The 288,358-nt window shown below is 38.4% G+C and overlaps 2 protein-coding genes across 3 annotated transcripts; one reads left to right on the forward strand and one right to left on the reverse strand.

Annotated features, from left to right (window-relative positions):
- Window positions 1-2,033: 2,033 nt before the first annotated feature.
- On the reverse strand, window positions 2,034-30,967 carry PSIP1 (PC4 and SRSF1 interacting protein 1). Of its 2 annotated transcripts, XM_057406289.1 has the most exons (16): window positions 30,734-30,966; window positions 29,612-29,688; window positions 26,613-26,751; window positions 21,536-21,652; window positions 18,835-18,945; window positions 18,284-18,346; window positions 16,025-16,145; window positions 14,144-14,219; window positions 13,221-13,446; window positions 12,479-12,597; window positions 10,672-10,727; window positions 9,394-9,464; window positions 8,405-8,506; window positions 7,474-7,693; window positions 5,163-5,274; window positions 2,034-2,666 (listed from the first exon to the last, which is right to left on the reverse strand). In XM_057406289.1, exons 1-16 carry the CDS (start codon window positions 30,803-30,805, stop codon window positions 2,603-2,605), a joined length of 1,746 nt encoding a protein of 581 aa, XP_057262272.1. In that variant the 5' UTR covers window positions 30,806-30,966; the 3' UTR covers window positions 2,034-2,602. The 2 variants fall into 2 exon arrangements, with proteins under 2 accessions (XP_057262272.1, XP_057262273.1); XM_057406290.1 differs by lacking the exon at window positions 21,536-21,652 and having other exon boundaries at window positions 30,734-30,967.
- Window positions 30,968-40,389: 9,422 nt separating this feature from the next.
- CCDC171 (coiled-coil domain containing 171) lies at window positions 40,390-187,510 on the forward strand. Its single transcript, XM_057406291.1, is given in 25 exon segments — window positions 40,390-40,442; window positions 40,444-40,512; window positions 44,134-44,272; window positions 46,770-46,944; window positions 49,735-49,916; window positions 56,397-56,543; window positions 67,777-67,869; window positions 69,234-69,394; window positions 76,102-76,240; window positions 83,100-83,202; window positions 88,159-88,262; window positions 91,075-91,164; window positions 93,058-93,258; window positions 95,154-95,321; window positions 97,206-97,394; window positions 105,189-105,693; window positions 106,413-106,529; window positions 110,880-111,106; window positions 111,694-111,876; window positions 113,560-113,745; window positions 130,711-130,856; window positions 133,772-133,826; window positions 145,703-145,834; window positions 165,119-165,271; window positions 187,212-187,510. Coding segments are annotated over 25 exon segments (3,744 nt in total). The 5' UTR covers window positions 40,390-40,404; the 3' UTR covers window positions 187,254-187,510.
- Window positions 187,511-288,358: the final 100,848 nt, after the last annotated feature.

The following is a 288,358-nucleotide window of genomic DNA, read 5'->3' on the forward strand; positions in this document are numbered from 1 at the left end:
GCTAATTTACAGATTATTGAGACCAAAAATAAATGCGGTGGGTTCTGCTGAAGGACAGCCTGTAGACACAGCTAACATTATCTGGGTGTACCACTATGTAAACAGTTAAAAGTTGGTCAGACTACTTCAACCAGGCATTAGCAGCAGCTTTTGTCTAGTGACTGCATGTTCCATGCATGGCCTCTGGAGGAGTGGCACATCTGGCAGGCAAAAAACCAAACATTCACTGTCATGGATTCTGGCAAGTTACCAAAAAAAAGTAACTAGTTCAAAGCAAGGATGACTGAACAGCAGTTTTGACCACAATAAACTTAATACTGGTTGTGCAACGAGTATCAGAGTTCTGGTTTCAGGCTTTTCATCCCTTTTGTCTGTGTCTCTGGTCACAAAGTAAGGATGTTGTTTGTTGTTACTGAAACTGTTCCAGTTTTAAGGGAGGCTGTGATCCTAAAACTAATCTTGTCTGTCAGGAAGAAGGGGGGAGTGGTGGTGCAGGGGGAACACAGGAACACATGCAAACAAAGGCAGCAAAAAGACCAATACTAGGGAAAGAAGTTTTAATATTTTCAGAATTGGCAGATGGAGAATGAGGAGTTACTTCATAGCAGTGCATGATTTCAGTGAAAAAACATCCTCAGTTTCACAGAATCACAGAATGGTTTGGGTTAGAAAGGACCTGAAGATCATCCAGTTCCAACCCCCCTGCCATGTTCAGTGACGCTTCACACTAGACCAGGCTGCTCAAAGCACCATCCAGCCTGGCCTTGAACACTGCCAGGGATGGGGCATCCAGAGGTTCTCTGGGCAACCTGTGCCAATGTCCCACCACCCTCATAGGGAAGAATTTCTTCCCAATGTCCAACCTAAATCTCCCCTCTGTCAGTTAAAAGCCATTGCATCTTATCTTGTCCCTGCATACCCTTGTAAAATGCCCTTCTCCAGATTTCATGTAGTCCTCCTTTAGGTATTGGAAGACTTGTTATAAGGTCTCCCCTGAGCTTTCTCCAGGCTGAAGAAGCACAAGTCTCTCAGCCTGTCTGCATAGGAGATAAATAATAATTTGAAAAAAAGATAGGAAGATAAATCTGTCACTTTCAGGTTCTGGAAACACAGGAGTGCTGAAGTTACTGACCCTTACCTGATTGTAACAGTAGTACTAAGTGTTGAAATTGCTTTTTCTCATAAACTGTTCATTCAGCTGCTTAGCACTACTACAGGTGCAGAACTGCAAACGGAAGTGAAGGTTGTACCGAGCTGTTGCACTTGAAATGGGAAAACCCCCTCTATTTTTAAAGTATGAGAAATCCCTTTCCCCATAGTACCCTGGCTGAGAACAAAAGAAAACAAACCCAAGTGGGCTGCAATTTACAAGGCCTGTCAACCAGAAATAATAGGACTTCTCAGGCTGCAATGTGCTACTGTTTTGGTTGTGCTGCAGTACTGAAACTCTTCGCTGTCGAACAGTATGAATTAAAAGTACTGGTCTGTACCAGGCTGTAATCCTGATCTTCTGTTCCTGCCTTGAAGGCAATGCAATACGAGGTGATCAGTACACCTGGAACACCCTCATCTCCCCTAATATCCCCATAACAAGATGCTCAGAATTATTAAACTCTTAATTTCTAACCTAGCTGGCCTCTGTCAAATATTGTTTTTCAGTCGCATACAAACTACTTCTAGTTCTGATGTTAGGCAAAGCATATGTTTCAAGAAAGAATTTTCAGAGGACGTTATAGCTGTTACATTTCCTTTTTGTGCCTTTAGGAGTTGTTCTTAACATACTCCACCAGTGTTTCTGCTAAAATGCAAGTTCAAAATCCCCAAGTTAATGCCAAGGCAATAAAACCAAAGTAGAACTACACCCAGACACCTGTCATTCCTCTATATGTTCCTTATCAATTTAAAATTCTTTAATTTCATAAAGTGTTTAAGACTGTTCTAACCAATGTGAATCCTACAGGTTCTGTAGGAACACTATGTTTCTTTCTAGTATACTTATTATACCAAAAGCATACCATAAAGTCACATTGCAGTAAATTGGCACAACAAGTTGCAAGAACAGAACTAAACTTCTTTAAAAAAGGTGATTAAGTATACTTAACTCATACATTAACATTTTAACGGCTATAAAAAAGCTGCTTCCAACTCCTACAAAACACAGTGAAAAGACATCCCAACAAGAGTTGAAAAACTATGCACAAACAGAGGTCAGTTTCATAGGAAGGAAGACAAGTTTTATACAAATGAAGCAAGTGGGCAGTTAAAAGTATTTACACTTTTCCCTGCTGTTACCTAGAGAAACATACAGTAGTCAGGTAAAAATATACTACCACTCTAAGTCCTGTAACATGTAAGCATTTGTCTTCTAACCAATTTTCATCTATCGAAATGTCTTACCTGTTAATACTGGGCAAAACTATTGGCAAAAGTGTTTAAATACTTTTAAACCATGATTAAAGAGATTTCTATTCCACAAAATTTAACTTTAAAATACTATGCTTATAAAATTACTTAGAACTTTCAGCAGTCTATAGATTTCAAATGCAAAACTTAACAATCCTCTTTAATGTGTATTTAAAAAAAAAAGAAGACTGGACTGGTATCATTTGCTTTCAAAGGCAGGATCCTTTGCTGACTTTTCAAGCTCTCTCTCTTCACCACATGTCCTAGAAACAAAATAAAGCAGCATCAATGACCATATAAAAATGCAGAGAGCAATACTTACTCCAGACACGCTTGTGCAGTCTGGAGCAAGTGATGCTGATGCACATGCAGCAGTAGATGGAGCCTGAAGGTCCGAAGCACATGGAGGTGCCAGCTGTATTCTTAAGGCAACTGCCCCACCACCCAGACGCAAATCTAAGCAGGCAGCAATTAACATGAATCACACTGATGTACACACATGAATCACACAAGGAGAAGCACTCCAGTGTAATGTACCCTACCAATTGTAACTTTGCTTAGTAGCTGGGAATAATCCTCCGGAATCAGTATGTATTTTTACCAGATGAGAACAGAAAGATGTTCTTAAGTGCCAATCACTTTAAAAGTATTATGTTAAACAACTGCCGTCTTCCAAAATCTCTTAAGTACCATCTTGCTTTGAACATTAACGATGTGCTCATAACTTAGTTTGGTTACTGGTTTCTCCCTTCTAAGAAACAGAATACTGCAAATAAAAATGTATGAAAAATACTGAATAAAAGGAAGTTTGTCTGATGGACAGACGCCAGTCTGTAGCTTGCCTGAATTTAGTACAGGTATGTGGATGCATTTCTTAACATGCGGGGTATTTGCAAGAGGAATCTATAGCTGAGAGGCAGCAATGAGTACAACTGCACTCAAGCAGCAACACAGAAGTAACTCATAAAGTGGGCTTGTTTCTTTGCTTAGGAAAGTGGAAGAACGGGCTGGAGTGTCGAGCTGAAGGCTGTAGCAAACACCTCACACAATTAAAGACAAATATTTTTTAGCAGAATATGACACCCCCACTACCTCATTCGTGGAGGTTATACTTGCAGGTTTTACAGATAAAAATCACAGTTACTGAAGTTTTAAGAATATAAATTGTCTTGCCTCAAAGTTGTTTGTTTGAAACATTTTTTATAGTCAACAGCCTTTACCAAGCATGTTGCACAACTGAATTATCTGCCTTGAGTTTCTTCTGACCAATGTCCATTGACGTGCCATGTATACACCCAAATATTCGTCATTCTCTTAAATCATAAACATAAAGAACATCAGACTGAGACTGTCTCTCTGCCACTCAATAATCCTCACGTTTGTCATGTTCTGCAGGAACAAGGAAAGGAGCAAGGCATGGAAAAAAATTCTACCTTGGAGAACTGGTTTAGTAGTCAGGTATTTTTAAATACTTGGTCAAGTATATTCTATTGCTACTGCCTTGCTAGCAATTTCAAGTAACTTGGGTTTTGCCCCTTCTTAGTACCATGGCATGACCTGGCTAAATAATGTATTTAAGCAGTGTGCTAAACTGTGTAAGCTGTACCAGGAAGCTATGCTTGTGCCTTCATTATGTTCCCACAACACTTCAGACAAAATGATTCCCAAATGTCACTTCTGAAAGCTGTGTACTCAGCAGCTCTGAGGCTGCCTCTCAGCAAATACTGCATTCATTTTCATCTGCAGGGGATTTTTTGTTTTGTTCTGTTCAATTTTACCTCACTGTAAACAGCAGTCAATATTCAACTTATTTGCACAGTTTTAACTCAGCAGGCAGCCAAGAGAACACCAGGTGTCCTGATTTCCACCCAGGGGGATAAAAGAGGTGGTGAGTGAATGGCTGCATGGTGTGAGTTACCAGCTGGGTTAAACCATGACATCAGGCAACTGCATTTCCTCCTGGCCTGCATGAAGACTGTGATGAATAGAGAGCTTCCTTCAATAAGGCTGCAGAACTACTCAGACAAAACAAAGTGGTACTTCAACAAAGCAATTCAGCTCAAGGATAATTGTAGGCCTTTTCCTCATTGTGTACTGAATTCTGTTAAGTACTTCTCATATTCTATAAGAGATTCATTGCTTGTTCTTTGCAAACCATTATTTTTCAGTGAGGTTAAAGTTTAAGTACCTACACCTCCTGACAATTCAAGCATCCTTACAGAGAAGGTAAATGCATCAGCCTCTCTGAAGCGTTCACAGTCCTGAGATTTCACCAGTCTAAAAGTTCAAGCCTACAGTTTATCTGCTTTTGGGCAAATCTATAGCAACACTATAGAATACTAATTAAGATGGCTTGACTATTGGTTAAAATATATGATTTCATAAAAAACTTGATAAATCCCATTAGTTTCTGTAAGACCTGGCTCAAGGCTTCTTTCCTTCCAACTTAATAGCATCAAATAGTCTAACATACAGGAAAAAGCTTATACTTTGCCCTGTTTCACCATGTGACATGCAGGTTCTGTCCTAGCAGGACATCATGCCATTTTTTAAAGTCTCACTGTAGCAGTAAGTGAAGCTCACTCAAAACCTTATCAGAAGATTCACATGCTATTATCATTCTCTGAAGTTGAGAGAAAACTCTGTAAAGAAAACAGTACCTCAGCATGGTTAAGTAAATAAAATAAATAAAATAATGTTCTGTTTTACATTTTGCTAGAGCAGAACAGATCCTTGGCTCAGTAAGGTTATTAACTCACTTTTTCTTACTGCCAACTTCATGCCTATCTTTCTTGTCCTCAGCATTCTCTCCAGTTTGTTGTGACTGGCTGGTGTCTTGAGCTTCAGACCCTCCATTCAGAACCTTTGGACCTTTAAAATGAAAGGGCAGGGAAAGAAAACAGTACTGCAGGCAGCACAAGCGCTGCTACAAAAAGCCTGAAATAATTTAACTTTATCAACTCAAGCACTATAAATGTTTTCCCCTCACCTTGATGCTCAGCAGCTGAAACAATACAGAAAGCAGTAACTTATACGTCAATCTCAAAAATTCCATGCAGTGAGCTTCATACCAGAATTTTAACAATGGGAAAATAAACAGTATATATATTCCATGCAATTTCAAGTTCTTGTGCTTGCCAGGCTACAGGTAATAGGACTAATGTTTATATATATTCTGAGCACTGAGAGACTATGCTTCAGGAGTAAATTCCATTTTCCACTCTAACCTGGTCAGACAATTTTGGTGGGTAATTGGAGGAGTTACTAGTTGCATGGATTTTTGTTTACTTTCAACTCTTAACAAATATGCGTATAACCAGGATATGACAAACAGTATCTATAAAATAGAGTAAAAGCGTTAAGTTACAGCATGCAACTGTCAAGCAGGAAAACAAAGCAGTATGTACAAGCTGTACTTCATGAAGTCAAAGCAGGAATATTTAACTCTTTAAGATTTCTGTAATGAATACATGTCTTGCTCTAGTATTACAAACCAGTGAATTTTGAGTGAATTACCAAGGAATGTCACTAAGTCACTCCCATTTTACTTGAAGTTACAGGTTTACAAAAAACTGCCAATTCTCCATTCAACTACCATGTACAGAAAAAAAAACAACCCAAACAACAACAACAACTCAACAAAACCACAACGACACTGCTCATCTGAGTACCTGCAGGCTAAGAGATGCTAAAACCCAAACAAGATCATTTTGATATGAGATTCTAATTCCTTGTTACGAAGCAGACAGTCTGAAGCTGTACTTCAGCTGAAGTACAACATGCTGTAATTGTGCTTTGTAGAGACAGTGAGAGTTCAGTAGTTCCATTTTTAAAAAGCAAAAGCACAAACTTAAGGAACCAAAATTTCTCTTTGCAGCAAATAAAGAAAACCCCACTTCCATGAAATATCCCCCTACTTTCATAAAACATTACCATTCTCCATTTGAGTAGGCAACAATATGGTATTTCAGGGTGTTCTTTTGAAGTTTAGTGTTAACCTTCTGTGGAGTACCTTCACTGAAGTGTTATTAGCTGTGTTGATCACCGAGTTAGGGAATTACCTGTGGGGAACCTCTACTATATCATACATACTTCCCTCACCACAAAATGGTTGGATCTTATCATCTTTCTTGCTGTCTTACAGTTACAAATACAGTGGCATTTCAACTGTGGTTATTCTGAATCCTCATTATCCTCCATCACCACAGTTACAGTAATTTGTTTATTCCAGACCTAGCTGGTGTAACTTTTAAACTATTTCCTGAAACGCTCCAAGGATTCAAGTTCGAAGTAAATATAATTTCCTTCCAGTGTGTGTGGAGATCAAGGTGGATAGAATTTCTGCATCTTCAAGGATATAAATTCATTTGCCACACAGCTTCCCACTGTTTCTCTCATTTTGTTCCTCTATTTAAAAATGCAAGTATCTATTTTCTACATTTCTTTTGCTTTTTTTTTCGTTTAATAACTGACCTAAGTTACTGCAGAGCATTCTTACTCTGGGAGGCTTTCAAAATCATGCTGTACTTGTGCAAGTGCTCATGATTAATCTGCAATAGTACTACTAAGGGTATAAAGGCCTATTCTCCCTTAAATGATGATTGTTTCTTTACTGTTACACTGAACTATTAAAGTTGCATCACAGACATAGTAAGTAGTTAAAAGCTGCTGCTACACATAGTTGTATGTATGATACAGGAAGAGGCTAGTGAAGGAAATGAAGCAGTTAAAGCAAAGTTGGAAGTTTAGGCACCAGAAGACTACTTAAGGAACAGAAGGTGCTTTGCTATTCTGCCTCTTTTGTTTTTAAATTCTACAAGGTAAAAAAGTTAGAAAATTTACAAAGTACAAGAATGCTAAAATAAACTTTTGCAAAAGCCTCCGTCTTCAGGCAATAAAGGTAAAATAGCCATGGAAAATATGAACCCTTGAATTTAAAAGTTGTAGTTATCCTATGTTTTAACAGATGGGTACAATTCCTCTATCAACAGTTTTCTTTAAGCTGGCTCAAAAAATCAATGGAAAGCAGGTCTTTTATATGACAAGAAACTAAAAGCAACAGTGACTTACCTGTTTGGTCCTTTTCCTTTTCCATTTTTTTGTTTGCTCCTTTCTTCCACTGTTCTTTGGTTTTGTTGGCTTCTTCATGCTGCTTCTGCTCAGCAAGTGATTTATTTAATACTTGGGAAAGAACAGAATCTCCTTCCCCAACCAGAAACATGGTCTTGAACTTGTTATACAGCATTGTAGATTTCTCCATGATAACTTGGCTAACTTTGAATTTCCGTATCTGAAATCAAAGTAATAAAATCACAAGTTCCACTTTGGAATTTACCCATGTAATTTCATCATGTGCTAGATGAAAGTCTTCATTAAACCTGAAATGAGATCATGGTCTTGTACACTCTCTGATTATCACAGAATCATAGAACAGCCCAGATTAGAAGAGACCTCCAAACATCATCTGTTTCAATGTTTCAACAGCCCTTGTAGGAGAAGGAGCCTGCATGAAGTTATCAAGCATCCTTTCCAACTGCAGCTTTAAATATTCCAGTGATGGGGACTCCACCATGTCCCTGGGGAGTTTGTTCCAGTGCAAGATTGAACTCACTGTAAAAAACAAATTTTGTATTGAGATAAAACCTCTCCCAGTTCAACTTGTACCTACTGCTCCTTGTCTTCTCGACGTGGCTCCATGTGAAGGGAGGGAGAGCCTCCAAACTCTTTGTAGCTATCCCTTAGGTGATGGAATACTGTGATAAACCCTCCCTCCCTAAGACTTCTCCAGGAAGAAAAGACTTAACCCCTTCAGTCTTTCCTTGCAGGGGAGGTTCTCCAGCCCTTTGATCATCTTCATGGCCCTCCTTTGGACCCTCTTGTGTTTGTTTGCACCATTCCTGAATTGTGGGGACCAGAACTGGACACAGTACTCCAGTAGTAAATAGTGGTGATACTAATTTAAGAAAACACAGGTTACTCTGATTAACATTGCAGATCTCACCTTCTTTAGAGTCAGAATCATCTCTGTATGTTTCTGAGCTTGTTGCATTGTGACTTGAAGGGATGCAAGCTCATCTAGAGCCTCAATACACCTGTTCACATCCTGTACATAAACAAGATAGTTTGAAGACTTAACTTGCATGTTAATAGTCTTTAATTAGCGATACTAAATTAATTTCCTTGTGCAGAGATACCTTGCTATAATATCCTTAGCTTGACTATGTGTGCAGTTTTGGAACTATCTGTACAGTCAAACTGGCAAATAAAAATGACCATCAGTTGCCTTTCAGCTACTTCCCTAACAAAAAGCAATTTTTAAAAATAATTTTACACTTTCAAAATACAAACTGGAGCTTTATGCTGTTTTCACAATTGTAGTACTTTTGTACTTGAAGCTATTCCCTGTCATCAGCCTTTTCCATACATGATTTTTTCCAAATGACCTGCCACTGAAAGGGCAGCAAACCACCTTGAGTGGATTTCAGTTAATATACTGAACTTTATCTTTGCAGATTTCTCAGTTAACTCTGATAAATGACAGGCTATGGAGTATACCTAGAAGTAATGATGTGTTCGGAAGTTATCATGCTCCAGAAGCTTCCAGGATTGCTGTATAATCCCCATTTTGCCCCTTCAAGGAGACACCAGGATGGTTCAATCCTTCCCTTTCCTTCAGAGAGTGTACCACTGCTACAGTCACTGTGCCCTTCTGGTACTGCTGCATGGCTCAGGCTTAGCTAGCACAGATGCTTCATTTAACAGAATTCTATTTGAATGTTTCAGGTAAATAACTTATTATGCAGTATTTCCAAACAAAACAATTTTTTCTTTGATCTTTTAATGTCCATAGTAACCTCATTTAAGCAGCAGTTATCTTTCAAACTGACAAAATTCCATTCATTCTCAGTATAATTAAAAACACACATGCCAAGTATCAAGTAGTCCCTACCATAATTATACACATAAATCAGTTAAAAAATATATACTTACAAGATTATCAATTTTCAAGGAGTTCTTAATTTCTGCATGTATCCTTTGAAGCCTAGAATCCACTGATGTTTCTGAAGATTAGAAATAGCATGCATGAATATTTGATAATCACATGAGGTCTGTTTTTACAGAAACCTTTCTACAAACCTGAACTTCACACAGAATGCAGAAAAATATGGGAAGGCACTCCACATCAGATAATGATGCAAGTGCACACATAAACAAACCACAGGGCTTACCATTAGAAAAAAAGTACACAGCTTTTTAAAACTGAACACTATTAGCAACCTACAGTTTTCTTCTTAGGAGTTACAAACCGAACATAATTTTCTACTTCAATATACAGCTGTCACCCTCTACCTGTGGGCCAGGTTATAAGTTTCACTAAACACTAAGAGTTAAAAGCTGGAAAACCTCTAATGACTGGACACCTGGGTATTGATGGGTTTGTTTTCAGTAAATTGGACATAATTCAAGTTAAGAGTCCAAATCCATCCAAATAAAATGCTCCCAGTACACATGCTCCAGGAGGAGTGACTGATGTATGAACATGTCCGTCTCCAATTCAGATGCTGAATGGCTGTTTGGATTTTTCTTTTTTTCAATACACAAGTGGTATGTATTCTGAAAAATGCTGCAAGCAAACAGAGTCTCCTTCAAGTCCAATCTGTCTTCGATGGGTTTGGTAACTTCTACCCCCCACCAATACTGGTTTGGTTGGAGTCCTTGCCACTGGATCTGCACTATACTACAAATTACAGCCAGTGGTTTGGATTGTCCTTAAAGATCGGAGTACTAAAGAAGGAATGATTTATCCCTATGAAGGTCAGTTTGCAAGAGTGGTTTAGTAGACAAGGCTAGACTAATCTGAATCAAAGCCTCTTGCTTAGGAAGCCTCCTGCTTAGTAAGAGGTAGTACCAAAATACTCCCAAAAGGTCACTCAGATTATTGTGTTGTGAGGAGACAGAAGGGAAAAAAGAACTAAAGAGATTTGGTTCAAAGAATAAGAACTTTTGTATCTTGTTCACAACCAGAAGGGATCATCAAGGTTTATTAGCTTGAATGACAATAAAATGGGAATAGCAAAGACTTGTTCTTATGCACTGAAGAAAGAACAAACACAGAAGAATGCGCTGTTTCACAGACCTGAAGGACAGCCATGGATCAAACATCTGAGATCCCACAGACACCCTCAGCAGTAAATTGTCTTATGCAGGCAGATAATTTTGCTCAAAATTTAAGATAACCAAAAAGCAGTCCAAAGAAGCTAAACTGACCTCTCTTCTTCTCCATCTTCTTAACTTCTGCTTTCTTGCCTTCTTCTTTATTCTGCCTATCAAAAACATTAAAGTGTTTTTATAAGGTCATAAAGTCTGCTTTTCCATCTTCCCTCCCCATATTTTTAAAGAAGATGTGATGTTTTGAGGTATTAGCATGCAAAAGCCACAAAAAGCCAAGTTCTGGTTTCCAAAGACTGAAATAAGTTAACAAGATTAGTTAGCTGAGATACTGCTGATAAATCCTCCATACTGACAGTTTTCCCCAGAAGCAGCAGATGAAGTTTTAAAAACAAGTCACATTTCCAAACTGTATTTTGTTTTAGTTGCATGTACAAATTGGTTAAATGGCACTGTACAGAGTAAGTTATGGAGAAAGAAAATATTTTTATTACGATGAAGAAGACTAAAACTATTTGACAGTCTTTCAACCAAGCTTTTGAACCCTATTCAGAGAAGACTCTGAACCCCTGTTTAGCAGTTCCTCAGTCTTGTCTTACTGAAGGCTTTTAGAATTTACTATTTCACCACTCCTTCAGAGTGACAAGCATCCACGAAGTATCCAGGCAGGCATGCCTGTCATCTTCCATTCTCCTTTCATACTCTATCCAGTTACAGAATCAACAGTTTTAAAGTCTGTATGACTATTTTACTTCAACAAGCAGCACAAGCCCACACCATTTAAATGGTACATGTAACCTGTGTGTATATACACAATGGTGTACAAAGCACCAGTATTAAGACCTATATAAGTACTAATGAAGTAGTTACAAGACCAAAAAATGGAAACTGTGATGATGAGAAAAGTAATGAAAAAGAAAGGGCTATCAGCTATATTCAGTGTATTAGCAGAGGAACTTTAAGACAGCACAAAAAGAAATCTTTCTACTTTTTAATATTTAGTTTTGTGGTATTAGTCATCATTGAATTCATTATGCGTTCATTAGGTACTACTCCTTTATCTTACTGAAACAAAGCTCTACGCATCCCTCCAATGCATGAAATGACAGCTATTTAAAAGTAGAGGCTTGATTGTTACAACCACATCAGTATATGACAGTTTGATTGCAGAAATATTCAGCCTATGTCAGATTTAGTGATAAATTATGCTGCAAAGATGCTGAGGGCAGTTTAGTATCTCTGGATTTGGAAATGCTTAGGTTTGCTATAGGCAAGTAGAGTAATTATGTTGTTTCCAGAGGAGTGACAGGGAGAAGGAAGAGCTAGAGAATAAAAAACCCCATACTAATTCTTGTTAATGAACATGAAAAATAGAACTTTCTTGTGCAAATGGCGAAGAGGACCATTGTCCTACCCCTTTTTCTCTGAATTGTTACCTTGCGCTTCCTTTCTTCTGCCTCATGCCCCACCCTGGGGGACACAATCATCATGCTCTCACGGTGGCAGCTTCTTCACTCATTGGCAAAACGGCTCTTGAGAACGAGTCAGATTTATTCCTACTGTCCCAAACCTCCTCCCCCCTCCCCCTCGGTTTCTGGCAAGATCTCTTCCATTCTCATGCATGATTCATTTGTGGTGATTTATCTGACAAATGCAGACTGCGCCCAGTATCCCTCTAATGGCTTTGCGGTGCTACAGTAGAATAATTCTCAATTTTTTCCCTTGTTCTGTCTGACAGCACAAATTTCCGCAGCCAGACAAAGAAATGTTTTCCAGGTAACCCTATGCATTCCACAACATGATCAAAAATCCATAACTATGGACTAATACATCCTACCAGTTCTCAGTCTAATGGATCCAAAACTTACAGATAACTTGCAGACACCACATGTTAAAACATACTCACGATTCAGATTCTGTCTGTTCCTCTTGCTTACGTTTTCTTTCTGCTGCTTCTCTTTCATGTTGGCCTTTTACAACATTTCTTCTATGAGCTGCCTGAAAGCTTCTTCCCCCTTTTTTCTTCTGTTTTTATTTTAGGTTTTAGGATTGGAAAGAGAAAAATCAAGATTATTAAATCATTGTTTCTGTAACAGATAAAGCTATGTACACTATCTTCGAAGCAATTCTGCTCTGACATACTACCTCACACAAGCTGGCTTTCCCTGCAACTAAATAGAAGATCTCCACATGTTGGTAAGCTCTGAATTTCTTTAGCTCATTCTCCCTTTCTCCTTTTCTAATAGAAGGCAATATCCTATGCACCAGAAAAATGAAGACATTCCAATGACTTGCTAGGAACAGCTTTATACCTTTCAAAAACCTGATTTCAAGCCAAATATTCTTAGGTATACCCAAGGAAAAAAAAAGTCTGCATTCTAAGGAACATAGATAGAAAAAGCCTTTTGACAAAATAACTGCTACATTTAGATCCTTGTTAAAAGTAAAGTATTCTAGAAAAGATGCTTAGATAACACGAAATGAGTTCCTGACTTACTTGACAAAATGAAGTTCCGCAACTTTTATTCTATGTATCTATATTAACCAGACACAGGTCTACCTTTACTAAGGTTGAGCATTAACTTAAAGAAAGATCTTCAGATACTAATTTCCCCTATAGTAAATATATCAGGAAAGCAAAATTGTACCTTGTCACCTTCTTGTTCTTCTCCATCATCCTCAGAATCAGAAGCTGATGCAGAACCCACTTTTGCAGCATTCTTCCTCTTTGGTTCAGCTTCTTTCTTTCCTTCCTTTTTGTCAAATTCTTTCTTTGATTTCTCCTCTTCCTTCTGACTTTCCTCATCTTTTTTCCCTTGCTTTTTGGGCTTGTCTTCTGGTCCTTTTTTCTTTGGCTTTTCATCCTCATTAACACTAAAACATGAACAGATTTAGACATCATATCCATTACCTACAGTGAGTTTAAAACATTAAAACATCACATTCTTCTTAAAGAGGCACTAATGAAGCTAACACTAATGTATGTGTATAAATCCAAACCCAAGAATTTAATGCTCTGTTCTTCCCACACATGTTTCTGCAGGACCAAGAGCACATGCACTGTAAAGTAGCTTTATGAAATATGCTTAAAGTGTAGATACACTGAAACTGTGCATCTATCTATGGAAAATTACACTAATGCTCAGCCACTCCCTCAGTTATTAAAAGCACTGAGGATTTGACACAAGAAATTAAGAAGGTAAAAACAGTGTTGGAATTCCATTAAAATGGATTTCTGAAACAAAAATACAAAAGAATTCAGTATTTTCATTTTATATATTTTGTCTTTTCCTTTTCTACAAGCATAATACAATTCTATATGGAATTTTACACAGATTTTACAGATTAGGAAAGTTAAAATCGTCTCCTGTTCCAGAATTGTACTTCCTTGAATTACATATTACTTAAGCTGTGAATAACAAAATCAACATAAATAGTAACTCATACTAAATACTAAAGGGGCAAAAAAACCTGTCAGGAACTCAGTACTGATTATGAAGTCTTAACATAAGGAACAATACTATATACAATGAAGAAGCTTTATATTAAGAAACAAAACAGAACAACTCACGAGTCACTCTCTGACAGACAAGATGGTTTCACCAACTTAGGTCTCCCTCTTGGTTTTGGAACCTTTACTTCAGACGCTAATATTTATACAGAAATAACAGGTTAGTCCACAGCCACCATATGCTCCTCATATATAAGGAAAGACTTGTGCTCAACAGACAGAAGTTACACTTAAATTAAAACATATAACCTAACTTTGTTATTATACAAAATTCAAGTGTTAAGTGAATAACAAACTTTAATCAAGATCTCTTTGAAAAAAATTAGAGGCTTTTTAGCTGATTGGTAAATTCAAAACTTTGGTGGCCTTTTAGCCACAGGCTCCAACTTCCAGTTCTTGTGGGTTTTGCCCTCTGTGCAATTAGGATTTGTTCCTGTGTTTTGCATAACTAATATAAACAAGCTTCAAGTTAGAGAATGAGAAAGACTAAACTTAAATAATGAAAGAAGTAATTTAGTGTCCACATTTACGCAGTCTGTTTGCCTTTTAGATGCATCATAAGGGCTTCCATCACTTTTTTACATTACTTTTAGATGTATCATAAGGCTTCCATTGCTTTTCTTGATAACAAACCACTGTTAAGAAGTTCTACCACCACACTACAGTAAAGAGCAAACTTTTCTATTTCCTCAGACTCACCTTATTGTTAAAAGTAAGACAAACAGTGTATCTGCCTTTCTGGCACTTATATCCTTTAAATACTTGTCTGACATTACAGTGAACACGTGGTTAGGAAACCTCATACTCGCTTTTTAAACTCCGGTTCATGTTACCATAAAGCACTGTTAAGTCAGAGATGCCTGCATCACATCAACATCAGAAAAGGCTGCACAGTACACTTTACAAAAAGGTATTTTATACAGGAGATGAAAGCATCTTTTACAAATCCTTGCCTGTTCTCACAGACAGTAGTTAGTAAAAACTGAAAGAACTGCAAAAAAACCCCACACAGATATTAAAAATGTACATTTAGTATGTGTAGTGAAATGGAGGGTGGGAGGAGGAACTGAAATAATACTGAATCTCCTCACAGCTTCCAACGCAAAAGTTACATAGTCTAGTGCACTGTGGCTGCACTTCCTAAAATTTACTTCCATATATCATCAGCAGATGCAGATAAGTATAAATTATTTGTTTTCCAGACTAGATGCTCACACAATGTACTTAACTGCTGCAAAACCTGTTTTCTGATGAAGTCATTAATGATTAGTTCAGAATATCTGCAAGCTTACCACAAAAATTCCAATGAATTAGATCATTACGACTTTGAAAGAAACAAGCACTGGAGAATTATCAAATGGTTCTAATTATACATGTGGAAAAACAAACAAAAAAAAAACACCCAACAAGAAAACACCACACAAAAAATGAAGCAGTTATACCTTCTTTTCATTTGTCTACCAATCTACACAGACTGCCTTAAAACTTTTTTAAACAAGTCTCTCCATTTCTTTGTTTTTACTGTCCTCTGAGTTCCACCTGCAGGCTCTGTGTTCCTCCAGTTCTCTTCCGTTTTATGGATATTCTAACACAAAGTATTTCATAGACCTTTAACAGTACCTCCATTAAGGTCTTAATTAATGGAGCAAAAATGCACAAAGATCTCTTATTGTATATTTATAGTTTTGTACCATTCCATGAAGAAAGCTTTTCTAAAGGTGACACTTGTACTCAAAAATTTGTCTTATTTAGAGGACTGAGCATTAATGCTAACAAATCCATTTATGTTCTAAATTCATCAGTTTGAGAGGAGGTGTTTAGCAAAGACTGCATTTAGCATGAGAATATACTCTGTAGTACTTCAGGGGAAAGTGATAGCTCTCTGAATAATTCGAAGATATTTCTGTGGTGAAAAGAAATAAATCTGTCTTTTAAAGTTACCTGATGGTCTTCCTCTCTTAGGGCTTACTTTTGGAGACACTGGCCCAGGAGCTGCTGCTGTCACTGCTCCTCCTGCTGTTGCCACTGCTGCCACTTCCTCAGCTTCAGGTTGTTTCTCAGCCTAATTTGAAGAAAGGATTTCACAAGTGAAAAAATCGCAGGGTGCCAATTCATCAATTACTTTCTCAAACAACAATTTTAAACTTTTAGAAATTGTGCTATTGCTTCTACACATGAGAAAGACAAGTTCGTTAGGAATGTCACTAATTTCCCCATCTACATACCATCACTACCCATTCATTCATACATTTTATGCGATTTCAACCAGCCCATTAATTTTCAAAACAAACTATCTTGATGCAACAAAGGAGAAAGATTATTTGTAAGTATTTTTGAGATCACTGTAACAGCATGCCAAAACCCAGTCTTAAGCAGTTAATATTCCCCCCCCCCCATATAGTAATACTCCTGTTTTAAGTGCTCTCATCTTCTCCAGCTGCATTAAAGTGTCAAGTCAGTAGACACAGATACTCAGGAAAAAAATAAAAAAAAAATGGAACAACCAACCCACCTGCTTCTAGTTCTATAGCCAGTTATTCACAGTGAAAAAACTGTACACTGAACTGCACTAACTAGACAACTACCTTAATCTGTAAAGCCATTTGGGGGAAGGAGGCATGTGTAAAGACAGAACTTAAGACAAAAGAAAAATCTTAATGAAAGGATACATATCTTCCTGCAGAAACATGCTATCCAGATAAAAAGAATTGAGAAAAATCCCAACTGGAAAAAATATTTACAGAGCTTAGTGTCCTGGATGTAGGAGCACAAGCTAACAGCAACAGAAAAGTTATGGGCCAATACATATTTATCTTCATGTTCTTTGTGGGCACCTACAATAAAAGATAATTTGAAAGAAGAGAGACAGGCTTCTATCTAGAACAGAGCAGAGGTACATCTCTCTTATTAACTGTGCTTCACACCAGCCAACAGAAGGAGTTTAAATGAAGACAGAAAAACACCTTTCTTACAATCCCAGTAAAAGAAAACACCATGTTTCTTAAGGCAAGTAAGAAACACATTCAAAGTCATATAACTGCATAGCCAACTCTCTTCTAACCTACAAGCACATACCACATCCCTCGAAATACAGTTTTTGTTCAGCAACAGCCTATAGCAATGCAAATGCACACAGCAGATGCCAAACAGAAGTCTGTCAGCTAAAGCTAGTAAACTGACAGGAAAACTTTTTAGGTCTGCAGTACCTTATGATGCAAAAAAAAGCCCTAAAGTCTCTAAAACAAAACACACCACAGCCATATGATTTGAGTGCTTTTTGAAAAAGAAAAGAAATGAGATCTTTGTGTTTCTGCATCAACTGTGAGCGTTCTCTCCCATTTACAAGCTGAAATCATAAATATGCATAGTCACAGACATTTTTTCAAGAATTTCAAGGATGTTGTTTCAGACTAGAAGCTTTCTTTGAATTTTATTTTAGATTCTCATAAAACTTACTTTTCTAAGTAAGGTATACTTTAAATTGTATTTTTTAAATATTCAAGACATTTTTGTAAGACCATCCAAATATATACCTACCTTTCTTTGTGATGCAACTTACCTGTGACAAACATACCAAGGTCACAGTTACTTTGCATTCATCCCATCCCTGCTGTCAGCACTAATGCGACAAGTTAAATGGTTTCAAATTAAAGATTTTCCCGACTTTAACCTAGTTTTCAGCTGCATCAGTGCCCTGATGTGGCTTGCTCTGAGACCACATGAATATGACAGCTGCAGCACACCAAGCAAGCAGCTAGAAGTGCCTCTTTCAAAGTTACATAAAATTTTTCCCAGGTTGAAGAGACCACAAAAATCCAACCTCTTAAGAAAGGACAGGTCTTGATAGGAAGTAGCTCAGTGTGATGACTATGTTAGAAGAAATTTTCAGAGTTTTAAAATACACTATTAAAAAAAAAAAAAAAAAAGTGGTCTAGCAACATTTTGTATCTTATTTTCTCTTGCTTGCAGTGCACTGTTTGGGAAAAGATGGGAACTCCCTACTCTATGTTAAGATCAGACAGAATTAAGACCTGTGGAACACTCTCTGGGAAAACTTTCATTCCTATAAATCTTTCAGCCATTTGAAGGGGGAAAGGAGGGTGTCAAGCACTTCAATTTATGCATAATCTGTCATTACAGGAAGTAATATCCAGTATCATCACATCCAAAAATTCCAGTACGGTGAATTAAACATATTACCTTTCTTTTTCTTCCTCTTCTAGCTACTTTAGGATGAGAAGCATCATTTGTTTTCACCACATCCTGTGAAGATTAAAAACAGTGCTAAGTCTTAGCAAGACAAAGATGTGTCTTACATGATTCTAAGCTTTTTTTCCCCAATGAAGCCTCTAGCACATAATTTAGAGAAGAATCTGTAATACATAGGAAGACACCTCCTGCTCTTAAATTGTTAAAATCCTGATTACGTGGTAATCAGGGTTGTTTTTTCTGAAAGATAAAAAAAAAGTACCAAGTAATATTCTGTTTTAAATAAACATGTAGACATGTTTTAATTGAACTTACAGACATGCCAGATTAAAATTTTTCTCTCTGATGAAAGCTTCAATTCCTGTTAGCTTCAATGAGAGGTACAAATGTAAGTGAATACATAGGAAGTTTTATATCATTAAACAGCTCCTGAGACTGCCACAGTAGTAATAATGGTCGCTTCTTAGTACTTGATACTAGATTTATGTCGCTCAATGTGATATCAAGATGCTCTCTGGCACATAGGAAAAGCTCTCACATACTTCTTTATTACTGTTTTTTTCAGGAGGTAGATCATCTTCCTTCAAAGTATCCAGCTCCTTTTCTTCTGTTTCAGCTTCTGTAGGCAAGTTATTATCCTCTTTAAGTGATAACTGCAAAGGGAGACAACACAAGAGTTAAAAAATGCATTAAAAAGTATTTCATATTGAAAATAGAACACACTAATAACCATTAGGCTGCTTTTCACTTTAAATAGTTTAAGTCTGTAAATACATTTGTTTCTTAATATACCTTAAGAGCTGAAGGCAGGATCACCTTTCTCCAGTACACAACTGCAGACTGTTGTCAAAACAAGTCAAAATACAGCAATGTACTATAGTGGAACTTTAATTTCACTTTGTGTTCATGATAACATAACTACACTTATTCACCATATTACATGAGTACTTGTAAGTGTTCATGCGAACACCCCAGATTCATATGGATCACTGTTTATCTATTACACACAGATGGATATCCAAGTCACAGATCACACGTAACTTAGAATATCATTCTACTAAACAAAGACAGTGTAGTAAACAGACCACAAACAAGTTGCTTTATGAGACAGTAATTAGTGATAATTGGTGTCATCAAACATTTTTCCTGTTTTGTTGGGGTTTTTTTTCAGCTTAAAATACTAGTCTGCATTTTAGATGAGCAATTAAGATTTGAAAAATCAAGTTTGTACTAATTTACTTGAAAATAATCAACATTTCCCTGCAGCCTACGTATGTGCACATTTTTCAGATCTTCAGTTCACTCTCTCAACTTTAATGCTATTGCACTGCCCCACCTGCAAGCATCTTCAAGCACCTTCAGTGAAATTCCTTTTTAATGCAGCTGCAGTTCTCAAATTTCAACACTGACCAAAGCAACTCAGGCACAAGGCTGTGAGGCAATGTTCATAATTACTTGAAGACATGTTGTATCACGGGAGTCTTTTTACAGATTACAACTTTAAGACAGAAGGGTAACAAGTACACTAAACCCACAGGAAACTAGAGAACAATGGCCAGTTAAAATGTTATTGCTACATTAGTATCAGAAGGAGTAAATCTGCTCCATATTTTGCCTTAAACTGATTAATACTAATTATAGAATCCATGTAAAAAGACCTATTCAGGATCTTCCATTCAATCTTTGTGTTTAAATGGCTCTTACGTCTTCCTGTTTCTCTTTCACAGTGCCAGCTAAGGATAGGCTGAAAGCATATTCCATGAGAAGCATGAAGCTTGTGTCATAGCCATTCCCACTACCTTATGCTGCTTGCTGCATAAATTCACAGTGAAGCAAACTGACGTACCAGTCCAGTTTAAAATCTACGTATCTACGTACTACTAGTACAATTTTTCTCCACTAAAAGGTCTTTTTTTCCTCTTGAAAAAAGAAGCTATTATAGCTGCTAGTAATATGTTAGTATTTCTAACTAATTCTACATAATTCTACCTAAGGAACATCCAGTCTGTATCCAACACATTACAAATTTTTCAGTTGCAACTGTAAATCAGTACTAAAGGACAGCCAACTACACCTGGCTAGAAAAACTACACTGAAACTTGGCAAACCATCAAAATGAAAACAATCAGAATCAAGGCAAGTCTATTCAAAATAGTTTGACAATTTAAGGGCACTGCTCATCCCGTAGAATAGTAATTTCCAGAAATGAGTTAGAAATAAATTAAATACCATGAATATATCAGCCCCATCTGCACCACAATTTTTGTCATTTTAGGATTCTATTTTCCTTAGAAAAAAACTAAGAAATGACACACATCTGTTCCACACCGTAAGACAAATAAACCCACATGAACAAACCAAAGCATTAAAGGATAGAGAAAGTTCAAAGCAGTATGTTACACTAGTATCACTAAATGTACAGTAAGCTAAGAAGATTCACCTCTTACAGTATGAACTATGTACAGTTATCAGTAAGCTGTTTCAGACTCAAGTGTGTTTTCTTACTGTGAATACAACAGATTTAAGATAACAAAATCTTGCTTCAGAAGTATTCTAAAGTATGCTCACATTTACAAAGCAAAAAAGCTGAACTCTGTATAAACTACTGTACACCAATTACTCACAGATATTTTCCTGACTCAAGAGTTCAGTGATACAGCTATGAAATCCTTTATAGCCGTTTATATCCTAATTAGTCCAGTAGGAATATGGCCTATTTATAACTGATTCTTACAATCTGTTCAGGCAGATACACTGCAGCACTCCTTCAGTCCAGACTACCTTATGCTTTGTTAGGATTTTCAACAAAAACCCTCATAATTGAAAAAGACAGTCATACCTGTCTATGGTATTAAAAAGTCTTCAAAACCAGAAAGGAAAACTTCAAGCTAAATCTTAGTGATCGTTTCTACCTTCTCCTGACTAGGAAGTACTGTAGGAATTTAGCCTAAGTTATGGTAAGCTCAAGTCTGGGCAACACAGACCAGTAAAGAAATTAATTTTCAAGAACATGTACAGCATCTTAAAAGGAATGCAAAAATATTACTATATGGACGCCTGTATATATACAGACATATATATTACTTAAAAGGACAAATATATTACTGTACGTATGTCTGAAAAGAAGCAAGAGCAAGGCAGTTACAACAGGAAAACCCTATTAAAATATGCAAGTTAAAACTTGGCAATACAATTGACTTAAAAGCATTTCTGATAGAAAAAAGCATCAATTCAGTCACTTACTTTTGGGACAGAATTCTTTCTTCTTTTGGCTCCTGCTTTTTCTTCACTCCCCTCAGCAGGCTCCTGAGTGCCTTCTTGAGCAGTTTCTTTGATAGGAGGGTTAACAGCTGAATGGGACTTCAATATAAAAATACCAAAAATGAAATCTAAATCCCTTCCTGAACTACCGAATAACACTACTCAGATTCTGCCACCTGTATGTTACACAAAAAAAGCATCATGCTAAGGAAACCTGACTAGAACTACAAGCATGCTAAAATACATCATTCATTTCCACACTTTTCAGTTCAAATTGTGTTTTCAGATAAATTTTCAAGCTTTAATGCTATAGCAACTTATTTTTCACACTAAAAATACTGCAATGTAGGTTTTTTTCTTATATACAATTTAAAGAAAGAAAGTTGGTTTTGGACAAGTACAACTTGTGATGCTACTGCCTGCAGTTTTGAACGATATCAATCCTAAATGAGCCAACTACCTGCCCCTGAGAACATGAGGAGAGAAATAAAAAAAAAAATAATAAAGGCTAACATTAAAAGCATGGAAATAAGAGAAGGTAAAGCCAAAATAACTTTTTTATTATTATTCCATTGCATTGTGTACAGCAATCACACTATTAAATATTAGTTCCATCAAACAAAGCTGGCAGAACTGCCCCCAACTCTTAATTTTTTCCCCCACTGAGGAAGTGGTTTTGGATTTAAGCCCAAGCCACAAGCTCCCTCCTGCCTTCTACTTCTCTTACTAGCAGTTACAAGCAACATCTGCAAAGTACAAATACTGCTTTCAGTCCAGCCAGTTTTAGCAGTTAAACAGAAAATATGGCTCTCAGAAGGACTTCCTAAGACAAAACATGCCAAATAAGAGAAAAAACCAAAAAGTTGCAAGAAAATTTCTCTGTATGAATAGCTGGTAAGTCTGTCATTTTAACATTAACCTTGTGTCCAGAATTTTGCCAAGTGACTACCCACTCCTCTCTGATCCCACCTGCTGTGTGGCCAAACACAAAATTACCTATTCATGCTGAATTTCTAGACCCTCATCTTTCCTGCTACTCCCCAGTGCCTACACTGATCTTCTCTCACACACCACTGACAAAATCAGCTGGTAGGTGCTGGCACGCTGCATGGAACCCATTCTGAGAATGCCCCTAAGCTGGTCACAAATCCAGGCAAAACTGGTCCTAGATGGCTCGACACACTGCCCTCCACCAAACCCTGCCTATCACACAGCACACTGACCTCCCCAACACAGCTACAGAGAAGAGCAGCTGCCTGAGAAAGGCTGGAGGGATGCTGCAGCAGAGGTGATGCTGCTGGGGAGGTGTGCCTCCAGAGGGAGGCCGGAAAGAGGAGGCACACAAGGAGTCGCCCAATCCAGCTTCCAGCCCTGAGGTGCTGTCTGAGCAGAGACAGAGCAGGCAGATAATATACCTCTGAGGGGACTGCAGCCTGCAGAGGAGCCCTTACCTGAGGTTCTCAGCAAGAACACACTGGCCCCAGTGGGCTGCCATGACCTCACTCAAAGGACTGCTGCAACGTGTGGTGAGGGGACTGGAGACCAGCAAAGGGAGAGCAGAGATGGTTGGGGAAAGCTGAAATGTTTTCTGTTTGTCTTTGTTTCATATTATCAGAATTGGTAACAAAAAGCTTATGTCAATACGCTAAATTGTGCAAAATTCTGTGACATCAGTGTCTTGTTGCCTGTACCATTCCGCTAGTTGGCAGACATGGGAAGGTGGAGCCCCAGAAGCCTATTTCAGCCACTCTGCTCCCTTAAGACATACAAGCTTCCTCACAAACTCCCAATAAAACTGCCAATATGCCTAGATCAACGATTTGAACTTCCTTTCCTTCCCCAACTAAGACATTCAGAAGCCCTACCTTTCAAAGACCCCTTAGCTGTTAGTTTAGACAGCCACAGAGCCTGTTACCAAGCAGATAAGCACCTTCTTGTATTACTAGCAGGGAAGAACTGTAAAACAACTGCACTTGTTTTTCCAGCTTTGAGAATAGGATGCTAAGATAACATCTTGTCCTGGTTTCAGTTGGGATAGTTAATCTTCTTCCTAGTAGCTGGTGCAGTGCTGTGTTTTGGCTTTAGTCTGAGAACAGTGCTGAAAGCACAACGATGTTTTACTTGTTGCTGAGTAGTCCTTACTGTGATCAAGGACTTTTTCAGTCTCTCATGCTTTGCCAGTGAGGAGGGGCTCAAGAAGCCATGAGGAGGAAGAGACAGGACACATGACCCAAACTAGCCAAAGAGATATTCCATATCACAGCACATCATGCCCAGTATATAAACTGGGGGGAGTTGGCTGGCAGGGACCAATCACTACTGGGGCCAGGGTTGGTACTGGTCAGCCAGGTGGCAAGCAATTTTATTGTTCATCACTTGTGCTTACTGTTTGGTTAGTTGTTTTTTTTTTTTGGTTGGGTTTTGGGGTCTTTTTCACCTTTTAGGTTTCTATCTCTCTGTTATTTTCCTTATTATTAGTATGTTATATTGTACCTTATTTTAGTTATTGGCCTGTTCTTATCTAAACCTGAGGGTTTTCCATTCTTTCAATTCTCCTCCCCATCCCACCCAAGGCGGGTAAGTGAGCAGTTGCATGGTATTGAGTTACCGCCTAGGTTTAAACAATGACACATCCTCATAAACAGGAAAGCTGCAACATCATCAAACACCACGGGAATTAACAAGAACATGAAGTAAAGTACCTCTGAAGTCTTATCACTCTGAACTGTGTGCTATCCTGCAAAGTACTGAAGAAATGAAGCTCATTTCAGCACACAAGCGGAAACAAGTAAAAGCAAAACTAAAATCGAATATCACACCACAATTTTCTTATTCTTGTAAAAGTGGGATGTTACTCCATCTTATCTACAATCTTTGACAGAACGGTGACATAATATTTCAATTCTAAGAATTAAGCCCAAAAATTAGTGCTTTGAGAACTAACATAGAAGATTCATGACTGAGCTGAAATCAAAACTGCTCCCAGAAACTCACTCTGAAGTAGCCTTACTGACAGTTTTATTTCAGAACAAGTAACATTACAGGATGTTTTGCATCTTGATTTATCTTACAGAATGTTAAATCTAGTCAGCCATTTGCAGATGTACTCCTTCAGCATCAACAAGAACTGCCCACAGGTAAAAACAAGAGCTGGCTAAACCTTAAGGGCTTGATTTGCTCCAAATCAAACGTAAGAACACACAGCACAGGGTAGAAAGAGAAGGCTATCAAAGAAAGGCTTTCTACAGCCTTAAAGTTAAGGTGAAAATTCGTAAGAAAATTTGCACAAGTCTACTGTATTACTTCATTAATTCTGTAATTCAGTCTGGTCCAGCCTTCCTGCTGAAGCAGGGTGACCCACAGACAGCTGACCAGAATCATGTCCACACAACTTCTGAGTATCTTCAAGTACAGACACTCAACAGCCTCCCCAGGCAAGCTGTGCCAGTGCTCAGTCACCCTCAAAGCAAAAAAATGTTTCCCAGTATTCAAAGGGAACCTTCTGAGTTGCAGTTTGTCCATGGCCTCTGGTCCTGTCACTTAGCACTACCAAAAAGAGCCTGGATCCACCTCTTGGAGCTGTTCAACCTGGAGAATAGAAGGCTGTGTGGAGACCTCATAGCTGCCTTCCAGTATCTGAAGGGAGCCTGCAGGGATGCCAGATGGGGACTCTTCATCAGAGACTGAAGTGACAGTACAAGGGGCAATGGGTTTAAACTTAAACAGGGGAGATTTAGGTTAAATATAAAGAAGAAATTCTTTACTGTGAGGGCAGTGAGGCACTGGAAGAGGCTGCCCAAGGATGCTGTGAATGCCCCATCCCTGGCAGTGTTCAAGGCCATGCTCGACAGGACCTTGAGCAAGCTTGTCTAAGAGAAGGTGTCCCTGTCCATGGCAGAGGACTGAATACTAGATAATCTTAAGGTCCTTCCCAACTCTAGCCATTCTATGATTCTTTACACACCTGTATCAGTTATCTGTACCCACTGATGATATCAGCCCTGAGTTCTCCAGGGCTGAACAGTCTCAGTTCACTCAGCCTTTCCTCACAGCAGAGATGCTCCAGTTTATCATTTTTGTGTAACTCTCACTTCAGGATGTCCACATCTCCCTTATACTGATTAGCCCAGAACTGGACACAGTACTCCAGTCAAAACACCCCCACTAACAAAATCTCCTTGAGTATTTTTAAGGCTCATTTATAGAACTAGAATTGTAGAAGAGAGAGATTTTAAATATGACTTGGGGGGTGGGAACGGCAAAGAACAATCCAATAGCTCTAGACAGAACCTGAACAGCTAATGAAAGACCCTGTTTAAGAGCTATCACTGAAGCTGAAGTATTATTAATACAGTCCTTCCCACTTCAATGAGGGGATTAGCATCTTTCCATACCCTGAGCAGAGAAAGTATACATGTGAAGTACATCACCTTATCTCTCAACAGTACTTCAGAAACAACTTACGATACCTGTGAAGCAGGGATTAACTGGTGTTAAAATGGCAAGTCTGGCATAAGAGCAGCAAATCATACCAAATATACCTATTATTTTTATTATTACTGCAGCATTGCCTAGAAGACCTAGTATGTGCCCCGGGTACACAGCAAAACCAAGAGGCCACAGAATGTTCAGAGAAGGTAGGCAAAGACACAACTCCAGTTCTGGAGTAGAGTTCCAGAAATGAGTATCTTGGGAATGCATATTAATACACACAGTCTATAGTTATATATACACATGTAAGTATACGTATAGCTGTAACTAAAGCTTGATGTGCATTGTAAAAAGCCAACTTTCAGCCTTTTACTCTGAAAGTCAACATGATCCCCCATAAGCTTACAATAAGTTTATAATAAGCAGATATCCCTAGTTAAACAACACTCCCATCTCTCTTGCTATTAATACTAGAGATCAATTAAAAATGAAATTAAAATAGTAACTGGCATAACTTGCCACTGAACAACAGCAATAATTCACTAGCTTACAGGAGGGAAACATTCATTGCCTTTTGTTTTTCCTCAACAGTACAGCGATGAAGACATGCAGACTCTGCATAACTTACCTGCTGATGAGAGAACTTCACTTTAGGATTGTTGTCGATTTCCCACAACCCTTCATTAAAACCCTTCCTCTTGTTTGGTTTTCCATATTTATCTTTATTTTCAGAGTAAGGGAATATGTCTTTTGGTCCCAAAAATGCCCTTAAGGAGAGAAAGCACAAAATGAACAGAATTTCACATTTTAAATGGTTCGTCTTTTCAGAGAAGTAAGCACCAAATGTTATTAAGATATGCAATTCACTACTACTACTCCAACTGATTCTACTATGTAAATATCTTTAGTTTCCTCAAGTTTTGCCTTCAAAATCCCAAGTTTTTCACTAGTACCACCACACATAAGGACCCCCTCCTTCCCAGGGTGTTGAGTGTCTGGCAAGCAACAGCTGAAGCTGCATCTTAAGATTACAGCCAACAGGACAACCAACTACTGAATCAGAACAACTGAAAAAGAGTAGCTTGCAAACAAACAGAGCAATTGCTTCCTTATTAAACAAATCATGCTTAAATGTTAGGAATAAAAAATTCTGCAATCTGGACAATGTAAAGCAAGAGAAAAATTTAAAAGAGAAGAAATGCCTCCAACAAAAATCCAAGTTCTTAAGTTAAAAGTAATCTGGTTAAAATACTAAATTTAAGAATTTTTAGTGTACTGGACATGAAAAAGCAACACTAGGATACACTGACTGCTCATGTCGTTTAATGCAACTCAGCATTAATTCAGTAGTTTTTCAGTGTGACAAGAGGACCTCATAACTTGCCGAATTTGAACAATAAAACTTTCAAGATGCTCCTTAACTTTCTCCCCCAAACTTTTTCTTGATGAAGTATTGAAAATATTTTTATACAAGCTTCTGTCATAGTAATTGTCTTACCACTGCCTGTGTATCTTTGTCCTGCATAGCAAAGTACTAGTTTATACCTCTTTATGGTAATCTGCAAAACTGAGCTAGTATTCTTACTTGACTTCTAGGAATAATAATTCCCAAGCTGATCTCACTTTTGCTTTTTGCCATAGCTTGTTCCTACTGTACCCATCCACACAGCTAGAAAATGTCATCTTTCATACAGAAGGACTTTTTAGAATGATTTAACTAGTTATCTAGATTTTCAGAGCTGCTACTACTTACAGTAAGATAGGCTGTATATGTACAGACTACTAACGTGCTGAAGACATATAGCGTCTAACTTTGATCAGGTATGTAACTCTGAAGCACAGCAGAGAATAAGCTTACCAATTTATGTTGGTTCCCATGAGAGAATACGGAAAATCGTTAGCTCTACCTAATACCTGATGGATCATTAGCCCACTATTGACAGCTACAAACCTAAACAAAAATTAAATGTCATGGAACAGAATTTGAAAATCATAAAATGGCTAGGGATGGAGAGGACCTTAAGATCATGTAGTTCCACCCCCCTACCATGGGCAGAGACACCACACTCTGGACCATGTCGCCCAAGGTTTTGCCCAGCCTATAGCTGTGCTTGGGATTGCCCTGACCCATGTGCAGGACCCTGCACTTGGCCTTGTTGAACTTTATGAGGTTGGCATTGGCCCACCTATCAAGCGTGTCAAGGTCCCTCTGGATACTATCCCTCCAGCCTACCAACAGTACCAAGGACAGGATCAAAATAATACTGTGCTTTCAGATGTAAAAAAAAAAAATCTGGAAAAAAATACTGATAAAAAAATTAACCTTCTGCATTGTCTGAAATCTTACTTAAAAAAAAAATAAACAAGCAACAAGATTCAAACCTTGCAACATTAAATCAAATTTCAGGAACCCACAAAACAACACACACACACACAAAACAAAACTAAAAAAACATGAGCCATTCGAAGATGTGAACAGTTAAAAAAAACACATTGGTGTTAAGACTCAAGCATACACAAATCTTTTTCAAAGGTAAATCACTTCTTAAAGAATCAAGAAACATAAGAGGATGCTTACTCTTTAATTCAACAGGCCAATGTGTTTTGTCTTATTAAGACAGATGTGGCTTATTAAGACAGATGCAAAGCGCCAGATTAAAGCGGTTTCAAACAATCTTTAATCAGACGAAGGAAAAAAACCAAGGCCTTTCCACAAAATGGGTGAAACATTATTTGTATGTACAACTTCTGTCTCTGAGCTGCTTGTATACCATTTGCCATTTTATTAATAAAAAGAGTGGAATTAAAACCACACCATTATAGGGTTTGGTTTCTTTAAAAAACACCACAAACAACCAGACAACAAAAGTAGAACTGAATCTGATGTCTTAGAAATCTACACTAGGACAACCAGACATGCTATAAAGTAACATGATAGTTATCAAAATGACATAAATTTAGAAACCCCAGCATATTTACAATCAAATTTAGCCATGGAAGAAACAGCCCCTCAAAGCAAATGTTCCACAACTGCAAAATGGTAGCACCGCAGCAAGTACCTAAAGGTAAGTATTTTGCAAGTTGATAGGTATAAATCTAACTGCACTTCCTCATTTTTTTCTCCAGATCTTACAAATAATTACTTACAAACCCAAACCTCTCCAGAAAACAAAACCCACCAAAAGCCAATACACGATTATTTGACAGTTTCTCAAATTTTGCCTACTTCATTGAGCTCAGCCTTCTTTTTATTTGAGAACATATTGTTGAGAATTTTGAGGATATAAAGGACTACAGAATTAAAGTTCATTACTGAAGAATGAAACACCTATCAGTCATGGCTCTGTGGGTAGGAATTTTTTTTTTTAATTTTGACAAGGAAAGTGCATATGGTATAGTTACAGTATCCCATTCCTGTGATTACCTTAAGCAAATGTCAGAGAAGCATGTCTTGTCAAAAGAGATTAATTTAGGAAGAGCTGTTCTAATACTGTAGTAGCTGTTCAAATACTATAGTTTAACCTATACTATAAAACACACTACATTCAGACAAGCTGTTAACTTCTTGTCACAGCATTCTACAATGAGAAAAGAAAAAAAGATAATTATGACCCTTAAAGGACTTACGTCTCATGGGTGCCAAAAAAGAAAATAGGCATTTTATTCGTAGGAGGCTTTACTGCTCCATCAGGAACTTCATCCACCTAAGAAAAAGAGAGACTGTAATTCAAGTCAAGTAACAGTTAAGAACAATATAGGGGAAAGTAGGTAAAATTGTTAGGCATTAAAAAGGAAAAAAAAAGCCAAACTACAGAGAAGTAAAGCTGGTATCAAGATCTCTTTTTAACTGTATGTTAAAAACACAGCAGAATCAAAACAGGTATCAGCAAGTATAGGAAGTGACAACCCTTCTCCTGTTAGAGCAACCTTTTTCACATGATCATCTTCTTTAATTGGGGAGGCATGACATGCTACAAGTGAAAAGCACATTTCAATTCCATTCAAACACCACTCCTCCTTCAGCACAAGCAATAGCAAGATGTCCTGCCTTAGGCTGAGCTTGGCCAAACCCAAATGTCAAGTGATACAAAATGTCAATGAACTTAAATATTACTCAACCAGCAACTTAGCAAAATACCTCTATTACTCTTCTTTCTGCATTCCTACGACCATCGAATAGTCTACAGCAGTCATAGAACTCTGCCTCTTCCAAGGAGCCACGGAGAATGCAGAAAAAAGGACTAGATAACTCCTCGCACACACCTGGCTTATTCTATACGAAGCAGTGTAGGAATAGCCGCGTTTAGAAGCGAAGAGTAACCCCGACATCACTTTCTTTTGTCAAAAAAGGGCAGTTACTCGGGACGAACATTCTGGTGCAGTTAGATGCCTGCAGAGCTCCAGCACCGCGCTATCGACAGCGACCTTCATTTCTAAAAGCTGTTATGCAAATTAGCACAGCTAACAACTACTAGAGAGGACTACTGCTTACAGAAGCGACCTGCACTTGCAAGAGCAAACCCGAGCACGGATCTGCAGCGCGGTTCAGAAGTCGCTTCCAAACACGGGAGCGCTGCGCTGCCCTCCCCTCGGGCAAGGGGCGGCCGAGCGCGCCGCGCGGTTTCAGCGTCTGGCTCTCCGCGGGTGCCTGAAGGCGCTTCTTGCTACACAAAGCCCGAACAGCGTGAGGGGAGGGCAGGTACCGAGCAGGAGGTCGCTGCGGCCTGCAGAGGAGGAGGGATGCCTTACCCTGGCTGGCCAATGGGGATAACCTTTCATCTTGGCAAAGATCAAGTCTCCGGGTTTGAAATCTCGGCTCATGTTTTCTCACCGACGTGACGCCCGCTGCCGCCAGCGGAATTGATCCGAGGGGAGGGGTCTGCACCTCAAGTCCCCGACACCGAGGCGCTGCCAGCCGCTCGAGGTCCCGCTGCTGGGATAAACGCACCGGGGATGGGGAGCAGAGACAAGGGCAACACACGAGGGGACATCAACGGCGCGCTCCGTAACGGCGCCTGGGCGGCCCCCAGGCCGGGAGACACTGTGCCGCGCCCACCCCTCAGCCCGCCGGAACCCCGCGGACCCTGGCGGTGGCACTCGCAGCCCCCACCCGCGGCGCGCTCTGCCTACCCACGCGGGCCGGGCCGGGCCGGGCCGCACGCACCCGGGAGCGCCTGCCGGCAGCCCGCTCTGCCCCACCGTGCACACACGACACGGCACAGTACAACCCCGCTCGGCTGGCAAAACCTTACCCCTCCTCTGCCAGACCGCTCCCGCCAAATGGACGCATCGTCTGCCCGCCCCCCTCATATAAGCCGCGACGGCGCCGACGCGAAACTCCACCCATCTCTCTACCCTCCTCCCCCCCCGCCAGCTGCAGCGGCCTGGCACCTCGCTACCCATCGCGCTGCTGCCCGGCCTGCAGCCCACCTCCTCTTCCAGCAGCAGCAGCAGCAGCAGCGGTAGCCGCCACCGGAGTTACAGCCTCGCTCCCTCCTCCCGCCAGGCGGGGCGGTACCAACCACACGCCGCAACCAGGCGGCAGGGGAGGTGTCGGGGTGAGGTGGCGCAGGCCTGATGAAAACAGACTTGCTCGGCTCACGCCTCCAGGTGTGAAGGCGAACGGAGGCAGCCAGGAGAAGCGGCCAGCACGCCCCGAGGCACGGAGGGAAGGATAAAAGGAAAGACCAACTCTCATCCACCCCTTCTCTCCTCAGCTATGGAAGTGGCTCATTTCTCCTTCCGCGGGGGCGGGGCAGTCGCGGGACTGCAGGGTTGGGGGAGCAGGAGGCGGATCGGCGCGATCCCGCCGGCCGCCCTCAGCACCGGCAGCGGCGGAAGCCCCGCGGGCTGGCCCACCTCCTCGCGTGTCCCCGTGAATCCGACCCTTGTTCCCCTAACAGTGAGGCGGGCTGCGCCGGGTGCCGCAGCAGCAGCGTGGCTGGCAGGCGCGGGACTAACGCCAGGCTGGTGACAAGCCTGGCCCGGGGCCAAGCGCCGGCACTTCAGTCACCAGTGCTCGCCCGGAGTTGCTTTCGTTAAGTCCGGCCTTGCGCTGGGCCCTTTCTGACTTGAAAGCTCGCTCCATGCACTGACTGGAAGCAGCTAATTGTCACCACCCTCGTGTGTAAAGCGGACAGGTGTTTGCCCCGGTAGTCCCTTTGTGTTTTTTTTCTGCCCTGTTACAGAGGCCTCCCTTTCCCAGACTTACCATCATCCCGTGCTGCTGTTGGCCCCAAAGATGCTCATGCTCCCTGTGTACTCTTTGCCTGCTTACTTTTCTCAATGTCTGGACTTCCCCCCCCACACCCAACAACCCACAGCTTCAGTTCCTCAGGTCCACCGCGTTCTTGCCTGCAACCCAGTTGCCGTAAACTCCTAGCTTGCTTTCATGTTTTACTGTTAATTCACTGTATTCCTCTCCTTCTGTTTCTGCTCTCTCATGGCTTAGCAGTATGAAGCTCACTCCACTCCCAGCATTTCAGCCACTGCGCCGTTCTCTCCCTTTTCTGCTGGCCAGGTGGTCTCCCTACCGCGTGGACCAAGCACTTACAGCCTCCCCACACCTTCCCCCAACAGGCACTTTTCTCCCAACAGAAGACCTCAGACCCAGATTTTAACCCAACAGCATCCTGCTCTTTGCTGGCCTGTCCTGTTGGCTCTAGTTCTTCTCCCTCTTCAATGAAAATTAGCTGGCCTGTCAGCTCTCTGGCTTGGCTTTGTCTTTAACTCATGTCCCACACAGCACCACCTGCAATCCTGCACTGCAGAAGTAGTGGCACAAAAAATTACCTCTTGCACAACTACATTGTCTCACAGGGCAGACCTAACTATTTTGTGCTTGAGTGATCATCCTGGCACACAGCTTTTACAGACCAATTTTCCGCCAGCTGCCCTCTGTGCTGCTCGCAAACAAAGATAAGCCCTTGTGATAAGCATAATCTTGCTTTCAGTTTTGATACTGAAACTGGCCTTGCATTTCAGGGCCAAAACACCCACTGCAGTTGCCAAAGAGCAAATTGTGATTTTTTCTAGTCGCTGGCTTACTCAAATTCAAAATGATCACTTACAAATGTTAACTGCAAAACTTTACCCCATCTGTGTTAAGCAGGGACAAACAGCAGTTTTCCAGTGGCTTAAACCAGTAAAATTTGGCTGATTTTATTTGAGGTGGTGAAACTCATATGCCTTACACAAGTATCAGCTTTCTACAGGGTTAGGCAAGAGCTCATCAGAAAACAGAACATATGAACAGAAATCAACAACATATTAGACAGAAAAAAACCCCTTTCTTCCTATCCACAAGTGGATGACTTGGAGCAAAAATTCCTTAAAAGAATTAACTGTACATCTAGAATTGTTTAGAGGTACATGAAAGCTTGGCAGTGGTAGAAATTGTATCTGCACTGGCACATATGTAAGTATTTCAATAATGCATAAAGTTTTGTATTTTTTCCTGCAATAAGTAGTGCAAAAACTGTGTATATTAACATTCTGCTAAGCAGAAACAATCTGCAAGGACTTCCTTAGCTAAGTCACTGCTCTGTTTAATTATACATCAGATCAAATAAGTTCATATTTTAGTTTTGAAGTAATGCTTTTGGAATCTCCTGAGAACATTCTAATTTCCTCAACCCTTGGTAACAGTCTTTTGAATCTGACATTCCTTAGGAATCAGAAGCTTTGTGCCTTGTATTAAAACCAGTGAAGAGCAGCTGAAAATGCTTTTTTTCCTAATTAAGGAAGTAACTCGAGATGACTTGGCTTCATACAAAAGTAGGGTGTTCTTCAAGACAGCCTAATATGACTAAAGCATTTTTTAAAGCTAAAGAAAACAAAGCAAACTTAAATATAAAGAATGAAAAATAAAATTGCTTGAACAAGTTATATTTTGTGTGTAATCAGGCTCATTTGTGCATGTTTAGTAAAGATAAGATTGAAGACAGACTGTTCAAGTACAGACACAACAGAAGGAAAAACAAATGTGTATTTTGCAATCCAGACATTGTACTTGAAAGAGGGTAACATGCCATACTGTTGCTATTAAATGTTGTGTACCATATCAGCATTTTTTAGCAGTTTAATTCTGAAGGACAGAATTCTGTCCTTCAGACAGACCTGCCACCCACCTCTTGAGCTGACCTCTTGGTCAGAACACAATATGCATTAAGCTTACAAGCCAGGAATGAACTTCGGAGGTGCAAAGTATTTCTTACCATGAGGAGTTTTATGTCTTGAACTTGTGTTTTAAACAGACATTTCCAACTGATTTCCTGCAGGTGTGGGTTATGTCTCATTGCAAAGAAGCACGCTCGTATCCTGCCTGCAAGAGAAGTAGTTGCCTCTTGCTCTGCCAAGGCCAGATCCACAGTGAAGGACCACATTCTCTCCATTACCCCAATGTCAAGCACTCTTTCTAGTGACATCCTGAACAGGTCTCTTTGAGGAATAAGAATAATGCTGAATCCCATGTGTGAAAGAACTCTGATTTGTTTCCACATTTCTAAAAATCCCCTATATATCCTGCCTACAAGTAGATTTTAGACCAAAATATTCCTTGAACTGTGAAGAAATACCTAATATAGCATGTATATTGCTGGTGAAGCGTCTGGAGAATAAGTCTGATGAGGAACGTCTAAGGGAACTGAGGTTGTTTAGTCTGGAGAAGAGTAGGCCCCGGGGACCTTATCCCTCTCAAAGTACATGAAAGGAGGCTCTCAAAGTACATGAAAGGAGGATGGAACAAGGTGGGGATTGGTCTCTTCTCCCAAGCAACACAAGACAGGACAAGAGGAAACAGCCTCAAGCTGTGCCAGAGGAGGTTTAGACGGGATATTAGGAAAAATTCCTCAACAGAGAGGGTGATCAGGCATTGGAACACACTGCCCAGGAAGTGGTGGAATTGCTGTCCCTGGAAGTGTTCAAAAACTGCGTAGATGAGGCCTTTAGTGACATGGTTTAGGGATGGACTTGGCAGTGCTGGGGTAATGGTTGGACTTGATCTTAAAGGTCTTTTCCAACCTAGTTGATTCTATGATTCTATGATATATCATAAGTAGTTTTCAGTGTGGGAGGAAGAAAAAGTGTTTGGTTAGCTACATGCATGCAGCAACAGCAGCATTGTGTCTGAAGCATTTTTTGTGAATCAAGGTAAAAAATGATATGTGTATTATTTTGGGAAGATAAACTTGCTTATTGATTCAGTATCTGGTTAAGGTATTAAGGTGGCAAAACCTACCAAAACTCCAGATATGGTGTTAAATCTCTACAACTCTGTTCATATTATCCCTTAATTTATTATCCCAGGCCGTTTTTAATCATGTTCAGTTTTTGACTATTCAGCAGACAACAGCAGACACAAAGCCCTGTTCACTAGTGTATTTTCGATCAGGAAAAAAAAAAAAAAGCCATGCTGTTATTAAAAGAATTGCAACATGATGAAATCTTCCAATGTTGTGCCTCTGGGCAAAGAACCTCTTTGATTTGGCACAAGACATCTAAAATAACTGTGATGCAGAAGTAGCAAAACCACAGCTAAAAGCCAATTATACATAAACTAGGTCACAAACTAGAAATGAAGTTTTGAGACTTATCTCAAAGGGGGTAAAGTATGATGGGCTATCTTATGACTTGCAATTAAAACTTCAGTCTAGACCTTGAAGGATACCAGTATCAGGCTATACTTAACCACACATCTTAGAAAACCTTAGCCCAAAGCGGTCTTTTTGCAGTTAAAAGCAACAGGAAACAACTTTGGAATAAAAAGTGACAGGAACCTTAAATGCTCTGGCAGTACTCGCATTCTTGTAGTCAGTCATGCTGACCTGTAAGACAAAGCACTTAGCTGTACTTTGAATTCAGTATGAGTGTTTTCCTGAGTAAGGGCCAACTGCAGCTTTGTGGTTAATACAAGATGATTTAAACTTCATAAGTAACTATCTTTAGTGTAATCTTGCTCCTTTTGGGGAATTCCAACTAGAAGAAACATCCCAGCAATTTTTTTGTGTTTTTACAAATGTAAGTATGTATGTAAAGATAAAAGATGTTTTAATTTGTGAATTGTATTTCTCTGTAGATTTTTTGACATTATAAAATCTGAGACCTTTAGAGTCAAAAATCTGAATTAAAGTTGAAGACTTTATGCTTCTTTTTCAATTTGTTGCATTCAGACTATACAGTGACACAGAGCTGGAATGGGTTACCAGATCACATGCAACTTAGAAAACCTGAGAATAGGTAATGCAACACAACTCCCCTTAGTGATAAGACTGTACTCACATAAGCAGCAGTACAGTACCTGCAGCCTGTTAGCCTTATGGGTGCTGCATATCCAGTGCTGAAGAAACAGCATGTTACACAACTTGGAGCATTGTGTGAGCTCACTGCAGTCATATATATCCAATCTTAATGTGTCTCCAACTATGCTATTACTTGGGCTTGAGTTAACAGATTTTTTTTTTTTTCTGTGTTTCCTCATGCACCCATTCCGTGCGCTATCTGTTTTATATTATTGTCTCTTAAGTGCCTTATTTATCTTCTGGACCCTGTGGTCTTAAATAACCTGGTCATTTTTGGACTGTATGAATTCTAAGATTACCTTGGTCATTTGTGGATGGTGTGTTTTCCTAGATAACATGGTAGACTATGGACATGGTGATGCATTTTTCTCTTTGAATGCAGACCGATACTCTTTTACTACTTTTACCTTTATAATACTTTTCCTTTATTTAAAGCAACCTTACTGTTGCTTTTCCAAATGTGATTTGTGATAGCTTTTAACACAATCTTGCTCATGCAATATTTCTCACAGCCTGTGGAAATTCAGGTTAAAGAGAACATGTTACTAATATCTTAATGTGTATCTACTTACGATAGTGTCAATGGTAGTTACTGGACATGTTAAAGGTGTTTTAATTCCCTTTAGCCTGTAACACTCTTTCCAGAATACCTCATCCACTTTCCCAGGATTATTGTAGGGTAAATTTTATTCGGCATCTGTTGCTGTTTGACATTACATATGCTTCCATCTGGACCCTGGAATCTCTCAGTTGAGGTGTTTAAGAACTTTTCAATTTGTGCAAACAACAGTGGTAGCCTTGTTGTTTCCCTGTCAACCCTTTTTACGATTTTGCACCATCATCTTTCACCTGTTTGTTTTTCTGATGATCTGGGTGAAGAATCTGCCACCCCATATTTAAGGGCATCCAAATCTCAGTCTGGCTTTCATGTTAGTGTTTTTCATTACAAGGACCTTTATTGATAGGACAAGGGGTAGTTAATGGCTTTGAACTGAAGAGAGAGTAGATTTTGATTAGATACCAGGATGAGTTATTTACTGTCAGAGTGGTGAGGCACTGGCACAGGTTACCCAGAAAACTGGTTGCCCCATCCTTGGCAGTGTTGAAGGCCAGGTTGGGTGGGGCTTTGAACAATCTGGTCTAGAGGAAGATGTTGCTGTTCCTGACAGGGGTTTGAAACTACATGAGCTTTAAGGTCCTTTCCAACCCAAACCATTCTGTGATTCTAGGATTTGCTATCCATATTTACCCTATAATCTAATTTGCAGATTCAGTATCTCTTACTGTCCAGCTGCACACACGCCCACATGCCAGCAGCTCTGGGAAGGAGGATACCTACCCTCCCACGAAGGGGTGTTTGGGTATGCTACCTGTGCTGCCAAGAGCTGCCTGATGATGGTGATATTCACGGGTGACTGCCTATTTGGCTGGCACAGGCAGCTGTACTAGGTGAACCATCCTGCATGCCCAACCAGCTGTGGAGTGGCCTGGCTGGGGGATACCGGTTTTGGCTGAGGACACTTGCACTCACCCGTAAGTCTCGGGTGGCCCGAAGCAACTCCTGAACTGGACGAAGTGCAAACCCTCAGGTGGAACGGGCGGCAAACACCGCGGGCGCGCCGGCCCCTCATCCTGGCCTCCCAGCCGTGCTGCCCGCTCCGCGCAAGCCGCCTGCGCGACGGGTTTGAGCATCGCGCCTCCGCTTCCTCGCGGGCGGACAAGCGCGGCGGGAGGCATGGCGGGAAACCGCGGTGCCAGCCTGCCGCGTAGCCCTACGGTGCTCGCCCGCGCATGCGCGACGTCCCTCTCGGCGGCTCCGAGCGGCGGCGTTGCCAGGGCTCTTCCGCGGCCGGAAGTCGTCGTTGGGGAGCTCCCGAGCGCGGCGTGGCGCGGCGCGTCGGGGCGTGGTCGCGTCCTTCCCTCCGGGCCCTAGTGATCGGGCGGGCTGCCGGCGGCCTCGCTGAGGTGGGACAGGGGTGGTTGCGGGGCTTCGGTGGGCTAAGGGCGCCTCACGCGGGGCTCGGGAGTGCCCAGTCCGCGTCCGGCGCGTCCGGCACCTTCGGGGCTGTGCGGTACCACACCGTCAGCCCCATCCCGGCGGCGGGCGGGCCTTGAGGCTGCCCCGCTGGTCTCCAGCAGGCTGGAGGCGTTCGGTGAACGGCGGAGATCGGAGCTGCTGGGCGGTTTCGGGTGTCTGCGAGCAGGTGTGAGGGGTGTGCTGAAACTCTGTCCCGCTTCCTTGTGGCTGTCGCCTCGGCCTGCCGGACAGACCATGTGAGCCGCGGGTACGGCGTGCGCCTGGTCCAGTGACATCTGTGGTGTAACGAAGTGAACTGCTGCTGCTGCTGCTGCTGCTGCTGCTTGAATTTTAGCTTGCATAGAATTTTTAATCCACGTTAATGAAAATCTAGTGATTCTTTGAGCTGAAACAACTGCTGGTGAGTTTTGTAGGGTCCAGTGCAGATACGTTAGTTATGCCTGGCATTGTGTATTTTAGAATAGTACCTTTTGAGATCATAGTTAGGCCTTTTTTGAGAGTCTCAGTCGTGCAGCCTTTTGGGTTGAACCTCCAAAGACCTAGCTAGTTCCAACCCTCTGCCATGGGCAGGAGCACCTTCCACTAGACGGGGCTGCTCCAAGCCCCCTCCAGCCTGGTCTTGATCACTGCCAGGGATGGGGCATCCAGAGCTGCTCTGAGCAACCTGTGTTAGTGCCTCACCACCCTCACAGTAAAGAACTTACTTATATCCAGTCTCAATCAATGGCCTAGTTCATAGTTAAGCATATTCAGAAGTCCATGAGGAGAATATGATGCAAGCTTTGTAAGGTAATGCCCATCAAATGTATTAATCCCTCAGATGAACACTATGTTGTTTAATTATGTGGCTCCTACAAGCCATTCCATGCCATTTGAATACTTTTGTTTGGAAGTGAAATAGAATGCTTTTAGAGGGTATCCCTCTGTGTTCTAATAAGCTATCTGTTGATACATATTTTAACAGAGGAATGTTGTGTATTCAAAATAATTTGTATTCTCAGAAAATAATCTTTAGGGCTTTTTATTTTTTTTTTTTTTTTCCTCTATGGCTTCAGAGTAATTTCAGGAAGTTCTAAACTGCAGAATGGGGTGGATGTGACAGTGCGTTTTGATTGTATTTTAAGACAAAGACTTTTTTTCACTGCAGCTATTGTTGGATAGAGTTAGTGAATTCTGTTCTTGAGGTAAATCTCCCAGATATCTGAGAAAGTGTTTGTTACACTTTTTTTTTTAATGAGATTTTGGTGTAGGTTGCAACACAGCTTAAACGGGTGATATGGAAAACTAGTTCCTCAGTGACTAGTGGCTTATTAATCTTGACTGTTGAATACAGCTTAGTTTTCATGTTGTCTTGCTTTAATTAGTAGAACACGTAAATATCTTCACTATTCAACTTGAAGTACGTCTTGGAGCTTTTTTTAAGGTCTATGTTGTAAATATGTTGTCTGTATATTTCTTTTTTGTCAGTAACTCTAAATTAGTGGGTTACTTCTATGGGTGAACCGAGTTACAGTTCAGTTTAATGTTCTTCCCATAAACCCCTAAATATTGCTGACCTATCTAATAAAAATATGTTCAAATAGAAAATTCCAGGTTTATGAAAAAGTTAGAAGACTTGCTATGTTAGCTTCCATTTGCCAGCAAACCTCAGATGTTGACCTGCTTAAAAAAAAATCACAGTATGTGCTGTTACCTCCCTTAGAATTATTTTGAAGAGAAATTAAATTGGTGATACTCTTAGGGGAAAAGAGAATGTAGGGGAACAATTTATGCAAACGTAACTTTTTGTGTTTACTTCCTTCTGAAAACCCTGGTAGAAGATATTGTACAAAATATATATTTATTTTCATCTGCAATATTCAAGCTTAGAGGACAGGAACAGTTCTATTTCTTGATTAAAACTGATGTTAGATTATGGGTGGTAGTTGTTCACAAGGCATAGTATCACTGGTAACTGTTCGGGAATGTTAACAAATGGTTAATTATATTGCCAAATAAACTGAAATATGTCTCTGTTGCAGGTTTTAATGTTTTTAACGATATGGAAAAGGGTGATCTTTGAAGCTTGTCAAGTAAGAGTGTACATGTTTGAAGATGATGTTCCTTCTCCAGAGTTAATAAACTCAAAGCTGCTTATTGGATGTCATGAGTTTGTTCACTCCAGTCAGCTCTGCTGTCATGGAAGCTACATGGTGAGCTCTACTTCTATACTTCTAAGCCTAGTAATATTGTTTGTGTTTTTGTGGTTAATTTTCTAGATCCCTGAAATCATGTAATTCAGACTGAAGAACCACCAGATACGGTGTGATACATGCAAGCTATGCCATTCAGTGCAGTCATTATAGATGACAAGATTTACTTGAAGGCATGCATTTGCTTGAGGCAATTGGGTCTGCAAGAATTTTCACATGACTGTGGGAGATGTGACTTGGAGATAGAGGTTGTGCCTCTCTGCAGTTAGGAGTGTGACCTGACGTTACAGAATGGTTTTCTGCATAAGCTGAGGTGGTAGAGGTCAGCTTTAAATCTTGTACGTGACTTTTATTTTCTAAAACCTGGTATGTGTTTAATCTCCGGGGCAATTAAAGTAAGCTTTAATTCATTCTGTCTTTCTTAGATGTGAGAGCTATTTGTTACTGTTTAAAGTCTGATTATACAAAAGTGCCAGTTATATAGGAACAGCAAAAATCCATGAATATAAATTTTGGTTAGGAAACTTTCAGCTGGAGAAGTTTAGCAAAATTCCAGCGGTGGATAATAGAGGAAATAAAATTTCTCTCTGTTGCAAAATCATTGTATTTTCTGCCAGATGTGGAAGAAAAGCTAGTGAAAAGCTGTTTTTATGCAGTGTTCTGTTGGCTGTCATTTCTAGCTGAATTGATAAGTGAATATGAATTCGGTTTTTGAGTTAAAAAAGTCATTCTTTAACATAGAACTCAAAACCTATTTCACTTGCTTATATGCTTTCTTGAAGAATCTTAAAAGTGCTACTAAAAACGGTGTCTTAGATAAAAGCTGTAGTTAGTAAACTATGTATTTCAGTTCAAAACCAACAATGGGTAAACTATTAATACATGAAGATGGAAGTACAAAATATCCTCTGAATTCCTGTTAGGCTGCAAATCATACATGCTGTGAAACTTTTGAGGGATTTTGTGTGTTTCAATCTTTAAGTTTCCAAAAGCTTTATGCTTGTAACACTTGTACTTGCAGTAAGAATATGAAAGGAAGAATCTCCTACTGTAGGTAATACGAAGCTTTCACAAAGTACTGCATGTGCGGGTAATGCTGGGAAGATTAAAGAAAATACTACAGAAATAAGAATTCTTAAGGCCAATGTCTGTTGTATTTGAAAATGTTTAGGTAGTCAAATAAAATAATGAAGTGCTTAACATGGTAATATTCCCTCAGATCTGATTATTTATTTTTCTTTTTTAGTTGCTGTTTCAATTTAGTTCTATACTAAGAGCAAAAATAACGTTTTCTGCTTTATATTTTAAATTTTTGGTAGTGGCATTGTGAGTTTAGAAGCTGTGCAGAAAATGGTATTTTAAAAAGGTGTTTAATGCTCTTAATGCTTTTTTCCCCAGTTGTGTCTTAATGCTCTTATGTTCTTTTTGCATTTCTATAACGTCCCTAATTTGCTGTCACCTCTGATGGTTTGTAACTTGTTTGTGGTTTGTTTGAGTGTCTCCGCTCCCCCAAATTGATCCAGTTAAGCAGAGTTAAATTTTCCTCTGTGTAAGTTTTATTATGTAGATTCTTGCATAGTGTTTGGGTTTTTTTGGTTAATTTCTGTGTAATAGATGCGTTGAAATGAATAGCTTTCTTGAAAGCTGATTGCCATGCAAACCAATGTAATTTACTTTGAGATTTAAATGTAGGTTTTTATTAATTTGAAAAAATGTACTCATTCCCTTGCTTGCATCCAGTGTGCTGTCCATGCAAGAAGCATTAAATACCAGTAGGTTTAAAGAAGCAAAACGATGTCCTTGCAAGCTAATAAAGTGATTACCCTTCTCATAACTCGTTTGTTTGCCTTAGTTCTCTCCAGGTTCCAGTTTGGCTTCTGGTTTTCTCCCTACCCTGTGCTTTGTTACCTTTGGTGCTGTCTGGCCTTTAGCTGTCTTTAGTCAAGATTGGTACTTCTTGAATCATATCAACATGACTGCCTTTCTTTCATTTTATGTTGTCCCTAGCCATGGAAAAATAAAGGTCTCGCAGACGTATTATATGATATCCACAAATAAGCTTTTATACAGTTTATGGGTGCTTTTTATTACTTGCCTGACTTAGCACCACATCTTCCTACTGCAATAGCAAAGAGTTGCATAATATAATAATACGTGGTTTTACTTACCTTGTTGCTGATTTTTTGTCCTTTGAGTCATGTTGGTTCCTCTGGGTATAGCTCCCATAGTAAACACTCAAAGCTAATAAATGTGCCTGTGTTTTTTTCTGTAGTACATGCAGGTGTTAGTGATCCTTATCTCCTGCATTGTGGAACAATTACCGATGATACGCAAATACTCTGAACTCATAGATGTTTTTTATAAATGGAGAATAGACTTCATATTTATTAAATTACAAAATATTTATAGGCTTTAGCTAGAACCCTGAAAATTCATTTTTTATTATTAGCATGTCTTTAAAGTGAACAATTGATCTAAATTACTGTTCCCCCTGTTGATGACATTTATGTCTTTCCTGGTAGAAAACATATCATAAGGTTGAGTTCTCAGTCATGGAAAATGTTGGTGGTGCCTCTGCACAAACCTAGGAATAAAGTGGTAATTTTTTTTTTAAAATATAACAAATAATTAAATCCCGGTGGACTGACATGTCTGTAATTAAGGCCTCTTGTAGACAGAGGTAAGCTATTTTAGTATTTTCAGTTCTGTATGACATGTTGCCAACTTTGTGGTTATTATAATCATGTTTCTTTTCACAGTATATTTCATTTTTAGTGATCCTGACATCTTGTGCTTTTGTGTGGAGCAACTAATTATTGCAGCCAGTCTTATTTATATGAAATAACGTGAAAACTGATTTTAAACTCCTGAAATAATTCAGAAGTTGTTCAGTTTGAAGTTGCAATAATTGCGTGTAAGATTACTAAACTGGGCTGTTTTAATATATATTTTTTATACTTATTTTTCATTCTGCTTATGAAAGCTTGTTTTGATTATTTTAATATTGCTTCTGGTGCTGAAGGGCTTCTGCTAGCTGCCAAGTAGATTTTAACTGAAATAGTGTAAATGAAGATACTGGGTATTTTAGAGGCCTAGAACTTTAATTTATGTGGTTTGTGTCTAGTTTAAATGTATGTATCTTTGAAAAAAAAAAAAATGTGGAAAAGTGGTTTTTGTTCTAGATATGTACATTTGTTTCATGGCAGAAATGGTTTTGGGATGGTAATCCATGTTGAAAAATGAGCCTTACTTCAGGACACAAACATAAACTTGCTAGTCATTTTAATGTGATTGGAATAATGTTTTTTTAAGCGTCCTGAAAGTTTATTGAAAAAAATAATAGCGATATTTAAAGTTGATAAAAAACTTACTATGTTTATGGGGAAATCTGAAGTGTGTATCTAACAGTAGTTCCTGCTGCAGCATCTCATATCTCGCACAATAAGCATTTCTGTATAACTCTTTTTCAAAGAACAGTAATAATATGATGACAACTGTGTGGGAGAATTTTGCTTAAGTAAATGTTTAGAACTTTGAGCTTGCAATCTGATCAGAGAAATAAAGGAGCATTAAAACTTACAAGGAATACATGTTTTTTTTGAAAATGTTCATATTTTGCAGCTTACATAATGCCAAGTGTGAGTCACAGTTACAACAAAACAGCAATGAATCAGAAGTGTATACTGTTGAAGATCTGAGAAGGAAGCTCTGTCAAGTTAGAAAAGAAAAGTTAGACTTAACCATTAAACACAATCAAGAAGTAAGGACTTCTTTTGCTTGCTTTATTTTACTGTCAGAATAAATGTGATCTTGTTTCATTAAAATAATACTCTAGCATGGACTATCAAAAGCGGTCATTAGCTGAAGAATAACAAGGAAGGTGTCACTGTACAGACCTTTTGTAGCTGTTCAAAGGTACATCTGCTGGCATTGTTGATAGTTAAAGGTGCATCAAGCAGAGTGTGAATTTTCTCCAGAGAAAGGAGTCGCTGCCGGTACCAGTGGTCTGTTAGGTAGGATTGCCTGGAGACACAATTAAAAGCCACAGTTGACTGTAGCCTCATAAAAAGATCTGATTTAGTTGTTATTTATATTTTTTTTCTGCAGGGTATTAGAGTATCATTTTAATTCTGGAGAAGTTGTTTGCAACTCATAAACTAGTACTGTATTTTTTGTGTATATACCAAATCCAGCTTTTAGTAGTCTTGCAGTATCTCAGCTTGTGCAAATTACCAGTTTTCTACAGCTGTAATGATGTATAATGTACAGATGTGGTGATGTGTTCATCAGTAACTTGTTAACAAGAGCTTCATTCACAGGGAAATAATTAGCCTGTATTACGAAGGTTTTCCCTGATGCTATTGTAGCAAACTAGTATTAAAATCAAGTAGTAGTAAGAAAATACTTAATCTTTTTTTTTTACTAGCTTTCATGCTAGTACACATAAGAGAAGGTGGGCACTGAGTACAGCAGTAGTTGTAATTGGATTTGGATTTGTTGCTGCTAGAAACCCTAGCCAGACTTGATAATGCCAATCTGGCAGCTCATATCCTGGTTTAAACTCTGCTGATGCAGAAGTATTATTACTACTACAGATAACAATTCTGTTCTTATCAATTTGCTAGGGGCAGTTGATGTGGCCGTTCATTCCTGTGTTTTTGGCCAAATCCAGTGAATAAACCAAGTTTATGGAATCATTTGTTCCATATCCTTTTATTATTGGGGTGTGTAGCCAAATTAAGAAATTTATGTTTCTCCCACAATGACTTGCTCTTGTGCTGCAGCTAACTCGTCGTTTTCCCATTGCCCTATCAACTGCAGGGTGGTTCTGTGCAATTCCCTCTGGAATTACTTGGATTCAGACAAATAAAAACCCCTCTTAGATTGAGAATTTGAAAGACGGGAGTGTACAAGGATCTTCTGCACCATTTTCCTGTTCTGATCTGCAATGCAGATAAACTTGAGACCTTTTTTTTTTTGTTTGTTTTATTTTGATTTGCTTTGTTGGTGGTTTTTGTTTGTTTTTCCCCTATTCACTTAGTCTATAGTTGTGGATAATGGAAATGCTTAAGTTACATACATGCAATATTATTGAAGTCAAGGAGCTACTTTGTAGATGTTCTGAAGGAATAGTAAGGAATATTGAGGTGCTGGAGTGGGTTCAGAGACGGGCAACAAAGCTGGTGAAGGGTCTGGAGAATTAAGTCTGATGAGGAATGTCTGAGGGAACTGAGGTTGTTTAGTCTGGAGTAGAGAAGGCCCAAGGGGTACCTTATCCCTCTCTGCAAGTACGTGAAAGGAGGATGAAGTGAGGAGGTGGCTGGTCTTTTCTCCCAGGTAATGAATGTGATAGGAACAACAGGTTACGGCCTCAACCTGTGCCAGGGGAGGATTAGACTGGATATTAGGAAAAATTTCTTCACAGAGAGGGTGATTAGGTATTGGAACAGGCTGCCCAGGGAAGTGATGGAATCATTGTCCCTTGAAGTATTCAAAAACCATGTAGATGAGGCCTTCAGTGACATGGTTTAGTGGTGGACATGGCAGTATTGGGGTAATGGTTGGACTTGATGATCCTACAGGTCTTTTCCAACCTAGGTGATTCTGTGTATTTTACTTTCTACCTTCTTGTGTTGAAATAGTTTGAGCTTGATTTTCTGGAGGTAGTTTAGCAGCAATGACTATACTATGTTTCTTAATCTGGGTAGGATAACTTTTTGATGCATTTTCCATTCTTAGTTTGTTATTTGCTAAATTTAATAGCATTCTATTTGACAACTGAACATCATTGAGCTGAATTTTATGTTCATACACATACTTGTGAGTTATTAGATATCTGATAGTCTAGTATTCCAACATAATTGTATTTCTTAAGTGCTAAATTTGAAGAAACTTACTAGAAAATTGCCTGTGGAATATAATGTTTCTGTTGCTGCAGTTTTTCCTTCGAGGTGCAGGAAGATGACAGCATTATGACTTTTATTTTCTTAAAGTAGTGTATTGTTTGAAAAATGGAGGGCTATGTTTAAGGTACATGAAATTCATCCAGAAATAGGAACATAAGCTTGCATAAAACCAGTAAAAGTACTTAAAATCTGCATAGATGTGCATTTGTAAGTCTATATTTCACTTTGAAGTGGACTAAGAAGGCAGCTGTAAATGTGATTCTTTAAAAAATACTCTGTAGGTGTATTTCTGTAACATATTTTGTCAAAAGAGCATTGATGCCAGTTTTCTGAAACAAATTTATTTTCTAGCTGTCTGACTATGAAAGCCAGATAGTCAAATTACGGTCAGAAATTGAGAAAGGCGAGGCTGTTCGACAGCATCTGGAGTATGAATTGGCAATTGCCAGAAAAGATGGTCGTCTGAAAATGTATGCTGCGGAAGAGGAGTTAAATGATGCAAATACCAAACTTGTGGAACTGCAAAGTAAGTTTCAAAAAAGCAAACATCAACAAAGGCTAAGTCAGTTCCAAGTTCGGAAAGCAAGTGAGAAGCAATGATTAATTAAATTTATAGTTACTGCTGTTTTTCTTGGACTTCTCTTAACTTTTCCCATCTCTTGTCCGTCTGCTTTTGTAAACCCATAGCAGTCTAGAAAACTCTTGCTATCTCACATGTGAATTAGAACTAACCTGTTAAACCAATCAACCCTTTTTTATTCTTGAGTCTTGACTTTCATTGCTCCTTCTTTCAGTGCTGTCCGTACACAGAATTGTAATCCTGGCACCTGTCTCCACATCCTGGTTATCACTATGTCCAGCAGTTCTTCTTTTTTTCAGGGGAAAAAAAAAAAACAACAAAAACAGTTGATTTCTGTTCATTTGCACGATTTCAAACAACTTTTTTCCAGAAGTTTTCATCATACTGCTTCTTTCTTTTCAAAGGTTTCAAGCTTTTCATTGCTTGTGTCTGGTTTATCATCATCCTTGTTTCTCTTTTTATAGGTAATGGGACATGCATATTGTGACAGTAGTATATGGAAGGGAAGGTTTTTACCTAGACATTTTTTTCCACTGTTAGTTTTGTATTCAGAAACTCAGATTTCCTTGATCCTCAGCAGAGATATTTCTCATTCTTACAAGTAAATGAGGTGCATTGTTAATTACCTAAGTATAGTACCTTTTTAATTTAGTACAGGAGGTGCATTTATGAGTTTGCTGAACCTTTTATGTTCCATGAGGAGTTTAGAGCACTCCTCTTGGAGATTTTTATCTTTCCAAGAATGGAAGGAGATTTGGAGACTTGCAAGTACTTAAGTTATCAGGTATTTTTTACGGTAATTAGAAAACTGAACTGTTCAATCCTTTGGAGGACACACACACACAAATCTTACGAATTGCAAATTGGAAGAATACATTTTATTTCCTTTTGGAAATTTGCAAGCTGAAGACTTGAAGTGCTAGTTTCTCACTTACGGGAAAGCTGTTTTGTTCTCTGCATGCTCACTTTACCCCGTGCCAATTTAGAAGCGAGTAGTGTGTATGTATTAAAGTACTTTAAATCTTATTTTGTGGTTCACTTTGATTTGGAAAACCCATTGATGGCTGTGTCAGATAGTGTGTTCAATGATGGGTGCTGGTCTGCAGGGCCACCTGTGTGGGAGGAAAGAGGTCTAGGTCTGCCTGGTGCTGGTCTGAGCCAGCTCCACAGCTGGCAAATCTACACACCACACTGCGCCCAACTGCCCATCAGAGAGTGCATGGCATCTCTGCCAAAGCATATTTCAGAAAGGGCAGTAAATGCCGAGAGGAAGAGTGAAGGAAGAGAAGAAAAGGGACAGCAGGAGAGACAGCAGCAGAGCTGTAGCCTGAGGAGGGGCTGGGACCAAAGTAGTGACATGCAGGCACTAAGAGGCAGAACTCAAAAGGGACTGTTGCAGATGAAGGAACCACAGTACATGGATGCCAGCTTCCTGAAGGGACTGTGCTTGTGTGTGGTGAGAAGACTGGAGAACAAAAAGGGTGTAGTAGAGGTTTTGCAGAAGCAAGGATGTTTTGTTGAATGTGTATGTGTGTTAGTTTCTTCAATACCAGAATCAGTAATTGGAATTCTTGTTAACTGACAGTAATTTACATTGGTTTTGTGGTTTGTGTTTGTTTGTTTTTCTTTCCATGACAGGTGCCAAAGAAGTCAAGTTATCATGGTGTTGCTTGTCAGTTCTTTTGTAGTTTATAACTTCCTGCTTGCTTTCCCAGGTCACTTGGAGTCCTCCTCACCTCATTTGGTGCTTTGATGTGACCCTGACTGTTTCTTGTACAGAATGCCTCATTTGTGCCTTGTCCTCTTCAGTACTTCCTACAGGTTGTTTTTCTGCAGCTCTCAGGCTTGCCTTTCTGCTGTCTGACAATCCTCTCCCATTATTGTGTCCACTGATTCTCTGTGTTGTCTTAGTGTGCCTCTTCTGTTCATTTTATCCCTCTCTGACTGAGAAGAACTTTCAGAAAACTAGGATGAATTTGAAATAAAAATCTGTTAGAAAGTGATATTTTAATTGCCAGTGTAGCTAGTTGTATTCAGGAAAATATAAAGCTAATCCAAAGTACTTTCATCTGAAAGCAAATTTGTAAAATAAAGCAAAACTCCAAGTCAGACTGCTTAAGTAAACAGCCATAGATAATGAAGGTTTCTGCACCATTTAAGCTTTTACTGAGGAGTGTATAAATATACCCCTATCAGGGCATTTGCTTGGCTGGAGGTTTGAATCTCTCGAGCAGCATTATATTTCCTTGGAAAAGCTAAGCCTTTGCCTGCTAGCCCAGCCTGGCTTAGGTTTTTCTACAGTCTCTTTCATGGGGCAGGTGCTTATCTTCACTGTCACGTAAGTTGACCTCCAAATTAGTTGAAACAGGCTAACATCTATATGAAATAGACAATTCAAAAAAAGCTGGCCAAATGTTGAAGAAATCTGAAATTAAGGCTTCCATGCGATAGAGACTTCACTTCAAAGCATTACTACTAATTTTTATTCCTTTCCAAGAAGAGAAGAGTTTTAATCTATAAAAATCTCTGAAGCATTCTGTGTCCTTGTATGAAATATGCTACAGGAGTACCGATTTTGTTTCTTTGTAGTGAAGGTGGTGCTGTCCAATGCTGGACTTGTTAATGCTCCAGTGTCCCACAGGATATCACGATACACAGAAGAACTGATCATTGTGGTTTTTTTTTTTAACATGCTTTGCAGTGCTACTTGTTTTCTTTCTTTTCTTTAAATAATAGTGTTAAATGAAAAACTGCAGCAGAAAGTGGCAGAGACTGAGAAAACGCTTCATATTGCTCAGCAGAAGTGGAAAGAAGAACAGCAAAGACATGCAAGTGAGAAGGATGATATCCGTAGAACTTGCAAGAATGAATATGAATTGCTTCTCAAGGAAAGAACCAAACTAGAAAGTTTTTTGCAGGTATGATGTATTAATAGTTGGAAGATTGGGGCTGTTCAGCCTGGAGAAGAGAAGGCTGTGTGGAGACCTCATAGCAGCCTTCCAGTATCTGAAGGGGGCCTATAGGGGTGCTGGGGAGGGACTCTTCATTAGGGACTGTAGTGACAGGACAAGGGGTAACGGGTTCAAACTTAAACATTCTTTCCTGTTAGGGTGGTGAGACACTGGAATGGGTTGCCCAGGGAGGTTGTGAATGCTCCATCCCTGGCGGTGTTCAAGGCTAGGTTGGACGAAGCCTTGGGTGGCACGGTTTAGTATGAGGTGTCCCTGCCCATGGCAGGGGGCTTGAAACTAGGTGATCTTAAGGTCCTTTCCAACCCTAACTATTCTATGATTCTGTGATTCTAAGTTGCAAGTGATGGTGGTAAGGACTTTTTGGTGCAAAGTGTGTGGTGGGCTTGGTTTTTTTTCGTTTAGGGTAAAAAAATCCCACAAATAGCTAAATATTACAGAATATTTTTTAATAATACAGCTTTATAAAGTTACACTTAGTGTGTCACAGTCTGTCTTGCTTTGATGGACTGTGTTGTGGCTGATTTTCATGGTAAACACTTAAACCACTTTACCAGTGCACAGTGGCAGTGAGGCCCATTTGTACTGTTTTGCGAAGCTGAGTTAGTAAAATCAAGGACACCCAACACCTAGCTTCTAACTTCATTTCCCGCTTACCTCCCTCAGTCTGGTATCTAACAGCCTGTAAACATGGAAATAATTTGTGTAATACAGAGACTGTACGTGGTAAGGGAACTCAAACAGTGATGATGGTGTTTCCAGCTCTGCATTGTACCTTACTCACTCCATGTCACATATGAAAAATGACCACTATTGGAAAACCTGCCTTTTAGTTAAAAAAAAAAAAAATTAAAACTGAGAGATGGTTTTATAATCTGTTTTAGAGTCTGGTGTTGTTATTCTTCAGAAAATTTCATTGTATTTAATGAAAAGAGTGATTTGCAAAGTTGACTTTCACTGGTATGCGTAAATTCTTCAGGTGTTAAATTTGTAAAATAAAAATACAAACTTTTTAAACACTTTTTATCCAGTCCAGCTATTAAAACTGAATTATTTTTCAAAGAAATATGGTAGTATGGTGTGGAAGTGCTGAGTTAACATACTCAATGTTTACCTGCTCCACAGGGCCACAAACAATTGCACAATTGTAATAATTTAAATCTTTTAAATGGACAGTTGAATTAACATTATATCTTAGCAGTGTAATAATATCATTAGAGGAAAATCTAGAATGTATTCAGCTGCAGTTAAGCTTTTAAAGAAGTGAAGTGCAGATGCTCTGTAAGGCTGATAGCCTTTTAGTCATATGCATAACATATGCAGAGAACAGATTGCTACTAAAGAGATTCACTTTCTTTTAGTCAGCAAGACTTTTTTTTTTTTTTTTCCCCTTCATATTCCTATTTTAAAACTCCCTTTAAGATGTGGCAGGCTTGTAGCACTTGGTCTGGGCATTGGTCAGACAGTAGAAAATTAGGCCTGCTTTCTTCCCACCCAGTCAGCTCTAAGTCTGGGATAGTGCCAAAAAGTCTTCCCAAATGACAAACCAATCCCTACCTGGCAGCTTGACAACAAAGTTCTGACAGCAGACCTACTTGTACTACATTATGGTGCCCTTGGTTGGACTCTATACAGCACCTGTAGGAGCAACACTTAAAAAAACAGGGCAGAGAGAATTCCTTAATTATATGTATTCCAAAAATGCTGTGTAGTGAATCTTTAGCTCTTTGTTTGAAGGCAAGATTTGGAAAGAAAGGTGCAGTAATGAGACCTGAGGTAGAAATCAGGTAATATGTGTATATGTAGAGTTTCTGTGGATGGGCTGCAAAAGGAGTTGCACTCTCTTGTTATCTTAATGACCAGGATCCCTGATGGTGGAGAGAGATGCCACTGAACTGGATTTTCTCTGAAGGACAAAAAGGAAGTGCCCTCCTCTACCCTCTCCCCAGTAATTCTGTGGATATGCTGAACAGTGCTTTGAAAGAACAGTTAGAAGAACCGTAAATTAACAGTTAAACAAACCAACATACCCACCCTCCCAAACCAAACCACAGCAAAACCAACCAAACAACCTCTCCAAGCCCCCCAAATAAAAAAAAAAAAAAAAAACAACCAACCTCCCCCTCTCCCCCTAAAAAACCCAAGTCCCAATGCCAAAAAAATAGCAGTCCAGAGAAAGCCAAGGAAAGAGAAGGTTTCAGAGAAAAACCTTCAAGTTGATTTACAGGTGATACCCTGAGTTTTTTCTCTAACCAACACTCAGTGACTCATTTTTCACTCACAGTTGATGCTTAGAAAATCAGGGATAGGTATAGGCTATGAAAACACCTATTTTTAGATACAGTTTTCTTCCTTAAGTTGCCAGGTAAAGCAGGCTATGAGTGAAGCTTTGTCTCTTGAGTTCTGGCTAACAGTGGGCAGAGTTAGGTTGAGAAGGCTTTGGAATGGGCTTTTCTTCAAAATACATTCAGTGAGCTTAGTACTGTATAAAAAGAGCAGTGTTGGAGAAGTACACTCTCTCAAGTGGTGGTTGGCATCAGATGAAAAGGAGCAGTAGATTGCTTGGGACATTGTATTGTATGTCAGTGAATATATATTCAGAAATAAAGGTGATCTGCAGAGGCAGGTGTTTGGTTGGTAAATGTATTAGAGCTAGAAAATTGTTTGCTCCTAAGCTGAATGTGCTTCAGTACTGTCAACTCCTAAGCTGCTTTCAGTAGTAAAAACATATTTCTCCACTTTTCTTCTGTAGCTCTTTTCCTGCCCATTGCCCTTGTTATGAGTTTTATATATAGTTAATAAAATTACAGCAAATTGAAAATACATACATAAATGTTAAATATGGACTTTTCCAGCCAATGAAAATACATAAATAATTGTTAAATATATACCTGACTGTCTTAGTTGTTGCTCGAAAGCTTGATTGATTTAAACTTGGTAGTAAATGTCAGAGGGATCTGGATTTTTAAATTATGACTCCATAGAATCATAGAACAGTTTGGGGTGAAAGGGACCTTAAATATCAGCTAGTTCCAACCCCTTTGCCATGGTCCAGGACACCTTCCACTAGACCAGGTTGCTCAAAGCACCATCCAGCCTGGCCTTGAACACTTCTAGGGATGGAGCATCCACAGCTTCTCTGGGCAACCTGTTCCAGTCCCTCACTACTCGCATAGTGGGAAATGTATCCCTTGTAGTGAAATATGTTCCAGTTTTTGTGTTGTGCATTTAAAGGCCTGTTTAAATACTTTTATAATTATTCTAAAGTATGAAATGAAAGCTAAAGTCGATTTGATTTTTGTCTTAATATATACGTAAATATGAGATTCTAAGCACGTATACAAATCCTGGTTGGGAAAACTGCACTCCATGAACTCTTAATTCTGAACTTGCCTGTGAAAATGCTGAGGTAGGCATGAAGACGAAGTCAGCTTAACCTATTGAAATGTGGCTCTAAGATATGAAAGGAAAGTAATCCACTCTGCTTTCCAACAGGTTTGTAGTCTGCTCTATTGGGTACGCTTAGCATGCCATCCACTTCCTAACAAAAAGATGTTGGAGTTCAATAGTAAGTGCAATAGCATCACCTTGTGGTTAATCAGAAGAATGTAATAATCCTTCACAGAAGAATTTAGTTTCTGCTTAGACTACTTGTGAAAGTGTTGTTCATACACATTAAAAAAAAAAACAACCAGCCATGTTTTTCATACGCAGATATATATAGTAACTCTGTATATGACATTCAGGTGTACATGTATGTGTATATATTTATTGTTGCATGGTGAAGTTTGTTTCTTCTCGAGCCTTTGATGTGTAGGTGACTGCTGGGATAATCTTACACAGTTTCTTACCAAGTCTGAAAAGTTTAGAGACATCTCTAAGATTCTGAAATCTCAACAATTCCAGTTGACTTGTACAACAAGCTTGATGTGTTCATGTTGATTTTTAGTCTGATTAATGTTAACTACATTTACAGTGTAAGATGTTTGTAAGTCTTGATGTGTTATTTTCCAGCAAATGCTGTATTACTTATTTCATGAGTGCTTTTCCCAGCTAACTTTTGTTAATAATTGGAAGATTATTAACAAAATATACCTGAAGAGATAAATATCTCGGTGTCTTTCCAGTGGGGCAAAGAGTGGGAATAGTTGTGTATTTCTATAAGAATGGTAATTTTTTTCTTTTAGTGTGCTGTTGGGAAGAAACCTGTGTATTGACTTGATACTTATTGCAAAGAAAGAGGATTAGCTTAAATTTAGTCCATGTCCAGGTATTTTTCCAGTATTTTGATATACTGAGGTTCCAATTTTTGTTTATTCATGTGTTTCACATGCATGCTGTTTGTATAGTGCCTGTGCAACTTACTTTTTTTGCTTACTAGTTGGTAACATTTAGCACTGTAGAAAGTCCTACAGCTGAGTTGGAGCAATCCCACGCACAGCTACAGGTTGAGTGTAGAAGTGATTCAGAGCAGCTCTGTGGAGAAGGACTTGGGGGTGTTGGTCGATGAGAAACTGAACCCGAGCCGGCTTCAGTGTGTGCTCACAGCCGGGAAAGCCAACTGTATCCTGGGCTGCATCAAAAGGAAAGTTACCAGTAGGTCGAAGGAAGTGATTCTGCTCCTCAACTCTGCTTTTGTGAAATCCCACTTGAAATATTGTGTACATATTTGGTGTCCTCAGTATGTGAAAGACATGGAGCTGTTGAAGCAAGTCTAGAGGAGGGCCACGAAGAAAATAAGGACAAGCACCTCTCTTATGAAGACAGGCTGAGAAAGTTGGGGCTGTTCGTTCAGCCTGGAGAAGAGAAGGCTGCATGGAGACCTCATAGCAGCCTTCCAGTGTCTGAAGGGGGCCTACAGGGATGTTGGAGAAGGATTCTTCATCAGGGATTGTAGTGATAGGACAAGGGGTAATGGGTTCAAACTTAGACAGGGGAAGTTCAGGTGAGATACAGGGAAGTTGTTCTTTACTGTGAGTGTGATGAGGCACTGGAACAAATTGTCCAGAGACGTGGTAAATGCTCCATCCCTGGCAGTGTTCAAGGCTAGGTTGGATGGAGTCTTGGGTAACATGGTTTAGTGTGAGGTGTCCCTGCCCATGGCAGAGGAGTTGGAACTAGATGATCTGAAGGTCATTTCCAGCCCTAAGTATTCTGTGATTTTGTGATTCCCTTATTGTCATGTTTGAGTTGCCAAAACTTTCTACATTCAAACTGGAAGAACTTCTAAGATTCGTTTTGCAAACTGGAAAATACTTGAATTTCTTTGATCTTCATGTATAAACATGGTTCTGTCAGATTTCAATCTTCCAAAGATTTGTTCTGTATGAATAATTCATTTTCTCCTCCTCTTCCTTCCTGCTCTGTAGATGATTAGTAATTTCTAGAACTAGGTTATATAATGTAAGAGTAATAGCAGAATTTGCAGACCAACTGGTTTATTTTCAAAAGATGTCTCTTGCCATGGTATTGAATAGGAGTAAATGAGCAGAAGGACTTACTGTAATCTTTTTGTGTTTTGCACAGAAAGTCATTTTAACAAATTGGGTCTCCAAAGGTCCTCCAACTAAATCACAGGATTTATAGCTTGTTTCTGATGCTAGTTACAGAAGAGCTTATTCCTGTCCACTAGACCAAAGCTAGTCTTTTGGGGACTTCTGGGATCTCTAGCTTAAGTATGCGCTAGACTAGTGGGGGTTCATTATTTGGCTACTTTCCTCTGAGCTGGGTGTGGTGTGAATGTGGATTTTGTAGCAGTGACTCCACAGAGCTGTTGAGTCCAGTAGAGTTAGTAATTATTGCAGCCTGTAGCTTGGTTCAACTTCTGAATGTAGAAATTGAAATGGAGAACAGCTTGGTTATTTTATTCTACTGAGAACTTTGTAGTTCATGTAGATAATTTTTTAAAGTAATTAAATTTTTAGACAGATGGAAGTCTTTCTCAGAATAAAAGAAATGAAGATTACTTAGTCTATGGGAGTAACTGTTTCTAAAAATGTCTGATTCGATTTCAAGTTCTAACAATTAAAACCAGAAGAAAGTAGAACTTCTGTCCCTATGTATCATTTTGTCAAATGCGCTTAACCATTTCCAGCATAGCCATTGAGCTGAGAGAAAAAAGAGACTGGAAGAGCAGCCTTGTACTCTTTTTAGAGAGAGCATACCAGGTGAGGAATTGGCTCTAATTTTAGTGTTACCTCAGAAGGTCATGTTTGTAGTTATTTTTGAACCAGCACATTTTACCTGGTGGTGAATGAAGAGCATGTCTGCTGTTAGGTATAAATGGTTCTGTTGACATGCTAATGTGTTAATTTTAGTAACCTATTTCAATGCAGTCTCCACTTGCAAAGTATTCTTCTTCTGATCTCTCTACTATAATACTTTAGCTTAGTAAAAGTATCTAATGCTTTTTTTTTTTTTTTTCCCCAGGAACAAAACAATGCATTGCAAAATGTATGTAAGAAAATGAAAGATATGGAGATGGAACACAGTGGCTGTACTGAGCTGCTGAGGCGCCAGGCCAATCAACTTGAATACAGCGCTGAACGAGAGGAGCGACTGAAGAAAGAACTCAAAGTAAGGCTTTTTTTGACTATTGCTGTTAGTCTTAACAAGAGATGACACTCTGAGCAGTTTCATTTTGAAGGATGGAACCTGCCAGTTAGGCTGTGAACTCTGTATACTGGATTAACAAAATGTTGAACATCTGTTTCACAAAAAAGGTGGAACAGGTGAATGCTGTTTACACCATGTGCCTGACTTGAGACTGTGTTTGAACAGCAGATGGGAAAAGGTTCATGTAAGCATGAAAACAAGGCTAACTTTACTTTGGGAAATCTGTATGTTTTCCCTAATCTCTTAATTTGTCTATGTTCCTACCTTTTTGATTTAAGAACAGAAATTGACAATTAGTGGATTGGCAATGGAGAATCTACTGGAGCTGAGAAACTCATCAGATATTCTGCTAGTTAGGGGGCATAGCATACTGGAAGATTACAATGGTGTTATGGCAGCCTCTTCCTATCTTAAATGCTACAGGTAATTTTAGTTTGCCTGTCTGTTGAGTGACACCTGTTGCTGAGAAGTGTGAAGTCTTTAATGTGCTCCTTTTACTAAGCTGCTAGTTCTTTTGTAAGTTTCAGCGTTTTGTTTGTCCACTGATAGGCTTTGCAGTAAATAAGATATCTATATGAACAGTCTGGACCAAGACTTTCTTGGTAGAATGTTTGTCACTGCAGAAAAGCATACTGACTGGATGATTATTTATCCTGATGTAAGTTTGCTTTAAAAATCTTTAAATATTTTCTGCAATGAATTTTAAAGAATTGGAACTTGCAGGGTATTGGGAGCTCTTAAAGGAATAAATAGCATACAGTTTTCAGTGTTTTCTGTTACTTTTTCCTTAAAGGCAAAAGAAGTGTTTAAAGCATTGATTGCTAGGTTAAGTAAAGCCCTGCATTAAAGATGAAGTACAAAAGAAAATTCCTACAGGGAAGGTCAAATCTCATCAACTAAAAAACACTCACTAATTGACCAACAAGGCAGATATTTGTGCCCTCAAAGAGATACACAGGAAATCTATTTTCAGGTATATTGTGAGCCGCATGTATTGGGCTAGGCAGAATTAACATCAGTTGGAAAGTGCTGCATACTGTGAAGTTCCAATAGCCCTTTTAAAAACAAAGATTTTTGCTTCCAAGTACTTGAGTGAGGTTTTTTTTTTTTGTAATTTCACAGCTTTTAATATGTTGACAATACATTAATATATTAACTGTATTAATATATTACCTATATATTAATATAGCTAGTATATATTGATATTATCTATATTAATATATTAACTATACTAAATATATTAATAATTAATATATTGATATGTCATGATAGAAATCATGTGGAGAGGCAAGACAGCAAATTATTTGTCTTTCTCAATATTTTGATTCAGTGTACTCATTATTTAAATTTGAGAAGCAAGCACTCAGTTCCTTGCAAATGTATAAGTACTGTGCCCTGGAGATGGTTTTATCAGGGAATGCTGATAAACCAGTCAGCTAAGATATTTCTTTTGCTGCTTGATTTTTATTAAAATCTTTTAACTTACTGAATCTTTTCATAATGTCATAAGAAAACAACACCTTCAGACTACAGAAAAATCAGTTTTGTGGAACTTGTAAGTATAGCTATTTTAGCAGTGATTAAGGAAAGTATGTGATGAAACCTCAAAAGTTTTAAGCAAATTAACACAAGTCCCTGTGAATTAAAAAAAAAAAGTCTTAAGTTAGACTGCAAGCATATACCTTAGTCTGCTTGCATCTCACTGTACCATCTCAAAAGTAAATAGCATGTGTGTTAGTGCCTGAAAGGGCCCACAATAACATTCTATACTTGAAGTCAAAGAGAGATTAATGAGCATCTCTGAACATACCTTTATTCTTTAAGAAGCAAAAGCACTAGATGTTTTAAGCTTTCAATATTGATCATACTGTAGACAATATTGGTTACTGTAGTCTTTATACTAGATAGTGGACTCAAACTCCAGAATTTGTAACAACATCATCATTTGCATCTTGCAAATGCATTTTGTGTGGTCATGAAAGGCTGCAAGGATTCTGAAGTTCAAAGTGCGGGTTAGTAAAACCCATTTTTAGTTGCTCTCTCACCCATAATCCTTTCTCCCAACAACTGTATACTGAGGAACAGATTACTATTAGAAGAATTTGAAATGTAATTGCAACCTTTCTTTGATTTATAAATTTGTCATTCTTCTTCCTCTCTAACCTTCTGGAGCACAATAAGGCAGAGGTATTAGCAGCTCTTCATGCTGAGACACAGTGGAAAGACCCCAACCAAAGGGACCAGATAAGCTGCTCTTCACCTCTATAGCTCAGTTATTGGAATTTTGGTCTTGGAGGCTATAAGGGAATGAAATGGTGTTCAAGGACAGACTTGTTGCATAAAGGAGGGGAAAAGAGCACAATCCTCACATCTAATTGCGTTTGAAAGAAAGGACTGTGCCATTCTAAAAGGACATTTTTAGAGGAGGGCCACGAGGACGATCAGGGGGCTGGATCACCTTCCATATGAAGACAGGCTGGGAAAGTTGGGGCTGTTCAGTCTGGAGAAGAGAAGGCTTCATGGAGACCTCATAGCAGCCTTCCAGTATCTGAAGGGGGCCTGCAAGGATGCTGGAAGAGGGACTCTTCGTCGGGGACTGCAGTGATAAGATAAAGGGCAATGGGTTTAAACTTAAAACAGGGGAAGTTTAGGTTAGATATGGGAAAGTTCTTTCCTGTGAGGGTGGTGAGGCACTGGAATGGGCTGCCCAAAGAAGCTGCGAATGCTCCATCTCTGGCAGTGTTCAAGGCCAGGCTGGATGGAGTCTAGGGTGACATTGTTTAGTATGAGGTGTCCCTGTCCACGGCAGGGGGGTTGGAACTAGGTGATCTTAAAGTCCTTTCCAACCTTAACTATTCTATGATTCTATTACGTTCTGCATTCCCAAGTAGAAGGAGGTGCTTCTGTGAAGCCTGGATATTTTGGGGGATTAAACATATTAATTTTAGTAGAATTTCCTTTTCTCTGCTTTAATAGCTGGCTCATTAGTGTCCTAGCTTCTGTGGATAACATTCTTAGTTGCCAAATACATTGTGGAAGGGGCATTAAAGAAGGGCACTAAAGCCTGGGCCGTACTTTTCACTGTGTGCCAACATGCCAAGTGTTTTTCTCCCATGTGGTGTTACATGTGTACTGCGGTGTACTAGCTGCGAATTTAAAACTCCAGTCCTGTACTTCCAGCTGTGGTTAAATGAAACTTATTTTTGCCTATGATGTCACTGTTTTAAGATGGATTTCCATTCAGATACAGGAGCTTTAGAGTAGTAGGCCTGAGACAGAATGGTCTACATTTTTTTTCGTGAATTAGCCCTACATTTCTTTATCTCTCTTTGTGGAATTTTTAGCTTATAAATCAAAATTTGATTTTGTTTAGAATGGGCACGGGAGACATCTTATTTCAATTTCCATGCAGAGTACCTTGTGTTAATGGGCATTTGGTTAGAAAACGTGAACTTGAGTTCTTGTTGATCGCAGCAAACTTTAGGTAATTTGTGTGAAGAATAGAACGTCTAATTCAAAGGCAATCTTACAATCTTTTGTTATATACTTCTACTTGATAGTCAATTGAGGATGAACTTTCTTGGAGTTTACAAAGCTGTTCTTTCACTACCCTCTGCTGGACATAAGAGAGGAGTCCATGGGAAAATACTTGTGTTTCAATAATGAAGGAAAATGGTAGATGTAGAGTATTTTTCTTTTTGTACAATGGCACTCTTATGAAAGATTGTATCTAATACACTATATTATATAGGAATGAAGGTGGAAAAAAGTATGTGCCCCCCTTTTTTTTTTTTTTTTTTTTTTTTTTTAATATTTGTCTGGTTTCATTCTTCAGTGTGGGAACTGCAAGCCATCCTGTTCCCGCTATGTGGATAATTAAAGAAGAAGAAGAATAATTGCTGATAGTGCAGCTGGGTCTTGAGTAAGCCAGGGAGTGTTTGGGGGCAAGGTTAGGCTGGGAAGCAGCCTGGGGAGTGATTGTTTATAGAATGGAATTTATAGTGACTGAAAATGGTCACTGCAAATGATGTAGTTGCTGTTTGGCTTCATGGCTCAGACCCATATCTGTAAGCTATATATTACCATGCTAGAGTGAATAAAGGTGAACTAGTTGTGAAAGTAGTGTGTGAGTGTGTGTGTGTGTGTGTGTGTGTATGTGTGTGTGTGTGTGTGTTTAGTCTCTTTCTTTACAGATGCTGCACTTCAATATTTTGAACATGTTCTAGAATAAGTCATTTCTAGTTTATAGAGTTAGAAACGACAAGAAAGACTAACAGCAAGTTTCTGTGGATTCTTCAGCTGAAAGGTAGCTGTTGGTATAATGTCTAACGGGCTAGCTTTTCTAATTTGCAGTGATACCAATGTGGTAACACTGCATGGACAGTGTTACCAATGTGGTTAACACTGCATGGAGTCCTGAAGTGGAACACATACTTCATACTGTGGAAAATTTAGATTGGGAACTTTATTATCATTCTGCATCTTTAGCCTGAGAATAAGCAGTCACACAAGTTCTTGATGTGTTTATATTGAACTTATCAATATACTACTGTTTTTGTTAATCAGTTTTCTGGAAGCAGTGTATTTCATTTTAGCCTTTAGCTCCATTGCTCTGCAAAGATGATTTATTGAGAAATATAAAGCAATTTGTATATAAAAAATACGTTTATTGTGGTGTGTCTAGTTGGCAGAAAGAGTGGGAAAGCTGTTTGACAAACAGTGGAGGAAAGGGGAATGTGGATTTTGCCATAAGGAAAAGAAATATTAGTTCATAAATTTCAAACTCATTGTCTTGTTCACAGAAATGTAGTCATTCTCTATTGTTTGTTTTATGTGTTTGACTGTGCCAACTCTTAGGAATCTGGAGCTCAAGGTCTCTTGGATTTTTTTAAGCCTTTCTCATGAGGCCTGAAAAATGTCTCATAACTTGGTCCATTTTATTTCTGAGATGGATATGTTGCCATACTTCTGAGACTTTGAGTTACCATTTAAAGAATGTTCCCTTAGCTTTCACATTGCCTTTCTTGCTTTTCCACCTGAAAGTCCACCTCTGCATTTGCTGAAGGTGTATGTATATGCAATAGTGTAAAGCTGTGGGTGTATTAAATTTCTTACTGTATCTAAGTCAGTGAAACATAAATTTAGGTCCTGGGTAAAAACACTCTCCTCCTCCCTGCCCCGTGAAACCCACAGACCTTGTATTTTTTTTTTTTTTCTCTCCTATTTCACTATGACCTGCAATGGTACATAAGTTATAGCTCTCATAAGAAAGACTTGAAAAAGCTTCAAGCAGTGCAAGAGAGGACACATTCCTCAGCTAGTTAACAGTGCTACTGGCTAAAATTTAAACTACTTTTTGTCCTATATGACTACATGCTTCTTAATGTCTTACCCTTACTTAAGCCTCTGCTTTCTAGTGTCTCCACAACAGGCATCTAGGAATTCTAGCTAGTCTGACTGTCTTGTATATCCTCTAAGCATTTTACGTAGCGCTACCTTTGTGGTGGCTCCGAAGTTCATGTTTCTCCAGAGACAAGCTCATTGTCATAATGGACTTTCTGAAAGGACCTTTCTCTTAATTGTCTCTTGAGCCATTATATTATTCAAGTCAAATTTGAAGGCTGGACTTAGCTCATTATCAGACCAAAGTTATATGAATATTTATGTAGCCCTCTGCAGGAGTTAGTAAAAAGTCACAGGTTAATCTTGTCTGTGTATGAATAAAGTAACAGTATCAGTTCATGAACTGTTGCAGGGGTTTGCCAGAATCAAAAGGGACATCAAACGAATTGTTTGTAGTTAAGTAACTTTATAGTTACTAAAAGGTTGTTTATTATCCGGACAGGAGATGGCTCCACCTTACCATGATCAAGAATCATCAGCGTTTCTAACAGTAGGTTGAAATGGTCAGCACATCTCCCAAAGATGAGTTTAGATCTGACCTCCTGATTTGAATTATACAGAAATGTTTTTAAGTAGAAAAAAGAAGGATCTTAATCTGAATATGGAAGCACACAAGCAGTGTGGGTGGATGATGATCCAGATAGAAGATACATGTGTCCTCTTCACTTTAACCTTTATCTTGGCTGAGAATTTCGGATAGGGATTGAATCTCAGCCATGGGGAAGTGTCAGTATCCTGACAACTTGTTAGTAAAATGAAACTGAAAAATCTTGCAGAAGTGGTCTAAGTAGAAGCAGAGAAGAGGAAAAAATACTTCTGTTACTGTATCTATTTCTGTTACTGTGTCTAACCTTAGTAAATATACTTTTATATTTTTCCTGGGTTTTTTTTGTTGCTTATCTGATAAAGGGTATTTTGATGTACATGCAAATGTCAGATGATTACATTTTCATGGCTGTGGCATCACATAAATGTAGGATACTGAATTATTCTTTCAGTACATACTGCCCCAGTATTCACAAATGTGGCAGTACTTAGAGCAAGTGCTGAGGGTCTGAGAAAAGTGAAGCCACAAGGGCCAGTTTGGAAAATGGTGTTGCAAACTGTTAATGTGCAGAAAGTATCTCCTAGAAACCACATTAGCATTGACGTGTAACAGGACACTGGAAAAAGTGGCTGAACCCTAAAGGATAAAAGATGTAGCATTGTTGCCTGGCATTGAAGTTTTCATAGTGATTTTTGTATGCTGTTTCTCAAAAGTCGCAATTCTGTCTGTGCTGTAATGGAAACATCCTAGATATCTGTGGTTTTTAATTAAGACGGAAATCGACTGAACTTGAATATCTCAGGAAACTTTGGAGATTGCATGGTATGGAATACCCCTTTGGCTAGTTTTGGTCAGGTGTCCTGTCTCTGCTCCCCCTTGGCTTCTTGTGCCCCTCCTCATTGGCAGAGCATGAGAGACTGAAAAGTCCTTGATCAGGGTAAGTGCTACTCAGCAACAACTAAAACATCTGTGTGCTATCAGCATTGTTCTCAGACTAAAGCCAAAACACAGCACTGCACCAGCAACTAGGAAGAACATTAACTCTATCCCAGTGAAAACCAGGACAGCTCCCTAGTATAAGAGAGACATGGATTTCCTGGAGCAAGTCCAGTGAAGGGCTATTAGAATGAATAAGGGTCTGAAGCATCTCTCAGATGAGGAGAGGCTGATGGAGCTGGGCCTGTTCAGCCTAGAGAAGAGAAGGCTCAGAGGGAATCAGATAAACATATATATACATATCTGAAGAGAGGGTGTCAAGAGGATGGGGCCAGAGTCATCTTGGTGGTGCCAGGCAAAAGGGCAGGAGGCAATGGGCATAAACTAAACTGCCAGCAGTTACACCTGAACTTGAGGAAGAGCTTCTTTACCATGAGGGTGTCCAAGCACTGGAGTAGGTTTCTCAGAGAGATTGTGGAGTCTCCTTCACTGGAGATATTCAAGAGCCATCTGGACACAAGCCTGGGCATGTGCTTCAGGTGACCCTGCCTGGGCAGGGAGGTTGGACTAGTTGACCTCCAGTAGTCCCTTCCAGCCTAAATCATTCTGTGAAACCAGAAAGTAATCCCATTTGACTCCCAGTTGAGAGACTGTGGTTTGGTGTCTGTGGCCTGCAGCCTTTCTTTATAACTTGTTTTCATACAGCTGCGTCTGTCTAGACAGGTGTATAAAGTTTTCAGACTCATATGGCTCAATAAAGATACAGATGCTCACCTTTTGTCTGATACAGAGAGGTTTGCCTGGCTAACATGATTCTGGAAGCAGTGTCTTTGCATTTGTCAGACAGGAACATCATCCCATTTCTCTTTTTGGAATTTTTAGTATGGTATTACAGGATAGATTCATACCTGAGCTTTCTCTCACAGTGCATAGTGGATTGTTCTCACTAGTAAGGCATGCAGCTTCTCATTGAGAAGGAAAGTGCATATGGGTATCAGAAGAACTTGTTTGAACCTTTACTAGCAAAACAGCCAATATTTTCTATGTAGTGGGTGTTTTTTTTTTTGTGGTTTTTTGTTTGTTTTTTTTTTTTATTCAGCTATATTATTCCCAAATAAAACTTCAGACTCAGCTTTGAAGCCACGTGCAACTGCTGTGGCTGATGTGTACTTGCATAAACAGTGATTCCAAGAGCAACCTGGTCTAGTGGAAGGTGTCCCTGTCCATGGCAGAGAATTTGGAATGAGATATCTTTAAAGTCTCTTCTAACCTAAACCATTCTATGGTTCTGTGATCATGGCGGCTTGAGGAGATAGACTCTAAAGATTTATACCAAGAATTGACACCTATATGCTGTTTGTGTCGTGGTTTAAACCCAGCTGGCAATCCAGAACCACGTAGCTGCTCGCTCACTCCCCCCCCTTCCTCCCGCTGCTCCTGGAGGAATGGGGAGGAGAATCGAAAGAATGTAACTCTCAAGGGTTGAGATAAGAACAGTCCAGTAACTAAGGTATAACACAAACCACTACTGCTACCACTGTTAATAATGATAAGGGAGATAAGGGAAAAGAATACAACCGCTCACCACCTGCCAACTGATACCCAGCCTCACCCCGGCAGTGATCTAGCCTTTCCGGGTAACTGTTCCCAGTTTTTTTTACTGGGCATGACGTGCTGTGGTATGGAATACCTCTTTGGCTACTTTGGGTCAGGTGTTCTGTCTCTGCTTTCTTCCAGCTTCCCCTCCTCCCTGGCAGAGCATGAGATTCAGAAAGTCCTTGGTCAGAGTAAACATTACTGAGCAACAACTAAAAACATCGGTGTTATCAGCGCTGTTCGCAGGCTGAAAGTCAAAACCACAGCACTGCACCAGCTACTAATAAGGAGAAAAATGGCTGCTACTGCTGAACCCAGGACAGTTTGGGAGAATTTAATTGCCCCAGTTTTTTGTTCTTGCAGATGCCCTCACTCAAGCTGTTATTTAGCCTTAATTTTTCTTCTTGGGACTGAAGAAATCTAACATTTCTAGGGGGCTCCATTTGAAAACAGAAGTTAACCATTTTGATAGTGCCTTGCATCTCTGGTTTCAGCTGAAGAGAGGCTAAGATGAAGGCATAGTTCTACTTTGGACTGGTGTTCAGGAAATAAAATAAGACTTAGAAGCCAAATGCAGTACTGAGCTTGTGTATTAGTTATTGTGCCTAAAAACTTTACTTGCGGAATCACTTTGTTTTTCCATTTCAGTTTTTGCTAGGAGAGTAGACACTTGAAGAAGCCAATCAAAGACAGAAAAGCATTTTTACTCTTGAGGGTGTGCAGTAAAATATTCTCAGTGAAGTTTCTATTTCTTCATTTTGTTTTTTAAAAATTACATTTCCCACTTTTAATATTGTGATAGGTACCTTCCTCACTATTTCCTTTATTCTTCTCCTCAAACTTAGAATTATTTTACCGCTGACTTTTATAATGTTATTAAAAAAGAAATGAGATCCACATCACTTACATTTATTGTTCACTGACCACTTTTACTAGGCTGGCAACATTCTTGTATAAAACCATCCATTGACAAATGTCAATCTGTTGGAGGATAACTAATGAGTTCTTCCAGACTGAAGCAGGAGGAAGTTTGCAAATTTTTTCATTAAGGGCAAAAGGTAGTAGGAGAGCCTAAATCAAGCAATTTTGAGAATAATCTTAGCAGTATCAATGTACAGTGAGAGTGTTTGTGCAAGATTTGTGATTTTTTTTTTTTTTTTTTTTTTAAATTAAGTATATTAAACAGATTAAACTCCTGGGAAGAGGCAAGGTTTAAGCTTTTTGTCAGACCTTACTGTGAAGTAAGCTTGGTAAGCTCTGTGCTGTTGCCACTTTTCTCTTTACTAGGCCTTCCGTGGACATCAGTTTCAAAAGTCTTTCTTTTTGTGTGTGTGTGTGTGTGTGTGTGTGTGTGTTACACAAAGAAAGTTTCAATTTATTGCCAAGAGCTTTTATTTTAACATCTGTTAATGTTTCTCTTCTTTTAAACATTCAGAATCAAGATGCAATCTTATATGCTACTTTGTTTTACTTTTCCAAAATCAGTAACATTGATTGTATTTATATAACCTGAAGTGTGCTTAGGGTAAATGAGTTTTTAATATTAATTCCTTTTTCTTGATCTTCCTGATATAACTTGAAGCCAAGAGATGTTTTGAGATGAATTTTTCTTTTAAATTCAGCTATCAGTCAAAGTGAAAAGATTTTATTGATTAAAAAGCAGTGTAGTTAAGATTGCATGTGAATTTCCATTATAGCAGATGTGTAGTTACTACTTTACTGGTAAAGGTATTTTTTCTTTATCTGAGCATACATATCCGGTGATTGCTTTTGTGTTTATTGTAACTTGAAAGAAACGTTTTCAGCCTGGATCAGATAAAAAAAAAAAAAAAAGTCTAGTAAAAATGGGCACTGCTTTTTGAACTTTCTGTTGGCTATCAAAATTTCCAAGTAGATTCCTGCCATAGTCATTTGTGTTTTTCTACTTTCCTAAATGTTGTAAGAATGGATAAGAAAGATGCAACAGTTTTAATTCAGAGAATCCCATTTTGCTTAGATAATTCATGCATGTACAGATGTTCTGTTGTGTAATGAGACATAGGAATTGACAGAAGAAATCAGGATATTTGTTAAAAGTGATCATGAACGTCTGGTAATTGCTAGACAAAATCAGAATAGTTACGGGTCAAGGAATGCAACAGTAAAAAAAATACTAGATTAGTACTTTAAAACATTGCGGAGTTCACAGATTTTTGTTGTACGGAAACTACGACTACTTTTGGGCTGCAAAGCAATCTGTCATGGGCACCTTAATTGGAATTTAAGTGCCAAAGCCAGCATATTTTTGAGGAATACTCTTACCTTCTCTGACCTTCCTCTGTCTTATATTTTCATGTGTCTTTATGTTGTGTATCTAATTATATTGCCTTAGCTGACAACTTTGGTGAAAAAGAAAATAGTAAGGGAATAGGCGAAATATTTAACTTGGTCTTTCTGCCTTTTGGCTGCAGATGCAATTTTCTTAATTGTAAAAAATGCAGAAATAGCATAAGGCTACATCAGTTTCTTTAAATATAAAATAATAAATATTCTAGATATGTAAAAATTATTTCTGTGCTTATTTGTTGGTATGAGTTTTCACAGTTCCAAAGCACAAGTAGTTCAGCCATGTTATCTTGGTGAACAAAGTCCTAATATACTGAACGAATAGAATAATCTTTATGTCATGTTTACTACCTCTCTGGACTTAAGTTTTTCAAAATGTACTTTTAGGCAGCTACAGTGAGAATAAAGAAACTGGAAAAAAACACTGAAGCAGAGAGAGCAGCACATTTGGAATCCAAATTCAATTCAGAAATCATCCAGGTAAACTTTTTGTTAAATACTTTGTAGGAGTTTACAGTAAAACAGTTGAAGTGGTAAAGATGTAATCTTGAAAAGATGTTAAGACTACCTACTTGCTTTAGTGAAAACACTGAATAGGTTTTTTGCAACAAGTGTTAAAGTTGTAATAGCTAATGTATAAAAGGAAACAACAGAAAAATACCTGCTTTTCAGGGAACATTAAAGTTATTAGAATACAAAGATGTTATTTTATTTTCTTATTTGAAGTCTGAGAATTCCCACTAGCATTTAAACAGTGAGGGGAAAGAAAATGTTTCACAATAATTAAACACTATACTACTGTTTCAATATCTTGCCCTGTATCTTTTGAATGGGCCCTTAGAGCAATTTGGAGATAGAGTGCATAGGTCCAACTTTTCCAGGATTGAGAGCTTGGTGCATTCTGAAACTACAGTTCCAAATGTGATTATTCGGAGTACATTCAACTTCACAGTTATAATACTCTCAGTTGCCAGTAAAGATTGATTATATGAAAAAAGTGTAGCATATATACTTAGGTAAAATGTAATATGAAAATTAAATGTTTGTGTTATTAAGCTGTATCACATTGGGTGTGACCCAGTAAAGCAATTATGGATTACTTTAAAAAGCAAGTGATAAAAAGCTGAATGATGGTTGCTTAGTAACCTCCTACTAACAAACCCTTCACACTGGACTTCTGAAAAACTAAGCAAAAAAATGAAAGTTTGATTTTTTTTTTTTTTTATTTTCTGAGTAAGTAAAATAAGTATTGCCATTCTTCACTCAGTTGTTTTCTTATTCTCATCATCTTCTCTGTGCACAGGCACTCAGTTTTTCTAAAGTGATGATTAAATTAGTGGATTTAGTTTTCTTAATTTCCTCTCTCTACTTTTACAACATACAACGGAACTGGAGGGTAACATTCCTTACAGTAAGAGACTTATCTTTTACGAGTGAATGGTAAGCTTTTCTTCCTTGTTTGTATACATGAACGAGCTTCAAGTGTGTTTTGTGCTGAGTGGAAATACAGCCTTTACTGTTAATTCCATGCTTCCATGATCTACTTAAAAAAAAAAAAAAAAAAAAAATCCTCTGGAAAATTTAGTAATAGCTGAAAAACGAAAAATCCAGACACCACCAAAGGAAAACAAAAGTTGCTTCTGGTCAGTGTATCTATTTGTTTTAATTTTGAACTGTATGTATTCATGCATTTTTACATGTGTTCGATGCTTTCTGTATATATACTTCCATATAGAATTACTATAATATAGTTTACCAGTAAAGCAAAAGACAGCATAGAACAGCATTGAAGATCATGATAGTTTTTCCTAACTTGCTTTAATTGCTTTCTTATCACTTGGTAGTTAAGAATTCGAGACCTTGAAGGAGCTTTGCAGGTGGAAAAAGCCAGCCAAGCAGAAGCTCTTTCAGATTTAGAAATGATCAAGAAAGAGTTTAAAGAGGTAGAAAATGCATATGAGAGAGAAAAATGCAATGCCCAAGAGAACCTGGAAAAACTCAATGTGTAAGTTAACTTTTAAATTCATTGTAAAGTGGCAATAGTCAGCTTCAGTACCACTTCTAGTTTACGTTCTTTCTAGTTTTCACTCACTAGAAAACAGTCTGATGCAATTTGCCAAACTCAGCCAAAGTTCCGAACCTGGCATTCCATTAATAAGTTCATATCAGTAACCATACATATTATGAGTAGGTAGAGAAAATAACTGATCTGTTGTAGATTATTTGCCAAAGCACAGATGTTGAAAATAATAGGTATGATAGGGTCCTGTTTCCAGTAGTGTTTGAGAGGAGTGTAGCAAAACATACGTGTCAGGTTTATAACAACTTTTTGTTTTCTGTATACACTTATTATGAAAACAATACTTTTTTTACTTCAGTGAGCTAGATAAATCTTGAAGATTTCTGTTTTGAAGTTGTGTATAATTTATAGTGGATAGTCTTCATTTTCAGCTTTTGAATAATTGTGGAAAGTTTTAACTTTGTAAGAAGGAATAGAAAAAGGGGTGAAGTATGTGAGAACAGGCACAATTACTTGGGATTCTGATTCCCTTCGTGCTCAGCGCATTCTTTTGTGTCTGTGGTAACAGATGGCTTTTGGAAGAACAGCTTTATTATATTCCCCAGACGGATAGAGGATGTACAGTACTAAGTTTTCTTCCCTGGGTGAATCAAGTAGATAATTGGACTGAGAAGATGTCAGGAAGAAGAATCGTGTTAGAAGACAGAACCAAGGAGTAGGTGAAATAAAGGAAAGTGGTAGGTGAAGTTTAGAGAAAGAGGAAGTTTAAGAGGACTTAAAGCAGGTGGCACACAGTGGGGGTATTGGCAGAGACTAGAGCTAGTAGAATGGATTGGAAAAAGACAGAGGTGTCATCTCTTTTGATCTAGGATGATATGGGTCTGTGCATATAAGTATTTATATTGACTTATTCAAGCAAGCAGTAGTGGAGGGCAAAAGAAGCTAGTTTTCCTCCAAGTAAGGAGGTTTTTGTGCCTGGGCCTGAGAGAGTCTTTCTATATGCGTGGTTACAGAGATGCTTTTAGTAAAATAGTTGAAACCTGTGCTGTATTATAAACACAGCAGAACTGCCCAGTTTTTTATCTTTATAGGTCTTTTGAAAATTAATGTGAATCTGAACACACGGGTTGTTCATTTTAACTTTCGTAACAATTGTTCTCTTGGGAACTCCTCTTTTAGCAAATTTTTATTTTCATGTTGCTACAAGATGTTTTATCTTGGATATCTGTGCTCAGTAGCAATTTTCAGTAGAAGATCCTCTGGGAAGATTCCTTTTGGCCCCTCATGAAATTCATAAAATGTATGGGTTCCTCACCTGCATTTTTTTATAATGATTTTGATTGGTTGATTTTATCACACTAGACCCAGATTGTATGCATGTACACTTAGGTTTTCTTAACAGAGTTGGTCAGAGCATTTAATTCTGTGAATTATAATAGTTTCTCAGATGAGCAAAGACCTGTTACCTCAAGAAGTAGTCTTAAGTAGAGTACTGCATGCACATGGAATAATGCTGCCCAATTGTGAACTGTGTGGAGCTATACTGTCTCTTAGGTATTGAACAGTGTTTCAGTAACACTGTATTTTTTCTAAGCATTTAGCTGAGTGTAATTTGCAATTTTGAGGTTAGCAACAGACATGAGTCTTTTAAAGCCTGAATTATTCTGTTATTAGCATGAATATGTTCTGAGAATCAAGGGATGATGATAGATATAAAATGTAAGCTAATTAGAAGCATTCTTAATGGTAGCTTAAGCATCTGTTTAGGAATTTTCCAAACCATTAGAACTTTACAAGTTTTACCACAAGATCTGCCTTTCAAATTTGAAGTTAGTAGTATTAGTTAAAAATTGTGAAAATCCGCAAGAGATAATTTTCCAACAAGTCTTTGAGTTAAGGATACATTTTGGTATTAGACTATTAAAAGAATAAAAAAAAAAAATTGGTTTTTTAGAGACTGTTTTTTTTTTTTCTTCTATAGAAATAACCAGACCAGGCAATACAGTTCTTATGGTTGTGGTACCAGTTGCATTAGGAGTTTCAATGTTGGTACTTACAGAGAAGTAATACTTCTCTTGTGTTGCTAAAATACAACAAGAACCTTAAACAGCCTTTCCCTTTTTCTTTAAACTGGTTAATTCTGTTCAACACTTCTTTCTCAGGAAAGATTCGCCCTGGTTTGTGTCAGTTTATTTTTTGTTGTTGGTTGGTTGGTTTTGGTTTTTTGTTTGGTTTTTTTTTTTTCCTGCTTGTTTGTTTTTTCATTTTGTTTTATTTTTTTCCTGGTATGAATGAGAAATTTTGGTTACTTAAAGCATCTGTTCTCTGTGTTAATTGGACATCAGAATAAACTTTGTCTAATATCCAGAATAGTACTTTTCACTACTTGTAATCATCTGTTGATTCAGGCAATGACTCCTAGCAGCTTCTGCCAACTGAGTTTTTGAAAGCAAATTATCTTCTGTGCTTTTAGAGAATGCAAATACTTCCATGAAAGTTGATGCAGTTAAACAGTTGGTGGTTTTGTTAATAGGGCTTGAAGAAACAGAAACAGCCTGTCCTTATAATTTTGTTAGTCCAGACACCTGAATTTCCAGATTCCCATCTATAAAGATGGGTAGTGAAGGTCAAGCTTTGTCTCAGATGGACATCTGTATACTCAGTTCCCGTGAGGTAATTATGTGTGGTGGGCATGTAATACCTTGTCGGTTCTTGTGCCCTTTTTAGTCTTTGAAGCTTACAAGTATTAGTAACATTGGTGAATATCAGTGATTGCGTTCACTAGATCCCTCAAGAGAGAATACAAGAGCCTTTGATCTACTTACCTTTGAAGGCTGTGATCCCTGGACTCCAGACAATGTCAGGAGCCTGGCTTTTTCTTTTAAGCTGTGATTTGACATCCTACCATAATTTCTCTTTCTCTGGAGGAGTCCTCTGGATTTTGTCCTAAGGCTTTAGTCTTTGGAAAGTCTTGGAGGGTTTCATTTGTTGTGTTAGAACGCTTGTATATCTTTATAGCTGGACTTGAGTGGGATGAATGATACCAAAATTGGAAACTGTACAAAGCTGTGACAATTTCTTTTCTCAGAAAAAGATGGTTGTAATAACTAAAACCAAGCAAGCAGGCTTTTCTGGGTTGCATAATTTATTAATAAGCTCTGAACCCAGTAGCTCTATGTAAATTCGAAGCAACATGGGATTTGGGTCTCCATGTGAATTTACTTTTCTTGAAGAGTGAGATCGTGACATAGAATAAATTGGAACTGCTTTTTGCGTGTTTCTGAAAGCTGTGGGAGTAGAAGCTACTTTGGGGGACTGAAAATAGCAAGTTCTTTTTCTTAAGAATAAGAAGTAACCATCTACAACTAAAAGAAAAGAAAAACAGCCAGGCTGAAGCAGAAGCGCATAGATATATCGAGGACTGTTGAAGTAGTTGTTCAGCTAAAAAGACATGTGGATCTATGAGAAATAAGTCAAAGTCAGGAAGTGACAATATTGATTCAGAAGTTGGAAGAACTTGGAACTGTTCGCAGTACTTTCAGTTAGTGAGACAGAAGTGATAGAAGAGACAAGGAAAGGAGAGAAACCTAGATGTTCCCATTGCTAGGAGTTGCATCAAAGGATAATTCAGGGATTGAAGAGTATCTGTAGTCCAACCTCCTGTTCAAACCAGGATCAGGTATGAGATCAGGTTGCTCAGTGTTTTGTCCAGATAGGTCTTGAAAACCTACAAGAATGGAGATGACAGAACCTCTTTGGGAACCTGTTCCACTGTTGTTAAGGTAGAAAAAGTTTCTCCTTGTCTGAACCTCTTTGGATTCAATTTGTGACTGTTGTGTCTTGCTCTCTAGCCGCACATTGCTGTGAAGTGACAGGCTACATCTTCTTGATAACTTCTTTGTAGATACTGGGGGAGGCTGTTATGCATCCTGAAGTTCTCTCTCCTCCAGCTTGAATATCCCATGTGAGTGACCCTCCCCTTAGCTCACTCCAACTTTTCCCATGTTACGTGTGGTCGTTGTCCTAGAGGTGTTGTAATAAGTGCCAAATAAATAATTAATCACTTCTTCTGACCATGCTACTACTAATGCAGTCCAGGATGGTGTTTGCTGTCTCTGCTTGTATGCCATGCTGTTCTGGCTATCTTGCTGTCTACCAAGATTACCAGGTCCTTATTGAGCGTAGCTGCTTCTCAGCCAGTTACCAGCCGTACCACTCTTGCTTCCTGAAATTCATATCTTTGCACGTATCACTGTTGAATCTCAAAAGGTTAATGCTGGCCTGTTCCTCCTCTCTGGCTAGGTTCTAGGGAATGACAGCCCTTCTCTTAAGTGTATAAATTGTATTGTGTAGTCACCCACCTCCACCGAGTTCAGTGTTACCTTCAAACGTGGTAAAATTGCACTCTTGGCCTAATCCAGGTGATGGATAAAGGTGTTAAACAGATTCTAATCCAGAGTCCTACAGTATTCCACTTATCATCAACAACTACTGTCAGAGGTTTACCATCAAACCATTTTTATTGAAGTTGCAATTCACCTAGCTAGACTGAAGTCCTAACTTGGATATAAAAATACTGTGTGAGACAGTGCCAAAAGCCTCGCTAAAGCTGAGTTATATTTAATCAACTTGCTGTCCTTTTGTTCACAGATCTCTTTTTATCATAGAATATAACTGGGTTCCTAAAATCATAGAATAGTTAGGGTTGGAAGTGACCTTAAAGATCATCTAGTTCCAACCCTCTGCCATGGGCAGGGACACCTTCCACTAGACCAGGTTTCCCAAAGCACCGTCCAACCTGGCCTTGAACATCCCTCAGGGATGGGGCAGCTGCACCTTCTCTGGGCAACCTGTTCGAGTATCCCTCCTCTGTCATGGTAAAGAATTTCTTCTTAATGTCTAATCTAAATCTACCCTCTTTCAGTATAAAACCATTCTCCCTTGTCTTATCCCTTCATGTCCTTGTAAAAAGTCCCTCTCCTCTGAACAGATTTCTTGCAGGCCCCTTTTAGGTACTGGAAGTCTGCTGTAAGCTCTCTCCAGAACCCTCTTTTCTGCAGGCTGAACAATGCCAGCTCTCTCAGCCTCTCTTCTTAGGAGAGGTGCTCCAGCCCTCTGATCGTCTTCATAGCTGATCTCTTCTGGACTCATTGAGCAGGTCTATGACCCTCTTGTGCTGGGGGCCTCAGAGCTGATTGCAGCACTGCAGGTGGGATCTCATGAGAGCAGAGGGGCAGGATCACCTCCTTCAAGCTGCTGGTCATGCTTCTTTTGATACAGCCCAGGACATGGTTGGCTTTCTGGGCTGCAAGTGCACACTGCTGGCTCATGCTGAGCTTCTCATCAACCAACACCCCAAGTCCTTCTCAGGGCTGCTCTCAATCCATTCTCCATCCAGCCTGTATTTGTGCTTGTCACCTGACCTAGGTGCAGGACGTTGCACTTGGCCTTGTGATTGGGTTGGCCAGACATGATTTAGCCTTGGTAAATCCTCAGTGAATGATCCCAGTCACCTTTCTTTCATGAGCCCAGAAATTTGTTCCAGAAGGGCTTACTTCATGATCTTTCTGGGACTGAAATGAAGCTCTCTGGTCTATAGTTTCTTGGCTTGCCCTTTTGCCCTTTTTTGAATATGGTTGCAACATTCATATTCTCCATTTCTAGGTGCCTCCTCCAGTCTCTGGGACCTTTCAAAGATGATGAGCTGCCGCACTGTGACATTGGCCAGCTTTGTCAGAACCTTTGAGTGTAGGCAAGCTGGCCTCTTCAATTTTCATGGTTTGAGTTCTTACAAGTAAGCCCTGACTCAATCCTTGGTGGTAGCAATTCTCTTCTTTGAACACTTCTACTGATCATAGGGGCTTAGAAGACCTTGTCAGGCAAAAAAGGTGGAGTGTGGTGACCTCTGTGCTTTCTTCTATAGTCTGCATGCAGTTACCCAGTCTGTGTAGAAGCAGGTCCATGTTTTCTTTCCTACCTTAATGTATTTTTAAAATCTTTTTGTCATCATTTGCAAACATCAATTCTTGGTGAGCTTTTGGGTTTCCTGACACCATGGCTACATATTCAGGCAATCTTTCTAAAGTCTTCCTTCGATCCCTGTCCCAGCTTCTGTCTTCTATATGCTGTTGTTTGGCCTTGTAGCTTTCTCATGAATTGCCTGTTTAACCATGCCAGGCTCTTTAGGTATCTGTTCTGAGAACCAGGAGCACTAAGTGCAAGAAATGTTTGAAATTTTGGAGACAGTCTGCTGGAGGAAAAATTTGAAGCTACGCCATTCTACTCTATAGAGTAGAATATAGTCAGATATATGGAAAGTTTAGGAGCAACCTTTGTACTTTAAATAAGGGTTGATTATGCAAGACATGGTATAGTCTTTCTGAAGAGAGTTACTGTGTTAATTAAAATATGAGGAATTCAGCTTATTATATGTGCTTTAGAGCGTGTATCCAAATGACCATATGAATTTGACTGAAAGCTAATTACAGGCATTGGTAACAGAGGAGAACCTAACCACCTCTTGAAAAGTATTTCTTAGAAGAATGTGTAACTTCAGTTTAAAAAAAAAAAACAAAAAGAGGGACTTCAGAAGCAACATGATGTGCTAACATATGCATTGATTATGTTGAAAACTATGTAGTATAATTAACAAAAGTATTTTTGATAACTATTCTAATGCTGAAACTTTCCAGATTAGAAAGAGAGTGTATCTCCACAAACAAGCACATGAATGAGAAGATTGAAGAGAAGAAGAAGATAATTCAAGAGCTCTCTGAGATACTAGGGAATAATGAAGAAAACTACAGAGAATTGCAGGAGGAACTTGCAATGGTAAGACAAAAGGCACTCATTGTTTAGGTTTTTTTAAACATACTGTGAAGATAATCTGCATTTGTTGTCCTGAGCTGTGGAAGAGCTCTGCCATTGTGTTACTCTAATTTTACTGACTTCATTTTGTAGAACAGGAGTAAATACAGACCTAATTTAAAAATATATTTGAAGTGATATACCATGTATTTAACTGAATAGTTATTTGCAGAAAACTTATTTGAGAATATGGTTATGAGTAAAGATAACTTCTGTTTGCATTCCTAGCAAAGAAGGCACTTTGTAGGTATGGATTATGATTCCTTGTGGAGAATGTTCTAGCTTTCTACCCAAGTTTTTTTCTTTTCTAGACTTTTATTAGCTACTGTTGTAGGTTGAATTATTTCTGTTTTACATAACATTTTGGTTTAAGTGCAAGCATTTGACTGTAAAAAATGCTTGAGAATTGCTTATTTGAAAGTGACAAAGCAGGAGGATTTTATTTTTATTTTTTTTTAAATGTGGATTTGGCATTGGATGTATTTTACTACCTTATTTTCTGAAATCTCTCTTCTTTTACATGACCATTTGGCACCTTCCCACTGTCTCTACCCACCCCAGCTTTGACTAACAATTTTTCCATCCTGTTGCATAGCAGCAGGGACAAAGCAAAGATCTTAGGCTCTAGGAAACCTTCTCGCCTTCTATTATAGATTTCTATTTGCAGTATTTCTGTACTTAGCCAATGTAAACTTTTCTTGATACTGGCTTGCAGATTTCTCCTCTTTCATTTTGGAGCTGTGAGTATGGAAGGTGAACGTGGTCTTTTCCTGCTGCTGACAGGCATTGAACCAATCAGTTCAATGATTAAGAGCAGAGACCTGCATCAGAGGATCATCAGATGTATTGGTGTCTTATGTTCAGTTGATAGAGTTATTCCATACATTGTCTTAGTGTTACCCATTTCCTGGACAGATTGGTAACTAATAAACTAGAGAAAAATCAAATAAAACCACCCTTTTCCTTCTGTGAGAATCACAGCTTCTTCCGTGCAACTGTTAATGTATTGAAAGGCCTTTGCTCATGTAGTTAACCTGAAAAAGTTATCAGAAACAAAAGGAATATGAAGAGACAAAAGCAACTGTCTCCCCTAACTACAATCAGTAATGATTGCTATTTATTAATACAAAATACAATTCCAAGCAAAAAAAATCTCCTAGGAACCTTGAGCAGTTGCTGACTGTCTCTATGATACGAGTTTTCCTTTTCATTTTGTATTCCTTTGTAAAATTTATGTTATGCCTGATGAGTTCAGAGCAAAATTCTGTTTGTGACCAAGGTTTCTGGTAATGGCAACAATATTAAATGGTGTACTCAAAATGCATGTTACGTTACTGAAAGGTAAAAAGCAGAACAAATTGTCTCTGTTAAAAGAACTGTCTTATTCATAGAGCTGGTTGTTTTAATTGTTTTACTGGAATGATTTCAAACCACAAGACTGTCTTGAACAGGTAATAAAAATACTCATTTTCTGAGGACTTGGATTTGTGGTCCCCTATGGGATTAGATTTTTATCACCTTGGATGGCTTTGTATTTTTCCTGAAGACTTTTGTATTTGTTTGGGAAGCGGGAGTGCCTGTGTGTGGTCTTATTTACTCAGTCTGGATAGCTTTTTGTTATTTTTCTTCCCAAAATTAAAAACCAGATGACTATAGCAGAAACTAAGTGTAGATAATATTTTATATACTCTTATTAGCCTTCCCTACACCCATACTAAAATTGTGTGAAAATGTCAGTGTATTCTGTTCCCTTACATCCCCCTCCTGCTTTCCTGATCTATTCATCACTTTCTTCTATTTTATACTTGTTAGGCATCCTGAATATGTTCTTTCCACTTCAGTCTGATAATCTTATATTGGTTTCTCACTGTATTGCTATAATGCAAGTTAATGTTTTTCTTTGTAAAATATTTGGGAAATATAACCAGACTAGTGAAGGCTCTTTGTTTTTAGAAAAGCAGACTTACACAGGGACAAAATACATTCTTTGGAAATTTTACATGAAAAAGAACTTTTTTTATTACTCAGTTGAATGTATAGTGAAGTGGTTATGCTGCTTTTAATTTTAAATATCAGCATGTGGCAGAAGTTTGCCAGAAATCTGCATGGATCAAATACGATAGGATCTATTGGTATCAAACAAAACCGCTTATGAATGTTCAGCATGAGCAGGCTCTCAAGATTTCCATTATGTTTTTCTGAGGAAATTGGTCTCAAGCTTGTCTTTATTTCCAGCTAGGGCTCTTAGAAATTTTTAGCTTGAAGAATAGGTATTTGGAAGAATGGTGATTGTGATTCAGAACTTGTTTTAAATTGAAACAGCCCCAGCTGTATTCCTGTCCTGTGGAAAGAAGAGGTGTCTTCAATAGCTTTAAAAGTTACTCAGGATATTTACATTTCTGACACCTGATGTTCTTTAATGCTTAATATCAGACAAGCAAGAGACATTGAACCTTTATTTTATGGGTAACTTGCCAATTCACCAGAATTCATACAAGGAAATTGAAGTCATTAAAAAGAGTGTATTTTAGCATAAATTTCTTGTAATTCAGAAGAACTCTGTAGTCATTTCCTTCCCTTTGTGTAGACACTATCAGGAATAGCATAATTAGTGTTCAAGTAGTGTAATAGATTGCATCCAGAGTCTTGTCTTTTTCTTTGTGGCATATAAATCTTTCTCTTATACTCACGCACACAGTCATGCACTTGCAGGCATCTCTGCTGCGTGTAATAGCCTTGTAGGTTATCATAAACTGAAAGTCAGAAAAGAAGCATTTAAGAATCTTAATTCCTGGATGTAGGCATTAACTTCTTTAATGTAGGCATTCTGTTTTTTAACAGAAGTTTCTTAAGTATTGACTGAACAGACAATGAAACACCCTGAATATTATGATTTTGTTCTACAAATTCTGTGGGGTAGAATCTGCCTCTCAGTAGCAAAGATGTAAACTCATCTAGATGATTTATTGTCAACAAGCTTTTCAAGTAATAAAACAGGAGATGAAGTTTTCATGAATGTTGCACTAATTATTGTTAAATGTTATGTTACCTTGATTCTTGTTTTGCTTGCATTAACTCAGGGGTGGAGTGTTCCTACCCAGATGTGACTTCTGTTATTTTAATTTAGGAAGGCCAGTTATTCTGAAGCATATGCTTAAATGATCTTCTACAAAGAAACCAGTTTTGTAATTTATTCTGCAAGTGGAGAAGCCACTCAAGCTGTGATGTCCAAGTGTTTGAAGACAGGCATCTAAAAAATGCTTTTAAAGTTGCCAGTTCTGACAAAATTTTCTCTGATAAAAAAAGAAACCCAAACCCCCCAAAACCCAAAGAGATACTTCATCACATTCTTTCTCTGCACAGGTTGTTACAGATTTAGGGGTCTAGAGTGGCTCCATATGAAACTTGAGAATTTTGATTAATTCTATTTCAGGTGTTTAAAACTGAGACACTATGTTTCTTGAGAAATTCTATTTAATTTACACGTGGCTAGACACTTTTAAAAGACCCTCTACAGATTTTGGAAAGCTTTAACTAATATATGAGAACAAAGAAACTCTATGAAGTATTCAATAGCTAGATAACTTTAGCAGAAATAAATGGTAGCCTAAGGAGAGAGATTGTTAGTGAGGGTTTTGTTTTGGATTTTTTTTTTTAATAGTGCAGTTTATGCTTCCTTGCTTAAAATGTCTGCCACTGTTCTCCTCTACAGAACATCTCTCAAGTAAACCCCATGTTTTGTTAACTGTGGAGCAGTCATTTGGAGCCTGTTTCTGTAAATGCTTTGATTTGATTCTCCCAAGGTCATGTCTGGTAAACATGCCAGTGCTTTTGTAAAAATACTACCCAAATGCTTTTCAAGGCGTATCTGAACATACACTGCTTTTTGGTGGCTACGTGGATAATTCTGGCTTTGGCTCTTGCTCGGCCATCAGTAAAAGGGATTTGTACTGCAGACTAAGTGGGTGAATTAGTCCATGTGTGAGAGAGCTGTATAGGAAAATCCCAGTAACTGTAACCAAATCAAATCCCAGTAACTGTAAACAAAGTAGAGAAAGTTCCTTTTGGAATAATGACAGATTGTTGCAGGACTGGACCCAGTTCCCTGCATGATACTTTTTGGTAAGTTTTGATAAGGTTGTTTTCAGAAGGCCTCAAACTCCTGCCTATGTTTGAGATAGAGATGCACATTTGCAGCATCAGGCCATGTGGTCTATTCTGTAAGTGTGTGTAGAGTTAGTGTTTATTTCACTCAACAGTGGCTTTGGGAAAATTAAAAATCAGTGGGACTTATTTTTTGTCCTGGAGCAGGTGGTGGAGTGCGACCAAAGTCAAATACTGAAGTTAAGGAAGGTATCTCTGCAAGCAAGGTAGTAGGGAATTGTCTAGACTGCAAATACCCTACTTCTGTAAGATTAGATAAAACCTTCACAGTGACCATTGTGAGATATTGAAACAGGTTTCTGGGGGGGGGGGGGGAGGGGTTGTTGAAACTCCATCCTTGAGGATACTCAAAACTTGTCTGGACTGGACTGAGCAACCTAAACTGACTTCAAGCATGGCCCTGCTTTGAGTGGGAAGTGGGACCAGATGACCTTCAGGGAACCTGTCAGGCTAAATTATTCCATGATTTTATGGTGCTATGCATTCTTACTAGATATTCCTTATGTCTCAGTGTGAGTGAGGCATAAGAAATTACCTGAATATGTTCATACCCTTTTGGACTCTGAACCTGTGTCTGGATTTCCAGCACTGTAGTATTACAGTATTTTTTCGTCGATTTCTGATAATGGCGACAGTGATTGAAAATGAGAGTTAAGAAGGAAAGATGCTAAATACTTTGCAGCCCAAATGTGGACAGACTGGCTAGTCTAAGAATTTCTTTTTGGTCTTCATTGCTGTTGAAAAAGAGACTAAAATTGGCTTAGAGAGTGTAGATGCAGTTAGCAAATAAAGCACAGAGAGGTCGTGAAGGTTGAATAATCTGTAAAATGCTGAATAAATGATGGTAGCTTAACTAAACCAAACGAAAATATTGGATGAGGAAATTAAAAAAAAAAAATCTCAAATCTGACTTTTCCATGGGAAAAGATTTTTCTGGGAAAATTTAATCTGAACTTCTCTGTGCTGGAGTGGTGTATGTAAAAATTTATTTTACTGTGATGCTGATCATATTGTTATGTCTTCTTATTTCTAATATGTGAGGTGTTTGAGATGATATCACTACATGAGATTAAATTATTTTAATGTTTGCATCCCATAAAATATTTTTACTGGAGTTCAGCAATTGCAAGCTCTCTATATAGATAATTCTATAGAGTAGGAATTAAAAGTTAGTTATTTTTGAATATATAGAAGTGGTTTGGAAATTCTTGATGATGTGTAGTACAAACTCTCACACACAAAAAAGTATGTAAATGCTACAGGGGACCCAACATTGAAATACACATATGAATAATATATTAGTTGATATACAGAACATATAATTAAAATTGAAAGAGTAAAGCAAATTTATAAAATATTTAAGCTGAATAGTGAAGAACACTGCAGAGGATTAAATGCATTTCTTGGTTGTTTTACTTATTTTTTTTTTTTAGCCTGACATTTATATGCTGCCAGTATGTAGCAGTTTTCCTGGGGAGTATGGGGAGTATGTTTGCCACACTTTGAGAAATTCACTCGGTCCTTACACATGCAGTGAAGCATAACTAAAGCAGTAGTTTATAGAAATGATAGTAAGATTTTTCTCAGTACAAAAGGGTAACCTTCCATCACCAAGTAGAAATGGAAATTACTGCAATAGGTCTTAGAATTTAGAATAAAAATAATTAAAAGCAATGAGACGTAGTTGAGCAAAACCTTTGTCATAAGAAAATCATGAAGTTATTTAAATCTATTTTCCTCTTAATTTGAGGGGGAGAGGGGTTGTTGGGGCGGTTTGTTTTTTTGGGGGGGGGGGGTGTGTTTGTTTTCTAAACTGCTGAGATGTATTACATTTTGTCAGTCAGCTGCTAAAACTGTACATTTCTTTAAGAAGTCAGAACTCCATGTGTCCAAGAAGACCTTGGTCTTGTCTGGAATTACAGACGCATGTCTTTGAAAATTGCAGGATTTAATATCAGATACAAATTGAAGGAATGATTTTACGTAGTCTTTCTATTGTAGTGATTGAAAAATCTGCTGTAATACCTTTCTGCCCTCAGAATAAAGCCAGTGTCTTGATTTGAACAACAGGCTGCACGTAGTAGGCAATTTTCTTTAAGAAAATTCAGTGATAGGAGCTGAAGGAGTCTGATGCTTTATATTTCATGCATAAGGAGAAGGTTTTGATACTGAAGAAATCGCTATAAAATATGGAAGATACTAAGAATTAAAGTAGGCATGTTTGCAATGCGAATAGGTGTGGGATTTGACTGAGTGCCAGATCATGGATTTCTAGCCTGTCTGCCAGTAGTTTGGTGTCTTTCTGGATGCCCTTGTAGGGTGTAACAATAGATCTCGTTGCATAGATGAGTAGTAGTTAATTAATGTTAATTAATGTTAGCAGAAGGAAGTCAAGGCTAGCTTTTAGTACATCTACTTTTTCTTTTGACTACCTGAAGTCTTTAGTTGTATTTTAAGTGTTTTTAGTGGTTCTATGTTACTTGTTTGTGATGTCATGTTAGGTCTTTTGGCTTAATAAAAGGAGTAATGAGAAATATAGCAGGAATTTAAATTTAAAGGGGAACAAAAATACTGTTGTGATCTGTTTTTCTTCTGTTTACTGTTTTAATGGGTTTCTTTTTTCCCCTTCTTGTCTTGTCTATATCCTTGTCAAATAAAGGCCAAGAAACACCAGGTCTTTCTAACAGAGACGTATGAAAGCAACATGAGAGAGCTGAAGTTACTCCTGGACAGCTTTGCTATGTCAGGCCAGCGGACAGCAGGTTAGTTGAAGGTATAAAATGACAGATGCATCTGTCAGTGTTCCAAAGTCACTACATTGTGGGAATTCTGCAGATGCCTCTTGCATTCCCTCTTCTCAACATGCTTTGATTTGATGACATGATAAGAGCAGTTCTCACAGCAGTCAAATGGCCTTGCTAGCTGAGAAAGGGTGACGGAATGTGAACCTGCTGTTGTCAACCCAGAGCTTGATTTACAAATGCTGGGGTGTATATGATCGGTCAGAAAAGGGCTCACTTGCTGTGCTCTAAATCCAACTGAGAAAAAAGTCCTTACAGTATACCTGCAAAGGGAACAGATGTTTTGCCTGAACTGAGCCAAATTCTGAGGCAACCTTCAGCAACTTAAAGGTCATATATTCAAAAAGGTTGTGTAGGACACATGATGTAATACAATACTTTTTACTGCTGATTGTGGATTAGTACTATATTGCATTCATTGAATCTTACACAGAACAGATATTTCTCTGTTATCATTAAAATTAATTGCAGGTCAGTGGCCATCACTCTGCTGCCTAGCTTTATATGCAAGTATTGTATCAAACTCAACAAACTGCTGCCTGCTTAAACATTTGAAATAGTGGCTAACATAAACAAGTTGAACTTCACAGCTACTAATTTTTTTTCAAACATAAAAATAGTACACTTCTGGTCTTCATTTAAAACTCTCTGTAAAAGTTTTCTCTGTGGGTACCTTGTATAAAATCACATCCTAGATACAAAATGCTTCTAGCTTAAAGTGGAAGGCAAAATGTTGCTTAAAGAGCAAATTTTTTTTTATTTAAAATGTGATTATATGTTTCTGTACTTTCTTAGCAACAATAGGCATAAATGGGTCGTACAACACTTTTAAATGATGATGCATTTTTTTTGTATCTTCACAGATTTTTTTTTTTTAGGGCCTGGTACAGTCAAAATTGAATAAAGGAACTTCTTGAGGTTTCTGTTGTGCTTAAAAGCCAGCCTTCAATCTGTGATGCATTGATTTTCTCACATGGGTTATATAATCCTTTTATTTGGGAACTGCTATCAGTTTTATTCTGTAATTACAAAATTAATTCCTGTGGGAAACACCTATAGGTTTAGTATAGATAAATCAGACAGAAAAGCTCTTCAAATGGTACGTTTTCCTCAGTTTTGCAAAGTTTCACATGTCCAGAGGGGCTTCAGCAATTCTGTGGGGAGTTGAATGCTGCTGCCAAAGTGAAGCTTCCAAAACAGTAATTGTCTTTTGGGTAGGTTTTCTGTTCTCCCTCGTGGTAAACCTTGCAGAGGAACAGCTTTGACCTGTTTCTATGATATTAGGGATTCAGTAACAGTAACTTCAGTATTAATTTGCCTTTTTTAAGGTAAACTTTGAAAGGTTTTTTTTTTTTTAAAGAGATCTGTTTTCATCTTCAACATCTCTGCAGAGGCTCAGTTGAGGCAGAAAGTCAAATTTTACTCTGCTGTGCATTAAGTCTACACCTAATATTAAAATGTGTATAGATTAAGACATGGAGTAAGTTCTACATATTTAATACACTTCTAAGTGTGAAACCAATTTTAATGCTGCTGCCTTGCTGTGTTGTACTTACAGATTTATTATGTAACAGCATTTCTTGCAGTTTTCAAGAAAACGTTTAATGTATTTGAAATGGGAATGCCTAGGTGCAAATAAAAGTAAAAATCTTAAATAAGTCTTTGTAGTCTAATTGGCTAGCAGGGGTTACAAGAGCCACAGGTGGCTGGGCAGTCTTTCTTGGTGGTGTTTTTAAATTTCAGCTCAAGTGGCTGAGAGATCTGCTTAGAAATCTGTCATTATGAACATCCAGCCCCTTAACTTTTATGATAATTGGGCTGTGATTATTTGGCTCTATGGGAAAAAGAAGAGAAGATTATATGTTTTTAAGATTAAGAAGTGAAGTATTTAAAAAGTTTATTTTATTTTTTTATACAGTCAAAAATAACAAGCATATCTCCTTTTAAAGTGACCTTTATAAGTTTTCCATAGCACTATTTTTCTTGCTGGGCAATTTGCATTATTTCAGTTTGTCCCTATTCAGTCTACCATATTTTGCAGTTATTCAGCAACAGGGTTTATGCTCAGGGAAGCCTGTCTTCAGGAACAGAAAAAAAAGAGGAAAAGATTCTGGTTGTAGCAATCTGGAAAGAAGAAGTGAACTGAGTATGAAGTGCTGGAAGTGTTAACTGCTTTGAGCTAGTGTCACCATCTAACAGAGGCCACCAGTATTGTTTTGGTCAAAGATCTAAACCACAGCACCATATAAGCTGCTATGAAGAAGATTATCCTATACAGGCCCAGTACCATTATTAGAAAGTCTGAAGCAGCAGGTTGAAGAGCTTACTCAGTTGTATACTTCCTGTCATATTCCCACTGAACCTGGCATTTTCCCACAATTCTTCCCGCAAACTCTTAGATGGTAGTGGGCAAAAGGTATTGTTTCTTTTTTTCTCATTGCTGTCATAGAACCTCTGCAGCAAGAGAGCGCCATTTGGATTATGTTGCATGTCTGCTGCATAGGTACCTGAACACAGACAAGATTTGGCCAGTAGTAAAGCCATAGTCTTGTTTTCAGCTAGTGTAGGAAGGTGGAATCTGGTATTTCTCTTGGCAGACTGGGTTGCCTGGAAAATGGGGTTGCAGCAAAGGTGAAGAATGCCAACATAGAAGGTTTAGTGGTAAACATGGTTTTGGCAAACATGATGTAAATTAAGATAGTTCCGAGGTATTTTTCGGTGACAGCATTGCAGGTTGGGACTGTGGAGTTATAGATACATTGTTTAGACAGCTTGATGAAAATGGAAGAAAACCCCTAGATTGACTCATTTTAAACTGAATGAGAATTCACTCTCTACCTTCACTAGAGGTATAACTATGGAAGAATAATGCTTTCTTTTTTCTGTGCAACAAAGTGACCACAGAATGTTCCTGCAATGCATAGTAGTGAAAAGTTGCTCTTGTAGTGGAGAAGATGGAACTGGAGACCTGCACATCTTTAACTGTATCTGTGGTTAAGTGATAAAAATGATAGTAAGATGTTACTAGTCACTTTCTTAAATGTGAAATCTAAACTTCTCACAAAAGGTCAGATTTTATGAATTCGTCTTTGGTTGCTTTTAAGTGTAACATTGCTATTTGGGGCATCTCTAGGAATCGAGATTTAGTTAAGGACACTGGAGTCTCATTAAGAAGATTTTGCCTTTCCCTGACTCTGTAGATCTTTAGAAACTGTTTTAACCGGAGTGTCTGACAGGACAGAGTGGAAGTCTGCCAGTGGGATGTGCATTCGTTTTAAATTCACTTGTGTACTGTATCGCAGATATTTTTCATTTACTGAAAAAAATCTTGCAAATCTTCATTGGTTTGACTAGGTGTGACTTTGTCAGTGAGAGTTGGCTGGCAAATCAAAATGAAAAGTTAGTGTCCAATTTGAATAGAAATCTATACCTTGTGTTATTATCAAAGGGTCGGAAGACAAGAGGCTAACTAATTGAAAAAAAAATCAGCTGTTGACAATGTTTTCTGACTTGCTCATAAGCTCTCCACTGACTGCCAGTGGTGCATTATGTATAGCCTGGAGGACAAATTCATCATTTTTGTGTAATGCTTTGAGTAGACTGTCGTGCTTATTAGATAAAACTAACCTTAGGATTTAAAAAAAACAACCAACCAACCAACCAACCAAAACACCCCCCCACCAAAAAAAGCCTGCCAGAGGTTAGTGCATCTCCTCTAGCTGTCAAAATTTTATGTAGGCCAAAGAAAAGGCTTAGAATTTACTATCTGATTTGAGCCACCCTAGGTAAACTGCTTTGTGTCACTGACCATTCAGAGGTGATCAACACTTGTGTGATCGTTCAGTTCTGCTAGGAGTCATGACTGTTTATAGAGTTCAAATGCCACAGATTTTATTCACTTCTTTTGCAAAATGAGGATGTCATTAATGTTGATAAAGTTAGTTTTGCTTATAGAACAGAAACATGTTAAGACTCATGGAAAAGTTGGTACTGGAATTTGTTACAAAGTAAGTTTGTAAATGCTACTTAGTAATATAAATAATGTTAAGAAGAAGAATCTGTCAATAACCTGGTGTTTTGCTGTAACACAAGAAAAAGTGAATAGTTTGTTCTTGGAAATTTAATATCAGCTGACATCTTATGACCTCTTGATCAATACAATGTTGTTTTGCTTTCTTAGCACATTGTACTATGGGCGTTGGAATGCTCAGGCTTGTTCATATGTCCCTAATTAAGGGAGCCAGATCAGAAGTCTCTGTCTAGAGGTTTAATAAATAAGTGTAGTGTGTGTATAATGGATATATCAGCTTTAAGATTTATAATTGAAACGTTATGTAAGACTCTGCAGACAGATAATAAATTTTTTTTATTATTTCCTTTGGAATGAAATTCAAGATCATTTAAAAGGTTTTTAAGACCTCTCCAAGCATAACATAGTCATGTGATCTTTGGCTCAGTAAAGCTTTGAGTAAATGAAGTACTACCTTATAATGTGCATGCTTAGTCACAACAGCAAAATAATGTCAGGAAAAGTGTAATATGTTTGAACTTTCGGGCAACATGTTTTTCAAAGTGTGTTATTATGTGGTTTTAAAGTTGGCTGGTCCAACTGCATGACACAGACTTGACCACAGTAGAATTACATGTGAGACCACATACCAAATATATATTAAGTAGAAATGTAATCCAGAATTTACAGTTCTGTGTCTGTATTAAAGCTTTTATACGAATGTCTGTCAGCTGTGTTGGCTGTAAAAGTACAGCTGTTTGGCTGCATCTCTTGTGGCGAACAAAGCTGCTGTTCAGTATTTTGTACTGTCATTGATGCACTGACTAATTTTAATACCTCTCATCCAGGGTGAGTAGTTTTTTCTGTGTGGCTTTAAGGCTTAATTTTCATTCTGTATTTTCCTTCAGGCACTTGTAAGGACAAAGATAAACCTTCGAGCCTCTCTGTCCTTGAGACTTTGAGGTGTACCTTGACAGCTTACCAGAACAAGCTGGAAGATATGTCTAATGAGGTAACACTTGCACTGTTTGGCTCTATATGTATTGCCTTCGGCCTGCAGCAGTACATACGCTTTGCTTGTAAAAAAAAGTCAGAAGAGTGGGAATGTTGAGTTGACAGATTCACATATACCCAAAGAAATAATCTGTCACTACTGTTTCGCTAATCTAGCCCTACAGTGAAATTTCACTTAAATCTGGGGGACAGGGAAGAGTTGTTTTTTTTTTTTTCTTTTTAGTTTAATTTGGTTTTGTTTTCATATTAAGCCTGTTGGGGTTATTATTTTCAATAATTTTTCAGGAAAATGAGCCGTTCATATCTAGGATTTCAGTTAAAAGATGATGACGTAAGAGTTGGGCAGCGTGTACTGCAGTATTCCTAAATATACAACACCTGAGCCTCAGCAGTTATTGATACTAGTTATGTAAATGTGCCTTCCCTTGTACATTTAGAAAGTGGCATAATTTTCAGAGATGTGTGTTTATAATGAAATCTCTTTTGGTGCTGTTTTGAGGTCTTTTCAAGTAAAATAGGACAGTGACAATACTTGTAAATTATCTAGGACAGTAATGGAACTATTTCAGTTTTGGAAGTTTTACCCTTAAAAAAAATCAAATGTTTTCCATGCAGTCCTACTAGTCTTATTTCACTGTCTGAGAAGTCACAATCTTACATTTATTGTCTCATTTGTATTTCTAATATGATTAGATGAATTCTCTTGGTGTAAATGTTTTATGAATTTGTGGCTTTAAAGGCTGTAGAGAGAAGTTAACTGCACTGTTAAAGCTTTCTGTGCAAACTTGTAATTCACTTATCTGTGGATAAAATTGGCAAATACAGAAGGGCAAGGTCTGATAGATAAGACTGTAAGAAAGCTAGTAGTGTTTTTTGATTTCTAGGTTTTGTCTTCTGTTTTGACAAATACATAGTCCAGCTAGTCACTCACAATGTTTAAATAAGAAAAAAAAAAACAAAAAACAGGCAAAAAAGTGTGTCAGCTTTGTCTTTTTTTATTGGGAGAGGAATGGTCTCCCGCAAGACCTTTGAGATTGTTGTGGACACAAAAATAAGTGACCATGGAAGCAGTTATACTTTTGCAAACAGCAAGCACTGCTAGGTATCTCCCAGTGAGATAAGAGAACTGATGTGCATAGTCATTATGAAACTCTTCTGAGACCCAAGTCTGGAAGCTGAAGAGTAACTAGGAACATATTACCCACAGTGAATTGTTATTTGGGGGGGGGAATGTCACGTGATAGGCAGCGCAGTTGAAAAGTCAACTCAGCAGGCTTTGGCTTAGTGATGTGCTTTGTTGTGAAACTGTGCCAGAGACAGCAGTGGGGAGACCAAGGGGGTGGCTGCTAAGAAAGCAAAGAGAGTATTCTGACAGAAAGAAGAATGAACTGTCAAGGAAAATAAATCGCAAGCAGAGCAGGACCAACAGATTACGTGCCACAAGACTTCCCAGTAGGACTGCGTGTGACTGACCCTGAAGTTGTCATATAGAGCCAGAGATCACTGAGCACCTTCATAAAGGGCAGTGTTCTGTCCTTCTTGATTATCCCCACCTCCATAGATAACTCCACTTTTGGCTTTTTATATATTAGATATGTTTAGTAATAAAACTTTTTAATAATGCAATAATGCACAAAGGGACTATGAAGGGCACTGTGCAATAAAAACAGGATGTTTTAATACACAGCAGTAAGGGCTTAGTTTTGAGTAATTATTGGTTCTTTTTAAAGAGAGATTTTAAACAAGACGCTGCATATTGATGGACTTCTTAATATATGTATGCACCTGTATGTACATGTAAAATATGCTGGTAAACTTGCCATGTGTCACCTCTCTTACTGTGTAGAGCATTAGATTAAACAATCTAATTCATTTGTGTGACTGAAAGGTGTATAAGTGTTTTGCTTTTGACAGATAACAGGCTTTCAACTCTCTCTATAGTGCAGATGCTAAAATATTTTTGAGGAGACATAAAACACTAGTAAACCAACAGAAAGACTGCAAATACTCCAGTAGCATTCTGTAGTTTACTGTAATTATTTCTAAGGGTTCTGCCAAGTCTCCTGATTTGAGATAAAATCAAAACCTAATTTCCAAAGTAATTTGTAAATTTTGTAAATTTTTTTTTTTTTTTACTTCTGAGTTGCTCCTTAATGTTTAAGTACCAGCAGTAACCTGAACTATAATACATACCTATTCGATGCTTTCTTTCAGACATTTGTATTGCTAACTTCATCATCGGGTAAAGACACAGGTTATAATGATATGTCGTTATCTTTTTTGAAAGTGGAAGGTGAAGCTAGTGCACATACTGATCATGAGCTACCTCTAAGGTGGTTGCTTGTAACATCACAAGTAGCTCAGTAGTCACAGTGAGTCTCAGGAACATGGCTGCTTTTTATGTGTATATGAGTACTGCCCAGCACTCCATAAAAAGTAGAGACCAGGCTTGCAGCTGGACAGTTTCTGCCACTTACTTTGAGAGCTCGTTTTCTCAAACCACGGGCCAGATTATAATCTGAATTTGTTACATTTTCACATGTTTCAAAGTTTGTTTTTTTGTCAGATATTTTGCAAGTTAATGGGAAATTTAATATTGGACTCAGTTGTGGATTCTGCCACTGCTGTTTATCTTAAATCATTATAAAAATCTTAATGCTTTTGTAATAGCGCATTATTGTGTAGAGTATGAATATTGCCAAAGGAATTAGAAACTTTTTTTAAAAATTTATTTATATATAAAATTCTTATATTCAAATGATTATGTAGCATTTTTGTAAAAGCCTGTTTGACCTCCATATTTTTCACAGCTTAGGAAAATGGAGGCTTTGTGTGAAAAGAAGACAAAAGAACTGGAGATATTTGAAGAGAAAATGTGTGCTTTAAGTGAAGACCTCAAGGTATGGTTTCAGGAACTTAACATAAAATATGAAAGTTCTGCAAAAAAATGTATTTTTCTGTAATTATGGTACCTTTTTATCTTATCAGACTAAGTCTCTCTGTTGTATTCTGTTGAGCAGACGAGTTTACCTTGCAAGCTTGTGTGAAGACATGCTGCTTTATTCTGGTTACCACTTTAGACTACCTAACTGATCTTTTCTGATAATAACTGATTGCAGTTCTGAAATAATTCAAAATAGATTTATCAACTTGCAAACTATTGTTTTATATTGAAATCAGCATTGGTAATTTTTTCCTGTTAATTGTTTTTCTCTAGAAAAGGGGGCGAGAATTTAATTACCTCTGTTTGTATGAAAGCACGTTTTATTAAAGATGTCCTTTCCTTTGTTAATTTTTATTGTGTTTATCTGACAAGTTAATGCATGTATGAAGCATCAGGTCAGCCTTAACAGTGTGTAGCCCAAAATTTCCTCAAGTATAAAATCTACCTGAGTACTGATAAAAATACTTGAGAACTTTTTTCTTTAGTTTCTGAACAAGAATTTTTTTTGATCTCTGTTTTTGGCTGACACACCCGTTTAGTAATGTCCTGTCTGGTTACATCAATGGCCAAGGGAATGAGGAAGTCCTGAGGTCATGGTTAAACTTAATCTCCCAACTGGCAGTATATTATATTACTGCCAAAATAGAACATCTCTGTTCCCAGTGTTACTCAGATTCTTTTGCTGGGAATATGCTGCTTTATCACTTTAGTCACAGATGCTTCTGCAGCAGTCATTGAATCTTCATACTAATTGTTACTTGCATGTGATCTCCTGCTATCTGATTGAAACTCTCTTTACCAGTTTATGTTTGGAGAACTTAAGTCTTCTGCTTCTGTTGCAGCACCTTTTTAAGGCACCTAAAAATTTTCCAATCCATTGTAACAGATACCTGTATTCTTCATGCAAAAACTGAATTTGCTACACACAGATGGTGGTGGTTTTATGCAGTTCACTAGTTTCTTTTTAAATTTTTGCTAATAAATCTGTATATATGAATGCAAACTAGATACACTCTTGACAGCATTTGTGTTACAAAATTGGCATTGCTTTAATCTTTTAGTGTTTTCATTACGAAGAATGAAAGTTGTCACTGTCTGATGAATTTGGAATTATCTTTCCTATTATATTTCCCATATAAGCAGCTATGCTTTTATGAAAAACAAACAGTGCTTTCAGTTTGACCTTTAGCAAAGTTAAGCAGTGCTGGAAGTGCAGTGATTGTAGGAGTGGAAAGCATGTGTATCTGTCCACTCCATCTCAGCAATCTTCTGGCTGAAAAGGGGTAGTGTATTCAGTTCTTTGTTTACCTTGCAAGACTTGGTACTAGTAATGTAATGACTGTATTTATGGTAATTTCTGATTATTAGTTTCTTCCAAAGGTCCAGTCTCCAAAGAGAGTCGCATTTTTTTTACTGTGCAGACAAAGAATGCAGTGGGTAACAGCAGATGTCTGTGTTGTCTACCTACTCAGCTGTAGTGAATCGGAGATTTACTTAGGAACATAGTGTATCTTTTCACTAGCTCTGAGAGCTTTCTACTCTCTGTGGAGAATAACTTGCATCCATGCATTCTGTATCTCAGTTGCGGCTGTAAAGGGGATTCAGAAGGTCACTGCACCATGGTGCTTTTAACTCTGAAATGGATTTCTGATGCTGTCTAGTAACAAACTGTGGAGAAAGACTATTATTAGTTTTGAAATTCTGTTTTTGAAAGATACTTAGCTTAGCCTGCAGTCTTCTGAACACATGTGGCTATACAACTGTTTACTTCCTCAGATGCTGAGCACTGGATATCAGGGAACATTTTATAGAGTAAAATTCTCTTCTGTTCCATGATTTTGTTCTACAGGAAGCTCAGGATAACCTAGATGATGCCAATAAAGAGTTAAATCATCTGCACACTAAATGTACAGACAGAGAGACTTTAATAGGAGCTTTAAAAATTGAACTGCTGAATGTACAGCAATGCTGGGAGAAGGAGAAAGTACGTGTCACAGAATCTGAAAATGAAATCCAGAAGCTTACCAGGGCTTACCAGAAGGATATGGAGGTATTACCAAAGACAAGATGACTGTCAAAGAGCGTCTTTATTTAATCTTAACTTTATACATTTACATACATCAAATGGTTATTCTTAGTCTTAACAGATTTATCCCTGAAATATGATTTTAAGATACGTATTTTGAAATATGTATTTAATATCTACAGGATCTCAGGACATACTCGTTCTCCTTCCTTCTGTAGCAGAATTAATAACTTAACCCTTCCAGTGTTTGATTTTTTGATCAACTAAGTTTATTTAAAGAGCTATGCCTGATGAACAATTATTTCTTTCTTTCAAATTGAAAGTTAACAAAAATGTTTTACAATTGAAACATACAATAGTCATCATCATGTGTTACTAATTCACATGGCAATTGATAGATAGCAAATGTGGAGTTGAGGTAGTTTCGCCTGCATGACACAAACCCTAGAAATTCTTATTTGTTACCTGTTAGCTTGTTGTGGTATGCTGTATGTGGGAATTGCTGCACAAAGTCTTGTTTCAGAATTGTTATCTCTCTCCTTATATTTGTTTACAGATGTTAGTTTTATTGCTTTTTCTCCCCCAGTAAAGCAAAAAAGTACTAGCAATAGCAATGATATACTTTATCATGGTTGTGCATATTGAGCTCATTACTTCCCCAGATTTGGACATGGATGCCAACTGAGTAAAAAGAAAACATTCTTTCCACCTCTTTTACAGTCTGGTATTTAATTTGTGTCCACATGAAGCAGCTGGAATTGTTATACACATGAGATAATGATTAAAGTGAATGAAACTACAGGCTTGGCTATATTGTAAAGTCAGCATGTCTACAACACTGTGGTTGCATTCAACATGTGTGAATTGATTTTGGGTCTTGGGATCTCCTTTTCACGCCAAATGGATAATTACCATCCTTGATTTGTCACAGCTCAAGCAAAAATGTAATGGTGGTGACACACTGAATTTTCAGTAGGGAATGAGATCTGCTAGAAGTGAAGTTTAAACTAAACTGCAATTTTTTATTGCCTAAAAATACCATTGAGTAATTTTGAGAAAATGCACTGAAGTATAATGGAAAGGGCTCAGAAAAAGCATAGTTCCCCATCTCGGTAACACAACTTCTTAATGTAAAGCCTCATCCAGGGCCCCTGAAAAACAATGGGAACCTTTGCAATAGTTTACTGACTTGGAATAAAGGCTCTGTTTCTTGTGGCTTTTGAGGTACAGCTTTCTATTGTTGTCTTAATCGAAATTGCTAAGTTGCATATATGTACTAAAAGGATGAAGGCTGAAATTTCTGTTGCATGCTGTTGTTCCTGAAGTGTATTGGTAACTTGCATCAATTTATTATGTTTGCACTAAAATATTTGTATCTATTATACTTACATGAAAATTAGTGTAAATGAATGAGGCATGGCTTGAGGAATTTAACTGATGAAGCTACAAGTCTATTACACATAATCAGCACAAAAATAATTTTTTAAGGACTTTAGAGTGGTAATTGTATAAGCAGTGTGCTATGCTGCTAAACTAATCAGACAACTTTCTATGTATTGGGCAGATATAGGAGGTGCGTACAATTTGATTGTACCTGAACATGTTAACATGAATGATCAGATTGCATCTACTAATAGCACGAAAATTTTTATTTGTATCAGATACTAGTTCTGACCACTGCAAGATTGGGCTGGCTTTATTTGTGTAATCAGACAAATTTTGAATAACCGTTTCCTTACTCTGGCTTTAATACGTATGGCTGCAAATATTAACAAGGGATTGAGGAATTTTGACAAGATTTGAGAATTGGCATTGTGGGGTTTTCAGCTGTGTGCAGCTCACATTATTACACATATGATGCATCTCTTTGGATTATAACACTGTTCAGATACAACAGTTAATTTTTCTTTTTGTTTCAGGAGAAGCTAACCTTCCTCCATAGCTTATACCAGCGTTTGGTAGCAGGCTGTGTGCTTATAAAACAACCAGAAGGCATCATAGATAGATTCTCTTGGTCTGAGCTTTGTGCAGTCTTGCAGGAGAATGTTGATGCCCTGATCTTAGACCTCACCGGGGCTAATGAGAAGGTAAGTGTCCTTAGGCACCAGCTACTTCTATTAAATTCAGTGACATTTGTCCACATCACAGTATCATTAAAAAGGACTGACATTCATCTTATTTCAAAAAGAATTTGGATGTTAATAATTCAGTACCATTAATTATGGCTTGTCTACAACTCGGTTTGATGCCATTGCTGTGGGCATGTAAATGTGACTGAAGTCTGTATGAAGTCTCTAAGCTCCACTTTCTGTGCAGGACATGCTAATAGTACTAGCCAATATTAGCCACAGGGACCTAATTAAAAGAAAATAAATTAATCTTACTGATGAAGCAATTCAAAGGACTTAGTCATTTACACTAATAAAGCAAGTCTTTATTTTAGCATAAAACAGAAACAAAATGCACTTCAGGATCTTCATCTTTAAATTTCATGTTTATGATTCAGAGGTACTATCTGAAAAAATGCTAGTGTGTTTATTTGGTTTAATTGTAACTTTTGGATTATGAAATTTGTGTTCAGAAATACAATAAAAAACATTTATTTTCATAAAGTTTGTTAATATTTAAGGGAGATGATGTACTTTTCTGAATGATTTTAATGTGAATAAGCTTACGTGGCTTTTCTCCCCGGAAATCCCTGTGTTTTCAGGAATGAAAAGACTTCTTTTTAAATAACTTAAACTGGCTCCAAGGGGTAACGTATGCCACTCTTCAGGATTTCAGTTCATGTTCTGCCTGCACTGATCAGGCTGGTCATACAGTCTAATACAGTGGCTCCAGATCTTGTCTGCTCTGACATTTTGTTCTTCAGGCACAGGAGGGGAAAGCTCTTTCAGGAGTTTCTCATCCGCTGGAATTGTGGCCTCTGTTATGGCTGGATTAAGGGACAAGGCTGGTTACAGTGAACTGTGTTTTCACTTTGCCCATTATTTAGTAAACACCGCAGAAGTCAATGGAATTTACCAAAGAGGGATTGTGCAGATTGGATGTATGGTTCTATTTTCCTTTTGATGTCAAGGAGGGAAAGGAATGGAAGAGAAGGGCTTGAACATTGTTGGCAGTGTTTGGGGGGGTTGTGTATTATCGTTTCTTGCTTTTTAATTTAGTATGGTTATTGACATTGATTATGAGGTCTCTGGGGCTCTTTCCATGTTCCGACCAGCTTTTCAGTGATTTGGGGCAGTTACCTGTGTGTTACCTGCTTACTGAGAACAAATTTTTTTCTCCTGAAGTTCTGTGTGAACTCTTTGGAAGATATCTTGCTGATATTCTAGTATCTAGTAACTAATAATGAAGTATAGGCATATGTATTTAGAGGTCATTGTTAGCTTAACTCATTTCTCCATTTAGTTTGCATGAGACCTGCAAAACTAGACCACAGAGTGAATCCCTTCATGCTTGTTGAAAACACATCATAAACAAATGAGCTACTTGGAAGAAAAACATTCTGTGCACTGAAATTTCCTGAAATTATTTTAGTGCTGAATAATACGTGGAATGTTTCAACTTTCCAGTAAAACAAACAAACAAACCCCCCCAAAAAGGGCTATTTTTTTATTATTACTTGCTAATTTAGCAGCACAAAATTTACTGCACTTGTTTCAGAGTAATACAGTAAGTGTCCAGTTCATGTTTCCAACAAAGAAGGCAACAGGTATATGCAAGGTGTTATAAGGATGACAAAACTGAAACCAACGAAAATTCATTATCCCTAGATATGTCTCAGTTTTCTTGAAGGAGTCAAGTAAGCAATCTGTCATTAAAGGTTTTTACTTATTTTAAATAAATGTGTTGAAGAAATTACAATTTGATTTTATGATGAAATAGCCTGTGCTTAAATTAATATGTACAATTAAAGTAAAAAAGTGTTTTGGGAGGTAAAAGAATTTTTTTAAATATATGTCACACAGATATCTCATCTAGAATGTATTTGTAAGAGCAAGTCTGATACTGTGAAGGAGCTTCAGCAGAGCCAGGAAGATGCTTTTAGTGAAATGGCTGAACAAATGAAAGCACAGGAAAGCTGTTGGCAGAAACAAAAAGTGTATCTGGAGCAGCAGTACTATGGTCTCCTTGGGGAAGTTCATGCAAGGGTACAGGTATGGTGCTGTGAACCTCTGATTTTTTTATTTTTTCTTGTAAATATTTAATGGATTATTTCAGTGCTTTTTTCAGCTACTAACCAATTTAAGGTTGTTTGGGAGTTTCATTGTATCGTTAAAATAATAATAAAAAAAAAATTAAAAACCCGGCACACTCTCCCCCTATTCTGCTAGCATTAACTTCACTTCTAGCAAGAAACAAATTACTTTGTTAAAACATTCCAAAAGTGATTTGTTTAATTTGGTGTAACAGTTGCTATTGATTTCTTTTTATTTTGAGAATGTTAAAGCTGTAAGACTGAAATGCCCTGTTTAAAGAATTGTACAGGGCAGCAGTTACTTCTTCAGTGTCCTGCTTTGTAAAGACTCTGTAGAGTAATGGTGATGTGGTGTCATCTGGTGATAAATTTAGTCATATACATTCTGACCAATTAACAGTTACATTTGTAGATTTCTGCAGTATCAAAGGACTCTATTGTACAACTACTACAATGAGCAGTGGTTCAGAAGTGTAAAATTGCTGTCACTGATTGTTAGAAAAGTTGTTTGCAATCTAAAATTTTCACTGTTGTTCTACAAACACAGTTCATTGTCTTTTCAGTTACATTCCTTTACACGTGTTTCAGTTAAGTGTTATGAAATAGAGTGTCCTGGGTTCAGCAGTAGCAGTCATGTTTCTCCTTTGTGGTAGCTGGTGCAGTGCTGTGTTTTGACTTCCATTCATTTCAGAGAAATGAATAGGCCTTGTTATTTGCTACTTCATCAGGAGAATATTTGACTCAGCTCTTGGGTTTGGAACTCTGTGCATTCTGACAGATGTATTTACAAAGTGTTCTTCAGACAGAGCAATTCACGGTAATTTCTTAGGAATGAGTTAAAATCTTGTATATATTTTTTGCTTGATATTTACATCTCACATTGGAGATTTACAATACTAAAAGTATCCCTGTAAGTAGAATAAGTGGCGTCCAGACTTACATTAACTTCTCCCAACATCCTGTAGTTTCGTCTAATGAAATCATTGCCAACAAACAGAATGATAACATGAGACAGCTTAATTTGAAAAATTACTTTTCCTTGTGTCCTGGGTTCAGCAGTAGCAGTCAATTTTTCTCCTTCTTAGTAGCTGGTGCAGTGCTGTGTTTTGACTTTCAGCCTGGGAACAGAGCTGATAACACTGATGTTTACTCTGACCAAGGACTTTGTGAGTCTCATGCTCTGCCAGGGAGGAGGGGAGGCCAGGAGGAAGCAGGGACAGGACACCTGACCCAAACTGACCAAAGAGGTATTCCATACCACAGCACGTCATACCCAGGGAGGTAACTGGGAGTTACCCAGAAGGGCACTCTCTTCTTGATCGGGCTCGTTTCAGCGAGTGGTATTGTATTCTCTTCCCTTGTTATTTCTCTTATCATTATTATCATCAGTGGCAGCAGCAGTGTTTTGTGTTATACCTTAGTTACTGGACTGTTCTTATCTCAGCCCGTGGGAGTTACATTCTTTCGATTCTCCTCCCTATGCCTCTGGGAGCCCGGGGGGGGGGGGTGTTGGGGCCGACGACGACAAGGAAAGAAAGAAGTGGGGAGAGACGAAACTGTGTGGCTGACTGTGTTTTAACCATGACGGTTTCTTTTTTTTGCAGTGCTGTGCTTGGAGCTGGGGTAGCCGCACTGTCTGTTGCAGTCGAAGTTTGCGTAGCTGCTCTACTTGTTGTTGGGGTAGCTGCGCTGTTCATTGCAGCCAAAGTTTGGGTAGCTTGTCGCTGAGGGTGGTGTAGCTTGCTGTGCTTGGAGCTGAAGTAGCTGCGCAACTGTTGCTTTGCCCTCAGATCCGCCGACATTCTTTTCCTTTTGAAGGTGCTGGATAGTGTTGAACAAGGCCCTGTAAGCATAGGCCAAGCCCCAGCACGTTGCCATGATTTGTCCATCTCTGGTATGGCCAGAATGACCACACACCTTATTTAAGTGTTTTACTAATTTTTCTGGATTTTGCACTTGTTTGTTGGTGAAATTCCAAAGTACTGGAGGGGCCCACTGACCTAGACCCTTGCCCATACTAGCCCACAAACCCTGCCACTGATGGGTGTCCAGCCTCAGGGAAAATCTCTTGGTCCTCCTATATCATTGTTTAACCCCAGACAAGACCCAGACCTGACTCTGCTTAACTCTTGAAATCAGACGAAATGGTCGTGGGCAAAACACACTCTGTATGCATGCCAGCATGGTGATTCCCATCACAATCAGCAAACAAGTCTCAACAGCATTAAAATGCCATTCAAAGACTTCAAAACTCTCAAACGTAAACGGTCTGGAGTGGGGGACTGGGAGGGTAAAAGGATGTCTCCTTCACAGTTTGAGCATCCGAGAAGGAGAAAAAAAAGATGTGTAATTGCTAAGCACTTCTGTTATATACCTCCCAAAGTATAAAGGTGGTGACCACACTGGGAACATAAGCCAGATCAGTTTCATGATCAATGATTCTATTGTATTACAAGTCATTACCATAAAGTACAATGAGACAAGAACCTTAGCCCAAGCCCCACACTTGAAAAACATTAACACAGCAAATCGCCTCTAAGTAAGGTGCAATATACTGAAGCTGAGATCAAGAGCAACAACTTTGAGAGCCAATAAATCAGCATTGTGACGAGTGACTATTAATCTGAAACAATGAATGCTTATCACAAATTCGATTAGACACACTCCGGTCAGATCTGTCATTATCTCAACCGCTTGTGCCCCATGGTGGGGGCCAAAAGAAACTGTCATTGTTTAAACCCAGTCAGCCACGCAGTTTCTACTCCCCCTGCTTCTTTCTTTCCTTCCCCCGCCCCCAGCTCCCAGAGTGATTCGGAGGAAAATCGAAAAAATGTAACTCCCATGGGTTGAGATAAGAACAGTCTAGTAACTAAGGTATAACACAAACCACTGCTGCTACCACCAATAATAATAAGAGAAATAACGAGGGAAGAGAATATGATACTACTCGCTGAAACGAGCTCAACCAAGAAGAGAGTGCCCTTCTGGGTAGCTCCCAGTTACCTCCCTGGGTATGACGTGCTGTGGTATGGAATACCTCTTTGGTCAGTTTGGGTCAGGTGTCCTGTCCCTGCTTCCTCCTGGCCTCCCCTCCTCCCTGGCAGAGCATGAGACTCACAAAGTCCTTGGTCAGGGTAAACATCAGTGTTGTCAGCTCTGTTCCCAGGCTGAAAGTCAAAACACAGCACTGCAGCAGCTACCAAGGAGAAAAATGGACTGCTACTGCTGAACCCAGGACACCTTGCTAAAGAAAAAGGGGACACACAGTTTAGATTTCTACCTCCTACAGATGCTGAAAAAAAAAAAAATAAAGTCCTGAGTCATCTCTTGTGGAATTCTTAGCATATTGTGGAGAATTGGTGCTGTGCAGTACTGTACCATTGTTTGGGATGGTGCTGAACCAGCTGATGTGTTCAGCTGAAATATGTAAAGAGCTATCAGAGCATGTTCTGAAATAATGGCTCTCTTTGGAGAGTGCATTAGGCGTGTCTTCTAGAAAATAGTTTCATCTGTCAACTTGCAGTACAGGTCTGCTGGGTTTCGTAAAGGGAAATGCTTTCCCTTAGAAATAGATGGGCATGTTTTGTAGTTCATATTGCAAGTTGGAGTACAGTAGTTGGAGTACAGGCTGATAGTGTTGTAATCTAGGCAGTGTGTGTCTGTGTTCAACAAAACTTTGTTGCATCTTTTTTCCATCCTGTATTCCAGTTGCCTGCCTTACCATTCAGTGTCAGTCTGGAAAGAGAAGCGTCTTAATTTCTTCTGTATTTCTTCTGTATTTCTGACTTTGGGCCTGCAAATACCAGATGAAACCTTTACCTTTCTGGAAACCATAGGGTCCCTGGATGTCTTCTGTTAGGGCTATCCTAATCCTGATTGCTTGTTTTTCATAAGACCTGACTGTCTTTTACCCTATTTGTCTGCAAGATCACTGCTCTTTTGGATCATAGGTGTGTGGACAGATTAACTTTGTCGCCTTATTTCCATAGGAAACAAGGAAAAATGTGCCTCAAGTTATGGAATGTCATCTAAGGGTCTTTTAGATATTACTGTATGCCAGTGTTTATGTAAACATACAGAATGCAATATTTAAATTTAATTAACAGGCTTTATTCATTAAACTTTATAGGAAACATATAATCAGTGCAAGTGGAATATGATTTGCCATTATTCTGTATTTCATTGTAGAACTGTGGGTCTCATCACTCTAGGACATTTATTCTAGCAGTACAAGGAAACTGTAATAATTTGCTGTATTTTCCATCCAAAAATCTGAGTGTTAATTACAAGCAGTTCAATAAACCAATCCCTTGTAGGCTCTGCTCCCTTTCCAGAAGTGGAAGAGTAGTGATTTTTACTGTCATGCACCAAGCTAATGGTGCATCATAGGATGCATCCTTTTGCAAGTTTGTCTTCAACCAGTGTTCTGTGCCTTTTTCTAGATACTTTCTCCTCAGATCCTGGGTTGAGACTTCTTTAGTTTTTGCAGTTGACAGTACATGTACAAAGGCAGACTGAGACTGAGTCAATTCAGACTCTCAGAAGTTTGCTGATTGCTCCAACTACACAGCAGTATGAGTAATGTATGTTGGAAATTACTGTTTTTCTTTCTTGGAGCTGTGGTAGAGTGAGGGCTCTTCAGAATGGTCTCCTTATGATTAAACTGTAATATTGCAGTACCTTCAGGCTTTAGTAGCGATGACACCTGCCACTGCTTCTGTCCCCAGCCATGCTGTTCAGGGTCCCTGATTGCAAGATAGAATCTACGGATGCTAATAGGTAACTGCTTCAAAGCTGTTACTGTAGGCCAGATGGACAATGTAATCAGAAAGCAGTTTCACTGTTTTTCTCTAGGACAAAAATTCCCAGAGTGGCCTTATCATAGATCAGCAGTAAACAGGCACTCTATAGATACTGCTTTTCTTTGTCAGTGGTCTCTGTTGGCAGAGTTAATGGAGCCTAAATTGCATATGCTTTTTACTTGCCTTCTGTAACAGGAGTGCAGTCCTCTTGATTTGATGGTGTGCCATTTTGAAAATGCTACTGTGCTTGTTCCTTAGCCTCTCAAAAATATTTATTTAGACTTTGCACACTCTCACAGAAAATGTCCTCTGAATTTTTACTGTCAGTTGCTGTTTGTTTATTATGTAGACATTTATTAATCTGTCCCCATTTTTTTTTTTGTGGCAACCACTTAAAATAGAAGGGGTTTGTTCTGATATACAAAAACGTGTTGCAAGACAAAAATCATGTAGCTACTTAAAAAATGTTAATTTCAACAGAAAAATAAAAAGTTTTCTAAATGGGAAAGGGAAAAAGACCTCTAGGGAGGAAAAATATCTTATTTGCACTGTTTTTTTTTTTGTTGTTGTTGTTTGGCAGCCTGGCTTTTATAGCAAGGCTGGTGAAATAGCTAAAGGCTGTGGTGTCTTGCAGTTGTATCAAAAGTCAGTGCAATCAGTGCCAAAGCAGGATAAGTACATGCAACTATACTGTTCCTGACCCACTGGGTGTCTTTGATAGACATGTCTGCCGATGTACTTAAAGCACAGGAAAGAAGGGGAGGACAGTGGTGTTGATATTGTTAGATATATAGATATATATTTTTAGAAAAATACTGAAATACAGGAAAACCTTTTGAACTCATAGTGTCATTCTATTTCTAGTTTCCAGTTCAAGCCAGAAAAAAAGGTAAGGATATAGTAAGAAGTAGGATGAAATAGTATTGCTAGTTGCACCTGGTTTTTGGTAAGGATTCTTGGAATCCACCAAGCTCTGCAACCCAGTGAGGTGTCCCTTAAGCTGGCTTGCCAATGTTTAGGAAGAAATGGTGTCCCTTTCAAAAAGTGTGCTTTTAAGATTTGAAGAAAACACTCGAAACAGTGTGGGGTAAGACAGAAGCAATTATTAGCTGGTAAAATCAAGGGGTATTTACTTACAAAACTTTTGCATTTCTGTAGTCAGAGATTGTCTTGTTCAGTTTTCCGTATTACCATATAACCGTAGTCATAAAAAGACTAAATTCTTTTTAAAAAATAAGCTTTAATTAGGCAGAGCACTGAATATTAGTATTGCTGCCCAACAACCCTGTAGGGATCACACTTTGTTTACTTGGATGCTGGCCTTTCATCTGTGACAGCTAGAAACTATAAGTTGTTTTCTAAATTCAGCTTACCTTTTCAGTTCCTTCCAGTCATACTATCACAGGGTTTTGGTTTTGTTTTGTTTTTTTTTTTTCTGTAGAAATCAAACACTGTAAATAATGCAGTAACACTGAAAGTATTGTACATGTTCATACTTAATTTTAGAGTAGTAAGTAACATATGACACCTGTAAATTGCATTCTGTAATTAAATCTTTTAGTTACCTACTCTATTTTCGTATTACTGAAAGTATTTTAATAATACTACAAATTCTTCCTTTTCTGAAACAAAAGAGACAGTCTGAACTGACTAGGGTACTGCTCTATAGAAGCGTGGAATCTTTTATTTCCATTCTATGGAGAGCTGTGCATCTTTTTTTAACTGTTGTGCTTGCAGTGTGGAGGAGGGTGAAGAAACCAGGGTGCCCCCCTTGCTGCTTGCTTGGGAGTTGTACAAAGTAGAACACATGGGAATGTGTTTAGATGATACCATTTTACTTCTCTTTTGGACACCGCTGGCAGAAATAACCTCACCCCACTTTCAGCAAAATTGCCTATAGCTCTAAGAGAGGTAGCTAAACCTTAGCATAAACCTCTCTTTTCTTTATCATACAGCCTTGTCATTCCATTCGTGTTTGGGTTTTTGTGTTCATGTATTGTAACTGGAGCATAAGTATTTAACTTGAGTTTGTGGGTTCTTTGTGAACAGTGCCTAAAATTTATCTCTGGATCTTGTTTAAATGTAGCCTCAAGTGGTTATTGCAATCACAGAGGACTGTCATGCATCAAGAAACCAATCTAATTCTCTGAGGTCCCAGCGTAGGGTCTTGATTTCTGTACAAGAACTGCATGTTATCAAAAGCAACCAGTCTGTGCATGGTCTAACCTTAGTCCTGGCATTCCCTGGCTTGTTAGTGTCTTCATTTTGCTGGACTGGTTTACTGTTTTAAATCTTCCTCTTTCCCCATATCAGGGCATACAGAGGAAAATAAGTTGAAAAAAATCTGTAATGTCACTAGTCAAAATAAAAATATCTGTATTACACTGTCCTTTTGAAAACATAATGCTGTATGAGACCTAATTAATCTGTGAATATATAAGTAGGGGGTTGATTACAAAGTAATTAAGAGATCACCTTTAGTTCCCCTTTCCCAGCTGCTGCCAATCTGTTTAGGTTTATCTTCCAGAGTCTTACTTGTTTTTTTACTCTCCCTTACACTAACTTTCATTTCTGCTTTGAAAGACAAAGTTCTTTCTTGAAATGGAGGATGCAATTACTTATTGTTAAACCAGCTCATAAAACTGTATTGTGGATGATCGGGTACTGTCAGACCTCCTGTGGGCAATTGCAGTACTAGTGGATTATCGTATTTCTAACTGAAGATTGTGCAGATTTTCCTTGTGCTATTGAATTCTTTTCATACATCTGATTCTCTAACTGCTTGTTAGGTGAGATCCTTTAACAGTCATTAGTAATATTTTTTTGTTCCTTTAATGGGTTATTTGAACCCAAAATAAAAAAAATTGTGTAGCTAAAAATGATTTTTTTATTTTTAAAAAATATTCTCTGAGTAATTTTTTTTCTGATTTTCTTTTTTCCCCTTATCTCAGGAATACCAAAAAACAGCAGAAAAAAACAAGGAAAAAATTTATGTCCTTGAAAGAAGACGGGATAAATTAGCCCTTGAAAATGTTTCTGTGAAAAATATGTTAACACAGGTTCAGAAGGAGCATTCATCTCTCCTGGTAGCCTGTGCTCTGTTGGCGGGTGCCCTGTATCCTCTCTACGGCCGATCATGTGCTATGTCTTCCCAGAGGGACCTTCTCCAGGATCAGGTCAACATTTATGAATTAGTGAACCAGGAGATTAGGACCCTAGTTCATGCACTCTCTGACGTAGAGGAAGACAGTCAAGATGATGCAAAATGGAAGAAAAGAAAACTCAAAGGCTTGATTCATGTTTTTCGAAGAGATGTGATTGCAGTTTTGGCAGCTAACAGATTTAAAGTTTTAGCCCAGTCTTCTAGTTCCCTCTTCTCCTGGGTAGATGGCTTCAAAGAAGGCATTGGAATTCTAGTTTGTATAGGAGAATCCAAAGGCAAACATAATGTGTCAAGTAAGCAAATGGTTTTCTGCTTTGATAAGTGTTATGTCAAATTACGTGGTTAGTAAATAACAAACAGGAATGTTATTAATTGAGTGTAAAGACAAATTTAATGACCTTTTTGTAAATGTAGTTTCTGTATTTGTGATTTCTGGATTTCTTGAAAAATTTAATTTTCTCTGAAAAGGAAACATTTAGTTTGTTAAGCATTGAAAGAAAAGTTACAGCTACTCATGTGAACTCATACTGTTTGATATTCTTGACATTTGCATTACAGATTTCAGAACTAGTTGCTGCCACATTCTCTGTGGTAAATACATTGTAATGTACATTTTTGAAAAGGTGCTTCCTCTTCTATTAATAACTTCTAATATTTATTTCCTACTAAAAATGCAAAAAGTGGCTTTCTGATTCAAGTAAAATATTAATAAAGGATTTCTAGATTTTCTTTAGAGATTATGTAATCTTCCTGGCCCTTCCTGTTACTGGATCAGCTCATGCTTCCTGCTGTAAGGATAAATGGTATCAAAAATGTTTCCCAATCTAGGAGATCTGTCTACTTTTCTACTCCTTTTAGTAGCTTTGGAAGCATATTTAATACATTTAAATCGTCCTGAAAGAAGAGCTAGTTTGGAGCTTGTACACCTAGTTTTGGTTAATTTCTGAAAGAGCAGGAGATAGTAGTGTCTTAGTGATCTAGTTTTATTGCTAGCTACAATTCTGTTTCACAGGTCATGAAGAGGAGCAAATTCACTGTGTTGAAGCATTCAGCTGGTTTACTAGTTCTAACCTCCTTGCTGCAATTATAAGTTCTGTCACTGAATTACAGGATGTTGTTAACACAACAGGTAAATTTAAAAGTATATTCTTGTTGTATAAGATAAAAAATAAGGGTGTTTACATGATTTCAGTTTTGGGGATTTTATCTAAACTATTCTGGATCAAATCTCTGGAGAGCTGTATTGGAACAGATTAATTTTCTTTAATTAGTGATAGGATACTTTGTAATTTCACTGTATAGAGTCACAGAACTGGTAGGCTGTAAAGTGCTTCTAAAAAGTGTATAAACATCTTTTCCTCCATTGCTGTGAGACCGAAAAAGAACCATCTACACCATGCCAGTGGATATTTGGAGAACTTGTTTTCAAAAGCTTCCAAGGAAATAATATTTACAAGCTTTGAAGTTATTTTGTTACACTGTTCTAATATTCAAAAAGTATTTTACTGAAGCTCAAACTATTTTTTTTTCCATAGAGAAAATACATGTAATTTGTGCCTATTTCATCTGTGTTTTTCTTACATGTAGGCCCTAAACCCCACACATCTTTAACCTGGGATATTGCTGCTGCTGACTGAAAAGAAATAATTATCTTTTGTGTTTTATATGATATTAATCTAGATTTTCCAGATCTGGAAAACAATTGAATTTGATGGATACTGTTTTCAGTAAACTGGTACCCGAAATCAGCCATTGAATCAAAAGTGTTTTGATTCAGTTTCAGGTGCTCTTTCCTGTTTTCAGTAACTTCAATTTACACCCTTAAAAAACAAAGTTTGAATTATGTTTCATAATATTTGCAGGGTTTTGCTGCAAGTGTTCCTCTGTATGTAATGTTGAGAAAGAACAGCAAATTGAAAAGGATAAACTTTACAGCAGCATCGATGTGCTGAAGTGACTAATTAGAATACCCTAGACCTCATGATATATTGCTGGTATTCAAGTATATGAGAGTTCTGGTGGACTCCTCTTGATATCTCTACACTCAACACAGTTTTCATTTTGAGAATTAGGAAGTGCCATGCTGAGAATATTATGGCCACACTTTGGTGATTTTTCATAGCTTATCTCTATTTTAAATAATTTTCACAGAACCTCAAGATCTGACTTTTCATGTATTACTTGGAATTCTGTTGCTCTTGAGATCAAAAGTCTCCCAAGAATCTGTGGTTCAAAAAAAGTAGTAATAAATAATTTAAAGTTTGACGTGAAATTCCAGAAGTGTTGAAGTGTTAAGGCTCTGAAGGAACATATTTGAAAGAAAGCTTGCATACTTAGGAAATTATTTTATGTTCTCTAAGTCATATTTCAAGTAGGATTCGAACCTTCAAAATGACTTTAATGATTTAGGAATTTATTTTAGATATAAATAGGAAATCTGAGGGGCATCTGCTCTCTTCAGATCTTGAAATAATGGCAGTTCCAGATTGGATATCACAGGAGGTGCTGCCTGGAGGTACAATATGGCATGGTTTGGTGTCTTAAATTAAAATTACTGTTAAAGATGGCTAGGTTCTCAGGAACCATGTGAGGCAGTTGAAAGAAACCAAATCAAGATTGCTCAGGTATCACTGAAACTTTTGGGCTTACATGCTCTGGTGATTTAAGACACCTTTCTGGAGCTTTTAGCTTTTAATAAATAGGGTTTGGTTTGACATTTACAATCATTTCACACTGTTCATTAGTTTGGTTCTCATTCCAGCATGTCTTGGGATAATCTCTTAGATTCAGTTTGAATACAAGTTCACTGAATTGTCAGGGTATTTTGTTTTTTGTTTGTTTTGTTTTTTTTAAATGTTAGTTTTGTAGGTTTATTTGAACAGAATCTGTACTGCAATAAACCAGAGAAAGTAAAGGTCAAGCATTTTGAATACAAACATCATCAACTGTTACATGCACAAAGAATTTGAAGCTTAGAATGAAAATTTTAGTCTTGTGTAGTACTACTAGTACATTCATCCTGCTGATTGTTCCGTTTCTCTAAAACAGTGTAAGCAAGAATTTTCTTCATCTGTTAGTGAAGATTTTCACTTTTCATTGTCTTTTTTTCACCATTTCTTTAATTGTAAGAATTAACCGCTCTTTGTGTAATTGTGTTAATAATTTCTTATACACATTACAAGGTACCTAATACTTTTACTGTAATTTCTTGATCCTTTGTGGGCAGGTACTTAAAATGTGCACACTTAAACCATATATTCACTTCCCAGTAATTATAGATACAGTTTTTTGTGGAATTGCATTATATTCTCACTTCATTTTTCAAAGCAGTCAGTGCCTTGCTCAACATATTAATGTGTATTTAATCAAAAAATGCTCTCCATAACACACCCCCCCCCCCCCCAAAAAAAAAAAAAAACCAAAACCCCCAAAACCCAGAGGTGATGATTTGCCTTGTTATTCCCCAGCCCAATAAAATACCTTAAGTTGTAGATGCTAAGAATAATTTGGTTATGAACTGGAACAATCATTTAAAATAGTACAAAACAATTGCCTGAACAATTATTTGTTATTTATTTTTACTACAGTTGTACTAAAGGTTGTAGACATAGGGAAAGAGGCTGCCATCCTAGGTACTGCACGTATGGAGAAATACTGCCTTTTCTGGCAGGCAAACAGTCTTGTGTAAAATGAGATACCAGCTGGAAATACTAGGAAAAATGAGAGAACAGTAGGTCATTGACAGTATCCTTGTTTTGGTATTTACCAAAAATTGTGATAATGGAGAGGGTTTTTTAGATGGTTTTGTGAAAGCAGTGCAGATGTTCTAGTTTTAATTTTTGGTTTAATTTTGTTCTTCTTAACTAAACATTAAAACTAGTGAATGCATCTTCACTTGAGAAAAGAGATTGTCTTTGAAACTGAAAGATGGGTAGGAGAGGATGATCTGTTAAAATATTGAAGATAGATCATCTTTTAAGTGATTACTAATAGGGAATCAACACAAGTAAAATATAGGAGCCTTAGCCAAAGTAGACAGAGTGGTGCAATGCAGTTTCTTCTGAATAAGAATTTTTTTTTAATTATTATTTCAAATAGTGTTTTGATAGATAAAGATAACAATGCTGGATAAGATTTTTAGATGAATTGAAAGAGTGCTATATTAAACATGAAGCTAGATTTACTACTAGCTGGGGCTGTGGAGAGCATGTACTCAAAAATGGTATTCCAGCCAAGCACTGGAGTCACTGACATAGTGGTATTTTGAAACCAAGCAGAAGACTGGCTCTGACGGAGTTTGTCTTGTGCCTTTTTATTTGCTTGCTTACAAATAAATTTTATCACATATATGTGTAATTGATTATTTATGATAAGAATCGTAATCTAAAGATATCAGTAATTAAGTTTCATTTGCTTTGAACCTGTGGTGTTATCCTCACAATGTGTAAAAAGAAATTCTGTAACTTAAAAAAGCTACAGTATTTTTTTCTGTTTATACTTTTAAGTAAATGTTTTTATTCACTGCAGCAACAGGAGATCTGCTGCACTACTGAATGTAAATAAGCTCTTCCATGCTTGTCATCTTACACTGATAGTATCATAAGACAAGTAATGACAGATTAAGACCTGCCTAGCAGAGGGAAAACTAAATTACAAGACTTTTATTAAGGCATAAATAAACCTATTAACTGTTATCTGGAATACCAATTAGTGGAAGGAGCACTGACAATTTTATTTATCAACATTAAACACAATTATTAATTACAGACCTGACGAATCTAGGAGTAAGCAGGACATGTTGGGTGTGCTGGGGCCTTAAGTCCATTATATGAGAAGGATGATTACCAAAATCCTGTGGGGAAATAAGTAATTGTAGCTGTAAAATTTTAATTGCCTTGGAATAAGGTAAATTATATTCTCTTGTCTCAGAATATAAATAGTATGGCATTAAGGTACCAAGCCTCACTAATTTTGAACAGCAAATGATTTAGACATCTATAGAGGGGAGGGAAGAAGAGCCAGGAAACCCTCAGAAATTTGCATTGTAAATATTGCAATAAAGTAATTTACCATGTGCTGTCACATCTAACATCTTGACCTGGCTTGCATTTACTTGCATCCATCTTACATGTTTTATGAATTACAAAATTAGGACATCAGAGAAAGACTTGAGAAAGCATAGCATTGGAGGAGAATGTAAAAACAGCTAGAAAATTATTCTTTGACAGACAAATCCTATTCTAAGAATCTTATCCTACTCTTCTATCCAAAGATTGATAGTAGAGTATTCATTGCTAAATACCAAATTTGTCTGAAAGCCTTTCTGAGATTATTTCCTGTGAGCTCAGTCTTCTACTTCTTAATGGAAATTTCCTACTGAATATTTTAAAGATGCTATTTATTGTTGTTGCTTTTTACCACTGAAGAAAGCCCCAAAACTAATAAACTGATGTTTCTTTGTTGTTGTTGTTTCTTAAAGATCCAAAGCCCTGGCTTTCTGAGCATGTACTTGTAAATGCAGCCAGGAACTCCTTTTCAAAACTTATGGACAAACTGAATGTAATAATGGAGGCTGTTCCATTAGACAGCAGAAGGAGCATTACTTACCTGGAGAAAAACTCCTTGGTACAGAGATTGGCTCATGGACTTCATAAAATAAATACCCAGGCCCTGGAAGCTGGATTATGTGACAGACTACCTGTTATGGTATGCTTATTTATAGTGCTATTTCATGTAACAGTACTTTCACAGCATAGGTTGAGCATAAGTGTTATGGTGAAGCTGTCTTGATAGTACCATTAATTTTGTTTCAGATTCTTTATGAGTCCGTTACGCTGAAGTCAGCTCCATAGAGAATCAGAAATAGATTTGCAACACCCAAAAGCAGTAGGGTGTTAATAGATCTTTTGTTGTCAAAGAATTTAAGAAGAGATTTGGTATATCCAAGAAAAAGATTTTTTTAATTTTCTGTCAAAATTGTATTTGCTTTATAAGAACAAACTTGTAAAGTTTGATAGCCTTCTTCACTTTAGCCGAAGTGAAACAATAAAGTCTTTCTTACGTAATCTTTTACTGTGGGCTTTACATGAAAACAGGTACTTCCTTGAAAATGGAATTTCCGGTAACCCTCTACAGTACACAAAACACATTCACATTCTTGCACTGACGTGTCTTTTAGAGATGGACGGCAAAATGACAGCTTTATCTAATTTGCTTGGGTGCTCAATGTGATTGTTTTTATTGCTAAAATAGCACATTTTATAGCATATTATTTTGTTTCTGTTTACTAACAGAAAAGTATAGCATCTTTGCAAAAGCTGATATTTGAATTTACACAAAGACTTCATACAGCGGAGGTGGAACGCCGGTCACTGCGCCTAAAACTTGCTGAATTTAAATGGAATTTCAGTGAGATGAAAAAAGAAGCTGAAAAAGCCCAGAGCCTCCAAAAGCAATTAAATATGTTTAAGCAATCTGTAAGTATATTTAATTTAGATGATTTAATGAGATCGTCCTTTTTTACACATTTTTTTGATTTGTGTTCTTTTGAAAAACAAGTATAAAATCAATCTTCTATTAACAGAATTTTCCACAAAACTTGCTTTGTAAATGTTACTAAACTGTAAATCAGATCTATTTAGAAAAATCTCCTTTCCACAGGAGTTTCTCTTTGATTCATAAAAAGAGCTATTCTGTCTAAACTGTATGTTTGGTGTTCAGTAACCCAGGTTAAGTGGAAAGTTTTGGTGTGAGATATATATATATATATATATATATATATATATATATATATACACACACCATAACATATATATATTTCACATACCCAGCTGGTATGAGGGTATCCAGTAAGTGTGTTCATGGGAAGTTAATAAAGCACAAATGTATTTTAAACTCTACTTGGATATTGCTGAATATTATGATAGACATTGTACTGTATCTTTGAGTGTGGGTTGTATCCCGAGCTAGTGTTAGTGTACAAATCTTAGTATGGTTGTTTCTCTGAAGGAGTAAGTTTATGGCAAAGAAAAGGAAGACTTCTACTGCATTCTGAGTAGCACGTACACACCCTTTGCTGTCGCTGATTTACTTACAACACTATGGGTTTACTAACCCATAAATACCACTGCCTGGAAGGAATGAGACAACAAAAAGGTTCCCTAACTACTGGAAGCCACAGTGTTGCAAGTAATGGACACAGTATTTAAAGGATTCATACCATTTTGTGGGTTATCAGTTTGTTCCCTGTCATGCTCATAAAACTGTGCCTTCAGCCCTTACTGGAGGAGAAGAAACTTGTCTTGTTTTAGCATGCTGGATGTTCATTGGGCACCTTTCCTCCTATGTGTGTTTTCCATAGGTTACACTGATGATTGAGTTTACATTTGAGCTAGCTGAGAAAGTGAATGGATAAGGATTCTTACGCATGCTTTACAGATGCACAGTATAACTGAAACAGTTGTGTCCCACAATGAGCAGCCTTTTCTGTAGTTTTGCCCAGTGCTGATCCTGAGGCCTAGTTGGTAGACCTGTCAGTGTGTCCCAGTCAAAACATTTCTAAGCAGGGAATATTTTTTGGGTGATTTCACATACATTCTGCTTCCTGGCCAATACAATGGTGTTTGTTTTTTTTTTTTTTTTTTTTTTACTCAAATGGACAAGGTTAGATCTAATCTCCTCAGTTTTGTTCATAATGGGTTTTATTCCCTTACAGTTCTGGGACAGTTAGATGAGGTTGTCATATTTTAGATTGTTGTTGAAATGTAGATGATTTAAAAATTATTCCTTCTTTCTGGAACGTTTTGGGGAGGGGAGGAAGAGCCCAGGAAGATATTTTGTTTGCAAAAAACAATGTGGGGCATTGATCTACATATTTCCTTCTAAATACTGATTCTTTACAAGCTGGGGTGCTAATTTGAATAGAATAATGAAAATGTACTGTTTACAGTACTCTGAATGCTTTGTTTGAAAGAATACAGTCAATAAAGTTGTCTGCTGTTTTATTATTCAGTGATCTATCTTTATGTTAAAAAAAACTATTCATCTTTAGCACTGTTTTGGTTTAGAATTTGATATGTTTTCAAATGAAACTCTGAAGTCAAGCATGTAAACAAGTGAATACAATTACACAATAAAACACAATTTATTTGCCTTATCAGAAGTTGATCACCCATGAGAGGTTTGAAAGTGCATGTGAAGAATTAAATAATGCATTACATCGGGAGCATCAGGCACAAGTGCTTTTGAACGAACAGGCGCAACAGCTACAGGAGTTAAATAATAAACTAGAATTGCACTCCAGTGAAGAAGCAGACAAAAACCAAGTCTTAAGTGAAACTGTAAAGGTAAGATAATCCTTCTGAGATAGGCACCAGAAATGTACGTTTTGGTGAATAAGCCGAACTTGCAGTTCTTGTGCAAATTAAATGATAGGAGTAATCACACACCTGCTACTCAGTCCATTAGAATTCTAGGGTCCTCCAAAACCACTTTCAAAATGAAACTTCAAGGTATAATTTATCTTTTCTGCTTTTGGGACTGGGTGACGTACACCAACATCTGTAATCTGTGGAGTGTCCGTGTTTTACATGCCATCTCACGTTACATAGGAGACAGCAGTTCTAGCTGTCATGAGGTGTTTCTAGATTATAGGAAAAATGAAGGAAGAAATACAGGAACAGTTTTATTTTTATTAGTGGTCGTAAGACTGTTTTAAAACTGGATTAGCTGTTTCCTGAATATCAACTTAGGATACAAAATGCACTTGTCAGTTCAGAAGATGCTAGTTGAGAGTAAAGAAAGATCCTTTTTCATCAGGATCTAGAATTTTCTCCAGATGCAACAAGTAATGAGGGAAAAGATACTGTTATCAGAATCTGTGGTAGCAAATCAGGGAGCAAAGAGAGAATAAGGGGTTTGAAACCAGGTGTATATCTAATATGGGAAGAGAAGAAACCTCATGATGGCAGGCCAGTAATGTGTAGTTACCTGAGGTTTGCAGCTTTTATTTATTTTGTATTTAGAGCAAGCCTTGCTGCTACTGTCTGCTCTTCAGATCCACTACTGTCTTTCCCAGTATTCTGTGAATTGTTAGTTGAGCAAAAGAGACTGCTTCACTGGTATTTTGAGAAACAGGATAATTTGCGAATGTGAGGAAGATGAAAGGAGGAAGTGGAAAGAAATGTCAAGAAGTGGGAAGAGAACCAAAAAGATGCAAGCTACAAAACTAGTAGAAATATCAGAAACCATTGTTGAAAATGTAACTCTGAAAATGGATGACAGGGAGTATCACTTGCCACGTAACGTTTGAAGTGATGTACAGTAGAGGAGGCTAAAGGATGTTGTTGTATTTACTAAGGATGATTTTCTTTAGCAGTATTACTTACTAAAACTGCTTTGCCTCAGTAAGGGTGAAAGACAATGACATTTCCAGTATACCTCTTGGGTTTTGGTATTTTTTTTCTCCCTTCTGGGCCCCTGACTTTGGGTGTTTCATTTCAATATAAGAATAAACTTGTCTAGTGTTTAAGTTAGGTTGCTTGTTAATACTGTTGCTTTTTTGTTTTAGATACAACTGCAGTATATAAAAGCCATTAGGCTTGTGTCTAATTTCTTTGGGAAATACTTGATTCAAGATTTCTAAATGGTTATTAGGAGCCAAAAAAGAAGGAAGGAATAGAATACAGATGTTATTTGAAGTCTTCATTATGATCTACACTTTATACCTTAACATGTGGTATTTCAACATGTTTTACTTTATATGTAAAACACGCTTTTACGTTTTTTCAGAAATGAAGCAAAAAGTCAATTGTAGGTGTTTAAAATATTGGACGGAGTTTTAAACAAATCTATTTTATTGATTATTGGATTTGGATAATTGGAATTACATTTCGCAGCTTCTGTTTTTTTGTTAATTAAAGACAATTTTTTTTTTTTGAGACAACAGTGATCCTAAAATGCATCCTAATTCCACAAAGTCTTAGCAGTTCTTTGCTACTGGAACAACTGGATTTAGTGTAGAATGCTTGATTATAGCTGATATCTATAATGTCACAATACGGTGTAATACTATAGTAGTTGTGAGAAGATGGAGACTAAGAAGGTTGACAAAGTAAGCTTTAGAGCTGAAATGTATTGCTTACAGTTCTACTGATTTGGTTTTCTAAATGTATGACTGTAATTGTCAATTGTTTCCCTGGAAGAGTTTTGAACCAAATTTAAGTTCTAGACTTATTGCCATGTACTGTCCCTAAACTTCTCTTTAAATAGTAGAAGGTTTGTTGATGTCTCTTAATTCCTTCTTTTTGTTCACTACAAGAGTTAGAATGAACTTGCATATAAATAATATATTAGATACTTTTACTTTCTATCACTTGTTTTAAAACTTACACTTCAACAGTAAGGAAGTATTTTGGTATTCATATACTTTCATGAAGTAGGCTTATTAAAGGAGTAATACTTAATTTCTTAGCTTTATCAGTTCAGATTTTAATCCTGTATATTTTTATCTTCTTAATGGCATGTACCATAGAGACATCCAAGGTAGCCAATTACATTCAAGGTCAGCTGGAACTAGGCAACTCTTTCACACCAGTTTTTTCTTAGATGAGGTAAATCAGTCGCTGCGATTCCCCTGTCTTTGAAGGGAAACTTCTACACAAATTAGAGACAGTCGTCTCTAACAGACATCATTTTTACTCCTTATACAAGCATGTCTTTAATTCCAGAAAAATACTTCTTTCTATTGGCAGGCGCCATGTGTATATTTATTTCTTTTTAGGTATGTTAGTATCTATAATGAAAACTGTATTTTTAAGGAGCAAGTCACTGAAATTGTTCATGAATGGTTATTCCGACATTGCACTTGTTATCGTTTCAGGTGCAATGTATGTTGACTCATGTAACTTGCTTCTGATCTGCCTCAAAATAGACTTCGATACATGTTTTAGAAGTCAACACCCTAAATTTTGGCTTTATTTACTCTGCTGAGTTTAGTGAAGCTGCCACTGATTTACGAAAGCATAAAGGAAAAATTCTCATTCAGGTGCTTTGATAACAGTCATAGAAAAATGTTTTCTGATGGGAAAGTTTGGCATGTTTATTTTCACTAGCTATTTCACTTAAATCGTTATTGCATGTGCTGTGTTCAGCAAGTCTAGTGTCCTTTGCTGAACAGATGCAACCAGATTAGATTCTGATGGAGACTGGGATTGCTAGGTTTGTTTTGGAAGTGAATGTTTTACCTGAACAGGCTCTCTGTTCTTCTTGTGGATTTCAAGTGAGGGTGTTACACAATTGCTGCTTTATGTTGCTGTCCCTCTTTATCTTTTTATACCCACATATTTTCCCTGAAAAGTAATTTCAGTTAGTTATACAATTTCTTTTGTTAATACTATTGCACACACTTAGCAAGTCAGTTTCCTAGTTGGCTGTTTCTGCAAATAAAGCAGTATTGTAACTTACAGAAGGGTTAAAAGGCCTCACTTGTATGAGAAAGGCCAAGTGATTTTCATGGTTCTCAAATAGAACAGTAAAGATTACAGTCATTATAAATAGAAAAATAGGTTTAGGATTTGGTTTTGTTTGTGACTTTTTTTTGTATGTTGGTTTGTTTTTAACTTTATGACAGCTTCAGTTGTAAAGATTGTTAAGATTTGGCTGCACTAAACGATACTGTTGATTACCAAAAGCTTGTTTGTCATTTTGTCAAGAAATGGCATTTTTGTGTATTGCCTGGTTAAATTAAAGGCTGTTCTTTAAAGAAAGCAGAATAGCTGATTACCATTAGAGAATTTGTATTAATCAAGCTTAGCATGTTGAAGAGAGGCAGACTCCCCTCTGAGTAGGTTAGAATCTAAAATTCATAATTAATTAATTTACTGGTTTTTATTTTCCATACTGTATACGTTCTGAACACCTAAATAATGTACAAAGTAGGTAAGAAAGGATTAGCATTGCCATCTGCCCTATTCTTAGTCAAAACAGGTCATGTGTTTTTGTCTTACAGTAAAATAGGTGCATGGGTGGCTGCAGATCCAACCTCGCATGCGGGTGGACCAGCACATGGGTAGCTCAAGATTGCTCAGGAGATGACAGTCCTGGTCAGACACTTCCTGATTGCCTAAGCACCCTTTTTTCCAACCAGATTTGCATATCCCACTTACCCATGATCATCGTGCTTGTAGTAAGCGTGGTAAAGGCCCTTCCCAAATCTTGCGAAGCCAAGCCATCAAAATAGAAGTTAGAATCATACAATCATAGAATAGTTAGGTTTGGAAAGGACCTTAAGATCATCTAGTTCCAAGCCCCCTGCCATGGGCAGGGACTCCTCACACTAAACCATCTCACCCAAGGCTTCGTCCAACCTTGCCTTGAACACTGCCAGGGATGGAGCATTCACAACCTCCCTGGGCAACCCATTCCAGTGCCTCACCACCCTAACAGGAAAGAATTTCCTCCTTATATCCAATCTAGACTTCCCCTGTTTAAGTTTGAACCCATTACCCCTTGTCCTGTCACTACAGTCCCTAACGAAGAGTCCCTCCCCAGCATTCCTATAGACCCCCTTCAGATACTGGAAGGCTGCTATGAGGTCTCCACGCAGCCTTCTCTTCTCCAGGCTGAACAGCCCCAACTTTCTCAGCCTGTCTTCATACGGGAGGTGCTCCAGTCCCCTGATCATCCTCGTGGCCCTCCTCTGGACTTGTTCCAACAGTTCCATGTCCTTTTTATGTTGAGGACACCAGAACTGCACACAATACTCCAGGTGAGGTCTCACAAGAGCAGAGTAGAGGGGCAGGATCACCTCCTTCGACCTGCTGGTCACACTCCTTTTGATGCAGCCCATGATACGGTTGGCTTTCTGGGCTGCAAGCGCACACTGAAGCCAGCTCACGTTCATTTTCTCATCGACCAGCACCCCCAAGTTCTTCTCCACAGGGCTGCTCTGAATCTCTTCTCTGCCCAGCCTGTAGCTGTGCCTGGGATTCCTCCCACCCATGTGTAGGACCTTGCACTCGGCTTGGTTGAACTTCATGGGGTTGGCATCAGCCCACCTCACAAGCATGCCAAGGTCCCTCTGGATGGCATTCCTTTCCTCCAGCATTATCAACCAAACCACACAGCTTGGTGTCATCGGCAAACTTGCTGAGGGCACACTCAATCCCACTGTCCATGTCACTGATGAAGATGTTGAACAAGGCCAGTGCCAACACTGATCCTTGAGGGACGCCACTTGTTACAGATCTCCAGCTGGACATTGAGCCATTGACCACAACTCTTTGTGTGCAGCCATCCAGCCAGTTCTTTATCCACCAGCCAATTCTTTATCCACTGTTAAACAGTTAAACAGTTTTGTCATGTATTTCAGTTTGTGTTAACACTATTTCTGAAATAAGTAAGCCTGCTCATTCTCCTTTTCTGTTACATAACGTGCAATACTACTAACTTCTTAGGTAGATAGAAAGATAGCTAGCTAGTCCTCAAAGAGTTAGGTTAACTCAAAACTAGTCCTGAAGCCGGCCCTTTGTGCTTCTTTGTTTAAAGATTGCAGTGGACTATACCTGGAACTGAGGTATTTGGGAGGGGATAGTCTTCACAAAGTCTTCCTTCTAGCAGCTGCTATCTCTACAGAATAGGAAAGACACGTAGAGAGCATCCTGTTGTGGACTGCACCTGTGACATTCCCTTCACGGAAGGAAAGAAATTACTCTGGTGAAGTTTCAGTTCTGTTATTCCATGTGCACTTCAGATATCTAACTTAAACTTCACATTAAATTTCTCTCTTCTGTGGTTTGTCAATGAAGTTTGTATGTTTTATTGTCTTTCTACTCTATTATCTTTTTTTTTTATCACAAACTTGTGCATTAAATCTTCTCTTGGTGATAAATAATTGTGCTGATTCTGTTTAGCACTTTAAAAGCAGCTCTTCGTTATGCACAGCTCTCCTTGCTTTACTTCTGTGGTTAGCCTCTAAGACTCAGGGTCCAAGGGTTGCAGTGCTTTTTTTCTACTTTAGAGATCACTTAATTAGGAATATTGATCCTTGTGTTTCCTCGCTGAACTTGTTTCCAGTCAGGTTGGTAGGTCTGTGTATTTCCTTTGTTCTGTGCCTAGAACTTTCATCAGTATCAGCGTGAGTAGTGTGGGAGGGCTGAGGTCAGTACATGGCCTTTAGAAAAGTATTGCTCCATTGTCATCAGTGAAGCAACTAGCAACAAAGTTGTTGAAGGTCTGCCTTAACTTTTCTGAGTCAGGCTTTCTGGTAAATATATAAGTAATGAGGAGAATAGGATAAATAATAAGGTTAAAATTTGTAGAATTAAGGATGTGTTCGCATTATCGGGAAGTTCAAGACAACAGTTCAAAATTCTGCAGTATGAGTTAAACAAACATAAATTGATTAGAAGTTCTTATTTTGAAAGGATATGGTCATTACCATTGTGTTGATGTTTCATTCCTCTGCAGTTCCTCTTTTCTGCGGTTTTGCAAGTTGAATGTTGGTAATATTTCATTGTAACTTGAGCAATGTTAAGATTTTACATTGGAATTTGAACACTTACACCGGGTGAACGTTTTTTTGTTGTTTCTTAAATTATCCTACTGCGCAATATTTTATTGGTTAGTAGTAAGAATTCCATTCAGGCTGGTTTTGTCAGGCAGATTCTTTACTATCTTTGTATGGTAAGAAAATAGTAAAATAATGTCCAAAATTACTTCAACTTTACATGGAGAGAGGAGCGAAAGGAATTACTAGTTTATTACATTTATGTTCAGTTTAGGCACGTTTAAATGTTATTTATCTCATGAGAAATGACATGCCTATGTTAGAAAAATTTATATTTTATTTTTAATGTGTTAAAGAATTTAAAGCAGCTGAGGATTTTGCTCTCACCATGTTAACAATTTGGCACTGCGAGAGAACACGGGAGTAAGTCATGATTACATGACATGCGTTTGGTTAATCTTTGGAAGGTAATTATGAGCAGGAGTTAATTCCCAAGTAAGAATAGGTTTTCCCCTACATAAAAATAATGAAATAAGTTTGATCATGCTAGTCTGATTCAGTAGTCTGAATTTAGCAGTGATTTTTATTAATCGTGTGCTAAAGCGCTCTTCTGGTACTTTGCAGATGAAGGCAAGTAACCAAGACAGGTAGAACTGTGCCTAGGAATAATGAAACTAATGTGGAAACAAGATTCAATAATTTGGACTGCAAGTTACTTTTCAACAGATGGCTAAGGCCTTGGGGTCTTTTGTCTATTAATGACGGGCACACAATGAAACTAAGATGCTTTAGTTATACCTTTATAACATGTTGCCTGTTTTACAAAATACTTTTTTTCTTGAGTCTATCTGCTGCATTGTGCTATTAAAAAAAAACCCAGCCTGACATTCTGACAAAGGTTAAATAAAGAAAAAGAAAGACTTTAACAAAGTAACTGCACAAACCAGAGCAAGTTTTATAGTCTTCTGAAACTGTAGAAACTATTTGCCACCCTTTAGGGGAAGTAAGTATAAATGGAACAATACTGGTATCGAAAAGCTTAATGGTTTTATTGCTGCATTGTAATTATACTAATAAACGCCTCTGAGGTGGAATTTATAGGCCAGTGAGAAAGATTTATTGACATGTAATTTGGAAGAAGAATGGGATTATTGTGTAATTACAGTATGCTGTTATTAAGCATATGTACTTACATACTGTTTGTCCCTGTTATTTCAGGGCCTTCAACTATGTTTCAGTTCACTCAAAAAACCAGAAAGGCTTCTTGGTAAATCCAGTGTCTGGGAGATCTTTGTTATGTTATTGGGTCAACTACAAAGTAACTTTGTTACCTTGACATATGTAGAGGGGATCAATAGATCTTTGAAAACAGTATGTGATATTTTTAAAGAAATGTTCTAAACCCTAATTTTCATAGTAGTTTAGATATCAATGTGTAGAACTTTCTGCTATACAGGTTCTTGACACACAAGTCCTTTATACATAGATTTGTTTCTTGATGTTGTTTTTCTAGGCTATCTTGAGGGCACCATCATTTTTTCACCTCAGGTTTTTCCATGATCTCCCTTTCTATTGGTGTGAACCTAACTCTGAAAAGATCTTTATATTTTCTTGTGAAACTGTATGTAATTAACTCTCAAATACTGGAGTATAATTAAGCTATTAGAATAAAGTATGTATCTTAACTGGCATAAGGTTAAAGCAACAGATGCATTCCTTTGCAATTTGATCCCTTTTTGGCTACATACAATACAGCACCTGTGCCTGTTTTTCATGCAGTTTGGTTATGAATTTAATTTGCAGTCTATTTCAATTAGCTATTTGATGATGTCATCTTCTTTTAATCATTAAAAGCATGGAAGCTCTTCAAGATTGTACCAAGGTAACAAACTCAAATTATTTTCTTATGTTGCCTAAACTTTTGTTGACTTTTACAGTGTGCATTTGTGCAAAACCCACAGAAGTTCTTGTTGTTTGTATCTTTTTACTGTCTCAGTTAGAAGGACTTAAAATTGTTTTTAAACTTTCTAGCTAAAGTAAACTCACCTTAATAGTTGTTTGTGGATTTTTTTTTCCCCTTTTTTTGTTTGTGGACTATAAGTAACTAAGTGATTCAAAAATTATGAATATAAGATTCTCAATTCTGAGTAACAGTCCCAAGATTTTATTTATAAATAGTACTTTGCTGATGTACAAGAAAGTTTCTCAGGTGTGAGAATGAAGAAATAAGTGCTTTTTCTTAAAAAAATCTAAGAATGATTTATGTATCACCCAGTAGGTTTCAGAAGACATATATTGCTGTTGCTTCTATGGGTGATTAAAGCAGATAATTTTTCAAGTACCATCATGGTGTCATTTTATCTTATACATAGAAAATATAACAAAAGCAGAAAATATGAGTAATCATTTAGTTTAATAGTTGCAGTGATTTATTGCTGTCAGTGTTTACCATGTCTTCTTCAGAATGTGTGTGTGCCATGCTCAGAAAAATGTATTCCATGTTTAAGGTTTTTGCTCTCGATTGGCGCTTGGTATGACACAAAACATACAGAAGGAAGGGAGGCACCCAGTCAATATGCCTTTATAGCACTTTGGTCTCCTCTCTGAATATTGAGATATAATATCTTTGAAGATTTTCAGCAGAATAATGTAGAAGTTGCCTTTTATATTACTTAGATTTTGTTTTACTGTGTAAGTTCTTCCTGCTAAGGAGATGACTTCCAGTTTTTAATGAAGGGAGGGATAGGGGTGACCTGTATAAAAGAATAGGTCTTTTAGTATGAAATTACATATTATCAATTCATTCTTATTTTATTGAGGCTTAAATAGTAAAAGGGATAAAGAGAATAACGTATGCATGTTTTCCCCCTTCAGATACTTCATGCAGCAGTATGTGGCTGGCATATTATTAAAATAAAATATGCATACACTAAACAGCATTTGGGATGTCTGTGGAAACACATATACCTGAATACAAATGTATGGTTTCGTCAAAACTCTTCTGAAGAAAAACAGATTGCTTGAATGTAAAGTGTATAAAGTGACAAATCTGCCAAAGCCCACATCAGTGTTAGCACCATGTTAAAAAAAGGTTTGTCCAGTTCATAATTAACGAAAACTAAAATCACTTGCTGAAGCGAGATCAAAATTTTTGGTGGCATAAATTGACATACTTGGCATTGTCCATAACTGCTTAATGTGGTGGCTCACACTAGTGCGCTAGTGTCTGGTGGGGTTGTGTAGCAGACACACTATGAAGGTACTGCAGAATGACCTGCAACACTAAAACACCTTAGCTGGGATCATCAGTATATTGAGGTCATGGACAGGTGAATTTTCTTATTCAGAACTGAACATTAAGTTCTATTTAGAAAACTTCTTGAAACTATTCTAACGACTCCTAGGATTCCCATTTTTTTGAACCAATGTCTGAAGTGAAGACATATAGCCAGTGTACCATAACACTCGTTTCTCAGATCAGGTTCTGAAGCAGAATGCTGTGTGATTTAACCTGTCCCTGATGACTTTTTAGGCAGTGTCCATATCGCCATTGACTTCAAATGGTATGTCTTTTTAAATAAACAATGGGAATGAAGTTCTGGTTATTTTATTTGTGGATAACATTCCATTGTCATTGTTAATGATTTTATTGCTGCTGTTTCTCCTTCTTCCAAAATTATCTTTACTGTTATGATTTAGAAATATTCCAAACAAATTGAGTGATGCAGGTCCAGTGAAGAATAGTTTTTGAAAGCTTAATATAGTTTCTTGCTGGATTTAGAAACGTCACTGGTAATGCGAGATCATTAAGACCAGCAGGACATGATCAGAGATGAATGGTTTAAACCCAGTTCACTGATGAACTGCAAGAAATGTGCAACATGTTGTGTTATCACGGATACCCAGCTGCTGCAGGGCTGGATCTTGTCTAGTCTGCAGTTACTTTGGGTTAGGTATTGTGGTGGGAGAGGAATTTAGTGTTCTAGGGAGAAAGAAGAAACACCAGTGCTGAGGTAGCATGTCAGAAGCAAATGAGAAGTGAATGTTCATGTACTCATGCCACCATACATGTGATCCCAAAAATTTATCCTCACTTGGCATCAACAGTTTTTCTAATATGTGGTGACAAAGCCTTAGTTTTTCTAAAATTGTCTCTGTTCCACTAAGGTGGTATAATCCTCTGCAGCTTTCCAGTAATACTAACATAATTCACTTAGCTCAGAAGATGGTAAAAATTTCTAGATTATCATGTGTATAAATTTTATTATTTACTTCTAATAAACATCATTTAAAAGTAGGGCTTAATGATTATCTCTGTGTTAGTGTATGCCTGGAAAGCTCAGTGCATCTTGGCATTTAAAAGGGGGGTCCCTGAATTTTTCAACTTCTGTTTCTCTGAAAATGCAGAGTACCTAGCTAACACATTTTAACACCAATAATTTTGGTTGCTAATATTAATGTTCCACGAGGATCTAGTTAATGTGTAGGTAGTTTATATTTCATGATTAATTAATGTAAAAGTTGTCACAGTTTTGTTTAGTTTTACTTATGTTGAAGCTGAGTGACGTGAACATAAGGTGTCATTTTTGGAATAAGTGAGGTGATGTGGAATTATTCAGGAATTAGCTGCTGTGTTTAAATTAATAAGATCTTTTAATTCACAAAAAATCTCAGTGATTTCATAAAGCATTTTCAGTCATCCTTTAATAAACATTTTGAGCTAATGCAATTGAAAAACGCATTCTGTGTTGATCAGAATAGATTTCCTCTTGAGAAATAAGTCAGTCTGTGTTGTAGCATAGAGATACTAAACCTGGCTTTAATTCTTTGTGTCATTGTAATCCAGCCTGAACCACTCACTAGAGGTAAAATGCTTGTTGTACTTAAACTTGCTTGATGTCTGAGTGCTGTGCTGCAGTTAATAAATGAACTGTTGTTTAGACATACTTAGGTTATGCCATTCGCTTTCACAATGTGAATGCCTACAACTTCAAGAAACTTGTAAGCAAAATATCTTGCAAGATGAAGACGTATGCATTTTCCCAATCTAATCCATTGAGAGACTCTGGAATAATTTTTTATTGTATCACAGCTGCTTTTTAAGACACCTGCCCCATCTTTTAACTTATAATTGTCTTCAGATGATTGCTTGACTTTTTTATGATACTGTTTTGGCTAAAGCTTTCTGCTGCTAATAGAGTTTGTGCTCCAGTATTATCAAGGTTTCTTATATAAAACAATCACAAGCAATTGCATTTGACATTGTTTCAGAAATGTGAATATATGTCTGCAAGTATCCCTTCGTTCACTACTGTTTTGTTGGTTATTTATTAAAATCATTACTGTTTTGCTTAGTAGACCCACATGTGCTCTGTGACCTCATTACACAGGGCACTTTCAAAGACATGAAGAACCATTGAGTACCTTACATACACTGTGATCTGTATGCTGTGTTTCACTGCTTTCATGCTACTTCATGTACTTCAGAGAAGTGCCATCATATATCTCCTCTCTCCGAATGCCAGCATATGAAAAGATTGTCACTGTCAGAGTGAAGATCCAATAGCAAAGAAGTTAAAAAAATAGCTGCTTTTTCTGCAAAGCAGATACAGCTCATTCAGGTGTCTTCTTAAGTGCTCATGTTTTCTTTTCCTAGAGAAGTTTAAACAGCATGTGAAAGCATTTGTTATTATGGGTGGTGAGCCTCAGGTTGGTTCTGCTTTGCAAGGATCAATGGAGTTAATTTCAAATTGTTTTAAGACACTACTGCAGCTGCTATGAAACACACAGTCAATCCAGATATGGTATGTTGATATTGCAGTTTTGTTGCCAGTTGAGAAGTTTATCTTATTTGTTGACGTGGTCTAAATGTATATCTTAGATGTTCCTTTTTTTTTTGTTTTTTATGTATTGATGAGAAGTCTCAGGGTTTCTTTTTAATGGTGGGGTTTTGTTTGTTTGTTTGTTTGTTTGTTTTTTCCGCAGAAACTTTTTCCCTGATGTTTTTAATCTCATTTTTGGCTAGAAGTTTCATTTTGAGTTCTTCTTGATAGTAAGAATTCTTTCTTATACAGGAAACAACCTGTGGAAATTCAGAGGTATAGTTTGAGATATCGCAATTTAGTTTGCATTGCAGTCATGCACACTAAAAATGCAGTCACCATTAAAGAGCAGTGTAACTTCTTATACGTTTTGGATTTGAACCTTTTGAAGGTGCAAGACTTCTCTAGGTTATCTATAGACTGTCTGCTGAAGGGCATTCAGGGACCATCCTGAAGGTTATATTTGCCAACAGGGATAATGGGAAATATTTTTCAATTGGTTCAGGAATGGATGCCAGTTAAACTTTGTATTCTTTTTTTCATTGTGGACTTTCATTAGTTATGTGTGTAGGAGAGTTTTCAGGATGTATTCAGTGTACAGATCTTTTAAAAAGTAGTATTTTGTATCTAAATAAAAAAACTTAATTCTGAAGACAAAATCTTTAATTTCATAAATTAGTTCATAATACACACACAGTATATTTTCATGTCTTGTAGTTATGTTGTATCTGTGTAATTTAAATCTAATTTATTAAGCAGTTTGATCTAGGTTTAGCTGATCTTGGAAAATATGCTCTCTGTAAAAATGCCACACATGCTTTGCTTGAATTTAAACTGTATGACTGTCATCATTTGCCTAGAATGATTGTCCGTTACCTTCTGAATAGAGTGGGGTTTTGTGTGCAAAAAATGACAGTGTTAAACTGATTTATTTTTGTAACTGATTTTAAAGAAAGAGATTCCTCACTGTAAATCCTAAACTTGTTGAAATTATTTGTGAGAGGACACAGCAAACAGACATCCAGTGGGTTTTTTCTTCATTGCTATCGGTTACTTGCTGTTCTTTCCAACAAAAGGGTTTTCATGCTCAGTTTGGGGAAAAAAAAAAGCCTAAATCTAAAATATCTCTAAAGAGAACTCATTTTAAGGATTCTGATGGAAAATTAACTGATCTATGACATTTTGGGGGTCTGTAGAGGAAGAAGTGCAGTGATGTCTGAATTGGCACCTGAATCCTAGACATTGGAACTAAATAGATAACTGGCATTTTATGGAATGTCAGTAAACTGGAGTTTGGCTTCTAAATTGGTTCAGAATCACTTGTGCTTGAAAGTGAAAGCTCAGCATCTTCATAAAACTATGTGCAGACATAGTAGGCTTTTAAAACCTTCATTCTTCTTATCATATTTAGCCTCAACTTTCTAACAGTTGTAATTGTCCACAGAAAACATTTCAAGATAAATGCATTATCAGGTTTTGAAATTTTCTTATTTTTGTAAATACTAAGACCTGGGGGGCGAAATAAGGGCTATATTGTGGATTAAGTGAAATATCTCAAGCCTGCGGTTTTCTGATAACTGAACCTGAAGTGACCTTTCTCAGACACAATTACAGAGCTGTATGTTTTTCCTTTAATTTCATCAGGGGTTTAATTAGTATACAAATAAAACTTCCCTTATCTTCCTTTCTACCTAATTGGCTTGTCTTCCCTTATATATGAAGAATGTGAAAATGGGCTGTAATTAGGGTGACCGTGTTAACCTTTTTTTCTCAAATGTACTGTTGCCTAAAGGCCTCAAGGCCTAAAACCAGTGCTTTGGATTATTGCTTTGCAATCACTATGGCTCTCCCACAGGTTTTCTCATGAGCAGAAGGGCTTTGGGTGCTGCAGGTTCCCACTGCTTAACAGGATCTTCATTCTTCTCCCCACTAAATGTTTATTGATTATCTTACTGCTCCACACTCAGCCTCCAACAACTTAATATCAGGTGACAGTCAGGAGAGTTCTCCAAGTAATTAGAGTAGAGCATTGAGGGAACAATTAGGAGCAGAGTTATTAAACTTGATTTATCCTATTCTCTCCTGAACACTTTCTTAGATATCAGAACATCACACTTTCACAATCTACCCTGGCTGAGAAATTACTGGCTAACCTGCTGCTTATCATTGTTGCCTTGCTGCCTTGAGGCACACCCTCTTGGTTTCAGTCACTCAGCTGGAAATATTAGAGTCCATAAAGTTTATCAAGGGTTTTAATTAGATCAGTCTGAAGAAGGAAAAAAAAGAGAGGCTTACCAGCCATTACTTTAGAATACTCCACACTGTATTTTAGCGATTTCCAAGGCTTGACTTTAACCCAAAGTAGCAAGGAGCTTCAAGTGAATGCTAAACCTGCTTTTAGAGGGCTAGAATCCGTTTACATTTTGCTTAGATATTGCAATGTTACCGATAAGTAAAGTCTGAATCCTTTGTAGATTTCTGTAAATAAAGTTTTGAGTATAATAAAGCAGCTGTTCAGTCAGATATTTGATTTAATCATTTATATATTGCTCTGTCAACAGCTAGTGTGGCTTGCTGGCTATGCCTTTCAAAAAGCTAGGCCTGCATCCCTGTTATTGCTTCATTAATAGGCCTGCACTTGGAATTGATAAGCAAGATTAGTTAGCAGCTCCCAGATTTTGAAACCTTATGGGTTTCTCCTCCATTTTTGGAGAGTGATGAAAGCTTTATGCAGAAGCAGACAACTCTTCAGCTCCCGTAGAAGGATAGCTATCTAATAAAAATGTAATAAATATGCGCCTGTCTTTCTTCACTCATTTAGATCGCTGGAGTCTTGGAGCCAGACACTGTTCCAGCAGCCTCTACATCAAAAGTTACTTGCATCAAAATCATCTATTGTGCATTGTCCAGAGCTCAGTCCTGTGACTGCACTTTGAAAACAGACTTTTCAATCAGATGGGAAAGTGGGTGAACAAAGCATTGGCACAGAAAACATTCTCTATGCAGCACATCTTGTTTGTCAAAGGATGGAAATACGGAGGGAGGGGACTTAGTTTTCAGATCCGTTTCTCAGTGGTGACTTAGCATAAAACAGTAAACACAGTAAATGGAAGAAGATAATGTTCTTTATTCTTAAATTAAAGATCACTCCTTTGATCCTTGCTAATCCACATCTGGTTTCTTGGAAATAACTTTTCTGAAAATATGGCAGTTCACAAATCCAGTTGTTCAAACAGAGCTTTGATAGCTGTTGGTTTATTCTGAAAGCACTACTTCTGGTTTTGGATAACTTCATGCATATCACAGTATCACAGTATGTTAGAGATTGGAAGGGACCTCGAAAGATCATCTAGTCCAATCCCCCTGCCGGAGCAGGAACACCTAGATAATGTTACACAGGAATGCGTCCAGGTGGAAGAATAAGATCTGTATGTTTATCTTTTTTTAGATGAAAATCACATTATTCCTTGAAAATAATGACATAAGAGGCAGAATATTCAACCTTCAGTAATTTAGGCAAGACCAATATTAACATTTCTGGGGTTTAGAGTTTCTGAAATAAAACCCTGATTTTTTTTTTTTTTTTTTTTTCTTTCTTACAGTGGTGATTAATCACAGCCTGAATTTTGTAAATTGCTGAGAAGAGATCTCAGGTTGTGGTGCTGTACCTTCCAGTTATATGTTGAAATAACTAGTTGATTTTTTGTCTTCAGAAACGTTTGAATAAACCTTAGACCAATCCACAGATTTCTGTTTATTTTGCAGGATTATTCAGTTTCATGCTGTACTTTATTTTTTGTGGTAATTTTCTCTAGCATATTGTTTTTTGAAATGCCTTTGAGTCTCAGTTAGGTGTAAAGCTTTTTCAAAGGAGTTGAGTTTTTTGTGCCCTCCAAATTTTTATCATCCTTTTCATGTGCTGTTTTTAATACATACCTACAGTGTAATACTTCATCTCTGTCTTCCATAGTCCAGGTCAAGTACCCCTGAGCGCAAATTATGCCAAACATGCTCAGAATTTAAGCAGAAAACATACCCATAAATTTTGAAAACAAGGTGCAAGAGCTCAGTCTTGCAACAGTGCAGACTTTTCTGTCCTATGAGTTTAGAGTCTGAAAGGGGATTTGCATTTTGTAAAATAGTGTTTATAGCCACGTATTATAATTTCTTTCTGAAAATGCAGTTAACAGCTGTAAGCGTAACATTTAGCAAACTATGAAATCATATTGTTAATATTGCAGTCTATAAAAGTATTGATTATCCCAACAGAAAGGAGAAACAACTAGCCAGGTTCTGTATTAATTAGCTCTGTTTAGTGCTATTTGTCATCTGTTGGATTAATCTGAATTGGTTTAAAGCATGTTGTGTTAATTCTAAGATGAAGAATTAACATTAAAGTACATTAAAAGATTACATGTACTATTTTGCATATTGGAAAATTAATGTTAAAATATTGATAGCGCCATAAAATAGTCATTTATTCAAAATTTGCTGCAGAACTGTTCTTAATGCAGTAACAGAGAATTTTAGATTCTTATTCCTTGAATCCTCAAATTACAGAATAGGGCAGAATATTTACGTAAATGCTGCTTTGTTTATGCTCTTTTTTTCTCTGTCAATTATTTTCTTTAATGGTCATTTTAAATTAAGTTTTGAGACTGTACTGTTTTCTTTAATGCTGTATTCTTAATTCTTTCTGCTGTGTTTAGATTTAGTATTTCTTAATATAGTACCTGTAGCATAGTATATGTACCTGTTTGACCAGTAGATCGCTTTATTTTACAAAACATAGGCAATATACTAGCAACTGGGTGGTTCTGAGTTTGTAATGTTTTTGCTAGAGAATTCATAAAACCTGAGTATGTAATGGTCCAAAACTACTTCACAGTCTGTCTGTTTTCCACTTTGTTTAATAGCCTATGGCATAAATTGAAGTTAATTATTTGGGCTGACAAGTAACTCTGTTTTCTGTCTGCTTGCAGAGACTCTCCGAGGCAAAGATGGAGCTGAGAAGAAAAGATCAATCTCTGCGTCAGCTCAATAGACTTCTTACCCAGCTGGAGCAGGACAAGCGTCGACTGAAAGAGAGCATCCGTGATGCAGAGAGTGCCCTCTGCATGGCAGCGAAGTGAGCACTGGGACCTTGGGGAGATCACTTAAACAGACAAAAGATCAATTCTTACTTTCATGCACAGGGTTTTAGCCCTGGCTAATGTAATGCTAGAAAACAAAAGTACATCTGTCTCTCTTTGAAATTCAGTGATAGTCTTCTAAAAAGAAAACTGTTAGTTCAGGATACTACACGGTATGTTTTCTGTAGTTACCCCATAATAGTGTTCCAAATTCTTGGTCCTGAAATAGCATGTGAATTTTGGTTTGCTAATTATCTTACTGATTTAACAGCATCTCTTTGGCAGATACCCAACACTGTTTATTTAAGAAATTATTGCTTTTTTTCCCCCTCTATTTCCACATCTTTTTAGAGAGATACAACTTATTTATAATAAATACAGGAATGTCAGCTACATGACAGGTCTTAGCTGTCAGAGGGTCTGAAAATTGAGTTTGGACCTTGTCTTATCTGTGGAACAGGGTAGATCTTTCTACTAATCTCATAGAGTTTTGGATTTAGACATAAAACCTGTGCCTTTTTATACCATAATCATAATCTTGAAAAGATCGGTAGTCAAAACATGTTCATTGACTTGAATGAGATTATTACTAACCTCTTATGGTCGTATAGTCAGATAAAAAAGATAACTGTTATCTATTACTCTTACTGTAGTATGTACTTTGGATATTGTTGGTCTATGGCTAAGATTTTAAAAAAGTTTAAATTAGCATTTCTCATTGTACATGGGACACATTTGACATCAGAAAACAATAGTTTAGAAGCTTTAAGGTGTTCATGCACAATTGAAATAACGTCATTAATATAGTTACAAGTGAAATGTTTAAGAAGCTAATTAAAATGATAAATGTTATGGGTGTAGTAATGCAGATGTGACCTGAAGAAGGATTTGCTTGGGAAAGCTTGCTCTTTTTCACCCTCCCCCAACCTATTTTATGTACTCTTGTAATGATCATTTCCTATGGCCCTTCTTATATTCAGAAAAGGGTATTTCAGTGAAGTTGTTTTAAATTGATTCTACTTCCATGTATTGTATCAGTTGAATATTGACAAAGAAAAATCCCATACCATTTCTTGTTCTACCAGCTTTTCATAACACGTCTTTTTTAACCCTTTGGAACATAGGAAGAAGGTGAAGGAGGCTTCACTTTTGTTCAGAAAATCTTACTTTAATACCTCTCCCACAAACTGGGTGATTGTAAGAAATGCCTGGGTGGCTTTCAGGTTCATTCCTAATATTTTGATTGGCTTTAAAGGATAGCAGATGGCAGGCTCACTCTGCGAATGGCTATCTTGATTATCTTGCAGTGGTGGCCAGCAGTTCTGCTCTTCTTTCCTCCAGAGTAGGAGGCAGTTTTAATAAAAATATCTATTAATGTGGGTCCAAATTTCCGTCTGAAAATAATTTCCTTTTTATGATGAACACCTGAGAATATACGAGGAACAGGCTGACTTCTATGTCAGTAACTAACTTAAGAATTAATGATGTTGAACTGGCTTTCTAGAACTGACTTCACCCAGACAACTAGATAAATGAACCCAGCACAGGAGTGTGTCCTTGTCAATCTAGTCCAGACAAAGGCAGGATCTTGAAAAGAAGAAAATCTATGTAACAGCTTTATTAGGAGTGTAAAAGCCAGTCCTACTTTTCTGACTGCCATCCTGTATTTGCTGTTGGGATAGTATAGATCAAGAAATGAGGAAGCAATAGGCATTCCAGGCAGAACAACACCATGTTTTCGACTGGAGGAAAGGAGGCGCAGAGGAGATCTTGCCCATCTGTGCAACTAGCTGAAAGGAAGTTGTAGTGAGGTGTTAGTCTCTTCTCCCCAGTAGCAAGTGATAGAACAAGAGGGAATGGCCTCCAGTTGTACCAGCGGAGATTGAGATTGGATATTAGGAAAAAATTCTTCATCAAAACATTTGTCAAGCATTTGAACAGGCTGTCCAGGGAAGTGGTTGAGTCACCATCCCTGGTGGTATTTGAAAGACATGTAAATACGGTGCTTAGGGACATGGATTTAAAAGACTTGTAGATGTTGCATTTAGGGACATGGTTTAGTGGTGGACTTGGCAGTTGTATTTGACCTTAAAGGTCTTTCCCTTTTCCACACAAATATATAATTCTGTGACTTCTGTGTTAGGAACTGCAAGAGCTCAAACAAAATATTTACATAGCTAGCAAGGTAAAAGACAGTCCTAGAATATTAAGGTGTATCAGCTTTTCTGGCATAGATTCTGTTTGATTTTCTCTGTTGTTTTGTTGGTTATGCCATTCTGTTCTCCTTAGTCAAATGGTATGGCACAACTTTAATTCCGTTTCTGACAATTCATCAGATGAGACCAAGGGTTTTTATGGCAGCATAACTGATAAAAGCTGTCTTTCTTACTTAAGCCCTAATCTACTGAAAGGTGTCAAAGTAGAATTGCATGGTCCAAATTTCTGTTTCATAAGGATAGGATCCTTCACTGGACTTCTTTTGGAAGAGGACGAGTGGAATGTTCAGGTTTAGAGAAGACAGGGAGACATTTATATAAGTACATAGTTGTTAGGCCCATAAAACTGGTGAAAACCACACAATTAGTGTTTTCTGGTACGAATATGTAATATGTTCCTGCTAGAGCCTGGACTCCAGTCAACATGCCGTTTTTATCCAAGACTGCAGATTTCTCCTCCAAGAACATGATAGTTGTTTATCCACAACAGAAACATCTTTCATACAGAACTGTGCCGGGTAGTGGTCCATGGACTGTATTTTAGGATTTGCACTGGGGACACAAACAGTTTTGAGTCATAAACCATTATTTTTAAAGAGGTGATGGTTATAAAGTAGCAGAAAATTAATTTCTACATCAGTAGAGCTTCAGTTCAATTAACTGTGTTTTTTTTGTTGTTTTCTCTCTTGTAATAGAGACAAAGAATTGATAATTAGTCACATGAAATCTGTGGAAGCCACTCTTCATACGGTAAGAATTTGAAGTGTTCCCTCTGCACTTGTATTTTCGAACACATTGGGGTTTTAGAACTGCTTAAATTCAGGGAAGTGGGGGCATAGAAGTTGTCAAAAAGCAACTTCCTTTCCTTAAAGTTTCCACCTTCAATTTCATTCAAGTTAAAAAAATATTCATATTTAGTGAAATAAAATACAATTTTGTAATACTCTGACATCTTAATATAAAGTTTATGACAATCCTCCTTACCTCAGTTGAACACTGTTTCTGGTTACTAAATGAGGACTACTGATCATTCAAACATTTGGTAATTGCTGCTAACTCACTCTGCTGAGTAAGGTGAAGGTCATCTGGTGAGGTCATGTATGTGGTGGCCGTAAGACATTTGGCTTTACCCATGCTACTTTAATCTTTGATACATGATAAATAGAAAATACAGTAAGTAATGAGCTGTAATCAAAAAGTTTCATGATACATTTTTAAAAGCCTTTTTTACATTGAGTAATAATCTGAAGCTGTCTCTTTGACTTGTCCTGTTTTGCCCTGGTATAGTATTATTTGAAGGTTTAACTAAGCTGTATGTATTAATTACAGGTGTTGTTTTCATCTGTAGCTCTGATTGTTTTGTAAGTGTTCTTAGTCCAGTGCAACACAGAACAAAAGTGGGTTTATTATCTTAGAGTGTTAATTTCCCTTATAAACACCCTGAATTCCCAGCAACATGGGAATCTATATCTTATCTTAGTTTCTGTGTCCACCCAAACTATCAACTGAATTTTCAGCTACCTTCTTCAAATTTCTCTTTTCTTTAATGTTCACAAAAAGTGACAATACCTAAACTGTGTGCTTTAAGTGTTGTAATCTGTGCTATTAGGTAATGTCTTCGTTTCTGTCCCATCTTTACACTCACTTCATTTAAGCTTGGAGAATGTATGTAATGCAGAAAGTGCTGTTTTGTTACAGTAACATGTACATGTAACATCCTTGGCCTTGAGAATTTCTTGCAAGTTTACTTTTTGATTTAGAAAGCTGTGCTGTATATGCACAAGGATTGAAATATTTGGAGAAAGGACAAGGGAAGTTTACATGCTTAGCACTGATTTTTCTGATGCAGGGAATGGATATAGGAACTGCCATCTTTCTTTGAGAATGTTAGTTACCACACCTGCTTCTTAGTTCTTGATGTACATAGTTGTTAGGCCTATATCGCTTGTTATTGAATAGTAGAGTAATTTACCCTTTCTGGTTTGTCAACCTAAAGAATGAAAAAAACATAAGAATTAGAAATGTCAGGATGCTTCTTTCAGCAGGAACCAAGAAGAATTGATTGTAAATCATTCATAATTTGACATATCACCTCTCCTGGAAAAATAAAGGGAAATTATTGATCTTTGTTTGGGAACTATCTGAAATGTAAACCCTACATGATAATGGTACCTAATTATCTAACATTAGTGAATTTGGCTTATGTGTAAACTATCAAGTTTACACTGTTGTTTTTAAAGATTTTCTTACACAGTGAAACATCAAAACATGATGAAGTAGATGAAGTACTAGTAAAGGAACCTCAAGCCTGTCTTTTCCACTGTAGAAATTCTGGGAACTGCTTTTGTTTTCAAAAGAGAAATCAAAAGAAAATGGATAAAGTTCAGAATTGTCTGGAGTTGAGTGAATATTACTATTAGCTGCAGGTACATATATGGGAGTTTGAAATTGAACATTGTGGTATTTCTGTGTTCATGTATTCATGAGCAAATATCCAAAAAATTCCACTTGATCACTTGCAGGATCTGTGTTATCAATGCATAATGCTAATTTTTTGCTTATATTGCTCAGAGAGGTTTTACAGACATCCTTCATAATCTTGGTTAGAATAAGACAGTGTTATACTGATATCCATTAAAGCGACCCTGCTCATTTATGTACATTCTCACTACAAGGATTCTGGAAGGTAGCAGTCTGCTTTGGATGTACTTCAGTGTAACGTTCAGCAAACAAAGCAAGAACAAGTGCATCTGAGGGAGACAATCTCTCTGCATACTTCTAGATCATTTACAGCACTTACTGCCCCCTGTGACTTAATGGAAAATCTAGCATCATATATTTGGCTTTGTCAACAAGCGCTTGGGCATGCTTGTGCCCAGAATTATTCTTTTAAGACCATTTCAGAGCCAGCTTTTAAAAACTATCATGAATATTTGTGAAGCATAAATGTTGAGGAACTTTAGAATGTGCTATGCCAAGAGAGAAACTATTCTTAGCAGATAGTTCCATATCCTTTGTAACCTGCAAGATATTCTTTAGAGAGCTATTTTTTGTCTTATACTGGGTCTTGTCATGTTAGCTATCTTCATCTGACTCCTGGAGCTGGATTATTCGTACAAGAGTTCCTGATACCATTAAAATAAGAGCTCTTTCTTGGTTTTATACCATCTAAATATTGAGGACAAATATCAAAGTGCAAAATGAATGTTTTACCTGATTAATAATAACAACCACCAAAACAACATTATCAAGGGCAACAAAGGACCACAAGAATTTTGTTAGTGGTGGGGGGTTTTTTTTTGGTTTTTTTTGGTTTGTTTTTTGTTTGGTTGGTTTTTTTGTTTGTTTGTTTTCTTTGCTTTTCATTTGCGTTCAGAAAACAGGTGCTTTTTTTTTTTTCTCCTTCCCACTGTACTGAAGAGGATTTGTGTCTGTGACTTGACCAGTTCCTTTAAAAAAAGAAAAAAACTGAATGGAAGATGCAAAATGGTAACAAATAAATAAATCTTTACTGGAAGTCTTACTAAAAGAAAATCCATTTGTTTAAAGTGCAAATGTAGAGTTTCCTGAAAAGTCTTATCATCGAGAGAATAAGTATTTAAGTAAATATCTTATTTAAAGAGCCATCTGCAGTCCTTTTTTTGTGTATGAAGAATAAATGATTTTTTAAAATTTCCAAAAAAATATTTTTTTATAAATATATCTGTGTTATAGTTGTTAGCAAACTTGATTTCATTATTAATTTCTTGTGTATTTTTTAATACTGTTTGCATAAACAGAGTAAAAGACATTAAATCTGTTCGCTCTATACGACTGGATTCCTTCACATGTGCAGATAATGATTTATGAGTTACAGTAAACACACTAGTGGAAGAAATAATTTTACACTATCTCCGCTAAAATCTTCAGTCTTCCCCTTGTATTGCTTCTCAGTTGGAGTGTTTGTAGTGGCTTAGCCTTGGCCAGCAGCCAGTTGCCCACCTAACTGCTCTCTCACTCCTCCTCAATAGGGAAGGGGTACAAAATAGAATCAGAAGGCTTAGGGATTGAGATAATAGCTGCAATAGATTGCATACCAGTTACTGTCACAGGTAAGCAAACCAGAGCTGACTTGGGGAAAATTATTTTATTTATTAAAATAGATATGGATAATGAGAAACAAAGACAAAAAAAATAGCATCCACCTACCTATTAGGTGCAGCTTCACTCCTGACTCCTGTGCCTGTGCTCTGAGGAGTAATGTGGGGCATCGAAGGACAGGGGATTGGCTTTAGTCCGTAACAACTCTTCTGTGCTGCTCCTTCCTCCTCATATTGTTTCCATGCTCCAGTGTGGGCTCTCCATGGACTTCAATTCCTTCAGGAACTATTCACCTGCTCCAGCATGGGGTCCTCCACTGTCTACATTGTGGATGTGTGCTTCTGTATAGCCCTCTGTGGGCTGCAGGGAAATAATCCACTATCCATTAATCCAGTGCCTCAGGTACTTCCCCCACCACTTCTTCTCTGCCTTTGGTGTTTACAGGGCTGTTCCTCACTCTTTTTTTTCCCTCCTCCTCTGCCTGTTTGGTAGTTTTTGCCCTTTCTTAAGCACATTTTCATAGAGGGGCCACCATCATGACTGAGGGGCTCAGTAGTGCCCTGTGGTGGGTCTCTTGAAGATGGCTGGAAACAGCTCTGCCCAGCATAGGGCAGCCCCTGGGCCGTGCCTGAGCACCTACACCTGATACAGTGCTGCAACTGCTTCTTCTTCAGCTTCCTGAAAGCCCTGTTCTCTAAACTCTGCCCGAGCAAAACACCACCATGGGAAGTCATCTAGTGAGTCAGCCTGTACAGAGACAGAAAATTGTTTCTATTTCCCACTGTACTCTTCACTAGTAAGGTCTTGACAAACTTTATGGGCTGGCAGAGTTTCAGTTTGTCCCAGCCCTGGCTGCGTAGGATTTGGCCATTTTAACGGGTTAATAGAGTACCTTATCTTCACAAGCTTAGACTGTTAGCCACTACCCTGTGAGGCTGATGAGCTGTGATAATAAGTCCATAAAAACACAAAAAATCCCTAAAAAATCTTTTTTCCCAGTACTGGTTAGCAACCCATTCTGATGTTTTGGGACAGTTCAGGGATCAAAGCACGTATCCACTGTTCTCATTTTGGTTTGGCACCTCGTCAGAAATATTATTCTTCATCCACTTCTGTAATGCACTTCATTTCTGCTGATTGAAAGGTTCATATGCCAGCTGGCAGAACAGCTTCCACACAGACCCATCAGCGGTCGCCTTGAAATCCTTCCACTATTGTGTTTTATTGCCTTGCTGCTGCTCCCTTTCCACCCCTGTTGTCTTCTCCGAAATGTTCCTAAACTAGCTATGCATGAGATTTGCAGCCCACAGTTCTATCAGTTGAAAAGAAATCTGAACACTGTATGATCCATCCTGTTACATACTTGTAAAATGGAAAGACAAAAGTATCTTTCTTTATCCAATTTAATGATGTTTTTAAACCAAGATAAAGAGACAGTTGGGGATGGGGGGAGACCATTGAAGACTTGAGAATTAGTAATGAGGTAGCATTAGATTGCTGTTTCTCACGTGGTCCGTAGCAATAAAATGCATTTCCTTATGCTGGCGGTTTTATGGCCTGTGAGAAATTAGTTTACAATAGGTATAAGTCCATATACAAGTGACTACATCAGTAAAAACACTCAGTGTATGTATCATTAGTTAGTTTCAGCAAGAAGACCACAAACTGATCAGGACTTGAGAAAACAGACATTTACAAGGCTTAAGTTAGCTGTCACAATCAGACTTCAGTAAGTGTGACCTGATACTTGTAGAGGTACTGATAATCCACAAATGGGGATTTTAGTCTATCATACTACTTAGTTAATAATGATTTAAAAGCTTTTGTTTTAGAGAGCTCAACTTGCAAATTTTTCCCAAGCCTAATGTCACTCCCCAGGCTGGTTCTTCTGTGTGTTCAGACCCATTAACAGAGTGAAGCCTGCTTGGGTGTGTGCTCAGGGTCTGCTCATCACTGTGGTCCTTGGTTGTTTTAAGCTGTCGCTATCACAAGTCTGTGATACAGTGGGTATGTGCACGTGCAATAAAATCACAAAGAAAGCCCAGTTGGACTATTAAAATTCTAAATGACTGCTTAAGAAGTCTGTAGTAGGAAACAAGCTATTACTTCTCTGTGCTAAGAAAAAAATGCAGTAACAAGATTACTCTTTCTCCTTTTCCATCTCAAATTAGCATATCCTCATTTAAATGTTTCTAAATGACTTTTGTTTCCCCCCCCAGTAATCTGACTTTCTTGATCCTTGTTCCTAAAGATCAGTTGTGCAGGACATACAGGTGTTAGCACAGCTGGCTTGCTGATGACAACTCTGTCCATATAGCTGTCTAGTGTGTCATCACTCATATTGTTCAGTGTCATTCTGACCTAGCCAAGCTAAAAATGGTACTCCAGCTCAAGAGGGATTTAAAAACCTTGAAAAACTAAAGATAAGTCATTGCCGAATGTCATATCCATGTGCTTTAACTGTTCTTAGTTTATATATAATCTAAATAACTAATCTAATTTCAGGGTGCATTTGTCGTCTTCATATTTTTTTTTAAGCCTGAATACTTTGTGTAGTTTGCCTTCAGTAAGGAAAAATCCTTGTTTGGAACTGAACTGTGGAATTCCTGAGTACATTAACTGTTATTTTTTCCAGACATAGATTCATATTCAGCTCAAGGTCACTGAAATCCATTTGTAGGGGATGTATTGCAATGCACATCCTGCAATTATAGTGAAGCGTAGGTGCAGTGGTCAGTGTTTGCAAAAAACAACTCCGGATCAAATTAACATGTTATTCAACAGAGCCTATAGTGTGTGTGTGTAGTAATATGAGAAATCTTGAATTAATCAAAAAGGATAGTCACTAAATATGTATGTTGATACAGATATTTTTACTAGATTTTTAATTATGTGAAACGTTTGGTATACCTAATTACATTCACATATGGCTACCTACAGCAGGGTATGTGCAAATATGATTTAGAAACTCCACTCAGAATTCAGACCCTTGGGTTTGGAGATGCATTCCTTGCTATGATGAAACAGTATGCAACAATCTGCCTGCCTTTAATGGGCACTCAAACGTAACTGTGATGGCCATTTAATAAGTACCCATTCAGCTGTTCCTGTACCTCTTTTTCCCTTTCCCTTCCATGAAGCACTGTTTTGTCTAAGTAAGTTACATTGCGATTTGGTGTAGTTTGGTTTGGCCTTCTTGGGGATGGGGGGGGCGTGTTGCAGTTCAATTGACTGGTTTGGTTCCCAGCGTGATTCCTCACCTGTTTCACTTTCTAATTATGGCTATAGTTTTCCATAGTTTAAGCAATGCAGTCTTGTCAAAGGCAGTTTCTCTATTTCTGGAGTGGTCCTTGATTGCTGAAACATCCTGATGGAAAATATGTCTGTGATTATATAGGCCCACATTCAAGATGAGTATACATTTTTTTGAGTGATTTCCTTATTTTCGGAGCAGACTCAGACTCTCGTGTTTATGAGCAAATGATACTAACAGATTGTCTTTTGGATCCGGTGCATTTGTCTGTACTTTTTCAGATGTTGCGTGTGCCAGGTCCTTCAGCCAATCTTTTGGGTCTGTATTTCCTTAGAGAGCTAACAATTCAGGTATGATCACTGTTTTCTAGAGAGCCCAGACTCAGGAATGACAGTAGAAAGATCATCTGTGTTGGCAACTTACCTGAAGCACTACTGTTATCAACACTATTCAGTACTATTGTTGGTGCAATTTCATTCGTGTATATTTACTTGTATTTTTTAGCATAGAGAACATCAACAAGCCATAACTAAACATTAAAAAATTAGGAAGCGTTCATGAAGAATTTAATTCTGTTATCCAGTGTACATGCTTCCTTATTATTCTCCTTAGTTCCATGATCATTTGTGCCACTGTAACAAAGACTTGCCCGTTTAAGTAAGTTGCTATATAACTTACCTCTATTGAAGTGCTTCTCATTGAAGCAGGTGAAGGACTACATTCAGTAGATGTGCATGTCCTTGGTTTGAGTGATACGAGCTCCGTTGTACATACTGCCCTGGAGGTACGAACATTCTGCAGCTAATCAGCCACGTATTTACATGACTGTTGTCAAGACTAAGATGAGATGTGCATTCAAACTGCCTCCTTCTATTTAAAAAAGTTCTAAAACCATTTTTGTTAATTATATGTCACATACAGAGCACATAAGTGTGGTAGAAACCATTTTGCTTGCACTCTTTTAGAATGATCTGCATAACATATGTATGGCTTCTCTTGTCTCAGAAATATGGTCATCTCAAAGTCAAGCAAAGTCACTGTTTGCCATTCATGTATCACCAAATCATTGCCCAGTGGTTTCTGTTTCACTGTTTCAATTGACTATGATATGCTATGAAAAATAGTGGTAGGACTAATTTTGCTTTCTTTTCACCATAAGAAAGGATTGAATTAGGCCCAAATAAGGACCTAAAATCTCAGGTCTGCACTGGTTAGACAATAATCAGGCAAAGACATTAGGGAGGGCTAAGCACATCTTAATACCATTTATAACTTGCTATTGAAATAACTGGACATAGCAGCTGAAACTGCAGAGGAAAAACAAAGGAGTGAGCAAAGAAGACAAAATTATAGTTATCTCCTATCAGTGAATTTTTAAGATAATTTTTGAACATGTAGAATTAGACCATCAAATTCTATGCCTTGGTTCAGTCAATAATGTAACTTCAGTTTATTATTCAGTTTCAGCTTTGATCTGAGTTAATCAGTACTTTATTGATTTTCAGCTGAGTGGCTATAGTGTTGTCTTCTATTTTGCTCTCTTAATTAAAAAGTTAAACACTGTCATAAGTCACTATGCTCCTTTGATTTAAAATGTTTTGAGTCTTGTACTAGAGTTGTGTGTATCTGTTTGTGCTTTTGCCTGTTTTCAAACAGTATTTACGTAAGGCTAAACTGAAAAATCTAATGATACTTAGCAGCCCGCTGTCACAGTACTTAATTATGCTCCACATAGAATCACTTCTGAAACTTTTCACAGTCTCAGTCGAAATTATGTTTACTAAAATCAGAAATAGTCAAAATCTTGACTAACGTTGGATATAGATTCATTTATGTATTTTTTTCTCTCTATTAATTTTTGACTACAGGGAGGTGAAACCAGTTTTAGATGTTTTTGATTATTGCAGTAAGCCTGATTGGCTGATGAGGGTTTTTTAGATGATAGCATTAGGTCTCTAGCCTAAGGAGACGTCTCAAAAAAAATAGTCTTGCCTTAGATCTCATATGGAGGGAAAAGAAAAAGTCACTGAAGACAAAAAAGCTGTGAAATGTGTATTGTAAAGCTTAACTACACTGAATATTTTTTCTTCCTCTCAAGCAGCCAAAAAAAGCCCTTTTTTAAAAAAACAAACATACAAAAAACCCACAACAAAAAACCCACCAGTTTTACTTTTGCCTGATAGTTCCGTAATTTGTGTGAGTACTGTGCTGACTTCCTTGGAAAATAAGGAAATAATCGGAGTCTGCCAACTCCTGTCATTGTGTTTCTGCAGCTCAAAAAGCATATAGCCAGGAAGTGATGAAATTAGTTAACTAGGTTTTCATATAGGTATGGCCTATCCAGCTTGATTCTGCACAAGCATGGCTGTTAATAGCTTTCCATTCCTTGAATAGGTAGTCAACTTGAAGACTGTTTTCACTGTTAGTGAAACAATGTAATGGTATTTGTACACCATCTGCCCAGTCTTTTTTGTTCTTGCACTTTTTCCTGAACCCTAGTGAGGGTTTTCAAAGGAAAGCTCTAGCTTCAGTTTCTGTTTCTCAGTATGCACGTAGATAATGGGATTCACTTTTTATGCTCTAAGTATTTACAAACACAGAAAGTTTGGGGATAGTTTTTTTTTTTTAGTTGTGAATTTTCATATCAAATACCGTTCTCTTTAAGGAGCTAATATGTGCTTTTCTGGTGCAGTGGTATTAATGTCGCATGTTTACCACAATTCAGCCAAATAAGAAAATACTTTTGTATTTCATTGTTTAATGAGTATCAGGCCCCAGTACTGAAATGGAGGGTTTGAAATTAATAGGGTTAAAAGGACTTCCACTGTGTGTATTGTGTGTGTATTATACCTACATTGCTTATACATTGTTTTTTTCCCCCTAGTATTAGCAATCTGCTTTTGTGCTTTGACATAAGGATTTCCCTTGTGAATTTTGTCACAGAAAAAAGAGAATCATCAATATCGCAGTTAAACTTGACTTTCAAAGCTAATAGTATCTCATTTGGGGGCTGAAATTTAATAAATTTTCTTTGATTCTGTGTGAGTTTTTAAACATCAAACAATGAATTGGCCAGGGTGCAGTAAAATATTTAGATCTATTGACTATGGTTCAGAAGGGTAGAAGGCAAAACACTGGTGGTTTGATGTTGATAAATTCTCAGTACCTTAATCCACATTAATGTTTTCTTTTATCTGTGTGCATACTGGCAGCAAAGACACTGAAAAGTTGGGATATATAACCTATAAAAATGTAAATCAAGTGTGTGTATGTGCGTGTATATATATGTGTATTTAAAGTAATGCATTTTGTTATATTCAGCAAGGTTAACATCTGACCAGAATTACACATGCTGACAGAACACTCTAGAGACAGTGTTTGTTCCACAGGACTGTATATGCTGAACCTAGTGCACTGTGAGTGCAAAAACGTGTAGAAGACCTTTCCTGTTATAAAAATTGCATCATAGTGCATATGTTTGGCAGCCACAGGTATTGACAGGAATTCTTTAGGTCAACCTGGGAAATGTAGGGCTCCCTATTCCCACAGAACAGAGCAACGAATAAAATAAAACCTCTTTTTCTTTGTATCAGTAGATTTACACATGCATACTTCTTTCAATCAGAGCTGATTTCAGAGGCTGCACTGTTATTTGAAGCATGTTCACTCATAATCAACATTTTACAAAAAAACTAATTTTGTAAGTGGTTACAGAAAAGTAGTCTGGGATTTAGAATGAATGGCCATATGTTTGAATTCATGTTTGGTAAGCTCTTTCGGGCGAGGGAGGCACTAAGAAGAACTGAAATTTATTTTACAGTATTTAGTAAATGTACCTATTGACTGATATGTATTTAGTATATATTCAGTATATGATTTAGTATCAGACTTTATTTTGTTGTTAAAGACAGTAAATTATTTTTGCACTATTGGCTACTGCTACTCAACAGATACGGTCCATGCCAAGTGAATGGATTTCCTCCATTCATTTGTACAAATACATACTTGTGTGGATTTGTGTCTGTCCATGTGTATTCGAATCTAATCTGACTGCTGGGATCTTCTGGAGATATGATAATTTTTGTGTTAAGTATAATGAAAAATGGGTGTGTGGCAGCATATGGCATATGAATGTAAGTTACGTGTCCATGAAAGTTACGTGCGAAGTATGTATAAATCCACATGCCTGCCGATAGACTAATCACGTGTTGTTATATGTGGAAGAACGTTGGGTTTTAAATAGCGACAGCGATATTCTTCTCGTGTGCAACACCGGGAAGCGTGATTGTGTTTAGGGACAGCAGCGTTAATCCCTTCCCGTTGCGAAGTTTCACCTCGGCGCCGCTGCCGCTCTGCAGGGGAGCGCAGGTCCCCTTTACCCGCTGTGCCGCGCGTGGCCGGGAGGTGGCACTGTGACACCAACGGGCTCGGCTGGGTCAGTGCGCCCGGCGCCGGCACTGTTCGGGGGGGAGTCGCTCCCTCCTTCCCTTCCTTCAGGCTACCCGCAGAACTAGCGGAGTGACCGGGTTCTGTGCCCGTTCTGAACGGGCATGGGTAGAGCCTGTGTAAAAGTCCATTAGTAACAATTAGTGCATTATTTCTCACACTGAACCCACGATAAACAATGTAGTAGCAGGTTGGGATTTTATAGGGTTTTTTGTTTGTTTTTTTTTTTTGGTGTTTTTTTTTTGTTGTTGCTGTTTGGTTGTTTTCTTTTTCTTTAAATTTTGATTTGTTTTGTTTTTTCTCCTTCCCTTAATTGCAAAGCTACAGGTCGGTTTTTTTTGCTTTGTTTGAGGATTATTCATTTTAATCTGGAGTTTAACTGAATTGGTAATAAAATGAACCATATTGTAGAGGACTGATATGATCTCCGTACAGTAGACAGAACTCATGTGCCCGCTTTGTGTTCATGTGATCATATGAACTTTTAAATTTTATAGCTGATGTTTGTTTGTGTTGGTAGTACCAATACTATTTCTTTTTTTTACAAGTTTTTTACAGGGGTCAGATCTGTGAAATGTATGTACCAGGTGTGCTTGTGAGCCCTTAGTATCTCTTCTTTCCTTCTCCTTTTAGAGCAGGGAAGATGCTTTTTCTTTTTAACATTCTCTCCCAGCACTCTGAATTAGAGATTTATTTGCAACGAAAAATCAATTAGTCCTAAATTTATTCATGGATTTCAGGTCCAGCGATCAATGCAAGTCCACTCAGTGGGCTCAAGGGGACCCAGTTCATCCCAGTTAATGTGTCTGAAGGGGAATTACCATTGATGCTGTTTTTTTCCCTTCAGGTCAGAGATCAGACCTTGCTGTCACGGACTGCGGCAACCAGGAATGACTTCACCCTGCAGCTACCCAAACTGCACCTAGAGACCTTTGCAGTGGAAGGGCTGAGGGGCAGGCCAGAGGTTGTGGCATTTCAGGTTAGAATCTAAAATAATCCTGTTTCTTTTCTTCGTTTTTTTGTATCTGAGTTAGAACAAGAAGCTGGGCTGCTCTGAATGTGTGGAGAACAAAAAACCTTCAAAACTATTGCTGTCAACAGTTGAAAGGGAAATAATTTCCATATATGTTCTTGAATATGGTATTTCAGAGATGATGCGAACTTTTAATTTTGCACATGTAATGTTAAATAACCGATGGGAATAGGGCCATGAAAAAACATGGATGTTATATTTGAAAATTATTATCACCATATCCCAACTCCCCCTTCCCTTCCCCCCCCCCCCCCCCCCCCCCCCGAATTTAAACAGACAAATAAAATGGGGGAGGGAGGGAAAGAAAAAAAGGATTTTTATGCTGCTTTTTGGTCAGTATCAGATTTTTTCCATTTTCAGTTTTAGCAGTAATAGTGATTTTTGAGCATTCCTAATTTAAAAGAAATTGCTATTTGGAATACTTAAATGTGGAAGCTATTTATTTTGTTCATGTAGGTTTAAAGACTTGTCTGATTGAAAATACCAATTTCCTTAGGAGGAAACAATGAGAAATGAAAAAAAAAAGATAAAAGAACTGAAAATGTACATATTTTCAGCTCTGAAAATGGATTCTGTGCAGTGCCCCCCTTATTGCATTTAAAGTCTGTTACGTCTTCTTACACACAAACTATCCCTTAATCTTTATAGCTGTGCAGAATTACTTTATTCTTGTGACACATTATTGCTAAAGCCAGAACATTTTGTTTTCTCAATGAGAGAATGAAAGGCAGAGTGAGTACATGCTTCTTTCATTGTGGTCTTCTGTGCAAATGAGAGAGGAAAGCTAGTATTGTAAAAGGCAAAGAAGTCAAACAATGCAAATATTGCATAATGTGCGTATATTGCTATAGTAATCCTTTTTAATTTATTGTAAAGTGTCATAGATACACTATATAATTGCAGGAACAGGGTCACAAAATTAAATGTTCAAGAAAGGCAGATTCTAAACTGGACGTTTGTCACTGAGGCTTAGTTAACCCAGCTGTATGTCTCTAGCAGACAGTAGAGTTGCAAATGTTACCTAGTACAGTACAGTGATGATCAGTTTTAAGGCTGTGCAAAAGGTTCCACAGGTGGCAGCTTTTCAAAGAAGCTGTCCTGGAAATCACAAGCCTTTAAATGCTGCTTTTCTAATTTGGTGGCCTATTCAGTGGTAGCTGCCTTTTTTCTTTTTTTGTCCTGATCCAACTCCCATTCTTTTATGACTTCAAAATGATTGTAGGAGCATTTGGAAGACCGCCTATTCTTTCTTTCTAAGGAGATGAAGAGAAAGAGAAGTATAAAAACTTGTATTTCACATTGGTATATATTGCGTCTGGTATAACTAACACACAGTAATATATGCCCTGGGTAGGTTACTGGTGGTGCAGTATTGTAAACACACTTTTTGTTCACCTGACAGCTCCTATTACACATGGTTACCGTGTACACACATAAACAACATCAGTGGTTCACAGTCTTATCTCACTATGCAGTTCCTTTTCTCTCCCCTCTCCTCTTTTTGTCTCTAGTTACATGCTGCCTGTTTGATAACTTTCACTACATTATAGAAATTATATTATAAAATTTCCTTTTTATACCTGGGAGTCAGCTAATTGATTTTAATTTCACTGTATGTAAAACTGTATTAAGGGCAATCCTACAGTCCTGAATGTGGTAAGCATATAGCAATCACTTTATGGACACCTCGTATTAAAACCAGTGGAATTGTTTGCATGCACAGTCTCTTTAACCACTACTACTACATATATTTTATAGTCTGTGACAAGTGCATTTCAATTAAAGGCCTTATTAACTGCAAGTGTTAGACATAAGGAGTTTTTTTCCAAGTCTAGATTTGTTGATGTTTTGTGGTTTCTTTAAAAAAAAAGTAAAAATTAAGATACTAATTTAGACAGTATGATAGGGATGAAGCACTGGGTATCAGAACTCTTGAGTACTGAAGAGATTGCATTGTTTTATTTTTATTATTCATGAATCCAGTTCACAGTTAGGTGGCTGGAATCAGTAATTCGTAATAACTTGATAACTGTTGGTTCAGTGTGTATCACTTCATCATCATATGAGGGGAATAAGTATATTTCTATGTTCATGCACATTTTTTCTTCCAATTTTTTCAGAAAGCAAGTGGCTGTTAAAGGCCTTTTGAATGGAATTTACTTGACGGGCTATATTCCTTGTCACTGAGAAAACAGGAAAGTCTCAGGATTTTTAGATTGCTGTTACTTCTATATGAAAGTTTCCTGGGAGAAATATGCTTGCTTTATGGGAGACAAGTGCAAAGAAGATTGGCATGATGAACCTAGGGTGCTTGACTGTGAACTCGGTGAGAACATGATTTAAGGTGTGCTGCTATGGCCATGCCTGAATGTTCCCACTGAAGACAGAAAGTGGAACCATACATAAAGCCTCCAATAACTACAGGATATAGGGTGAAAAAGAGCAACTAAAATAACATGAGATTCCTAATACTAGTAGTCTTGCTTGGCAGATTAGTATTTAAATTAGCCAGTAAAGGTTATAAAGACTTTAGAAAATACAAAATCGAACTATGCTACAGCCTTAGGAAGAGGATAATGTTCTCTTAACTCTCTTCTGAAAGAATGTTATTGGCTCACAGAAAAAGTGGTTATTCAGAAGAATCAGTCTGAATTGTCTGAAGTACTTTCGCATCAAATACGTAATTAAGACTCATCGCAAGCAATCTGATCTAAAAAAACAATACATAAAGTTCCTAAATAAAGATAGTTTTAAACCCATGTATAAATAATTAAGCATTGGTATTCTCTCATGATAAATTTCTTGTATTTGGAGTTCTAGATGCAGAAGGGTAAGAACTTCTGTGAAAGAAACTTCTCGTCTGATACCTAAAATTGCTTCAAGTTTTGCAATAGCAGTAGGATGTATAATGTATACTTGATGTGTAAGTACTTGATTTCCAAACAGGGGGAGGCTAACAACATACAAATCAGTGTAAGGTTATGTTCTATATCTACTGTTACAGGGTGGTTTTACAGGAGATACCGGAGGTGTACTTTAAACCCAGGTATGGTTGCCTTAAACTGTGTTTATGAAGCATGTCCCAAATGTTCTCATACACAGAAGTAACAGATCAATTAAGTCATTGTTGGTGAAAACCAGTGGCAACAAGAAACTAGCCATGCTTGACAGAATCGTATCTGCTGCATGTATGAAAGACACACATATGACTGTGATCAGCCAGCGACTGGTGTTCACACGTGGTAGCTGCTTACAGATAAGCATTTAGGGAAAGAATAATCATTTTCTGTGTCATGGAAACTATTTTGACCTCTGTCTTCAAACTCTCCATTTGCTTATTTTATTAATTGGCCCTATTAGTTTGTGGTGCTTGCTTTGGTGACTGTTTAGCATGGTGGGCCTTGTCCTCCTCTAATCTCTGCTTGTTAAAGGATATGGTGTGACTTCTGGATGTTGGTTTGGAAGACAACCAATATTAACAGATGAATTTTTTTCCTGTGTTGCTTTTTCACAGGATTGATATTTGATAAATACCAGGTGAGAGTGTTTCAAAGCTATAGCAATCATGTCGTTTTACCCTTTGAGATACTGCACATTTTTCCAAATGGGCAAGTTTTGTAAGTGACTTTAATGAGGATGTGAATGTTTAATGCATTTATGCAGTGTATGAAAAAGTAAATGTAAAGATGAGACTACAAGCAGGGTTCTGGTTTAAAAGGACATATACACAAATCTATAGATGTTGGTATTCATAGGTCTTAGTAGAAAGCATTTGTTTGTGTGCTGCTTTTCACTTGGAATGTAAGATTGACCTTACTGTTGGGAATCCCTTGCATATTAGGAAAAATTTAGTTTATTCTAACCGAGGACTTGAGTAGGTAAATCTGTATTTTCCATTACTAAGCTCTCCCTTAATTTTGAAAGGTACTACAACTTGTGATGTGCTTTCTCTCCTCCAAGCGGGTTTGAGGTGGATAATTTTCACTTTGTCTCATCTGTCTCCCACTCTTTTTGTTTCCCTTTCTCTGCCACATGCTCTTGTTCCCTCCTGCACATTGTCTCTCCCTGTGTCCTATGTGCACACTCTCCACTGCATGTGTGCAGCGCACTTGCTCACTGCTGCATGTGCGCTGCCACACACACTCTTACCTGCTGCTGTTGCTTTCGCTATCCCTGCCATGCCTGCTGTACACACGCTCATGCTTTCCTTTGGTCCATCTCTGCCTGCTGCTCTGCTTCATCTCTCTCCCAGTATCTGCCACTCTCGTGCTCCCAGTGGCTGCACTGCTCACTCTGCGTGTCACCCTCCCTGTCCACACTGTCCCTATGCCTCTTGCTCTCTTCCTTTCCCTCAGCTTCTCTCCCCCACTGTTTTTTGCTCCTTCTGTGTTGCTCTGCCCGTCTCCAGTGTGTGTCCGTCTGTTTGTGGAGGTTTAGAAAGTCCATGTGGGATTTATATGTACTTTGCATTGCTCAGGTGTTTTGAGGTAGTTTGAAATGAAAAATGAAAAGTAATAACGTAGAGGCTTATAGCAGTGGTAGTAATATAGTCAAGTACTGACATATCTTCAGTGTTAGCGTATAATCATAAATTTATGAAGGAGTAGGTTCCTACCATTTATTTTATGTAAATTATGTATTCATGTATGATTTAGTCATACATTATCTGATTGTGTTGTAGGTCCACTTTTTCTGATTAATTGGGAAATATAAATGTAGTTTAAAGTATTAGGAGCTTCTTAATTTGTATTTATTTTCACTTGTTCATTGCTTTCAGATTTATACTTGATGGATTAGAAGGTAAAAGATATGCATAATTCTGCTGATAATTTTTCTGAAAATAATAAATACTTTCTCATCCCCATGTTTACTTGTCAATAAAATATTCTTACCAAATTGAAGAAGCAAGTGATTTCAAAGGTAAGATTATATTTCTGTCATTAGATTTTATCTTCTGCATAGGGCAAGTCTTTCAAACATAAATCATTTTGGGTATGAGGACTTAATGGGGGGAATTAATTTTGGAGTAGCTGGTTGAAAACTGAATTATTGTACTTCTCTTTTGGAGCCTTTTTCTTTATTTTTTTAAAATGTATGGCTATTAAAAGAACAATTAATCATGGGTTTGGGGTTTTTTTTTTTCTCTTAATGCTTCAGAAAGGAGAAACCTTTTTAAGGGAGTCTTGAAGATAGTGCTTTTATATATGTGTACACCTAACATGCAAACACTTGTAATGTTTTCCTTTTACTTCTACCATTTCACCCACGGAAGGACCTGTCCATTGCTTTACAGTGGCCAGAAAGCTGCCTCCTCTGAAATCAGACTCTGCTGCTGCTCTTGAATAAAACTAGGTCTTCAATGTCCAGGAATTCAAGAGCTGCTGCTATCAACAGCACCTGGGTTGCTCTACCCCTCTTTCTTCTCCTCTCCAAAAGGACTAATTTCCTACCTAGCGTCAATACATGCTGCTGCTTAACTGACCACAAACCTGCCTTCCCTGTTTAAAGAGAAAAGCAATTCTTTATTAATTTAATGATAATTTGCTTTTGCACCTAGAGTTCAAACGCTCATAAATAAGTAAATGTTTTAATCGCATTAGAGTGGGGTGACCTCTTGCACCCCTGACCTCTTGCAAACTTCATTTTGTTCAAAATAAAGTTGGTGCAGGGCTAATGAAACAATAATTAACATCTGAGTAAAATCTGAATAACCAGATTGAAGAGACATAACATGAAGAACTCTAATCTTCTTGAATGCATTCAGCTGGTATCTGAGCCATTTTAGCATAATGTGGTTTAACTATGATTCCTTTAAAACCTATCATTAATGTTTGTTAGCAAAACACTATTTAAAAGCATTTTCAAAATGCTGGTGATGTTGGAAATTTTCCTTCAATAATTTGAATTTCACACCCCTTCTCATTTCTGTGGGTTAACCATGTTCTCAAGTTCCTCTCCTCTTCACAGCTTTTCTTTTAGCAGTCTTTTCCTCCCTGTCCCCTATGGGCTTTTCATTGCTCTCTCCTCATTTTCTCCCTTCTTATCATTAGCTTCTTTTCCTCACTTTCTCAGCAACCCTTTCACTTTTTTTTTTTTTTTTTCCCTTTCTTCATTCCAATAAATGAATAAAGACTATATGAAGAACCTTCTCAGAAGGCTTCCGGTTAGCTGGAGCACTGCACACCAGCCCTGTTAAGTCTTTGGCACTATGGGACTGTAAATATTGAAGTCAGTATCTGTAATCACCAATTAATTGATTACTGATTAATTGATCTGTTTCTTTATGCCTGTGAAACTACTAACTCTTGTCCAGGCTCTTTCATATGCACTGTTAGTTTTGTAAAAACTTTTCAGTTAAGATCTGCTGCTGATTATCTTGAATGCCAATGTTAATATATAATAATTTAACCTTTCAGTAACCTTTCATAATGGAAAGCTTTCTTTCTTGACCCTGTCAAGCAATCATGTAACCATCTGCATTTGTCCACTTTTTCATACATTTGTATCTGTTGCATGTGAGTAATCTTTAATGAAGGATCTGTGCTGATAATATAAGCAAGCTCTGCCAGAACTGTGTAAAACATGATCTTAATTCACCAAGTTTATTTATTCAGTTTTGGTTGTGTTTGTAATCCTGGCATGGTTGGTTTGTTTTTTTTTTTTTTTTCCCAGCTGGTTATGAGGTTGCTGCATCAGAAGAAAGCATCTTTCTTAACTTCTAGTCACTATTTTTTTATGAGAAAAATTGGTCTAGAGACATGGTGATCTTAATATGTACCCAAAGCTACCTCAGTGAACACGGGCAGACTCCTAAAAGCTCTAACTACAAAATAAAGCATCGTTCAGTAACAGAAAATAATAAATACAGTTTTCACAGCACCTTTTTTGTTAGGCAGTTTTTCTTACTTCAGAAATCCTTTCAGAATTGCATGGGATTATCTGTGCACAGAATCTTCAGAAAAAGAGTGATTTTACCAGATAACCACTGTGTAGCTTTGATGTGACTGTATTGTTTGATATTATGTGCAGTGTGTACTGTGTAACACAGATAAGCCCTTTCAGAAGTATAGCTGTTAAACTGTTGATAATCATGTGAGTTACAAAATGAATTCATGAAGTGAATACTGTGAAAGATTAGGAATTGTCTGGAGTCTTACTTTTTTGTACTCGTTCTTTTAATTTAAAGAACTAAGAAGAAATGCTGAGCAAGTGAGTCTTCAGCAATAGAAGTTAATAAGGCAATAGACTTTATTACACAAATACCTTGGTAGCAGAAACAGAAAAGAAACTATTTTCTTAATTACATTTAAACTAAAAAAACAAGATTCTTCAAATGCTGAATCTTTTCTTTAGCTTTTTTCACTTAACTGCTTAGTATTCCATCATTAGAAAACACAGCTCTATCTGTTATTGATAGCTTACAGAGAAAGAAAAATTATTAGACAATGCACTATATTAGTGTGAGAATTTTGTAATGAAATCAAGGGAGACATTTCTGCCTAGATACTGCATTTGGTGGGCCTTGTAGTTAAAGACCTGGAAGAGGAAGGGTTATCTACAGCTTGAGCAAGATTATGGCTTAGGGATTTGCTGACTGATTTCATTTGCTGTCAGTTAAGGTTCTCTTAATGTCAGCGTTCTTTGCATAATGCCTTGAAATAAAGACTGATGAAGTTTTTCAGATTGATGCCGCTTACATAAACTGACCCTGATTTGCCCTTCCGCATGACACTATAAGTGACAGCAGTTAGACGAAAATATGGCAATGAATATGCAACTTAAGGATTAAGAAAAACACAGTAAACCTTTCAGAATATAAAACTAGGCCAAAAGAACCCGGGCTATTCTGCTGCTCCACAGTTGTCATATATTGAAGAAGTAGATTGGTATAGAATCCCAAGTGCCATACCACTAAAGTAAAATTCGAAGAGGACAAGTTTTGAAAGGATTAAAAGTTAACCTGTTTTTTTGTTTGTTTGTTTGTTTGTTTGTTTTTTACCAAATCATTTTGGAGTTTTGGGGAGAGGGAGGGAAAGGGTGTGTGTGTGGGTGTGTGTTAATTGTGACTCATAAATTCACATATATTGTTACCTTCAGATTTTCTTTTTTACATTGTTGTCTTGCAGGAATAAGAATGAATTACTTTGAAGCTCTTGTCTTGATTTTTCAGTTACTGAACTGATTCATGATCCAGTGATATGTGCCTCTAGAATCCAGAGGTCACAAGTTTCAACACTTATATTGGACTGTGAAAAGCATAAATTCTTAGGACTGATAAGGTCTATTGCTGTAGGTCTTCCAGGACAAAGTAGGGCTTGAAGTAGGGCACTCATTTTTAATGAGTACTTGTTCATTCCAGTACCCAATTTAATTACAGTCTTCTTTAACTTTCCCTTCATTATGGTCTCTTTCCTCATTATGGTCTCTCCCTGTCAGAAGCAAAAAGGTATTAAGAAATTAGGGGGTGGGAAGAAAATGGAGAGGGTGCTAAAGCAGTGGAAAGAGGATGAACGTGGAACTGTTTTGTAAACCTAAATAACAGGGATACATAGCCTGCATGTTGGCAAGTTTACCTGCGAAGGATTGAGTCTGTCATGGCTTTTAGAAAGATCATACCCATAGAAAGACTACTATTTGTTTATCCTCCTGAAACCTTGATAGAACTTATACTGAGATTCCTTTGGATTGCTTCCACATCATGATCTTTTTTTTGACAGAAGTGCACTTCTGATGTAAGGATCAGGAGGAAACAGTCACCCATTCCACTTGTGGGGCAAACTTGCAACACCTCTTTAATGCCTGTATACTATATTTTATAAACTACATTGTGCATTCTCTCTGTTCTGAGGCAGATCATGTCTTCTTTTCTAATACTAGCACCCATTTGTAGGTTGCCTTCTTCCTGATTCTATCATAATTAACAAATACAAAATGTAGAGATCAGAGAGCAAAAAAAAGCATCTTGCCATTGCTGTGGCGTATAGTGCCAGCCTTTTTCTCCATCCAGTTTCCCATTTGCACAAACTACAAGTTAAAGTTTAAATTCTGAAGTTTTTGCAAATGATAACAAAGACCACAGGACTAGGTTTTGAGCAGCAAGTCTCCTACATGTCAAAATGTGATGTTTGTCTTTACGCTGGCAAGGTCGCTATCCTAGATGCTCAATTTGTTCTGCATTTATTCCGTGTGAGACTTGCTACAAATTTTACTCCTTTGGGAAACAAGACTGTGGGACTGAAGAAATATTTTATGCCTAGAGGGCACATAGAATAGCAGTAAATCTGGTTGTCCCCTTGTAAAAACAGGTTGGATAGGGGAAAGTAAAACAAAGAGTGTAATAAACAGTGCTAAAATGTCTCTAGAATTTCTCTTAGCCTTCAACATTTTAATTCAAATTCTTCTGAAACCTCAGAATCACAAAATCATTAGGGTTGTAAAGGGCCTCTGGAAATCATCTAGTCCAATCCCCCTGCCAAGGCAGGGCCACCTAGATCAGGTTACAAAGGAGCAAGTCCAGGTGGGTTTGGATGTCTCCAGAGACAAACTCGTATTTTGTATTCAACAGCCATTTATTGTCCCATTGCTTTTTGAACCCGTGTAAAATTAAGCATTCACATGACTTGTGGAAAGAACCTTAGCAGGTTAAGTACATACTTCCTGAATAACTATTTTATATGTATGCTTTGAAAATGGTTTCTACTACTTCACATAATGTTAATATGTTAATGTTAATAAATATTCCCAGTTTACCTTCATGCTTTGGCATCATCTGTCATAATCACCTACCATTTGCCACTCCTTGTTTCTTTTCAGGTTACTTTTCTAATTTCTGAACTACAAGAAGGTGAAAACCAGTAGAAATCATCTATAGTTTATATTTAGACAGCTGCGGAAGTGATTTCTCTATGTTACCAACATCCATAGGCTCAATTTCTCATAAATTACCTAACTGCAAGTAGTGGCCCAGCTTTGAAAAATGGATAAGGAAGTAGTAACCAGTTAAAATTAGAGGTAGTTAGAAAATGCTCTCCTCTGGAGTGTTTATAAATTAGGATAGCCGGGGATCTTTGGATCAGAAGTTGCTTTTGTTGATCCACCATTAGGATCACCACTCAAGTGCACAGTGTTACAGTGCCTGCAATTTATCACCAAATCCAGTAAAAAAGAATAAAAAGGGTTTTCTCAATGTAGTGATGGTACCATATGATAGTATTTTACTTCTAATCCTATTGTTGAAGAATACTTGATGTCTCTAGGAAAACACATCTCACCAGTACCTATCCTTCTTAGTTTTCTCCTTTCAGTGTTGCTATAAACATCCAATTTTATAAGCAGAATTCAGAAAGTCATTTTATCTCTTGTGCTTCTAAGGAATTGGATCTAATTGTTGATTGTTGACAAGAGAGGGGAATAGACCATAACAGCCTGTTCCTTATTTGCCAATCTCCCAACCTAATAATTCAAATCCTATTCTGCAGTCAGATTATAAGTTTCTACTTAATGAAAAGACATATAGTGCTGACTACAAAATAGAAAATCAGTGTCTTCCAAAATACTATCTAAAAAAGCTCATGAGGTAATTACTTTTGTCTTTGAATTGTTGGTTTTAATGAGGACAGCCAGAGCTCCGCCAACAGAAAAGTTAGTGTCATCTTCTGTTTGTTTTTCAAGTTTTCTCACTTAGCTTGTTGACTTTTCACATGGAAGAAGCCCAGACTTCAGTATAATGGAGTCTCACTCACCCACCAGTTTTTAGTATGCATGATTGGGATTTATACATTTCTGAGTTGAGCTAATCTGTTAGGTATATGACATGCCAAAAAGATAGATAAACAATCTTTTTTTCCCAACAAGGGTTTTCTTCAGCCATACATCCATTGTCAGAAGAGCTAGATATTCAAAGATGATGGATCATTTTAGTAATTTTTCTTCGTCAGAGCATGATGGTGTTGTGGTTTAAACCCAGTCAGGTAACTCGTTCACTCACTGGTTAAAAGAAAACTTTGTGAGGAAAATATGTTCCTTTTTTCATACTAAGCTTAAGGATAGCAGATTGTCAAGTTCGGTGTCAGTACCACTTTTGGCTGTATTATTGAAAATATTCTCTAACTGCTGCTTTGGAAAGAGGGGTGCTAATGTGTATGGTCATTAAGGTCAGTAGTAGGTGTACTGTGCTCTTCAAATTTCCTGAAATTTCTAATGCAACATGTTCATGGCATAAATCAGGTTTTGAAAGCAAGTTTGATTGAAAGTCTAGCTTTTTTTTTTAATACAGATTCTGATGAAGTCCAAGAATTTATGAAGCAAAGTCGTCTCACCAGCATCAGAGTTCAGGCAGAGTAAAGGGAGAATACCTGTCCATCCTATATGTGGCAGTGGACATTAGATTAAGTGTGTGTCCATTTACCTGAGGAATGTAGTTTAGTAGGTCATTACAAGTAGAGACTGACTTGTGCTTTTCCCTGTGCTGGCATCATGGGTTTGTGTACATAACTGGTGGTTTGGTGAGAAGCCAAAATGAAAGTTTGCTATCCATCCTAACAGGTATACTTTGAGTTTCTTTACAAAACTGTGAAATGTTGCTTTATGTAGGATGACATATTTATGTTGAATTAAAATGCAGTGCCACCATGAGCACTTTGTAAGAAAAGCAAAGGAGATGAAGTAGCTATATGTGTCACAAAACATCGTGCAGTTTTCTAGCCCCTGGGCTCCGTTAGACTTGAGCAATCACCTAAAATCTGATGTGAAGATTAAGACTCATTAAAGATTGTTTACGTATGAGGCACATAATCACAGTTGTCATGTTGACTAAACCTGCCAGAAGGTACCTTTGTCTCTCCTACTAAATGGCAACTGCAGAATAGTTTGTCTTCATCTTTTTTGCATGGAAAATGCAAAGTGGACACAGTTCCGCTTTCTGACCACATGTAAAATATTTTATCTATTTCAGTTTGAGAATGTTTTAGTCTAAAATTGAAAAGCTGCTTCTTGTGGGAGAAAGGAATAATCTGTATCTCTTCATAGCTATAGTCAAAATGTTTAGGAAATGTCTACCCACATTTTGTGGGGTAATAGTTTTTTTTCTGTTGGAGTCAGTGACAGGCTTATTCTACACCGGTTAAAAGTAAATTGGTGGTTTTAAATGAGTTTCTAAGAAGGTTTGTCTCAGTGGCATCTGTGTGTCTGTAAAGCATATTTCTTTACTAAAATAATTGAAATTGGTCTTAGTTAATAGAGCACTCTTTAAAACCAATGGAAAAAAAAAGTATTTTAATTTTCAGTAAACACATTGTTACTACTACTTTGGCAAATAGTCAAGTTAGGTACTTATGTTGGATAGTTTGTGAACAGTATTTCAGAAGAACAGAATAGTTTTTCAGATTTTACATTTACCTTGAGGGGAAGTTGCTTCAGATTTTCCTATTTAGTAGCTTGGTAGATTAATGTCTGCTTCTCTCCCGTTCTTAAATTGTTCTCATACACATATAAGTAGTACATTACATTTCAGACAGTTAAGATTTAGTATTTGGGAAACATTTATTTATAAAAATATATTTTCTGATACAAGATTTCCTATCCATATATCAGAGTCCCTTAAAAATGAGAAAGAATATGCTTTTAAAAATGCATTTTACTTCTGTGAAAACAGAATTCTGTACCTCATTTGTTGTACATCTATTTTGCTTCCATGATGTCATTCGAGTAGACCAAAAGCTACATCATCCCAGGCACAGGCAGCTTGTACTTTCACTGGTATTTCACATGGATTGTGATGAGAAGTTCTACTTTGTTGTTTCTTCTTGTGATGAATCTTTGATGGGACATTGCCATTTTCTTAATGAAACTACATTCTGACTTTTCTGTTGTGACTTCTCTTGTTTAGTTCCTCTCATCAGTGGTAATATACTGTGCTTACTCCAAGCAGATTTTCATGCTTACAGGTGAGGCACTTAAATGTGGACTTTTTGCTATTTTTAGTGACTGCCTGTCCCTCATTCTTTCGTCCATGTCTAGAATGTACGCGGCAAGAGGAAGTTGAAGGAAGGGTACCAGCCTGAAACTTATTTCAGTTTTCATTTCTTTCTCACCAAAACCATTTACTTGAAAATTCTTTTTCTCCCTTACAGACTAAAATGTTCTTTTCGTATCAAGGCTATGGAAGAGGATGGGAAGAGGTAGAACGTATCAGTAGCGTTTTCCTCATGGCTGTGTCTTAAACTATAAGTTCTTTAGGAAAACAGTTGTTTTTCCTTTGCAATTTGCATACATCTATGCTTTGTGCAACAGAAAGAATAGTTTTTGCATGTACATGTTACTGGCCTATAAAAATATGCAATCCCTTAAGTAGTGTTTTGCTTACATGCTCCAGAGAGACTTCCTTTGCTATAAAATTCTCAGGATGCTTTCTGCCTGATCATACCAACAAACACATTGGTCTTAATTTATCGGTTTCTGCAAGATCAATGTTATTTTTGAAACTCTTACAGTTCATAATAATTTTAATGGCAATTCTTGCTATGACCATCCGCGATGGTTTCCAATAGAAGCACTTTCCCTTCAGTCTCTGTCAATTTCAATGCTCCCTTTTCAATTTTCTTGTAGGAAGTCATGTCATTACCTCTTGCAGAGAATCTAGCCTTTTATTTAGAGCTTCATTCCCTTGGGCTATCCTCTGAGACCTATGGGGTAAAGTAACTGTTATTGAAGCGAAGGGGATAGAGTTAGGCCCCGTGTGTGGCACTGAGTCAGCTATCGTTGGAAAGAAAAAAAAGTTGTAACAGAACTGACCTGCTTTTTGGCACATTTAAATTGCGCATGCCACGCTTGAATGGAAGCGAACAAAAAGTTTAGTGTTGAAATGAGATACAAGGAGAATAGATCATTAAAGAAGTGCCAAACAGCTGCAAAAGTGCAATCTTGCTGAATGCTGTTCCCCTTGAGAGTTTTGCTGATGCCTGAGAAGCTGCTGTATTTACATCCTCCACTGATGCCACTAGACATTTTGGTCTATGGGTCAAGGCAGACAGAATGGGTTTTCAAATGCTAAAATGTATGGGGGAAATGAATTTTAATCCTTTCTTCCCCAAATACAACTCTTAAATATATGATAAGTATCCTGAAATCTTGCTTCTGAAAACAAAAAGTAATTGATATATGTTTTGTTTTAACTAGTCTTGTACATGTCCATTTGAAGCAAGGCAATAATGAGAGGCATTCTATAGGTTATCCATTAAGCATACAGAACTCCACTCTGTTGAGTTTTGTTTTCTCACCAGTTGCTTTTACCTGAACTGAACTTCAGCCAGATTCTGTATCATAAGTGAAATTCTCATCCTTTTCAGATTCTCATCTAAGCACTTTGTTACACTGGAGTTAATCATTCATTCTTCTGAGGTCCATCTTTTTCTACATACTGCTCATAGGTAAATTTACTACCTGCAAATATTCTTTTTTGGTTGAAGAATTTCCTGAAGGGAGAAAGTACGCTGTGTAAAGTAGATGGTCTTGTTATTCTTGCTGCTGTATCTGATGTCGCTAACTCCATGATCATTTTGTCAGGCTGCTCATTTTATATCTCTTTGATACCTTTTAATAAGCATCATTTCATATAAGTTCTCCTTGCTTTAGTTTTGTTCCTTCTAAACAGGAGATACGGTTCTATGATAACAGTAGGCCCAATAAGATACTGCATTAATGGTATAACATGGATATAAAAATAAAAAACCTGACTCTTAATCACTTGGTATTTTATTTTTGTAACTTCAGAATAGTCCAAAACTTTAAATGGAAACTTTCATCCACACTTATTTATAATTCATAATCCAAATAAAGATTGTTTTGAACTGTATTTGTTCTCATTAGCCAGGCACTGAGGGTGAGGGCGACAACATGCACAGTGTTTTAATTGGAAATTAAAAATGCTGTTTTTATAATGCATAATAAATACATTAAAACTTTGATGAGAGGTCTTCTGCTGATTTGCATATGCTGATCTGTATATTACTTGTCATATATTTCTACTATAACTGAATTGAGAACAGCTGAAGTTTAAGCAACCTTTGAATTTCATGAATTAATTTTAAAAAAAGGTTCATATTTTTATTTCATATTCCTTAAAGACTGTTGTGTAATTTGTCAGTATTAGCCATTTCCACATTGAATGAAATACTCTTGATGCTTGGAGTCTTCCGGCCTCATTTTATAGCCATATGCAAGTGCTGCTTTAAAGCATCGGTAGCACTGTGCACCTTAAAATTACTTGCACTAGAAATGGTGTAGAGAGCAAGTAAATGATTGGTTCAAAAGTACATGGAATAGTAGAAGAAATTGGGTTTACATGTCCCCCTCTAATGTTAAGTGTTCTCATCCCTTTAAAGATTAATCTGGAGAGGGAAGACCCAGCTTAAACTTTGCTATTTTGTATTGCAGTTCAATGGTTTGTAGTTTATAAAAAGCATCAGATTAGTTTGTCCCACTTTTAATTCATGTTTCTCAGCTTCATCAATCTGAATCAATCTGAATCAATCAAGCTTAAGTCAGAATTTTTATGTGTACACTAGTGTTACAGACGGGATGTCTCTGAACAGATCATAAGGACCTTTTTTGTTATGGCTGCTTAGAAGTAAACCTTATCTGTTAAAATAACTTAAAACATGTATAATTTTTTATTAAATTTTATGTGTCTTCTCTTTTGTCTATTTACATGCTTATCTATGTATATTCAGGGTATTGGAGAATTGGTAGTTAGTTAAGCGCAAACACGGTTTTGCAATGGTTCTGTATGTATTCTGGCCTGGTTTTACGATCTGGAGAAACAAGCATGCAAAACAGCCAGGTGTGTAGTGCTTAGAATCTTCTTAGTCCCAGTTGCTAAATAAACAATAATCTGAAATTTAAAATAATATCATGGGATAGCTTGAATTTGTTCCTGTCGTATGAATAGCACTAACCTGAATTTTTCAGTATTTTCTGATTTGCTTTGAATTAAATTGCTCATAGGAATTTTCTAGATGAAAATGCTGTTTTAAATGTACAAATAGCCATTTTAAAAGATCCTTAGAAGTATTTAAACTTGTCCATTGGAAGTTACACTTGAAAATGTAACTTGAGCACTAGTTTCCATGAAGCTGCCTGTGCCTTGACTAAGTGTTGGAGAATGGGTCTCCTCAGATTGAAGACACTTTTGAAACTGAAAACACTCCTGCATCTCCCATATCAGTAGCATGTGATGTAGAACTTCAAATAATAGTGAGCTCCTTCATAAAATAAGGCATTGGTGTGGAGTAAAGGGAAAGCAAAGAGGTCACTGAGAAAAAGCCATTCAGCTGTCTGATTAATTTGTCTTTTTATTTGATTAATGCAGAGTACTTAATTACAATTTATGATCTTAAAATTGACAGTCCTATGTAAATTTCAGCTATTATTATCTTGCATCATGTTGCATCCTAACGAAGACTTTGAGGTTGGAAGTCACCTCTGGAAGTCATCTGGTCCATACCCCCTGCTCAGGCAGGGACACCTGGAGTCATTAATGTTTAGAAATTTGCGTTCTTCAGCCCCACTATTGTTGTGGACTCCTTCTACCCACTACTTTGCCTGTAATACTTACCTGTCTGGAAAGACTTTAACTTTACAAGTGGTCTGAGTTGCAATAGTATTGGTTCCTGTAATGTTTCAGGGATCACAACGTGTGGCCTTTCTGAACAGAAGTAATTTTCTGATGTGTATTTTTTATACATTTATATTGTAATGGAAGACAAATTTTTTGCTTTTTTCTGTTCCAAGTTTTCATGTCATGTTATTACCAACACATTCAAACCCAGAAGTGTTCCTATAAATGCAGATCCAGCAGATGTATATGAGTGACAAATTTTGTGCTAGAAAAATTAATCAGGAAGTTTTGCTTAAGTATACATAGCAATAAGACACCTTAAAATGTTATGTGAACTTATAAACAAAAAGCCCCACTCCTTCTTAGCCGACTTGGTTGATCATGGAACAATTTCCAGAGCTGCAGCTGTTTCTGTAATGTGCAATTAGGGATATAAATTAAAGTGCTGAACTCCTTTACAGATGTGTTTAATCTTTATGTGATAGATCTTGTAACATGCAAATGACCAGGTTCTGTGCCCCATTCCCCATGTATTAAGCTTTCTAATAAGTGGAACTTCTCTATAGTGGAAGACAGATCTGTGACTTAATTTGAGATGGCCATGAGTTATGCAAAATCATATATAAATGAATGTCTTCCAGTGGTGCTTCAAAAACCCAGAGTATTTGCTTTCCTCATTATTATTATTACTATTATTATTTAGAATGAGCATTCTGCACACTCATTACTCAAGGATTGCACATTGGAAGACTGGCTCAAACATACTATTTTTCCTAACATTGGCCCTGTGTGAGAGAAGTCTAAACTGACTCTGGCTCTTTGCTAGGGAGTTGGGATATACTGGAAGAGTGTGTGTACTTATAGATGTATAAATGCTACCCTCCATGTTAGTAATGAATTGATTAACATTTAACAAGCTGACAAATTGCTTCCTTCTGGACTTGAAAAAAATCTAAGTGTCTTAGAAAAAATATTTGCTGTGTCTGAAAATAAGCTTGAAAATTAATGCATTTTTCCTAAATTGAAAATTTTCAAACTCGTTAAACAAGATGAAATAGCTAAATTGAGCAGCAGGTTGGTAACTGCTGTTTCAGATAACTGAAGCATGGGCTTTAACTGGCTCTGGAGGTGTGGGATGAAGCTGTATAGATTGGAAGCTACACTAGCTTTGTGGTAGCAGAGGTAAAAGGAAGAAAGTAAGGAATCATTTCTAGTTCAGTGATACCTATAAATATCTTGTGGGAAGTAATCAAAGGAACACATAAGATTTTTTCTATGAGATTTGAGACACAGCTTGTTATGACGCATTGATATAATCCTTTTTTATGAGTCACAGGCTCAGTCTATAGACCTATTTCAACATCTGTCTAATTTTTAACATGTGGGCAATTGCCGTGTGAAGACTCTCAGGCAACTTTGTATGGGGTGTGAGATATATCCACATTCTTGCTTGGTATTTTTTGTGAAGAGCTTCAGGACTTTAGTCACATTGAATGTGGATGGAAAATTAAAAAGCAAGATAAGAGCTGACAATGGCAGATTTACGGAGCTATGTGAATACAGTTTTAGGACTAGTACCATAGTATGTAACACATTTTGGGTATTCTTTCTGATGAGAAAAAATACGATGGTGTTAATTTGCTAGTGCTGTTTTCTACGTTTGAAAATGAAATGAGTTGATTGATTTCAGCTGTGTTACCTTTTATTCTGAAAAGCAGTAGTGTGTTTGAGAACAAAGCAAAACAGTAAAAATCTTTGTGAATGCCTGTTTGAGGTACTAGTTTATTTCTACCTGTACCACAGGCTTACATTCAAAAGGCCAATTTTGTATTATCTGTAGTATGTTCTTACAGTAGAAACTTGCTACGGGTCATTTCAGAAGGGAAAACTATAATTTATAAAATGGGTTTAACCAGTTGTAAAGAAGACCAATAATCTCAACAGCGTAACACTGTTTAGTGTAGGTACAAAGTTACCAGTACTGCCAAATCATTTGTACTCTCTTGTGCTGCTAATGTTATTTTCAGTCTGATCAATATTACACAGCTGGGACATTCTTCCGCTATGTACATGAAAACAATTCTATTTTCCCAGCTATATTGTAATCAGATTATTTACTTTCAGAGGTCTGCAGGTTTACTGTGTTTCTTTTGTTTCTCACAAATTAATTTTTTTTTTTTTTTTGACTTGGAGTGGAAGGATTAGTGACTCGACTGACTTTGAAAGTATGAACATTTACCTGAAACTGAGTACTGATTCTTTGTAAAATTAGAACTTGCACTGCATTTTGTATTTAAATACAATGAAAATGCTATCAGCTGCTCAGTGCAGTACTGCGTATTTGAAAACAGCTTATCAAAACACCTTCTAATTAGTGTGTGCAGTAATTTGCTTTTCTTTAATGCTATTAAAATTCAAGATTTTTGAAGGAAACACATCCTTTGTTAGACTTTTTTAATGTTCAAGTCCTGATACGGAATTTTTGCCTGGCTTCTAACCTTTGCTTCATTTCTCTGATTAATAAATTTAGGTCTTCTGTAATGAATTTGGATGTATGCTCTTTGTCATTTAAGTATAGCCTGCCTGGCACTGATGATTTATTTTACTTTTTAAAGGCCATGGTTAAAAGTTTTATGGATGTCTACCAGCTTGCAAGTTCCAGAATTGACATGCTGCTGAGAGAAACAGCATCTCATAAGCTTCCCACTTCAGCCCCAAAGTCCAAGAGCCAAACAGCTTGTCTTCATGAAAATGAGAACCTGCAATTGGTAAGTCTGCTTTTCAGTTAGTTTTTGTCATTTGGCTGTGGTTTCCTAGCCGGCATCTCCCTTCATGCTGCACAGTATCTGTAGGGAAATTCAGTAATATTTCATTATAAACATAATAGAGCAATAGCATTTGTGTCAACAGAAACCTTCCGAGACTTTAATAGAAGAGAAAGGGGGTGGTAAAAGTTAACGTGAAGATTAATTTTACTACTGTATCTTCTACAAGGACTTATTGATTGCTGCTGTCACTAGAAAATTATACGTTGTGATTTCTTGGGTTTTGACAGTAGAGTGAATGGTTAAACCAGAATATTATTAACTGTGCATGTAAACAAAATATTTGTTATGAGAAATGCTGGCATTTTTTAAAACAATAGTAGTTATGAATAATACTTCATGCTAAAGTTGCAGGGTTAAAATCCAATTTCAGAAATAATTTCTTGTTGCCTACAAAGATACTTGGAGTTGTTTAAGGCTAATAAGGTGATTCTTCAGATATGAGAGCTCTCTCTAGGGGGATTACTGAATGCAGATGTATTTGTGTCCCACAGGCAGGAGGCCAGACACATAAACTGTCATAAATATGTAGCCAAGTATGTCTAGAATGAGACTGTGCAAGCTGTGCAAGTTGCATACACTTGATGTATTTCTTCTCCATCTTTCTTTATTTTGCCATACGGAATAAAAGAGAAAATTTGGAGGGTTGTTACTTTTTTGGTAATGTTTTGGTGTTCGGTGTTTTTCTTTTGTGTGTTCTCTCTTTTGTCCTTTCTCCTCTTTTATTCTTGTGAAGCAAAGGATCATAAAGAAAATGAGGATGTTTGCCTTTTTGAAACTGAAGATCGGTTAAGAAGAGATCCTTCACTAATTCAACTGACATAAACACAACAGCAAATGTATATTCAAAGACTGTGGCTGTGGCCTTGGTTGCTTCCAACAGAATTACATTAATTTTTTATCCTGCTTCTATATTGGATCAGTACAATGGGAAATTATTACAAATAGAAAATATACTAATCAGTGCTGAATTTTAGTTTTCAGAGTTGAATGAAAGCTTTGTTTTATTTGTGACTGCACAACCTTTCTAGGAAACTAAATGAGATCACTTCACTAAAATTGTTCCTTTTCTCCGCCACCCAGGCTTTATGTTTTTTACTAAGTTTACATGTGTCCTGCTGAGCCTGTGCCCAGTGTAATTGGGTTGCTGCTTGTTATGATTGGTTTTGTTGTTTAAATCAAGATGACCACTTGTGTACTAATGATTGGGAAGTGTGCCAATCTTGTGCAGCAAGGTTTGCTTCATTTGGGTTGAGAGAGCTTTTAGCAAAGTTATGCTAGTCCTGCCTGTAAAGGGTTATGCAGTGACTTGATATGTTACAGTGAAAACAAATACCTTGCCCTCCCATCTCTCTGATACCTGTGGGTAAATACAGTGCCTTTAAAGTAATTTGTGTCTGCCTATGGTATCAATGTAAAGATGATACTTTCTGCATTGTCGTAGGATCTGTTGGCCTTCCTATAGAGCCCTCTAGGGAAAATAATAGTTCTTCCTTTAGATGCAGCTTAATTTGAGCCAAAGCATGAGCATTAATGGAAAGTGGGTTAGAATTCTAATGTAGAGGCAAAAAATTTAGAATTATACGTGTTCGAGTTTCAATTAAAAAAAAATGTGCTTATGGTATCTTGTACTAAGTTTTCTGTAAACTTGTCCCTAATATTTGGAAAAGTTGCATCAAGCATGACTTCAGCCATCACAGCTTTCAGGAGCAACCGACATTAGAGTTTCTACCAGTGCTGTTCTGTTCTGATTTTAAGGAAGAAGTTTGTACTAATTTTTTTCTGTATTAAAAGAGTAGAACACATATTTTTGCTTGATTATTTGAAATGAAAGGGAGTAATGACTTTTCTTGAATATCTGTTTGGTTTCAGAGTTGTACACACCTTGCTGGTTTCAGTCCACTGTGTTCAATCATATATCCAGTTCTGGTAATGTTGCAGGCAAAACTTTTTATGTAGGAGATAAATTAATACAGCTGGACTGTATTAATTGCAGGTCTTCATATGACAGATGCTTGTATTCCTAGAACAGCAACCAATTTCTGAGTGCTAAAGTACATTTTTGAAAAGTCTTTTGGGTGTATACCATCTGTGGACTGTTACCTTATAAGATTAGGGTTTTTCTCAGTATGTTGTGGCTGTCTTTAGATGTCTGGGTGCTGGTTATATAAGGTTCTTGCCCTCCCAGCTGACCACTGCATCTGAATTTGAGCCATTCATCAGTACTCATCTTTTCCATGTTCAGAAGGTAGTGCTTTTCTAATTGATCTTTTTTTGTACTGAAATTTGCTAACTATGTTGCCTTTCTATTCACACCGCTTTTTTTCTGTTCTGTGGCTTGGGTTTTGCTGATAATTGTGAAAAACAAAACTGATGCCATATGGCAATACCAGTGATTCTGACTTCTCATCTTTTATCTAAGACTCTGAAGTGATGTCTCCATCCTCCAGACTGCTTCTAGTCCAGCCACTTTCCTGCTAGTCAGTAGTGTTCAGATTCTGAGGTTATGTGTACTCATGCTAATGCCAACAGAGAAGAACAGGAAGGGGTATGATTATGATGGACAGAGATGAGATGAACGCTGGGAACACTGCTTACAGTGATGAGAATTATTATGTGGGCTGAAGGGAAGTCAGTAGCAGAATGTCTCCGTACTCTTCATTTGTGTCCAGCTGTCTGTTGTACTCATCTCTGATGATTCTTCCCCTGTGCAGAGAAAGGCCCTGTGCATTTTTCATTCTTGCAACTCCTAAAAATTTAGTATGCCTGAAATATAGACTATTGGTTTTCTACCTAAATATTTTTCTATTGTTCCCTATTCCTGTATTGCTTTTCCATTTTGCCTTTTTTTGTTTCTTTACCAAATGCTTCTGAAATTTCCCTTACGTTTCTAAAATGTCAGTTTCTTTTTTTTTTGCAACCATAACAGTTTCATTTCTGTGCATTCCTTTTTTTTTTAATTACTTTCTCTGAAGTGCAAGTACCACAGTCACAATTCTGTCCTCCATTACTTGCTTCATTGCCACATACCACATATATGTCAGGTTATGCGTATAATTGGTAGACATGATGATGATCATAATAATAATAATAATTCAGCTAAGAAGGTATCATTGATATGGCTGTATGTAATCTTGGCTATAGGTATGTAGGTTGCAAGAGGAGGAACAGAGAAGCCAGCAGTCAGCCTCTAGCATGAAATAAGATAATTACTTCACTGAGCACTGAACTCATTACTGGACTGGCACTGCTGTTTTCTCCATGAAATTTAAGGAACTGTATTGTTTCCTTTTACATGACTCTGCCTTTATGTCTTATTATTTTCCTTAGAAGGTGGATTTAGTGGAAGTACTTCACTGGTAGTAGCTAACTGTATACACCATCTGTATGTAAGCAAAGAAGGTATCAGCTAAAATGTTCTTTCTTTTATTTCTGTTTTTCCTGCCTGTTTCTTGCTCAGCAACATCTAGTAATATAAACATCATAAGCTGTGCTGTGCTTAGGGTTTCCTGCTAAATGAATGCTTGCCAGTTACTTTAGCAGTACTGGACTCTGCTGCTTTGGTCCACTTTAATTCTTCAGATACATTAGTTTATTACTATACTTAGACTTTCATTCAGAGTTGCAGTAATAAGTGGGCTTTGAACTGAGAGCTTTAAAATGCTGCACTGTGCAGTAGTATAGTCAAAAGCGATTATTCTGTGGGTGCTGGGGGGTGACATGATATTGTATTAGTCACATGGACAGCACATGAAACAGCGGTGTCTCTGCTGCCAAAGATTTTGTAGCTGCAATCACAGTGTTCTTGAGAGTGGATGCAGTGACTGACACTGTATTTTCCAGTGTGACTTGATATATAGGAGGAACTGACAGAACATTATAAAATTTCTTCACAAAGTGTTTTGGTAGCTTTTGGCCCTGAGATACCAGTACTGATGTCAGGATTTTAAGAATTTAACATATTCTGGTATCAGTTTTGGCAGGCAAAAAAAGCACTGTTACATTGCAGGTGGTCAGGTGTTGTTCTGATCCTGAACATGCAGCTGATCCGGTGATATTACTTCCTTTCTCTGCTTTCACTTCAGAATCAAAGGAGTGCAGAAAACAAAGTGTGAAATAACAGTGACTTATAAAGATGACAGAAAGAGAAAAGCTTTGTGTGCACAGGATAAATGGGAATTTGGGGAGCTAAACTGAAAGGGGGAGAGGGTGCATTTCAGATGGGTGAGAGGTGAAGTTCTGTAGAACTGTAAGAAGAGCAGGGTTCTCTAACTGTGAAAACGTAGTTGTCTTTGGATGCTTCTAACTGAGTTTGAAAATTAAATCACTCATTGCTCTGTGTGGCTTTGCATCATCCTTACTTCTTCCCCTGCCCCTTGCAGTTGTGGTTGTCTCAGAAATTGTGGAATTCTTCCCAGATGTTGCAATAATCAGATAGGTCCTGGATGAAAGGATGATAGGTCCTTTGTCTGAAAATGCCTAACGATATCACTGAAAGTACTGGAAAGACATAATTATATGTTTTGGTAAGATGAGATAAGCAAGGAGAATCATCTTACACGTGGAAAATCCTTATTTATTGTTGAGATGCTAGTAATTGACGTATGCTTGTATTTTTTTGATGAGGAACTACATTAAACAAAAAGTACATTTTTCTTTCTACTCAGAGCAGTCAGCTCTCAGTTCTTATGATCTACTTGAATCCTGGTCATGGAGGGGTGTAGAGAGAAAAGAAATATTTAAAACTCAAAATTTAACTACACCAGTTTCTTAGCCTGGCTGTTCTGGGCAGTGGTTTTATTTATCTTTCTTCTCATATACCCTTTGTTCCCTTGTTACCAGTTCAGCCTGCATTTTAAGACTGAGACGCATCTAATAGGGACACAATGACTTACATTTGTAATTATGAGGACAGAGCTGGAGTGAAAATAAAACACCCTGTTTGCCTTTTCACTTGCTGCATAGGAGAAAGGGATTTACTCCATCGGTGTCATGTTAAATGTTAGAGAGCATCTTTCATGGGCTGGAGCCATATCTCTTGTGTTAGGACATGGAATGACTGATGTAGCTGGGGGAATTCTTCCCAGATGTTGCAATAATCAGATAGGTCCTGGATGAAAACTCTGCTTGGCTTTTCCACTACTTCATGCTAGCCTGATGCATAGTTGAACTGAAAATATTTTTTGAAAGATTTGGAATTGAACTGTTTTTTTGAAAGATTTGGAGAGACCAGTTTTTAATTTGCCTTGCAAAAAATAATCAGATTTGTTATTATTACCCTCTGTCTTGCAGTGTTTTCTTGGAAACAGTCTAGGATAAAACTGAGTAGGATATGAACCTCAAATAATTGCAACTTTTGCTCAGGACAGTTGATTGCCAGTGTGTGGTTTATTTGCTGTGAAACACATGAATGTTCATAACTTGATAGAAAATAAAGAAAAATCTGACAGGCTCACAAGGAGAGTTTCCCAGTTGTTGGAGATGATGATAGGTGTGAAAGAGTGGCGGTATCAATATAGCCAAAAATAGAAAACTGTATTTGTAATATTTACTAAGTCTCTATCAGGCTAAATCCTTAAAGCAGTAATATCTTCCAGAAACTTTTTTTTATTTAAATATTTGCATTTCTTACCTGATATTAAGTAGTTGGGTGTAATTTGCCAACCTTACTGTATAGCCAGGGAATGCAGGTGTCATAGCGCAAATGCTCACCTTGTCATGTGGTATTGCTTACACAAGTAATAGTTGTAACCAAACAGTATAAATCCTACAGTTTAAATGATTTGCTTATTATGTAGTGCCAATAAAAAAAAATAATATGAAACCAGTAATATGAATCACATTATGTAACTTGGGGCAAGGTGTTCAAAAGCAGTTACAGTAATTCAGCGACACATTTACTATTGTGTAAAGAGTACTTCCTTTTTTATGCAACATTTTTTTGATAATATTCTAGGTATGTGAACTTTTAACTTGTCAGACTATTGTAACATACTTGAAAATTATAGTAATTTGATTAAAATGTTGCCTATAAGGCAAAAGGTTCAGTTAATAGAATCCATATGTAATTAAAGTGCAGAACTAAATGTAATCAGACCTCAGTGACTGGTGCCTTCAATATTGATAGTTTTACAGTGGCCTCTGGGGTTGAAAGTTTATGTTAAAGTTAGTAATGTAGCTGCGCTCCAGAAAAAGACTGTTTAGCCATTTCAACATCCTGAAGTGATAGTCACGCAGCAAAAATAGTTGATAGTCTGAATTTTAGGGGTATCTTCCACTGGCAGGTGGTAGGAGAGCAAGACTATTGGAGTGTTCTAGTCAGAGAATTGCTTTCAGCAGCAACCCTACTACGTAAACATCCCCAAATGGAGGATCTTGCTGTGAGGAAGTAACAGTGCTTTTTTTTTTTTTTTTTTTTTAAGAATATAGTTACTTCATTTGTGTGAATTTATGTTTGAATCATCTGAAAGTTACAGACACAACACTATGTACCAAGCCACAAAAGAAGTTTAAAAAAATTTCCTGAACTTAAAAAAAATAAAAATTATTTTCTCTGGACAGTTTTAAGAGACGACGTCCTGTGTTAGAGTTCTCTAATCATCACCAGCACAATTTACAATCAGAACACACAGAGAGCCAGTTCAGACCAGCTCATCTGTTGACTTTGGCAGAAGCCCTTAATCTCACTGTGTGCAGCTGCCACTTGAGAGCTGGGGACTCGGCAGAGAGCCGAAGGAGGGTGGGATGCAGGGTTGGTCAAGGCATGAACACATAGGCCTGCTTCATTTCAACAGCCATACACTGCTTTTTTTTATAGTCTTTTCATTTTACAGCCTTTTTTTTTCTCCTAAAAAAAACCCAAAACAACAAACCCCAACCAAAACCCAACCCTGAAATTAAATGAGGACCTCTCATGAGCCACTGCGCTCCAGGCATAAGAAATTGTAATGTCTGGCTTCCAGAAACTGTCCCGTCAAAATGTGCTTCTGATTAGGTGGCTTAATTACAGCTGTGAAAACAATGTTGATTTAGGCCTCAAGATTCCAGTGCATGTCAGCCGTTATTAGCTAGCCTTGGACTGAAGCCACCATTTTAAAACTCTCTACCACTAAAGTCACACACTGCCTGACAACTTTTTATTTAGGCCGAAATGTTGCCAGAAGCAACAAATTTTATGTAAAATATTTTTCATTCTGCAAATTTCAAATGTGACACTGTTGATGGACATAAAATGGATAGTTATGTGTGTACTTCACCAAGTCCGAAACGTAACTTCTGGAAAAAAAAAGAAACCAAACCCCAAGCCCACCACTAAACAAAAAAACAACAAAAACCCCTAAACCCAGCACTCCCTCTCCTTTTCAAATAGTTTTTGTAAAGTTTGACTGACATAATGCTTAATTTTAATTCCTTTAATTCAGTTTTATTCCAAATCCAGCATGTTGGTTTAACCACCCAATTTTATTGCATCTAAATTTTCCTGACAGTTTCATTTGCTGTTGGGAAATAAAATTGCCGGTTTTGCAACATGGGAAATAATGGCTAGTTTCAAAACCAATGTGTTTGAAACTTCCTTTGCCTGAAGCAGGTTAAGGCACACACTCAATTTACTTTAGGGGAAAAAAGCTCATTAAATAGTTTTAATATTTTAATATAATTTAAATAACAGCTTTCACAGTGGGAAGGCTTATTAGGCCCATGTATTTACACCTGCAGAGAGGTAAATGTTTGGGTAATTAGGTGGTTTCCAGTACTTCACTTTTCAGTGTAGTTGCATTTAATGCTGTAAAGACTGTAGATGGACACAATGCATTCCTTGCATTTAAACATTACATTTCCACTTGTAGTATTTTGCTTTCAGGTGCTTAAGAAAGAGGTTTAAGTGGGGTTGGATTTGTGTTTTTGTTTTTTTCATTGGGTTTTTTTTTTCTTTTTTTTTTTGTTTTGTCTGTTCTTAAAGTCTCCTTAATGACATGAATTGGCTAAGGAATGTGAGTGGATGTGTGTGGGTGTTAGCTCTCTGCAGAGGATGGTGCTTTGGGGAAGCAAGATCTACATTCTCACTTCACAGTTGCCATGAAATTCCAAATGTCCTTGCTGTGCAGTTTAATGGAAACCATGAAGTTCCTAAATGACCACAGGTTTGTTCTGATGTTAAGCACAAACGAAATTTTTCAAGTCGTTGGCAGAGTCACAAAAAAGGAGGGTCATGTTTTCAGGAAGGTAATCTCCTTTTCTTTTTTTCCTTCATGGTTTGCATTTCTATGGCATTAGAAATGTGTTTCTAGTGAGGTACTGGAACTCACAAACAAGTGTCCTCAGTTCCCAGGACTGAAAACAAGACACTTGGAATCTGAAGTTGTATTCATCGCTTATCCTAAATACTCAGGCCAGTGCAGCAACTGTACCTCCCAGAGCAACTAATTGGAAATTGATTTAGAGAAAATAATGATTTGGATAAGGAAACAAGTCTGAAGTATAGGTTCAAGTTTGCCCTGTAAAAAATCATCATCCATTCATTCTCTGCATGTAGCAGATTAACAGAGAAAAAGGAAGCGAATACCTACACTTCATTTTGTTCAGTTCTTGAAGGAAAAATACTGGAACAAGTTAGTCCTTCATTGTCTTTGCAAAGTGGTGCATGGGTTTTCCTGCAACTAAATGTTTCAGAAAGACCCCATTTGCTCTGGAAGGCAATTATGACTTGGGAGACAGCAACATGATGCATTTTTCTTTATTAGAGGTCTTTGCAATGGTATTTTGAAATGTGTTTTGTTGGTAATATGCAAAGAGTTTTATTCACTAGCCGTGTATGTTTCCTTCCTATTTTCTACACACTCCTGTTTCTTTTGCCTTTTTCCCACACCTCTCAAAGTGACATTTTAGCATGTCAAATTAAAAGATGATTTTGGATATTATTACGTATACCGCTAATGCTGCAGTAGAAATTACGTATACAGCTAATACTGCAGTAGAAATAAACGTATTTGGATTGCTAGACAGGCTGTTATTTTGAGAACTGGATATTATAGACCGAGACATTTAACCCTGGGGAAAATTTTTACAAAAGAACACAGCTGAGGATACAATTTTACTGGCTTTACAGAAGAAAAGGAATATTCTCTACAAAGGCAGACAAATTCACTTCTTTCCAGGCTCAAGGACTTTTACTTAGGCCAGAAGGTGCTTCCTCGTCCCTTTTGAAGAAGTTATTTCAAGAAAGAGAGCTGGGAAGCTTCTATTATTCCCTGCTAAACTGTGGGTTAAACATAAAGGGAATGTCTGTTTGTTCTGAGACTGAATTCACTGAGAAATTTTTGGAGGGGATTAAAGCATGGCTGTGCTTGAATGAGTCTAGCTCGGATACTTAAATGGCAAATGAATCCTTGCAATCCAGATTGTCATCTTCCTGATATTTTCTTGACATTTTAAATTTAGATCCTATAAGATGCACTGTTGTCAATAGTTTTTTTCTTGTTCTGACACCTGTTTGGTTTTGTGTTTCAAGGTAAATATGGAAAGCATGTTTATAAGGAGAAAATTTAGTGCTAATCTTTAGGCATTAGCTTTGATGAATAGTGCAGAATGTGTAGATGCTACCTGTGAGTTGCAATTCAATTGATTGGGAATATAGGTACAAGTACTTTTGTTCTCTTTTGTGGTGTTTCTTGTTTACTTTGTAACACTATAGCTCACCAACCAGTTTGCAGGGAAAAAATACAAGAGATCGGGACCTAGGACAGTGTTTCCAGGAGTCTGCCTCTTTCTAAGCTAGCCTCAGACATGCACACACGTGCAACACTCACTGCCCCACTTAGAATGTAGTATGGCTAATGCTACACACACACATTAAAAAACAAAACGCAAAAAAAATTGTGCTGACCTTTAACAGGATTTGGCCTGGAGAGTATATTTGAGCATAAACCTACATTTTAAATAGTGGGGAAATAAGTAGTACTGTAAGTCATACTGTAAGTATTTGTAAAGCAAAATCTCAGAGGTTTACGTTTCCCTCAGGATGGCATTCCCACCAGCAGAGAATTCAGTGCCAGCTAGTGGGCAAACTTTTATTCAGAGGAGATGACTGTCTCTGCTGCTTAATCTGCTTTACTTTGTGGTTTTCTGAAATTTATAAAATCATCAGATATTTTTCTGTTGGTTTGTTTAAGCAAAACTTTCCCGTAATTGTGCATGTTTGTATTCTTTTAAACTGTGGAGAAAAAGAACAAACCTTTGCATTCCTTTCTGTGACATTTTTGCAGTAGAGCAGTGTGGTTTTGTAGAAATACATGTTTACCTACTTCCATTGCTGATTGATTGCATTTTGTACTTTTAACAGTTAATGCAAGAAATAGTAATAATAGTAAGAACAACAAAACAAAAACAACAACAAAAAAAACCAAAACAAAACAGAAAACCAAAGCACAATACATTAAAATATACTAGAGAGTATGATTTGTAGAGATGACAGGAAATTCAGAGTTAGGGCACGAAGCATAACAGTGTTCTTAATTCATAATTTTATTGCTGTAATTTTATTCCTGTGACACTGGCATGTTTTAAGGGCATACAGTCAGCAACTTACATCTTAATGTTTATTTATATTGAGTTTTTCATATTTAAGTCACACTGCTTAATATTTACCCAACCTATATTTCTTTTTTTGTTGTTGTTTTTAAGTTAGGTATAAAAATTTCTCATAGAAGCCTGTGAAACCCACATTATGTAGAGAAAGCACAACTTTTTCCAGTTTATTATAGGTAAGGACCTATCTTCTCCAGGGACTGGGCTCCCTGAAGCAGTTTGGCCTGTTGAATAAACCAGTACTTGAAGAAATTATAAAAATGTGAAATGAGTACACTCTGGGGTAAAGAGCTTTATTGTCAGCTAAAAGGATGTTACCAGGATAATAATAATAGTGATTTTTTAAAACATCTTGTGTTTTCTTCAGTTTGTGTAATGGTTCAGTTAAAGAAAGAGGTTTAGAAACAAATGTGCTTCTTAAGCTATAACTTTGCTTTTCCGTTTTACAAGAATTTGTGGGTTTTTGTTGACTTATTTTATAAATAGTACCTTTTCAAAAGAACCTTTTTGTTAAGCAATCAATTTTTTCTTTTTAGTGGAAGGTAGGATATCTTTAAATTACACGTAAGTAATAAAATTAACAAAAATAATACACACAGGAATAATGTGGTCAGTCGCCAGCAGTTTCCCTGCTATGTGTGATGATACTAGGAAAGCAAAGTGACATTATAAAGATGTAATGATTTCATTTCATCCTTTTCAAATGGTGTAATTGCTTCAATTCATTTTAAATAGAGACCTGTGGAACCTGTAAAGCCACCTTGCTTTAAGACACCACACTTTTGGATCTGGCTCTCAACTGAAACTGGTCCATAAACCCGTAGTTCATTCAGTAAAATACACCATAAAGCTGACATTGCAATACGTGCCTGACTTAAATTTGTATGTTTATCAGTATTTTGAAGGCCTTTTGTCCTACCTAGGTAATGGTTGCAGGTACTTTGACAGTCTTTGGTGGCTACAGTAATGAAATATTTTGCTAATTTTTCAGCTTCTGTTGGGTACCAAGGGTCGTCTGTGATCAAAAAAGCATCAGCTCATATGGTGATTATAAGCTTATGCTTAGGGAACTGTTAGGTTTTTGGGCTCTGTGTGACACCAAGCTTTCTTGTTCAGGGTGTACTAAATGCACTGCGCTCTTTCGGGAGCCTGGACATGTATTGTAACTGAACCAGGACCTTGCAAGTTTTCCTGACACTAAAAGTCACACAGTTCTGTTTAAATTTGTGCATGTCAAAACATCCTATTGCTTCAGGAATGTCTAGTTTAATTTAATAACTTACTTAAGTTTATTACACTTTAAATAAGAGAGTTTTTATAAGAGCATCATTAATCAGGAGCTTAGAATAAAGGAATTAAAGGTATCATTCTGGAATGTTCAAAGCACACAAAATTACTGAAATACCACTGCGTAAAATTATTTTTTAAAGTTTTGTTAACACGATTTTTGTTTCATAAACCAGAAAGCTGAAGAAATCTTTCCACAAGTCTCCTTTTATGTTCTTCATGACTTTTCTGATGAAAAAATTTTACACGCTGGATGAAAGTTTGTAGTGTTGTATGTGATAATGGTGGGTTCTGGTTTTGGGGTGGGTTTTTTTGTTTTGTTTTTGCTATTCTCTTGTGCTTTCAGAACACTCATTTGACATATATATGTATGTGAAAGGATGAAAATCCATTAGCATGTTTTTTATGTTGATTCACATAAAATATGATTGGTATGCTGAAAATACTACTTATATTTGCCTTCCGTTTTGCAAGTGGACTCACTCAAACAGGATGTTCAGCCTCACATAATAGCGATTATCTAGTACCTGAGCTAAGGGCAGCTCTTAGAGGCTGATTGTACTCAGGAATCTGGTAAGTATAAAAAGTTGAAGTAATTGTTAGATTTCTATTTCTTTAATTTCAGTCTGAAGTATAGTGTATATATAAATTTGGCCAAAACCAATAGAGACAGTAAACCTAGCTCACCCGCACTCAAGTTGTTTATAGCTGATAAGCTTGATTTCTTGCCCAGTTAGTGTAATTTGGATCTTGCATTTACAAAAGACCTACATGTTAGCCATCAACTGAAATTGAGCCTGAAATATTTTTTTAGGCCATTCAGATATCAACTGATATTTTATAAGCAGTAAGTTGGTTGGAAAGCCAACTGTTTTCCCTGACCATTACTGTTATAAAACTACCCTTTAGAACTCTATTGAATATACACTGCGTCAGATACTACATGCAGTTTACAACAGAAGGACTAATTCTCTCCTGAAGTTAGTTCAGCTAAGGGTTATTGGGGATGTATGAACATTAAAGTCCTTGGTATGGTTAAGCAAACAAAAGTTTGAAAACTATCCCAAAACTACAGGGAGCCAAAAGTACCTCTTCCTGGTGAATATATCTCTAGGCTAGTTTATGAGGAAGGGGGATGCAGCCCTTATCACGCTTTTGGCTGGGAGGTAGCAGGCTACACCTCTGCATTGGACAATCCAGACAATGTACACTGCATTGGCCAGTGGTAAAAAGGTGTAACCCCTTGTCCTCCTAATACATTTATGATTTTAATCATAAACATTCATTTTGGAAAACTGAGTAGTTCAGTAGTAATAGTTCATTTCTAAACGTTTTTAGGTCTGTTATTAGAGGAACTTTAAAAGAAGCTACTCAGTTCAATACAGTTATTTAGATGAGCTGAGATTTAGGTTAACCGGAAGCCTAATACAAATGCAGGCATTCTTACTCAGCATGCGTTTGTCTGTATTTTGGATAACGATTGAAATCAGTCTGTTTTTCAGATAAGTGCAGATATGTTTCATAAACCATGCCTGTATCCAGTTTCTGGTCCAAATTCTGTTGTCTCCTAAGAACTAACATCATTCTGCTATTTGGGGGTGCCAAAAGCTGTCAATTCATGAGATCAGCATTTACCTTCTCATGTCAGGATTATGGACAACACCACCATTATTATATTCTCGCAACCAAGTGAAAACCAAATCGCTTTTTGTTCACCTAAAGGTTTTTGCAGACATCTGCAGTAAAATGCCATGTGTGCATATTAATTCTGAGTCGTGCCATTTTCCTACTTGAAATCTGAGTGAGATGTTTGCTACATTTCTTTTTCATTGCTGCAAAACTATTCACTTTTGCATCAACAACTTCTGCCAGAGATGTGTGCATTCCAAGTCTTTAAGACTTCTTTTCATCACATTTCATAAAAATAAGTTGATTCTATGTCCTTGCTATAAATTCCTGTTGAGGAAGATGTCCACTTTACCTCTCCATCAATGTTATTTCCTTTTTGTTTTGTTTCCTTCATGCTATAGTGTCTCGTGAACTTCCACTTTCTATAAACTGGGTGCATACTTCTTTTTATGAGAATTAGATTTCTCGTGTGAAAAAATGCCCTTTTAGTTGTTTTTAGAGAGAACTTCAAGGGTACTTGTCCTTGTAGAGATACCAAAAAGCAAATAGTTTACATAACCTGTCTGAACTTACTGTAATTTAGCAAACACCAGAATCTGACCAGGCTTTGTCTTTTGAGTCTTGCCTTACTTCAGGAAGCATTCACTGTGGCAGTTCTCCTTATTCCACTGTCCAGACACCAGTGCTCATCCAGACTGTTCCATCCATGGTAAACACTGTACCTCTTCAGCAAAGAGTGCTTAAGCATCATCAGTACTTACTGCATATTGGACTTTCAAGGGCCTTTTGTGACTTACTCTACATGTATATTACAAATATACTTGAGAAAAATAGTGAACAAATTGGACTATTCTCAATGCATCTGTCTGCAAAGTAAGAGTTAGTTCCACCTTTGTACTCATTTTTATATAAGCTGTTGATAGAATCCTAAAATCTTGATTTCCATTTCTTATAGTAGTTAATTTGTTTTCTTAGCTACATAGATTTATATTTCTGAACATCATTCCTCAAAAATATTGCATGTTTGGCATAAATGCATAGGAAAAATTAATCTTCTGAATGCCTAAAGATTTTTTAATGTAAGAAAGCTGAATCATAAAGGCACTTTCATTGTTCCTAGGCCTTTATCCTTTATGTTGTTAAACGTTACTATTAGAAATAATTACTTTTTCCCTCTTCCCCTCTTACATCCAAATTGCTGATACAGTATATCTTTATTAATTAAAAAGTGATTGAAGTATTTTACTGAATCAGTGTAATTTCTTTTTTACCAAAATGTTTATGATGATTAGCTGTAGGATTCTTCATTAAAATTAGTCTTCAGTAAAAGATGGATTAATGCACCACTGCCAAAGGTCTGCTGTCCTTGTCCTGTTTAGCAGCAGAATGCCTAAACTGTAGTTGCATCAGTTTGGTGCAGACAAAAAGGAAGGTAGCTAAGCATTTTGCTGTGTGTGAGCAGTTAGAGGGCAAGCAGACACCATGCACCTTGACCACCTATTATGAAGCTTTTTGCTGCAGTGTCAAGTGAGAGAGAGTTAATTGGGTGAAGCTGTAGAGCATGTTAGGGGCATGGTAAAGGGTTGCTGTCTGACAGCTGAATGTCAGCAGAAGCTAGTGAAGTGTGGCTGAGAGACAGAGACCTGTCACAAAGTTCATGTGGACTGTAGCACAGTTAGGGAGATGAAATGTGGTTCTGTCTCACTTTCTCCCTCATTGCATTCAAGCACCTTAAGATTTCACACTGTATGTGTCAACCCTTGTTCTCTAAGCTGTTTTCTCCTAACACTTCTGCATTCAAATGATTGGACAGAAGATGCTAATGTTTGGCAAAATGAATGTAAATACGCGTTTCTCCTTTTTCTGCTAGAGTGGCAGTATATATGCAACTGAGACAAAACTTTGAAAGCTTACATCAGACAGTCACGCTGTCTTGGAATTCAGCTGATGACTGAATACATTTCTCAAGAGAGTATGAAGTTTGACACTTTAACTAGTTGGATAGGGACTGTTTTCCCACTAGCACTGGAAGAAGAAAAGACTAAGTGGGGAGGACGATTTCATGAGCTGCTTGTGCCTCAGTATGGTGTTGTGAGTGTTTTAGTCTCTGGTTGTAGTCACCTTCTCCCCTTCTTGCTAGAAAGCAAAGAGATGAGGGAACCTTGAGAGAGAAAAATACTGATCTGAGGCAATGAAATGCTGTGGGAAAATTCACATAGCAGGAAAGGCTTTCCTGGGAGCAAGAGTAGCATCAGTTAAAGATGGTGCTAATTTTATACACTGCTGCAAAACATGGAGAGGTGTCACAACAGTTTGTAAGAGTACAGTGTGCTTTTCAGTGTTGTTTGCAACATGCAGCGCAAGATAAACAAATAGCCATTTTAGTTAGATTAAAAATAGATATATGGAAGTTGCTTCCATTCCTGAAAAAGTGGAAAGACAGTGGTAGATAGCATGGGCAAAAAGTACCAAAGAATTTGAAAACCTGAATTGAAATCAGTACAGAGTGAGCATTTCACCATGAAAATAGTGCATTACATACTTTGCCTAATGTTTTGGTATTATTAGTCTAGTGCAGAAAATTTGATCTGAAAATAGGAGGTTTCCATGTGTGTTGCAATGAAGCATCTGGAAGAGAAATTTACTATGTAGGCTATATGTTGGATTTTGGCCAAAATATTTAGGAATCATTAAAATCAGCAATGCAAAAACAAGTTATTTGTCAATAAGCCAACAAAATGTTGAAGAGAAGGTGTTCATCTGATGTGATAATACATGTGATAATACATTCTTCAAACATACCAGGTTTAAGTCTGTTTGAATAAAACAAGAATTTCTTTTAGAAAAATAAATATAATAATATTAAATCCTTCTCTTAACTGCCTTTAATAGAGCTTCTGGAGTGTGATTTCATTAGAAAAGCTGAAAAAATAATCATTTCCAGATACTTCAGGCTCATGTGTTTGTTTAAAAACTCCTGAAACTGGAAGAGGGAATTCTTTGATCATGAGAAAAGTACTGTTGGCTAGCAGCACCCAAAGTGTGTTATGTGTCTACCTTTCTGCCTTAATACATAATGAGCTGGCAGCTCATTGCATTATTTTCTGATAGCAAGTTGTTTGCAGTATCCAGGCAGGAGTGCTGACAATTAAAATTTATACTGAATGTTGCCATTTTCCTACTTTGTGTCAAAGCACCAATTTAGTCCTACTGCCTTGGCATACAAAATTGCAAAATCATTGACATGGGAAGCAAACTTCCCAGTTTTGACTGGCATACATTCCTGCTTTCAAAAAGTTTGTTAAATACCACTGTATTGCACTGACACCCACTAGTAATACTTTACATTTTAAACACCACTTTCTAGCATTTTCACCAGTCTTATTTTTTTCACTTAGAGTGAGAAATAGCTCTTGGAGCTACTTTTAACAGCAAAAGAATGAGCAGAATACGGGAAGTCCATTGGCATTGTCTGAGAAACAGCAACTCAGTTTTGGAAACAGCAGTCTGAAAAGAGAGTTGTGAATGATCTGAAAATGTGCAGGTTTCTCTAGAGGGAAATAGGTTTCCTATGTAAGTGCTGCAAAATGTTTATCGAAGACAATGGTTGTTTGTAACTTAGGGGAATTGCTACTGCTACAGCGAAATGATGCAAGCTATGATGATAGCATAGGTGGTTGAAGATGAAGAGAACATTATTGGCCATTTGATTTGCTGTCTACTGGTTATTACTTCATATTCTAGAGCTGGGGTGAGTGAAATCAGTATCAGAAATCAATTGTGGAGAAATATATTGACTCTTTCCCACTTACCCCTCACTGCTGTCTGTGTCTGTGCTTACCTTACATTTCTTTGTATCCTTGAGGGGTTGTGCTAGAGCCTTTCCAGAGATTAGGGGTTGCCAGAATTCAGAAGAAACTACAGTTGGCTCATCCATCTATGCTTCTGTTTGCTGTCAGGCATCCTCACACACCTAAGTATCCTGTAACCTGGTGATTTCCAAATCACTCTTTGGCCTTGTAATAATTCAAAAATTGTCTTGAATTTACTTTGGCATATAGCACTAAACTTATTACTGCATCTGTATCATCACACAGGAAACCAGCATAACTGAGTCTTTATTGTGTTGTATCTTCTGCATTATTCTTTCTGCCCTTTTATTTCTTCCCTTACTTGGTCATTTTCTGTTCTGATTCTAAGCAGATTCAGTACGTTCCTACTTCAGTTGAAGCCATATATGCAGGCTTGTTATTCACTACCCAGAAGCCTGAAGTTGCAAAACCCGTATCATTTTTTATTATTCTGATTTTTTTCTAATATAGAATGTTACATGTCATGACAAACTGGAAGGGAAGTTTGGGCTACTGTATTTTGAAATTTAATATTTGAAGGCAGTTTAAAGTACCTAAATAGTGGTGGCAAATCCCAAAACTGGAAGCACCTATTGCTGTAACTTACAAATAGTAGAGAACAGTTGAAGAGTTGTTGTGTAGTATTATAATGAAAATTGTGGTCCAGTAAAATTATCCTTGTGTAGGCTTTGAAGGCTTGAAAGCATTCTGACTGGTTTGTGGCTTGAGCTCTGGGTATAGATTTTACACCTACAATTGAAGATAAACAGTATACTTCTTATGGTGAATTTCTCCATATAGTTATCAGTTTGCATCACTGTCATAACGTGCACAATCTTCTACTTCCAAGTGTCTAGCTGTGTGTATTATTCCACAAGTATTGGTATATAACGCAAAATGGGGTGTCTTTGATCACAACATGATACTTTTGAGTAGGCTGACATTGCAATAAAAGTGTATGTGAGGCTATAATACATGATGGCATTATAATATTTCCTCCCAACATCATACATACTAAAGCAACCCACTATAGATCAGTTTTAAGTTTGATAAAACAGTTCATTTATTTAAGAGAACCTTTAATCTAGATCATAAATGTGTTCATAGATTAGTTACAGGAAAAAAAAAAACTACATTGAAAAAATTTTTCAGAAATCTTTTTCTATGTCTGTTATGAAAAAATTGCCTGAGCTAACTATAGTTTAGAAAGCAATTATTCCATAATATAGACTAACCTTTCATATTTTGGTCTTTGGGAAAACATGTTTTTTAAAGTTATACTATCAAACTTTGAAAAATGACCATAGGACATAACCAATTATTATATTTGTCCTGGGTTCAGCAGTAGCAGTCGTGTTTCTCCTTCCTGGTAGCTGGTGCAGTGCAGTGTTTTGATTTTCGGCCTGGGAACAGAGCTGATAACAATGATGTTTTGGTTTGGTGAAGGACTTTGTGAGCCTCATGCTTTGCCAGGGAGGAGGGGAAGCCAGGAGGAGTAGAGACAGGACACCTGACCCAAACTGACCAAAGAGGTATTCCATACCACAGCATGTCATGCCCAGGATGTAACTGGGAGTTAGCCGGAAGGGTTGGGGCACTGCGGGGTTGGAGGAGGTATGGGTCGGTGCTTGGTTGGGCTGGGGGGCGAGTTATCGGTCAACTGGTGGTGAGATGTCGTATTCTCTTCCCTTGTTATTTCCTTTATCATTGTTACTATTGGTGGTAGCAGTAGTGATTTGTGTTATACCTTAGTTACTAAACTGTTCTTATCTCAACCTGTGGGAGTTGCATGCTTTTTGATTCTCCTCTCCGTCCCTCCGGGAGCAGGGGGAGGGCAAGAAGGTGGGGGAGAGAGTGAACGAGTTGCCTGACTGGGTTTAAACCACGACAATATTGCATAAATATTTTGAAAGCATATTTTTGCTAGACATATTGTGTTCTAAATATCTATTTGCCTGAGGAAGTGTAACATTTTAAGTGGAATAATTTACAGCTTATCAGGTAAATAAAAGTGCTGTGCTAAAGATTTACTGAACAGACACTTATTGAAGATACATAATTCCTCTCTTAAAAATTACCTAAATGCATATTTATACAAGGGATTATAAGCACAGCTCTGGCATAGCCATTTGAGTTTGTCAATTTAATACATGTTTTAGAAATGTGTTTAAATGCAATAATGTTGAAAGAGGTCTGTTGGGAAATTATAAATGCCTTTAAAATTCCTGCAGGTGAATTCCTGTATGTGTTCAAACAATGTGTTATAAAAGTTCTTCTAACCTATGGAATCCTATTTTATTATTCATCTTGAGTATATATAATGATACTGGATCAAAACAGTTCTTACGAGTAACAGCCAAGATTTTTTTACATCAATCACATTGCTATTAGATCTGATTTCCCTTCTATTCAATGAATAGTATTCTGTTCTTTGTAAGAAGTACAGCACAGGATCTGGATAAACAGAGCTTTTTTCCTCCAACAGTGAAGCTTTTACTGTAACATAGTCTATTGACTTGCTGCCAATCATTAAGTTTCATACATTTTTTTTGTAACTCTCAAAGGAAATCTGATTTTGTATCTCCTTACTGGGATTTCAATGCCATATTCTTCAAAAAAAAAAGAAACCCACCAAAACTCAATACATCAGGAAAAAGTGTATGTAAGTGTATATAGTAAGTGTATATAATATAAGAGTGTATATAATAAGTGTATATAATATGAGTATAATTGTAGCATGTGATTTTTACTTGTTATATGCTGATAAATTGAGATATTATAAGCAGTACAAACCAATATGTTTAAATTTGTCTTCAATATTTGTTACCTAGGCTGAAACCTTTTTATAGCTTATATCTTACTGATTTCATTTTCTTACACGCAGAAGTGTTTTTAGAACATAACAAGTTGTTTGCATATTTCAATACTGTAATTTTTTTTATGAATGACTTATTTTAGAGAGAATTTTGGCTATGTGATCAGCTGATTAAAATGTACAAATAACACTATTAATCTAGGTAATTGGTGAATGCCCTCATTCAGATCTCATTTCAGATGTGCTGATACAAACGCAGTAAATATCATTTGTGCTTTGGCATTGTAGTGGTTCCTATTTTGCATAGTGTTGAGCCAGAAGGACTGAAAAGCAAATCTTCAGATCATACTTGCAAGTTCTGTTGGTTAGCTCATCCTCATCACCACCATGATTTGGAAAAGCTCAAGGCACTACTTTGTGTTAACTATCTACTTGAAATAGTCATCTAAATTTGCTGCTCTATGGGTTCTTAATGAAGGTCTAGCATAACCTACCTGTTTACAGTAGCTGTAATATGGCTTACAGTGAATGGGAAAAATCAAAAGAGTCCATATCAAAGGGAACTGTTGAAGTATGTGTTAGAGACCATTGATTTTTCTCTAGCAATAGTAACAGACAAAAGGGGAATATTTCATGAATGTGTATTTATACATACGATTGAGTCTGGATTTGTTGAAATACGAATATACACACACCCTTCTGCATCTTTCTTCATATCTGTGAATATGTATATTGGAATCTGTCCCTCTGCGTATATGCATTTCTGCCTCTGTGATTGTGTGGTCTTCCTAAAATGCTGAAGAGTATTTAAAACCTAAAATATACTGTCACAGTCTTTCAGTAATTTAACTTTTGTCTTTTTCATAATTATGCTTTGCATGTGAAGTTTTCATATGTTTCATGACTTGATGAAATAAGTGATTGCTACTTCCACAGCTGTATATTGCATTGGGTATAATACCTTGTTAAAGGACAGAAAAGCAATATGGCATTGTGTTTTCCTGTTTTTTTATTATTATGGATATTTAAGAGAATACAGAGTGTCTTTATTTAGCATTTTCAAAAAATTCTAATGCTATTATGCTGATAATATCAATAATCATTCAAAGTAGGATGCAAAATGTTTTGGTGCTGGAGTTTCTTTAATGTTGAATTTTAACTGGTCTAAATTTTAGAGGTGTTTGAGTGTCAAGACCTACTGCAATATGAATCATATTCTCCATCAAGATACATTTAGTGTATATTCTCTGGTCATCTTAGGCTGACATTTGAAAAGTATTAAGGGTTTGGTTTCAGTTGATGATAAAAGATACTTAAAAGCAAATTAATACCTTCCAAGGTTAGCATGGCACATGTTTCCTACTAACAGTGACAGGGAGACTGTAGAATAAGTTTCTTTACTTGATTAAAAAGCCTCAAGCCCTAGAAATTACAATGAAGAGGAGTAGAAGTTTTCTTTAAGTATTTGTAGCTCTTCAAATAAAGTAGGCTAGGGTTTCCTAACACTTACTAGTGCAGAGTACTCTAGCTAATGTCTATTGTTCCTGTTTATTAAGGCTGAATATATGCAGATATATTAAGTACTATGTATTAAGTGAAACAAGAAGCAGACACTTGCAAATACTTCATACCTTTATGAAAGGCATTTAACAGTAAATGTACATTCTTGTTGTTGTTTGAGGGTTTTTTATTATAATTGTTACTTCTTTTTCTCCAGGAATCAAGAGGGAGTTCAAACATCACCATGGCTTCAAGCTAGGAATTCAGCCTGACCAGAGCTGTATCCCAGATATTTTGGCATTGCAAGCTGAACCTGACACATGCTACAGTTTTATGCACAATAGAGCCAGTTTTCAGTCTTCAGTCTATTCCTTCAGCCTGAATGTCACATCCAGTCCCAAAAGAACAATGGAAAATGGATTTTCAGATTCTTTGTATCAAAAATCTTTTAGAAGGAAAAAATTGCATTAATGTAAAATGATGCAATTAAAGTGCAATTTTGTTGCTACCTTTGAATTGTAGTTCAGCTTATGTATTTTTTGACATTAATTTTACGTTTCTATGAAAATATGCTTTTGTATGTTCACATTTTTCTGCTTCTCATTCTTTGCATACCAAAACAGGTTTGGTTTTTTTTAACTTTTATTTATTGCAGTTCATTTTTTATGTAGTATATTTTTAAATGTTAAAGAATGACACATTTTGGGTAATTTTCCCCAGTCTTTAAAAAAAAATCAATAAGCCATTTTAGTCTCTATCTATCAAAGTTGTTTCATACTTGTCTATTTTAAAGCAGGACTGCAATACTTTAATAGGATTGAGAGAGCTATTTGAAATGTATGCCAATGATTCCTGTCATTTCATGGCAGCCCTGCCATGGTTCACTGAGCCCCCTCTTTTCTCTTGTCAGCTCAACTGAAGACAAGCATTTAGTTGCAAACTTTAAGCAGGTTGTGCAAAACAGAAATGATGTGACTGCTTCTCTTCCTGCACAATAATGTCACTGCTGGTCAATGTGAGAAGGTCAGGTTGCTTCTTGTAAAGCTACATGATACCACTTGCCTATTTGAACAAGTTGAGTTAGCTGCTGAATCTGGTCCCTGCAGGCGCTGAAAACTCCCCTTTTATCAAGTCTGCATTTCATCAGAAAGACGAACAATTGTGCAGGGAGGATTTCTGATGATATGTTTATGTACTTTATAAGGACAGTTCCCAAACCAGTGTTGCAGGTAATATATCTAGTTTAAGCTGAAAGACTTTAAAGTAATGGCTGTTTTGACCTTCAGATAGACTCCCTTTTTGTTGTTGTTGGTAGGACCCAAGAGTGACGCCCATCTTTGATGCTGACAGAATTTAAAGCAAGGCCATTGCCCTGCATTTTCTGCCTTGTAGCACACAAAAGTAAAATTGTATGTCAGGCTGAGATGTCGGGGAGCTGACAAGATGCCCCAGTGACATTTCAGCTGGAAAGAGCAAGTGTCTTGCAACCAAGTGGTCAAATATCAAATAATAGGTCAAGCAGGAAGGAGCTGAGTTCTAACCACAAAGAGGTTTCTGGTAACTTACTTGACAAGCTTTTGGGTGCTTTGTGGCTTGACAAAGTGATGTTCTGTTGGGTATCGCTAGACAGACTGTTCTTTATCGCCTTCAGAAGATCAGACATTGACATTGATTAAACTCTTTAACCCTTAAAGGTTAAATCCTAGCAGTTTCATCATTGTGAATTAAGAACAAAAGAAAATTTGTAATATACCATTTGTTTTCATATTAATCACTGGACTCCCTAGTGCTATTAACTTTTGATGTGCAATGTAGTTTTTGACAAAAAGATTGAATGCAAAATCCATAGAATAGATTGTTTCTCATTATGGCCCAGTGATACATTAGAAAAATAATATTATGCATTATGGAATTTGTAATTTCTTCTAATATGTCAAGTGTAGGATTTGATTTTAAAGCCTCCTGACTACTACTGAAATTCCATTCTGGATGAAAAACAATGCTTACATAGATAATACACCACTTAAAATGACCAAAGTCTTCCAAATACCAGGTACCATAAAAGCTAGAATAAATCTCAAACTTACAACATCTTTAATCTTTGATTAAAGTTAGCATCAAGTGTTCAGGTATTCCCCTATTGCACAAGTCGATTGCTTCACAGCCATGATGTGCATGTATGTATGTATACTACTACTGCTACTAATTATAATTCTGATAATTATAATGCTACTAATAATAATTAATACTAATAACAGAGCCGTGCAAAACCAAGTAACAAATCCTGCAGAGCTCTCACATCTAAGAGCTGGCTGATAGATGAAGAACACTCCTTTTCTCTATGATGATGTATTTAGTCTTGAATACTTAAGAAAGAAGTTTCATTTCACTCCAAAAGTCTTGGCTCTCCTCTTCCCTGACACGGACTGACTGTTCTGGTAAAGGCACTGCAAGACTGTATTCTGCTCTTTCAAATACAATGTCGAAGATCTGTTATATTTGTCTGAAGAATGAAAGAATATGTATTAACAAGCATTTTTGTCCTTATTATGTATAGAAGCATGTATGTGCTTCACTTATTAAAGTATATTCTCATGGTATTTTACATTTTGAGAAAGAAAATGCCTGTTCTTTGCTACATGACCTCAAAATATTGCAGAAATTTTGCAGCATATCTGTCCCTTTCTCATCATTGCCATATGTTTAGTATTGTACATGCAGAGATGGAAGAAGGATTTCTTTCTGAAGCATTTTCCTTTTTGAAATCAGTATCTTATAAAGACTAGGACTGATTGGCTCCAGTTACTCCAGTTACTGCTCCAAGCGTAGGTTCATGTGATTTCACAGGGGCCGTAGCAGTGGCAAACCGAATGTAGTTAGTGAGAATAATCTAGTGAGCTATTACTTCTTACAAGAACTAGCTTATATGTTGTCATTGAAAGGGGAACATCTAACTCATTTACTCTGTTTAAATATTGAGCAACTCTGAGTTACAGACTATTTTTTTAAACTCACCCACTTTGAAGGGACTTCGAAATAGTTTTTGTTTGGATATCAGATGTCCCATTTGTAAAGGAAAACTCCTCTGTCATGTTATGAAGAAGTTGTTGAGTACTAAACCAGGTCATCATTAGTCAAATACTCCTGTGTTGCTTTTCTAGGCATCTGATAAATTGAAGTTTGTGATAAATTCCAAATGAATAGAAGAAATCCAGCTGGCAAAATCTTCTGTTGATAGTTTACAAATGAACCTACCAAAGCATTTCTTTCCCTTTTTTGGGGACACAGTAAAAATCATGCTTGTGTAGAATGTGGCAACACAGTAACACTAGCTGCCAAATGAGCATCCTGACTCTTTTATATGACCTTCTCTCTCTGGCTTGCTTCAAAAATCGTTGAGCTTGAGACCTTGATCCTTACTTTTGGAGCGTTTCATGTGTTGGGCCTTGGATTTCAAGATGACTGCTTCTACTTGGATAACATCAGCTCCATCAGCAGCATGGCTCCATGAGAACAACCCATTTCCTTAGAAGAAAGCCTATGATTGGTGGGACTAGAATATTGTTTATGGTTTATAAATGTGGTACAATAAATAATTGGTTACAGATCTGCCTTCTGGTCAGTATCAAAATTCACGTTAGATTGTCCCTGCCCATGGCAGGGGTGTTGAAACTAGATGATCTTAAGGTCCTTTCCAACCCTGACTATTCTATGATTTTCTCACCAAGCAAGTCATCTGTGAGAAAGAGACTCTGAAATACATGATTTATTCCCTGCAAGAGGAAGTTTTGCAGCTTAGTACAAATTGTGTATGTGCCTGTGTGCACATATGTGTGTATACTTCTCAGCAAAGACTTTGGTTATTTGGCTTACTGTATTATCACTTTACATATTGTAAGCAGGTCCTACAACACCAGTAGTAAGGAAGGGCTTTTTGGCTCCCCCTGCCTCCCACACATACTTGTAAATTCAGCCCAAGCTTTACTGTCAGTAAAGTTTGATATACAATTATGTATTATATACAGTTATATGGTATACAAGGAAAAGACCTTGTTTGCCTTCACCAAGTTAATCCAGGGCAGCTGAGATTGGAAGGCATCTGTGGAGATCATGTAGTGTAGTGCCCCTACTCAGAACGCAGTAAGCTACAATGGGCTGCTGAGCCTCCTCTCCAGTTGGGTTTGAATATCCACAAGGATGGAGTTGCTTTTGACAACCTGTTCAAGTGTTCAGTCAACCTCAAAGTAAAGGTGTTTTTTTCTTATGTTTAAATGGAATTTCATGTGTTTCAGGTTTGTGCCCATTGCTTCTTGTCCTGTCACTGAGCATCACAGAGAATAGTGTGGCTCCCTCTTTACTTCTCAGGCATTTATACATGTATATAGGATCTCCCTGAGCCTTCTCTTTTACAGGCTAAAAAAATCACAACTCTCTCAGCATCTCCTTATATAAGAGGTGCTCCAGCCATTGTATCAGTAACCTCTGTGATCCTTCACAGGACTCACATCAGTATGTGCGTGTCTGTCATGTACTAGGGAGCTCAGGACTGGAGCTGTTACTCCACATATGGTGTCACCAGAGCTGACTAGGGGGAAGGATCACTTCCTTTGCCATGCTGGCAGTATTGGTCCCAGTATTGCCTCTGGAGTACACCACTAGTGGCTGACCTCCAGGTGTACATTGTGTGCCTGATCACAACCGTTTGAGCCCAGCAGTTCAGACAGTTTTGAAACCAGCTTACAGTGCATGTATCTAGTCCATATTTCCTTACTCCATCCACTGTATAAAGGGCTCTCAAAATTGCCAAACACTGCTAAAGCCCTGGATTAGGTGAAATGCAATATTTTGTATTTTTTTTTGTCATTTAAGCTAGTTTGATCATTTACACAAGCATCTGATCACACTGCTGTCATCCTATACATGAAGGTTTTCCAAGGTGCTAAATTTTATATAAATCTGCATGTTCAGTGGTACAACTTAGCTCCTAAAAATTATAACTGCCTTTTGAAATACAAAGTTGCTTTAGTAGCATTTTTCTCCTGATGTCTTTTTTTTTGTTGTTTGATTATTCTCTAGTGAGCAAAACCCAAGAAGCCCTTGGCAGTATCACAGCTTAGAACAAATTTTAATATGAAGAGCATCTTCCATTGCTGGTGATGAACTCTCTCCATCCTTTTGTTGATTTGCCTTGAAATCCAGACTCACAAAATGAATCTTTTAGGACATTCTTTCCCATCTTTTCAACTTTCATCTTGCCCAGTGTGGAATAGATTTTGCCTAATTTGGATTTACTGTGGTCTTCATAATCTAATCCTTTTTGGATGATAATTTCACATAATGCATTCTGTATGGCCCCAGAATGCACCTCAGTATTTATTTGGAAGGTATTCAAGTGTCTTCTTTCCTCTTTGCTGAATATTCACTAAACCAGTGCAATGCACAGTGATTTTACTTATATTAAAACTAAATTATTTAACCCCATAGGTGCAGTGTTTTGGGATTAAAACTGGTATAATTACATTCTCTGATAGGTTCTTTATCTCTGCTGTGTCTTCGATTTTACAAATGTGGCCTTGGCTTTCAATTAGGTCTCTGCAAATTGTCCTTCAATATCAGTGGATGATGGAAGGTGACATGCTCTTTGTCATGCTAACGTGGATCTGATCACTGTCATGGGGGGCATCATGGAGTGATTTCATGCAGTTTATATAATTTTATGTTCAATGCTAATGTTAGAAAAAAAAGATTCTAACTTTATGAACCAGTCATTCAGCAATGCGCATGAAACTGAATCTTTGCCGTTTCTGGTGTCCAGTGACTGATGAATAAAATTGAACAAGGACAGAGCAAAATATGAGGAAGTGTCTGAAAACAAAATTGTTTCCAAGGAACGGTCAGGAGGAGGTAGGGAGATCCACTGAATAATTTTTCTTCGTTTTTTTTGTTTAACACTTCTACTTCACCATGCTTCCTGTCTCTTAATAACCTAATAGTACTAATAATCATTACTGATATTAGATTGCCTTCTCATGGCTCTGCTGTGCCTGATAAAAGCTAAAGAATTTGTTGGATTTTGTTTTGACTTATGCAATGGAAGTCACTTATTAAAAAATTAAAAACATTGGATTTACTTTAAGCACTAAGTATTGTGAGCATTACTGTGTGAATATGCTTTATTTTTCATTGTAAACATTTTTTAATCTTCCACTGCATAATGGTAAATAGGGATATTATTCAAAATGAAAGCAACAATGCTAAACAATGCTAATTATATTTAGTACATAAATATATTTACACTCCTTTTTGCTTAATACACAGCTAAGCCTTGTAGCAGCCCCACGAACTGTTGTCTCGTAGATGTTTGAATGGTTTAATTCACAGGAGTGGTGTAGTCGTAAAAGTCATGGCAACAAGCATCATAGACTGTGTACTTGTGAACAGTAGTCTGTTAAGTGAAGTGTGCACATTTTACACTTTACATGGAAAATGCTGTTAGGTGTAAGAATCTGTCACATGTACCTAGCTGTACAAGGCTAAATGATGACAACTTTTTTCTGAATCAGGCAAGAGTTTCAGTAACTTTCAGTGTACGCTGTGTTGATTTGGCATCTCATCATGCCTTCATGCATAAAGGCTTTCTAACACATGGGATTCTACTGGCATACGTGGGGAGAGACCCAAAGCTATACTCCATCCTGTGACATTCGGACAGCAATTGAGATTTTTACTGCATAAAAAAATTTAATTTTCAAATTTTCAGGTAACAAGGTAATTAAAAAAAAAAAAAAAGCAAAAAAAAAGGAAAAAAAAAAAAAGCAAGGGAATGAGAAATCAAATATAAAATCCTTTTCTACCTCTATGCCATGTAAAGGTTAATAAAATTTGTTCCTGTAAACAATAGCATTGGAGAAATCTTAGTTGCAATATATTTGCAGTAGAAGATAAATCCTGCTTTCAGACTTCATTCTCAATTGGCTTACTGATACAAGTTTATGTCAGACACTTGGCATGGGAAGCTGTATATAGTAAAGCACTGACCTTAACAAGAATCTTGCAGCTAAAATCCTGCACAGTTCTTTTAAAATGTCAGGCATTAATGTTATTTAAATGCAGTATTTGGTGGTTTGATTGAGTCATGCTTCATTGTCTTTTACTGCACATTAATGCCAGTGAAACACTGATTGTTGACAGAAGGTTCTCTTCGGTAAAGTATACACTGACATATCATGCTGGTATAGAAAAATAGTGTGCAAGACGGAGTAGTCATACTCTGCTGGAGTAGGAATCCTAAACTGTCTAAATGGTGGCAACATTAATTATACACTGACAGGAAATGTGAACTACTTTTTCTTTTTTTTTCTTGTATATGTTTTTCAGACTGCCTCTTGAGAGGACTGATAAGACCAACTTGTGGGGTCCTTAGATAAATAAATATCAGGATTTTTTTTTTTGTGGGGTGTGTCACGCAAGTTGGCTATTAATGTACCTTGAAAAGTACAAAGCCAACTCTAGAAGGAAGATTTGTTATAGGAGCACCTCTCGTAGCTTATATAAGCTTGCCTTAGGACACACCAATGGCTTTTCATCTTGTCTAAGTTTGGAAAAAATGACTTTATGTTCTTTCTCTGAATACTTCTCAGTGTTACGTCTCTATCTCAGTCTAAAACCCTCAAGGGGAAATGAGGATGGCTTGACGAGATGTAGAAAATACTGTAAATTTTGAATTCAAACAAACAAAAGCTTTGAAGTTGAATGTGGGAAGCAATAAACACCGGTGAGCTTATAAGAGCTTGTCTGCCCAGTGGGTGGGGTGTATTTCATATTGTACTTTTTCAGTGTAGAGTAACTATTCCAAAATAACTGCCCTCATATGGACAGCTATTAAATACTTTCTTATTTTGGCTGAAGTAGTCTGTGTGTTGTTTGTCTAGTCCCGTAGGACTTTTTTATACTTTTGGGCTCTGTGCTGTCCAGGACTTTTCTCATGACTGGAGGATGCTTTCTGGAAGTCATTAGAATTCTGTGTCTTGGAAATGAATTTGCAAATGCTCATGAGTTACAACTTTTTTTTTCTTTTTTTTCTTTTTTTTTCAAGACAGTGTCATTTTTCAAGTTGATGTCAGCCAGCCTGGTTGAAGCCTGCAACAGCAAATGAACCTAGCTTATGTGAAACTTCTGATGCTTTGTGTGAACTTCGTCATTCTTATCCTTAGTACGTGGCACTGGGACATCACAATTGGGCTCCTAAGATATCATGAAAGTGTTTGGAAGGAGATTAACTACTTTGCAGTAGGAATTACTGGTGAAGTTTGCAGATGTCTTCTTCCAAGATATACATGGAGCCCTTGCATACTACAGAGAGCAGTGTAGTTCAGCAGGCAAGGCCTGTAGAGTTCTGACCTGTGGTAACTCAATTTTCATGTCTGCCACTGTGTCAAGTGCAAAACCCGAATCCCTCCTGCTTCTAGAAACTTACAACTGTTCTGCAAAGAGCACTGAGCAATACAAAAGGGTAAAACCGTAAGGAAACTTGCAGGAACCTGCTGTAGCTCAGTCTAATTGTCCGTGCAATGTGTTTGTATATGAGCATTTGAGTTGGATGTTGGTTTTTGCACATATTAATGCTATATTTTATTTAATGTATTCTTTAGCACTGTGGTGTGTGTGCTGTTACACATATTGTGCGCGTTGTGTTGTACTCCTCTTTTTACCCTGAAGCACTTACAACAATCAGGTAGAGCAAACTGTTGCTTGGTAAACTCTTGAGCTTCTGTTACAGCAGACGGTGTTAAATTATTAGCAAGAGAAGGCGGGAAACTTGATTATCAGTAAATTGAGGAAAATTTATTGTCTGGCATTATAAATAAATCCCCCTGTAAAGAGTTTTAATCACAATCTTAGGCTAACTGCAAAGCAGTACTAGTCACTTGGTCAACACTTCCAAGAATGCATGTAAAACTGATCAATTAGGAAAACTGTGCTAATATTTTCCTATTGGACATCCTAATTTAGGAAAATAATATATAGAAGGGGAGAACAGCTAGAAGCAACTTTAATTGTGAAGGATCTGAAAGAAAAGACCTGGGAATCTCTGCATAGCTTAAGAGGACGTCAGGTAACTTGTAGCCTTGTTCAGTAGCAAAATACTCCATTTATTTCTGTAGAAGGTATGTATGATTTTAGCAATAAATTAGGATTCGGACACCAAATGCTGGCTGTGGCTTCCTATAACAAAAAGAGCAAGAAAGCCTTTATCTGTCATGTCAGCTGCTACTGAGAAGACCCTCAAGAAAATACAAAGAATCAAACGAAAAGCTTACCCTTCAAGATGGAATTCTTTTGTGTAGGAGCATTATTATAATTTCTCCTAAGTATGAATGTTTACCCATTTTTCTCCAGTACTTTTCAAAACCTGTTCACTCTTAGATGAAAATGTTGTCTACCTGCAAAATCCATTAATTGTCATATCTACTGTATTAATGTCCTGCAGTCTGTGAATGACTTACTGAAAATGCAAATTTCATCCAGTGTGACACACTTACCTTTACAGCTGTAACTACATCAGAAGTCTTCTTTAAGTGTTTGTGGAATAGTTGTTTGTTTTACGGTTTTGTACCTATATGATTGGCTGATCACTGCACAGGGTCACGTGGGGAAGTCAATGGATGTGACTACTGGGATATTGGATTTGCTAGAATTTCAGACAAATTGCTTAAAACCTAACAGAGAACACCCTGACTGAACTGACTCTGGAGTAATAGTAAATTTAAAAGGAATTAATAAATAGGACCTTTTATGAATGGGTCAGACTCCTGTTCTTGTAAATTAAACTTAGAAGCTGCTGGCTTTCTATATAAATAAAATCAATATTTTGTTAATGGATCTACTGCCCATTTTCTCTTTGGGAGAAATTTGCTTACAGTGGTCCCCTGTGGTCACAGGTGCTGACTGGATTCATGAGCCATATAATGCCATTCTCTCCAAAAGAAAAGTATGCTCCTTCTCCTATCAGAAGCAGCTAGTTTTACAGTGGGCTGAGCAGAACTGTATGATTCTTCCTGTTTCAGCAAAAATGTTTCTGTTTCTCACGTACACACACAGCTTGACTTCCTGAAGGGTACGGATTAAACAGTTGGGGTTATTTGAAAAGTATCTGAAGTCCTCTTCCTAGCCATAAAGAATTGCACTATAAAGATTTGTAATTTGAAAGGGAGGAGTTTCCTCTTTTTTGGTGCTGCACAAAAAAGACTTGGATTCTTTTAATAACTGAAATGGTTTCTGCCTCTTTTCGACTCTACAAGAACCTCTTACAAAGTTCATAGAGTAGTTGCAGTTCACCATGTGAGCTAGGCAAATACAAACTTTTTTTCCTGAGCAACTGCTAGTCATCTCTTCCATTAAACCACTTGACTAATTCACATCCATTTTAGAGACTCTACTTTTAGAGACAAGTCTGAGTATCCCACAAAGATACAGGTCTTAAGGACATGAAGATGGAATTTGAAGGGCTGCTTGGGTTGGCTTTAGACTGGAATCTGGACTGTAGTCCTGAGGAAAGTGGTATGATAGAAATTTCTGCATGGGTTTGTTTTTTTTTCAATTTCCAGTCCTAAGTTTCCTGTACCTCTGCTTTGTTCCTTTTATTTTGTATGTGTATGTATGTTTATTTTCACAAACAAAATTCTACCTGTTCCAGAATAAAGGAGTTCTCTGTGAGAACAAAGGAAGGAAGAAAGTATGTCCAGGTAGCACAGTGTTTGTTTCTAAAATTGCCCCTGTATTATAGCAGAGCTTAAGCATTCTGTCAGAAATACAGGGTTACTTAATGGTGTTGTAACCCTGATATCCCAGTTTTCTTGTTCTGTCTACCAACATAAGTCAATCCTAAGTGGTATTTTAACATGTTTTCTTTGTCCCAGTTATTCATATTCTGAGGGGTTTGTCTAAAAGGATATGTCCTGTCCCTAGGGACAGCACTATTTTAGGATCAGCTGCTTTTCTTAAAACAAGCAAATAAATTATGCCATATACATGTTAACTAAAAGTTTCTAGATGGGAACTGTAGAAAAATGGAAGTCATTAAAATCAATTCATTCACTTGGCATGTGTATGAAAAATACAGTGTGCAGTGCACAGTAATGATGAGACTGAGCAACACGCAGACTGTGTGTCTCAATCTAATGAAAGGTTGAAGGGGGAACTTCATAATTCTGAGAACTGAAACCACAGCAAATGAGAGGATGAGCATATATCCTGAACTTCTATCATTCATTTTCTCTGTCTGTAACTTACAGTAACCAAGAGCGTTTGGTTTGTTGAGGAGCTGTGCCAGTTTTATGATGATTTCTTCATCTAGTCCAGCATACCACCACAAGTGATGCGATCATTGTCATGGGTCACAGAATGAAGTCATAAAATTCATAAATTCATAAATAAAATTCATATATAACAGCAAGAAAGCCACTAGCTTACAAATCATGGAATCAGAGAATGGCTGAGGTAGGAAGAGACCTCTGAACCCCCTGCTCAGATCAGGACCAGCTACAAGAGGTTTTCCAGGACTGTGTTCAGATGGGTTTTGAGTATCTCCAGGGATGGAGACCCCATAAGTTTCCTGGGCAACCTTACTGATGCTCAGTCACCCTCACAGGAAAGAAGTGTTTCCTGATATACAGAAGGAACCTCCTATGTTTGAGTCTGTGCCCACTGCCTCTTGTCAGTAGGAACCACAGAGAAGAGTCTGACTTCCCTTTCCCTCCTGTCAGGTATTTACACGCATGGGTAAGGTTCCCCCGAGCCTGCTTTTCTCCAGACTCAACAGGCCCAGCTGTCAGCCTCTCCCATGAAAGGTGCGCCGGTATCTTGACCATCTTTGGTGCCCTGTACAGGAGTTGGTTCCAGTATATCCATGTCTCTTTTGTACCCGGGAGCCCAGAACTGGACACAGTACTTCGGATGTGGCCTCGCCAGTGCTCCTTCCTCCACCTGCTAACCACTCTGCCTAATACAACTCATGACACTGTTGGCTGTTTATGCTGGGAGAATGCATTGCTCCCTCATGGTCAGCTTGTTGTCCATCAGAACCCCCACATCCTTTTCTGCAAAGCTGCTTTCCAGCTGAGTGACCAGCATGTTCCAGTGCCTGGGGTTATTCCATTTCTCCTGGTTGAAATTCTGGAGTTTGCTCTTTGTCCAGTTCTCTAGCTTGTTGAAATCCCTCTGAATGGCAGTAAAATGCTCTGGTGTATCAGTCACACTTCATGGTTTTGTATCACAGAATCATAGAATAGGGTTGGAAAGGATCTTAAGATCATCAAGTTCCAACCCCCTGTCATGAGCAGGGACACCTCACACTAAGCCATGCCACCCAAGGCTTTGTCCAACCTGGCCTTGAACACCGCCAGGGATGGAGCATTTATGACTCCTCTGGGCAACCCATTCCAGTGCCTCACCACCCTCACAGTAAAGAACTTCTTCCTTATATCATCTGTGAACCTGCTGAGGATGCACTTGATCCCATCCTCCATTAACAAAGATGTTGGACAGCACTGGGCTTGGTTGTTCACTTTTTAATCCACTGTCCCCTTACATAACCTGTACTTCATCAGCTTGTCTCTGATGATGATGTTACAGGAGACAGGGTCAAAGACTTCACCAAAGTCAGGGTAAACACCATTCACTGTTCTTCCTTCATCTGCCAAGCTGGGCACCCCATTGTAGTAAGGTTAGTCATGCATGATCTTCCCTTCATAAAACCATGCTGCTATTCCCAGTCACCTTCTTGTCACTCATGTGTCTGGAAATAGTTTCCAGGAGCAGGTGTCTTCACCTTGCTGGAGATTGAGGTGATGCTGAAGAGCCTGTAGTTCTCCAGATCTTCCTTACTGCCATTCTTGAAGGTTGGAGTGATGTTTACTCCATTTCACTCTTCAGGAACCTCTTCTTGTTGCCATGACCATTCAAAAAGTATTTGTTAATCACAGTGACATCAGCAGCTCCCTTAGCACTTTAGAGATTATGTGCAACCACTTTGTTTATGTGCTCCCTAATCTGGTCCTTCCTCACTGAGGTTAAGAAAATCTTCCTTGCTCCAGATTTTTGCTCAGGGGCATGGAATTTCTGAGAGCAGTTTTTACCAGTAAAGACTGAGGCAAAGAAGGCATTGAGCACCTCATCCTTCCCTATGTCAGCTGTCACCAGCTTTCCAGCTTCAGTCAGCAGTGGGCTCACATTTTCCTTTTTATTGTTTGTATACTTGTAGAATACTTCCCTGTAGTCCTTCACATTCCTTGCCAGATTCAACTCCAAATGGGCCTTGGCTTTCCTAACCCCATCCCTGCATGACTGGACAGCAACACTACACTCCTCCTGGGTCACTTGACCCTGCTCCCACCTCTTGTCCACTTTCCTTTTATGCTTGAGTTCAACTGAGTGAATAAAATGGAAATGAGAGGTTAGTGAGAATTCTTCTTCCATGTCTACCTGTAACTGCTGATTTTGTTGATTGACAAGAGAGGGGGATAAATATAAAGTCATATTAACTGCTACTATGTCTTACGTGTGACCAAAGATCAGCAGAAATAAGGCTGCTTGATGGTAGGCTCTGACCTGCCAGACCTTCAAACACCTTAATTTTGATGGATTTGTCAGCAACAATGCCTTGGGTTTAGAAGTTAGATTATGTCTCAAAATAAATGGCTTAATTGTAGCAGAGAAAATGGCTGTATTTTCCTTATCCGTATTTTAGGTTTTGCAGATAAATATGGAAGTATTATCTGCAGCTGAAGTTTATTCTTATCTGCTTTTCCATGTCAAATGAGAAATTCTAAGAATAGTAAGGAAATTGTATAAAAATTATTTCGCATTACTGGTTAATAGAACCTCTCTGCAGTTCTAAAAAAGAACACTTCAGAAACAAGCAGTGAATAAGAATGGACAATATAACACATAGATGAAAGTGGAATTTATAGAAACTGCTGATGTTCAGAAAATGAAAGGGCTTGTAATAGCAATTAATGATTGTGAAGTCTGCTACTCTGTTCTGTGAGATGTTAAAGCCATGTCTGAAAAGGGGAGAAGATTAAAATACATATTGATTGGCTGATGGGCAGAAGGTAAGGTTTAAAAGCAAAGGACTGACTAATATGCGTAGTATTAATTAAACTCTTCTCATCATTGTGAATAAACAAGGTCTGATAACCCATACCTGTACATTCCTGTATTGATTCCAGATTGAGTGTACTTCAAAGGTCTAAGTCATGTAAACCAGAAATCACCTTTAGAAGGGTCTTTCCCTGCAGCTCAGGGGACCTGCAAGACATGATGTTTTCTGCTGCATGATTTTCATTCTGTTTTCCTGCTGATTTAATAGGCAACACATAGTGGGTGGATTGATAAGATGATAGGCCCTAAAGTGTAAAGCTTTGCCAGAAATATCTAGTGTGTCTTTCGTAAGGAAAAACAACACAGAAAAGGCAAGTGTGTCAATTTAGTCAGCTGTTGATAACCAGGTGTTATAAAATAAAATATTTGGATGAAACCTGCAAACATGGAGGCATCAGGGTCCTGTTGATAAAGGACAGTAAGGGTGGTGCTTTTGAAGCAGGACTAATAAACCATACAGAGACTATGGTGGGATGCCTCCTCTGTGAAATCCTCACCCTATGGAAGTGAATAGGAATTTTGGTCTTTCATTCACCAAGACCTATATTACACTCAAGGTGGATTACTAGCCTGCTAGGATGCCCAGTGCTCCAAGAAATGTTACTCAGGCAGCATATGCTTCTCAATGTTTCTCCTCTTTTTGGTAGGAAGAACAGTAACAATACTCAGCACTTCTTTTCTCTGAGATTTTGAAAGCCTTTATAAAGTGCCTTTAGCTCATTTTAAGACTGCTGCAACTGTGGCTCAAAGAAGTTTTAAAGGACTTGTGTAAGCTAAAACACTCCCTACTGTGCAGTAAATAGAGTGAAATATTCTGCCTCCTTACCATATATGGATCCCATTTTCCTTTTCTATGGTTGTCTCAGATTTTGTTCTCTTATATGAAATTTAAAAATCAGAAGGCTGAAACTTGGGTTAGAGGAGTTCAGTGAAGAGTGTCTTCCTTGTGACAGTATATATATATATATATATATATATATAATCCAGCTGATGGATTTTATTTCCATCAGCTGAAAGTATGGAAGGATTTATGCAGTTTAGCAGATCCCTTAAGTAAAAAGATTTAATTGAAACTCAAACTGGGTAAGTAAGGTTACCTCAGTTTTATATACTAGCTAGTTTGGGTACTTGTTTTTGAATTTAACAAAAATTAAGTGTTCCAGAATGTCAGGGACTGAACTGCAGCCTGGCCATCCCCACAGCACAGGTCCAGAGAGGGCAGAAGAGCTGCAGCCTCCCTCTGTTGCCTTTGTTGGTGCACCAACCCACCTTGCCCAGAGAGCTGCTACCCTGACCACTAAAGGCTTCTGTAGTGGCCACTGCAAGCATTGACTGACATTTGTGACAGCCACGCTTTTTGCCCTTTCTCATTTAGTCATTTTTCCAGTCAAGCCCTGATGCATTTTTGCATTCAGAGATCATTGCATGTAGGAGCCTGTGGGTGTCTTGGCCATCCGGTCATCTTCTCTGAAGTGCTGGCTTTCCTGTGTGGGATTGTATTGCTCTAGTATTGGTGAGGCCAAAGTGGACTGACACCACTGTGAACTGCTAGTCATTTCGTGCATTCCTATCACATATTCAGACAGCAGTGCTATGTCATCTACAATCCTTTTCACCTGCTTTCTCTCAGTTGTATCTGATGCTCTTATTAGAATTTTCAATTGATTTCTGCTGCTGCATCACCCGGTCAACACTGCAGAGTGAAAGGTATAGGCAGGAAAAAAATGCTGCCCTAGTTACTCCCTGGGTTGTCTATAATCCACTCAGGATTCCCTGCTGTTTGTTTTCACATAAGTTTCAGTGCAGTTTCTGGCAAAGCAGATGCTCTCAATAGCAAAGCTGCAGTGGTAGCATCACTATGGAGATTTCTCTCTGTTTCTCTTGTCAAAGCTCCTTGAAAAAGTGCGGCTTATCTGTTTCAGTACTTAGCACTGGTCTGTATTATGTCAAGGTGTATCAGGCAGAGGAGCTTTGTACTGATGGTCTTCAGGCATGTATTTCCAAAGGCATCAATTAGCAAATTACCAACCCTTCCTCATGAGGCAATTGAACAGGTTTACTGGGTTTTGCTATCAAAACAACGTGCATTACGTGGTGTTTTTTATCTAGAAAGTCTACTAGTATGTTACAGCCAGTGAAATAATAAAACCTGTCGTTTACAAAAGTAACCTGAAGAACAGAGTGATTGAGTGGCTGGCCTTAAATACTGGTCAAGAGTAAATTTTAACACAGATCTATGGTACCCAGGTTCTCAAGACACCTTTCAAGACACCATGGTTTTTGTGTTGCTATTTCACCTGATTTCTGCTCATTAAAAAAAAAAAAGCAAGAAATTCAGTAGTAATCTGAGGTCTAAGAAAATTCAGTATTTTCTTCCTAGTTGGTTTCCATCAAAATGGAATGGTAACTGGCCTTGGAGATGAGTATTTCAACCAAGCAGCTAAAGGAAAGGCAAAATTGAGCCCTGGCAACCTGTTAATGAAAACAATCTCATTTTTCTTTGGTGGTTCAGAGAACAGGGTTCTTGGCAAAGCCTTGTTATAATTTGTAAAACATCTTAATTCTCCATTCTTCTTTTTTAATGTATTTCTATAAAGGAGGGAACCAGGGTCATTCTTATTGTGTCATTCCTAGTGGATCAGTTCTGTTAGTTTCTTGTGAAGAGCATCAGGAGGTCTGGGTGGAAAAAGCATGTGTAATCTGACTTTTTATAATAAACTGCCTGAAAATAATGACTGAATAAATATTTTTGGAAGTGAGTAAAGTGAATTTACTTGCCCTTTAAGTCCACTTGCAAAATTGGCACCAGTTCTCCTTTTTGTTTGGTTTCATTATCCTGTCATGTTAAGAAGCATCCTGTGCTGCTGGTATCTGTCAAGCTACCCCCTGGTACTGGGAACACACTGCAGCTTGTCCCACTGGAGATGTTCAGGCATATTGTATTCTTAATTTTGCTGGAGATATATGCCTAAATTTCATCAGGCTAATGCAAGAAATAATTAGGAGTAGTTAGGATGAAATCTTTCAAATCACTAAAACTAGACAGGAATTATTGTTTAAAAAATACATAAATAAAATCAGTGTTCGCAATTGATTTATTTCTTTATGAGGAATCACACAGTTCAGAGGAAGAGACATGTAGAACTAAATTATCTTGTCTGGGGGAAGAGTAGGGAAAAAATGAGAAGATGTAAGAGTTGCTCGTGGGTGCTGTGTTTCCTTGCAAAGATGCTATAGGTCTAGTAACTGTCTGCCTGAAGATGTGACTCAAGGAACCAGTCTATTTTTGCCTTTCAGTGCCAGGCCTCCAGTCATGTCCCCATCTTCTAAGGCTTGGAAGGTGCTTTTTCCTGTCTGTTGTGCTGACACAGGAACAAGTCACACTAGTGAGCAGACCTGAAGGGCATTCAGAGTGTGTTGGTTTTGCAGCAGGATGACAGGACTGGCCACACGGACCACAGGCGGAAGAAGGCATACGGAGGGAAAACCTGTCACTAATCAGATAAGAATGTTGTCATTTAATGCAAAAATGAGGTGGTGCTGTGGCAAACAGTTTTTCAGTGCAAGGAAAAAGCAACAGCAGTGACTTTCTAAAATTGTGTTGAGCCAACTCAGAATGTCTCTTCGACTTGTGACAGTTGGCTTTCTGTGGCACTGAACACAGCCCAACTATCTGTTTGCATACATAAGATGCTGACATCCACAGTGCCTGGCACAATTTTGCTAATAGGGTTTTTACACCTGTTCCTCTTACAACAGAAAATACAGCAGAACTTTTCCTCTGTGCAACTTTCTTTTTCCCCTTCTGGTCACGCACATCTTGGTCTCTGCTGGTGTAAAAGCCTTTTCTGCCTCTCAACTATCGTGAGTGGTAGCCTGTTTAGCTGGGTTATTCATGCTTTCACCTTTATCGGGGCTCTTCAGAAATATTCTCATTTAGTATCTGCTCTTATCTGGGCAGAAGAAGGGTAGCTACAAGTGCTGTAAAAACCGTCGAGGATAATTGTCAGTTGAAAGAGAGGGTGAGAGATTGGAAAGTCATGAATCAGAAAATAATAAGAAGAAACAATGTTAGTATATGAAACTGGGTTTTCTTTGTCTATGTTACCCCCACAGTGTCTGCTTCTCCCTTAGGGGTACTCTGTCTAGGAGCCTTATTTCTAGTAATGTATGTATTTTCAGACACCCCAGACTGCATCAGGAAGTGGAAGCCAGAGAATGAACCAAAATATTGAGCTTTCTCCCACAAGTTCCTTTATGTCTCCAGAAATGCTTGAACATGGCCTTCAGCAATAGTTATCCTTTCCCATCCCAGGAGAGGTGGATATAACATCTCCAAGAAGCAGCGGAGCAGTTCCCAGCCTCCCCAGGAAGAGAGATCATTTTGCCATGACAGGGCTGTTTTGAGCGCTGTCAATCCCAAGCCATGTTTGAGAAGCAGATCCCCAAAATGCTGTTGTCACAGTTCGAAGTGGAAATGTGCTGTGACTTAGAGTTATCAAGAAGTGTATGTATGTGAGCTATGACAGTTTAATATTTCTACCGCAGTTAATTTTAGGCAGGCTGACTCTGTCTTTCTTAGTAACACCTTAGCACCTAGCTGATAATGCTGGCATCAGGGTTCTTACTATGCTTCAGGAGCTCAAGGCTTTTTTGTCAAAATGTTGCAAAATCTGAGGTAATTAGCAACTAAAAGCTGTATAAAAGGCTATACACTGCAAATATAGCATGACAAAAAAAAACATTCCAAGTGAAAGGCCCAGCATCTCAGTTCCTGCGAGATGTATATGGCTTGAACACAGATTGAAGTATAAGATAAATGTGAATGCATCCCACATGCGATGAGGATGCCACAGTGCACTCACATAACCAAATGTAAAAACTTAGAGGCATTGCTGCAAATACGCATACTGATGGGTGTGAGTGGATCAGCTCAGAGCACCGAGCCAGGCCAGCTTAGAGACTTCCTCTGGGAAGAGGCTGCTGTGAGCACGTGGCCAGGCTGGCAGGCTATGATGTGTGGCCTAGGCAGGCAGAAGGGTTGTTTGGTCTGGGGAAGGAGCCGTGGGGCTCTGGCAGGTGGGTGCCTCATGCTGGGCTCTGCCTGAGGTCCTGAGGAAGCCCAGCATGGCAGGTCCCGTGGTCCTTCTTAAACAGATGTCCGTGGGATGATTCACAAATGTATAATTACACACAGTAGTGCAAATGTTTAATTAATCAGGTCTTATGTCATTATCCCCTCACTGGGTTTCACTAATAATGACCCAGAGGAAAATTCTGCTCCTGTCTGTGAATTATATTTTATTTACAAGGGTTTCATTTCATAGGCAATTTTTTTCTCTCATTCCTGGGTAGCACTACGAACAAGAAAATAAAATTCTGGTGTCCTTTACAAGTGAAACTTGTGACTGGCCTAAAATTCAAAATCAGGGAGGGCTTTGTGCTACCGCACATGCTTCCTTTCGCAGAATAAATTAGAATAATTTAGCACTTAATACGTCTCTAGCCTCACATTCACAGGATGCATAAATATTTGGCTGTAATCCTATCACTAAAGCTGAGAGGAAAAGAAAAGAGGTCTTGAAGGAAAAGCCTTTCTGGCTGTGGAAAGAAAGCAGCCCCTTCCAAGTCGGTTTGTAACCCTTATGAAGGGTTAAATAGCAGAAGGGAAGCAAGAATGGACTTCCAGCTCCCTTCACCGACAATGCCTCTGCCACCCCCAAAAGCCAGCCACTGGAAAGAAATTTTTTAAAAGGACATTGTTTGCATTAAGGGCTGAATTTTCCACTGGGTAATCATCAGTGAAACCCAGCGAAGGGCCAATGAGGATGGCAGGCCTGATTAATTAATGTGCTGCGGTGCTGAGAACAAGATTTACGCCACTGGTTTTACAAGTCATTGATGTTAATAATGCCAGTAGAAATTTTGAACTGCGGTTTGCTGTTTCCATTTCTCACAGCAAAACTTCTGTTAGAAGTACAAACAGGAGTTGTGGAGTATTGCTGTAACATAGTTTCTCTTTCTAAATGCTCCTTCTCTACAGAAGAGACCTTTTAGTGTGGCTTCCGATTTGGTGTTCCACTATTTCGGCTATGATCTCCAGCTCTGGAGACTTTTAAACCTGATTAGAAAACATTACTTTGGGGTACAACCCTTTTTACAAAGATCTCCACCCAAGATATGTGTGTTTGCTTATCTCTATCCGAGGGGACTCTCATCTGTATGGAATCTTACGTGGAGCTTTCTGAAAAATGGGAAGAAAAATAACAGTGTAAGCATCTGTAAGTTATAGGAATGCAAACAGTTATCTACCAGTGATCTGGGAAGCTGTACACATGGTGATGTGTGGAACTGCATTCTTCTAAAGCCAAATGACATGGTCTGTTCAAGCCTAAAAGTGACAAGTCTCATTACAAAGGATGGAGTAGAACAAAGTAAGATTTTGGCGATAAAAAGGACTGTTGTAAATGGGCACTCTCTCCTTTAACCAAAAAAAAAGAGGCTTTTAAAAAGTTAAGTATTTTCATCACTTCCAGGTTGATATGCAGCACATTCAGAAGAATCTATTTCATAATGTATTAGCAGAGTAGAAGCTGAGTGCCCTTGGAACACAAACACTGTTTCAGAAATGTATTTATAGGACATTCTGCTTTTGTTCATTAATATGCTACAGGAAATATAGAGTAAATCTGAAGTGTGGAGTGTGAATGCTTGTCTTGGGGTGGAAGCAGGGGCTGTCTGTTGCAAATAAGCTTTGCTCGCATCATGGAGAGTATGAATGGCAACCAACCAGGTCAGTGTCAGTTCAGCTTCTATTTTCTCGATAATGCACTCATGTGTTTATATTTCCCATTACACTAATGTGGAACGTTTTGTTGGAATGATGCCTCTTCCTCTGGGGTAATTTTTTTTCCTTTCTTGACAAGAAACTCTCAGTAGTCATGTATAACCCAGTAAAGACTGCAGACTTTGCAGTAACTTTGCAAGGTCTCAGGACTCAGGCAAGATTGCCAGGCTTTGTGTGGGGTCTTCTGGGCCTGCCTGGAACTTTGTTTTAGTTAATTTAGATGTAACGGTTCTTCCAACAATTGGGTGACTGTTGCCTTATTTGTTTTACTTTTGCTTATCTTCATGCAATCAAAGAATAACTGTATACTTTATAGTGTAAAAGTGTTTTATACATTAGCCATAATTTCATATTTTTTAGTACAGTCACTCTACACAGAATGCACAGTTTATAACCCTAGTATAATGATGTCATCATTATTATATGCAGGACTGGTATGACAGCAGAGGCCTTGGGAATGGGGACAGAGCATAGAAGTGTACAGCTGTGGGTGATATGGGGGAGGGAGCAGGCTGGCACTGAACACTCCAGGGGTATAAAAGACATACTGCTGTCATACAGAAACACAGACATGGGACCTGAGCAGAACTAGAGCAAAAAGAGCAGTAAGCAACAGCTATCTGTCTACCAAGTGTAGATAAACCATACAGGGTAAACTGGGATGGAACATGAGCACGAGGCCAATAAAGAGAGAGCACAGTGTGGAATTGTTTCACACAGGTGCTGTTGCTGACCTGAGGACACGCAGAGGCCATGAGAGAGTCAGTATGGAAGGTCAGTATAACACCAGAGAAAGAGAAAGATAGTGGGAGTTTTTCTATAATGGTTTTTAAACTGTATTACTAAGGAGTTCTATTCTGTGTTAATTAGATCATCTGGATGATGAGTGTTAGAATTATCTAGATGGGTTACTCGTTAGAACTACTTGTTGCTGAGTTAGTTACAGTCATAGGATTTTAATTACACTAACAAAAAATTCTAGGCTTCCCTTAGAAGGTTGGCTGCCTCTTTTGCCCCATGGCAAGTTTTTGAGTGAAACATCAAAGAGCTTTTGGCAAATGAGGAATTGCTGTTTGCTTGTTTTGCTAAGCATTCCTGTCTCATGAGGGATTATGCAGGATGTATTATAGCATAGATAGCACCTACCTCAGAATGGAGAAACAAGTTAGGGTTTTCCTGTAGTGATGCTCTATATTTATCTTCCTAAGACAGATAGCAAGTGACAGCTTTGATGGGAAATTCATTGCAATGCACATTTTAAAATACTGAACAGGTTAAGCCAGTAACCTCAGAGAAGTGTCTCGCTTGGTTTAAACCAAGGGAGTTTGTGGAATCCTCAGCAAAGCTGGGATCTTCAAGCAAGTTCAGCAGCTTTAAGCACATGCCTGATGGTGGGGCATCACATTAAGTTTCTGAAGTTATGAGTACCCCACATCTCCATTGGTGAGACAGCAAGTTACTAAGTATTTAAAATTAAATTGACACTTTTCTGATGTGAAAGAGGGGGTTTGGGTGTATATGGCGTATAAATGTGAACAAAGAAACATACAATCTCAACCTGCAGTGTCATTTGCAACCCCGACTTGCTATTCATCCCTCAAGGAGCCAGTCCTGGCTTGTTGTCAGCTTTGTATATGTCACTGTGAGGAAGTAATGTAACCTCTTTGTATCTTGGTTTTCTTTATCTGAGTTTAAAAAATTAGTGTCTTACATACCTTTTATATGATTATATGATACCAACCCAAAAGTAGTATATATATATGCATTTTAGATCAGATGAACAGGTTTGTTCTGGTGAATATTGCTGATAGTAGAACTTTCCAGAATTTCAGTGTCTATTGTCCTGTTGAAAAACACTCCTTTGTGAAGTTTTTAATAAAATCTCATTCTTTGTCTAGTTACATTTTGTTATGACTTATTTTATTACGACTTGAAAACAGTTTTAGGTGAGATCATCTAGGAAAGAGAATCTTCTTATTTCTTATGAAGTATTTCAGTAGCTGCCCAACAAACTCATAGTCTAAAATGGTATTATGTTCTAGTTTCTGAAATTATGATTATTGTTGTTTTTTTCTGAAAAGTTAGTCATAGAGTTGAAAATAAACATACATCTTTTTTCCCCAAAGATATAAAAATTATTATAATAATGGAAAATAAGATCAGTGAATATGAGTTAAAAGGCAGGAAAAAAAAAAAAGAAAATTGATGATGGAATCAAAAGTTTACAAAAGGATGTGAATGGAAAAATACACTAAGAAATAAAAGAAGTCTGCAATGACTCATTGCTGGTTGGTACAGTTACTCTATAGTGCAGAAGACGTAACAATTCAATAAATATCTTTGTTTAAGATGTGGTAAAAGCCTTTACTTCTGTTGTGTAATACTGAAGACTTCTTAGTTCCAGTGATAATTAAAGATGATCTTAAAGGACAACTTTGAAAATCAGATTGTTTGATCACCTGTTGAAAGAACTTATACTAGCAAATATTAAATAAAAATGGCTGAGAACTCCTCTGAGGCACTAACACTGTCTTTTTTCGCTAACATGTCCAAGAGAGTTCCAAGAGAGTAAAGCAAACATTGGGCCAGAATACAAAGGGGCTACTCAGCCTGCTGTTTCAGACATTAGTGCCACAAAAAACAATGGAAAATCAGCATACGACCTAAATAAAAGGATGATATTTTAAGTAACGGCAGTCGGAATGGGTTAAGAGGATAGGTCTGGGGACATAAATGGTGTATTTGTGACATTTTAAAGTACTGTTTTATAGGAGCAACATGTTGATCCAATAATCTAAGAAATCATTGGCATGTTTTATGTTGTATTAACATGCCATGTGGTTGAAAGCCTAGAACGGTGTCAAGCCAACACTGCACTCAGATAAGGAACAAGAGGCAGGTCTCAAGAAGGTAATTACAAACGCCTTCTGTCTTCAGGCCACAGATGTTTGACCCAGACTTTCCCTGTTTAACATTTCCCTGAGTAATGACCGTAGCTGTTGCTGATAAATAGCTGCTTGTTCTGTAAGAATGGGGGGACAGCAAATAACAATATTGGGTTTTTTTCATATCAGTGGGATGAAAGGAAACAATATACATTTCTACGGCAGTTTCATTAAAGGTAGTCTTATAATTGAGGCAGTCCGTCATGGAAAAAAACCACAGTGGCTTGTAATGGTCATGAGCAAAGAAGGTTGTGCTGTGTTCAGCACCTGTACACCTGACACTGAACATACTCCCACTGTCCAAGAGCTGAGCCATGGAGAGGGTTCAGGGAGAGGCCACAGGTGATGCCAGGCCCTGAGGGTTAGCTGCAGTTTGGGGTGGCATGCAGATTCCTTGGTACGGCCATTTTCTCTGTTAGCCAAACTCCTAACAAAATTAAGAGATGGGAATTCAGAGTTTGACAAATTTTGGCTAAAATGAAGGCAGCTCTTCAAAGGGATAGCTGAGTGGAATTATTTTGCTCAAGAATTCTTCTTTTTCTTTTTTTTTTTTCCTTAAAAGTGCATGCTTGTTAAAGACCATACGTTGGCAGAAGCAGGCATTTCTTAGCAGACGTTTGTTGGTTTTTTGTTATGATGAGTCCATTCTGACAGTAAACCTTATCGATCTCTTCATAGGGGCTAGAGTCAATATTTAGGCATATCAATAACAGATCTTTATAATACTTTATAAAGACTTTATAAAAATTCTTCATTTGATTTCATTAACCTTAACTTCTCATTGTTATTTTACTTCTCATTGATTACTTGTAAATGTAAAGGAATGAGGATGCATTAGTGATTTTGACTACTAAAAAAGTATTATCTGTACCGTTATCATGAGGAAATAGAACTTCATACAGTCTTCATGGTTTTTTATATAACAGTATTGTATTTTTTCAATTTTCTAACAGAAGACAATGATACTGGCAGAGGATCTTTCTTTCCTCTGATGAGTTACACCGGTAAATTTAAAACCAGCTGTTTTGATTTACTACGTATTGTTTATTTTTTTAGTGGAAGTGATGGAATAATATGGATTGCAAAAAGTTTCATCTACTGCTATGTTAAATTGACTTATGTTATTGTTTTCATTTTAGTCACAAGTTCTTATAATCATCAGATCTCTGATACTAAGACCTATGTAAATCTCACTGTGCTTGAAGCTTTCTGTCTGCCACAGTCAACTTGAATTTTAAAAGTTGCTCATCTCCTGAAAACATTGAGATGAACTTCGGCCTCTCTTGCAGGAATGCTAGATGTTAAAACACCAATTAAAATTAAGTCTGTAAGTTTTAAAAATGTGCTTTCAGTTAAGGAAGAGAGACTGCTTGTATTTCTATCTAAACTACCACAATGTGATCTGTGGCTGTCGTACAATGCCAGGTATCCTCAGATGTTGCTAAAATTAGTAATCAGCCTACTCCAGGAGCAGATGTATGAATGGCAGTCCTGCAGTCCTGCAGAAGCCTGTGCCTGCAACTCTTCCTACTGAAGTCAATAGGACTATGCAAGTAATTAAGAATGTTCACATTCCTGTCTTGTAGGCACTTCTGTAAAGGGCAGACTTGGTGCTCACAGAGTGGAATTCTGATTTAATCCCATTATATTTTCTGAATGCTGTCATTAAATGACCCAGGTACTGCACTAATTTCACTGGAATAGGCAAACTGCTTCAATCTCTAGTTTGATTCCAGCACAGCAGTAATTTTTAATGTAAAATTGCAAAGTATGTCTTATTTAAAATACAATATATATAAAAGGGAAGCTTTATGTCATCTGTTTCAGCAGGGGATCTTTCCAAACAATGTACACTCGGTTGTTGTTTTTTAATTTGCTGCTCTGACATTTACAGTTCCTTTCTAATAGCATGACAGAAACGGTGAAAAAAAAACAGAAAATTTAACTCCAGAATGATAGAATCATAGAATAGTTTGGGTTGAAAGGGACCTTCAGAGGTCATCTTGTCTAAGTCATCCCTGCAATGAGCAGGGACATCTTCGATTAGATCATGTTGCCCAGAACCACATCCAGCTTGACCTTGAATGGACCACCTCCAAGGATGGTGAATCCAACACCTCTCTAACAACCTGTTTCAGTATTGTACCACCCTCACTGTAAACATTTTCTTCCTCACATCCAGCCTGAATCTCCCGTCTTTAAGTTTAAAACCATCACCCCTTGTCCTATTGCAACAGTCTTCTCCAGGCTGAACAGCTCTAACTCTCTCAGCTTTCCTTGTAGGAGAGGTGTTCCATCCTTCTGATCATTTTTGTAACCTTCCTCTGGACCCTTTCCAACAGGTCCATGTCTTTCCTGTACTGAGGACTGCAGAGCTGGACACAGCACTCCAGGGGCAGTCTCACCAGAGCAGAGTAAAGAAGCAGAATCACCTCCCTTGACCTGCTGGCCACACTTCTTTATGTTCAGCCCAAGATACAACTGGCCTTCTTGCTGCAAGCACACACTGTCAGCTCATGTTCAGTCTTTCATCCATCAGTACCCCCAAGTCCTTCTCAGGGAATCCCCCAGAGTGTTTTGATTCTGGGGGTTGTCCTGACCCTGGTGCAAGACCCTGTACTTGGTCTTTTGGAACCTCGTGTGGTTCCCATAGGCCCTCTTCTTGAGCTTGTCCAGGCTCCTTTGGATGGCATCCCTTCCCTCCAGTGTGTCAACAGCACCACTCATCTTCGTGTCATATGGAAACTTTCTGATGGCACACTCAATCCCACTGTCTATGTTGTTGATGAAGGTATTAAACAGTACTGGTTTAATACCATAATGAAATAGAAAGAATGAATATGTGCTGATGTTTAATAGGATTTTTTTTTTTCTTACACAAGCTACAGGAGAGACTCTGCAAGTGATATATACTGTGGTGATAGGTACATGTAATCCTCTGACAATCCAATTTATGATTTACTGAAAACCAATTTCAGAGACATTTAGTGATTTTGTCAACCATATTGTCCATTGTTACATTCTGAAAGTCTCCATGATGAACAGCATTCTTTACACTAGCAGGAAATAAGGCAAAATTTAGCCAGGCTGGCAAATAATTGCAATTTGGACTTTAGGAGCCTATACCAGCTATGTCATATTAGTTTGCATCTTGTATATTAGCTCTCCTTATCAAACATAAGAGCTTTGTCTTTTAAATTGACTTGGATCAGATGTCCATTAAGAAATTAGATTCTGGGAAGCACTTCAGTTTGGGCACATGCATAGTTAGGTACCTAGTAAAGTACTGTATTGCTTAGGGACAGATGTAACGAGCCTATTGCCAAAAACCTGTGAAAGTCTCCCTTTTAGTCACAGAATATTTCCCCATGGGTTGAAGATCTGCTTTCGCCAGTTCCTCAATGTTATTTTGTGACCTCTGATATTGCTGGTGATGCTTCACAGCCAGTGAGCTGGAATATCTGCTACAAAGCAAAACCAGAGTTTTCCTTCATGATGTGGATTATCTCCATGTTATATAATTTAAACCTTGAAAGATGTTGCTATCAGTTAAGATCAGACACAAGAAGCCAACGGATGGTGTTGTCATCAGTGCAAAGCACTCGGGTTAGGAAGAAACACACAGGGTTTTCCCTTCAGCCAGTCAAGGTGGCCATATTGATTTCAACAAGCTTTTCATTACTGGAAAGGAATCCAGCTAGAAATAAAGATGCAATACGACAAATGTTACAAGGGTTACAACCAATTCTGCCACTCAGCATATCAAGGTTTGCCTTGATCTTAGAACTTGTCTTCGTGCGATTGAGGCCTTGGGGTAAATCTGAAACATTTGAAAGCAGCTGTGCTCCATCAAAGTTGGATTCAGGAAAATTTTAGTTTGCATAACTGGAGGAAATTGTCATCTGACATTAACCAACAATGACATAAATTGGTATAAGATGTATATAATATCATACATATATATTTATTTACATAAAGAGTCAAAGTAGCCTATGTGAAACTTAATTTCTTGATCTGAATATTAATGTTTGAAGATGACCTAAATGATGACCAGTAAAAAAAAAAATTCTTCACATGAAGACTGATACAACGACAATGAGCAATGAAACCTCAGAGCCATTTGGTGTTGTTTAGAAGTGGGTACGGGGAGAGGATGCTTACAAAACTAAACATAGTCTGAATTACTTGGGGAGGAAACAGGGAGCTAAAGCTTTTTCTGAATTGGAGCTTTGCCATAGCCCTCTGTTGACTGGAGGATGTGTTAAGTGAGGTTTCCCATTTGTTTTCCACAAATACTGCAAGTAGATAAAATGAGAGCAGTTTTGGCACAGTTGTTTGCTAAAGGTGGAGTGTTAAAGGCAGTGAATGGGATGTGCAGCCTCTGATGATGCTGTGCTTCATAAGAAAACTCAAGCTGAATCCGATTTTGTTTTTCAGAGAGACTGAAGGGAAGCCTTATAAACTGAGGAGGAGTGGGCATTAGTTCCAAGTGACAAGTCTGTAGACAAGACCACTCTCCTTTGTTTCAACAAGACTCTCTGAAGCTTTTACAGACAACTCACATGTGGTCAAGCTAAAAAAAACACCAACCACAGCAACAACCATAACAACAAAAACCAAGCAAACAAAAAACCAACCCCAAGTCCCTAAAAGAAATCAATATCTATAAAGAAATACAATGAGAAACCACGAGGGAAATTCCACTAAAATAAGAGAAAATGAGCCAATGACCTTTTCTATGAAATCAAGTATTCAGATTTTCTATAAACACCATCTAACTCATGTACATATGTTGTGCAAAAAGCACGTGAGACAAAGAATAGGTAAATAAATACCATAAGGAGACCCAATTGGTCACTGTGCCAGAACTAACCTTTGACTCATCAAGCTGCAGTTCTAAATATGGGAAGGGTGGGGGGCAGGAAGAAGGAAAAAAAGACCTTTTGTTTTCTTTATTGGAGGGAGAAACCTTATTGCTCAAGGTAGTTTTAGGGACAGTTCACTGCTCCAGGCCAGTTTGTCATTGTGGTGGCATTGCTTGGTTCCTGTTCTTTGTCATGTTCCATTGCAGACTGGGACTTAACTTGACAGCAGCAAAGGTTTCTCTGAAATGGATTCAACTGGTTAGCATTGCATCCACCCACCCACATGCAAAAAGCCCCAAAGTGTCATCAGTCATGGATAATTTTCTGAAAAACTGAACTCCTTGACTCTCTAAGGAGCAATAACAGAAAAAAATGCAACTTTAGGACTGACTTAGTCAATGAAACTCTGCTTTTCCCATGGATATTTTATTCTTTTTATTCCTCCCTGTAAAAGGTCTGAAAACACAAAAATATTCAAATGCTTTCTTGTTTGAAGTGGAGTGGAAGTTAAATTGTTCCCACAGTTCCGTACAGTTGTGCCACATTTAGGCATTCCTGTCCTTTTGACAAGAAAGCTAGGTAACCAAATTTAAGCCAGCACACCCTATTAGGACATGCTGTTAAAAACTCTGCGTATGACAGAAAGATGGATGTGTCTTTTCTCTTGTCACAATAGGATTTTGACTGATCTGCTTAACACCATGGTTGAACCCTCTCATGCAGACCATTGCAACCATAAGAATTTCCAGTGGCATTAATATTAGTGGGCTTTATGAGAGCGTGTCAGTCTGTGCAAGTTTACCCAGTTACTGATCACATTATGGGTGTAATGGGAAACCTAGGTCCACACTTAATGTGATAAATGTAATGGGAAATTCTTGCCCATCTTTGTGGTCAGGGGTGGGGGAGAAGCTGCATTCTCTGCTTCCTGGCCAGAGTGAGCACCTAGAGGCAATAAAGAAAAATGGTTAAACCTTACCTCATGGTCCAGTGGAAGTCCTACGTTAGATATTTACAATCACTGAAGTGTGTAGGTCATATGCATATATATATATGTATATGTGTTAGTAGAGGAAATTTATTCTATATACTCCTACTAAGTATGAATCTGTGAGAGAGTAAACTCACTGTTGTGACTGATATGTTTGTGTGGGCTAGAACCATCTGAGTAAAGTTATAAAAGGTGTGTGGAGAAGAGCGAGTGGGACTGAGAGAACCGGGGAGAGAGTGTCTGGGGACCTTCAGACAAGGCAATGATTTCAAGGGATATAACTCCACAGCATGTATTAAAATTAAACCAAGAGAATGAGTTGACTGATAGAGGGGGAAGCTTTAATGCTCATAAAATACAATGAACTCATTTAAGTGTCAAGGGATATGTGAGCAGATTGACTCCAAACCAAACAACAGTTTGTCTCCTTGTTTGGAAATTATTAACATTGAGTATTATTAACTTGCTAACTCTTAGGGTGATCAAGACATATATCTTCTTCCTTAGCTATGTTTATTTAAATTGGTTCTGGATGAGAAAGTTGCTGGGATCTATTATCATATTCTAATGGCCAGCTGAATACTTAATAATGAAGATGTGTTTAGACATAAAGTTAAGCAACTCTCTTAAAGGAGAGTTCCAAGGGGGCACCTAGATTCTCAAAGTTCTCATTCATTTTCTTTTGATCAAATGTTGAGCTTTCTGAGTTTAGTGGATGCTTTTCTACTGTTAATTCAAATTAATTTAAAACGTACTGAAGAAGAGGTTGTATTTCATGGAATTTGGGTTATGTGTTTGAAAAAAAAAATGTCTGTTGTTCAGCTTTGCAGGAAAGGACCTGGTGATCCCGTGAACAGCAAGCTAAACATAAAAAAACCCACGCCTTTACTGCAAAGGTGAATAATATTATCTTGGGCTGTGTTAGCAGGGAATGATGCCAGCAGGTCAAGGGAGGTGATACTTTCCCTCTTCTCTGCATTTGTGATGGCATGCCTGGAGTCCTGTGTACAGTTCTGGCCTCCCCAGTACAAATAAGACATAGACATACTGGAGAGAGTCTGGCAAAGGGCTATAATAGTGTTTAAGAGAGGATCTCCCCTACAAAGAAAGGCTGAGAGCTGGGACTAGAGAACAGGCATAGGAAGACCTTATCCTTTTGCATAAATACTTGAAGGAAGGCTGTGAAGAAGATGCAGCCAGGCTGTTTTCAGTGATGCCCAGTGACAGGACCAGAGGCAATGGACACAAACTGAAACACAGGAGGGTCTCTCTGAGCATCAAGAAACACTTTTTAACTGTAAGGGTTACTGAGCACTGGCACAGGTTGCCCAGAGAGGTTTCGGATTCTCCATCCTTGGAGACATTTAAAAGCTATCTGGACATGGTGCTGGGGTTTAGGTGGCAGGGGGATTGGACCAGATGACCTCCAAAATCCCCTTCCAACCCCAATCATTCTGTGATTCTGCCACACATGTGAGATTCCTGGATGGTTATTTATTTCTTGCACAATAGAAAAATCTAGTTCAATTGCCTTCAAATCATTTCCTGTCTTCATAAGAAATACCAGTTTCTTCGGGACTGATATTCTGTCTTTGTGGTGGACTTCTGATCACAAGGTATTCCTTTTGCATTCTACAACATGGTTTCATTCCTGGTTTATAAATGGTTAATAAAATCTTACTAGAGGTAAAAAAGAGGTATAAGCCTTGTAGTAACAAGTGATATGGAAAGTTATAAGCATGTCAAAGGGAGTTGTAATGCATGGATTTTAATAATGGTTAGCAACCTATTGACTGGATTTTTAAACTATTGATTACTTATTGTAACATCTATTAATCATTTATTGTTATTAATCATTTAGTATATTCCTATTCACTGTTTTTACAGAGAAACTTGGTATAAAATTGCACCGCCAATGAGAATAAAGAAACTAAACTAAACACAGATCATTAGAATCTGACATGTATGAAAAGGCTGAGTTTCAATTATTGTTTTTTGTGCCTCAATCTTTCTATATGAAGATGTGTAGGCCTGATTAATTTTGACTCATGCAAATATTTGTTATGTGTACAAATATATTTCAGTCCATTAATTTGTAAAAGAGATTATCATAGAATAATAGAATGATTTGGGTTGGAAGGAACCTTAAAGATTGCCTAATTCCAACCACTCTGGAAACTGTTCAAGAAGACAGCTTTTTAAGGGAATTCAAGACTTTTCTCCAGGAACAAAAACTTGAGTAAAAGCCTGGGGTTTGATCCTTTTGCTTTAGATTGCAAAAGGAATATTCCTTGCTTCTGAGCAAAAATGTAGTTATGTTTGATTAGTATTCCGGAAGGACGTGTTGATAAGCATATCATGAGAACCAGCTGAAGCTGGGCCTTTGTTAGTGGGAAGCTGCTGCACAGTCCTTCTGCTAACTTCATAAAAATATTTGTTAAGAAGGACATCTAGTGGGTCATCTGGTTCAGCAGCCACAGCACAGTTATTTGTATTGACTTCCTAGCAGGTTGAGGCGTAGAAAGGTGGAAGGACAAAAGGCATAGCGTGGAGGCTGAACTGCTGCCCAGCATACCTCTTTCCTCTCTCCCAGTTCTACCATTGCAGTTTGCCTGCAAACATATTTTCTGCAAACTCTTCTCTGTTGAGAGTGTTTTGGGTGACGTTGTTTCAGTCTCCTCACAATCAGTTTGCTTTACATTGGTGTTCCTTGGGTAGTAACAGTACAAAGAGAAAATCCTTTAACTCACACTCCTCCCACATAAAAATGAGCAGAATCAAAGAAAAATCTTCAGTTGACCAGAGAAAGTCTCTTTCTTGCCATTGTCAAAAGCTGCTCTCCCAAGACAGGCGTTCAGCTTAGTGAGATTGTCAGCCTGTGTATTGGCTACTCTGCTCTACCCTGGGATGCGCAAAAGGAGAAAAGGCCTAATTCTGCCTTGAATGTCTGCAGCTGGCTCCCCACCAGGACTTGATTTTCAGGGCATATAGAAAGGAAACAAAGAACAGGCTATGCCTGCTCCCTGGCTGACTCTCTGTTGTGCTGGGCTGGCCCTTTCCTGTAGGGATGGAGTGCACTATGGATTGGCTGTACTGGTAGCATATGTCAGGCGACTTCTCTCCACCCCTGAGCCACCCCCCCAGCTTCTACTGCTCGTAGCAGTGGTTTTATGTCGTCTTCTGCTAACAGGCTGCTAGCACCCTCACCAGAATTTGCAGGTATATGGGTTATTTCTTTCCTATGTCTTAGAACTCAGGTGAAAGACAAGTGTGCAGTCCACAACCTGTGACCTATTCTGCCACTGTGGGCTCCGACAAATGCCCCTACGTCATCTTTTCTTTGACAGTAAATGCTGTAGTATCTATGCATGTTGCTCAACAGTCATGGTGCAGCTCATAGAAATTCCTTAGTGTTTTAAAGCTTCCTGACATGTTCCCTATAAGCACCAAGGCAAACTTCATCCTGTTTTTCCACAACGCTGTCATGACTTTACAATTTTCTTGCTTCAATGGTTGATATGAAGCCTTCTTATAAGTCAAGGAAATTCCTGTATCAAATTGGAAGATCTTGTTGAGTTGGCTGTTGTTTGTAACAGCAGCAAAAGCAGCAACTGTGGCATTGATAGGCAGAAATCCCACCACAACTACTTCGTTGTAGTTTAACAAAGAGATCCTGGACTTGGAAACATGCCTGAAGTTTATCACTTTCCTTTCTGCTCTAAGTTCCAGTTTCATAAGACCCCAATTCCACCTTTTTGCAGTATCAAAAAAAGAAGACTAATATTGCCTGAGGTGCATTCTGAGATGCAGAATGCTCTTACTGCCCTTTTATGATTTGTGTCTGGTTGTGTTCTAAACTTTGGAGGGTATGTCCTGTAAACCATATGAAAATACAGCCTGCAGGCTCAGAGAGAGAAACAACTGAGAAACTTGATGAAAAATGGTAGCAAACAGAGGTGACTTTCTGAAAAGGATGAGTCTGACAACTTAACAGAAAAACTAAACCCTATTGCTTCCACCCTTTTGCTAAGGCCTTAGCAGCAGTCCACATGGAGCTCCCTCTCAGCTGCCACATCACATCTCATTCACTTTTGCATTGTGTCATTTGTTCTCACAGACAGAATAGGCAACTCAGAGAATTTCCTTTGCTGCTACCTGATACGCCATTATTCACCTCTTATCATTTTAGCACAGCAGTTACACAGCTGTCAAAGGTAATGGAGACCATGCCACTAAGAAAATTGGCTGTAATTTATTTATCAATTGTTTCTACATACCACAAAAGAGACTATCTACTTTACGGCTGGGTCTAAGGTATCTGAGAGCCTTGAAGTTCATGGTTTTCCGGTATTCTAAGTTCTGCTTATGGCTTTTCCTGTATATGACACACAACACCACCCCTGTGGTCTTCAAGGCCGATTTCTTCTTTGCTTTCTTTAGTCACAAATCATTCTGAGGCATCCCTTAAGTGCATTTGTATTGTTAAGTGCACCGGCCTGATTTGGTGTTAATTCAGTTTGAGTGCCCTTAATATCTTGCGGGAGTGAGGCAATGCATGCAAGCTGTACCTTGTAAAAACAGGTTCCAGGTCTGCCTGAGAGCAAAGCACCTTTCCCACAGCAATTTACCAAAGTTGCTGATAAAATTTTTATAAGGAAACCTTTTTAGTTTGACCCTATTGTGTTATTCTACCATTAAGAGTCGAGGACTTGAGACTGTATTCTGGTGACAGTTTATCACATTCTCCATTATTTTAGTGTATAGACACCTACTGATGGGTCACAGCCTACATCCCTTCCTCTTACAATCTGGAAATGGCTTTCAGAGCCAGAGCCTGGAAGCCCAAGAATGCCAGTTGCGGCATGTGTGTGTCAGTATAACAGAAGTGAACTCTAGATAAACCAGTCACCTCTAACCTTCAAATGATGGGAGATGGGATATTTTAGCGTATTTTGGCCCAAGCCAAGAGAGGGAAAAGCAGAAATAAACCATAGGAATAGTTGGCCCTAACGAATGCATGGAAGAAACAATATCACATTTTTTTTAAAGAAAATGTATTTGACTAACATTCAAGGACAAAAAGCCAGTTCTAGAGTAACTGGGATAAGCAAATGCTATCTTTGTATACAAAGGCTAATTTTGCTCTAAAATGAGTAACCATAAGTCCTAAGCACCACCAATGCTAACTGAAAAAGTTTATCTTATAAAGCTGAACCAGTGTATAATACCAAGTGCCCACGTGTCTGGCAGATTGCCTCTCTCTACGCTACTGTCACCTGCACACTTTGGAGAGCAGGGAGCTGCAGCAAGGGAGTTCAGGAGTGAAAGGCACAGATGCTACACATGTGAGGTTCATGATCTGTATGTTCTGTCATGCTATACGAACATGGTTTTGTCAGCTGTTACAGAAAGAGTAACCAAACAAGTCTGGATGCTATCTGAAGATGTGGACATGTCTTTTAAATTGCTATTTTGCATTTTGAAGGAAAACTTAGAAGAACAAGTTGGTGATGAAAGAAATGAGGAAAGAAAGAAAGGAGAAAGGGAGAAAGTGGAGTGTGGGGAGAAGAATGGCAGAGGAAGAGAGAAAAAGAAATGCAAAGAGAAGAAGTGAGGAAGAAGAAGGAAGAAAGAGAAACAGAGTTGAAGAGATAAAGAAAGAGAAAGAGAAAGAAAGTGAGAAAGAGAGAAAGAAAGTGAGAAAGAGAAAGAAAGGAAGAAAAAGAAAGAAAGAAAGAAAAGAAAAAGAAAGAAAAAAAAAAAAAAGAAAGAAAGAAAGAAAGAAAGAAAGAAAGAAAGAAAGAAAGAAAGAAAGAAAGAAAGAAAGAAAGAAAGAAAGAAAGAAAGAAAGAAAGAAAGAAAAAAGAAAGAAAGAAAGAAAGAAAAAAAAGAAAGAAAGAAAAAGGAAGGAAGGAAGGAAGGAAAAGAAGAGAAAGGAAAAGAAGAGAAAAGAAAAGAGAAGAGAAAGGAAAAGAAAAGAAGAGAAAAGAAAAGAGAAGAGAAAGGAAAAGAAGAGAAAGGAAAAGAAGAGAAAGGAAAAGATGGAAATTTCCTCAGAGTTTTACACACTGAATTTAACTGAGCCTGAAGCTGGGAGCTTAGCCAGTGTAGCATAACTGTTCAGCACAGGTACCTAAATACTGAGGCTGGATAGTTTGATTATAAGGAGCATCTCCTGTAGCCTAGCACAGAATGGTAGATTTGTTGCGCTCTAAATTGCCTTTGGGAATCTTGCCCTCCCTACCAACATGAATTACTCTCAGTTGCTGGTGGGTGAACGCCTTGATCCTGCGTCCCATGGAAGTCAATGGGAGCACTGCCTTTGACATCAATGAGCTCTGGATCACACCCCAGGTGAAAAATGATAGATTTACTTCTAGTTGGACCAAATTGATGAATAAATCAGAGCCTTGTGTGTGTGGAGTCAGTTCTAGTTGTGAGTGTCTCTTGCAGAGGCATTTTACAGTCCAAGTATGTGTGACCAAGGCAATCTGATTAATTATTGGATAAGGCTTGAGGCAAGCACAGAGTTTCAGATACCAGCTAGAGAACTGCATTACAGAGGAATTTATGATACCTTTGACTATCAGCCTCTTGATCTTCAGGGGTATTTGAGGAAGATGGAGATAAGGCAATTCTTTCTGTGTGTTTTCAAATAAGGGAGGAAAAAGCGTCAGTAAACACTTATAGCTGTTTCTCTCTCTGGCTCTCAGTATGATGCCCTAGAGTTGTGCCCTACTTCCAATTACTTTTGAAGAAGTATGCAAGTTCTCAGGAAATAATCATAGCATCATAGAATGATTTGTGTTGGAAAAGACCTTAAGATCATCTAGTTCCAAACCCCCAGCCATAAGCAGCTTAGGAAAAAAAGAAAATGAAGTGCATTTAGTATTGTGTACACCCGCTCCACCAAATCACAAAGCTTGAACTGCACCACTGGGTTAGGCGTTTGCAAACTTCCATCTGCATATGAACAAAGCAGAAGCTGCGAAGGATCAGGTAAATGTCATCATGGGCCCTGGGTGTCTGTGGTCAGTCCTGCTTCATCTCCATGCACCACTGAGGTCAGTGTCAAGGCTTGTGCTGCAGTGTGCTGTGGAAATGCTGGGCCACCTGAGGATCACTTGCAACCTTGATTTGGTCTCAGCTGTTTTGTTTTACTCTGTGTCTGTGTTGGCCCTTTGAATGACCCAGTCTCTTTGCGAGTTCTGCATAATGCCATGTGACAAATTTTTGAGGGTGAAGGGAATATTGGCCGATGCAGCTTTCCTCTTCAAAACACTGGGAAAATGCTTTTTATTTATGGTTTTGGGTTTTGTTTTTTGGCATTTGTTTTGTTCTGTTTTGTTTTAACACTGAGGTAGGCACAGTCTTAGTGATTTCAGAAAGAGACACACACCGTGATGTTCTGGATAACCCCTGTCAGTTATGTCTCTTTGAACTCTAGTGATCTGAAGCAGCTAAGAAGGGAGGGATCATGAAGGTAAAGGAGCAGGTGATGTGCCACAGTGCAGTGGGGCCAAAACCATGTAGATCTTCAAGCTGCAAAGAGAAATCCCATGACACCATCTGCAGCAGCTTCCCCAGATATTGTAAGTGAGTAGGTTAGAAGGTCCTTTCTGATGGATCAGCAGTAGGGCAAAGAAAGGAATGAAGGAAAGGTCTTAGTTTCACTCTCTTGCTCTCACACTATAAGGCAATTTTAGGGACTCAGAAGGTTATAGGGATTGCAATAGGTTCTGGGGGTTTTAAGAATTAATGGGTGAAGGTTATTTGCTGTGAATTTCAGGGGAGGAGAGTCTATATTGACAGGATTTGAGCTACCCTTCAAACAGCAGAGAGGAAAGGCTACGTGAGACATGGGACATGGCACCATGCTCCAGAGTCTTCCAGCATTGCTTTGCTTCCATCTAAGGATAAATAGATGCCTCTGTGTATGGTGCTTTGGGAGAGAAAAATCCATCTCAATCAGAGAAATAGTCTTTGAGTTCCTAATCCAGTGAGAAATGGAAATGATCTCTCTGCCTTCCTCTTCATTAGTTTATGTACATTGTCTCTCATCATGTTTACCAGCGAAGAAGTGTTTTCAGTATGACTGCTATCTTTTTAGCCTTTTCTGTAAACACCTCAAGCCCTGTTGTATAACTTAGAAGGAAGCTAAATAAGCATTTAAATGAAACAAAAAACCTCAGGAGATCTTGCTGCCAGGACATAAGCTGTGCAGTCAGGAGAAAAATAGCCAAAGTAAGAAGCTATGGGCCATGCCTCACGCGAACAGAGACACAAGTGTTTCCCTTGACTATTTTGAAATGAGGCCTGATCCAAGCCCTCTCCACTTTGCTTCAAGTGGGAATACATCTTATTGTTCAAGATGCTAAAAAATTTGAGTGATTTACACACTTCTAAACCTACTCTGCACTTCCACTGTTAATCATACACAATCCACAACAATGTCACTCTCTTTGTGCACCATGATGAAAGTATCTGTATATCATATATTCAAATTACATTGTGTACTTGAGGGAGCTCACGGTCCCTTGAAAACCTCTGTGGCATCACCGTTTGCGTGCTCCACACATTACCTATGAACTATCTATTGTGTATGTGACTGCAAGCTTGAATCCCTGCCTGGGATTATCTGAAAACTTTGGAACTTGCCAGCAGGAAAATTTACAGCTAAACAATTATATTGTTGAAACTCTGACAAATCCACCCCAGTTTATGACTTTGAAAATAGGGCTAGGTGTGAACAACTGAATATATTATACACCCTAGCATGGCCTCCTGGGGGCTGCAATATAGAATCTGTTTACTTTGACTGACACTTTTCATTTTTCTTTTCTTCCAGACATTATTGCTGCAAATGATATCTCTGCTCAGTATGGATTTGATCTTCAAAAAACTGTTTAGATATTTGGACAAACATCTTCTGAACAAGTTCTTTTATTATTATGATGATGATTTTTGGAAACAATCCAGCAATAAGGTAAAAGACAGGCAACACAATGAGTAAAAAAAGCAGACCTGCATTATATTGTTATGTCAGATTGCATGGTGGTAGGATTTCCAGAACTTTTCTCCGATGCAAAGTAGTTCTAAAAGCTCCATATCTGGACACAAAAGAGAGTAGATTTTTTTCTGTAAACAGAAGTTTAAATTCCTCCAAATAGACTGGTGGCTTCTTGCCAAGGATGAAATATATCTCACTCATGCACAGAATGTCATTCATTCTACTTAGACCCCATAAACAGACAAAGACATTCTCAGCTATTCAGAAGAAGGAAGATTTGTTGTTAAAGCCAATGACAGTACTTCCAGATAGCATCAGCAGATGAACATGCAGAGTGGTAGCATTTTTATTCCTGCTATATCGGTACTAGAAATTGGAAATTCACGACGTTTTTCCAGTTCCTTCAGAAATCCCAGCATCTCTGATGCTGAATGCCAGAACAGGAGGCAATGACTGGTGACCACACTGTACACTGGTACATCAGCCTGAAGGTCATTTATAAAATTTTCTAGTTCTCTAGGAAAAAAAGTAGAAGAGTAAAATTTCTCTTCCAGAGCACTCCCTGATTGACAAATGAATCATCCTTCATCTCACTCAGGCAGGACCAAAGAGCACGTTTTAGATAAAGAGATGGCTGAGAGATGACAGTTTTATCAATGTGAGCTTGAGTTGTAAACCACAAAACATACCTTTTAAGTATAATTTTGTGAACAGATTTTTTTTTTTTTTCTTAATTTTTTCCTTGTCTGTTGCATGAATCTTTTATCTACCTTATTCTTGCCATTTGTATTTTCTGCCATTTGGGAATATCCCAAATGGTCTCTGCTTCTCACTGTCGTTTTATAGCTCCTTTTGTACAACAGCCAATACTAACATTTCTTTCCAAGTGCAAAAGTTGCTTATGATTTTGATGTACCTTTAATGTACAGTACTTGCCACGCACTTAGGGTGGACACTGTGCTTTCCAAGACCCTTAAGAAGAAAATTCCACCTGGAGGAACTCATATTGAGGAAGCAAAAATTCTGTGTTGAGTTCTTGCAGGATATAAGAAATGTAGAAGAGCTGCTGAGGGAACTTCAAAGCTTGTATTTGGAAGGCCAGTGAACGCTCACAATAAACTTCGTATCTCTAGTGCCTTCGCGACTACCAGTAATGGCCGTTGCTGTGCAGCACATAGGGAAACAGGAATGCTGCACAGGGTACTGAGCTCTGTCTCGACACTGCAAAACCTGCTATGATTGTTTCAGAACATTCTAAGAGGATGTCAAAGAAGCCTCAGCTCCAGCTGCTTAATATGCTGTGGTGTAGCTCTTGCTCTAGTAGAGAAAACAAGGGTAACACAGACTGATGTACTTTTTGCATGTCTTCCGGCTCTAGCTTCCATGTGCAGGCTCCCTCTGGCTGAGTACCAGCAGTGTACTCTGATCTGAGAGGATGTAACCATCAAGCTGAGGGCATTGCTCTGTACAAAGTACCTGAAAATCTATTTCTGGAATAAGGGATGTTACCAGTCCTGTGTTGATATCCTCCCATTAGGAAGGAATTCCAAGAAATTAAGTTAGGGCAGTACTGGTACAAATGCAGCAAATGCAAAAGCTCTAAGTTTTGTATTTCCCTGGATTTATGTTATTTATGGTTTGTGGTGTAAATCAAACTAGAGGTTTAGTCAATAGATTTGAACTTGTAAATAAAAATACATAAGCATGTTATGCACACATCACATTTTCACCTTTATTAGAGATCATAAAATCCTTGAAGGAGAGAACAAGTGGCAAGTCACTCAATTATCTTTTCATGCAGTGACTTCAATGTAATTATTGACACACATGAATTTTCAAGGCTGGTCATGCATTCAGAGCTGTCTTTACCAGTGATCAGTTTGGTTTAAATCTGGCTGATGCTTTGCTGAGGACTGAAAAGAAAAAGACACTAAGCAGTTCCTGTGGCAGAAGTGGCTTCCTATTTTTGGCTTAAAGCTTGAGTAAATTAAATCACAGTCTTTCTAGTAAAGGACTGTTTCACCTGAAAATATTCTACTGTCTCAGCAAGTACTTTGCACTCTGAGCAACATTGTAAGCACCACAAATAATTTACTGTAAAGAAAGGTAAAGTTGTAGGGAAACTGAGTAAACTTGCCTGCTCAAGAGAAATATACAGTTTGCTGGCTAACCCTGACAGTCATTTACTTTGGGTTTTCTCTGAAATTTTCAGATTGGGAAAAAAGTGAGGATACTTGGATGAACAAAGAAACAAGTGCCCTCAGTTATTCCCAAATTGCAATCAACTCAGATTCCTGCCATTCTTTCTTTTCCCAACTTCAAGCAATAGAGGGAGAAAAGATGGAGTTAGTATATACGTATGCATGTATTCATGTCTGTAATTATCATTTATCCTTCCCGCATCTCCCACAGCACACAGAAACTCAGGCTTCATGAGTGAGCGGAATCAAAGAGGGCTCCAGTCGTCACTGTCCAGTGGTTTTGAATTTTGTATATGTTAATTTATGGCAAATGCTAGCAGCAGACATGGTGTGGTGATTTGCTGAAGATGTCTACCAAGTGTCTTGTTTTCAATGCAGTCCTGAGCAGGAGGCAATGGAGAATCTATCTAAGACCTAGAGAGTATTTAAAACCTGCAATCACCCCAGAAAGCCCCTCCTCTCTTTGACATCCCATGTCAGCTCCTTAAATCAAACCCCTCAGACTCAGGAATGAAGTAAATAAATTATAAGCTTTATTGATTGTGTCTGCTATGTGAATGTTCTTTAGCATTGACTAAGCCGTTCAAACCATTGTCCCAACACAGATCAGGCTCCCCGTAAAACCCGAAATGGCTACTCAGGAGGGAGCAGAATTGTTTTCTTTCATTGATCCAAGGTTCTGTCAGGGAGGGTTTTGATCTCTACAGCTTTACAACATCCATATGGTCAAGAATGAGTTAGCTGGCTCCTTTCAGTGGGATACAGGATCAGAGTTTCAGATTGGACAGAAGCCCACTGCAATAATCTCTCTTTTTTTGTTTGTTTTTTTTTTTGATGATTATCAGTGAATTTCTCATGATTTTTCAAACCATAGACCCAGTTTGTCTCTCACTCCATCTGTTCTGTCTCTATGACTGTTGACTTCAACTAAATCATTGGTATAAATGCATTGCAGACTTCTTTTCCAACTAATGGAGATAGTGCTGGTGGCTGCTGTTTAGGAGTTATTTTGGGGGAAGGGCTTGTTTTTGCTTCTGCTTTAAAGCAAGGAGGTGTGGTAAATCACAGACATCTTTCTTGAGATGGAGACAATAAATCACTCTTTTCAGGTGAAATCTTTTATTTATGTCTTGAGATTCCATTTCATTGCAGAAAGGTATGTTCTTTTGGCTTCAGCTGGACTGCACTTTAGCGAGTGATTCAAATCAAGCTGACACTTATTAGTGAGCATGTTGAACACTTTGCTTTCAGGCATTTCACTGGGCTGCCACCATTCTCCATTCTTCACAGATGTTTGTTATCCTCGGGTTTCATCTGGAAGCAAAATCACTGCCTGCTCCTCATGTCAGTGGGAAGTCAACTGCAAAGGGCAGCTTGATTTTAAAGTCAATGGATCACTCCCACAAATAAAAAAAAATAAAAAATCCAAATATAAGGGAAGATGAAATAATGCACTTGCAAGTCAGCTATAATGCACTCCCAGATCAGCTTGAGCTTATTCTTCTGGTCTGAAAGGGACTGAGAAAACCTCTTATTATCATTTATTAGGTTTTGAGCCCTGTCACTGCTCTGTGTTGCACAGTACACACTGAACAGTTGTGGCTTCAAAGACAGTGTCAGCAATATCAGGCAGTAAATTATTTAATTGCAATGTACCATGGAAAATACTGCAAGGAGGAGTCTATCAACTAGAAAAGATAGTGCATGTTGTTATGATTACACTACTGAGAGGTCAGCTCCTCTAAATCTTGTCATTCATGATTTTGTTCATGCTTTACCATTAACAGCAATGGCTGTCTATATGATTGTGTTGATGGTAGTATCATTCAAGAAGGAAATTTTACTACCAAATATAAATATAACATGTGTTCATTTTTTTAATTATATGTAACATTCAATAAAGTGATACATTATTAGGAGAGGTCATTGATTGTTCCCAGAATGTGGCAGTAAAATATATAGTATGTACCAAAATTAAAACCAGTTTTAGAGCAGTGTAGCATGGAATAATGCAAAACAAAACAATAAAAAAAGGGTGTCAGGGTTAACAATAAATTATGAACAGAAAAAGCAAAAATTATGCCATTTTATCTGACAATAGTTGGACTGAATTTAGAATTGGAGATGCAAACAGCTTTTATGAGGTTGTTCTTGTTCTTGTTCTTGGTAGGGTAAGAACACACAGGTAGCCTGCAAGACCTTTTTAAGACAAAAGAACCCTGAGATTATGGACCTACAAAATTTAGTGAGTGCCAGCTCCAACGAAAAATCATTGCTCCTAAGCTGATTGCATTGTACTAGAAATGCTATATTAACTCTTTGAGATGCTGCCCAAAAAAGTAGAAATAGATGTTTTTTATCTCCTCAGATCAATGCCATTTGTCTCTTCAAAAAGTCAGCTTGCAATATCTTGCCATCCTCCATGTCACATTAAGGTTCTTACCCTGCAGCCTGAGTTTCAACAGGAGGCTGAAAAACAGCAGCATGTGTGACCACTGTCATGAATTTGATGGCCTTAAGAATCTTCTACGGTGAGGCAGCAATCAAGGCATACATGATCTCGAAATATTTCATTAGTCTTCCTACTTAGATATCATGGGTCCAAAATACTTCAAAAGATATTCCAAATAATTTCACAGCAAATAAATCATGAAAAACCTTAAAAAGCGTTACCCAGATTAGTAAACATTTAATGAAAACAAAAATAAGCATTCTGTTAGGTTTCCTTTTCCATTTGTTCTTTTATTTCATACAATAGAATTGTAGAATCATAGAATCATAGAACAGTTAGGGTTGGAAAGGACCTTAAGATCATCTAGTTCCAACCCCCCTGCCATGGGCAGGGACACCTCACACCAAACCATGTCACCCAAGGCTTCATCCAACCTGGCCTTGAACACCGCCAGGGATGAGGCATTCCCAAAAGGCATATTTTATTTATTGGTTTCTTTTCTCTTCTTGAGCTGGTGAGATCCTTGCCACATCTACAGTATTTGCTTACATAGGCAATGAGTATTCAGAAATGTACCTTTTGCTGTTTAACATGATCAAGCAGCTGGAAGCAAGGAATTGAAGCAGTTCCATGTGATCAGCACCTTATCTGCAGAGTGTGCGGGTAACGCCTGCCAACTTGCACAAAAACAAAAATTGCACTGTGAAGAGAAGCAGAAGGCAGTGGCAGAGGCTACAAAGTAAAACACAAGCAAAATCTTTAAAGTAAGAAACTGAGAAAGTAAATTGTCTGCTTCTATTTGAGCTTTTCCTTAAAAAAATCCCCTCCCCCCCCCAAAAAAAAAACCCTCTACCAAAACCAACAAAACCAAATAGATCTTTTAATGAAGCTGAAAAACAAAACAGTGATGAAATAAACTTTTAATGGTTGAAGTTCTGATGAGAGTACTGTATTGGTAACTTTTTAGTGATTGCTGTTTCATGTTTCTGGATAGGAAGACTTGACAAAATCCTCCCTAACTTCATGGGCAATGCTGTGGTCCTGGGAGTCTCAGAGGGACTTTCTGGTGAGGGGAGCCAGCTGATGCTTCCACAGGCATCCACAGTCCTGGGGCTGGCTGGGTGCATGTTGAATGATGCCCAGGGCACCATGGGGCAGAGCCTGAGTGTGAGTTACCTTGGCATCTCATAGCAAGGATGGGGGATCTCTGGGCCATAATCCGTGTTCCCACTTCATGCCTTCATTGAGCTTCTTTACGGGCTCCTAGGGTTACTTTACTGAATTCTGGTCTCATACTGAAAAAAAGCCCTTTCCTTTCCCTGATCCTAATTGCCTGTATATAGCAGTGCTGCACACAGGTTTTGTTGTCAAGAGTCCAACCTCGGTTACCAAGAACCTTGGTTTTGACTGCACTGGATGCTAAGGCAAAACTTTTCCGGTACTCCTGAGTGGTCCTCCCTTTTGTCCTCCATAAAGTCCCTTGCTACCCAAGGGGACTGACATTGATTTTGCTGTATAGCCGCATACAAGAAACTATGGTCTTTCTGGCTAGGGAACACCCAAAGAAGGAGCAAATGATTCCAGACAAGGAGGGAAGTGATCCTCTCACAACAGGGAGAGATGCTGCTGCAACCTGTGGTCTGGGCTTTTGAAAGGGAGACCATCATGAGCCTGCATGAATACTGCGTGGCACTCTGCTAAGCAAGTAGCAGAGCTGCGGGCTTCTGAAAGTCATGGCTGTCCCACTGCCAGGTTCTCTGGCTCTCAACACCTTGCTGGCATCACTGACCTTTTCTTTCCACAGTTGTGGAGTGACTGGCAACCTGCAGAAGAGTATGCTTACCTTGTCAGCTTTGTATCAGCAGCAGACCCTAGTATGGGAAAGGGTATCACACCCACTTTTGAAAGGGCCATTTTCTCCATACAGAAGCTCTTGAACAGCATGAAGATGTTGTTCAGAGATGATTTTAAGCTTAATCTGCCTCCCTCCCCACTGAAAACCCTCCCCAGGACCAGTCTGGAAGTTGTAACTCTTTCACTTTTAAATTTACATCTGTATTCAAGACCATATCCCACCATATTCTTCCCTCCAGAATCTTGCTCAGAAGCACTTCCTCCTGAGATGGTCTTCCTCTTACAGCCTCAAATCAGAAACAGTCCCATCCCCCTGTGTAACACAGCACAGCGAAGTGCTGTTTGCACCTATGGGTCGAGGAAAATAAGAAGGCAACAGGGAGTACTGCACCTCATGGCATCTCCATGGAGCATTGGGTAGAGAGAGCAAACACATGTAAAACTAAGATGCAAACCCACTTATTAGTGTCCAGCACACATACCCTTTCTGTGTTCAAGTGCATAATACGCACAGCACTGGTGCTACAGCGTCTCCTGGTAAGGCTAAGCCCCAAAATGTGACACACTTAATGACACCCTAGGATTGCTTGCTTGTTTGGGAGATTTCAGAATGTAAAGAACAGCAGTCCAAAACAAGAGAGAACATGTACCTAGAGGTCAACCTTTCTTAATGGGATCAGGTGAGATGAGGTGTGATTCTTCTGTGATTCTCTCACAGGACACAATGCCTCCCTGCTTTTGATGGATGCAGTTGGAGTGCCTCAGATTCATGCAGACTAAATGCAGATAGGCTATGGCCTGATGCATATTATAGGGAATGTAAACTTATGCTGTTTTGACCCCTGCAGGCATCTAAAAAACAAAGTCTACACCTGTAACACCAGACTGTGCTCACAGAAATTGAACAAACAAAAAGAAGGGGCAATCCCAGGCCACAGATTCAGGCTCTGGACTGTTCCTTCATGATATTTTTTTTTTTTAAAACTATCTATGACCATCTCTATGGCCATCCTTACTATGTAAAGATGTAAACAAAGCACCCACAAAGGTGGTAATATGAGGAGGGAAAAATCCCACCTCCCAACCAGCATGGAGACTTCTGAGGACTCTTGATGCCTACCAGCCCTGTCTGCTCATCTCCATGGCTGTTGCCTGGGTGAGCTCAGCCCTCCAGGTGCTTGGGGCATTGGGCACCATGGGCAAGGATGGTCACAGACATCTGGTGAGCAAAGGGTGGTATTCCTCCTGCCTGATTTTCCCTGCCAGGAGCTCAGTGTAGCTAAGTTTATTATCTGAAATACTTTACTGCTCTTTCTGGAGATATCTTCAGAGTTGGAAGCTTCAGTGCTATTTTCCTCCTTTCTGTAAGATGTCAACCTTTTTGAGACATTCATGGGTGTTGGTGCCAGGAGCATGCATTCCTAAACCAGGATTGCATTCCCACCCAGAACAGTTGTTCCTATCCTTGGCAGGGATAAATGCATGAATAGGCTTTTTTATCTTAGCACCTTACTGGTCTCAAGCTCTGTGGTCCCCATGAGCTCACAGTCCGTAAGACTAGCTTGGACAACTTGTCAAGAATTTGTAAAACTACTGCTACCAGTTACGTGGGAAAGAGAGAACAGGAGTTTCCCTGCTCCTGTTGCCCCTCACAAACATTCCTTAGACAATATCTATCTTGAGCAAGTTTGATGATAATGCTCTTCTAGGAGGAACAATGTTTTGAAATTTAGATGTTGCAAGTGTTTCATGAATTTGTCTCTAGAGCCCCTGTAGCCAGGTCTGTATGCAGAGAGCACATATGCTGTGAAAGTAAAGCTGACGAATAATGAAAATTCACAGTCTGTTTCCTTGCAGCAACTGTAAACTCTACAGAAAGACAGATGAAAGAGAGCAAGACTTTGCTTAACGAACAGGACAGACAGGAGCCTTGGCTTTCATCAGTGACTTTGACTTGAACCCTCCACAGGTACTTTTGAAGAGAGAATGTCCTGCTGTTGAAATGGGCAAGGGACACTGGCTATAACTTTGAGGATTAGATGTTAGCCTAGTATTTCCAGTTCAGCAGAATAAGAACTATAACAGAATTTCAAGCACAGTTATCTTGTGACAATTTCATGTGGCTCTGTATGGAGAAAGAAGTTATCCTGTTATAGGAGGATAAGGACTATTGCATATTCCAACACTCACATATTTCCAGTGTTTACATACACCATGAGCTGAGAACAGGGTCCAGTTCTCTGGAGGATTTTCGTGCTTGATGACATCTTCATTGTTAGTATTACTCATTACAAACAGATTGCTGGGAGTGAGGTCATTCAATCACAAACCCATCATAGGTGTTTCCCAAAAAATGTGCCTCGAGAAGCCTTTTGGATGCAACCAGTTTTTGTGAACAAGAAAAAAATAGAAAAAGCTGGTGTTTGTGGTTTGCAAAACTTAAATCTTTATCCTTTCTCTATTTTCTGATGCATGTTTCACCCCTAAAATAATAAAATACATACATCCCAAACCTCTATGAATAACCTTTAAAATCAGCATTTATCCAGAAGTAGACCTTATCCTGAAAAAAAAAAACAAAAACAACCCTTGTTTGAAAATAAATCCTGAACTCTAGAACTTTGAAAACAGAAGAAAATTTTGAGGATGCATTATCCTTAAATGAACCAATGAACACTGAACACAAACAGCAGCATTTGCAGCTCTGTACCCAGAAGCTGTGGTTTCCAAACTAGCCCTTAACTAGCACCAGTGGTCTGTACAGGCAAAACGAGATTTGTGCCAAACCCACCCCCTGTTGATGTGGAATTATTTTTCTCGAGTTATGTTGGCTAAACTTGTTTCAAACTGAGTTTCCTTGTGATATTTGCGATCTATTTCTAACATCTTCTAACAGTCATTTCTGGTCATGAGGTTCAAAGTTGACGTGTCTTTGAATTTTTGCTCTATTTTCAGCACAGTTCAGTGACATGTATTTTCTATTAATAAAAGGGTTCAGATATTTTTTCTAGGACATCCATGAAAGTATAAATAAGAGACTTTTGCATCAAATGTTGCAATGTCCACTTGCATTCTACTGCATCTACTTCTGACTCTTGTCCAACATCAGCTAAGTTACACAAAGTCCTAATTTTCTGACTAAAATAATACTTTAATTTCACAAGTATAAAAAAAAAGAAAAAAAGCAGCAATATCATCAGCTGTTACTTGAATGTGGGGCAGACATCCATATCTGCTTTGACACTTTGGTTTTGAGTGTTTTTTCTGTTTTTTTATATAGTCTCATACTTTCCTTGGCCTTGTTAAGGTGTTTTGCCTTTTTTTTTCTCCCCTGTAAGAGGGGGAGAAGCACAGGAAAACCTCTACCAGCAGTAGCCCTTCCCCACAAACCAGCCAAAAAATTAAACCAACAGATTGTATATATGCTCTGTCCAGTATGCAGTGATATTTAGTACAGGTTGTACCTATTCTTTCTAACCTATTTTTTTTCATTGGTGAAATAGTTAATAACAAAAACTTACACATTATCTGAAAACTTCAGACTTACTACTCACTGAAGAAAATCTCTCTTTTAAAGAATCATGTCTTCCCAGGGGTGTTGTTTTCGGCTGTCTGCTGGCTTGAAAAGAGAAAATGGCATTGTTTCACAATTGAGTCACAAGCTGAAAGTTAACTCTGATCTTCTAGGAACTCAAGAGCTAGGCCAGTTTTTACTAATATAAATACTTAACTCCAGGCTACTGTAGTTAGTTTATATCAATTTCTCAACAGCTGCATTTTAATTTTTGGATATAGTCAGCAGCACAATCTCTGATTACCTTGCATATGCCAGGATCTGCTTTGTCATTAATAGGTCACAGAATTTAGCCCTTATTTGAGAGCAAGACTACAAAACCTGAAGAACTGCTTGGAGAAACTATGAAACCTACTGCAGTTTTAATAAGGAAATGAGTCTTTTTAGAGAGAAATTATTTAATAGAAGTGTTGTCTAACTGAAAGACCAGTTTGCACCTTGTAAAATAAAGGAAAAGTAGAATTTCAACCTCAGAATGCTCATAGTAGAGGATTTTATAGGGTTACTTTTCTTGGCTATATTTTACCTTTAGCGTCTCTCTACAAACACATTTGCTGTCACTGTGAGGTTTTATTTGTCTTTTTGTTCTTGTTTTTGTCACCTCCTTGCAAACCCCGCAACCAGGCTCCACTCACCACTTTTTCTTTTGCATGTTCCAGAAAAATTCAGTTTCCATTATTATCTCCCTCAAATCTGCATCCAAGATTTTTACAGACTCTCTTGGTCTTATTGTATGTTTACTTCCAGACAACTGGTGAAATGGCATGCTGGGGCAGACTTTTTTCCCCTTTGACAGCTCCTTTAACACTTCTATCTCTCACTGCAGACTGTACTGCCATCATTTATGTCTTGTGGATGAAACTATGTCTGAATATGTTTCCCTGTCTGTTTCAACTGCTTTTTACATGTAGCATAATACAATAGCAATAAGATAATAAAGGTACACTCTCTAATGAGCTGTTGGTCATGTTGGGAAACTGATTGCTCTACAGTAATTGGTAATATGATTGTTTTTTAACATGAACACTAAAAAGGTAACTTCTGAGTTTCTGGAAGCCAAACCATGCTTTGAAATGGTAACCTACATCTTGGACGATTTCAGACACTTGTATAGAAGCGTCTATACAGATTGGCTCTCCTGTAGACAGTGGAAGGATAGCTGAGCCTCTGTCAGGTCTCAGTGGCCCTTTGAAAATGCCCAGTTCTCTTCACCAGTTTATTTCCTGATTTTTCTGAATTCTCTGGAAGTCAAACAGTTGATACTGGGGTCCAGAGCTCTTGCTCTGGTTATCACTACTGTTCAAACACCAAGACACATGAAAAAGGAACTATGAAAAGAAAGAGAGTGGAGGAAAATATTTGGTACTGACATGCCATTTCCTTCCAGCCAATATCAAATGAGTATGCTGAAAGAAAACTGGCTTGTTATTGTCTCTTGCTGTCATGTGAGCCCTAAAAAAGAATTGTCATACAATCAAAATTGATTGAATTTTTTACATTTAAATAAGTTTCTTCTTCCATAAAACCTGCAGTTAACATAAAATACCTTGTGAGCAAGGTAAAGGTAAAATTCACTTGCATTGCTTCAAGAAAATATCACTTGAATTCTGCTTGGACAAATCCATGACAATGGACTCATCCAATGGGAAACGTAACAGGCATTTTCGCCAACAAGAGCATTCCTGGTGAAGGCATTAGAAAATTATTAGCAAGATGAAAAGAAAATAGAACAGACTACTTTTATGGGGGAAAAAGAAAAAAAAGCTCAGTCTACCTGTTGGATCGTCTTCTGAAAACTGTCCCCAGCCTTTTACTAAGTAATACATCTTTCATCAGAACCATTTTTACTTTGCTCTTTAGCATGGTGCACATTCTGTGTGATAAACTCAAGAAATATTTTATGCCCCAAAAATAAGAAATATAAATTCTAGAGAGTGAACGTATATAGGCAATCCTCAGCTACTCTCCATGTTTTAGTATTAACTAAATCAGTAAGGCCATGGTGTCTGACCTACCACTGTATTCAGTTGTACTCCATTTCAAATGGGTGCTTTCTAGAACAAGCAGGATAGTATCTAAGCCACTTGCTGCAGGAGGGTTGTTTTCTCGTAGCCTTGACTTTCCATTTTAAACCTCTCAGACAGCTCTGCTCTGTGCCATTAAGTAGCTGCTGAGTTATATCACAGGTGTGGCTGTATTTTAGTGGTGGATAAAATGATCCCTTTACACAAACATCTTAAAGACCAACCCAAGGGAGCAGGAAATACATCAGTTGCTTGGACAAGGTAGTCTTCAGTACAGGTTGAATCAATGGGGATGCTATAAATTGATGCCTATGGAGAAGATTGCCCACTGAAAGGCCTCAATATTGGTAAGTGCTTTGGTGAATAAGAAATGATGATTTTTTGCAAGTGTCTCTTGAACACCTGACATGTTCCAGGACTGCTCTGAATGCAAGTTTCTCTGTTAATCCTTTGTTAATATTTGAGTATAGGTTTCAGCTGTGTTAGTGCTAATGGGGTGTTAGTGTGTGTGTATGTGCCTGTGTGGGTATATGTGTGTAGTTTCCCAAGTTCAGTTCAGCAAAATGTTCCACCAGCAAAAACTCTCTTGGGCAGGGTAACTGCAGGAATGAGAAGTGTTTTCAACCTCTGTACTGCTGAGGTGCTCTGAAGATTCAGGGGAAGTCTTGCAAATCTGAAATACCTGGGAGTGCATATAACATTCTCTGGCTTGAAATGTTAAATCTTAACACCTATGAGATTCTAGAAATAAAACTTCTGTATGACCAAGAGACATGTGAAATGAATTCAACACAAGATTGTTATTATAATGTAACCAATTGACAAGTCATCTCCCAAGATTGATCAGGCATGAAATAATTTTTTGGTCAGAAAGGTAAAAGATGTCCAGTGAAAGTATCTTTTTTTTTCTTTTCTGTCAAGAAAAAAGTGGAAAAGTATTTGATTTACCTTGGTAGACCTGCATGGGACAGATTTCAGTTGCACTGAAGAAAGTTCATGGTGTTTCTCCCCCACTTTTCTGCTGATCTGTCTCCTGCAGTCACACAATTTTGGATGGCTCACTTCACCTGAAACTGCCCCTCCTTGAAAATACTTAATCTGGAACTGCTGGAGTTTGGCATCCTCTAACTACTGCTGTTTTCAAATGTATTAAAAATCTCAAAGCAAATTCTAACTGAAGGATCTATTCTTGAATCTCAGATGTAGAAGTTGTTCTAAATTTGCTTAGAAATAGATCAAAACGCAGACTTTACAGATGAGTATAAATTCACTGTTGAGCCTAGAACAAACCAGACCCTCTTTTAAAATGTTATGGTCATTATATTTTTGCTCAATGTCCTAACAACCATGATATTATTGATTCATTTATCAGGCACAAGACCTTTTGCATACACTAGGACATTCAATCCTGTCACCAGCCTAAATGGCAAGTTGCCTTTTATCTGGTGCATTTCACAAACAACTTGTGACTTGAGAAGTCTTTATGGTAATGCTGACATAGTAACTACAGGTTGATGCATTTTTGTCTGAGGCGTTTCCAAGAGTATAGTTCAGTTGTTTACTAAAACTCTCCAAAAGAAGCAAAACCAGTGAAACTTCTACACTGAAAGTAGCGTACTGAAAGTACTCTGTGATAAACTTAGTAATGCCTATTAGAAGCCTGATGTTTACAGTTCAGGACTGAATGAGGGTTGATGACACCCAAGGCTTTTACAGTATTATATTACATGAAAACTTTTTTGTTGTGCATTGTAAATCACAAATTATCCCTCTGGCAGATCAGTTTCTTCTGTAACACAAGCTCTGTATATGACTCTTTGTTACACAGATTTCACCACATCTTATGATGCACGTGATCAATTAGGACTGAAGCTTCTGCTTCATGGAAAGCTAGAATCCAGCTCATTTTAAAGAAAGAAAAAGAAGGCTTGCTTTCTGTATCTAGACTATTCCAGGAATACCTGGAATGGCAAATTTGATACCTGTTGTTTAGCAAGCATGTGCTTGGAAAATTAGGTCCCTCTTTTGTTTTGTTTCCTTCCTTAACAGCTTCCAGCTCCTTGCATCAGAAGTCTGCATTTACTGTTGCTCCTATAACTCTGAATTCTGCACTGAACACTCCACTATGATTTTGGGTTGCCATACTGCATAAAGCACAAGGGGTGCCTCTGCTCCCTCCTGTAGCAGTAACATTAGGCAGAGATTACCTTTTTCTCCTGCTAGTGGTAGGGCATGTCAGTAATAGAACTGGGCTAAATTACATTCCTGGCATTTGGTCTCCATATTCCCTTACATTTCCTAGAAGAAAAATTACCCAAAAATATTTGAAACATGAGAAAGAAATTCTGTTTTATAAAACTTCATACATCAGTCAACACCTTTTTTTTCTATTCCAGTTAATACATAATTTCATATGCTAAGTAAGCAATCTAAGCAAATATCTGTAGAGTCAAGACACATCTTTCCCTGTGCCCTCTCAGTTCTGATTGTGGTAGATGCTATGCAAATCCATAAAAGAAAGTATCCTATTCTGCAAGATTACATATTAAGTTACAAGAGAAAGGAAATGAAATATTGTTACTCCAACTACACATAGAGGGAACTGAGCAACAGTCATTGAGTGACTTGCCTGTGATAACTGTGACCTGCTACAATTCGTGTAACACAGCGCACAGTGGCTTTACCTTTTCTTAGACCAAGTCATTCATACTAATTTTGCATTAATGCCTACATACCACTGCTGTGCTTAGAAGAACTAATTGGAAACCATGTCCTGCTGGCTTTCAGAGAACAAATGCAGAACAGAAAAGGTCCCTGTCACAGTGAGTTTGCAATCAAGCCCCCTGCTAAGCCTGAGGAATAACAATATATTCTGGTGCTATCTAGAGTTCATTCTCATGCCACTCAGAGTTCGTTGAAAGCCTCAATTTTTATTCCAGTCAAAGATCCCTGGAAAGACAGCTTTATTCACTAAATTCACAGATCAATGCATCAAGATTTGCATATAGGCAAGTATATAAATCCTGCTCGCAGTGTATTTTCCTTCTCTTGCACTGTGAATTTTCAGAGTCTTGTGTCAGTAAGAGATGATAGTCTGACAGCACTGGAAAATGAACTCCTTTGTTTATCTGAAGAACAAGTATAGCCCATGCAGGACCAGTATCAGCTTTCTCTGACTGTGTCCACCCATCTGGAAGCAAGTATTTCAAGAAAAAAGACAACTCAGTCTGTATGTCTGCTTAGTCTTCAGCTACCTTTCTGGAAGCACAGAGCTGCCGAACCTGGGTCCAAACACCAAGATACAACCCTTCTGCTACAATTCTCCCACTCTTTTTTAAAAATAAAAACTGGAATATGCTTAAAATACTCTCCTGGTTTCCATGCTTTTGGTGTACATTTTAGCCATATTTTCAATCTTTTTGCAGCAGTGAAAATAAAAATGATTTTTTTTTAATACAGAAATTTAAAGTGCTGTCCTAATTGCAATCTTAAAAGAAACAGGGTTTTACGAATAGCTTCAAATGCACAAGAAAAATCTGTGTAGACGGTAATATTGTAGGCACCACTTCTGATTCAGCAATTTTTCTCCTAAACTTGACCTGAGAACAAATGTGTATTTTACACAATTCACTGAAAAAAACTGTAATAATATTTGGTCTCCACGACCAGGGTTTTAATTTGAAGTATGAGCCAGAAGGCCAGCACCCCACCATCCTACTGCCAGTTCTGTAATTGAGATATTTGGTGCTCTTTCCTCTGTTCCTGTAGGCATATTTACCTAAAGGACTTAAAGCATCCCCATTTTACTTTCCAGCAAAATCAGTTTTCTTGGTCAAAAATGCACACAGTGGCTTTCTCAGTGTAGCCTGGTCTGAAAAGGAGTCTGGTTAATTAACATTGATTACAATCCACCAGCTGCAAGTAAAAATTGATCCCCAAGGTTCCTAATTTGAATGCCTCTCTGTCCTGATTTCACTATTTCTATGACTGTCCGATGACAGAGACAGGGACAGAGAGTGAATCCACTTTTTAAAAGTCCCAGCTATTCACAGGCTACTCTGTGAAAGACATTGGTGATCATCCTGGTTCTGCTTTATCACCCTTGGGATGGTCATTTGTTAGCACAGCATCTAATTGCTGCAAATTGTCAGTGTGCACATTTGGACCCTGTTCAATGCTCCATTTTTTATTAAGAGAGGAGCAATGGTATTGATTTTGGATAGCCAGGGAGAATGCCAGAGATATTAGTAAGGAGCTCAGAGAACACAGCACATAAACTTTTATGACATGATGTCAAACTGGATTGCACAGGCATAAATGAAAAGGACAACATCTTCTGTAATTACTGCAAACATACACCATACATCTATTAGAAAAAGGGTATATTTCAATGAAAAAGAAACTTTGCAAAAAGTGGCACCTCAGAAAATTTGTCTGGCCAAAAGGGAAAAGATTTTTAAGGGTACCTCTGGAAATGACAATGCATGAGCCAGGAGCTGTATTCCTGCTGCTGTTTCACTGTAACTGAAACCTATGTTTGTAGACTCATGACCCACCTCTCAAACTCAGACTCCTTTGAGTTTGGACTTATGAATCCCATGCAAAGCATGGTCACCCTCCTATCAAAACTGATGGCAGGGCAGGATACAGCAGAGTGTTGCCCAGCTCTGCTGGGTGAGTTGTGTCCCAGTCCTCCACATGAAAGGCAACTTCACCCCCAAAATAGTGAAATTCCACATTGCCCAGGAAGGATCCAGTAGCCACCTGACCTACAGTAGTGTATGGAGTTACTGTCTTGCTGCAATTTAAACTAAATAGCAACTTAACCAGCTAAGCCAAATTTTTCAGAAACCTGTCAGCACTTAATTCGCAACCGCAGGTGAGTGAGCTTCTGTATGTTAGACTATGGCTTATGGTAGACCACTTATATCTGAGTCCTGTGTTCTCTGTAAAGTGGTTACACAACAGTTTGCTGTAAACAATTTGTGTAAATCAATGTTAGAGCCATTAATTCAGAAGTTTTGTCTCCTTGTGATTGCTGCCCTCCCTGACTTCTCACTATCTCTGCATGGTGCATTATGGCAGTCGCTGTGTTTTAACTTACTCAGAATTCCATCTATGCATTTTCAATAGCCCAAATATAAGAAAACCAAGTTGGTGCTATGAGCACAAACTGAAACACAGGAGGGCCTGTGTGAACATCAGGAAACACTTTTTCACTGGGAGGGTGACTGAGCACTGGCAAAGGTTGCTGAAGAAGGTTGTGGAGTCTCCACCACTGGAGATATTAAAAAGCCATGTGATCATGGTCTTGGGCAGCCAGCTCTAGGTGGTCTTGCTAGAGCAGATTGGTTGGACCAGACTACCTCCGGAGGCGCATTCTAACCTCAGTGACTCTGTGAGCATAAATATTTTTGCAGCTATCGTGTAACTCCTTTTCTACTTAGGAGATTATTTATTTATTTTTATTAGTTTCTTAAAATTTTTTGAGTCCTGAATTCACTGAGTGAAAATTTTAAAGGTTTGCATGGAACTGGATGTCATTTTTTGTCAGTTGCTTCAGGAAATAGATGCAGGGGTTCCCAAAGGAATCCCCCCACTGATAGACCAGAACTTCTCCCATATTTGAAATACAGCTTTAAACTCAGAACAGCAGTAGATGAATGGTGAAGACTGAAATGATGTCAACAATTTGTGTGGAGGCCAAAGAAAACACAAAGGGGCCTCAATGGCTTCATCTCTGAATTTGTTGCAGTACAGCTGTGAGTAATAAGTTTGCTTTCTTTTCAGGCACAGTATTCTACATCTGAAATAGTTTCTGAACTTAGCACACAGTTTCCTGACTGTCTATTATTTTCCTTGGGGATCAGGAGCTTTTCAAGCGTTGCAGTGAAGAGTTTGATCTGAGCATATCATGCAGCACGGAGATGGGTGGTGGTCTGCTGGACAGATCTCACAGGTTGCAGAACTTGGGGAAAGTCACTGTTTAGACAATATTATTTTATTGCTGGCTCTATCATTTATTCTAACTCATCTGAACAGTGGCCAATTTTGTACTATTTTAAGCATGCGTGCAGAGAAGTTATGCAAATACTTAAGTTTTCTGTATGGGTGGGTTTGAAGAAAATTCAGCAGGAATAAGGAGGTAGATTAAACTTTTCCTTCTACAATCTGTAGAAAGTTTTGTATTCATAGCAGTGGCTGCCATTTTTACAAGGTGAACATGGCTAGCAGAAAGGTGACCATACAGACATAAAGGACTGTTTTCTAAAAAATATATATTTAAAGTTTATTTTATTTCATGACCATGAATTCCAAAAGACTTTCTAAGCAGCAGTATGTATTTAGCTTAATTTCTTAACATATCATGAAAATTACTAAGTAACTGAAACAACATCTCAATGTCATTTGCATGAAGTAAATCTATAAAATAAAACAAAAGTAAACCTCACTGTGAAGCTGAAATAAAACCAAAGGTACTATTGCTGGTTTTGATTCTGAGTTGTACTTCTGCTTCTAGTGGCATCACACTCTCACAGGAAAATGCATTGCTGTACTTGTCTGCTGCATCCCCTAAGAGGTTTAGAATCAAAGGTGATTTTTATTTCCCATATCAAACTGAGAGGTACGTCTTCCCCCCTCCACCATGGATCTCTGGAGAGGGCGAGTGTAGCCCACAGCCTAAAAACACCTGGGGTTTTTGTTCAGTTAATTGTCCGCTATCACCAAGGCTTTGACATGCCTCTGATTCCTGGGGAGCAATATGGCTTTTGGTCCATTTGGGAGCTTGTAAATTTGCTGCAATGTGTTGTGGTATTTTGCTGCTTGTATGTGGAGCGGATGTTTGAGGGCTTTTCAGGGTGAACCCTGCCTTGTTCGGATGCAGTGAGCCATGTTCAATGAGTCAGGAACTTCCTTGAAGATATGCAAGCCCATGTTTTCTTCACCTGTTTTTCAAATGCAAAGCCCTTTTTTCCCAGGAAAACCTCATGAGTCACCCTATATGAAGTTAATTGCAGGCCTTGGCATACATGTAGTCCTAAATGCCTGTGGTGTAGGGACTGCAGGTTGCAAAATCTTTGAGGCAGAGATTTGCCTTTTTCACTTGTGAGAAAATGTACAGCACAGGCAGGCAGGTGAATCATATTGGTAACAGTGATGCAGACAGATATGATTGATACTGCTTTGGAGATCAGAGAAAAATCCATTAATGTAAGTGAATAAGCACAGGTGAAAGCACAGGTATGTATATGAGACCTGAAACTGTCTCTTTCCAACAATGTAGTGCCCATTACTATATTCTGTGACAGCCTTTCCCACTTACCTCTTCTCTTCCTATTCCTCTGATAGTTCTCCCGACAGAGTGGCTCAAGCGAACCCAGAGGAGGTCATGAAGATGCTCAGAGGGCTGGAGCACCTTTCCTGTGAAGACAGGCTGAGAGAGTTTGGTTTGTTCAGCCTGGAGAAGAGAAGGCTCAGGGGAGACCTCAGAGCAGCCTTCCAGTACCTAAGGAGGGACAATAAGAAATTTGGAGAGGGACATTTTACAAGGCATGTAGTGATAGAACAGGGGGGTGAATGGCTTTAAACTGAAAGAAGGCAGATTTAGATTAGTGTCCTGAGTTCAGCAGTAGCAGTCATGTTTTTCCTTTGTGGTAGCTGGTGCAGTGCTGTGTTTTGACTTCCAGCCTGGGAACAGTGCTGGTGAAGCCGATGTTTTCGGTTGTTGCTAAGTGATGTTTACCCTGACCAAGGACTTTGTGAGGCTCATGCTCTGCCAGGGAGGAGGGGAAGCTGTGAGGAAGCAGAGACGGGGCGCCTGACCCGGGCTAGCCAGGGAGGTATTCCATACCACAGCACGTCATGCCCGGGGTGGGGGGTAACTGGGAGTTACCGGGAAGGACACGGGCTTCTGGGTGGGACTCGTTTCTTGGCCGGTGGTATCGTATTCTCTTCCCTTGTTATTTTCTCTTATCATTGTTGTTGTTGGCAGTAGCGGTGGTGATTTGTGTTGTACATTGGTTGCTGGACTGTTCTTGTCTCAACACGTAGGAGTTGCACTCTCTCGATCCTCCTCCCCGTTCCTCCGGGAGCAGGGAAGGGGAGAGCCCTGGGGGGGGGGGGGGGGGGGGGGGGCGGGGCTCGATTGTTGTCAGCCGGGCACCACTCACTGGGAGTGAGTGAACAAGTTGCCTGACTGGGTTTAAACCACAACGATTAGACGTCAGGAAGAAGTTCTTCACTGTGAGAATGGTAAGACACTGGCACAGGTTGCCCAGAGAAGCTGTGGCTGCCCCATCCCTGGCAGTGTTCAAGGCCAGGTTGGATGGGGCTTTGAGCAACCTGGTCTAGTGTATGGTGTCCCTGCCCGTGGCAGGGGGTTGGAACTAGATGGTCTATGATGGTGCCTTCCAACCCAAACCATTCTATGGTTCTATGATGATATGATGATTATATGATAAAGCAAGAAGAAAGAGGAATGTTGTCAGCAATGGATGGTTTGATGGCTACATCAACACTGAACAAACATTGAGGACTTTTGCTCTGGGGAAGTTGAGAAGATGAAACGTTACCTGTCAGCTGCCAGCTTTCCACTGAAGGGAGAAAGTGGCTACAGCCACTTCACGATTTGTTCTTGCTGAGGAAGGGAACACGAAATGAATGAGATGTTAACAATCATGGGTTTTAATTAGCATTGTTACATGGAAGTGAATCTGCTACAACTTTTTTTTTGGTTATTTCAGTAACAGCCAGGTGGCAGAAGAAGGGATTTCTGACATATGATGGCTGTTAGTACAACTGTTAATCCGATGGCTGGGATGATTTAGTACTGATGAAGGATTGAAAGACTGTGAGGAGAAACAGTATTTTTAGGACAAAAATAAAAGGCGTGTTGGGAATTTTGGTTAGTGACAGAAACAAGGACTAAAACCACAGAGGCAAAAAGAAAACATCTGCAAAAGAAGAAGACAAGATACATTGTCCGCTTCTGCCATTGTCAATGAGCTTGGAAAGGAACGAAGCAATTTTGGCTAGGAGGTTCAAATGGATCATTTTTCAGAGAGAAGGCATAATCCTGGCATCTCCTTGGAAAAGAACATGAAAACAAAGCAAAAAACAGACCCCCTGAGAAACAGTTGAAGGAAGAGCAGAAAGGCACAGTGAGTCAGGTGAAAGCCAAGCAAGATCAGGGATAAAAGCTGGAGATATGTGAAATTCTCAAGATTTGATTGGCAAGAATGTGGGCTATTGATACACCTGAGGTGATTTGAATTCAAGGTAGTTTGATCCTGAAATTCTAGAAGCAAAAATTGAAGTACTTTCTACTAGGAATTAAAGCATTCATGTCTACCCTGTAGGTCTCCAGTTTCTGAATGGCTTCTAGGGCCCAGTCACCCTTCCCCCTCACTTGCTGCTGAGCAGCGCAATCCAGACTCCAGCCTGTTCTAGCTGACTGGCTAGTCTGAATGTTTGCAGTAAAATGCCAGAGTGCTGTCTCTGAGAATAAATGTATACCTGGCACAGTATGCGCAGCACCAGTAGATTGACACCTTTACCCGCTGGATCTTGGGCTTGCATGAAATCTCTGTGTCCCAAAAATACCTCCTACACTTGGTTTTCACTGATTAGTTTCAAGCAATATTAAATTAAAATATCCCTAATAAATATTGGTACCTGCCCAGAAAACATGTTGGATAACACAAGTTGATTATTTTAAGAATCAGTTCTAGTGAGGATGCGTAATAGAAATTACTAGCTTGTGAAATTTGTTCTCTTGTAATACATAATGAGCCTTTCAATAACTGTGATTATGAATTTTACAGGATTATAATTCTCTGTCATTCTTTAAATTACTGTATTCGCTGTGCACATAGAAAAAATGAAAGTAATGCTGCCATATGTGATAAGAATTTCCTTTAGATAAGTGCTGTTTAGATTCAGGAGTGATTCTGAAGTCTAGATAACTGAAATGTATAAGAATTTTTCTTCTGTATGTAAAAACCCCAATAGAACAAAGTCAATGTCCTAGAAATGAACAAGTCTTTTCCTAAAGCAACAGCAATTAAGAAATTTAAAGTTTACTACTGTAGTGGTTTAACCCCAGCCAGCAACTAAGTACCATGCAACTGCTCATCCACTTCCCCCACCCCTGCCAGCTCCTGGTGAGATGGGGAGGAGAATCATAAAAAAAGGTAAAAACTGTGGTTTGTGACAAGAATAGTTTAATAATTGAAATAAAGTAAATAATAATAAAATAATAGTAGTAGTAGTAATAATAATAGTAATAAAAATAATACTAGCAGTAGTAATTGTATTTAGAATTATAATCAAAACGAAAAAGAGGGAGGAATAAAACGAGTGATGCCCAATAAAATTGCTCACCACCTGCTGATCAATGATAACTGCAAGCCTGGATTTTGTCAGTTGTAAAGTCTATAGACCTTGAAATATCTTGAGGTGTGCAGCCATATCAGGTTTTATACATTCACTTTCAACATTAGTCTGACAACATAATTTTGTTAATGAAGGTAAAGAAATCTATATGTTGTTCTATCGCCGAAGTTCTGGGTCACTTGTACCTGAGTAGGTAGCTAGCTGGAGTTATATTCAAAAAAGTGTGCAGTTTAAATAAAAGTGGAACATAGTTTAACATAGCTTGAAGCAACCATTTCTTTTGCAATTTATTGACATCTTCACACCACAGAGAAAGACAGCATGAGTGAGCTGAATGCTAGGCACACCACATGTTCCTCTCATGAGACTCCCCAGCAGAAAATAACTCCAGCATAGGAGCAGCTGAAAGAAGATGGAAACTGATACAGCTCTCAGGTAACTCTCCTGTCAGGAAGATTTGCCAGATCATACCAAAAGTTTAATTCCTGACAGGGATCAACACAAGTTTTCTTTGAGTAAGGTGGAACCTGCCTCTTGCCTGCTGCTTTTCCTAAGGCACTGTTATGCAGTCACATGTCCATCATTATTCTCCAGAGACAGTAGATGTTGCTCCCAGGGGTGGGTTAGAAATGTACTTTTGACCTAATGAGCTAAATGACTCCTTTGTCGTGTTTGTAAAGGTTATGAACTGGTTGTCTGGAGTGGAAGAAGGAAAGGGAGAACAGACTGAGCGGAAAGCAGCATTTCAGAGCAACTCCAGATTTAGGGAAGCCAAAGAAGATTTGACCAAGTTCCTCTGTATTTCTGTTAATTACTGAGTGAGTAAAACCAGATTCCTTTGAAGGACTGAGTTTGAACACTATGGCTTTGTATGGACTGTGTCTAGAAGTGAGATGTGAATGAAACCTGCTTTAAGATCCATCTCTCTTCTGTAAGCTAAATACCACATCTCAGATTCCTCTCTCGTATCTACTGTCAGACCTCCTATCACTTTTCCTGGGCTTTCCCTTTTAACAGACATCATACCGTTTTCTATGTAGCAGCTCCTGTCCCTACTTGTTCTTTAAGGAATGCGCTTGCATTATATATACAGTCCTTAGGGATTCCTCTGAACCCCTTGTGTACTTCTAGGCAGAGTTTCAAGATGACTGTGTTCAAGAGGGAAATCTTAACAGGGGGAAACTGAGCACAGACTTAGGTAGGTCTGTACACCAGAGCCCTCTCCTGAGCTGCAGTTTCCCCTGGAGCAGGAAAGCATCAAAACAGAGATCAGTTAGTACCTCCAGGACCAACTATTTGCTCCTTCCCAGTGAATCACTTACCCACTTATTGGGATCCTGAGCTCAAACCTCAAATTAGTTAATTCATGTGACACCAAAGAAAGCAAAACTAAGTTCAGATTTGGATGTCTAAAATTTATAGATATATTTAACATGCCTATATACACAAGGATGGGATATAAAGAGTTTAGACAAGTATAAACGTTCTCTAGTTACAACAGATTTTTATGTATTTCCAGTAACTACAAAAGTAAGAATTACAATTTCATCTTCCTTCATAAAGTCAGTGCATTTAAGTAGACGTGCAAACCTCATGGCCAGTGTAAACCGCATAAAATTCAACCAAGCCAAGTCCTTCACCTGTGTCAGGGCAGTCCCAGGCACAGCTACAGGTTGCGCAGAGAAGTGATTCAGATCAACCCCGTAGAGAAGGACTTGGGGGTGCTGGCTGACAAGCAACTGAACATGAGCCAGATCAGTGTGTGCTCGCAACCCCGAAAGCCAACTGTATCCTGGGTTGCATCAAAAGGAGCGTGACCAGCAGGTTGAAGGAGGTGATCCTGTCCCTCTACTCTGCTCTTGTGAGACCCCTCTTGGAGTAGTGTGTTCAGCTCTGGACCCACAACACAAGAGAGACATGGAACTGCTCGAGTGAACACAAGGGAGATTTGCATTAGAATCAGGAGGAAAGAATTCTTCACTACAAGAGTGCTGAGGTGCTGGCACAGGTTGCCCACAGAAACTTTGGCTGCCACATTCCTTCAAATGTTCAAGGCCAGGTGGGATAGGACTTTGAGCAACCTGGTCTAGTGGAAGGTGTCCCTGCCCATGGCAGGGGTTGGAACTAGATGATCTCTAAGGGCCCTTCCAACCCAAACCATTCTATGATTCTATGTTCACCTGATGGAGTTAGTAGGGTAGATACCCCATGGAAGAAAGAGTATAGGATAAAATAAAGACCAGAGTAATTAGCGAACTTTGCACTGATACTTGTTGAGTCTGGAGTGTGTACCTGCAACTAGAATGTGCTTTTGATAGCTTTTGTAACCATTAGAAAATTGCAGGTATTGTTGTGGTTTAAGCCCAGCAGCCACTCACTCACTTCTCCTCTTCTTCCCCTGGCTTGACAAGTGTAAGTGCTACTGAGCAACAACTAAAACATTTGCGTGTTACCAACATTGTTCTCAGAGTGAAGCCAAAACACAGAACTGCACCAGCTATTAGAAAAGAAAAAAACAACTGTTAACAGCAGAACTCAGGGCAGTATGCAGAGTTAGGCATTTCATTGTTGTCTTGCCAAAACTGCCTCTTCATCTCACATTCTGTGAAAAGTTGGAGTGTGAGCTTAAAAAAAACAGGGCCTTGTTTTAAGGCAAAAAAGAAAGAAGACGGAAAAAAAAGTCATTGAAGTACTACAGGCTGTTGCTTCACTGTGAGTCAATCTGCTGAAATTTCTGGATGGTGTTTTTCCACTAGAGTATTCTGGAAGATGAAAGTAAGTCTTCATTGACTTCAGGTCCACTTTCCCCTATTTTAGCATCACTTTTCCTAGAAAAGACTGAGTAGAAGCCAAATAAAGACTCAAGGATTTTTCATGTGTTAATAATGGCAGATGAAATTACCCTGGCTACCTGTACCACCAGAAAGAGGCTGGCAGTAGTTCCCATCTAAAGCAGTCAGAAAAAAAAAAACAACCAATAATGAGCTTCAGTCAAGGCAATTATTTTAAACAAGCAAATTCATTCACCACACTGGACTGGCTTCCAGATTTTGGCTGATGATGGCGACAGAGTAGGGCGTGATATCTGCACCTGACTTTCTCTCTGCCTTTTCCCGCTCAGCTCCTGCTTTGATCTCTGTCTCTGAACGCAATTATGAAGCCTGAATCAGAACTAGGCTCTCATTTCTGCTGCCCCAACTTGCCCTCCTCTCTAGCTTTTAAGGAAGACACTGTGATTCTCAAATGCTTGCCTTTTATTTTTAGGCCAATAAAATGGACCACCTGCAAATTCAGGTTGCTTTTTTCTTTTTAATACTTGCTTTATATTATGTAGCAAACATACCACCAAAGTACCTAGTAAGTGCATATAAAACATAATTAATCTTCTGAAAGGAATGTAACTTTGCCTGAAACTGTTGTACCAGACCCTTAGGTGACATACGCTGGCAGAGCTCTACTGAAATCAGTCCAGGTATCTTCATTTATAGCACTCATATATTTGGCCCAATCCTTTTGCTCTCAGTGATAAGTGCATATTGAGTTGGATCTTCAAGAGTAAAGGAATTGGTTCTTGGTTGCCAGTGAGGGGCAATTAACATAGCTCTGTTAACTGAAATTAAACCATCCTGATTTATAGCAGCTGAGCATTTCAAGAGTTCCTTCCCCCCGCCCCATCCCCAGTAGATATTTTTTCACTGTTCGACATTTTAAAATCTATAGAAAAATATGTATTTACATGGCAAAGAGATTTTTCTAAGGCTTGGCACTGGCCCCAGTGAAATTGGCTACAGTGAAATGTTCTGGATAATAATGGGTGAAACTCTAAGCTGTCTGCCAACAAACATGTCTGGATCAAACTTGACAATTTTTTTTTTACAAAACCAAAAATTTAAAATTAGAGGTATGGCAACCCAGGAGGTTAGGACTTCGAGGTCCTATGTCCTACATCCTCAGCTCTATGTAAGTGGTGTAGTATTCATTATTTGGTTACTCTGGTGCATTTATGATAACTAGTTCCTGTTTGCTGAAAAGAGAGTAAACCTGAAGAATTACCACCCAAACCCCAAAGGTGCTGTTTCTTTTGCATGCAGTTCTTGACAAAGATGTGACATTGTCCATTACTGTAAAATTTTGTTCAATCGGGACCAAGAACAACAAGGAATCTTATACTAATCAGAACATGTACATCTATGCATATGTACACATACATATATAAATGTACGTAAATACCAGCTCTCAGACTGATCCTCCTTCTTTAAAGTTTTTCACTTACCTAAGTGCAGCATAAAAGTAAGGACAGATTCATCTACCATACCTCTAATTTTAGATCTTTGGGTTTGTAAAAAGAATTGTCAAGTTTCCTCCAGACATGTTTGTTGACAAAGAGCTTAGTGTTTCACCCATTATTAGCCAGAGCATTTCACTGTAGCTGATTTCATGTCACCATCACAAACAGCACACATCAACTGCTTGTGCCTAGAAACTGTTATAAATTCTTCTGGGAGAGTTAAGGTTATAAAACAAGAACATTAAGTGCATGCATAAAAAGCACAAGCTTACTGTTTACAGCTCCTATATAAATGTCCTCCTTATGTTTCCTTTATTATTTATTAGAAAGTGACGAGGCAAAGGTCAAATACCCAGCAAATGCCCGCCATTGCTGACTGTTGAACCAAAGCTAACTAACTTTAGCTAATTCTCAATCCTTTCTATTGTACAGAAGGGCAAGGGCATGAAGGAACAAATCAAACACCTATTATTCTTCTCTATTATTAGGAAAATTCTTCAGATGCTGGAAGCTCAGGTTTAAATCTAGTTTCAAGCAGTCCCACATAATCATGGTCTTCAGTGAGGTTGCTCAAACTTCACAATGACACAAGTGATGAAAAGCTTGAGACTGTTTTATTTATTGACAGATTGGATTATATTTGTAATATCATCAGAATAAGCTTACTTATAAAATATTCTTAAATATTTAAAGTACTGACTCTATCCTGTTATACTCACTTTCTGCTGCTGTAGCTTCACTGACCTTTTAAAAGACAGTACTCTTCATTAAACCCTTAAGCACAGAGTTAAAGGGAAACCATTTCCATCTCTTTTCTCTGAAGTGGATGACTTTGAAGATTTGTAGTGCAAAAGATACAGTTCAGACTGGAGTCAAATACTCACCACAGGAACTACTATTCTTACAATAGCAGAGGGCATGTTACAATGGAGATTTGCTGAATATACAGACTTTTTGAACACAGTCAATACAGTGTTCTGTTAACAAGTTGATCTCTTCCTGGAGTCATCCTTTAGATCCTTTATTACAGTAACTAGCGCAAAAGACTTTCACTGGAACAGGATAATGCCTTTGACAGATCTGATAACAATATTTTCCTTTTTGATACGTGGTTTTTGGTTTCACTTCACATATCTGTATTAAGGGAGTTTTTGATGGACATTTCATCCAACTACTAGATCTTACATTGGAATAATTTTGTAATCGGTAGCGTTTCAAACTGACAGAAACTGCTGAGAAATAATAAGCCAGGTTTCTGTAGGCATTTCGCAGAAGTTTCTTTAAGTACTTAGTAGCTGTTAGAACAGTATGTAAAGCACACTGAAAGGCTCCTAATTTTCACGTTCCAAACTGTCTCTACAGAGCTGTTAAATTTTCCCAATGTGGACCGATACAGAGATGTTCTGGCTATGTTTCCACAGATATTTCCTTAAGGAAATGTTTCTGTTCACTGAATCCGTAGGGAGTATTTTAATAAGACAGACTCCCCTCCAGCATGGCCCATTAGTAAATGACAGTGTGACGTTAGTGTTGTTTCTCACAACAAAGACATTTTGGATTTTCTGTAGAAAAGCAAATTCACATTCCTAACTTTCCTCTAATCCTCCTGTCCCTCCTCAAAAAGCCTATGTCCACTTCTTAGCTCATACGTCCACTCTGCAGCCTATCTGTGGATGTTTCTCTTGTTGTTAAAAATCTTTGGAAAAAAAGACCCTCTGTTTCTTCATACAGTTTTAGTAGTTCTTAACAGTTATAGTGAACATTAACTGTAGTGTATATAATATGTGTCATTTCACTATTAGTTTCTTTCTATTGGTAAGGCAATGAGTCTGAAATTTAGCAAACCAAGTTTTATACGCACACACACACTCACACACACTAATGTCTCCATGGAGATGTATATATATTCAATATATCCTGCTTCCATTCACAGTCTCCTATTGAAACTTAGAATATTTGAAGAGTCGAGACAGGACAGAATTATTCAGTCATGGGTAAGCCAAGATGTTAAACAGCTCCATAGCTGGCCCTAGCTCATTCAAGGAAAAGCCAAGCTCTTTTGGGCTGATCATCTGCATCTCTTTAATTTTTTTTTAATGAAAGGTACACACCTTCCTCTGATTTTATTCTACTAAGAGAGTCAGTTTCTTTTAGGAAAGCAGTGACAACAGGCACCAAACAAAAAGGCAAACTATAGCTATTGAACAGAAATTTTATCAGTGACAACCACTCCTTAAGAAAACAGTCACCACCCATTAGTACAATGAAGAAAAATTAGCTGTAGCAATGTAACACCATGAATTTGCTGCTGCAACAATAACCCAAAATGGAGAGAACACACACTTTGTTATGATAGCATCAGGATTCAAAATAATTGGAACAAACGTGTTTGAGAGATAACACTCATAACGTAGAGAGATTTTACCATGGAATATTAAACTGCTCTACTACCTGCCTTGTCCTACCACTAGTCATATTCTTTAATAAAAAAAAGTATTTCCTTTTTCTCTTCCCCCCTTTTTTAATTTTTTTTTTCTTTTATTAAGAAACCACTCCTGCCTCAGCTGTTACAGCTGTGACTGCTGCTGGGCTAAGTAACTCTGCCATCTGCCAGGTGTCCTCCTAACTTAAGAGAAAACCAGTCACATGTGTCCATCCAGTAATAAATTATACTCTAGCTGCAGAAATACACAGGATAGTTCAGAAAAATGCACCATAGGATACTACTATGAATTAATTATAGATCTATAAGATTTTAAAAGAACACCTATCTACGACTTAGACATTTATAGTACCCTGCAAGTTCTGAGATTATCTTCATTTTTGTGAAGAATGATATTTAGACCTCACAACAGTGGCTCTAAAAGTGTGAGACCCAGTTGTATATCTTTTTCTTGCCTCAAATGCCTATTGAGGGGAAACTGTAACAGAAATCTTTTTTTCTGATGACGATGGTGAAAACAATTTGGCTTTCTTCCTTTTTTTTTTTATTTTTATGTAATTATGGAAGTTTTCTGTAGGCAGCTAAAGAAAACAGCAGTTATCTGTTCCTTCTCTTCTGCACTACTCAGTTCCTTAAAAAAACTTTATAGAGAATTCAATTCTTGCTTTTTCCTGTGACATATACTTTCTTATACAAGAGTTCCCACCTTAAACTGTACCACTAAATTTCTCCTCACTCTTCATAAGTGCTTTCTTCTTATGCATCCATTTTGTTTTGTACCTGTAGAAGAAGTGACACTGACGTGTCAGAGTGCATCAAGCTGTTTTGACAGAATCCAAACACTATATTAATTTTATTTTTTTGTCTTCAAGACATATTCCCCTGTATGTTAATTGTGCATGTACACATATACATGGTTAAGGATATTTACTGTTTTGTTAAAGTACAATATTGTATTATAATGAAGAAAACCCCCTAACTCAACAGACAAGCATGTGCTGGTAACATTTTTATATAGATAGACACAGGCATGATATTTCTCCTTTGTTAATGTAAGAGAACAAAATACAAACTAGAAATGTCCTTCAGCTGATGGTGACTGCCAAAGATACTATTATTATCTTATCCTAGGTCATCATTTTGAAATGGATAGATTAGAAAAAAATCTCAGGACAATGTCAGTCTAAATGCTGATGTTCTGATGCACAATTGCTCTGCAAAATGAGATCAAGAGATTCTGTGCTCTGGCTTGTAGACCCTTAATTTCTGATTAGATGACTGGAAGAAACTGTTATGTTCAGAGCAGATGACTGGAAGAAACTGTCTGAGTGTTGATGATTTCCAGGGACTGTGGCTCCAAAATGCATGTTAATTCTATTTGGTTTTGTGAGAAAACAAATGGGTTGTGTGGATATTCCTCTGAGGAATTCAGGTATTAGTATGAAGTTGCTTCTCGGAGAACACTTACAACTGGGAACATTGCAGTAACTGATGTTCCTTTCGCAGGGACAGAACACTTAAACCAGAAGCTGAGAATGGGAAGCCATGCTCTACAGCGTTTCACTAGACAGTTGAAGCAGACAATCACAGAGAAAGGAGTCCACTGCTTCTCCCCAGGATCCATGCTTGCACAAAAATCCCACTGCCATACAGTGCCCTGGAACAGGTTATTGGCTGCAGACATGATGCCTCTTGAAGCACTCTCTGGCTATCAGCTGCACTGTAACCATAGTAAGCCACTGAGTGCTATCTGACCCTTATGCATTAGTGTGCAACAATATATAAGGACTTGACTCACTGGATTACACATTTTGTTCCATTATTCCAGTACAGTAACCCCTCCCAATCCCCCCCATATATACTTATTTGCTTCCTATACACTTCCAATAATCACAGCTGCTGCACCAATGGTGCTCTCCCTTGCAAATACCTTGCCATCACAAAATCTAAGAAAATAACAAAGGGTTTTGTTCTCCACTGGAGACTGTATGATACTTGGGGTGTTTCTCATTAAAGAAAAGGTACATGTTTTAAAGCATGTCAGCAGCTGGAAAGATCTGGGCCTTTGAAAAGTTGTTTTCAGAAGGTGATGGATTTGCTTGTAAAAGAATCACTTAGAGAGTGGCTCAGTGTAGCTTTGAGATAAACCAGAGGATGAATTAGCTTTGTAACAACAGGACTTATAAGAGGGTTTAGTATTAAATATTAAACGTTTCTCCATTACAATCTTGAATGGGAATCTGGGTTTAATGGACTGATTTAACGAAATAACTATTCATGTGACCATGTGCAAGATCTCCATTACTGAACACAGAGCATCAGTCCTTTGCTCAAAGTTACATGTATAGCCCTTGGAGAGCCAGGGGAGGGGAGCCCCTTCCTGACCATTGACTTTACTTTTTTGGTGGAAGCTTAGAACAGCTTTTTTGGGAGCTGGAGAGGCCAGAGAGTGCCAACACCTTTACTTTCCAGAAACAAATCATAACAAATTAGGCAAGCAAAACCCTATATAATAGTTTATAAGACAGTTACCTCATAGCATTCTAAGGTTATTAACAATAACTTCCAAAAAATCAACTTGGATTTCTCTTAAAGAGATGCTAAAGTGGGCAGAAAGATCTCTAAAAGAAGTTAGTAACTACTAGATCCCACAGAGAACTTCAGAGGCTGAAAGGGAATGGAGTCCTCTTAAGGAAACTGGCCTTCAGATACCAAATCTAGCAGCAGCTTAATGGGAAGTTGGCACCTGGGTCTCACATTTTGCTTCAGAAAAGCCTAGTTTCTGGTCATTCAGTTCCTGCAAACTATTCTGAGTCTCTTCCCTAAATCCTACTAATTTTTGAGCATTCAGGGTTTATTCCATGAAAATCAGTTTTGAGCTGATCAGCATTTCTCTACTAATAGTTTCCAGACCCACGCTGTGAAAGTATGAAAAATCAGAGCAACTTAAGGCAGAAAATTTGTAATGAATTTTGCCTTGTGAGAGATTGGCACAAGGATTAAACTATTTAAACAGCAGAAAAATTGGTCTTAACAGACCAACAGACATTTAGAGACTTCTGTCTCTAGAAGGTTTTTAGTTAGTGTAAATTGGAATGTTGTGTTGGTTCACTTGAATTTACACTTACCAAAACTATCTAAGGATCTGGTCCTCTGTTACCAAGAGGTCTGGTTCTGCCTGTTTTTTATCTGTTTATTCTAGCACAATTAGCTGACTTCAGCTGATGCAGGTCAAGTTGCTGGTGTTCTGAAATCCACAGTTATATGCCTCTCTTTCTCAGTTACACCCACCAGAAAAAAAAACAAAACAAAAAACAAACCCCAAATGAAGCTTATGATGGTTCCCAACAATTTAGATAACTGGTGTTTCCCCTTTTATTTTCCAAAGCACCACATACAATACAGCTGAGTTTCATCTCTTGTGATGGTCAAGCAGCAATGGAAATAGTACTGAATCACTGTGGTTAATAAAGGGATAACTGACTGAAATCATCATTGCTGTGTTGTCTGGCTGATACGTGATGGATGAAATATTTTCTTGGGTCAGCATTTATTTCACAGTTTTTTCCAAAAGATATATTTATTAATGTTATGACTTAGGGAATCCTTAAGGTCCTTCAGGCTTCATCACAAAATTCTCATGTAACATAACAGCTCAAATGAGGTCTTCATAATTCACTACCTCTCCTGCACATCTTCCAAGCTCACAGCCGGTACCAGCTCCCACTAGGGAGGGGAGGGTGACGGAGCTGACATATGGTACACAGCTCAAGTGTGATGCTGACAGGGAAAAAGGTAGAAGGGAGTGATAAAACTGCCCTACCCTTCTTCAACAGAAAAATGATAGATTGGCTTATCCCATCTGAAACTGTGCCCTCTAAGTTCAGTTATTTCTCCCCCATTGTTTTATTTGAAGCAGTGTCATGAACCAGATGGGAGAAATTTCCCCAAACTAGCTGTGTACCCACATGGGTATGAATCATAGAATACCAGGTTGGAAGGGACCTCTAGGATCATCTGCTCCAAGTTTTTTTTGGCAAAAACATGGTCTAGACAAGATGGCCCAGCACCCTGTCCAGCCAAATCTTAAAAGTGTCCAATGCTGGGGAATCCACCACTTCCCTGGGGATATTACTTCAATGGCTGATTGTTCTCATTGTGAAAACTTTTCTTCTTGTGTCCAACTGGAATCTCCCCAAGAATAACTTGTACCCATTACTCCCCATCTTTTCCATGTGAGTCCTTGTAAAAAGGGAATCTCTGTCTTCTTTGTAGTCAGCCTTTAAACACTGGAACATGGTGATAAGTTCTCCCTTGAGCCTTCTTTTCTCAAGGCTGAACAAACCCAGGTCTCTCAGCCTTTCCTCATGTGGCAGGCTTCCCAGACCTGTGATCATCTTTGTGGCTCTCCTCTGGACCCTCTCCAGCCTGTCCACATCTTTTTGTATAGTGGGGACCAAAACCGAGCATGGTATTCCAGGTGTGGCCTGACAAGTGCTGACTAGAGTGGGATAGTGTCATCTACATCTCTGATGGTGATGCCTTTGCTGATGTAACCCAGCATCCTGTTGGCTTGCTTTGCAACAGCAGCACAGGGATCACGCATGTAGAGCTTCTTCTCCATCCCAGGTCCCTTTTCATAGAGCTGCTCTCCAGCCTGTGGTGTACTCCTGGATTATGTTTTCCCAGGTGCAAGACCTGACATTTGTCCTTGTTGACCTTTAGAAGGTTCTTGTTAGCCCACTCTTCCAGCCTATCCAGGCCATCCTGCAGGGTAGTTCTCCCTTGCAAAGTGCCCACCTCCCCACTCAGTTTGGTATCGTTGGCAAACTTCATCAGGGTATGCTTGATCCCATCATCCATATCACTTATGAAGATATTAAATATTAAATTATGAAGATATTAAATAGTGTTGGCCCTGGGGGACCCCACAGATGACAGGCTGCCAGTTTGAAAGGGAGCTATTTACCACCTCCTTGTGGGTGCAGCGTGTGAGCAAGTTCCCCACCACACAGACCACTTAGACTGTAACACATCAGTTTTTCTATGAGAATTCTCTGTGGGAGACTATAAAGAGACTTGGAGAAATCCAGGTAAACAATATCCACCACTTGTCTCACATCAATGAAGTGGATTACTTCATCATAGAAGGCGATCAAGTTTGTCAGATTATGAACAGCAGCTTCACAACCACATCAGACAGCTCTCTTAACAGCCTTAGGTGGAATACTGTTAGGCACTATTAATTTGTAGGGGTCAATCTACTACAATAGTTCACAATCCTTCATTGATGGGGGCTCTGTGTTAGCATCAACCTGGATTTTTGATCCCAAGGCATGGGACAAAACAGTGCTGGTAAAGACAGAGATGAAGAAAATATTGAGAACCTCTGCCTTTTCCAGCATTGCTTAACAGTGGTCCAATGTATTCCTTCTGTCTATACTTGTTGGTTATGTACCTGAAGAACCCTTTCTTATAGTTCTTGATACCTCTAGCCAATTTCAATTTGAGCTGAGGTTTTCATTTTCCAACTGCATCTCTGCACACCTTGGCAATGCCCTTGTAGTTCTCAGTGGGTATTCATCCATTTGTTCCGTCTCTGATACACTTCTCTTTTGGTTTTGAGCAGACTCAGAAACTCATAGTTAAGCCAAGGGTGTCTCTTGCTCTCCCTGCTTCCCTTAACTTTAGAGGAGGTGCAACCTACTGTCACATACATGATATGGGAGAAAATATCAGAATTGCTGCCATTTGAACAGACAACTCTAGGGACATGGACTTATCTTACACTGAGGTGTGAATTTTATTAGCAAATCTTCATAATTCTGTTAACAGTGCCCAGAAACACTTAAAGGTGGTGAAATAGTGTTTCACTATTTCAGTGTGGTCAGTGGTTCATGGCAACAATTGCTCTCTCAAGTGGTTACCAGGGAGGCCTCAGGAGCTAGCACAAGCTGACCTGCTCTGTTTTAGAGGTCAGGAGATCCTAGCAATATGGATGTTGGTTGCCCTCAGAGACAACTTAACATTGCTAAAATTATTCATATATTATAGTCGATATCACAGTATCACAGTATACTAGAGATTGGAAGGGACCTCAAAAGATCATCTAGTCCAATCCGCCTGCCGGAGCAGGAACACCTAGATAATGTTACACAGGAATGTGTCCAGGCAGGTTTTGAATGTCTCCAGGGAAGGAGACTCCACAACCTCCCTGGGCAGCCTGTTCCAGTGTTCCGTCACCCTCACTGAGAAGAAGTTTCTTCTCAAGTTTAAGTGGAACCTCTTGTGTTCCAGTTTGTACCCATTACCCCTTGTCCTATCATTGTTTGCCACTGAGTAGAGCCTGGCTCCATCCTCGTGACACTCCCCCTTTATATATTTATAGACACTAATAAGGTCACCCCTCAGTCTCCTCTTCTCTAAACCATAGAGACCCAGCTCCCTCAGTCTTTCCTCATAAGGGAGATGCTCCACTCCCTTAATCATCTTAGTTGTCCTGCGTTGGACCCACTCCAGCAGGTCCCTGTCCTTCTTGAACTGAGGGGCCCAGAACTGGACACAATATTCCAGATGTGGTCTCACCAGGGCAGAGGGGAAGGAGGACCTCTCTCGACCTACTAACCACCCCCCTTCTAATACACCCCAGGATGCCATTGGCTTTTTTAGCCACAAGGGCACAGTGTTGGCTCATGGTCATCCTGTCGTCCACTAGGACCCCCAGGTCCCTCTCCCCTACACTGCTCTCTAACAGGTCGTTCCCCAACCTATACTGGAACCTGGGGTTGTTCCTGCCCAGATGCAGGACTCTACACTTTCCCTTGTTATATTTCATCAAGTTATTCCCTGCCCAACTCTCCAGCCTGTCCAGGTCTCGCTGGATGGCAGCACAGCCTTCTGGCGTGTCAGCCACTCCTCCCAGCTTAGTGTCATCAGCAAACTTGCTGATAGTACACTCAATTCCCTCATCTAAATCATTGATGAATATATTAAATAATACCGGTCCCAGTACTGACCCTTGAGGCACTCCACTAGTTACAGGCCTCCAACTAGACTCCGCCCCATAGACTACAACTTTCTGGCTTCTCTCCTTCAGCCAGTTCACAGTCCACCTCACTACCTGATCATCCAGTCCACACTTCCTCAATTTAGCCATGAGGATGCTGTGGGAGACTGTGTCAAATGCTTTGCTGAAGTCAAGGTAGACCACATCCACCGCTCTGCCATCATCCATCCACCGTGTTATTTCCTCATAAAAGGCTATGAGATTGGTCAAGCATGATTTCCCCTTGGTGAAGCCATGTTGACTGCCCCTGATAACCCTCTTATCTGGACAATGACAAGTGGGAAAGGTTTATCTCACAGAGGCAAAAGGATGCTTAATCTAAATAAATTTCACCAGATGCTCTGTCTCAGGATTTCTTGCTATTGCTTTTGATGCTACTACTACTGGACATCCTTACAGTGATGCTTAACACACATCTCTATCAGCTTTCTCTTCGAAGTCACAGATTTGTCTGTTTGCCTTGGTCTCATTCCTTGACTTGAGCACTGAGCAGTTAACCCAAAACACCCTGGTCTGGGAGCACCGTCTGACTTCTTCTTGGGTGTGCACTTTCATCTCCTGCAGGAGCTGACGGTCCACATAGCCTTCCCACTCCCACTCCTGCTTTTTTCATCCAGTGGAGCTGTCAAAATGGAAGAGCTGGAAATTTTCAGCCCTTTACCTCCAACCTACTCATATGCTACTTGTTTTCCTCTGTTAGTGAAAGAAAAAAGAGAGGTGTTAAGAAAGAGAAAGCAACTGCCCTAGGAAGACATCTGTGTTGACAACTAAGAAAAAAAAGCTCTTTAGTGTTTAATTGCTAGTTCTGGTTGAAGTACGTGCCAGGTGAAGTATATTTGCCTAACACAAAGTCAGTTACACCAATATTTTGACAAAGATAAAGAAGTGGCTGCTGGGTAAAGGTTCTGTGGTCTGAATTTCTAAATACACAGAAACAATTATCTTCAAAATTGTATTAACAGAAAAGTAAGTTTTTTAAGTAGACAAAAAGATATCTATAAGGCAATTTCTTACTTGTTTCTTCTGTTACATATATTGCAAGAAATGTCAAAGAACCTTATGGGGATTTTATTTGGGTTTGTTTTCATTTGTCCATTCAGTTCAAGTTCCCTCTTAATTACTATATCATGGTCTTAAACATCTGAAGAATGAGGATTAGATACACTGGAAATACTGATACAATGTTAACTAGCATAACAAAGGCTATGCTATGAAAATAACACAAAATGGAATAGTTTCAATAGTATGAGTCTGCTTTTAAGTCAGGATGTTGAAGAAATCTTTCACAAGTATAATTAATTTGTAAATGCTTGATTTGTACAAACTTGATCTGTCCAGTCATCAGAAACAGACTATTGCTCTTGTACACTTTGTTTTCATGACAATATTTATACAGAAAACAATTTTATTATCAATCTACACATCTACCCTCCGATCAGATTGCGGCTGCAATGCCAAACAAAGACAAATGGAAACCCATATTCTACATTTCTAGCAGAGGGAAAGGGCTTAAGTGAATTATTCTTTGACATTAATAAGATAACACGTGGGCTTTGTAACAAACAGCAACTTTGAGAGTGATACTGTGGATGGAAGGTTAGGGGAGATGGATTTTAATATCATCAGAGCTCCCTGCTTGCAGATAAATGTTCCTGAAGGCAGAATTATATCAGGAAAGAACTTGACTTTGTCCATCATTTGCTAAACAAAAAGTTATAAGGAATCAAAACCAAAAGCCCTTAGACTTTAAGGCTAGAAAGCTCTGAACTTCGTAAGACCCAGCACTGACTCATGAGTTTCCATGGCAAAATTTTCACCTATATCTGTAGGACACTATTGAGCCTTTAGAGGCTATCTGTCCTTTACCTCCTTGTATTTCAGTGAATTATTCTGCACCTAAAAGAAAGAAAAAAACCCAACCCAAAACCACAACGTAAAACCAAATCCAAAACCAAACCAACCAACCAAAACAAAAACCAACCAAACCAACCAACCTCAAGCCCACTTAGCTGAGCTCTCCAGGCTTTCTAGACCAAAATACAAAACACTTTTTTCTCAAAAATGTGACCCTGTGTATAACATTACATCGTAGTGATCCACTGGGACAGGCTGCCCAGAGAAGCTGTGGCTGCCCCATCCCTAGCAGTGTTCAAGGCCAGGTTGGATGGGGCTTCGAGCAGTCTGGTCTAGTGAAAGGTGTCTCTGCCCGCGGCAGGGAGATGGAACCATATGAGCTTTAAGGACCCTTCCAACCCAAACCCAAATGTTCTATGATCTGTAATAGGAAACTATGGTATTCAAATCACATAGGGGGAATATGTGTAAATGTTAAACATGTAAACATTTTTTAGAATAGGCTTTAAATTCTAGCAACAGAAAAAGAGCAACAACAGAAAATCCTCAAATTTACCCTTCATATTTGTTAAATATCACACTTCAGTATCTCTTACTCCAGCAGTGGTTGCCAGGCACTACACAGCACCTGGGTAACTGAGAACCTCTGCTTTCTGATCCAGCAAGGATTTTATTCCCTGAGTATATCCCACCTTCTTCTATCAACAAAAGATTGTCTCAATGTATGGGCTTTTCAGGAACTACTAGTGCCCTGAAATACTGATTCCCCAACAAAAACATCAAAGCACCATGAACTGTCAAATATAAAAGGAATCCAAGAATGTCAGTGGATTTTAAAGCAGTTGGAAGAAACGTGTTTTATTTGAAGAAACTTGTCCTTCCAGGGCTGAATTTCTTGGATGACTGGGAACACCATCAGGGAGCATGTCAGAGAAGCAAGAACTGCTTTATCCATGTTGGAGCATATTCTCCTGCCCTATAGCAAGGCTGAGAGCCTGTGACATGCATGGAGTGCAGCTGCTCTCTCATGTTGGTCTCATGCTGGCCCTGTGCGCATAGTACATGCCTCCTGTGTAGCTCTTTTCATGAACAAGTGACAAGGTATCCCCAGGTATCACTTCACAAAGGGACAAAGGCCACCATTTTACATTAAGGAAACACTAGTGAATGGATCTAGACTAAGAGTAAATCTTTGCCTTCCAGGACTCTTTCTAATCCTGGGTCAGCTCAGTGACACGCTATAGAATATGATCCACAAACCACCAGGAGTGGTAAAAATTGCAGGAAAAGCGACCAGTGATGGGGAGCAGCAGGAATGTGTTAAATGGACATTTATGTCAAAACAGTACTATGAAACTGTGGTCTTAGAGGGTTTCCCAAGAGCTGCCTGTGTGGGAAAAGGTTCCCTGATTCAGAGGAGGCAGGGGACAGGAGAAAACGTCTGTTATCTGCCAGCTGCACAAATCAATGTTTCACTTTCTTTCCACCCTGCACATACCTCTGCATCAGCAGTTGCTCTATTCCCTAAACCTTAGCATTTATCTTTTGCCACCCTTCCTTTTGTCATTCCTCACAGTGATCCTGTTACTCCTACTCCCATTAATCAACACTTTTCTTCAACCTCTGCTCCTCCCTCTCCCCTCCTCCCTTTTCATCCATGCATAGCCGTTCTTTCTCTTGTGAAATCTTCAAAGTCTTTTCTTCACCCCCTTTCCTCTCCACTAACAGAGTGAGTACATGTCATTTATTTTCTTCGAGGAAACAATCTGAGTCCCTTCATAAGTCTAAATTGCATTCAGGTTAGACTTTTCCCCACAATAATTAAGAAATTCCCCTTTTGACAGCAAGAATTTGTAACAACAGTTTTTTTTTCTGCATCTTCAAAGACCTGATTACTGCCAGCTGCAAAATGACCTATAGCAGTGCCATTTTGGGTTCACCAGCTGAGCCACCAGACTTGAAACCTTTCAGCTGCTTGGATGGTGAATGTGATGGTGCAACCCATTTGGTTTGTGACTCCATCTTGCTTTTTTTCCTGAAACATCAACTTTTTTGAGAATACTAATTTTCTCATAATTTCTCAAAACATAGGGGCTCAGAAGGGGCACAAAACTGCGTATTAGGTGGGGAAAACCTCAACTGTATGAGGCCAGTTTTAGGCACCCGTGGGGCTTGAACCCTCAGATCTACAGTCAAACATAGTAGAAGAATTTGTGAGCCACAAGACAGCCTCTGTACCTAAGGTGGTAGGGGCAGACTGTCAGAGCAGACCCTTCTTCAAGGATCAACAAAACCATCCCACCACAAATCTGAAGCAGGTCAAATACTGAGACTCTCTTAATTAAGAATTTTGCATTAAAAATAATTTTAGTAAAAGAAATTGAAAAATAAAGATTATTAATAAGAGATGGATGCAGCATATATGGATTTCTGCTGTAATACTTACTGGTCGGTGTATTTCACAAGTCAGTCTAATGTTCATCGCAAAATTTACCTTTTGCTGCAAAATTGTGCACTTGCTATGTAACATTTTATTTCAAAGTCATTAGCTGTTGAACTGAAATTTCTGAAACAAGAGCAAAGTCATGTAGGAAAGTCAGCCTTCTTAAAGAAAAATGACTAAAAAATGATAATTCTTTAATATCAATACAGATATCATTTTGATTGTTAATAATTTTACGGGAAGCATAAACCTAACATGTTTATTCTACAATTTCAAACTTTCTTCTGGTCTTTTCTGGAGCCGTAAGTCTATTCTATCCCCTCCTTGTATGCTAAAGTCACTGAAAATGATACAGAGTACTTCTCCGTTCCCAGTCCAAAACACTGGGGTGCACTGAAAGCCAAGAACTTAAGACAAACAGGTTAAAACTTAATGCAAAATTATGTAACACTAGGGTTATAGTTTGAGTCATACTCTTTATTTTCACATTAAATACAACAACAGTTATCCTTGCAACTTTGTTTGAAGATATCATAGGGACAATAACTTGCTGTGTATGAATGTAACAGTAATCAACAGACTAAAAAAAATTAACAGGTTGTCATGAAGTTAGGTGCCACTTTATGCCTAGTACTTAGGTACAACTGCTGGGCATGTATGCTGTAGATCTACACAAACACATGCACATGCACATTTGCAAGCACCTTGCCTGTATCCTTAAGAAACCCAAAGACTGTCTTGTTTTATTTGGCTACTACTTAATGTGAAAATATATGTAGAATATGAAGAAAAGCACAGAAATATTTAAGTCACACCCAAGCCTCTCAAACTTGTAATGCTGTAACTCATCATTATTCATTGAGGTGGATCTGATAGCTGGATGAAGGAATATTTTCTTTTCTTTTCTCAGCCACTTCAATTCCAAGTATGGGGACAGAATGAAAGACACCATTATTCTTTCAGGAAGTCAAAGCCAGAAGCTGTGAAAACCAATATATTCACATCAAATAGCTTATAATTTGTGCTTTCATATCCTAACTTGGGACAATGACACATACAATGTCTGTGCTGTTGTGAATAAAGTTGGGCCTTTTTTGGGTTGAAAACTGCTGGTTTAGGTTGTTTTCATCTTTTTTTTTTTCTGTATGTGCATGAAGAATTCTCTCTTTTAAAAAAATTATTCAAGTACATGCTGAAATTGAATCATGCTATTCTTACATAATTTTTCATTGGATTGTTGCAACCTATAAAGAAATCCAATTAAATTTCCCTTGCAGGCACAGAGCTTCATTCAGCACACCTTTATAAAGCTGGTTTGCTGTATTTTATGGCATGTCTATGAATTGAGAAGCACAGAGGCCCTGTTCCATTCCTTGTTCTGTGCGACATGTTGTAGAGAGAGACAATCCTATCTTTCAAAGAGCTGTATTATCAGAAAACATAAAGACTTTGCCATCATTTCTGCTGCCATGGTTTAGAATACGCATGTGCCAGTGCATTTGTAGAACAGTTCCGAACACTGTACAGTTCACATATTACTGTCTGCATCTGTGATTTTCACCTTCCTTATACGAAGGACATATGATTTAATGTTTTATTCTATGCTAAAGATTAGGTACAGATTATCTGTTGAAGATAAGGTTAGCAGGAGCCCTTTTTAGAATGGTATTCTGGTTTCCCAGGCTGCAGAAGCAGAGTATACTCTTTTCCTATCTTAGGGAAGCAGACTGCAAAATTTACAGAGTTAGATTACATAGCAGTGGGATTGCTGTACTATTTGTCTGTGTGTCTTGCTGTTGATTTAAATATCTCATGATGATCCAAGTGATCAGCAGACTCACTTTACAACGGCAATGCTTACCTTCATCCATGGGCACAGCAAGGAAACACACAGAGCCACCTTCATTCAGCATTGGACTTTGCCAACAGTGGATGTAAGCACTGTATATCCTGCATGTGAGGAATAGTCCAGGTTGTACAATAAGACTGCTCCAGCTTGGTCAACCTGCTTGTTTTTATTGCTGAGAAAGATGTGGTAAACTATGTTCTGCATGCTCTGGGCACTTTCAGTATAGGAAATTATTGATTGTGGTAAGGACCAGGGGTATTTATCTACCTGCTGGCATATATCTGGCCCACATGGCTAATGAAGTTAATTACAAATGCCTCCTTTCACCTCCTTAGACCTCCATATCCTGGAGTTGGAAATAACCTGTAAGATCCAAATTATAAACACTATGTGGAATGTAGAGATGATAAAGATCAACCACTATATCTTCCTGTTAATGTGGAATTGATTTCTGTGCTATATTTCCTGATGTTTCTCCAATCTAATTTAAATGTTCCCAAGTGTTCTTTTCCCTTGAGAAATTACTCCACTGTCTAATGTTATGGTGATGGGCAAAGTGTATTCCAGATCTAGTTCAAGAACTGAAACAAATATGTATGTAAACTTAAGAAAAAAAGCAGTATCAATCACATGTTTAAAATCACACATATGTTCCAGTGCTACGAATAGTCTCACTGCCTGGGATTTTCTTCCTATAGTCAATCTAAATTTTTCTTCTTTTAATTTATTCTCATTACTGCTCTAGTTATACCCCTGTAACTAAGCTGAATAATTAATTGACATTTTCATTTACTTCAATTGGAGCCATTCACACATATCAGAGGACAAATTTTATCCCTTAATAAAGAAATGAACTATTGTCTCACCAAGCAGATACTGGAAATGCCAGCCTACACCCGCTTACACAAGAGAATTGAGAGCTAACTGCAATGATCCTTTGTCCCAAGGGTCATCTCTAAGGGTGGTATTCTACTGATTCTTTACAAACTCTGTCTAACCCTATAGTTTAAGACAAGTCAGGGCACTCACCCTAAAGCCATTTTCACAGAATGTTTTTACATTGCTTTAACATAACCTGAGTTTAATCTCATTTGTATCGTGGTTAGCGTGGACGTGTTTTTTCATTTTCCGGAAGTATGCTAACCAGATGTGCTCTTGACCATCTGTTACCTTATTTTCCATCACAGAAGTCCACCCCTCCTAACTAAGTCAGGACTGGACTAGTAAAAGCCACTTGGAGCAAGTGTTTCACAGAAAATTGATCTTAAAAAGATATTCATTTGGATCCTTTTTTCTATAGTCTTTACCAATTAATCCAATGTAATTTCACAAATTCAGGGGATCAGTGACAAAACAAGAGAAATAGGTAAGAGAACAGAGTAATATATGTTGAATGGTAACAAGAAAAAAGGGAGATTTTTTTCACTTATTTAGTGGAAAATTTCAGGCAGTTATGTAACCAGAAATTATTTCAGACTCAAATAGTTTGTTTCAGTTACTATTCTATCAGAAAAAGCAAATAGGAACAGTCTGAATTCAGTGCATAACATCAGAAAGTGTCCTTGAAGATGGTATAGTCATTAAACTGGTCAAATGTCACTGAGAAAGCTGTGTTTATATTTAGCGTACATTTCCATGGGCAGAGGAAAACTTCCTTGGAAGGAATATCGCCAAGGACAAACATGACTCATAGCAGACTTTAATAATGTCGGAGATGGAGGGCTTGCCTTTTTTTTTTTATTCTCAGAGGATGAATTTAGTATGGGCCTGGGCTGCTTTCTGACTTGCAGGGCAGCATTTGGTGGGGAGGACAATTATGGACAGTGGGGAAAGCAGTGCATCTCTACCAGCTGAATGCAGGTCTGGGGGCTTGATCGTCCTCAGACCATGCACACACTGTCACTAACTGTTTCACCTTAGACTGTTTTCAAATAAGAGTTCAAATCAGGGGCTTAGAACCAAACCAGAAGAGAGAACTCTAATCCTTATCCAGAGGTGTCCTGGGGCAGACTCTCTGTAAGCCTGCAAAGGATATGGCTTGTCTCTGCTCTCCTTGCCTCAATGGATTTGAACACCTGCCCCTGCGGACTTCCCTTCTGAAGCCAGCACCTGAGAACATCAAAACATTTCTCTGGGGCCATGGAGCCATGTAACATGTAGGTGTGATGAGCCATGCAGGCAGGAAGAGTAAAGAAAACATCTTAGGTGGGAGCACATGTGATACAGAACCTGCTGCTTTACATTTTCACTTCAGATCTTTTAGCTGGGTAAAATGACACCAAGCTAAAGTGAAAGATGAATAAGTGTTGCAGTTCAACCTGCCTGCAGCATATGACAGAGTAGCTCCTGAACTTCGAGATTTGAATCTCCAACTTTTCCCACTGTCTAACACCATGGCTACACATGCTTTCAGAGTTCGTAAATTTTCCTTTTTAACTTTCCAGGTCTGAATGGCAAACCATCTCTTGCTTTGATAACCACCAGAGGTCAGCAAACCACACTCCAGGAACTGTTGGAGAGGTGCAATAACTTAGTGGGGTAGGGGTCATGTGTTTTGCTTTGTTTATTCCAAGTGCTGTGGTCAGTCCTGGTTTTGGAGTTTGAGCAGGTGATTGCATTGCCAGTGGCAAAGAACTAGCTGTGTGTCACTCAACCCTACTGCAAGGGTAGAACCACTGTGCTTTATTGTGCTCGCCACAGGTCCCTATAGGCAACATCCTTGGCAATAGCTTGAATTGTATAAAAGCAGCCCAAACTAGGAATATTCAAAAATAGCAATACCACCCCATTTTGATTGACTTCTAGATGAAAGGAGTTTCCAGGCTCTCTAAACTGCCTCTCATCCTGGGCCATGGTGAAATGGTGTCCCAGTGGAGCTTGGGTACCCACTGTGTTGAGTAGGCTAGAAAGGAATGGGAAAGATGAATTATTTCTTCCGCCTCCCCCATTCCCAGAGTGAGATTCTTAGGAGAAAGAATTACATAGGGTTAGATGACAAAACTGTCTCATTGCTGGTTCCTGGCTCAGATCTTGCTTTATATTTTTCCTATGCCAATTGGCCCAATGGGGAATTCTGATTAAGGGCACATCTATGTTCAGGGCATATAAATATTCCTTTCCATTGCTAGAAAGTGGACTGAGAATCAGCTGAAAGTGTAGCTTAAAAACATACAGGAGTGAATTGAACTGAATAAACATGTAGCTAAATGGAAGTCTTTTTGACTCTGTAGAAAGATTTAGAGATAGTATGTAGCAGTTGGAACCCTGTTAAAAGATATAGGAGGCTGCAGGAGAAGAAAGGGGGAGGGGGCAGCAGGGCTGAGAAGATTTCTCTGAAATGTGTTCTGCATGCTCTGAAAGAAAAATGTGTGCAATTTGGACCCCAAATGCAGGCCAGAGCGACAGTATCTAATAGGAGAAACATGATTTAGAGGTCGGTTTATAAACTAAACAAATTTACTGAGTTCCATAAATGAATCTCATGGCAAGATCCAATTTTTTTTCAAAGGTGGATAAAAAATATTGTATGTTAAGGGGGGAAATCGAGACGGTTTTTAAGCTGATGTCCTTAGAAATATATGTATATAGTCTTTTTTATAGCCCTTGGCATATAAAATAAGTCATTATTCTAAATAGAAAAATATTGATGATGTCATAGGAGCCATTGCCGGACACATCAAGCTGATCTGATGAACTGGGAAATCAATAGATATTTTCCAAACGAGATGGCATTTCTTTAATTGGTTGTGTGAACACGATATACTGCAGAGGGCAAACATTTAAAGTTAATTTTCATTTGGTTTGGATTTCTCCATGTGTTTTTCTATTATTTCTTTATGTAGAATTTAATTTTTTGTGATGTATTAAGGATTGCTTCTTCTGTTTTCTTGCATATAAATTCCTCATCAGAACAGATAAAGTAGCACCTATGGATTGTAGATATTCAAAGTATATCTACAGTATAGCTTTGAGAGCTATTTGAATATCTACCAAGATTGGAAAGTATTGAAGATTTCACTCAATAATCACCATGCTCCTTTAGACCGCTTGAAATCTGTTGAGCCGAGCAAGTCTTTTAATGTAATTCCTATCACAGATAAAAAAAAGTTGTCCTTACGTCCCATAGCAAGCGAACATCAGAATTTGGAACAGAAATCTTGGCTGCTTTTGCTTTAAACTAATCACCAGGCTATGCAAATGACATTAATTTTTTTAATATGTAAATAATACACCTAAATATTTGTAGAATGCTCTTGACTGTAGCACCTAAGTGCTGAGTGTCTGCCACTTATTAGGAATACTGATGGGAAGTCAATTTTTCAGCTTCTGTGGAGGAGAGACAAAAGGCAAGATACACGTTTTCATCTTTTAATTAAGGAAATTTAGGAGAGCCATAGTGCAACTTTCATGGAGACCAGACTTCTTTCCCAGTTCTGTCTGGAAAAAAGAATGCCTTTTTGCTGCTGTAAGGACATTAAAAAGCCAGTGGTTACAGCCACAGGCCAAATGATCAAAACTAAGCTAAAATTTTGCACCTTTAAAATTATAAAAATGCACATTAGTGTTCACAAAATGTGGCCATCTTAATTTATAGTGCAAATAATTTCTGAGCTGACTGCTAACATTTCACGTGCAAACACCTTGGAGAGCAGATGTGATCCTTGCTCTTACACAATTCATAGAAATAATTTTCCTGGCTATAACTTGAAAAGCTGGATTCATATTTTGTAACAAAAAAGGGTTGTTGGCTTGAGCTTGGCAAATACTTGGTGACCTTGATGAGTTCAGCCATCTCCACATCCTTGGGTGCAGTGTCTGACAGATAAATGTTAAGTTTCTTGCCCTCAGTAAATTGCAAAGCTTTTATTTCTTCCCAGACTATGAAGGTAGGAGTCCTTTCTTCTGAACTTCTTAAGTAAAATTCCCTAAAAGAATAACAGCTGAATTCCTCTCTTATCTCTTGTTTATTTTTAATGCACCTTGGCTGCATTTTGCTGGGCATGTTGTTCTGTATGTGGAACAGAGATTTAATATCATTTCTTGAATGTTTAACACCACTCCTTTGGAAAGAAACCCATTCTCTTAACTGTTCTGAAAAAAGCAGCAGGAGCTGTAATTCTTGAGTGGCTCTCAGTAAAACTACAGATTCTTTTTCCACCAGGGAACAGAGGAGGAAGGTTATGTGGTACGCGGAAAAGGCCAATATTTGTCGTAGTCAATAATCACATGGATGAACACGTACAGTAACTTCATAAATAGCATTACAGGTGGATGTCAACAAAAGTTTTTCAGCTTACTTCAAAATCACAGGCTTAGAAAGATGACTCAGACTTATATAAATCTGTTTCTCCATTGATTCTATGGATTTTGCATTTCTCGTGCGATTTCTGAGGTATGGGAACAATAAGTGAACAATGAGGTGTGGGGCACTATGAAGACCTTGCTGCAATTCAAGGAATGAGGTAGGAGATGGACTGATAGTTTATGAATCACAGATCTGTTACGTGCTTCAAAGAGAAGTATTTTTAACCACGTCATCCACAGGTATGTCTCTTACTTCATTGTGCCATCCAAGAGAGGTAAAATTATAGCTCACCTCTCTTCATACTTCTGCTCAAGGCATGTTCAGTGTAACTGCTAAAGGTGTGCACAAGACACAAGGGTTAGTTGTTGCTTCCCTTTAACTCTTCTTAGATATGCTTGGGTGCCTAATCAGTCAAATGATTGACTTCGTAAAATGTGCTATATGTGGTGACTTGTCATCATTGTTCCTGCTCTCTATGTAGATGATAAAAATCTCAGTGGGAAAACAATCTAAAGAAAACAATGAATAAATCTCTCAAATTCCAGAGGCAATGATCATGCATCCAAGAGTTAGGGATGTCTCAGCTCTGTCAACAAATTATCCATCAAAATACTTGCAAATTATGGGAAATAGAACTTTACAATTAACTGTGGAGTGCCTGTGTCACTTGCTCTTGTAAGATAATTTGTTATATCTTTTGAGCACAGTAACTTAGGCTGACCTTTACAGCTGAAATAACCAATGTAGGATTCCCATTCAAAGCTGAATCTCAGCAGTTTCCAATACACCATCATCAGCAGGATCCTCCAACCTCCTCTTCCTCGGGATTTTTCACTTCCTCAAGTGAAAAGTGCTCTTAAATTCATGCAGTCCTGCTGCCTGAAGCCCTGGACCCCAGCTGTGCTGGGAATCAAGCATCAATCTTTCATGTGCAACAGGCTGTACATGTGAGGACTTTCATATAATATTGATGAGATTAAAGGGTCTTCTTGACTGATTTGAAAACTTAAAATAGAGAAATAGGATTAAAAATTCTTGCTACTGTTTCGAAAGGGAAGTATTTCACCCTTCCTTCCTTCCTTCCTTCCTTCCTTCCTTCCTTCCTTCCTTCCTTCCTTCCTTCCTTCCTTCCTTCCTTCCTTCCTTCCTTCCTTCCTTCCTTCCTTCCTTCCTTCCTTCCTTCCTTCCTTCCTTCCTTCCTTCCTTCCTTCCTTCCTTCCTTCCTTCCTTCCTTCCTTCCCTTCCTTCCTTCCTTCCTTCCTTCCTTCCTTCCTTCCTTCCTTCCTTCCTTCCTTCCTTCCTTCCTTCCTTCCTTCCTTCCTTCCTTCCTTCCTTCCTTCCTTCCTTCCTTCCTTCCTTCCTTCCTTCCTTCCTTCCTTCCTTCCTTCCTTCCTTCCTTCCTTCCTTCCTTCCTTCCTTCCTTCCTTCCTTCCTTCCTCCCTTCCTTCCCTCCCTCCCTCCCTCCCTCCCTCCCTCCCTCCCTCCCTCCCTCCCTCCCTCCCTCCCTCCCTCCCTCCCTCCCTCCCTCCCTCCCTCCCTCCCTCCCTCCCTCCCTCCCTCCCTTCCTCCCTCCCCCCCTTCTTTCCCCCTCCCTTCTCTTTCTCTTTCTTGCTTTTCTCTCCCTCCTTCCTTCTTTCCTTCTTGCTTACTCTTTTTCTCTTTCTACTCACATGTTTACTATGTATTCAAGACTGCCCTATCAAAGGAATTATTAATTAGACAATCATTTAGATATTGGATTTAATTTCATTTTTTTCTCAAATATTTATGAGACATGCATATTTATGGAAATGTTCATTTTGTAATCTGTAAACCTACTTTATGAGTTTGCAGTAAGAATTTGGTCTTGCCAGGTTTTTGCAAAATCCTATGGCTAAATCTGACCTAAATCTGTTAAATATTGACTCCAGACCCGTCAGGCAGAAATATTATTCTGGTAATAAAACAACTCTACTAAAGATCATTGATATTATAAGTGAGATAACTTCACAATGTGTGCATCAGTGTTTATTTTAATGAAAGGGATTTCTTGGCACATTGTCATCTAAATGTTTTACAATGGAAAAAAAATTAGACATGTTAAAATCAGTCTGTAATAGGACTTGTGATTTTATTTTTGAGACTTCATTAACTAAAAGTGTATAAATGGAACTGCATACAGTAAAGCACAATAATTTATTCTAGAAATTAGCAAGCCCACGTTCCACCTATAAAATCATTCTCTGTGATGTGCGACTAGCCTTTATTTCAATGGCCTTGATTTATAGTTAGAGTTTGTTTTATTTTCAAGGGATAGCGATTGGGAAGCAGCCGGACAGAGCTATTAAAGCTGTTGTGCACAGCAATTTTCAGAGGTTTATTAATTCTTGCAGAGAATAAGCCATTGAACTGTATATTTTTCAATGCAAAAACACCTTTGTAAAAGGAGGGTTTCTTGATGAATAGATGTAGACAGCGCAAAATAAAACATATGGTTGGTTGTTGTACGAACTTAACCATTTGTGTTTAGCCATGTTATCAGTTGAAAAGACTGATCAAAATGCAGATTCACATTTAGCAGTCATGTAATTCTACTGACATTGGTGGGTTTGGCCACAAGTTTTCCTTGACGCTCTCACTGATGCTTTTTTTTTTTTTTGTATAGAAAAAAAGCCCCAGATTATTACAGAGAAGAAAGACAGTAAGAATAACTTAATTCCAGTGAACAGAAGGCATAAATGTTCTCTAAAACAGAAATGCTGATATTTTTAGATAAATTAAGTTGGAACCTGGTTTTGTGGCTTATATATGGAAGTGAATTCTAATTAAAACCATTCTAATTAAAGAGTATTTCACTTGGTAAATCCATTAAAAACAAAATTGTGTGTCAGCTACTCAAAAACTGCAGAATTTGCTTAAAAAGCATTTGTTTATTTTATTCTCTCTCACACAAGGTTTTCTTATATGCCTTGTTTCTGAACATGTCAGCTGCTCTTGGGTCAAAAATTTTGAGGACTTCAGAGAGAATGGATCTTGGGAGCACAGATGTGTTCAGGTCACATGCCATCCACCATATATGAGCCAGCCTTCTTGGTCACAAATGAGGTGTCAGGTTCACCTACTTTGAATGCTGAGAACACTGAAGTGACAGACATTTACTGATGTTTTGGACAGACTTGCAGTGCTGTGGGCCATGCTATAAGCTCTCTCAGATTACAAAGATCATGCAAAAGGCTGAGTCTTCTCTAAAGTTACCATTAAAACCACTGAAGACCACAGGTGTGCCAGGAGAAGACTCCTAATTTACGTGGTTCAACTACATATCTATGTTCAGAGTTCAGAGTAAAACCACCATAACCTAAGGCATTTAATATTTGCTTAAAAGCTTCCTATGTTAATGCATAAATTATGGGTGAATCACTTACTTTTCTAATAATTGAAGCCCCCTTTTCATGAGATTTGCTCTCATCTTTTTGCTAAAAGAGATCCAGAGACCATGCACCATGTCCAACCCTAGGAGACATGTAGTGGGCTCAACTCCTACTAATGAAGACAGTATTTTGTGGCTTCCTTGTGATTGAAGGCACTCAGGAATCTCAATAGAGAGTTTGTGGGTCAGGGTTAAAGGGAGAACAGCGATGGGAGACATTATTGTGGGGATTTATTACAGACCACCTGATCAAGAAGACTCTGTGGATGATGCACTCTATAGACAGATAAGAACAGCCTCATGCTCGCAGGCCCTTGTTCTCATGAGGGACTTCAATGACCCTGATATCTGTGGGAGGGACGGGACTGCCCGGCACAAGCAATCCAGGAGGTTCCTCGATTGTGTGGAAGACAACTTCCTTCTGCAAGTAATAGAGGAGCTGACGAGGAGAGGTGCCATGCTTGACCTCATGCTCACCAACAGGGAAGGGCTCGTTGGAAATGTGATGCTCCAGGGCAGCCTTCATTGTAGTGATCATGAGATGGTCGTGTTCAAGATACTCAGGACAGTGAGAAGAGCGTGCAGCAAGCTCACTGCCCTGAACTTCAAGAGAGCAGACTTTGGCCTCTTCAGGAACCTCCTTAGTAAGGTTCCATGGGATATAGCCCTAGAGGGCAGGGGGGCCCAAAACTGTTGGTTGATATTCAAGGATCACCTACTACAAGCTCATGAGTGTTGCATCCCGACTAGAAAGAAGTGCAGCAGGAGGGCCAGGAGACCTCCTTGGATGGATAAGGAGCTGCTGAGGAAACTTTGAAGGAAAAAGGAGGCTTATAAAAGGTGGAAGCAAGGACAGGCGGCCTGGGAAGAGTACAGGGATGTTGTCCAGGAAGCTAGGGACCAGGTTAGGAAAGCTAAGGCCCAGTTAGAATTAAACTTAGCTAGGGATGTGAAAGATAACAGGAAGGGATTCTATTGGTACAATGCAAATAAAAGACAGACTAGGGACAACGTGGGCCCTCTCCAGAAGCTATGGGGAGAACTGGCTACCCTGGATTTGGAGAAGGCTGAGGTTCTGAATGACTTCTTTGCCTCAGTCTTCACTGGCAAGTGCTCTGACCAAACCACCCAACTCTTGGAAAGTAGATGCAGAGACTGTGAGAATGAAGACCTTGCACCCACTGTAGGAGAGGAACTGGTTCGTGACCATCTTAAGAACCTGACCATGCACAAGTCAATGGGACCTGATGAAATCCATCCGCGGCTCCTGAAGGAGCTGGCAAATGAAGTTGCTAAGTTGCTGGCCATCATATTTGAAAAATCATGGCAGTCAGGTGAAGTTCCCGATGACTGGAAAAAGGGAAATATAACCCCCATTTTCAAGAAAGGGAAAAATGGATGACCCAGGGAATTACAGACCAGTCAGTCTCACCTCTCTGCCTGGCAAAATCTTGGAGCAGATTCTCCTGGAAAGCATGCTAAGGCACATGAAAAACAACAAGGTACTTGGTGACAGCCAGCATGGCTTCACTAAGGGGAAATCCTGCCTGACCAATTTGGTGGCCTTCTATGATGGGGCTACAGAACTGACGGACAGGGGTAGAGCAGTTGATGTCATCTACCTCAAGCTTGTGCAAAGCGTTCGACACTGTCCCACACGACATCCTTGTCTCTAAATTGGAGAGACATCAATTTGATGGATGGACCACTTGGTGGATAAAAAACTGGCTGGATGGCTGCACACAAAGAGTTGTGGTCAATGGTTCAATGTCCGGCTGCAGACCAGTAACGAGTGGTGTCCCTGAGGGATCGGTGTTGGGACTGGTCTTGTTCAACATCTTTGTTGGTAATGTGGACAGTGGGATTGAGTGTGCCCTCAGCAAGTTTGCCGATGACACCAAGCTTTGTGGTTTGGTTGATAGGCTGGAGGGAAGGAATGCCATCCAGAGGGACCTCGACACACTTGTGAGGTGGGCTGATGCCTACCTCATGAAGTTTAACCATGACGGGTGCAAGGTCCTACACCTGGGTGGTAGCAATCCCAGGCACAGCTACAGGTTGGGCAGAGAAGAGATTCAGAGCAGCCCTGCAGAGAAGGACTTCAGGTTGTTGGTCAATGAGAAACATGAGCCAGCTTCAGTGTGTGCTTGCAGGACAGAAAGCCAACAGTATCTTGGGCTGCATCAAAAGGAGCATGACCAGCAGGTCGAAGGAGGTGATCCTGTGCCTCTACTCTGCTCTCACCTGGAGTATTGTGCGCAGTTCTGGTGTCCTCAACATAAAAAGGACATGGAACTGTTGGACAAGTCCAGAGGAGGGCCACGAGGATGATCAGGGTACTGGAGCACCTCCCATATGAAGACAGGCTGAGAAAATTGGGGCTGTTCAGCCTGGAGAAGAGAAGGCTGTGTGGAGACCTCATAGCAGCCTTCCAGTATCTGAAGGGGGCCTATAGGGATGCTGGAGAGGGACTCTTCATTAGGGACTGTAGTGACAGGACAAGGGATAATGGGTTAAAACTTAAACAGGGGAAGTTTAGATTGGGTAAGGAGGAAGTTCTTTACTGTGAGAGTGGTGAGGCACTGGAATGGGTTGCCCAGGGAAGTTGTGAATTCTCCATCCCTGGCAGTGTGGAAGGCCAGGTTGGACAGAGCCTTGGGTGAGGTGTCCCTGCCCATGGCAGGGGGCTTGGAACTAGATGATCACAAGGTCCTTTCCAACCCTAACTATTCGATGATTCTATGATCCTATGATCCTACGATCCTATGATCATCTTACAGTGAGAGACAGACATAGCTGTGAGGAGCACTAATCTGTCCTACTCGAACAAGTTAATCAGGCAGGCAGGTTGCTACCTTGCACTTACTATTCTATATGGTTCCACATCTGCCATTGTAAGTGCTGCAGAAGCAGCTGAAGAAAAATGAAAGCACTGGAGTTATTCCTGTGTTGATAATGAAAAATCACTGCAAACGGTAAGGTGAATAAATTATTTATGTGAACAGCTTTTCTTCTTAAGCACTGGTTATGCAAAGTGCTCAGCAGGCTTGCTTTTATAAGCCTCTAAATGTTGTGCTTTAGCCTATATGAAGCTATGTGGCACTTTCTGAAGAGTTCAAGGTTTATGCCAGCCAGGATTGCAGCCAATAGAACAGCTTTGAGAAAGAAGAAAACCTGAATTGGACAGAGAGAGAAACAAAAAAGGATAATCCCTGCTGGGTGCTGCAACAAGGTTAAAGGCCTTTAAATTAGGAAAATTTCTAATTAGGTAAAATGACCCCCCCCCAAAATTGTCACATTTAGACATTTAGACTTTTCTGTCATTGTTTCAAATCGTGTGTGTATAAATCCTTCAGAGTTATCAGCAAAATTTCCAGGTGTCTTAAAGTTTCCTTGAGGAGTTTCCACATTGATTTGAAGAGAAGACAGGTGCAACCACTGAAATGACCCTTTCCCTTCCCTCACCTGCACGAGGTTTCCTCTCTGAAGCACTTTAGCAAGTAGCATAGCTGTGTCATGTCTGTCTAGTATCACCTTAAGTACCATGGTAACACAAGTCTCATGTTGTTGATTCAAACCAGAGATGTTAAAGTTCATTGGCAACTTCCTTTGATTTTGGCAAAAGAAGACTGAAATTGCTAAGAAAGAAAAATCCAGAGGTGAATGAAGCAGACTTACACACATTTTTTCTCTATCATGAAGGCATGTACAAAGAGGATAGGTTTCTGAAACACAGATTGTATTTTTCCATTGCCATATACAGAAAAAAAAAGAAGTTAATGAATTTGCCTATCCCCATTTCAGTCTGCCCATATATTAGACACATGGCTAATAAAAATGGATAAAACTCTGTAGTCTTAGGTCTCTGTAGCCTTTTAGTTTAAACTTTTTCCCCTATCCCCTTTCAACTCCACCTTCAAGCCAGCCATGGCATCAGAATGCTGGGGTGCCTGCAAGGAGCTGCTCCAGAGAAAACCACACATTAGAGTGTTTTGTTGTGACAAGCTGGGAACATGTCTGTTTGTGCAGGTCCGTGTGCCTGTGTTTATGTGATTTCATGCCTTTGTTGTGGTATAAAGCCAGGAAGGGAGTGAGAGACAGTTGCTGGCAGTGGGAGCACCAGGCATCCACATCCCCACTGGATGGGCAACCAAGGGCCCAGGAGTGCGTGCTGCAACCCAGGTCCAGTGTACTCCACGCCCCAGGTGACAGACTTCTGTTCCATGGAGAGGCAAGCAATTCAGAGGCTCTCAGGCTTGTAAGTCCACGTTCTCATCAGCCTTGAAACATGCACTCCAGAGGGAAACTGAAGTCTCGTAACTGAGTGTTAATTATGTCTGAGTGGATTCTAGAGAAAAGGAAAACCATATACTGTATCAGCAGAGAAATGGTTTTGCTGTGAGGAAACTAATGATGCTTTTATCAGGAACAATATAAAGATTGCTTTTTTACTAGTGTGTGTCCCACAGGGTTTGGACTATGAGATATTTCTGTATCTGGCTTTAGGTTCCTCTGAGCTTTTACATAATCAAATCAATATAGCTATGATTCACCCTCTGGCAACAACTGCTCCTTGCAAGTTGCTGCTGCTTCTTTAGTGACTAAAGAGGAAATAAATAAATAAATAGAAAGAAACTTATTACAAATCTGTAAACATTGATTTGTTTGGTCTTAGATTTTACTTTCTTTAATTGCCAGGGAAAAAAAAAAAAAAGGAAGAAAAAGGAGGAGGAGGCGGGAGAATATATGAGTTTGTGGTCAATGGGGCAGACATGTGATTGCTAGTCTGATATTTCAGGAAAAAAAAAAGAAAAAGAGAAAGTGGATTGATAGGATTTTATGAACTGACGTGAAGTATTGTCCAGACACAGACAGAAGGGTGACTGAAGGGCAGATTGCGCAAGGAAGAGGCAGAGGCTGCAAAAGCCAAGGCAGGCACAGAGTCCAGAAACAGGAAAATTTTATTTTGGGCTAGCAGCACTGTATTGTTTGGATCTGCATCTCGACTTATGCATTGTTTAGTGGCAAGTTCCAAACCTGAGTTGCCCATCTCCAGTTTCCAGGTAAGAAAAGAAAGACATTCTCCCTCCCCAGATTAAACTTTACTAACAAAATAAACAAAATCCAGCCCAGCAAAGTGCCTTGCCCAGCTGGGTTCCTTTCTGTGCATCCAACTCACCATTCATGCTTCAACCCCCTGACCTCTAGCGAATTCCCTTCATTCCAGAAATTCTCTCTCCCCTTCTCTCTCTCCTGGTGTCATATTGTTATTGTCACAAATATTTTCCCCTTACAGTTGCTGGTGCAGCACAGCACTCTGGCACAGTCATCACACTGGTGGAAGTGGCATCTTTCAGGATCATCTTGTTTTCCCTTGGTTGACATCTCTGTTCCTCTGAAATAAAAGGAAAAACTGAACAAAAAGATCACTGCCTTTTACACAAAAGAAACTCCATCTTTTAAACAGACTCCATTTCATCCCTTCTTAAGGGTGCGTGATGTCAGGCAGAACTTCGGAGGAGGGTGTCCAAGCAGATAACACTTAGTACAAGAGGATCCTCAAGGTCCTACCAGATCCTCTCAGTGAGGCAACCTTGGTCGTCAATGTGCCAACTAACCTCCCAGCACACTGTTAATCCTGAGCTAGCTCCTGGCTAGTGAGGCTCCCTTCTGTGACAGGCAGGTCTGCTGACGTTTGTAAAGTGCCTTGGAATCTTCGGGCAGATGGTGTCACTGGCATTAGCTTTTGAGGTTTCAAGAGGGTTTTGATGAAAAAAGGAAAAGCACACCTTTCCCTATACCCTCCTCACCTCTGTCCCCATTCTGCTTGAATTTTCCTGTTTTATTTTTTTATTAAAAAAAAAAAAAAAAAAGAAAGAATGTCTCCCGTACTAAGAGCTGGGAGAAGAATTTGATATTTTCTAACTACAGAACATGGCAGAGGGAATATCGGGGGCTGTTCACATTACATGCCCTTTCATTCCCATGTAAACTTTGTTTTCTGTTGCAGATCTAGCAGCAAGCTTAATACAGCTCCACATGCTCCCAGATGTGGGTATTCCTTTGCCCTAGGAAGGCACTGTTTTAAAAGCCTGAAGCCCACATGCAATTAAACTGGACAAGAAACTTCTGAATTTATTTGCAAATCATTTCTTGGGACTCACTGCAAAAATACTCAGTGAATATATATTCCATACATAGGCTTTGGCTGAATTATGAAAATGGCATATTATTCATTGAATAATTTAAGTAAAAAGCAGCTTGTCAGCTTGTCCTAAGTGAATGGATAACCTCTAGCTATAGATACTATATTAGAAGCTGTATGAATTTTAAACCCTATTTTTTCTAGGTGTCTGATGATCAGTTACTGCTCATGGTTAACCTCCACCTTCCCTTTGTTGTGAAACAAAAAAAGGAACAGTTTTTTTGCTCCCTTTTGCTGAGCTCCAGAGATCACAAGACTGAATTCCTGGAAAAATAAAAACAACTTTACTATTAAAACTTGGGGAGCCTTATATTCTCAGTTCATGTAGAGATACTGGTAATACTCCTGGGTAAAGCCCTATATTTTTAGGCCAAACCTGGAATACTGTGTTCACTTTTGGTCCCCACTGTACAGAAAAGACATGAGGCGGCTGAAGAGGTTCCAAAGGAGGGCCACAAAGATGATCACAGGACTGGGAAGCCTGTCACATGAGGAAAGGCTGAGAGACCTGGATTTGTTTAGCCTTGAGAAAGGAAGGCTTAGGGAGACCTTGTCACCGTGTTCCAGTATTTAAAGGGTGGTTTTTTAAAACGAGTCTCATGGAAAAGACAAGGAGTAAATGGGTACAAGCTACTCCTGGGGAGATTCTGATTCAACACAAGAGGGAAAGTTTTCACAATGAGAACAGTCAGCCATTGGAATAACTTCCCCAGGGAAGTGGTGGATTCCCCAGCATTGGACACTTTAAAGATTTGCTGGACAGGGTGCTGGGCCATCTTGTCTAGACCATGTTTTTGCCAAAAAAGGTTGGAGCAGATGATCCTTGAGGTCCCTTCCAACATTCTATGATTCTACCATCTCCCTTGTGCCCTGACCAGACTTTTTCAGCAAAAATGTGTCATTTTTGTGAAGTTATTAAGGCTTTTCTCTGGATCAGCGATAACACAGAACAAAGGGGTAACAAAACTGATGAATTTTATTAGTTCTGTTTTTGTCTCTTATAGCTTCTACGTTTATTTTAGCAATGTGGGCTTTCTTTTCCCAGTCCAGAGAAATCTATTCCATGTACACATCAAAAGATTTGACCAAATACAAAAGTTATGTGCAACATTAGCTTGGTGTCTGCACATCCAGGAATGAATGAGACACTATGGAGGCATGCTCCCAGCTGGTGCAAATTGCCATCCCTGCACAGAAGCTGGTGGACCAATGATGATATAAGCCAGTCTGCTCCTTAGTTCATGAGGGTTTGACTTCCTCCAACACAGACACACATTCACACAATCAGAAAATATACCTTAAAAATGTAATAATACTTACTAGAGGCTTTTAAACTCCTGAGGGGTAGATAGATACAAGGCAGTAAACCAGCAGAGTGAAAGAAAAAACAGTTAAAAAACCCTAATAAAAAATCCTATAGGAAGAAAATAACACCCCTCCTTCCCTCTCATGCTCTGTCCCCTTTCCCCCTTTTTAAGGGGAAAAAATTCAAAAGGGAGCTAATTGTTGTGCTTGCTGTGGTGGCTTGCCTGGAAATGAACCTATGAGCTGAAGGCATATGGTGCTTATGTTGGAATTGTTTACTAAACAGACTTTTTGCCTGTATGTCTTTTTCACCTCTTTCAAACATCTTGTGCCAAAAGCAGTAAAAACACTGCTGCATTAAACATAAATCAGGGCCCTATGCCTGCAAAGGACCTCTGTTGTTGGAGGGGGGTTATTGGACTAGGGATGAAAGGAGACCTACCACCGCATTGATCTGAGTTGATTGTGTGGAGTATATTCAGTTAGGATGCTTCTAGCTAGTTATGAACATTCAAGCAATTAATGAACGCATGCTTCAAGTAGAAAGGCTGAACAAGGGATTTAACTGGATGTGCATGTTTCTTTGACTGAATAAATTCTAAAAGAATACACTTTCATGTATTTGTTTTAATGGAGTATTTTACCTATCCAGAGTAACAAAGGGCCCATATTAACAGGCAAAAGTATATATTGGCTATTTGTAGAACAGAGTGAAACCATGTGTTAAATAATTTCTTGTAAAAGGAGCTACTCCACCAGTTACCACAAATTCACTATAAATTGAGTGTGGGGACAAGCTGCACTATGTCACGCCTGTAAACAGTTTTCAGAAGCCAAATTTTGAGAATTTTCCCGTGTTGCTAATTTGCAACTCATTTGGTAAGATTTTAGCCTTTCCATACTGACGGCATGGTTCTTACGCCTCTGTTCTCTTTAGATCCTCAAATCACAAAGTGGACCTATCTGTTTCTTACTTGCAACAGAAACTGTCAGTATAAATGAAGACTCTGCAGGAAATTATGCTAGCAGTTTATACACTTGCATATGTAGTGTATGGCAAATTACATATACTAATGGGTATGTATGACCTTTACACAGAGAAAGCAATGTACAAATGTCAGGGACTGTTATGTGAACTGTGGTTGGAAGTTAGCTTAAAGTGAGTGTTTGCCCTTATATTCTCCAGATATTTTATTCAATTTTTTAGTGAGTAGTGATATTAACCTGGGTATGCTAACTAAACTTCCCTGCATAGATAGCCTGCTAAATTCCACCTGCGATACCAATGAGGGACAATGCTCCCCTATCAAATCACCCTGTCAGTGAGTGGCTGAATTTCTGCAGAGTGTCATACAGGCTGAACACTGTTTATAAAGTGCTTGGGAATTATTTCTGCTTTTGGAGAGGAAGAGAAACTCATCCATATGTTACACCTCAGGGAAGGAGACTGGGGAAGGTACTGACTCTGCAGTGGCATCCTCACTGTCACTCAGTTCTGTGGACGACTGCTTTGCTGAGATTATGCTCAGTCATCTGTTGAGGAATATTTCCTGCTTTGGGGACAGTCTCTCACATGCAGTACTGTCATTCCTAGCACTGCCAATGTCACCTTGTGAAGGGGGAATAATCTCATCCTCTGCACAGTCATGGGTGGCAAATGCATACCACGTGCGTGTGTAGGTGTGCATACTCCCTCAGGTGAACAGGAGAACAGTGCAGGAGAGGTAGCTTTCACGTGCCACAGTATACAGAAAAGGCAACATGGCTGCTCAGAATGCGGCATTATGGCAGGGCCAGTAAAAAAGTGGGCTCTGGCATTCTGTCTTCAGCAGATCCTAGAACACCCATTACTCTTGGAAGCTCATAACCCCTCTCCTTCCACAAGGAACAAAGCCCAGGTGGAAACTCTGAGCTGAAATGTATAAAGTTTCCTTTCTTCAAAGTGCTTTTATTCTCTTGGCATAGCAACAAATTGTGCCTTGAGGGCCAGATCTGCAAGTGGAACCATATGGAGAAATCTTTATGTGTTGGGAACATCATTCAAGTCAACAGGACGCTGTGAGGGCACAGAAGCTTGCCAGGTCTCAGCTACAATTTGAAAAGTGTTTTGTGTTCCTTCAAGGTAAAAGGCATACTATAAACCTAAGTAATAATTCTTTTAATAAGAAAACTATTGTGCTTGTTCTTTTAACAGCAAAATGCAAGGGAAGACCAAAGCCTACGTAGCTTTTATACAACAGAATTCTATTTTTTTTTCCAACAGGTGATAGGAATTTTATCTTGTACTTTGAGCTACAGGGAAAAAATAATCAAATGGATAGCTTATCCGTACCACAAGTATCAGAAAGTGTATAAGTCATAAGAGGTCTAATCTAATTGTATAGTAAAACTGAAGGCATTCCAGGCCGCGCAAGCCATGCATGTCTGTTCAGGGGACAAGATGACAAATTCTTTTCACAAAAAGAAAACTACCAAAGCCTATAAATTGTTACTGAGTGAACCTGAAAGTACAATTAGGGAGATCTGGTTATGGCATTTGAGAGCAATGTGGGACCATAAAGATAGCATTGTGTATATTACCTTTGTGTTTCATATGTGCTGTTGTTGGCTGCAACCTGACCTGATGAAATGAATATAAATCTGGAAATCAGAAACTTCTGTGATTTTACTCCCTATTCTATTTTTTTCTATATCACCTTGGGTAAGTGACTAAACTTATTTGACAGAGGTCTTATTTGTAGTTACCTGTTTGATAAGTGTAAAGGGTTTACAGGTCAGCTGCACAAAGCTTGAAGGTGGAGGATGAAGAATGAAGGCAGTCCTCATCTTCATAGAGCTAGCACTGAGACTACTAGCAGTCTCCATTCCTGGGGCCAAAGCAAATTTCCTGGGCTTGAGACAGAGACAGCACAATCGGCATGCAAATTAGATACCCCTTCTCTTTCCTACCCAATATTGTAAGATGACTCTAGACTTTACATCAACTAATTCGGGTCCCAGTGCCAATATAGGAGAGGGATTCTTAGCTTCCCTGTTCAATGAGGCATCACAGGGACCTTCTATTCAGTGAGAAGATAAGAAGGTTACTATTAATCCAATCAAGGTTAAGCGTCATTTTGTTAGATTTCTATCTCCAACAGAAGTCCAGCCTTTCCTTTGTAAGCCTGCATTTCCCTGTGAAATGCCTACTCCCATTACATGTACTGCAAAACACATGCTGGTTGTTGACTTCAGAAAAAGCAGGACTGGGCCTAAAAGAGTTGCTTGACTTTGCTATTTATTATATGATCATTTCTCACTGGAACAGAAAGGCACCAGATGGGTGGTAGTGGTTTGAAGGGAATGTGTACCCCGCAATCAGGTTTTTTTTTCCTGTTGCCTGCTCTTGACCTTTCAAGAAGTATGTTAAAATGACTACGATCCAAGACGGCATATAAAATGAATGACAGCTCCTAGCGCCACCAATAAAATCAAAACCTTTGTTTATTTAAGATTTTTAAAAATACATCTGGGAGTAGAAGTCACAGAGTTATAAATGAGCTCCCCGGCCACCACCAAAAGAAATAATTATAAAAAAAATAATGGTACCATATTCCCTGATAAACCTGTGCCAGAAAGGCTCTTGGGGATCAAGTTTTTGTCAGACCCCATCTTTTACCAATTTAAATTCTTGGCAGCATATTAAAACAAAATGAAGAGGGTATTTGAGACTGCAATCCCTCAGGTACTAAATCTAGTGTTTCCTGGCACTAGATGAATGTTACTGGAGTTAAAACCTAGCACCCCAGCACCAGATCTGCATAGCTGTTCATATTTATACTTAACAGACAAATATGTCATGCTTTCAATACCCCTTTACACTGCCAATTTTTTTCC

This window comes from Pezoporus wallicus, unplaced genomic scaffold (assembly GCF_028554395.1).
Source record: "Pezoporus wallicus isolate ANWC-B61680 ecotype Strahan unplaced genomic scaffold, APGP_CSIRO_Pwel_v1 contig_2132, whole genome shotgun sequence".
Classification (NCBI taxonomy): domain Eukaryota; kingdom Metazoa; phylum Chordata; class Aves; order Psittaciformes; family Psittacidae; genus Pezoporus; species Pezoporus wallicus.

Bases quoted from the DNA above. Each gene is read 5' to 3' on its own strand.
- PSIP1 (XM_057406289.1), bottom strand. From the start codon at position 30,805: ATGAGCCGAGATTTCAAACCCGGAGACTTGATCTTTGCCAAGATGAAA. The intron at 21,653-26,612 runs GTAAGTTATGCA...TTTATATTGAAG, and splicing joins TGAAGTTCTCTCATCAGCAG to TCCCATTCAGCTGTTAACCC. The intron at 12,598-13,220 runs GTACAATTTTGC...AAATAAAAACAG, and splicing joins AAGAACAAGAAGGTGACAAG to AAGAAAAAAGGGGGAAGAAG.